The following is a 288358-nucleotide window of genomic DNA, read 5'->3' on the forward strand; positions in this document are numbered from 1 at the left end:
CAGTTTTGCAGACCATGAATTTTGAACATTATACTACCATCAAGAAATAAAAAAATAAAAAGAGGAGTTAAAGAGAAGATTTGATCACATTTTTAACTTCTTAGAGGATAATAAAGGATTTTAGAGGAGGTTTTTGAAAAAAAGGACATTAGAAGATTTTAGAAGAGCTGTGGCCACCCTGACGTCTCTGGAAGTACCACGCTCAACTTAGTTTCTTTGCGCAGCGGGCCTTGTTCGTAAAGGTTCGTGTTTCCGAGTTAAAGGGTTGAGAGAGGGTTGTAACCACAATAAAAAAAATATTTAAAAATGCGTAGCCTCCTCGACTGAAGTGGCCCCCTTGGAGAGATTAAAAATAGAAAAAAAAATCAAATTATCAATGTCTTTTTCAATCAAATTAAGATTACATTTTAAGAATTAAAATTTCTTTGTTAAAAAAAGAAAAAAGTTATTTTACATTTAAGATGCTTCACTTGGAAAATGATTTCAGCTTTTGTTCTTGATGTTGTTCCAGCAAGTGGTTGAGGCAGGACTGCTTTTATATCATCAATATTCACACTACGAATGTCATTGATTCTAGGTTTGACAAATTTAGAAGTTTTTTTATTCTGGCATTTCAGGAAGCTGACCTCAACATCAAAATTTGAGTCTATTTCTTTCTGCACTATGCCTACATAATAAGAAATGGTGTTTTTACTACAAACCTCGCAAAGAACATAATCACTGACACTCACATTTTGAATAACGCTAAAAGAAACTGTTTCCAATTCTTCTTCAAACTCTAGTGAGTAACAATTAGCAGAAACATCATTTGTTATTTTGCTGAAATCTACATCAAGGTCACTGTTCGATTTCCGTAAAATGTTTTTCCTCACATTTTTGGATTTTAGAAGGATAATTTTTTTACCTTTTTGTTTGTTTAATACCTCATTTTTTATTCTTAAAATCTCTGGCGTTGATGTGGCTATCATACACTTTCCCTTTTTACGTCCACGTCTTAAAATCTTACAAGAAGGTGCCTGCAAAATATATATTATAGTATTATATAATTATAGAATTTAAAGAAAACCTAAACTAAGAATATTTAGTTGAAATTACCTTTGGATAACCTCGTACAATCTCAGGAGAAAATACAGTTAAGTTTTCTTTTACTGCTTCATGTTGCACACCCAAACCTGATATATCTGAAAGAATAGCACTTGTATTATATTTCTCCCATGAATCTTCGTTGCATGGTTCTTGAGGCACATCTCTATCTGTAACAACTGCTTCATGTTGCACATCCAAACCTGAGATATCTGAAGGAGTAGCAGTTGTAATCAATTTCTCACACGAGCCTTCACTCCATGGTTCTTGAGGCACATCTCTATCTGTTACAACTGATGGTAAAAAAATATCATCCCCATATTCATGTCTATCATAAGGCCAAATTCCTGTCACGCGAAATCCTGACATAATATTTGTTGGTGTGGAAGATTTTTCCCATGCTTGTCGAATGAGACTGGCCATCTCATAAATTGTAATGGCTTGCCCTGGATTGCTAAGCATCCAGCTATTGGCAGCTGCATTAAAATATGTTTTCATTGGACCAAAAACAGACCTATCTAAAGGTTGTGTCTTATGTGAAGTATGTGGTGGCAAAGTCATCATACAAACATGGTTCTCTTTTGCATATTCAAGTGACTGTAGTGAAAGGTGGCTTTTATGATTATCTATAATCAATAAAACTTTGTGATCGGCTGTTGGGCGAGCAAACTTAACAAAATGTTTTAAAACATCTATAAATATTTCAGCATTCATCCATCCAGATTGATTGGCTAATCCAATAGAACCTTCTGGTGCTCCTCTCATTAGTGAGTTTCTAAATAATTTTCTTGGAAAAACAATAACAGGGGGTATTGCTACACCAGCTGCGGAGACAATTCAACACACTGTTACTAACTCACCTCTTTCTCTAGATGTTATTTGCCCAACTTGCTTCGATCCCTTTGATGCAATGACACGAGGAGTTTTTTGCACAGTAGTAAAACCTGTCTCATCAAGATTAAAAATTTTTAATGATGTTGCTTTAGACTCTGATATACCTTCTTGTAATTTGTTAAAGAATATATCAATAGTATACCGATTAAATGCCGATGCTCTTGCAATTGAAGTTGCCTCTGGTTTTCTAACAGATAGTTTTGGGTTTCTTTTTAAAAATCCTGTTAACCAATCTCGACCAGCCTTTTTTTGCTCTATCCAACGCAAGGGACATTTAATTTTGTTTGCTTGAGCCATTTCAAAAGCTAGAGCTCTTACTTGAACTGGTGTAAGGCCATATAACATATCAGAACATGACTTTAGATAAGTGCTCAGTGTTTCTTCTTGTGCAACAGAGAAAATCATAGAATGTTTATAGTTTGGTTGAAGATTAGCAGCTGGGTATTGACACTTTTTTTTTATACACCTATGAAGTGCAGACTTTGAAATGTCAGCCGAATATGCTGCTTCTCTAAGGCTTATCCCATTTTCCACTTCAGCTACAGCAACTTTCAAAATGTCTTCTGAAACATGTGGAGATTCACTTTTTCTGTTATAAACTCTAGGCATGACCTGAAATTTAAAAGAAATTAGGTTTTATAAAAAATATTTATTTTTTATGGTATTAGGGTCACTGTTTTTACTAAATTTTATATCAGACTATTATTATTGATTAAAAAAACTTTTATGCATGCCTTTTGCTTTCCAAATGCTTTCAAACTGTTGATGTAAAAAGAATTCTAAATTTGCTCCAAACAATAATGATGAATCAAATCAAATTTATCTTTAATGAAGATCTCTCTTTCCAAATTTTGTTTTAAATCAACTGAATAAGAACTAAAACTAAAATTAAATATTTCAATAAAGCGTCTCATTATTTTTATTTTGAAAACTATAAAAAATCGTAGCTAAAATATTCTAGAATTTTCCGCAATAAAATAACGCATAACTGTAAAGGAGAAGTGGGACAGCGGCTTTTTTCTTGTCCCACTTCACCCCTATGTAGGGAAGACGAAATAAAACTAAAATTACAGCCACACAGTTAAAGCTGAAATACAAATTTAATTATTAAATGTTAGATGATAAGTGCATTTCCCTGTAAAATAGAAAAAAAGTGCAACAACAGTCAAAAATAAATAAATACATGAGTTACTAGACTGTCAGGAAAAGTACTTTTTTTGGGTACTTTCAAAAAAAAGGGTTTTCACCGCGCGCAGAGAGGGGAAATGATGTCTACTAAAAAGAGCACATGAAATCTATACGTTTACATTAAATAACAGTAATTAGGCGTTGCTGCGAAATAAAATTATAGGGGTGTCCCACTTCTCCCGCGTCCCACTTCTCCCCACTCTCCCCTAATATACTTTCAATAAGAATTTATTTTATTTATTTTCAATAAGAATTTAAGCATTGACAAATAATTTACATTTATGATTGCAAGATTATGTTATGTATTTTTATTTTTTAGTTTTATCTTCTTCTGTTAATACTGGTAAGGTTTACATATCTTTACTTTTTAACAACCAAATAATTTTAAGACGATGCTGTATTTTATGTTTATTTTTTAGTGCTATTCCATCTAACCGAATTGGTAAGGTGTATAAAGTGAACTTTTCAAAATGATTGTAATTGGAATATTATTGCAAGAACTTAAATTTAGTTTATTATGCCTATTTCTTTATTTTAGTGCAATTTTCATATTATTATTATGCTTTTTTTTCATTCTCTGTTACAACTTGAAATGCCTTACAACTATGCTAAATGAGTTTATATAAAAAAATATTTGCAATTTTTGTTTTTTCAAATTTTGCAAGTGGTGTGACTTGCCTAAATAATACAGCAATCGATAGACGGCTCTGGCTTACCTTCACATGATGTCTATCGTTAAAAATAATTAAAACATAGTTTCGTTTTTAGTAATTAATCATTTTAATCATTAACTAAACGCCAAGGCAAAAATATATTATATTATCTTTGAAATAGTTAGGGTAGATTAGGGTAATATGAGCACCTTGGTAGTATGAGCATACTTAAAGATTTCTTAGATATAAGTTAAAGTTGCTATGTATTTTTTGAATCGACTTTATGTGGTGATTACAGGAATCAGTACAATTAGTGTAAATCTATATAAAATATATATAAAATAATATCATCACGCATGAATAAATCTGTGGCGCAAAATTTTGGTGCTAAAATAATGAAATTAATTTTTTCATAACGAAAAATATGTTAGCTAAAAATCCAATCCTTTTTGGCTTGAAAAACAATGCATAGAACTATTTAGTTTTGACTTTATTTAAAGATGCCATTTTTGTGTAATATGAGCATGCTCAAATTACCCAGTGATTTTCATTGAAATTACCTAGTTTAAAGTCCTAAAAAAGCAGTGGTTTTAATTGGTTTTTTTAATAAAAATAAAATATAGTAAAACTTTTTATTATTTTAATAATACTAAATATTTTTCTGTAATTTAAATTCAAAAAAGTTGAATTTTTATCGTTCAAAGGTTTGAGTTGATAAAATTGAAAAAATAACGAACAAATTTTTTTTTTTCTTGCGAAAAACATAGTAGTATTGTTTCAACAAAAAGTGGCTTAAAATTTGATCTTTTAATGATAAATTTTGTTAACGATTCATTATATTACAAAACTTAGTTCTAATTGTCAGGTAGGTATTTTTTTTACGAATGTAATGTTTTTTTTGTGAGCTAATTTAAAGTGCTCATATTACCAAGTGGTCTGGGTAATATGAGCATTTTTGTTACTTTTTTAAAACCTCTGTATTTTTAAGAAAAAATTTCGGATACCCAAATATCTAAGTGGATCATGAGAAGGGATCCCTAAATATTGTTTATTCGCAAAAATTTTGGATCCAGCTTAATTATTTTAGAAATTATTCCAATTTTTGCTTAAAGGCTCATATTACCCTAATCTACCCTATACATTATTAGTTGTTTTTTTTAACATTTTATTTATTATTTATTTTGAAACAGGAAATTTGTTTGTTAACCAAATAAAATGGCTAGCTTGTTAGCTATACTGTATGGTCCTTACTTCTGTTAATTTAATAATCACATGAAAAACTTTATTACAGGTTTTTGCTATACTTGGTTAGAAAGTTGACATATTTTTTACAGCCAATTGACTTATAGCCCCACAATAGTAGTTGTATAATTTTTTGAGTCATATATATCCAATTAAATAATAATTTTTGGTTGGAAGTGGAAGGGGCATTAGAATGTCTCTTTCTTATGACATATTTGGATACGCCCTCCCTTATACTCCACTCTCTTATGACCATGGATGCACCACTAATGTATCTTTTAATCTAGTGGAATATGTTTTTTACTTCGTTGTTGTTGTACTTTAAATATTCAATACGGTGTGCATACGCCCCTTTTCGTAATAGAAACACCACTTTATTACGTAAGGTTGTATAACATAATTAAGCATCTGCGTATCGTTAACGAGATATCGAAACTAACCGATATTTTTTACGATAATGGATTTCGATATGAAATGCTATGATCCGATATGTTTCGATATGATTTCGATAAAATATCGTTTGGGTTTCGATATGCACGATATTAGTATCGCTTTTAGCGATAAATATCGCGTAATTTATCGCTAAAAAATGCATAACGATATTTTTTGAGTTTCGATATGATTCGATACGTTTCGATAAAATATCGTTTGGTTTCGATATTTTACAATATTTTGTATTAGATATAACTGAATGTTAAGTTTAGTTATTTTGCAATATATTTTCTCAATTTATTGATTAAAATATTGATAAAAATTAATAATCGCCTAATTTTGAATGCCATTTTTTAGTTTAAATTGTTAAAAACGGCTCAGGCGGTTACGAGCACAATCCAACTGTTTAGTTTTTTAAATAAAAACATACCGTGGTGTGACTTTTAGAAATTCCTTATTTAAGAAATGACAAATTTCGTATATATAAAAGAAACATTTGTGGAAAATAATTTTGTTATTTTAACTTGATTTATGGGGTCATGATGATTTCCTAATTAGATTGATGTTTTAATCGTTTGTGGGTAAATTAATTTTTAATTACAACAGTTGTAGTAATTTTTAATTGAAATCACGTGACAACTGAATCAAGTTACTATTCTCAAATCATTCTTTAAGCAATCATCAAATATTAAAATATTTTCACATGCTCTGTTTTTTATCAAATCATGTTACATACTGATCGTTTAAATGCCTTATAAATCAGTACAAAAACAAATTTATTTTATTTACAAATTTATTCAAATATTTATTTATTCAAACAAATTTGAATGATAAATAAATGTCATAGTTATGGAGTTTTTGAAGATTATTGTTATTATTATCAAACATATATATATACAAAATTTGTTTACTTTGGCAACTTTACCGTTACTTTGGCACTTTTAAGTTGATCAGGGAAAACTCCTTGGAAACTTAAGACGAAAAGATTTTAAATAGAATATTGTATGACTTTATATAAACATTTCCGTTAATACCGTCGAATCCTATTGCTATATTTGGTTTAATTGTTTTGAAAGCAGCTTCAAATTCCTTATAGGATATTTCAATGCAATTAAGATTGTTGTTTTTCGAGGTAAAAGTTCAAAAGAATTACCAGTATATGGAATAGTTTTTGCTAAGTTAGGCCCTGCTAAAATAAAATGCTTATTTAATTCAAATGCAATATCGCTTGAAGCATATAAAATTTTATCATTAACTTTAATACCGTTAGGCAAAGCGCCTGATTTAGTTTTAGCTTTACCAGTGATTTCTCTTAAAACTTACCAAGTGCGTTTTGAGTTGTTTTTTTTTTTTCAAGTAAGTTAAGATTTTTTAAACTTTTTCTTTGTCTTTCGAACTCTATAGCATTTTTTTTGTAAATGGTTTTATTTTCAACTGATTTGGACTTCATATACTTAATATATAATTTTTGTTTAATTGTGTAAGATTTTTTTAGTGCATCGGTTATCCATGCATGGATAACCGATGATGGCCATGGGGATGTTATCTTTTTAAGCTTTTTGTTTATTTCAATTTTAGAAAAATTTGCGTCAAAAATATCATAGAATGTTTTCAAGAAAATTGCTATAAGCCAAGTTGGCGTCCTGAAAATGATCAATATATATTGATCATTATCAGGACCATATATGGTGCCAATGAAGCATTGATAACTGGTCATTAAATGATGCTAAATTTGCTATGCTATAAAGGCGTTTGCAAAAGCTATTTTTTTATCTAGTGTTAATTTAGTATCTGTACTTATGGAGAAAAAAATCGGAAAATGATCTATGATATCGCATTTAATGATTCCTTTTTTAAGAAAAACGCTCCGTTTTTAAATAAGTCATTGTAAAACTCTTTAATGTTGTATTTGACGAGATACTGTAAACAATCAAAATTAAAATCACCAATTAAATAGTTTAATTTCTTTTCGTGGTTACTTTTCTTAAAAATGACTTTTTTTTGGTTTTGGTTACGGTTTCAATTACGGTTCTACTGAACCGAATTTTTTTTTTTTTTTTTTTTTTCTCTGTTTTAATATAATATAAGATTTTACAACTTCGTAATATAAAATTTCAATAAATAAAATAAGTAAAACAGATAGGGGCTCAAAGAAGATGAGGATGACAGTACGTTATCACAATCTTTTCATAGAGCCCCTATAACAAGATTTCAAAAAAGTATCGTAATATGTTACAATATGCGTAATAAAATTTCAATAAAATATCGTAATAAAACGCGTAATTCGTTAATAAAATTGATAAGCAACCAACAAAAGTAGAAATAAAACAAAAACAGATTTATGAGAAATTATTCAAAGTATCATTAACCAAAAACGTTTCTCATATTTTAAAAATTTCTTTTTTTGTTAAAAACTTGAATGAACTTAACGAATTTACCGTACCTTTGAATCCTTTTTGAAAAGTATTCCATACTTTTGGACCTCGATATAGAAAGCTGTACTCTGAATATTTGTTTATTATCCGAGGCAGTTTATATGTGTTGGTCATATTCGCTCTAAGATTATAGCTATCATTTTTATTTATTTTAAACTTGTTATTAAAGCTTATAGGAGAGATATTGTGATTATAACGATACATGAAAATTAAATGCTGGTAGATATTTATTTCAAACACATTCATCATTTTCATATCTTTCATTAAGGGCTTAGCGTGTTCACGCCTATTTTTTGAGTAAATGATTCTGCAGGCATGTTTTTGAAGACTATAAATTTTTTTAATCTTTGCCGCTTGAGTACTTGCCCATGAAATGTTTGCATAGCTGATGAGGCTATGAATTAGCCCAAAGTAGATTAATTTAAGACTATTTTTATTGACGTAGGAGCGAACTCGATACATCAAACCTATTATTTTGGTGATTTTTGACTGGATATATATTATATGTGGAAGCCAGGATAATTTTTCATCAACAATGATTCCTAAGAATCTTATATTGGATTGCTTATTTACTAGTTTATCATTTAGAGATAGGTTAGGCAACTTGAGAGGAAGATTTTCTTCTTGTGTTTTTTTGTGAAATAGTATATACTTTGTTTTCTCAGCGTTAAGTGAGAGTTTGTTTGCCTTGAACCAGTTGTTTACTTTACACAATTCAATATTCATGTCTGCATATAATTTCTTGATATCATTGTTGGTGAGAAATAAGTTTGTGTCATCTGCAAACATGACCGAGTTCATTTTTAAAGATGCATTACAAAAGTCATTTATATATATTAGAAAAAGAAGTGGACCAAGAATCGATCCTTGCGGGACTCCACATATGACATTTAATACTCCAGATTGGACATTATTTACATATTGTTTTCTGTTTGTAAGATAGCTTTTAATCCAATAATAAGTTTTATTTATTATTCCGTAATGCCTTAATTTATCTAATAGAATGCAATGGTCCACTGTATCGAATGCTTTTGATAAATCAAGAAACGCTCCTAAAGTATATTTATTATTTTCAAAACCATTAGTTATTTGATTTACTATTTCAATGATTGCATGTTCTGTAGAGAGATTTTTTTGAAAGCCAAACTGATTTGGGTAAAAAAAATTGTTTTTAATGAAGTAATCATAGATTCTATTATAAACTACACGTTCGAAGAGTTTTGAAAATACAGAAAGTATTGATATAGGCCTGTAGTTTGAAATGTCAGAATGATCATTACATTTGTATAATGGAATTACTTTTGCCAATTTAAGTACATCCGGAAATATCCCAGAATTTAATGAGAGCTTAAGTATATGAATCAGGGGTCTATTAAGACTGTGTTTGTTTGCAATAACTATATCACTAGATATCTCATCAAATCCTGGAGCCTTTTTTTTTTTTAAGGAGGCAAAGGCTGCCTCTAATTCTTCATAGCCTAATTCATAATCAAGCATGGTAACGTTATTCGTGGTTTTAAGATAGGTTTTAAATGATACAGATGTTGGTACAATTTTATTTACAAGATTAGGACCAATATTTGTAAAATATTTATTGAATTCTTCTGAAATTAGTTTTTGACAAAATATATCGTTATTTTCAATAACAATTCGTTTAGGAAGAGAAGGTGAATTTAGTTTTTCTCTTCCCATTATGAGATTAATGATGGACCATGTTTTTTTGCTATCAAATTTGCATTTGTTAATTTGATTACTGTAATATTTTTTTTTTGCATTTTTAATGAGATCTTGATAAAAAAATTTATAATTTTTGTAATTTTTTTCATTATCATTGTTTCTATTTTTCAAAAATTTATTGTAAAGTTTTTGCTTTTTTTTTGAGCACTTTAATAACGATTTATCCATCCACGGATTAGCAATTGCTTTTGACTTAGTTGTTATTATCTCTTTTGGACAGGTTTCATTAAAGTACTCCAAAAATGTACTTAAAAAGGCATTGTAAGCTTCATTAGTATCTTTACATTTATATACGTTGTTTCATGTTTCTTGTTTTAGTCTACTTGTTAATTTATTAGTGTTACTCAATTTTAAATTTCGTTTTATTAAATGTATAATTTTTGAATGACAATCAGACATAGATTTAAAGTTTTTTATTTTTATGAATATCGGGAAATGATCGCTAATATCTGTCAAAAATATACCGGTTTCAAATGTCGTTTCTAAATAATTATTGATAAAAAATATTGTCTATTGCTGTTGCAGAGGTTTTTGTTACTCGCGTTGGTTTATTAATAGTTGACAAGACATTAAATTTAAAAAGCATATCAAAAAAAGATTTTATTTTTGGACATTTTGTGTTAGAAAGAGCATCAAGATTTATGTCACCAGTTATATATAAAGTCTTATTTTCTTTATTTATTTTCATAATCGTATTTTTGATAAAGGTTTCGAAATTTTTTATTTTTCCACTCGGTGGACGATAAACACATCCAACTAAAATGTTTCGGTATTTTTTATTAATAATTTCAATGAAAAGGCTTTCATAGTTATCATTTGAAAAGCATAGTATATTTTTTATCTTGAAAGCATACTTTTCTAAGACATAAATTCCTAATCCTCCTCCTTTTTTCCCATTTCCTCTTGATTGACTTATTAGTTTATAAAATGGTAATATATAATTAGAATTTAATTCAAGAGAACTTTCTGTATCATGCCAAGTCTCTGAAATAGATATGATGTCGAACGTGTAGTTTAAAATATTTAAAAATTCTTTAAGTTTATCAAAATTTTGCTGCATGCTTCTAATGTTTATGTGTAATACAGAAAATGAGCCATCATCTGCTATTACTTTAAATTCAAAAGGATCAATATACGGTGTGTTAATTAAGTTCATTTGAGTTTCTTGAAAAATATTTATATTTTCTTCTGATAGGTTATTTATAAAGTTGTCCTCAAAAAAGTCTAAATTTAAATTGTGAAAATCTAATTTCTGTGGAAAAAGCGCTGCCATTTTTTAAAAATGTATAATTTAAAAATATTTAATATAATTAAAAACTAAAATACTCAAAACGCTTACTCGTTTACGCATGTCGGAATAACATCTGTGTTGCGGGTGTTTTCTCGAAATTCGTGAACAATTAGTTTGTTGTAAACAACTTTTGCAAAATAGCCATTTTGACGATGTATCTTCGCCTGATCAAAAAGTTCTTTTCGAATTTTTCGCGTGGTAAAACTAAAATCTTCATTTAGAAAGATATTAGTTCCTTTTAATTTTGTTGCTCTTTCCAAAATTGTTTTTTTGTCCTCGTAATCCCGGAGCTTCAAGACAATTGTTCGTTCTCGTTTATCATTAGCTACTCCCACTCGATGAGCCCGATCAATTATAATATCTTTTTCAATACCAAGATTATCTTTAAATAGTTGCTTTACCTTTTTCTTTGTGATTTCCCAATTCTTTTCTTCGTTATTTTCAACGACCCCGTCAATTCTTAAATTGTTTCTTCTGTTACGGTCTTCAATATCAACGCTTTTTAATTTTAACTCAATATTGTCAGAAGATATTTTACCCTGCATTTTTCGTACATTTGATAAATCATCGTGAACTTTATTAATTTTTTCCTCAACTGCTCTAGCTTTATCGTTGAATACATCGCCAACAAAATTTAATCCAGATTTCATTTCGTCGAGTTCTCGCCGAACTTCTTTAAAACTAGATTGAAAGTTATCAAACCTCTCATTTATGTTCGATAATGCTTCATGAAAAAAAGACAAAATTGTTTCTTTTTGAATATTTAGTAGCTCTCTCATCATAGCAATCGAAACTAACTCTTCTGATTTAGACATATCAATTTTTATTTAACGAATTAAAAAAATTCCAAAAAATATTTAACTGTAAGAAAACGCGTCTGTTCACCACGATGTTCGCCACGCAAAAAATTAACTAGCTAATTGTAATAAAAACGTTTTTAAAAACTCTCTAGGAAAATGTTTTTGAATACTCTTTAAATTACTTAGATATACATTATAAGGCTCTTAAAATAAATTTTTTTTAATAAGGAAAGATGTTAAAACTTTAGTTTGAATTAGTTTTGAAATTGTAATTGAACAACATTTTGAAAAATGCCAAGACCAAGGACCGAAATTTGGAACCACTTTGATGAAGAGGTCAGTACTACACCTAATGAAGAGCGACTTGTTACTGCAAAATGCAAGTATTGTTTTGAAAATCGCAAGTTGACGGACAGAAGCACATCTGGCATAAGATCACATTTGACAAGGAAGCATCCTGTTCAACTTGCAACCATGTTCGTTTTGATGAGTTAGAACAGGTGAAATAAAGTTTAGAAACGTTTTTACTTTTTTAATTTAAATATTAAGTTTTATTTTCATATGTGCTAGTTATTATTACTATTACAATACCAAGGTTTAACAAGATTTAACGATAAATATCAATAACTTTCAATAAATGCTGATGAATGTTTCAATATTAGGTATTTTAACAGGTTTCATATTAATTTTTAGACCTACAATGAAGACGAGGCTTATGAGCAGGTCCGAGATGATAAGACGCCATTAGTGTTCGGCAGTAAAGTTAAACAAGGAAGAATTTCCGGACCATCAGCAGAAACGGTCCAAAATCTAAAGCATTGGGTCAACAGCTTAGAGGAGACATTAAAATTGTCTAGTTTTTGGCCCGTTTAAATTTGCCATTCTCTTTGGTTGAACAAGAAGCTTTTAAAGATTTTGTTCACTACTGCAACCCAAAAATGAATGTGAAGGCTGCAACTACATTTTGGGGTGGGGAGTCAATTCAATAAAAGTTCCAAGAGAACTAAATTTTTTAAAAAGCTGCTTTTTTAAGACCAATCCACACTATTTTTTTTTGGTTTTCTTAGTAGATAACCAAATTGTAAACGAGTAACGAGAAATACCAATAATGTAACGAGATGTACCTGTAACGACAATAACTGTAACGAGACAACAACTGTAGACAATAACTGTAACGAGACAACAACTGAGATAATAACTGTAACGAGAAATACCAATAATAACTAATTTTTTATTTTAATTTTAGGTTGCCGTTGTTGTACAAAAATACGAAAATCTGTGAGGATGACATTCTTAAGAAGGAATTGTTAAAGACCGCTGGATTTGTAACCTCAACTGACCTCTGGCAAAGCAGAAAAATGATGCATACCAAGCCAGTAGATTGCACTATGTGAGTGAAGACTTCCGGTTAAAGATGTTTGTGATTGGAGTTTTTCCGTTTTCCGGACAACATACAGCTGAAGCCATTGCTCATCGTCTGGATAAGTATGTTTTAGTATTTTATTTTTATTAGGTTAAAATTTCTGTAATTAAAATTTCTGTAAATTAAGTTAACCGTTTGAATTATTTAGACCTTTTTGTTACAAAAAAGCGAAACCCGCCATTTAGTTTAAAACTAATGCCACAAATTAATACTTTTATTTATATCTAAAATAACAACAAAAGTATTAGTTTGTATTTTAAAATATTAAAAAGCAAACAACTAGTTTTACTTTGCTTTTCAGGAATGTCTCAGAGTTGGCCAGAAATAATGGAGTTTCGTTCATTGTGTGTGTCCATGATTTAGCCGCTAATATGAAGGCGGCAATTAACAAGTGCAATTTTGTAGATGCATCTCTTTTGTGTGCTGATCATCTTTTGAATTTGGCAGTTGAAGCAACTGTCAAAGAAACAAAAGGTTTTGACAGTTTGGATCTTCACGAAGCAATCCAAAGAGCAACTGAATTCTTTGTCCACAAGTCATCTTTGTCTGAGCAAAGAATTAAAAAAGAGGTAACTAGTTTTTAGTTTAACATCCTTTTTAGCTTTTATAGCAATTTAGTTTATAGTTTAATACAATACAAGCGCAATATAAACTTCTCAGTACACTTTGTGTGACAAAATTTTTCTAATGATAGCTATCATTAATAACTGATAAAATGCTAACACTTAAAAAGTAAAAACATATAACAGTTAATATCACTTTTCAATAATAGTAAATAGTACTCATCACCTTTTATGTTATGCTTCTTATAATTCTATTTTAATTTTTAGCTAAAGCTGTTGCTTAATGACAGTGATGTTGTTGGCAAGGATAAGTTGAAATTTGTGAAAATCATCACTCCCGTGAAAACACGCTGGAATTCAACTTTTATGATGTTGGAAAGCATTGTAAAAATGCGTCGAATCCTTAGCTCCAGTAGAGACATTCCTGGAAAAGATGACACCAAACTAGCTCTAGTCATTCCTTCAGAAGATGAGTTCAATCTTTATGATAAAATTTTGCCTATTCTGAGGAGAGTTGCTGAGATTTTAGAATGTTTCTCTGCTGACAAAGAAGTAAGCATTCACCTCGTTATCTCAAACATTTACACACTGAGGCAGAAATGCCTGGATTTCATCAAGGCTGGTAAAGCATCACCAACAGCACAAATGTTTCACCAAAAATTGGTGGAAAACTTGGATGTTCGTTTTCCAGACACTGGTTGTCAAAACCTTTTTTACTCTGTTGCCAACTTGCTTAACCCCTTGTATAAGGGAAGAGCTCTGAAAAAACTGGGTGGATTTGAGTAATCAGTGCCTATGAGGCACTGATTACTCAATCCAATTATTATCGGGAATGGATTGCTGCAACAAGATTATTTAATGAACGGTTACATGCTGAAATCCAAGGTCATGTTTCAGAAGATGATCCTTTCTATAATGTTGGAATGGAAGAAGCTCCTGCACTTATGACTTCCTATTCTGGTCCGGCTCCACCTGCAAAGTCGGACATTGTCACTGAATGGGCAATATTTCAAAAACTCTCAGGGGTTGTTGGTTTGGACGTGCTGAAATTTTGGAGAGCAAATATGTAAAAATTTCCTCGCCTTGCTCAAGCTGCTTAAAAGGGCTATGTGTACCTGCATTCTTAGTATCTTCAGAAAGAGCCTTTAGTGCCGGTGGTGGAATCGTCTTTTATAAAAGAACAAAATTGCAGCCTGAACAAGTTGAAAAGTTGTTGTACATTCAGCAAAACTACCCTAAGATTCAGATCAAAAGATGGTTTCTAACCAGTCAGGATGAAAAGAAGAATTGTTTGTAGAGGCTTTTACCAATGACTCTGAGAATTCCACTGCTTCAAGTCAGGGACCTTCTACTTCAACTCTTACATCAGCAGTTGAAATGGATGACTAACTTAAATTGGTTCATTGCGTAAGTGGCGTCATTGGTCTATTTCACTACTTAGAGTTTATAAAATTTGCTATATAGTGATTTAGTTATTTCAATAAACCTTGTCTTTGAGATTAAATTTTAAAATTTTTTTTATATTAAGTCATAAGCACAAACCTTAACATGTTAAACATGTCAAGCCAACAATTTATCAAGTAAAACATTGTAATTTTTTATTTTTAGTTGTTTATTACTTCAGCTTATCTCTTAAATAAATTAAAAAATCAAAATTACAAATAAAGTTTTATTTATTTCTTTTTTTACATTAAATAGTCAGTATTAAACTTGTCAGTAATTTTATTAAAGTTATTTAGGTTTTTAAAAAAATTATTTTTTTAGTCGGAAAAAGTAATATCGTAATGAACCGATAAGTATCGTAATCGTTTGAGTTACGATATGAGTTATGGTAAATGAGCGATAAATATCGTAATGAATCGATAAATATCGAAACTTTTTCGTGCAAATTTTTTGATATTACCGTAATTTAAAAAAACTTACGATACGCGCATTCCAATATCTTATCGGATCGTATCGTAAAAAGAACAGTTTCGATACGCAGACCCTTAAACATAATTTTATATTGTTTACTAATTTTTCTCATTTTAGTAAAGATATATTTATAAAATCAACTCGTTTTTGATCTTTGGGTGTATCAAACCATTGCCACCGCACCCACCTCTTTTGCTAACATACACCTCTTGTATATTTTGGTGGTTTACTATAAATTTAAAACAACTTTTTTTTCTATTTATATTGCTTATGTCTTTAAAAAAAACTTTTTTTCCGAAAAAGTGTTCAGTTTTATACGGGCGAGGTAGTGGTTTGGTGCCTCCTTTGTCCATCCAATACGCCTGGTGGTTAGAGTTTAACATAAAGTTGTAGCCCACTGTTACACCTATCTTTTGACACCAAGATATTTGTATTTCTATAAGAATTTTCAAAGTTATAACAATTTAAGTGAAGAAAAATATTATTTTGACCAAAAATCTATATATAGAAAAATCGGTACTTAAACCGTCATAACGTTTGAACCAATTGTTCGATTTTGATTATTTTACTGTAATAATCCTCTTTTAATGATATATAACATTATATTATTCAAACAGTTTGAAATTTTTACTCACGTACCTATATATACCAATATATAGATATATATAAATATAATATTACACAATTATAAACTTAATTAAAAGTTATAAATATTTATAAATGAACACATACCACAAAGTCCAAACTTTTTCGCATAATTTAGAAAAGCTAAATGCTGCGATTTAAAAACCTTAACTATTCCATCAGAAAGATACTGTTTAACATAATCAACATGGACAGCCATTTTTATTAAAAATAAAACCTATTTTGGATATTTTACATACCCTTACGAAGCGAGGTTAACTTTTTTAACGACTAATTTTACTCCCTAACGAAAACTTTTTAACAGGAATGCGCACCCGTAAAGAATGCGCAGAACTGTATGTGAACTTTTTTAACGACAAACCTTTTTAACGCCACGCCGCAAAACAGAAGGACAGTTTGCTCGAACGTTGGACATTTTGCTCCGAAGTAAATTGTCCTAGACGGACGGATAGGACAAACTTGGACGTTATACTCCGGAGAAAAATGTCCGACCGGACAACTTACTCCACGAACAGTTTTCTCCGTGACCGGCATTATTATTCATGTATTTTTATATATAGTGGAAGATGATCTAATTCAAATGAGACTAATTGATGGATTCCAATCTTCTGACAAGAGAGTTAAAGCTCTCAAAATGCTTCAGAATGGAGAACCACCTAAATTAATGGCATGTGTAGATTTCATAAGACAGATTGAAGAAATATATTCATTTAATATGCACAACAGTAATGAGGATATGGAAACTCTGTCAGTTAACTATATGGACAAAAATAAAGAAAAAACACATAAATGCAAATATTGTGGGCTTCAACACCTGCCACGAAAATGTCCAGCATTTGGAAAAAATTGCAATAAATGTGGGAAGTTAAACCACTTTTAAAATGTTTGTAAATCCATTATAAAAAAAGGTAGATGAAGTAGAGAATGATGAGGCACGTGTTTATTTTATTAACATGAGCAACTCAAACTCAGTAACTAATATTAAAGTAAATGATTGCACTATAAAAATTCAAGTTGTCGCAGGAAGTCAGGTCGCTATTATACCAAGGAACTTTTGGGAATTAATGTCTAAACCTAAATTGCAAAAATGTTACCTTTGTCTCAAACATTTTGATGGCACAGTTATTAAAGTAGTTTCGGAATTATTTTTGATTGGGATTAATTGGGATGGACACGTTAAAAACAAATGCAACTAATTTAGTTAATAGTGAAGAACCTGTTGTAAATGTGGACGCTCAGTAAATTATAAAGCAAATATTATAATTAAAAATAGCATGCAACCAAGTTATTTTGAATCTCGATCTCTTCCAATTCATATACAACCATTAGTAATAGAGAAGCTTAATGAAATGATTCAACAAGGATTGCTCATAAGAGTTCCTCCGCCAGGAGGAACTCTTATGAGCAATCCTTGTTTTGCCAAAATTGATCTAAAGGGAGCATATCACTAAATTGAGATGGACAAAGATGCACAGGATATAACGACAATAAATGCACCTATCAGATTGTTAAGATGGACATACTTGCCTTTTGAAATAAAAACTGCAAGTGCTATATTTCAAAGAGCAATTGAATCTACTGTTGGCGACATTATTCCATATATGATTATATTTTAAAATGATATGTGTGTTAGAGGTAAAAACGCGTAAGAACTAAAATGTAATTTGATGAACATTTAAAAAAAATTTGAGAAATCAGGGATTTTTATAAACAAAAGTAAATTAGTAATGGAAACCGAAGGCCTTTCATTTTTAGGATATGAACTGTCTGAGAAGAGACTCCAAATCGTAGTTTAGTTAACAAAATACTCCAAATCAGCCTTCCCAAGGATAAAAAAGAACTTGAATTGTTTATTGGATTAGTTAAATTTTATGGTCGACATATTGAAAGATATGCTAAAAAGATTTTACTTATAAATAAGTTGAGAAGGACAGGAGTTACGTTTGAATGGAAAAAAGAACATCATCAACATCAGCGTTTGATTTGCTAAAGAAGAACGTATCTGAAGACCCTGTGGTAAGTATGGCATCAATAAAGATCTTGAATTAACAACGGATGCCAGTGAAAAGGCAATATCTGGTATACTATCACAATATGGTCACACTGTTGATTTTCTTTCACGATCTTTGTCTGATGTAGAAACAAGATATTCTAACATAGAGAGAGAAGCATTGACCATAGTGTGGTCCAAACACAGAGCTAGACATTTTCTGATTGGTAGAAGATTTAAGCTTATATCAGACCACAGACCGTTGGAGTTCATATTTGATTGTAACAAAGAACTTCCGAAAGTAATTTCGGCTCGAATTTTAAGGTGGGTTTTGCAAATGATGGTCTTTTACTATGACATTAGCTATAAAAAGGGAGAGAGTATTTCTCATGCAGATGCACTATCAGGATTGTCTTTTCTATCGCAAGATAAAAAGAATATTCAAGAGACTTTTATACCCTTACAGTGCTGACCAATGAATTAGTAATTTAGAAGGATTTGATCAGATCTAGCGTATTCAGTCTTACTTTGGCTATATATTTACATTCTAATTTTTTTTTATTACATAAGTTGCTGTCATAATACTTATTTTATTGCTTGTTGTCATGGACTTTTCAAATTTGTCGCTAAAATATGATTTTTTTTGTATTTTGTATAAAATTTGCTTTAGGTTCTTAAGGCACTTGATTGCGGTATTTGGCGATATCTGGTCATTAATTTCGGCGTTTTTTGTAGCTTAATTGTAATTTTACTTGTATTATCGCTCATAAGTTATTACTTTGCTGTTATTGAAACAAGCTTAAAGTGGTAAGAGAGACACTATTTGACATAAATGGGTAAGAAACAGGACATCAGCGTCGCAAAAAAAAGTGAGATAATACTGTTATTAGAAAATACTGCTCTTCTGAATTCCGAAATAGCTCACAAGTTAGAAGTCTCGCGTCAGACTGTTGGAAGAATCAGAAATAAGCTGTCCAAAGGCCAAGATGTCATAGCTACCAAGAGAGAAAATTGTAAAAGGGCTTCCAAGACTACCCCTAGGAATGATCACGTTTTTCTGAACTCGTGCCGAAAAGGACGTAAGATATCTTCCGTAGAGTTAGCACAAAAATGGAATGACATAAAAGGACTTACAGTAAGCTCAAGAACGGCTAGAAGACGTTTGTTGAATTTTGGCTACAAGGCATACAAACCCACAGCGAAACCCAAGCTAACAGTTGCAATGAAGGAGAAGAGGCTGACGTGGACACGTCGACACGCTGAAAGTCTGAACTTTACACAAGGCATGCAAGAAAAAAAAATCTCGAATTAGAAAAACAAATCATACCAAAATCAGAGAGCAGTGATACGGAAGATAATAAACTAAGGCAGCTTGAGGATAAAAAAAGAAGGAATAATCTTCGAGTAGAGGGTTTATCGAAAAATAAAAAAAAATTGGGATGACACCGAACTGAAACTAATAAATATTTTCGAAAAAAAAACTTAATTTAAAAGGAATTGTAATTGAACAAGCGCACAGATCAGGAAAAATTGAAACAGGTAGACCAAGATCAATAGTAATGAAACTGTTAAATTACAAAGATAAAGTAAAAGTTTTCAAAAGTGCGAGTAAACTAAAAGGATCGGGAATATATATCAATGAGGATTATTTATCGGAAACTGCATCTATCAGGAAAAAACTATTCGAGCAAATGAAGATACATAGGAAAAATGGTATGTTTTCGGTTGTAATTTACGATAAATTAATAGTAAAAGAATTCAGGAAATAACCTTCTAAACTTTAATTATTTTATTTTATACTTTAAATATTTTGTTAGTATAACCTTTCTTGTTATTATAGAAGGTATGAATTTTCGTGAATTAAGCTTTAGGGCATTTCAGACAAATAAAAATATACTTTTAGAGAATCATTTAGATCCAGACGTTAATTTTTTTAACACTGATGAAATAGTTAGCAACATATGCCCTTTCTTATTATAATTCCGATATTTCTAATCTTTCTGCTGATATAGATATTAATGAGTTCTCTATTTTACACCTAAATATTAGGAGCTTTCAAAAAATTTTTGAAAAGATTTTTTATATAGTGTTAAAATTAATTTTAAAATTATTTGTCTCACAGAGACCTGGTGTCGAGATAAACAATAAAGATTCAAATTTTCAACTACAAAACTATAAAGTTATTCATCAAGTCAGAAATACTGAGACAATAGGTGGAGGAATATGTATTTTTATCCACAACTCTTTAAATTTTAAATCGCTAACCGAATTTAGTGCAATTAGTAATAATTGCGAATCATTAACAATCGTTAATGATTCGCAATCATTAACGATTTATATATAACAAAAAAGTTATAAATAAAATCACTAAAACATCATTGAACATGTTGTGTACAGACCGCCATCTGGCAATAACAATTTTTTTGAAAAACACTTTAAAAATTTAATTAAAAACAAAACTTTATATGACAAACGTGTCTTTTTTTGTTGGGGATTTTAATTATAATGCGTTTGATTACGACACAAATAAAAGTGTAAAAAATTTTATGAACATCATATTTCATAATGGGTTCATTCCAACAATAAATAAACCAACACGAATCTAAATATTAATACGCTAATGAATAATTCGCATAGTTACGCCTAATGTTCGTATTGTTAATTACGGTTCTGTATTCTATAAAATACACTATTTCGTAGTTTTTAAGTAGTTTCCAGACTTTTCTTAACCAAGTGTTTTCTTAAAGAAGTCACTACCTTTCATGATACGAGTTCAAAATGTTTAAGTAGACATTAAGTAGATAATGTTTAGTAACTTGAAATGATAGGTAATATAAAATCTTTTTAAAATTCTATTAAGTAATTAATTAATTGTAATCTTTTTTTAAGTTGTACTTTTAAATTTAAAGCTTCGTGTTATAGATGTTAATATTAAAAATATAGATTACTGTAATTCTTAGTTGGGGTTTAGCGTTAAAAGATATTTATGGATAGTTTCATGCTTTCACATGCTTTTAATAATTGGATAAAAGCCATGACAACATTTGTCATAAATAACATTTATCTATAGTATTGTTAAAACCTTTGCTCTTTGAAAAAAATGTCTCTGGCTTTTCAATCCCGGTGGGCACAGTACGTTTTTAAAATGTTCTTTGTACGTTTTTATTAGGTTTAAACCTTATAAAAACGTCTAAAAAACGTCTAAAAAACGTTTTAAAAACGTTTTAAAAACGTACCGTACCCACTGGGATAAATGTATAATAATTTCTCTTGCATGGATGAATTGTGGTTTAGGATATAATTGTGTTATTAGACGTTTGTTTTTCTATATTTAGTATAGCATTAATCATTTTCATACATTTTTATTTAAGTTTAACTGTTTATAATTGATTAAGATTTAGATTATTAGAAAATTCATGTTTACAGAGTTGTTATTAATCATAATCGAGTTGTTGTATTTTAAGCTTCACTCATCACTCTTAGCAAAATAAAGTTTAAAAAAAAATTACAAACTACTCAACTAAAAGCAAAACTAAGAGGAAGGAAAGGGAAAATATATTCCGGATATTTTACCTTAACAATTTTTCGCAATTTTAAAATAAGACTTGGATGATCAATGCATATAAACAGGCCCTAACCAGCCCGTTTGCCGATATCTCGGCAAAAAACAGTGAGATATCGCTATCTGGGCTAGCTCGTTTATTCTTATAAACGCAAAATAAAATTAAGTTAAAATATTGACGTCGGTATCTCGGCGAACGGGCTGGCTCGGCAAACGAGCAAGCCTGCTTTCCACATAAACAGGCCCCAAGTTGTATTTTAACAAAACGATTTTGTTGTGATTTGCGCATTTAATGTCCGAACATTGCGAAGTAAATGGTTAACTGTATCTTAAATGAAGCTAAGAGTTTTCTTTACCTAAGAAGCCAAGAAAAATAAAAGTAAGCAAAACTAAAAAAGTATTAAAAAATTTATATTTCATTAGAAAAAACAAATTAAATTATTATTAATAATTTATTTACTTCAAACCCGTATTACGGATTGCCTACTGCTAGTTTAAATGAATGTTTAAGAAAATTAACATAAATTATGTCGGAAATTATCTTTATTTTATGATATATCGACTGTTTTGCCCGATATAATAATGGCCGATTAAAGCCGTAAACAAAAAAAATCGGCTTCACTTGGAGCTTATAAAAAAACCCGGAGTTAGAAATCTAGTTATTTATTTTACATCATTGTTTAACGATATATTTCACCGTCCTTATGGACACTTAACATCATATCTGCGCATGCTTTTCGCATGCGAAGACCGATCTGTCTACTTTTTTAACGGGATGTCACGGAGAAAACTGTCCGCGGATTAGTATTCTTATCCTTAGTATTCTTGGCAAGGGTCTTTCTCATCAGTGTATCTAATATTTTTTCAGTAGCAATCTTATGTAGCTTTCTGTAAAAAATATATTAGATTATGGAGATAGTGAAAACCAAGGTTTTTAAAAACTCAGAGGTTAGTCTTAAAATATTGTAAGCAGGCATTTTTTTCATTGCGTTATAGTATTTAGATTTAGGAAACATTCAATAAAACATTATGAAAATTTCAGACTGGTTTAGAAGAGAGATGATTACAATGAGCTGGCAGAGTAATATCTTATGGACCTAAGCTTTATTTGCAATTTTAAGAAACCTGGTGTCTATGCATCATGCCAGATTCATAGCCTAAGATATTTATTACCTGAAAATTCTTCTCCTTAAAGATTCTGTGCAAAAGCATATAGATCTGAATTTAGCTCTCATCGCCAGGATCGTAAAGTTTATTGCTATCTTCTATGCACCCAAGCTTCTGACTAATGAGAAACCAGACATTGCTCCATTACAGGTATTCAAACAAAATATAAATATTAAGTTTAAATATAAATTGACTATTACTAAATTTCATGCATTATAACTATATATTTATAAAATTACAAAAATATATAATTGTTTCTTTATCAGGACTTAAATACTATTTGGAAGATGTCCAAAACCTGCTGCAAGTGCAGTGTTTAAATCATGGAGAAACCATAGCTGGTACCTGTTCCAATTGCGCTAACAAATTCAGAGGATTCAATTACTGAACAAGAAAAGAAAAGGATTGCCTAAAAGCTCTACATCATACTCATACCAAATGACTATGACATGGATAACAATAAAGGATTCTTACCTGAAATAAAAGACATGAATGTACTTGACAAGCGACCAGAACTAGTTGGCTTCATCACTGCTGAATCATGTCTAATTTTTGACATTTTAGACCATGACAAAACCAAGTCCAAATGGATGATTTATCCGGCTAGAACTTGGAATATCGAGTCTGATTATTTGGAGTTTTATTCATATGTCAAAAACTTGGCTGTTGTCAATGGTTAGTGACAGGGTTGTAAAGCTGATTCAGGAAATAGTGTATCAAGTTAAGTCTGAAAGCTGCTGAAATTCAAAACAACTGGACTGTGGTATCCTCAAAGACCAAAGCTGCCTACCGCAAATCAGCTGAGCTGAAAACACCAGCGCTGCTTTTGAAAGAGTTCCCTGACATAGAAGATGTAAGTGTATTCAGCTCATTTGAAATAGACACTAAATCAGATGGCAGCACTGATTTGTTTCCTGATGTTGATGCTGTAGAACAACTGTTTGGTGACCACGAGGCTGCTAATGACAGTTAGTTAATTATTTTTTGCTGATTTTTCTAATTTTTGCTTAATACAATTTTATCATTATTTTATTATTATAGTATTTAAAAGAGATTGACTGGAGTGCCTCCCCTCCCCTTCTTTTAAAGGTGGTTAATCAAAATACACTGTTGATTATTATATTTCTATAAACTATTTAAGCATACATAAAAAAATCAGAGTTCTATCTTTATCTGAAGACCCAACGCCAGAAAAATCTGGATTTCATTGATCGGTTGCATCCAGTAAAAAGTGTCAGCAATGGTGACAGGTCTGGCGCAAAGTCTGAAAATAAACTTATAATGATAATTTTTGGTATATGCCTTTTAAATAACATAAATATTTATTTGTGAAAACAGTATTCAGTTTCATAATTTTTTTCCTGGTATATTATGCAATTTATAAATTTTTTTTTTTTTGAAAACTTGTATTTAGACTATGACATTAGATAAAAAACAAGCATAAATCAGTTTTAATTTTTAGAAACTTAAAAAATATGTCAAACGATGTCATCAATACCTTGAAATCCATTTTTGAAGAATTTTGAACGGCAAATTGTCACAAACAGAAGCAGAAAGGTACTTTAAAATAATGGAATCAAAAAGAAGGTTCCAATCTGAAACTTTTGTTCTGAAATTGTTCTTTGTCCTCAAGATCAAAATTTCCTCTGCAAAACTTAGCAAACCACTTCTAGCAAACGCAAATATTTAGAGTATCCACACCGTAAACAGAACAAATCGCTTCTGTCGCTTTTGTTGCAATTTTACCCTGCCAAAATTCGTACAACATGCAATGTCTAAAATGTATTTTTTCTATCCACATTTTCTAAAAAAGAATTATATATATATACAATGTTATTAAAAAAATTGAATTTATAATTTAAAATGTGCGAAAAAGATTGCTCTTTCAACTAATATATATATTGTTTGCATTTGCACTACGCATGTGCATCATATTTGACTTTAAAATTATGCAAATTCGCTTTTGTACCAACCTAATAACAATAAAGAAACGCAGAGCGTACTGAAGTTCAATGTTGGCTCTGACCAGATAAGCGACTTTGGTAAGGAAGGATGTGTAAACTTCCTTGTTAAATTGCTCTTCTACGGTGCTTTGTGATAAGACATCTGGTCCTTCTCAGAGCATCTGAACAGCTAAAAAAAAAAAAGTCATCTTAGGTGACTGATGATTGTTGTGAGGACTTTCGGAGTTAGGTAGAAAGTTTAAGTTATTAGTTTTATCTTCTGAAGACATAAGACAACGTTTTTGTATTTTTATCAATAATTTGGATTTTAAATAAAGTGGATCTTTGCTGCAATGATTTACTATTTTTTGATTATTACTAAAATAAACATCCCATTAATTGTTTTTTGATATTTAACATCTTTCTGTTTTCAATATATTTACTAACATCTGATTCGCAAATAAATATGCTGCCTTGTAATTTCAAACAAGCTAAGATATAGTACCTCTTGGATGCCTAATGTAAAGCTTACAGTTCTTTTTTTGCTAACCCGGTCTGTCATATATATATATATATATATATATATATATATATATATATATATATATATATATATATATATATATATATATATATATATATATATATATATATATATGTATATATATATATATACATATATATATATATATATATATATATATATATATATATATATATATATAAATATATATATATATATATATATATATATATATGAAGTACTAGTGATAAACATTAGCTAACAATAAAAAAGCGCAAGAAATAGAAAATAAGTTAAATAGGCAGTTAGTTGTTGAGAGTTTTTAAAAATCCTTCAAAAACGATTGAAAACCTTTTGCATCTCAATCTGAGGGGTTCTTTGAAAGATTATAAAACTTGTTATTAATAGAACAAACGCTGTAATCTTGAAAAAATCTAAAACTTCACGATAGCATCGATAGCATCTTTACTTGCTAGTCACTGAGAGTCTTAAACTTGCTGTTTTATACTGTGTTTATACCTTTATCAAACGCTGTGCATCTTCACTTGTGTTAATCAGTGAACAGGAAGGTGATGAAATGTATTCAAAATTCTAAGATCATTGAAAAAAAGTTACAAAGAAACAAATCTTATAGAAAAGATTATCAATAAAAAATTTCAGTAAATTATCGACTTCAGCAGCAAACATTTGTAAACTTCTCAATGAAATTTTTTCAATATTACTAGATAACTTGAAAAATGTGTATTAAATTGAAATCACTTGTACATTATAAATTAAATCAGACTGAGGGAGAGTTGCCTTAATTGAAACAATTAAGGAATAAACTTTATTAATCAAAGATGGCTTTATGAAAACATTTATGATTTGATTAAAACAAACAGACAAACCTACTATACTTTTAACCATAATTTGACTTAATTGGTGCAATCATAGGAAAATTATTTTTTTGCAAAGATACAGCGTGTTAATCAGGAATAAATTTTATACAGCGTTTTGACCTAATTGGGAGTTTGTCAAAATATTTCCCAATCACTTCAATCAACCAAGTTCAAAACTTCGAAGGTATCTGACGTAAACGGCTTCTCAATATTTTGAATAAACTTTGTTGACGAAGCACATGTACTATTTGAAGTACAGTTTGCATTAAGACTTAATAAGTAATTTAAATTTACAGCCAAAACCGGGTGAAACGTTTAAAGAAACAGCATTCTTCTTTTTTTTTTAGATGTTTTTTTATTTCTTGCTAACTTTTTAATATAATATTTGTTGTTTTGGAAGGAAAATTTTGAGAAATATGTTTTAGAAGCAAGCTGCCGAGAAAATCCCTAATTTCGCAGGAAAAATCGAAATTTTCAGAAGTTTTTTCCAAGAGACGTTTTCACAGTTACACAATCACGTAGTTATACCAAAAACGGCGATTTTATTTCAAGTTTTACGCAATTAGTAAATTAGAAATTAGTAAATTAGAACTTACGTTACTTTTCTGTTAGTATTTAATAATAATTAATTTACTTTAGTATTTAGAATTATTATTAAACTTTAGTATATGATTTGGCAAACTTTACTTTTTTTAGAATGGGAGTAGTAGAAAAAGGCGGGTCCTGGCTCATAAAATTTTCAACCTATAAGCCTTCCATAATCTCTACAATTTTTCAAGCTATAATTTCTGAGCTCATGATAAAAAGAAAATAATTTCAAAATTAAAAGTTTTTGTTTGCAAATTTAACATAACTAGATCATAAAAAATCAATTCCACTACTGGAATCTCTGCAATAGTTCATTGATTTCACAAGTGAAATCTACGCATAATAGTAAATTACTCCTATTAAATCAAAAAAACTTCCAGATTTCCCAACTTGCTCATCACCATTAGTAACGCTAGGCATGGAGTCATTTTTACCAAAATTTCTGTAAAAAGAGATAGTAGTTGTAGAATCAATTTTTGGTTTTGATTGATGCAATAGTCCAGATGATCTATTAGCAAATGAGGTAATATGAGAGCCATTCTGCGAATAAAGATAAAAATCTACTGAAGCAGATGAGCATTATATACATCTGCTATAATTGTCATATCCAGGAAATATTGCATAATTACTATAATTATAGGGTGTCCAAGGTTGAATAACTGAGTTATTGTTTACATGAGAATTGATTGCGTCATACATGCGTACTCTATGATTCCCACCAACTTCCAGATCTACCGATAATATCCATTCTAATATATTTTAAATAAACACCATTTCTATTACCTGCAGTGTTCAATAATATATATTCATTACCATAAGTTGCGTTCAAATATCTTAATGCTGATGAGTATAGTTTAAGATCTGAAATAAATGGGGGTATTAATGAAATAATATTTGGTTGTTGTGTTGAACTTATTGTTATAAAAGGTTGCAACCAATATGTAAGTAGATTTCCAGTTTTATTGTATAATTCAATTTTTAGATTAGTTCTAAATGGTAAATCAAGTGTAAAGTATCCTCCTAATTCAATATTAGAATGTATATTACAACCTTGTAAAGAGTTAGTATAAAATAGTCCACTAAGTGGAGCGAATAATAAATCACAAGCTAAACCTATAGTATTTATTCCAATACTTCCTATGCAAATTGTATTATCTGCATATATCCTAATAAATACGTTACTTGATACACTTCCATTAGGATTTGTTCCTTTAAATGCTAACCATAGTTTTCTGAGAATACCAGGACCACTATTTTGAATAAAAATTGCTGTTCCATCAGTACCTGTATTTGGTTCAAGAGTCTGGGATTTTACTCCCATGCATGTTAAACTTGAATTTGGTACTATTTCTAAACTGCTAGGATTAGTTATTATTGTGTCAACATCATACTTTGTAGCAGCATCATTTGGATTTGTAGGTTCTGCTACATTCATTAATTTGTTTGTATTTATGTCAATATCACTAGTTGCATTATTTTGCCCATCTCTTCTAATAAACAAACTATTAGCTTGAGATGCTGTTAATCCATTTGAAACGACTCGACTTGTAGTGGAATTAATTGTTGTAAATTTTATATATTGATAAAAAAATAAAAAATAAAAAATTACCATAGACTAGTAATAATATTCTGAAAATCATAACCTTCATCTAGTTTTTTTAAAACATAGAGACACAAATGTCCACAGAATGAAGTATTTCCAAACTGAACTCTATCACTATATTAGTAAACAGAGTCTTTTAGATAATTAACAACTTCGACAGGTGGGGGTTGTGCATAAGAGTCAAAACTTAATTTTTTTTTTACTGTCTTTGTACCAGCAAATCCAATGAAAACCCTGTGTACTTGAATCTTCTGTATTTATTATTCCACATTCTTTTCTTTTTGTATTTTTGGATAATAGATCTCTTACAAATGCACCCTTTAAGTTTTTTATTTTTAGTTTTTTTGCTGCTTCTAACAAATGAAAATTTGTTAAAGGTTCATTAGGTAGAATTATTCCTTCAACATTAATAAATTTGTTCATTTTTATAATATATAAAATTCAATGTGATTTTATATATAGATTTCAATGTGATTGTAGTAACCTTTATATGGATCATATTTATCAATTTTTAGGCTGTAATAGATGGAAAAATCTACATTGTTAATACAGTCTTCACCGTAATTTTTAATCTTCTTTTACGTATTTTTAATGTTCTTTTACTGCTTTTATTATTTTATCAACTTCATCAATCTTATTTATCATTATTTTTATTATCTTTATTATACCATCTTTACTAAGTAATAAAGTTTTTATTTTCAACTTTCGTTTGTTATTAGTATTACTTTCAATTGTCATTCTCATTTTATAAATAATTTATTTAGATCACTTTTAATAATTTTTTTTCATTCCTGCTGCCTAATTTGTGGATGCGAAGGATCTATTGCCCAATTGACGTGTTTGTTATTGATTTCTTTTAATTTGTAGTGCTAATGTGTGAATTCCGTCTTCTAAAATGACTCTTTTATCATCGTCTGCGCTTAATACTATTTCTTCCGTGTAAATTTCATGTGAATGTGATTTTATTACATTCATTTTCCTAATTTGATCCACTTTATTTAATAAACAATGTTTATAATGTTCATGTGTTATATGATTTTTTACAACATTTTTCTTTATTCCTTTACATTTATTATTTTCTATACCGTGTACTTTGTAGGAATACAATTTAGATCTTAATCCTGAATATTCTTCAATATGTACTCCTCCAGACTCATCTTTAAACATTCCAATTACTTTTTTGTTTCTTTCAACTTTGAATCCTACAAGTTCTATTGCTGGATGCTTTGGATCAAGTTCACTTGTATCAAAATTGCTTTCAACATCTTCAGAAATATCAGCATAAAAATCTTCTGCTTTTATTTCGTATGCTAAAGAATCAGTATCTGAAAATAATAGTTTTGCTCGATCAGAATATTTGTTCTTTATATAATCGTAATGAAATTCGTACATTAGAGTTTTACTTAAATCTAAAATACACAAGCCTAAGTAAATTGGTTTGTTATACATTAATTTAGTTCTCTTCATGTTAATCGCTTTTAAATTTTCATCAAATGTCGTTCGACTCTCGAAGTTTGGTCTTGAAGCTAATTTTACAGCTTCATTTCTATTCGTCACTAATCTAAAATCAACTCTGTTCTCAATGTTCTCCATTGTTTTTCCAAATACTGAGTTGTTCATCAGTTTGAAAAAGTCTTTTTCAAAATCATTCGTTGCCTTGGTTCTTAGTATTTAGCTCAATGTATTCGCTTAACCAAGCGCTGTTTTCAAATCTTAGACCTCTATGAATTTTGTGATCTTTAGACCTAATCTTTCATACAATTTAAGATTTTCATAATGGATAACATAATTTTTTTTATTCTCCAAGTTGGGAATTAATTTTTTAACTTTATCTACTCCGCATGGGTTCACAGAACTTACTTTTACTCTTTCAATAGCAAGTGAGTAGTCGTTATGATCATCATGCAGATAATTCAGGTAATAATAATCAACTTCTAGTATACATGGAATCGATTTCTAGTTTTTCAACTCATCTTCATCCATACATTTAAACCCATGTGTTGGAAGTGGCTTACTCATCGCCCATCCATATAGATTATTAGCGTCTAGATATTGGATGAATGTTGATTCTTTGCTTTTATCATATGCGTCATTCATGTACTTATTATTAGATGTTCCTAATCTATTCGATATCATACTGATTCCACCTCTTATTCCTTTCTTTATCATTAATATCATATCGTAATCGCTCAACAGTTCTAATTTTACTTTTGTTTTCTTCAATGCTGCATCCCAAGTTAATCCTGGTGATGCCAAGTTAATCATGGTGATACCAAGCCGGATCTAATATATAATTTTTCATGCAAACATCTCTAAAATTTTCAAAAAAATCTGCTAGTAAAAGTACATCTGAAACGTTGTGCAAATTATGATAATTTTTAAATGATTTAAATTCGTTCCATACAGTTTGTGCATGTGAGTAATTATCATCACTAATATCTTCATCGTTCAATTTAGAAAAGAACGATTCCTTTGTGAGTAATTGATTTTCATTAAATTTATCAACAGAGTCTACCCAATCATATGGATATTCGCCTTTTTTTTAGTAAATAATCTAATTGTTTTCCTGAATACAATTTTCCGATATTTTTACATTGTTCTTTTGATAAATTTTTTGATAAAGAATCTAGACTAGAAGGCATAAATCTATAACTGTCTAAGAAACGAATCTGACGCTTTATTTCAACACCCTTTCCATCTTTAACGAACTCTCCAACTTTAATCTCTCTAGAAAAGCTAATAAACTTTTCTTCGTTGTTTGGGATGCAGCTCAATTTACCTCCTGATAATTTCTTGATAAATAAGTGACTATCATAACCAGATAAATTATGATATAGAAGAAATCTGGAATTTTATATTTTAAATTACAACTATTATGAGCAGCACCTCTATATTTTCCAGTAATGTGACAGTGATCACGTACTTTATCATTATCCAAATCTTTTTCACAAATGTGACATTCAGTTGCTGCATCGAAATCATTCATTTTCATGTGTATATACAATATTCTTTTTAAATTTAATCCTATTACAAATTTTTATGATATCTTCTTGTAATCTGTCAACAAATATTTGTGCAACATGATCCGTTTCATTACTTGCAGTAAATGAAACTGGACTGCTTTGGTAAAAACTTTCATCGAAACATTTAATGCAGCAGCAGAACGAACTTGGTATATGATTTTGATACTGTTTAGTATAGGATTCATTAGAATTAGGTTCGCAAGTGTTGATGGGTTTGATGAAACTTTCAAAGTCAGCATATACTACATATGGTACTCTCATCGATCTATCGTGATTGATAAACTGCATTGTTGAACCTAATTTAGGAAGTTCAATACGCACTGAATCATGTGTATTACAATACGATTTGTGTTTAGATAATGATTCTTCAGAATTAAACCCAAGTAAGCAATTTTTACAATAGTGAATATTACATTTTTTTCTTGGATGTTTGTGAAGAAAGTAGTTTACTCAAACTTTTTATTAAGCAGTAATGATTTGTTTCACCATTTGAGATCAATAATAAATCTATTAAATGCTAATGATCATTATTCTTTGAAACACGAAAAGGATAAACTGAATTCTCGTATCCGAGTACATTGACACTGATATCTTGATTGTTCTTCTCAAATTGTGTTATTTGGTTTAAAGATATTGGAAATTCTATTTTTTCCCAATTAATTTTATTAGATTGTATTATAAGATCTTTATCAACTCTTTCAGGATTTTTATCTTTAGGATTTAATGCTCTTGTAACACACCACTTTAAGCATTCATTATCTTCATTTTTTATGTTAATGATTGTTTTTTTATCTGTTAAACATTTATCAAGTTTAATATAAGATTTAGCTTTAAGAAGATTATACTCTATAGTATTTATATCCATCTTTTTAACAGAAGCAAATCTCCAATATGAACCTAGCTGTTAAAATGATGATAAATTTTCTAAAATTCTCAATTTTGCTGTTTCATAAAGCTCATCTAAATCTGTTGATTCTAATACAACAGTACTCTTCATTGTAAATGGAACAGTTGTGGTTATAGTTTCTCCTGTTTTAATATCAGTACGCTCCAATTCACAAGTGAGAACTATATTAACTTTTGATTTTCTATTTTCGTTTAGTATTCTAATTGCACTTTTTTTAGCAGCATTCATGAAAGTTATAGCATCATATCCTTTTATTCCTTTAACTGAAAACTGATTTGTTACATTCTTAACAGCTGATTGTGATAATTTAAATTCTATCGGATTTCTAATTCCAATATTTTGATACAAATTTAAATCTATAGATTTTAATTCATCAACTTCAGATTCATCTGTAGATTTTAATTCATCAACTTAATTCATATCAAGAGAATTAATATTTTTATTTATTTCTTTTCTAATTTGTGTAATAGGCTGAAAAGGTGACGGAGCTAAAATTGTTGATGTTATATCTGGAACAGGCTCATCAAGTAGATACTCCATATCCATGCGAAGTATATTTCTCCGTTCAACTGATTGCATCGGTGTGCGCGATAACTCTGTAATGAGATCACTTTTTTGGATATTATAATAATTTTTAATTCCTCGCTCTTTAGTGATTTGTTTTAATTCTTTTACCGTTTTTTTTTCATTTTTCTATATGTAAGATTTTTTTATAGAAAAAATTTCTTTATATCATTTTTCAAAATACTTTTTCTTGTCAATATTTCATATGTAAAGTTTCATATGAAATTTAAATGCATCCTCGTATTCTACAATAATAAGTAATATTTCGATATTTTTCAATCTCCTGCATTTTTGTAATTGTCAATGTTCTATATATAAAAGGTGTAGGAGTTAAAATTTCTGAAGATGTTATATCTGGAATAGGTTCATCTAGTAGATACTCCGTATCCATGCGAAGTATATTTTCTATTTTTTATATGACAAGATTTTATTTTTTTAATTTTTCAGAATTTTTATATTTGTAAGATAACAATTCAATCGCATTTGGATTTTTAGATAACATAAACCAATCTACTTTATCTAAATTATCTTTTAATATTTCAATAGCATTTGGATTTCTTGATAACTGATACCAATTTATTTTATCTAAATTGTTTTTTAATATTTCAATTGCATTTGGATTTTTAGATAACTGATACCAATTTATTTTATCTAAATTATTTTTTAATATTTCAATCACATTTGAATTTTGAGATAACTCTGACCAATATACTTTATCTAAATTATCTTTTAACATTTCAATCGCATTTGGATTTTTAGATAACCGATATCAATTTATTTTATCTAAATTATTTTTTAATATTTCAATCACATTTGGATTTTCAAATAAATTATTAGATCCCATTTTTTATATATCAAGATTTTTTTTTTTTAATGTTTTAGATTTTTTTTTTTTAATTTTTTAGAATTTGATATTTCAATATTATAACCATCAATCTTCCCATTACGCAATTCAAGATATCTAAATCCATGCCTAGTTCCACGCATAGCACTATATAAGGATTTATATATTGTTTCTTCTTTTATTTCTATGTTTGTTAATTTAATAATGACTGGTTTTTTCTTAATTGTTCTTAATCTTTCATATTTTGGATCTATTTCTTTTTTCTCTTCTTTTACTGGATGTATTCTAGGTCTTCCAACTGGTCTTTTCTCATCAGTTGCTTCTGTTGCTTTTGACATGATTGATTCTTTATTTATCAACCCATTATGTACAGCAATCATTAACAATGTGACATAATTTTTAGATGGTTGTGAAATGTTATTTTCTTTTAACAACTTCTGCAAGTTTTCTCTTGTATAATACATTTTTACTAAATAAAGATGATTTTAATTTTTCTGATTGTCTACTAACATCAAAAACTATAAGTGGGTATAAATCTTTATAGTCTGAAGGAGTTATGTTGCTTTGTGTTATCAAATCGTTCATTCCATAAAATTTTTCACTAAATACAGATGCATCTCTATAAGCTCTTAAAAATTGATGGCTTGGAAATGATAAGTTACAGTCAACAGCTGGATATCTTTCTTGATTAAGCATAATGTACATATTTTTCAAGTCGCAATAATCAAATATCGAATAATTAAATTCTTGATTTTCATCCTTATTTGTTTGGAATCCAACAATGATGTATCTTGGTTTTTCTGGAGATGTCTTTACGCTAAGTCTCCAAGAAAACGTTGTAGATTGTGGAACAGTTATAGTATCACACTGCCTTGCGCAAAAAGTTACTGGAAGTTTCACTTTTGATTCAATACTTTTATAAAGATTAACTCTCTCTAAATCTGATGGAATTACATGTGGTATGAACAATGATATTTTATCAAGATTAACTTTTCTTGCAGCTGCAAGAGCGTTTCTAAAAATTGCTTCGGTATCACTTTTTCTAACAAGAGTTAGTGTATGTTTAAATCCGTAAATAACTTTGTTGTAATCATCGCAGAATCCAAAAATGTGTCTTAAAGGTATACAAAATGAAAATGTTCCCTTTGTAGTGGGTTTCTGAATTAAAAATGTTTGTCTTAATGTAAACCCTGTGTTATCAACTGTTGTTGTTGTAGAATCTTTGTACCACAATTGATTTAATCCTTGTGCTAATTGAAAGTCATTTGGGTATTTAAGCATTCCTAACATTGTTGTTGCTTGACCTGGATAATAAACTGACTCTATTTCTTGGTTTGATAATTGATACGATATTTGACTAAATAAGTGCGTGACACTACATCTTCATTAACATAAGCTGTCCCATCAAGTTTAAGAAGTCTTCCTTCAAACAAGAGATAAGCCTCAGATGGAAGTGTGAAAAAATCTTGTTGCTCAATGTTAATTTTTATTTCTCCAGCGCTATTTAGATTTGGGCGAGCTACTGGTTCATATTCGTGGAATTCAAATCTTTCAATTCCATCATCCACAGTTGGGATTTCTGTAAAATTTAATACATCAGAAGTTGCCATTTTTTATATACAATATAGAAAATTTTTTTTTTAAATGGAAAATAATTATAAAAAAATTAAGCCAATCAAAGACGGCGGCCTTTTTTTACTAGATCTTCTATCCTTATAGCAGTTGATTTTATTGCAGACCCCATCATTATATTATTTATATTTGGTGTAACTTCATCAGCGTTTTTATTTAAATTTGAGATTATGTCATTAATTTTATTATTAATGGCTGTATTTGGTTGTAAAACTTTAGAAGATGCTTTTCTAATTAATTGTTTTCCTTTTTCAACTGCGACATCTTTAGCAGCTTCTATTGCTGATGTTGAAAGTTCTTTCCCTGCTGATTTAGCAGCAGTTATTGCAGTTTTTCCTAAATCGCTAGCAGCTTACCTCTTCAACATAGCTGATGACACTCTTGTTACATTTGATGATGCTGCTCGTTTAAATAAATTTATTAAACTGTCAAATATACCACTTCCTCCAACAACTTGTTTCTTAACATATCTCTTATTTTTAACAAATAGCGTTTTTATGTACGCAATTTTTTTTATTTTTTTTTACTCATATTATCATATTCATATTATCATATTCATGTTATCATATTGCTAGATTATTTTGTATTGCTTCATACTATTCACGATTCATTTTACCTTGTCTTAACAATTCATCACAAATTGCAGCAGCTTCATTTCTTGATCCCGTATTACCTGCTCTCCATGCAGCTATACATAATTTAAAAATTTTTCCTCATCAGAAGGCATTATTTCTTTAGATCCATAAGTAAGTATTTCAGGATATGCATTTGAAAAGGTAAGTGCAAATTGATTAGCTTGATCTTGCAATTTAGATATATCCTCCTTTATTTCAGATTGACTATCAATTAATGGCTTGTACAATTTTGACAAGTCTATCTGCAAATTAGAATCTCCAATCTTTTCACTAAAATCATTCTGCTATATTCTTTTTTTACTCTCTGATAATTCTTTTACAATTTGATCTCTCTTTTCAGTACCTGTAATTTTTAAAAATGACATTTTATTTTTATATAAAAAAGATAAAAAAAAACACAACTTAAAAGTTTGTTGTGTTTTACGTTACGTTTTACAATTTACGTTACGTTTTACGTTACGTTTTACGTTACGTTTTACGTTACGTTTTACGTTACGTTTTACGTTACGTTTTACGTTACGTTTTACGTTACGTTTTACGTTACGTTTTACGTTACGTTTTACGTTACGTTTTACGTTACGTTTTATCTATAATTCTTAATTTATCCTGTTTTTTAACATTATTCCATTGTTTAAGTGATTCTTTAATGTCTCTTTCAACACAATAAAAACCACTATCTTAATTCCGGATAAGTTTATTTCTCTCATCATCACTATAAGTTGATGGTATCTGAAAGCTATCATAATCAGTGATCAATATAGAGTGACTTCCTGAATCAACAATAACACCTCCTTTTCCAAATCCAAGAAGTTCCAAATATTTTTTTTTATTCAAATCTCTTTCACGTTTACTACACTCTAAAAATAACGGATATAAATGTTGCATATCTTATTACTTGTCAATAAAGTGTTAAGAGACTATTTTTTTATTAAACCTACCTTGAATTACTTTAATAGCTTCTTCTCTCCCTTGGTCGATTAGTGACAACTTTGTTTGTTGATCAGTTTCATTTTTAACTTTTATTCTAATTTGCTCCATCATTGTCTGAAATTTTTCAAGTTCACCAAGTATTAACTCAAATTCCTTGTCATCTATATACCCATCTACTAAAGCTTTAGAAATATAATTGCTTATTGTATTTAGGTTTGAATCAGCAAGCAATTTAATCTTTTCATACCTATCTGCTTTTAAATTCATTTTTTTATTAATTTGTCCGCCTATTATTGATAACACACCTGCTTCTAATGCTGCACCTTCACATGCAATAACTACTGATGCTGCAATTATTGTTGATAAAAACCAATTCCAGTAGTTCCAAGTGCCATAGTGCTTGCTAGTAATGCATTATCAATTGCAGAAATTATTTTTACAGCGCTATGATATAGCGTTATTCTCTTTTCTCTCTCACGCTTTATTTCTTTTTGAATCTCGCCAATTTTTTGTAACCGATATGATTGAGCTTGGTTTTTAATAGATTTTTCTTCAGGTGCATTAGGAAGACTTAAATAAATGTTATTGTACATTTTATTATTGTATTCCATTTTTAATAAAAATAAATAAAAATTAACACAATAGATTAACAGAACAAAAACAATCTCCTTTTTTTATTAACACATCAGAATAAGAATTATTTACAATTGTTACTATAATATCATTAACAAACTCAACTTACAAATAATCCAAACTTTAAAACAACATTTTGCTGTGATAAAAATTTTATATTAATGTCTTGTTGCGCAAATACATCATATCTTCCGTTTATTAATATTGCAGGATGCTGTTAATTTTTATGTGGTTTAAAAACTATAGGAGATGGTTTGGGTTTTTTATATTTGTTTATAAATTTATGCACTGGCATGCTTTTTGATATTTTATTATATATAACTTTTATTATAGATAATTTTTATATTGAGTTTTTACAAGAAAAACCGAAGAACCATAATCAAAAATGGAATATTAGCAAATGGAGAATTTGGTCCTAATAATAAACCTGATCCTGTTGATGTATATCCATTTCCACTACGTAAGTATAATCCATCACCTACAGAACTTCGTTTACTCCATGGTCTCAAATATAAACCAGATCCTGCACATGTTAATTTAACTCCTTGTCCATTCTTTTTCATGTACACAATCCCATTTCCAGCAATTTTATTAATCAAAGTTGATCCAGCTGCTGAACCTACTCCTGAAAGCATTCCTGTTGCAAGTAATGGTATAACACTTGATGCTAAAAATCTTCCAGTTGTACCAAGTAAAGGTAAAAGTGCACCAATAAATCCACCCTCTATTTTAGAATTGTGTACTAGTTGTGCTTTACTTAATATAATTATTACACCCGTACCATTTTCATATGTTTTTGTAATTTTATTCAATTGTATTTTTGTTACTGCTAATACATGCTTACCATTAAGATCTGAATGCGATAATTTAATAATAGCTCTATAACCATCTTCATCAATTGCTCTTTTAATTTTTCCCAATTGCCCCTGTGAAAAATTTACTTTAATATTAGTATATTTACTCATTTTGTTGTAGTAAGATTTTTTTTATATTATTTTTTTTCTCTTATATGAATCTAATAGCTAATTTTTCTCCTCGTATATTTATCAGATTTCCATCTTGATCAACCAGTTTAGTCTCCATCTTTGAAATTGTTTTAGTGTTATTGGTAAGTAAATTAAGTTTAATGTTTCTTGAACAATTTTATATCTAAGACCAACACTTGGGAAAAATGAATATATAACGTTTTCTGTTCTTCCATTTACATAGGATGATGCTATTTTATCATTTGTTACACTTATACTATTAATACTTAAAATGTTTACTATATTATCTGATTCATGAGATCCTGTTGAATATACTTGACTGTTAAAACCAAGAATAGATCTAATTGAATTTATAGGTGTAAAATCAACTTTATAACCAGCTTCAATATTTAAAGTTGTTTTCAATGTGTTATTATCTGCTGAAAATATAATACTAGTTTCAACTCCATTAATAATTTTACTATTTTCAGTAATTTTTTCCACAATGTACTTATTTATATCATCAATCCATAACTACCTTCTAGAATGTTTGTATCTATCCAAGTTGCTCCATTATCTAAACTATATCTAAAATTGCTATTTGAAGAATCAGCATTTGAAAAACTGTAGAATGTATCAAGACCAACTAATCCCATTTCACAATCTTTATCTTCACTTAGTTGTATAATAGGAGCAAACTTCTCTTTTATATGACTACTTTTATCATTCAATATTATATACATTTTTTTATATGCAAGAAAATTATTTTAAACTTTAGATGGAAAATAAAAATTATCTAATTCACTTCTATATTTTTCATTATCTATTTTAGAAGATGAATCTATAACAACCAATCCATGAGGCTCTGACCAAGCAATCTTGCACAATCTTTTAAACTCATCTATTGATATATCACTTGAAACATGATCTCTATAAATATAATTTAAATTCTTTTTTTTTTTTTTTTTTTTTTTTAGTTTACAATTATTAATCGTAATATAACAATATAAAATACATAAACTATCTGAAAGAAGATCCAAAAGATCTTGTCGTCAGAACCATATAAAATATATCAAACGTGTATATATAATATAATAAAAATACAATTGATTTAATAATTAATAACAATGTAGAATAAACAAAAACAGAAAATAGTTTTACATTTCAAAAATATTTATACATATTGTCAGTAGAAAGAATAAAGTTTTTTAATTTAGTTTTAAAAACAGAAAACGAAATTGACAAATCAAAATTTGGAACAACAATTTTGTTCCATAAATACGGTGCTCGATAGTTTATGCAAAATTGATTAAACTTTGTTTGACAAAAGGGTTCAATTATTAAATTATTATTTACTAAAGTATATTTGTTTATAGCTTTATGGGTAAAAAGATCTTTAAAAATGAACAATGGTTGTTCACTTTTACAACGAAACATAAAATATTAAAGACATTGAGTTCGTAAACGTTAAGTGCTTTAACGTTTTTAAACAAATTATTAGAATGAGAAAAACGATTTTCAAAACATATTAAACGCATTGCGTGTTTCTGCAATGGTAGAGATTTCGTAACTTACTTTTAGAGGTACTTCCCCAAACAATATTGGCATAATTTATATAGCTATGTATAAATGAGTAATGGAGTTGAATCAAATTTTGTTTATTTAGATAGTATCTGACCTTATATAGAATTCCAATACTTTTGGCCAATTTAGTAGAAATAAAGTCGATATGATACTTCCATGTAATATTTTCATCAATGTAAGTGCCTAAAAATCTTGTGATTACTCCTTTTTTATTTCAATTTTATCAATGAAAAGTTTAGGTAAATTATTTGATAAAAAACGCTTTTTTGCGAGGGAGTGGAAAAGGATCCATTTTGTTTTGTCAATGTTTAAAGTTAACTTGTTGCTCTTAAACCAGTTGGAGATGTGACTGAGTTCTTTATTCATATTTGAAAAAAGCTCATAAATGTCACTGTTTGACAGAAATAAATTAGTATCGTCCGCAAAAATGATACTCATAAGGTTAGAAGCTTTATTTAAATCATTTATATAGATTAAAAACAAAAGTGGGCCAAGAATAGAACCCTGTGGAACACCACATTTTATGTCAATTAATTTTTCATTTTGAAAATAATCTCCATAGAAAACAAATTGTTTTGTTTTCTATGGAGATTCTATGTTTTGAAAATAATCTCCATAGAAAACAAATTGAATCTTGAGGAAATAAGCAAATAAAATTGGCATTTTCTCTAATAGTTTGTCAGGTAACATAAAATTATTTTGTGCAAGATAGAAACAATCTACATTACTATGCCTTCTTCTTATATAATATTTTTCACACTTATTTTGTTTTATTAATTGCAAATCATAAAATATCATCAAATTATTTTTATGAATATCAAGATCTTCAGGAACTGATACATCTTCAGCTGTTTCATAAAACTTACACTCTATATCTGTTTTCTCATTCAAATTTTCTGAAATGTCTTCAATTATAAATTCTGGATTTGCATTTAATTTTTTTATTTCACCTTGAAGCTTAAACAATTAAAGAATAACTTCTTTTTGTAATTTTTTTAAAAGACTTTTTTAATATTTTGTATTCTGGTTGAAAAAGAGATTTTTTAAAAACCTGTAAATTACTATAGTCTAACCAACCAGGTCTTAAAAGTAAGTTTAATAATAAAGTAGTTTTTCCACAACCAGACTTACCAACAATAATTTCTCTTATACTTTTAGGTAACAACTTGTTATTACTTCGCTTATTTTTATTTACATTCCATGACAAATCTATAATGTCCATTTTTTATATATAGTAAATAAAAAATGTATTGTGTCAAATGTAGAAACAAAACAAATAAACTAGCGAAGCGTCGTGAGCAAAAATAATAGAAATATGTCACGTGGAACTTGCGCTATTTGTGGAACAACAAAAACTCAATTTAAATCATCCACTTTGCACGGATCCGAAGGATCTAATTCTAATGGGTCTGTAAGACCTAAAACAGGAGGTGATATAATTAGTTCAATTAATTCAATAACTAAAAAATAAAATTACCATGGGCAAAGTTCCCTGGTGAAATGCATTTACCTGGAATAAACTTTGCTGGTCCAGGTACTAATTTAGATGAACGATTAACTTCTACTGATGCATATAAATAATGGAGTAAACCTATAGATAGAGTTGATAATGCAGCTTATCATCATGACCTTGCTTATCAACACTTTACAGACACTGCAAATAGAAATAAAGCTGATAGAATGATGATTGAAGAAATGGATGCTATAAAAAATATAAAAACCCGTGGAAAAATTGAACGAGGTATTATAAAACCTATTATAGCATCTAAAGCTAAGTTTGGATTAGGTCTTTCAGACCCATATGAATTAGGTGTTGAAACTACTCAAAAAAACTACAAACGATCAGTAAAAAAGACGAGAATAAAGAAGTAAATCTTTTAGGTCTGAAATGGACAGACAAAGTTGCAAACGAACTTCATAGACCAGTTGTAAAACATTTCAGAAAAAGAAAAGTTATTGTAAATAGAATCGATGAGGTATGGGCTGCTAATTTAGTTGACATGAAATCTTTTTCAAAATTCAATGATGGTATACTTATAAATGGTGATAGATATTTTTTCAAAGTATGGATGGATTGTTCCATTGAAAAGTAAAACTGGAGTTGATGTTGCTAATGCTTTAAATAAAATCTTTAAAGAAAGAAAGTGTCAAAAAATGTGGGTAGATAAAGGCTTAGAACTTTATAATAAACATGTTAAAGCGCTTGGTGTTGAGTTATATTCAACTGAAAATGAAGAAAAAAGTTGTGTAGTTGAACGTTGGAATAGAACAATGAAAGATAAAATGTTTAAGATCTTTTCAGCTAATTCTTCTAGGAAATGTATTGACGTTTTAGATGAAATGGTAAATAAATACAGCAATGCAAAGCATTCTTCAATTAAAATGACACCAGTTAAAGCTAGCGATAAAAAGAATGAAAATATTGTTTGGTTAAATCTAAATGGAAATGTACGATCAGAGTCTGTAAAACCAAAGTTTTCAATTGGTGATAGAGTTGGGATAACTAAAAAGAACGGAACGTTTGAAAAAGGATACACTCCGAGATGGATTGAAGAAGTTTTTACAGTGTCACAGATTCAGTTCACAGATCCACCAACGTATAAAATAACTGACTATAATGGTGAAGAAATACAAGGCACTTTTTATGAACAAGAAATGCAAAAAACTGATCAAAACATATTTAGGATTACAAAAGTCATTCGTAAACTGAAAAACAAATCATTAGTAAAGTGGTATAGGTATCCTGATTCGTTCAACTCATGGGTTAATAATAAAGAATTGATAAGTCTGATTTAATAGTAGTAATTTACTATTATGCGTAGATTTCACTTGCGAAATCAATAAGCTATTGCAGAGATTCCAATAGTGGAATTGATTTTTTATGATCTAGTTATGTTAAATTTGCAAACAAAAATTTATAATTTTGAAATTATTTTCTTTTTATCATGAGCTCAGAAATTATAGCTTGAAAAATTGTAGAGAATATGGAAGGCTTATAGGTTAACAATTTTTTGAGCCAGGACCCGCCTTTTTCTACTACTAATGGGATTTTTTTACATTTAAATTGGGAATATTAATTTTATGAGCATTTGGGAATACCGCGATTGACGGGAACCCAGAGGGGGTCCTAGTTTTCACCCTGAGATACCATTTTGTTCCAATCAAGGCCACTGGTTTCCTTATATTGGAACACTTTGATTCTTTAATCAGATCAGGTTGTTTCTTTTAAAAAAAACACCAGTAAAATCAACAAAGTTGATTAAAAATGATTTTTATCTTTACAGTGAAAATTTAAACAGTTGATTCAAAGCTTATAATAGGATAAATATTACCCTGGCAAATTGAAATTCTACAAACAAAAAATTGTATAAAAGCTTCAATCAATATAACTGTCCCCTACTATCATAAATGCTTTTAGAGTTATATATTCAGATTATTTTAACTTTTGTATTGTTAGTTAACATTCTAACATTTTGCATTAAAAAATTTATCAGCGTTAATAAAAGTGTTTTTAATATAATAGTCTCCAAGCTCTATTCAAAAGACAAATCCTACAAGGTCAATTGCGGGATAAAAATGTAAGAAAAAATACAAAAATAAGAAAATAATTTATTACATATTATAAAATCTCGCAAAAAGTTTTTAACAAGAAATTTTATTACTTATAGGTACTTAAACCTTTATCTATCTTTAGTATTTGTCTTTAGTATCTAAATTTCCCTGGGGAATGAATATAAGATTTGCGTCTTTTAAACAAATATCTTCCCCGTAGAATGTTTTATAATATGCATTTTCAAATGCAGCACGTTTATATCTTAACAAAACGCTATTTTTCCATTTTCTGTTTCCTTGCAACGGAAAGAAAATTCTTTCGAAGGTGTGCTTCTTATCAAACAAATTCATATCTTCAATAAAATGGTTCTTAAAATCATTTGCGAGAGATAACAATTCTTCATGGTCTTTCACTTTTGATGTATACAACGCGAGGTAACCTTGAAAAAATAACTTCAGTAAATAAGAATGAAGTAAAGTAGAGAGAGAGAGAGAGAGAGAGAGAGAGAGAGAGAGAGAGAGAGAGAGAGAGAGAGAGAGAGAGAGAGAGAGAGAGAGAGAGAGAGAGAGAGAGAGAGAGAGTGTGTGTGTGTGTGTGTGTGTGTGTGTGTGTGTGTGTGTGTGTGTGTGTGTGTGTGTGTGTGTGTGTGTGTGTGTGTGAGAGTGTGTTTGACCAAAGCTCCTGAAGTTTTTATTCACTCCAAAAACGCTGAGTAAAAGCAAATGCTTTTTTTTATTCACGCGGCCTAAAGAGTGAGAATTGTCATACTATTTAGATATTATTATGTGTACAGTGGTTGTGAATTTATATTAGTGAATGTATTTACTTTTATACCTGTTAAAAGTACACATGCAAAAGATTCCGAACACTAATTTATCGATGCAAAAGGACAATCAAATAATATTTAATATTTGCACTCTCATATAATCGCGCATATATATATATATATATATATATATATATATATATATATATATATATATATATATATATATTGGTATACAAAACTCGTTACCAAACTCGTTGGATAACAAAATTTTCAAAACGAAAGTCTTCTTTGTGAAAGTGCTTCACTATTATCAATAAGTAAATAAACCACGAACAATTTTATTGTAAAATACCGTTATGGGTATAATTTAAAAGATCGTCCGCGTAGTGGAAGATTTAAAAAAATCTAAAAAATTAGGTCTTATCATTAAATGCCAGCCTAATGCTGATGTTAAGAAAACTGCTTCCTAACTAATGTTAGTCGTAGTACTGTGACACATAGACTACATGACATGCGGCATTTTGACCGTATATGTATAAAAATTAACACGAGAAATGTCATTCGGTATCAAGTTGCAACTGTAAAACACTGCGAAGGAAGTGAGATGGTTTGGAAAATTTTCTACGCAAAAATAGTCAGGCAATTCGTCAAGATCAGCTAAACAAGAACTATTTTATTTACAAAAACATTTTAGAATACAGTTTGTTATAAATGCGTTGAAGAAACAGTGAGGCAGAATCTGACATTTCAGCAGGAAAATGTCCGATTCTGCCTCACTTCACTAAAAAATTCAACACACATCCAAGTTGTTGAAAAAGTAATTTTGTGCTACAAATGTGGAAGTCAAGGCTGGCCATCTCAACTGAAATCAACACAATAATTATAGAAAAGGCTAGGTTGCCATGTTCAAATCAACACAATAATTATAGAAAAGGTTAATAATTATAGAAAATGTTCAAATCAACACAATAATTATAGAAAAGGCTAGGTTGAAATCAACACAATAATTATAGAAAAGGCTAGGTTGCCATGTTCAAATGCATACATTTTTAAAATATAAAGCCCTCTTGTTTAAATCATTTAACGAAAAATGGGATTAAATTCTACATGATTTAATTAATTGATTAATTTATTCAATAACAAATTTTTGTGCGGCTGCAAAAGGTATGGATAAAAATATCACCAAAAAAAAAAGATTTAAGTCTATTATAAAATGTGGTACAAAGTGGAACCTAACCCTAACCCTAACTTTTTGCTCATGCAAATATAATAATTGTAATAAATACACAGCAAAATTGCTTTTCTTATTAAGAAAAAATTTTCTTAAAACAATATAACTTTTGTTTTAAAAAAAAAATTACTTACCCTGCAATTTATTTTTTAAAACAAGAAATACATTTCATGTTTTAAGAAATACGACTTTGATTTGAACATTCACAAACATAAAAAAATGTTTTTTTTACTATATCAAGTACAAAAGATTACCATATACCGGAAACATTACCATGAAAACATTGGCACCTCGCTGTATAAAATACCGGAGGGTAATAAGACCCACTACTATAATTAAAGTGAAAATATAAAATTCGAAACTCTTTTTCTGGTTTAAAATATTTTAATCAGGGGGTTTGATCAGAGAAAGCCATAAAGAATCTAACTTCCGGTTTACACGTTAATGAAAGATATATTGGACGATCTCTCTTTTCTGATTTTACAGGTATGTAATTTTCTACATACTTTAAATATTTGATAATATATTTTTCTAAAGTGCATGTATTATGATTAGGTAGTATTTAGTTAATATTACCAAACAAGTGATATTTATGCATGTATTCAAATAAAAAACTTTGAAACGTGGCAAGTTGATAGTGGCTAATAAGGCCCATTGGAAGTCGCGTAATAAGGTCCATGGACTTTATTACTCTCACATTAACACTATTCTAGCAAATATTAAAAACACTTAAATTTAGTTTAAATAAAATGTATTATAGGCACCAGGCCTATATACTATAAAATGGTGTAATTAATTGTACTATACATAACGTGCTATTTTATAAGCCTGTATTATACTAAGTACCGGTAATATCTAAAATAATTATTTTAAATTTCAGTCAACTTTTTCAAACTTGGTCAAGATAATGGCACCATCTATAGCAAAAAAGACAGAAAGCCAGCTGCTAAATGGCCTTAAAGCCTTGTAAATTGGACAATCTCAAAGGGAAGTAGCCACAAAATTTGGCATCCCTTAAAGAACACTCAGGAATCATCTTATTTGAGGTTCTGATAAAAGATGATTGGGAAGAAAGTGCACATTTTCGTTAGAACATGAGAAAGAAATTGTATCTAAGATAACTAGAATATCTGATATTGGATATCGCCAGTCACCCCTAAACTGGTAAAGTCTTATGCATATGATTTAGTTAAAGTTAATAATATAAAACACAACTTTATTGCACCTCAAAAACTAGCTGAAAAAGGTTGGTTCAATAATTTCTTAAGATGGCATCCTGATATAAGCTGCAGAAAATCACAGATTATAAATCCAGTCACGACTCAAAAAGTGAGCCGTGGCCTTTTTATATTACAAGACTATTTTGACAAATTTGAAAGCTAGTAAATATATATACATACACATATATATACATATATATATATATATATATATATATATATATATATATATATATATATATATATATATATATATATATATATATATATATATATATATATATATATATATATATATATATATATATATATATATATATATATATATGTATATGTATATGTATATGTATACATATATATATATATATATATATATATATATATATATATATATATATATATATATATATATATATATGTATATGTATATGTATATGTATATATATGTATATATATGTATATGTATATATATGTTAATGGTGGGGAAAAAATGGAATAGAAGGAAATCAACTAACTGCAACTTAACAGTTGTCAGCAATACATTCTAAACAAAATTCTTTGAATGGTGATAAAACACCAAGTTGTGAAAAATTTTGAGATGAAGTTCTTTTAAAGAAGGAACTTAAAACAGGGTTAGTGAATACGACGGAATAAACTCCTAATAAATCAGGCTTGAGTATACATTTCAGTATATCTTAGACTCTTAGAGAATTTGACCAAACAACTTTTCCAATCGGAAACATGAAGAAGAGAGACAAAAGAGTTAAAAAAACAAACTTGCCTTATTCCAAAAAATATACAATATAAAAATATACAAACAATTCATTGCAGTCACCATTGAAATCATCTGTAATCAATATATAAAAAAGCAATTAGCGTGTTGAATATGCAAACATTTAGCAATTTTAGTAACTTTATTACTATGAGAACATACAACTTGGAGAATTTTAAAAGAGTATCTTTTATTATACGACAGAACTATGACATTTTTCATTTAAAATTAAACTTAATTTAAACTTTGATGAAAAAATTAAACTTAGTTTAAATTTTGATGAAAAAATTAAACTTAGTTTAAATTTTGATGAAAAAATTAAACTTAGTTTAAATTTTGATGAAAAAATTAAACTTAGTTTAAATTTTGATGAAAAAATTAAACTTAGTTTAAATTTTGATGAAAAAATTAAACTTAGTTTAAATTTTGATGAAAAAATTAAACTTAGTTTAAATTTTGATGAAAAAATTAAACTTAGTTTAAATTTTGATGAAAAAATTAAACTTAGTTTAAATTTTGATGAAAAAATTAAACTTAGTTTAAATTTTGATGAAAAAATTAAACTTAGTTTAAATTTTGATGAAAAAATTAAACTTAGTTTAAATTTTGATGAAAAAATTAAACTTAGTTTAAATTTTGATGAAAAAATTAAACTTAGTTTAAATTTTGATGAAAAAATTAAACTTAGTTTAAATTTTGATGAAAAAATTAAACATAGTTTAAATTTTGATGAAAAAATTAAACTTAGTTTAAATTTTGATGAAAAAATTAAACTTAGTTTAAATTTTGATGAAAAAATTAAACTTAGTTTAAATTTTGATGAAAAAATTAAACTTAGTTTAAATTTTGATGAAAAAATTAAAATTAGTTTAAATTTGGATGAAAAAATTAAACATAGTTTAAATTGTGATGAAAAAATTAAACTTAGTTTAAATTTTGATGAAAAAATTAAACTTAGTTTAAATTTTGATGAAAAAATTAAACTTAGTTTAAATTTTGATGAAAAAATTAAACTTAGTTTAAATTTTGATGAAAAAATTAAACTTAGTTTAGTTTTCAAATGAAAAGTGCCTTAGTTTTGTTTTTCTTTTTTGTGTCATTTTTATTTTACACTTTTACTTAGAGTTAAATTTTTCTGAAAACTTTTCAGACTGGATCTCAAAGATTTCTAAATGATTTTCAAAGATTCTAACAACTGAATGCTAGTACCATCCAAAAATTAAAAAAGACGCGAAAAACCAGCTAAATGAGGTTAAACAATTTACCTACAATAACAAAAATTTAAAAACATCAAATATAAAAAAATTTTAAATAAAAAAAGGTGAAAATTTTCAAAAATCATTTTTTTGCCATGGAACACACCTGGTTTCTGCAAAAGTTTGCAAAATGTGTAATTAGCTGTAATTCCCAAAACAATTAATGAACCAATAATTGCACAGCTAATCCAAAATGTATCTTTAAGCAGAGGTGAGTCAGCTGCAAACAATGTGAAAGCTTTAAGGCTAACAGGAGTTCCCTAATAAAAAAATAACTATATACATTTCATAACATTTCAAATAAATTAGTCAACAAAGACAACACAAAACACAGACCGGAAAATTAAAAACGTTTAAGTAAAGAGGCCGGGTGAATAAAAAGAAAACAATTGTTTTTACTCAGCGTTTTTAGAGTAGTTGCTCAGGGAATAAAAAATTAAGCAAAACCACTCAAATTTCATGTCTACGGTTTTCTCTAAATAACAATATTTGTTAATTTTGAAATTTTTTTAAAACTTCAAAACTAAAAAAATCTTATTATAAAATTAAATTTAATTACTTTTTTCCTTAGGTGAATTAAAGTGCATCATTATTTTCCTCAAAAATAACTTTTCAGAAAAGTGTTTATATATATATATATATATATATATATAAATATAAATATATATACACACATATACAATGGAGTAGGAAGGTTTTTAAATGTTTGAAATAACCAACTTTTAAACAAAAAGAATATTGCAGATTTTTTACATTCATATGTATGATGAAAAGATTCTTCAGAAAAAAAAACACTGTGATAAGAGAATGGGAACAAAAAACCCAAAAATCTTAGCAAAGAAAACGAGAGGGCAATGAGTTGAACCACTTATTTTTTCATAAATATAAACTAGTTATGTTTACAAATTTTTTGTTTAAATTATTCAGCACTCAGTTTTTATGACCATGTAAAGTTTGTAGCCCCCAAAATTGAAGGGGGATATTTTTTACATGGTTATAAAAACTGAACACTGAATAATTTAAACATAAAATTTGAAATCTGTTGATGAATACATAAATATTTTATATTTATGAAAAAATAAATAATTCAACTCATTGCCCTCACGTTTAGGGTAAAGGGGGAGGGGGGCTAAGATTTTAAGGTTTCTTGTTTTCATTCTCCTATCACAGTATTTTTTTTGTGAAGAATCTTTTCATCATACATATGAAGTAAAAAAATTTGGAATACTCTTTTTGTTTAAAAGTTGCTTATTTCAAACATTTAAATGCCACTGTGAATATATATTAGGGATGCGCAGAACGTTTGGCAAAACCGAAAACAGATTTACCAAAACTATTACTTAACTAAAATAATTGTAATATAAATACTCCCCTCCCCCCTGCATCAATTGAGTATTATTTTAGTTCATCGCAAAAATCTAATATTATAAAATCACCATTTGTTAATCTTAAAATAACAAATAGAAATTTAAACAAAAAAGATATTTTATTGAACTTAAGTTTGTTAAACGTGATGCCTATTGTTGCTGTGGTAAAATAAATAAATTTCTCAACAGAGAAAGTTTTTTACAAGCTTGCTACTCAACTGGTTTAACTAATAAAAAATATTTGAAAGAAACAAACTTAGGGAAAAACCTTGTTATGGAGTTCCATAATAACACTCCAATTAAGTATTTTGATATTCTTGTATAATTGTATTATGTAATAGTAATAACTATCACAAATCAATAATTTCAGAAATATAAAATGTCAAAAACATGAAAATCAATCATCATTTGTTGCCCTCAAGTTATAATGTATAAACATTAATTTTTCACCACTTTCTGGTGATAGTCTGTTTCTACTTGGTTCATAAATGTTGCCACCTGTACTAAAAAGTCTTTCACTTTCAACAGAAGGTGGTGCTGAAAGAAACCTTTGGGGTATTTCCTTTAAATTTTTTAAAGAGTTTCCACAATTTTTCCACCATAAAAGAGGACTTTCTTTTTCCATAACAAGAGGGAGTTTTAAATACTCTTCAATCTCCATGTTGATCATTTGCACATTAGAGTGTGATCTTTTAAACCTTTTGCTATCTTTAGTAATTGAAAAATTGGAATCACATTCATTTATAGTTGTCAGTTTGGAAACTAGCCGAAAACATTCATTAAATTTTGGATACGATGGTTTCACAAACACTTCATTTGTGTCACATACTGTGGGTTCTTCACAATCAGAATCAGAGGGTTCAAGTTCTAAATTATGTTGCTGCATTTCTTGCATCTGCTCATTTAGCCAATTTTTTATTACATTCTCATCTTCCTTTTGATACATTAATTTATATCTAAAAGACATAAATACTTATCATGTAAAAATATAATCAGTCTTTGTCTACTGACTCTTTCAATTGTTCAACTAAAGTATTTATACTTAAAAAAGCCTCACAAACTAATGCTTGATTAAAAAATACTTTAAGAGCCATAATCGAAGGAATAACATCTGATAAAAATGCCTCACGTTTGCTGAGATTAACGGTTAAAGTTTTAAATGGTTCTAAAATATGAAAAACTTTATCTAATAAGCCCCATTGGAATGAATTTAATGTTGATTAGGTAGCATGATCAGCTGTATAAGTTGCCAAAGGAACTCTTTGATCAAGCATCCTTTCAATCATATTGTAAGAACTATTCCATCTTGAAGCAACATCTTTTATTAACCTATGCTTATTTGTACCAAGTTGTTCCTGAATTGCTTCTAATTTTGCTGCTGCTGTTGGTGAATGGTGAAAATGTGTTGCCAGACGTCTGCAACAAACTAAAATTTCTTTCACAGATTGTTGCGACAAAATTGAGTCATGTATACACAACTGTATTGTATGTATAAAACATGGAATTGACTTAAAACCACTGTCTCTAAAGCCAGCTACCATGTTGGCAGCATTATCTCGTAAAACAATGGGAATTTTTGTGTGTGGAATTTCAAAACTTAGCAAACCTTTATGTAAATATTCACTTATATTTTTTACTGTGTGACTTTCTGGAAAAAGCATAAATCTGAGTACTGCTCTCTGTTGGGAAAATTCATTATTGAGCATTAATTCATTATTGAGTGTGCTGTCATGCTTATGAAGGCAACATTTAAATTATTTGTTGTCCAAATATCAGTTGTAAGGGAGATATAACTGGCAGAAGATATATTACATTTGATTGAATTAAACAGATAATCATATATTTGTGGAACAATAATTTCACTAAAGTAACTCCTACTGGGTATTTGGTAATTAGGGCATATCTCTTCAATTAGTTTTCTAAAACCAAGATCTTCTACAATCGTGTATGGTTGAATATACAATGCCATCATTTCTTCAATGCGATTGTGAATCTTGATTGCTTTATGGTCATTAATATTCCACAACCTTTTTTTATTAACACTCTCTACTAATCATTAGTATCATCAAGTGATTCGGAAATAAAAAAACAATTAATATTAGTCTAATGTTAATTGTTTTTTTATTTCCGAATCACTTGATGTAGAAACAGTTGATGTTTCAATAATTTTTTTTTATCAGACTCTTTTTCAGCCAATACATACTCCACAAGGTGCTTTTTTTTTAAATGGCGCCTAATTGCACTAGTGAAAAATATCTTTGGACAATTCCCACCTCTAGAGAGTATTGCATAGGAGGCAGATACAAAAACAAATGCCGTTCTTAGAAACTTCAAAATATTTCCACACAGTACTTTTAAAAGACATTTTTTTGGAAGACATTGTTTTATACTTTTACAAGATTAAAATATTTTTCTAAATTATAAAAAAGAAGTTCAACCAAAAATAAAGCATTTTAAATTTAAACTGTGTAAATATATCTTAAAATATAACGAACATGTTACATATTATGTTATTTTATCCAATACTTTACAGGTTATACATTTATTTATATTACCTAACTTTAATAATTGTATTATTTTTTCAAAAAAAATTGTTAACATTTTTATTTACACTACAAATAAAAATGTTAACATTTATTTTCTTTACACCACAAACAATCATCTAATAATAAATTCACTTTTCAAAGTTACTTTATAATTTTTCAAACAAAATTTATTAACCCTTACTAATGTTTTAACAATTTTTTAATAACACAATAAAATGTTAAATGTTTAATAACACAATTTTTCAAAACTAATGTCTTTTTTTTTCTAAAATAGTAAAGGATCTGTGTTCGGTAAAATTTTATAGCCAAACGTTCGGACTGGGTGTTCGGCCAAAAACCGGGTTCAGCGCATCCCTAATATAATCCCTAATATATATATATATATATATATATATATATATATATATATATATATATATATATATATATATATATATATATATATATATATTTGTTTATTTATGTAAGATTATAATAGAATCAAAACTAAAATTAAAACAAATTAGTGTTTTTTAAACTATTGTGTTTTCAAACAACAAAGTAACAGCAATTTCTTTAAGTATTTACATCATTTGAAAATGAGTTTAAATGCACAATTTTTGTGTTTAAAAAAGTTTGTTTGAATGCCGAATTTTTGTTAATGTACACTGTTTTACCAGTTATATTATAAGATGAAACTTTTTTTAATGAATTTTTTTCATTCAAAATACTTCTTTGTAGTGTTTGTTAATTGCATTCAAAATTCAAAAAATCCCCTTAATTTGCCTTATAACCAATACATGTGCACAACACAGTTGTGTGCCAGCAGTATTTTTGATTTAAAAATTGGGATATTGGAGGTCTGGGAACAAAAAAACCCTTATACATTTATCCTGTCCCCCCTCCCCTGCCAAACATGAGGGCAGGGATGTACAAAATTTTCATCTTTACTATCTTAAACTAAATTTATTGACAGATTTGAAATTTTGTATAAAAATATTGTAAATTACAAAAGTTATGACCATGCAAACTTTTTGTGGGAAAACCTCTTGAAAATAAGGATTTGTCAATTTTTTGAGAAACGATTTTTAATGGCATGTTGAAAATTACACCAAATCCCTTTATAATTGGATGTTTCATTTGGATGCCAAGACTTTTTCCTGGTAAAGTTTATTAACAAGAATTAACAGGCAGTTAAAAGGGTGTCATTTTTCCTGCAAAGTGCTTCTGCTGGCAATTTGACTGGTTCAAGTAAACCAACAATGTCAGTCAAAATATCAAACACTTTTTTAGTGCAAATAAGGTTTGAAGAAACGTCAGCCAGAACAATTCTAATTTAATTTTTGATTTAAAGAAATTAATGAATCATTGCAATTTCGAAGACCCCATCACCCTGTGCGTATGTTAGCATTATTTTTTTCAAAATAAAGCCCCCTTCCCCTCTTCCCCAACGCATAAATGTTTCAAAAAATTTAAAACAAAAAAAAAGATAGTTTATTTGACATTTCTCTGTACTTAATTAAAACTTAAAATGTTACATAATGTATTTATTTAAATCTTAAAATGTCACAACATATTTTAACATTTTAAGAGAAATGAAACCAGTTTGCGTACAGTAATTTAAAAAAAAGAATTCAAAAAAAGTTTGCTTTTATTTGATGTCTTTTTACTTCTCATCTTGCTACCAATTAAATTGCGAAAAATAGAAAATATTATTTGGATTGTCGCTCGATCTCTTTTTTCTCTCCTCATTGCTTATGAAGATTTAAAAAAAAGGTCAGAAAAAAAATAAATACTGATTTGTTACACATGTGAAATTAAATGTTTAAAAACAAACCGTGTACGTACTCACTGTCTTTAACACTCCCTCCCCCTTCCCTTGTATGTATGTGTTCGTACGCTTTTAGAAAAGCCACCCTCTCCTCTCCCCTCCCATACCTGCTTACGTACTTTATGGATGGCCCTGTAGGAATAATTTTTCAAAACTTAATCATCATTGAAGCTTCCTCATCATCAGTGATCATTTTCATCAATGATGGATTAAAAACAAAATCAACCTAATTTAATTTAAATTCTGTCACTTTCTATGAGACCATTTTTGCTGCATTTTTTGCAGGATATACATGTAAGTCCAAGATTTCAGCGTTTTTTTGGTTCTTCTTTTTTTGGTGTAAGTGTAATGGAAAAACATTTCCCACCTTACAGCAATGAATAAAGTTGATCTTTTGATTTTTTTAACACTTTCAGAAAAGTTTTTTTACTGACTGAATAACTTGTTTGTGATTTTGTGGAAAGTCACAACCTTTTTCTGTCATTTTAGACAAGATAAATGTGTTTTTGTTAAAGCATAAAACTAAATCCATACTGACTAAATCCAAAATTCAACAGACTGAATTGTGTCAAATACCTGACTAGCCATAAATGTATCCTAAAAAACCTGACTTTAATCTAAAAATTACTTCTATGGGGGGCAAGACACCTCCCCACAACCACATCCCTTTCCAAAATTGATTAGAAAAAGATGTGTGTGTGTATGTATATATATATATATATATATACATATATATACAGTCGTATATATATATATATATATATATATATATATATATATATATATATATATATATATATATATATATATATGTATATATATGTATATATATATATATATGTATATATATATATATATATATGTATATATACACATATATGTATATATATATATATATATATATATATATATATATATATATATATATATATATATATATATATATATATGTATATATATATATATATGGGCAATTCCGCGAGAATAGCAGTCATAACATTTGACACTCTTTAAGCTATTAATAATCAACCAAAAATGGAAATGACATTAAACTTTGCAAAAATATGAAATACTATAATATAATTTAGTATGCTAAAGTTACAGCATTAAAGTCTTAAACTTATTTCAAAAATTAACTCTATGTAGCATGACGGTCATAATGTTTACATTTTACCACTTCTGAACAAAAATCTTTGTCAGACTTAATTCAGTGAACGACATAGTAATAAAAAAAATCATTTGGTTTGTGTATTTACCACATATTGATAATGTTATATGCTGAGTTTCATAGTTTTTACATAAAGTTTTATAAGCATTTTTATGTTTTTGTCGTGATAGTTGTAACAAAAAATCCAATATTAAAAAACAATAATTAAAACAATCCAATCAATGATTTAAAAAAAAAGCATAAATGATTTAAAACCATGTAAACCAAGTTTAAAAAATCCACTACAACATTTTCAAAGTTCTCAATTATGGTTTTACGATACGATTTTTAATGCACCAGGACTGTAAATAAACATCCAAACATGTTTTTACAACCCTTACACTTTTAAAACCATGTTTTGGTATGATAAAATGATTTTTTTTTAATGCTATTTTTGCTTAAAAGTACTTTTAAAATGTTAAAAAAAAGAGTTATGGAGTTTAGTACGTGTTTTCATAACTTTTTTTTTTTTTTTTCTTTCCTCTTTCTTGCGGAAATGCCCATTTATATATATATATATACATATATATATATATACATATATATATATATATATATATATATATATATATATATATATATACATATATATATATATATATATATATATATATATATATATATATATATATATATATATATATATATATATATATATATATATATATATATATATATCTGTGTGTGTAACGAATATTTATTTTATTAAAGTTAATTTTTAACTTATATGTAAGTTCATTTGGCTGAGAGGTCAATGTGAGCGAAACTGCGGCAAAGACCCAAGATTATATTGCAGTTTAGTCAAAATTTACTTTTTATTTTTAAAAAAATTTGTTTTTTATTTAAAAAACTTTACTTAAGGCGGACATTTTTTAAGGCACCCCTCTGCCTAAGACTGTAAAAAATGAGTCTTATGTGAGAGATCAGTAATATTTAATACAAGCCTTAAGCTGAGAGCTGGGGCTAGGCTACCCCACACTCTTATTTTGGGGGAGAGAGGGGGGGAAAACTAAATTTTCTATTAGTTTTTCAATTAGCTGGCGAATTATGGACAACGATGATATAGTATGATTTTTTTTTTAATTGTTATATATTCAAAAACATTTAGTTATTAACAAGTATTTGTTAATTGTGATAAATCAGAAAAATAAAGTGCGTACTTTTAAACTGAACTCTCCACTACCCCCTATGAGTGTACGTACTTTATGGACGACCCATTAATACATAAACATAAATCAATACATGAGAACTAACACGCTTTAATAACTCACCAAATTAATGATAGGTCATGTTTTCAGAGAAATCAGAAAAACTTTCAATGTTTTTCAATTTAATTTAAACTTCTTTATTGTTTTAATTCTTTAGTGGGACTAGACTGAGACAAATATTTTTCTGCTGTGTGACTAAGCAAAATTTTAAATTTAATTTAATTAAAAACTTAATTAAATGTCAAAATATAATTGTTTGGATATAAAAATTTAATTATGAAATAAAAAACTTGTTTTTTTAAATTTTAATAACTTACCCACAAAATTTCCTGAATAACTAATAAAAATAATTTACAGGTAAATTGGAAAAAATTGTAAAAGCTCATCCCTAAAGTATGTACACTCCCTGCATGTTCTCCCTATTCAACTCAGTTGATCTATTTACACTGCAGGACAGTTATCTATGAATAATTTGAGATAGGGTTTGGGGTTATAAAGGTAACTTGTCAATAAAACAAAACTAAAAAGAAAATATATTTAACTGAAGTGGGCATCTTAATTTCAGGGAGATAAATACAGATTTAAAAAAGATAATAATAATTACATAAAAATAATACCTGAAATATTTGTGCATATTTTTCAACTAACAATGAAATATCTTTATGATTTTCACTAACATATTTTCGAAAATAACTATTTGCATTGCTAAGTGGTCCACTTATTATAATCCCATAATACAGTTTGTTTTGTATAATTTCATAATAAACCATGTTGCTCTTGTTAAAAAGAAAACTGTAAGAACTAGCAACAGAAGAATCAACCAATAGTCCATCCATTTCACTATTTTCTACAGCTTTAGAAACATCTTTTACATTTGAATATGCTATAACAAAACATACTTAAGCATTAAAAGAAAATATTTTTAGATGACAGTAATTTGTGACAAAATATATACATTTTCAGACAACAGTAATTTGTGGTATTTTAATGTAAAAATATACTTAAGCATAAACTAGGGATTGCAATCCCAGAAGTTTTTCCCAACCCCAGAATTTATGGAATAAAAATTATTAATCCTGGGATTCTAAACATATATAATATTATATTTACATAATGCTAAGTAGAATTAAAAAAATATATATTTTTAACAAAAATATATTTATTAAATGAAGGCAATTTATATTGCTGGAAAGATTAGCTAATTTTATTTCATGTTTATATTAGGATTAAGAACAATCCCAAGATTTTTGGGGTATAAAAAAGCACGTGATCCCAAAATCCTGTAGTAATCCCAAGCATAAACACAAAATACATAGATTTTCAGATGACAACAAATTTGGTGTTTTGATGTAAAAAATCACTATCACTTATAAAAAAACAAAGAGTAGGGGAAAGCGTTCACCCTTGATCATAAAATCCAGGGCGCATTATGTTAACAACATTCTCCTAAATTAATAATAATTGTAAAACTTTCTTAAAGTTTATTAAAACCATAATTTTGTCTTTTGTAAATTTTTATTTAGTTTTTTTCCCTCCTGGATTTTAAAATCAAGGCTGCATACTTTCCCCTTATTATTACTAAACCAGCATTTGCACATATAGATCTATTGTAGTTTTTTAAGTCATTATAGTGGGCTGATATTTAATAAATACTTTCTATTTTTCTACTGCCATATTAATTGTTCCAAGACTAGTCAGTTTAAGTCTTGATTAGTCTCTCTATCCCTCTCTATCTTTCTCATATTTTTGCATAATGTTAGTTACATTAAACAAGCGACTAAAAACCTACGATAGAAGAGATATGTAATCTTACTTTTAATTTGAGCAATATTTTTCAAAGCAAGTTTTTGTTCATAAGTGCCTTCAACAGCTGCTACCTAAAGATAAAAAATTTTTACTTTTAACTTTGAAAACTTGTTTTTTATTAATTTTTTTTTAAACTAACTTTGACTTAAAAAAACAACAACAAAACTTTGTTAAATTAATTTACAATAGACTAATTACTTTTAAAACAAAAATAAAACTTTTACTTACTTTGAGTCCCATTAATGAGGTAGCTATAGCAGCAACACTGGAAGACATTAAAAAAGTTGCAATTGCACCAATAATTAATGATGTACAGACAAGACTAGTAAATGACCAGATCATCGTAATAATGCGTCCAACTACTGTACTTGCTCGGTAATCACCATATCTACAACAATTAAAACATTAAATTCATTTTGTAGATACAACAAAAAATAATATTTTAAATACTAAAAACATAATATTGTTATTACAATAGTATAAGAATAATGCAATAATAATAAGCAAATATAATGCAGTGTGGTTTTAATACAAATATAAAAATTTTTTTAGTACTTGATAGGGTGACGAGATGTTTTCTGGGATATTTTTTAGGTCACCCTAGGTACCAGGGTGAATTTAGATTTTTGAGAGAAGGTATACATTTTTCAGAAAAGTGGAAAGAATAAAAAAAAACACCAAGAACTGCATACACCAAAGTACTTATAATTATTGGTATTGTATTTTTTCATAACTTTTATAAAAATTTAGATACTCAAACAAATTGATTGTAAAAGTTTGATGCATATCAATCATTAAATTTTACAAAATCAACCTGACAAAATTGTTAATGATGATTTATTTAATATTCCGTAACTGATGCAAATGAAAGTTTGCTTATTTTACAAATTTTGCTCTGTTTACAAATGTTTAAACAAAGATATCTGCAAAAATTATAAAAACAAATTGAGGCAAAATCTCATGAGATAAACACCAATAAAAAATTTTCAAACTAAATGACCTAAAGTAAAACCACAATTTTCTTAAAATCTTTTCAATTTAATTTTTTATATTTATTTATGAACAACTTACTGTTAATTCATAAAGTGTTTTGTTCATGAACTGTCTTGAAAAAAGTAAAACTACAAATAGTGAATATTTCATAGCTCAATTTGATTGAGTGTAAAAATCAAGATGCATAAGTAATACTATATGATAATTGAAATAATATTGCTAAAATGAAATTTGGACTCTAGTAGTTTAAAACTTATTGAACATAACGATAACCTTTTAGTTCTAATTTTCTAGATAAAATATTTATTTAACAGAATAACAAATATAAAAAGTGAACAGAATAACAAATATAAAAAGTGAACAGAATAACAAATATAAAAAGTGATCAGAATAACAATTATAAAAATTTAACAGAATAACAAATATAAAAAGTGAACAGAATAACAAATATAAAAAGTGAACAGTGTAACAAATATAAAAAGTGAACAGAATAACAAATACAAAAAGCGAACAGAATAACAAATATAAAAAGTGAACAGAATAACAAATATAAAAAGTGAACAGATTTATGAGTAAGACAATGATGAGTAAATATAAGGAAAACTTTTTTTTACCCATCACAAGTTCACTATAAAAAAAAACAACATTAACAGACTTAAAGTAAAAAAACTTCTTTGAAACAAAAAAAATTATTATTATTATTATTATGTTATAATATATATTATTTAAATCAAAATAAAATTTCAATAGCCATGATATAAGCAGATTAAAGCGGAACATATTCTAAATTCTAAATACTTATTCTAAAACAACCTTGTAAAACAACCCTTAATTGTAAATAAAAACATATATACATATATTCTTATAGTTTGATATTTAAACTTACCTTTTGTGGTAAAAAAACGGCTCATAATAACTCTTTGTGTTTTAAAAAGTCTTTAATCTTTACCTTTTATGGTAAAAATTAAAGACAATCATGCAAGATTGTATGTGTGTATATATATATATATATATATGTGTGTGTGTGTATATATATATATATATATATATATATATATATATGTGTGTGTATATATATATATATATATATATATATATATATATATATATATATGTGTGTGTGTGTGTATATATATATATATATATATATATATATATATATATATATACATATATTTATATATATGTGTGTGTATATATATATATATATATATATATATATATATATATATATATATATATATATATATAAATATATATATATATATATATATATATTTACATATATAAATCCCGGGATAAATAAGTGTGTAACTTATTTATCCCGGGATTTTCCGACATAATTTTTAATATAATAACAAGCGGTTCAATTTGTCACTTAATTGTAAACGAATTTTTCCCATAAATAGACCCGCAGCAAAAAAAGCTCTTTCTGATTCAATTGATGTCGACTTGATGGTCAATTAATGTGGAGTATATTCTTTCTAAACTTTCGCTACGCTTTCCAGTTGCCTCTAAAAGTTTGATTTCTTTTGTGAGGTTTTTTAAATTGCTAATGTTTTCTAGAGCTGCTTTTTCTACTTGTTTGACATTACAAATAGTCGCATCCAATTTTTGTTCAAGTATCAAAATATTTTTGCCTAATAAATTTGGAGCAACAGGTTGAAGTATTGACAGGTTAGAAACCATGCTTTTTTATCACGACTCACTTCAACTACCTCATTATTTGATGAACTAGTCCTAGCATCCTCTATGTACTGGTATAAATTAGGTACCAGGTATAATTTTTTTTTGCTGCTTTTAATGCATGTTTGACAGTAAGAGTAGTTTGGAGTTTATATTTGATTCCTGATTATAACTAATTGGGTTGTTTAAAAATTTTAGTAGTCCAATTAAATTGGCATTTCTGCTTTCTTCAATTCTCTGCTGAACAGATTGAAGCAGTTTATTAGCTATCAAATTTTTTTTTCTCCACCAAATCGTCTAAAATATTATTAAACCTTCTGCGTCAAGTAGAGTAGCATTACTTCTACCAAGTCTTTCTAACATGTGATTCCAAAAAATCTGGACAAATTAAATTCTAAAATATTTTTAGAAAGATGACTTTTTTTTTAAGTTTTGAACGATGTTTCAAAGAGTAATATTACAAAAAATTACAAATTTTCCATTCCTTGTCTGCGAATCAACTCTTGTAAAACTCTCCTTACCAAGTCGATGTACGCGCTCAATGTCAACATGTTTGAAGCAGTAGTTGATATGATTCCTCAGTTGGATCAAATTTTTAGCTTTCCAACAATTAGCATATACTGCTCTCTTGATTTCATTCCAAAAATCTTCAATAGGTCCCAATTCTGGTACGTTTGCAATATTTTGACTTCTGGGCACATATTCGACATTTTTGGACCTCAAAAATTCTTGAACTTTTTTTGAGTAGCGAGATGATGCAAGGTCAGGCCAAAAAACTATTTCATCATCTTTTTTAAACAGTCTCTATAAATGGGAGCAAACATGATCTCAAACACTTGTCTATGTACACATTTTCATTGACAGCTTGATCGGAAGGTGCAACATAATGCTTTGACAATCCCTTTGGAGAAATTGCAACCCAAACCAATAATTTTTGTTCAAATTTTGATTTTCTTTTTAATTTAACATCATTTGGTGTCGTAGTAACATCTGATGAATAAAATCCACTGTTTCCTGAAATATTACAATTACTTAATCCAAATTATGATTCATCGTCAATGATCAACTGTTTTTTTCGAAAAGTTTCAACCAATTTAGAGCACTTAGGACGAACAAGAGATTGTTGTTCAGGAGTTTTTTTTGGAGCCTTAATTTTTTTATGATAATGAATGATTGTCTTCTGCTTTATCGTTTTGCATATGTATGATTGATTGACATTGAATTTTTTAGCAAGAGAACGTTGACTGATTCCATGTTGATGGTCGATTTTTTTTTCCAATTGTTTGATCTTCTTTTTTGTCATTTTAACTGCTTTCCTACCGCTTCCAACTTGTTGTTCGGGTAATATGTTGTTGTCTTTTCGTTTTAGAATATTGTAAAGCGTAGATCTTGGAATACTTTCCATCATAAAATGTTTTACAATTGCGTTTTTGGAAAGTTCTTGGTTAATTTCAATAAACTCGTACACTTGCTTTCTTACGTCATCTTGTTTCGAAGTAACTTTTTTCAATTTGTTGCTCAGTATAAAATTAATGAGTTTTGTAGAGAATTTAATTCTCTACAAAATGGCATGCGAGCCAATCAATTGATAAATTTACGCGGAGAAAAAATTGGTGGGAAGTTTGTCCAGATTTTTTGGAATCACATGTTATTCCAACCTTTATCAGTTGCCGAGAAATTATTATGGCGTTCATAATTGCAGTACTTTATGAAACATAGATTTTACATAGATTTGTAAAACGTCATTTTTAAGAGGTGATTTGCGGAACATTCGTACCACTTTTCACACATCTGAATTGTTAAGGCTATATTTACACTATTTTGTAAATCATCAATAAACGTAACGCTTGTTGAGCTGTATGATTCATCATTACAGTCAAATAGATCATCAAACTAATCGTAAACTGCGATTCAAATTCAATATATTTTGATAAAGAGTCTGACTTTTTGTAACGAATATCACATACTGCCAAATAAAGTCCGTGGGCATAAAACAGCTGATGTTCAATACCACTAAGCCGCCCAAATTTTTCATTACGGATGCTCCGTCAGTGACACTAGCTATGATGTGCTTTTTAAATGATAAATTGAAATCTGACAGTTTATTTTCAACCAGATCAACAATTTCTTCAGCAGGAAGTGATCCAGCTATTGGAATCAATCCCAGGTTCCAAAACTTTGTTAATAAGTGTAAATTTATGTTTAAATAACGTCGATTTTTTAAAGAAGTATTCATCTAACGATAAAGAAAATCGTGACCCGCTAGATATTTCTTTTGTTATCTCTAAAACCACAGTTTGTTTGGCTAAATCATATTGTTTTTTTATCATACTCATAACATAGGATGGATTTTTTGGTTATAACATGCCTTTTTCAGACAATGATTTTTTAATGAATTCACTTTTTGTTATGGCATTTATTGAGAAGCCATCCACCGATGCTAGCTTTGACACAATTTCCTTGATAGTCTGCTGCTTAACAAACAATGTGACTTTCTTTTGCACAATTTTAATTTCCAAACCAGTATATTTATGTAGATGCTTCATATTTAAATCCAAATCTTTATGTGCGTTTTTGAAATGACGAAGAAACCCACTTGTCCAAAATCCTTTGCACATTATCTTTACATTGCACTTTTTGCAAATTGCAGATTTGCCAGATTTTTCTTTACAAAAATACTGCCATGCTTTCGATCCACTTACAATTGACATGGTATAACTAAATTGAATCGTAAAACAACTAAAGGTAAAGTTACAAATATTTCTTACGTATATATGTTATCTTATGTATGACTTTATATGTTTTTTTTTTGCAGTTTTTTAAATACAAAAATTATTAAATATTTCAATAATTCAATACAGAAAAAGTTTAACTATTCAATAATTTAGAAGTTTAAAAATCAAACTTACTGTTTTTGTTGCAGAAAATCTTTTTTTTTTCCCCTCATATTTTATAATAACAAGAAAAAAGAAAACATCGCATTACAAATTACAATTCATTTCCTTAAATTAGATAGTTTAAGATAGTTTCAATAACATTTCTTGTTGTGCTAGGTTTTAATATAAGATATGAACACATAAAACACAACTAAATGCTATAATATTTTTCTTATTTTTGGTCAAATTAGTTCAAACAATTATCATATGTAAAGTTAAAAAAATAATTATGCTCCGGGATATAAGAGTGATATCCTGGGAAATCCTGCTGCCACTTTTATCCCTGGGATTCCAGGAAAATGGTATCCCGTTTGAGAAACCCTAGCTGGTACCCCCTAAATGTGTTCTATGTAATAAGTTAATACTAAATTTTAAAAAATTTTGAATAAAAGATATTTTTAGGGGTTGTTCAAGACCCTTAAACATCAGACGGGTCCCTAATATTTTGAAAATAAAGTTCTCTAAAAGTATATCATGTTGGGTCTCAAAAAAAGCGAATTTTTTTAAAATATCGAAAAACAATATTCATTTTATATAAAAATTACTAGTCTAAATTTTATGGCTTAAAAACTTTTTTAACAAAATATAAAAAAGTACCTATTTTTGTAATTATTTTAAATAAACTTTTTTAATCTGTGTTACCCTAAAAATTTTTTAATATTTTTGAAATTTTTATAAAATTTCATTTCTTTTGAGACCTAACATAATATGCTTTTAAAGAACTTTTCTTTTCAAAATATTAGGGACCCATCTAATGTTTAAGGGTCTTGAGCAGCCCCTAAAATTTTTTTTAATCAAAAATTTTTTAAATTTCATATTAATTTATTATATAGAAGACCATTAGGGGGTACCATCAGATATTTTCAAAAAACGTTGTTTTATGAGCCACCCTAATATATATATATATATATATATATATATATATATATATATATATATATATATATATATATATATATATATATATATATATATATATATATATATATATATATATATATATAAAGGGTGTTTTTTTTAGAGGTATAGAACTTTAAATTGCAATAAAACAACGATGGATTATTCGATTGACAAGAATTTTTTTTTATTAGAAAGATAATCTTGTGGCATTACATTTTAAATATAATTTCTGGCATATGACCGCCACAGCTGGCTCGGATGTAGTCCAATCTGGACGTCCAATTTTCGATGACTTTTCCAACATTTGTGGCCGTATATCGGCAATAACACGGCAATAACACGAATGTTGTCTTCCAAATGGTCAAGCGTTTGTGGCTTATCCGCATAGACCAATGACTTTACATAGCCCCACAGAAAGTAGTCTAGCGGTGTTAAATCACAAGATCTTGGAGGCCAATTCACAGGTCCAAAACGTGAAATTAGACGGTCACCAAATGTGTCTTTCAATAAATCGATTGTGGCACGAGCTGTGTGACATGTTGCGCCGTCTTGTTGAAACCACAGCTCCTGGACATCATGGTTGTTCAATTCAGGAATGAAAAAGTTTGTAATCATGGCTCTATACCTATCACCATTGACTGTAACGTTCGGGCCATCATCATTTTTGAAGAAGTACGGACCAATGATTCCACCAGCCCATAAAGCGCACCAAACAGTCATTTTTTCTGGATGTAACGGTGTTTTGACATACACTTGAGGATTATCTTCACTCCAAATGCGGCAGTTTTGTTTGTTGACGTAACCATTCAACCAGAAGTGCGCTTCATTGCTAAAGAAAATTTGCTTATGAAAATCGGGAACAACGGCAATCTCGTTTTGGGCCCATTCGACAAATCTACGCCTTGCTTGATGATCGTTTGGCTTCAATTCTTGCACGAGTTGGATTTTGTAAGCACGCATATTAAGATTCTTACCCAAAATATTCCATACAGTGGATGGACACAGATCCAATTCCTGTGCTCGATGGCGGATAGACTCATTCAGATCTTCTGCAATGCTACGCTCTACAGTAGCAATAGCTTCTTCTGTACGCACCGTACGGCGTCTCTGGGGATGCGAGTTATCAATAAGAGTAAACGTGGTGCGAAAACGTTCCATGGTTAATCGCTCTGATGGATGATTTTGTCGAGGATAAAATGGACGTAGAGCGAGATACGTATTCCGCACAGAACCATTATTTTCGAAATAAAACTGAACTATTTGCAAGCGTTGTTCAGGCGTGAGTCTATTCATGATGAATTGCCAAACCAAACTGAGAATAAATCACTTGTCACCTGTTAAATCGGTCGCCATCTTGAACAGTAATGCCAACTTAAAGTTCTATACCTCTAAAAAAAACACCCTTTATATATATATATATATATTAGGGTATATATATATATATATATATATATATATATATATATATATATATATATATATATATATATATATATATATATATATATATATTTATATATATATATATATATATATATATATATATTTCGGAGTTAGAGAGTTGAGAGAGGGTTATAGTCACTATTAAGTAGCCTCCTCATCTGTAGTGGCCTTCTCGGCCTTGAAGAGGTTAATAACAAAAAATATATATATAAATGTGTATATATGAACATATATATATAAATAAATATATATAAAATTATTATTTATATATATAAATATATACATAAAATTATTATATATATAAATATGTATATATATATATATATATATATATATATATATATATATATATATATATATATATATATATACATTAAATATGTTATTGTATTCTACACAAAGAGCGATCAATGTTCTTAAAGAACAGAGCAGTAATAAATTAGTAAAAAATCTACCAGTTCTATAAGTATGAAATGAGCATTTTTTTTTCAAAATAAAACACTATTTTCTAATGGAAAGTAAAAAATAATTTATTCAAAGTATTTGCCATTGCTTTCTACACATTTTGACCACCTTTCTGGCAATTTGTGGATACCATGCCAATAAAACTGATCGTTTTTGAGGCAAACCTTTCGGAGACCCATTTTTCGATTTCTTCGTAGGAATTGAAGTGTTGCTCATTCAATGTGTGTCCTATCAATAAAAACAATTGGTAGTTGGAAGGAGCCAAGTCTGGTGAATACGGCGGGTGAGATAACTCTTCCCAGCCAAGTGATGTTATCATTTCCTTGACCACTTTTGCTGTATGACTCGGAGCATTATCATGCAACAAAATTACCTTTCCGTGTCTTCTGGCCTATTCTGGTCATTTTTCGATCAATGCATGGTTCAAATTGATCATTTGTTGTCAGTAGCGTTGCGTATCAAAAAATTTTCCAGGTTTTAGAAGTTCATGATACACCACTCCCTTCTGGTCCCACCAAACACAGAGCATTGTCTTATTTTCCGAACCGATCAGGCTTTGCAGTCGATGTTGATGCTTCTCCTGGATATACCCATGATCTTTTGCGTTTGGGATTCTTAAAATAAATCCATTTTTCATCACCAGTCACAATTCGATGCAATACTGACATCCTTTCGTGTCGTAACAGCAACATTTCACATGCGGTTTTTGGCTTTTCCATCTGCCAGTCATTCAATTCATGTGGCACCCATTTCCCGCACTTTTGGATCTTTCTCATAGCTTTTAAACGGTCAGAAACTGCTGGTTGTGAAACATTTAACATTTGTTTTTGACTTAAACATTTGTTTTTGACTTAAAGTTGACATTTGTTTTTGACTTAAAGTGTCATCTTCATCCAGTATTGCTTGCAATTCTGTGTCTTCAAAAATTTTTGGTGGTCTTCCATGTTCTTTATTTCGCACATCAAAATCATTATCTCTGAACCGTTGAAACCATCTTTTGCATGTTGCTTCCAATAGAGCATGATCACCATAAGCTTCGACAAGCATTCGATGCGATTCTGCAGCACTTTTCTTTAAATGAAAACAAAAAATTAGTGCTTTCCGCAAATCATCATTTTCTGGTACAAAATTCGACATTTTTAACACGATTAAAAAATATAATGTTGTTTATACGCAATGAATTGATGTTTACTAAATATGTTTAACAGATGCCATAGCAACAAAATTTAAAAAAAATTAAAGCCCGTTTACAACAAATGTTCTCTATCGATACATTTGTAACTCGACGCTCACTTCATGCTTATAGACCTGGTAAGTTTTTCTTCTACCCCCATATATGTTTGAATAGATATAATTTATTTTTTTATGAAACATTTCTTTATGAAAAATTTCTTTACACTATTTTACAGTATTATATATTTAGATTTAGTTAATAAAAAATATTTTTAAATTTTAAATTAACATAATGATAATTTTTAACTTTGATGTGTAATGCATAAAAACAAGACTCTAACAAATAAGACTAAATAACAAAAATAATAAGTGTAATGAACATATATAACGTAATTTAATATTTAATGTATTCTAAAAATCATATAGTAACAAGTAAAAAATATTGCATGAGAATAAGACTCACCCTAATGTTGCTGCTGTGATAAATGCTAACCATACTCCATTACAAGAACCTTGGAAACATGTCGGAGTATCTCTTTTAAGATCCTGAAAAGTAAAAGCAGAATGATTAAATAAAAAAGTAAAAACCTACATAGTTTAATTTTTTTTAGCATTTATCTTCCTGGGCAGGAGTACATTAACATAAGTCTATTAGATAAAGAAGGGGTGTCAGACAGGTCAACAGAGCATTTCTCCTTGCCCCTAAAATCTTTGCCTGTCGTTTTGGATATGTATTTTCATACTTATTATATTGAGACACCATCTCTAGCCTTTACTCAACCAAGTACCCCAGGGCAGGTGTATTTAAAGTTCGAGTTTTTTTCTCCTACCCTTTGCCTTATACATGTTACTAGTAGCAGTGTGATCATAATGATCCTTATCTAGATTTGAACTGGATATAAATATTTATAGCTTTTCAACTTTGCAATCTGTAGTTTATAACTATTACAAAGTTAAATAAATATAAAAACAACAAAGAAGCATTTAAATTGATAAAAATAATTTTGCAAACTTTGTAAGACAACTCCATAAAAAAAAAACTTTTAATTCCATAAAAAAAAAACTTTTATTTCCTTAAAAAAAACTTTTTTTTTTCAATTCCATAAAAAAATACATTTGGTTAACTCACTTTTATTTATCTTGATTTTCCTTAATAATTCAAACAAATGTACCATCTATAAAATGTACATCTATAAAACAAATGTACCATCTGTAAAACAAATCCATGTGTTTATAAACCAAATTATTAATTTTCTGCTAAATTTCGTAAACAAAAACCTTTTAATAGCAATGAGTCAATGACATTTTATCAGTTTTAGTAAACTTTTGACAATTACTATAACTAAGATTTTCTATAACCAAGGTTTAAATAGCATAATTTTAAATAGCATATTAAATTACCTAAAAAATCTCTAAAAATTTACTAAAAAATCTTGTTTGCTTTTAAACTGAAGAAAATACCAGCATTTCAATGCAATGTCTAGCAATAATAGGTGAAAATTAAAAAACTGTAGTTTTAATTCATAAAAAAAAGATTTGGCAATAAAGAGGTTATAATAATTGGTTGAAATTCAATCTCCTTGAAGTAATAAATCTCTAAAATGATGCAAATGTTGCAGCATGAAAACATGTTATTCATACCAAAAAAAGTTTTCATTATTTAAAAACAAGGTTGTTGAGAAAAAAAATTGCATTTCAAAAACCTACAAAAATATTACATAAACAAATGTAATTCTATTTACAATAAAAAAAATGTTGGATCATATGTAAGTCAAACAAAACTCCACTGAAACGTTCATTAAAGTAGATAGTTGTCAAAACAATAGTAAACTGCAAACTGAAAAAACTACAATATCAGATGCAATAAATCCGCCAATAAAAATAAGTTAATTATCAGAGTTAATTATCAGAGTTTCTTTCAAAAATCTTTTGTAACATTAAAAAATCTAAATTAATATCTTGTGAGTAAAACTATTTGATGAAAACTGTAAGAAACACTGTAAATTTGACATTTTAAAGATCACACATGAAAGCACTCAAATAAAGCGTCACTCAATAAAGCTTTTTTTACATTCATATTTTTTTTATTGTCTTTTAGAACTTTATAACAGAATAGTTAATTAACAGAACAGTTAATTAACAGAACAGTTAATTAACAGAACAGTTAATTAACAGAACAGTTAATTAACAGAACAGTTAATTAACAAAACAGTTAATTAACAGAACAGTTAATTAACAGAACAGTTAATTAACAGAACAGTTAATTAACAGAACAGTTAATTAACAGAACAGTTAATTAACAGAACAGTTAATTAACAGAACAGTTAATTAACAGAACAGTTAATTAACAGAACAGTTAATTAACAGAACAGTTAATTAACAGAACAGTTAATTAACAGAACAGTTAATTAACAGAACAGTTAATTAACAGAACAGTTAATTAACAGAACAGTTAAGTAGAACGAATAAAACTTTAACTGGAGTAAACATAGCTCTTAACTGAATGCTTATAAATGAATATATAAAATTAATTGTGTCTATAAATATGGCACGCCTTAGCATATATGTTTTAAACCTTAATCAACAATCTTAATATAGTTTGAATGTATTTGAAATAAATAAAAACTTAAACTCAAACCATTTGATAATCGTAATAAATTCAATGGGTGAATGATTTTCTGCGCCTTTGCTATGAAAATAAAGTTTTGCTACAAAATGGAATGAAAAATATTGCAAAAATATAATAAAATAATATGACAGCGTACGATAAAAAAAATTCATAAACCTCAACTAACACTGGAATAGGTTTACTTCCTTTCACACTATCAAGTAACAAAAAATTATAAATTATCTATGATGTCAACAGTTCTTCCTTAAGTTTAAAAAGAATCCTTGTCATTATCCAATGTTAATTGACATTTTTTTTCAATATTGTGAACTTTTAGCAATTGAAAGCTAACTGAACTAAATGAAATAAACTTTAACATCCTTATAAAAATGATTTATATTTAATGATAATTCAAATTGCAAAAATCTAATAATTCTATATATCTAATATATTTTATATATAATATATAACTATACAGTTACATACTAGTAGCTTTAGTCACAAAGCATTAAAGCAAAATAATTTATTTAAAGATTTGCTGACAACCGATTTATTGGAGGAGAATGGAATATAATAAATTTTTGCATCATGTATAATATATATCAATGCATCAAAAAAGAAGATAGCTATACTACCAATATATATAGACAAACTTTAATTTATTTTAATATTCAAAATTAGAACTATTTTCTAGCCTGCTACATTCTTTGCTACTTGTAAGTGTAATTCAGTTGCCAAAAATAAAAAAATAAAAAAATTCAAGAAAAAGAGTGTATTTTTGGAGTTCAACTTGCACTTATTAAAATTATTTATAATTTTACTAACTAGACATATCATTTTACATATATACATATATCTTTATAAACTAAAAACCAATTTTTTAAAACAGTGAGACTAAAAAATTAATCTGCGCATCAACAATGGACATCGTAGGGACTGTCAGTTTCAAATGCTGTAAGCTAAATAGAAAATTGGATGCGATGCGATGAGAAATTTTTCAAGACCTACCAAATTAGTTGAAGTTTAAATAAGAAAAGACATCAGATATTTTGAAAGAACAAATGACTCAGCAAATTTCAGTTTTTTAAGTTGACAGAAGACTTAAAAAGTTATAGGTTGTATGAGTCAGGAAAACATCTTCATGTTTTCCTGATTCATACAACCTAAGTTATAAAGGATTTAAGTGCTAGGAAAAAAACTAGATAAAAGTTTTTACAGCATGAAGGGACAGATACATTAAAAGAACGAGACTTTGCTGAATGACAAGTCAAGCGACAATGAGTTTTAGTTGATGGAACTAGAGCTGATAGCTCCTTTGAATAGCGATCATGATTTGTATTTGCAGAAAAGAAAAAGACGTTTAATTTGATGACGATGAGAAAGATGGCTCAAACTTAGCAGATAGAACGGATCCAACTACCATTATAATGTGTTTTTGATCCTTGTCTAGAAGAGAAAGTGCATCATTAGAAGAACCAGCCCAAATATGACAACAGTATTCCATTACTCAATTTTTAGTGGTAGATAATGAGATCACGAAAGGAAACGGCGAGCACGATAAAGAGAAGCAACCTTCGTAGATGCTAATTTAGCAATCAATTGTATATATGGTTTCTATGAAAGGTCAGTAGTAAACAATAATCCAAGAAGACATTAAGAAGAGAACTCAGTGAGAGGGTTGCCATTCTATTAATATAGGATTGTTGACAGTACTGCAATAGTTGTTTGCATTAAATAACTGAGTTTTGCTGGAGTTAAAATTTACAACCCACTATGAGTCCCATTCTGTTACAGAAGTGAGATCAAATTCAAGGTTGGCTAAGTGTTCTAAGCGATCGAAAAGAGAAGACTTTTTGTCAAGAAAGGAATATAAAGTTGAGTCATCAGCAAAAAGAGCTACTATAGATGTAAGGTTGTCAGGATAATCACTAATGTAGATAAAAAACAAAACAGAACCAAGGATAGAACCTTAAGGTACCCCAGAAGTTGTTGTCTATAAAAAATAGTGTTGGCCTTCGAAGATTACTTTAATAAAGCGGTTAGAAAGAAAGAAGATAATCTCAAAAACTTTCCCAGATACACCATATGAAACAAACTTATGGAGAAGACTAGCATACCAAACTTTGTCGAAAACCTTAGATATGTTAAGAGCAATAGCCCTAGCCTCTCTGCCCCCATCTTATGCAAGATAAAATCTTTTAGTCACAGAAGTTAGTAAGTCAGCCATAGACAGAGAGGATTGAAAGCCATATTGATTGTCTGACAGTAAGGTATTTAACTCTAGATGGGATGTGAGAAATTTGTTTATCAAAGATTCAAAGACCTTGCTAATAACAGAAAGAAGACTGATCGGACGATAATTGAAGGGGTCAGAATGTTCACTGGAGTTTTTAAAAATTGGAACAACAGATGCCATTTTCCAGTAGGCATGAAAATAATACTCAGTCAAGGATTTATTAAGTAGTTTAGAGAGAATTGATAAGAGCACTGGATAAATCTTTTGGAAGACTGTGATAGGAATGTTGTCTGGACCACAATCCGTAGAAGAATTTAATCGAGGTGTGACTTTAGTAATGGAAACTGGAGTGATTTGAATTTCTAACAATGGATTAACCTGTTTAATTGGAATGGAAGGGGGAGAATGGCCATGAGATTAAAGAGTCAAATTAAAAGAAAAGTTCTTTGCAAAGTTTTCTTTTGAAAAAGATGAAATAATTACAATTTGATTTAGCAACTGCACAAGAAGGTGAAAATCATGGAGTAGTTTGAGGAAACAGGGATGAAGAAATAAAAGCTTCCATTTCTACCTAAATCCAGGAGGTTACAAGAGATGCATTTTTCAGCTGAGAGGGAAAAGACATAAGCCTAAGAACTGCCACAAATAAAATCACGAAATTATTTACATATAATAAAGTTGACCCAAAAGAGGATGCGTTGGGGTTGTTATTCTGTTGATTAATAAGGAACACTTTACCAAAAAATTTACCAAGGAACACTTAACTGAAAAAAAACATCATGCTACTAGCATGATGTTATTTTTAGACACAAGTCCAAAGATGTTGAAGATTTTTCCAATAAAATATAACAGCAGGATTAAACAACATGCCATAAATACAAAAAAGTCAAGAAACTTATGGTAGAAAACAACATAATTAACAATAGAATACTTAAATAGTTTGAAAACTTGCCAGATCTCAATCTGATTGAGAATCTCTGGGCAATCGTAAAGAAGACTCACACTTCAGGGGTGTACCCTAATGGTTGATGATACACCTCACAACCAAACTAAACTTACAACCACTATGCTTCAGATTAAGTTTCAATACCTAGAAACCTAAATATGGTAGAAACTAAATATAGTAGATTGCATGCCATAGCAGCACAAGGAGTATTTTCAAAATGTTAGAGTATGTGCTATTGTTATATTAAAGTAAGTTAAATTTATCTTATACAATTAATTTATAAAATACTGTACAATTGAATAATATACATGAAATTTAAAGTTTTACATATACTATTGAATTGTAAATTGTAAGTTGAGATCAATTGCAAGCGCTCAATGTAAAACTAAATCTTACCAACAACCAGAGTAGCATACCACTGGGAATTAACATGCAGGTAAAAATTATTATTATTGGCCAAATGCTAAAAATCTTTTGCACCATCTTATCTAGTTGTTGAGGAAAAGAATCAACTCGAACCATAAATAAACTTCCAGAATGTTTAAAAATAGGAATAAATTTTCCACCTAAAAGTATAAACTATATATATATATATATATATATATATATATATATATATATATATATATATATATATATATATATATATATATATATATATTTTTTTTTTTTTTTTTTTTTTTTTTACCAAATATGTCTTCTATGTACTGCTCAGCAAGGATTGGAAAACTCACAAGCGCCTCATTGTTAATGGCAATTCCCACTTCATTTGAAGAGTTTTTTTCAACATTTTTATTTTTACCTTTTAAAAACAATAATATAAAAAATACAATACTAAGTAATATAAAAAATACAACAAATAATAACAATGTTAAATAATATAAAAAAATTAAATACAATATAAATGTGCTTTTATTTATTATAATAAAACGAAAAATAATATATTTTAATTTTTTAGAAATTTGAATTAAGAATACAAAAAGATAATTTATAATACCTGCATATGTCCAATATAAAGTAGTTTCTATAAAATTTCCATTAACACAGCACTGACCACAAGCTCCTCTTATAATTGTGTCAAGTATGGCCGGAAAAGCACCAATAAGATTATTTTTTGAGCCTCGATAAACATAAGGTTTCATGATGTTAAAATTAGCATACACTTTATCAGGACATCGACAAGTTGCTAATTTAAAAAAACTATACTATTACATTTATAACTGCATTACAAATTTTTACGTAAATACTTATTTTTATTCTTATCCACACTCTGTTTTCACAGTTATTCAGCCAGCTCTAGAATGAGTAGATCAAAAGCTGCATTAATTGTCAGGAAGTTGTTTGTTTAGAAGAAGATATTAAAAGTTAATTAAAGGCTCAAAGACTAGTAAAAAAAACTGAAAAAAATTGTTTTTCATCTCTCTGCTGAAAATGATGTTTTTTTTATAATCTCCTGGATTCGGATGAGTTTTTATTCCTTCATGTTCGTTTTAAATTAAGCTTAACTCTACACCATGGTTTTCTACTTTTCGTGCAACTGCTATTTTTATTTGAATTATTTCTTTTTTACAAAAACACCTCTAGAGCAAAAGTATTTTTATTATTGAAATAAATCATTGCAAAAAGGTATTGTATTGCAGGGTCCAATAATCTTAGATTGCTAAATCTTGTATTTTATATCAGAGATTACGTTTTTAAGACTTTTTTCTCTCTTTAACTATTTGACAGTTTGTGGTCCGAAAAACATTCACAGTTTTACAAAAGTATTCTCAAGAACGTTCTTCAGTACTCAATACTTTAAGCTATTTAACTTAAGTACTTAACTGAATCTTGTTTTCGTGCTTGCCTGAAAATAACATCTGTGGCTCCAATTATAAAAACTCTGAAGAACCCTTGTTGAAAAATTATTAAATGAGGTAGGAGGAAGGGGGGTTATTAAGCTTGAGGTGGGTGGGAAAAATTCTAAAACTAATAAATGTCCCCCCTGTGTATTAAGCACCTAGGAGTAGTTTTAATGAATTTCTATTTTTCATGCTTTTATTAGCATAATTTTTAATGTTCATACTTGAGCTTTGAATAAAGAAAAATTGCCTTAACTTGAGCTTATAACTCATTTCAGCCAAAGTTTGACTTAACTTAAGTTTGAATTGAACTGGAACTCACTTTATATGAACAATTATTAAGTTCAACTATTTTCTTTGGTATTTCCCAATAATTCAAACCCTTTGAGGTTTGAATTATTGGAAATTAACTGTATACAAACTCCATTTTAATTAGCTTCACAAGCTTGATCTTTCACATGATGTTTTTTCAAGCAACAATTTTCTTATTGAGAGTGATTATAGTGGTCATGAAATTTTATTATTATATACAAAAAATCATTCAACAAAAGAAGTATTATATATAATATATATATATATATATATATATATATATATATATATATATATATATATATATATATATATATATATATATATATACAGCGTAAAATGTATTTGGGCAAGGTTGAGGACCTTCTTTTTTTTTTTTACTTTTAATTTTTTACTGCAAATATTGTATTTTCAGAAATAAATATTTACATACAAAAATGTTACTGCCAAATGTCCTTACAGCAGGCGCCTGCAAAGGGGGTACTGGTGTTTGATTTTAATTTAGTTTTAATAAGGCCATCTAACTAAGATTCTTGTTTGATTTGCCATATTAAAACTCTAAAGCTTAATTAAAAACATCCAATAAAAAAAAAAGAAGCTTATCATTAGGCCCTAGAGATTCATTAATGCAACAAATGGTCAATCAATAGTCAAGATCAAAGTCACAAAGTCACTGCTGGAAAAAAGTATCAAAACTTTCAAACATTGGTTTCAAAAGATCCAACTCATCATGATTTGGATCATTTAAAAATAATTGTATCCATCAGTCAATTCAACTAAGGACAGATCATCTCACAGTACCATAAAAATCAGCCAAGCAAATTGAACCAAGTAACTTTGAATAACTCTAGAACAAACCTGTGCACACAGTCAATGTTTAAAGGTAAAATGAAGCAAATAGAATCAATTTTGAACTAGTCAAAAAAAGACCAGACTGATGGAGCCATATTTTTTAAAACCAAGATCCATTGCAAAATAATAGAAACTTCGAATTACAGTAGAAAGTCGTTTATTGGAAAGGTTTGGAAAACCATGTTCATTTTTGGAAGAAAAAAAAGATTTTCTTATCAAGCTTTGAATTAATGGTGCAGAACTATTTTTCTAAATGAGTCTTGGTGTTATAAAATAAATTAAAAGAAATTGATGAAAAATCCAGCTAGTGACCAAAAACCTCAAAACTGCTGAAAATTCAACAGCTCAAAACACTGGAGACAAGTGGCGGTTATCATTGCAGTTGCTGAAGTTCCAGATTCATATCAAAAATTATAAGGACATAATTTAATTTGATTAACACAAACAATCTAGACTTTAAATTTAAACAAACAACCATGCTGTTGGTTAGATTTGACCACAATTCTCAAGAAAATTTAGCGGTCTGAAGATAAATCCAAAGAACTTTTTGATTAAAGCTTCTTTGATCATGGCAGAAAACACTGAATGTGTTTTAACTTGGATCCGACAAATGTAGGCTTCTTCTTTTGCAAATGATTAAAACTAATTATGGTTAGGTTGAGGTTGATCCAAATTATCTTTCATCAAAAAACAAAGTTCACTATATGCTTAATATATTTTTTAATTATTGAATTATAATTAGGTTGGAATAGATCTTGAATTTTAGTTAATGTCATTCCAAAACATATGAACTTAACTATTTTTAAACATTTAAATGTTTTACTAATTGAGGAAAAATATTTGTTTTTTAGTGACAAAAATGTTGCTTTTAAAGAATTTTCAAGCAGTTGGATTTTATACCTGAGACTAGAATTGCTACTGTCGTTGCATCATAAATTTTTTTTATCTTTAACATTATTTAATAATATTATTAAATAATATTAGATTATATAAAAAATTATATAATATAACTATTATTTAAACATTAGTCTATTTAAGATCAATTATTGTCTCTCAAAGTGATATTAAAAAATTTAATAACTAAAGAAAATGGTATGTGATAAAATTTTTCGATTCAGCATTACCAAATTAATAAGAAACAATGTCAAATGTTTGTCTGACAATTTTTGTTGGCTTTTGATATTCTGCTTGCAATTAATAAAAAAAATATTTAAACCTATATATATTTTTCTAATACAGGAGCATTTGGAAAAACCCTTATGTAACATAAACTATTTTATATTTTGATCAAAAATTTTTTAACACAAAATGCTTTAATTTAAATTCATATAAATAACATTTAAAACTTTGATTTTTTGTTTTTTTTAATTATTTTATAATTGTATCATAGTCATATATTAAACATACTATTTTTTTTCTTATATTATAAATTATGTTAACAGTTATGTAAATATATATTTATAAAACATATTATATTCATTAAAAAAGATTATCAAAACAATGTAATGAACAAACTTTTGAAAATATTCAACTTTTGTTGAATATTTTAGGAACTTAATATGGTTAAAAACACAAAACAAACTTTTTTAATTTTTTTAATTGTTTAAAAAAAATTTTATTTGTTTATTTCTAAATAAGTAGCAACAAGGGAAAACATTTATACACTAACTTTTTTAGGATTTAAAAAAAAAAAAAATTTAAAGTTTGAACATTTATTAAATATAAAAACTTTAAACTTTTTAAAACCACTTACTGGCCAACAGAGGTTCAGAAACTACACCAAATCCATTTTGGTTAGCAGCTGATATTTTTATGCTGTATGTTGAACTAAACTCTGCAAAAATATCCACAGCATGGACACTTGCATTAAGATAAACACATATTTGTTTTCCTAAATAATCAGTTTCACTAACTTTGATCTTTTGATAGCAAACTTGGAATTTCGTGAGTTCTCCATATATGTTTTCTTCTGGTATATCACTCCATTCCAAACTTATAATGGAGCCATTTAAACATTTATTTTTCAACTTTATTTCAGGAGCAAGAGAGGGAGCTTAAAAACAAACAAAAAAGGTTTTTATAATAAAACAGTTGTTGCCAACATTTATTTTAAAATTACGGACAACAGTCAGAGAAGTAGTTTTAAGTTGAAAATAAAAAAGATTGTCCTTCTAAAAATGATACTATTTTACAAAAATTTTTTGGGAAAATAGTATCATTTACAAAACAAATTCTAATGTAAAAAAAACATTAAGAATTAAACAAAAAAACAATTATAAGATAAAAAGGTTCTTGAATAAATTTGTTGATGCATAAAGTGGATAAATGATTATAACTGGAATTAACATTCCTGCAAAGATGGTTTAACAAAGAAACTATTCTAGATAAGATGATGTAACAAATGAACTATTCTAGATGTGACGACGTAGCAAATGAGCTATTCTAGCTGTGATGATGTAACAAATGAATTATTCTAAACGCTGATGATGTAACAAATAAACTATTCTAATTGTGAGTAAGTAGGTCTTACATATATTTAAAATTGTTAAAACTCAAATAGTTTACTATGAGTGGAGCTCTATAGTACCTCTCAGAGTTTAGTAACTCAGTTTTATTGAACAATATAAAACTGAGTTTTAAAGTTATACCCTCCTTAGAAGAAATCAGAAAAAGCTAAACAATCATTCACAAAATAGAACAAGAATAACTTCAAGATAAGCTTTTTTATCAAATTTTAATCAAACCCCGCACCAAACAAATTTTCTTGGAAGTTCTTTTCCTAAAATCTCTTCAGACAACTTACAAGATGTTAGTAATAGTAACAGTAATAGTAATATAGATGCTGTAGCAAGATGAATCACGAAATACATATATGGTTATATATGCATTATGACAGCCTACACTAATCTTTATTTTATTTATAATAATTTACAATTTTGTTATAAATCAAAACTATATATATAAAAAAATTTTTTTTATATATATAGTTTTGATTTATAACAAGAGTTGAATTCATTTCAAAAAGTTTATAATAAAAATCTATTAAGTTTTGCTTTAAAAGAGTTCAAACACCACGCATTCACCACATGAATCGGTAATGTATTCCATTCATTCGCAATACAGTTACTGAAGAACGCTTGTCGAGACAAAGAATGCTTGACATTTTCTTTTATAATTCTTAGATTATGACCTCTTATTGATGATGCTGGACAATTTCCTTGTAATGACGGTGCAAATTTTTGTGATTTAAGCCATGTAATGTGATCTATATTATTCAATAATTTGTACTCTTGCATTAGATCGCTACGCAAATGCTTAGTCTCCAACATAGTTAAATTCATTTTGGATAGTCGTTCCTCCTAACTTAGATGTTTGAGATTTTGTTCTAGTTTGGTTGCACAACTTTGCACCTTTTCTAGTGTCTCAATGTCACCTTTCAAAGTAGGGTTTTATACAGGGATTGCAAACTTAATGGCGAGGTCTAACTAGCACTATGTACAGAGTACATATCATTTCTATACTTAGATGAGTGAAAGTTTGCTTGATGACTCTGAGTACATTCTGCACTTTTGCTGCTGCTGCTGCGTTAACTTGATAATGCCATTTGATGTCTGATGAGATCAACACACCGAGGTCATGCTCTACTGTTGTTTTGCCTAGTTTGTGTTCAACACCATTTTCTGTCATCATACAGATGGTATGAGGGTTCTGACCCTATCCAGAATGTTGGTCTAGAATAAGAGTATGCAGATAGTTTGTCTTTGATTGTAGAGAGAAAAAAAAGAAAAAAAAACACAAGGACCCAAATTAATTATAAATAAAGCAAATATAATTCAATATAAATGAGCTGAACCAGTCAAAAATTTAGAATACTAATTGAGTTAGATCACTGTCAATATTTAACATAAGTTAATACTGTATGAATAGGGACACAAGGTATTTAACAGCATGTAAAGTTGTTTTAGAAAAAAAGATGTCTCGGTATTTAAAGCATATTTTTGTTATTATCATTATTTAATATATTATTTATTTATTAAAAACTTATTATAAAAAACTAAAATAAATATAACTTTTTTTGTTTAATAATCCTATTTAGATCACATAATACCATATTTTTCTTAAAAGCAAAAAATGCATCTTTCAAAAATAAAATATAATATATAGGAGATATTTTTTAATAAAAGTCTTTCAGCACTTTTTTATACAAAGTGTAAAAAGTTTATGTAAATATGTAAATTTATAGTATGCTATTTACATTTAATGTAAAAATTCCATTTGTGTAGCGTTATGTAAATGTCATGTATGTTATGTAGCATTATGTAGCATCATGTAAACATATGTAAACATCAGTATGTTAAGTTTGCGAGTCATGTATGGAACAATCATGTATGTATAATAAAACTTTTTTAAATTTTCTACAAATTACAAGTCTTTTTTACGTAAACTGTTTTGTTTTGTATTTAAAAAAGCAACAAGATTGAAAAAACCAACAAGATTGAAAAAACTAAAAAAAGTTTTAAAGTTGGAGGAGGGTTTGAATCCACAAAATCGTCAAGCTAACAGTTCTGAGAACAGTGCACTAATCCACTACGCTACTGAAGATATATATCATATAGAAAAACAAATCATTTTAACATCTTTTTATACTTTTTTTATACTTTTTAATAGAGTACTCTGAAGAAGTGCAACTATATAACTATATATAGGATAGACGGCATAGAGGTGACCTCATCCAATACTTCAAAAAGTACCACGGCCTCAACAATATCGAAAAATATTTTTTTAATCTAATTGGTGATAATGAACCTTAGATGAACATTACTTTACCGACAGAGAACATCGCACCTAATCACTGAGCTACTAATGCTTTCGCTAAGATATTAAAATAAATTCTTTAATGAAAATTTATAATTATAATTATTAGTTTGCCATGACTCTCAACAACCCCCCCTCCTCCCTGATAGTTTTGCTTGCTGAAATTTATGTCATAATTTAATAATCTGCCAAAACAGGTAACAAGAAAAGTCTAATAGATGTAGTTAACTTATTTAACATACCAAGCTCCCCATGATTCATTTTCCAGGTCTTCTTTTTGTTTTGTAAATAAATAAAAAAAGAAATGTTGAAATTTTATAATAGTCTTAAATTTGGAAAAACGTCAAGAGAAATGTCAGGCAATTGTCATCAATATTAGAGATGTTCACATAATCAATTAGATAAATCTGTGCATCAGTAAAGTGACAATTTTCTTTCTTAAAGTAGAAAGATGCTAACCCCAGACTTTTTTTTCCAAATAAATAAATGGGGTAAGAGTTCTAATAAGCTCCAAGTATGCAAAAAAAAGTCCCCATACTAATTTTTTTTTGCTCTATGAGCAAATTTTATTTGAGCTATTTTTTTACTGTTTACTAAAAAAACATTGAAGTAATAAGTGTAGAAAAATAGGTCGATAGAAAATAGCTGAATAAGTATGGGAATAGAGGTCAGTGAGGAATAATACTTGACCACTATTTTATGAATAATTTACGGGTCCAGAGAGCTAGTAGTTATTACTATTATTATTATTGTTATTATTGTATTAATATTGCTTATATTTTTTATCATAAACTTATTATTATTATCTTATTATTATCATAACTTTATTTATTAACCAATTTCTACTTTAATGTAAAAACTCTGAAAAATTTTACAGAGTTTAGACATAATAGTACTTTTATTATAAAAATATTCCTGTTAATCATCTTTCACTTCAATGCCACTACTGCTTAAGTTCCATCCAATAAGAATTCTAGTTCTTTGAATAATATTGATTTTAGATTATCAAAAAACTCTTCTATCACTTATTTATTCTATTCAGCGTAATCAGAATAACTGAAACTAAGCTGAAATATGATTTACTGCCAACAACTCCAATAAATCATAATAAATATGTTTATGAGCATACTCCAAAAAAACATCATTTGGAGGGGCTATACTTTCTATTTCTGATAAAATAATTTACAAATCTAGAAATGATTTATTTATGTAAAAACCTGAATTCTTAAAGTCAGTTTGCGCTCATCTTTTTTTAAATGGGAATGGAAAAGTGTAAGGAAAAATACCTAATTTTAATTTGTCTGAAGCAAAACTTTGCATACTCACATGATTATTTTTCCCTTCTCTTTCCTGTTTTAATAGAAAAAATGATTAGTGGAAACTGGCCTCAAGTCTTTGTTTATTGAAATCATTTTCCCTTAAAAGTCTAAAATCATTGCAGGCTGTGTTTATTGATCACATCTAGTTATACTTTTTAAAAAACTTTCTGATGAAAAGAATAAAACTTCTGGCTTTGTTTGTAATAATGATCTTCAATCTTGTATTTAAACACCACTGTATCAAATAACTTTCTTCTGTTTATATCTTTACCAACAAGAGTCACAATCACTCAAGTGCTTTATTTGATAATTTATTTTCTAATTCAATTTCTAAAGATATTTTTTTTGGCAATCTATTTAAATATCAGATCATTTCCCCCAGTTTCTGATTCATTTATCTTTTAAAAAAAAAATTAATTCAAGCTATTTGATATTTTTTCCTTAAAATTTCATAAAACTAAATAGTAAAATATCCAAGAAGGATTACTTGAAAATAAACTGGAATAAAGTGATCATAGATTACAATGGGTTACCATGGTAATACTAATAAACTATAACAACTTTTTACTAGCCTTAAGTCTCTTCTAGACAAACAAGCATGGCTAAAAAAACTAATTCATTGTGGCTTAATTTAGAGGCTTACACCATAAAAAAAAAAAAAGATAATTAAGAAATTTATTAAAACATAAAAAGCAAAATCTTGAAAAAAACTTACAAAACCTATAGAAATCTTATTTGCCAAAGTAAATAGTATCACTTTTCCAAAAAAAAATTTATTAATAGCAATAACTTGAGGGCTATGTGGAAAGGTATAAGAAGTCTTTTGAATATATATTTAGAAGATATCTCATACCCATCTTATGTCTTTTCAAACAATACCATTATACATAATCTAATTAAAAACGGAAATTTACAACTTAATCTTTATGTTTCAATTCTTGAAGAACTGGAAAAAAAAAATTCACTCATCCCAAACTTACTTCCATAAGTATTTAAAAACATCAAACCTAGATTTTATATAAACATAAATATTACACTCATAATACAAGCTCTCAAAAAAAAGACCCTATGTATTTCTCACTAAAACCAATCCAAAAAAAAAGATTTTAACTAGATACCTTTTTATTAATAACATTCTTCTTCTCAATAGAAACCAAATTAAGATATTTTTATTTGACTATTTATATCTAATAGATATTAATTATATTTTTTATTATTATTTCTTTAAAATATTACTTGTAAACAAAATGTATATTATATACTTTTATTAAAAGTCAAAACAGTGTAATACATACGAAATTTATAATGCAAACAAAAAAAATACATACTAGCAAAGTCAGTTGTGATTTGTGTTCTTGAGCAAGGCCCACGGCCAATTTTATTAACAGCACACACATATATGATGTATGAATGATATGGCTCCAAACCTGTAATAGTGTAGTGACGTTTTTCAAATGTAACATAAATATCAGTAAAATTAACATCATGCTTCCCATTATATCTGACATTATAACCAACAGGGCTTCCACCAAATAATTCAATAGGCACAATTGACCAAGAAACAAAGATACTAAAGGCACCAGTTACTTTGTTTGTAACAAATTGAGGAGCAACAAGTGGTACTAAAAACAAACTTGATTTAAACTATGAAATAAAAAATGATTCAAAAATCAATAAACATGACCTTATATAAACATAAGGTCATGTCCTTTCATGCATACATAAATACCTGTTGCTAATGTTTTTGTTTCGATACTTGGGCTTAATAAACCATTTCCATTTATTGTATCGATAGCAATGCGTAATGTATACCAAGTATCTGCTTGTAAGCCAATAAGTACTTTTCCTGTGCTAGTGGCTGGTCTAATATTATACTCCAATTGATTTGAAACTTTGTAAAAGATTAAATAATTCAGAAAACCTCCTTCTATATACATTTCATCCCATGTAACATTGATTGTAGAGTATGAGAAACTAGAGGCTGACAAATTTTTTGGGTAATCATTAGGTACTAGAGTAAACAAAAATGTCAAATATAATGTATGATAACTTATGATAATTTATATATATCTAATATAATGTATGATAGCATTTAAAGACAGCAATCAAATTTCAAAATTATAATAAATAAAATTTATGAGTAAAATAATAACCATTGTTAGATGTTGCATTATATTTTGGAGATACACTGATTTTGGAGATTGATTTCATTAAACTGATTGCATCTTGAAGTATTAACAACTGTGACTCATCAATAGCGTCATATTTGACTTCAAAACTCACATCCAAAGTGTTATTTTCCAATCCTTTTCTAAAATTAGTTTTAAATTTAATAAACTACAAGAAATCTTTATTAACAAAATTAAATTTGAGTTTAAAAAATAATATTTTTGCCAACATTGGAAATGTTGACAATAACATTATTTTTTATAACATTGAAATTTATAACTAGGATTAAAAACAAGCCAATAAGTTGAAAAGAGTAACATCATTTGAAAAATAATGCACAACTGAGTAGACGACATTTAAAATGTTTAAAGTATTCAAAAGAATTGCAATAGTAAATACATTTGCAAGATTCTGAAGGTTTAGAAGATTACATAAGATTACCGCAATTTAGAAGATTTGCAATAATTTAGAAGACTCACATGATTAATATTTTTATGCTTCAAATAACTTACATAACTTAAATAATTCTAATAGTAATATATATATATATATATATATATATATATATATATATATATATATATATATATATATATATATATATCGTTTTTTTTTATTAGACCATTTAGATTAAACTTTATCTCTCTCTCTTTTCTCTATATGTAAATATATTAAAGCAAGTTTCTTAAAAAATAGAAATTACAAAAATATTCCTGATTTAATAATAAATTATCACTTTTTTTATTAGATCTCAGGTTACATTTTTTGCCTGATTCACACTGGTTTCCTATTCTCTCGTACATTTTCATTGCAATTTACTACTATATATCATTATTACTAATTACAATATTTTAATAATCAACTTTAAATTTAATATTTGTAAATGTTATTGAAGCAACACTCTACTGCCTAATATATAATAAATACTGAGGTTTTTTTCCAAACATGTCCTTTGAAGGCAAGGAAAGAATGATTCAATGGTGCTAAAAAATTTTGGGAGTTAATTTAAACAGATTTGCTTCAAATCAAGATAGTTTTGTTTTTAAATTACTAAATATTTTTTATTCTGAACATATATATATATATATATATATATATATATATATATATATATATATATATATATATATATATGTATATATATATATATATATATATATATATATATATATATATATATATATATATATATATATATATATATATATATATATTGTATATATATTGTATATATATTGTATATATAGTAATGACGTAAAAAGATTTACATAACTCAAATGGAGTTATAATATTTAAAACATTCACACAATTCCAAATAACTAAATATAAAATTATAATTAAGATATAAAATATTTACATAGTTGTAGTTCTATGTAGAATAGTTAGATTATTCATAAAACTAGTATGGTTCAAAAAGATCAATACACACACACAAAATTATTTTTCAAAGGTTACCTGACATTAGGAAGAAGTATTAAACCAAGAACGGTATTATTATATTGTGTATTTAAATAGAGTTCGATAAGACTTTTAAGCAAATGTGACTGCAAATCTAAAAAACTTTTTGAACTTGAACTCTGTAAGTCTTCACTGTAAGTTTGACCTTGGAGGGTTAGGTTTACCAGAACAACAACTTCTAAAAGTCAAAATGTCAATGTTTTAAAAAACAGACTTTATAGTATCAATTAAAAAAAGAATTACTATTAAAGAACAAACCATTGCATTTATAAACATTGCATTTAATTTTTTCTGTTGAATTTCCTTCACATTGTTTGCCTCCATGATCAGGTCTTGGTTCAACACAAAAACGATATCGAACCCGATATCCGCCATTGCATGGTTTGTTACAGTCATCATATGCTGTCCATTCAGTCCAGCCACCATCAACTAAATCAATGTGCTTAATATTAATAAGTTTTAAAAATACTTGCTACCCAAATATTTCCAATTTAGATTAACCCATAATGCTATTTTTAATATATTTTATATATAATCATAATAACTTAAACGCCATTGAAAAATATATTTTGTTTATTGATTATTTTTGAAGATTCAAAATACTTTAAATGATGAAGCAGATTTACAGGATTAGTTTACAGGATGGTACTGTTAAAAATGACATGACATCAAAATCAATTTATGTCATGTTAAATTAAAATGGGTAAAAAAACATAAACTTCAACTTTATTGTAACTTCATTTGTTCAAATATATGTGTTTGAACACATGAAGAAAACATTTGAACACATAAAAAAAATATTGTGTAAAACACATATATTTTAATAATAAACCTAAAATTGGTAAAAATATTTTATATTTTAAAAAAGGCAAATATGTATGAAATAATAAAAAACAAAAATAAAATAATTTTATTTTAAACTTACTTGGACACATTTGTACATTGCAGAATATAAAATCATTAGGTGAGTCATAACATGGCAAACCACCATATTGTGGTTTGGGGTTGGTGCAAGTTCGCGTTCGATTTTGAAAACCCATTCCACACTGCTTGGTACAATTAATAGCCCAAGGTCCCCACTCTGTGTATCCTCCATCAACTAAAGTTTAATAAAAATTAAAAAAAATTTTTTAAATTATTTAAATACTGTTTACTTTTTTAATAATAAACATTTTAAATATATAAATATATACAAATACAGCTGTATGACAATTTATTATAGCCACCTATTAATTTTGATCATTTTGAAATATTATCTCAGTTTTTTTCATTTGAAGAATAAAAATTTATTATTGTAAGTTAATCTTTTGTTTAAAATGACGCATTAACTTAAAAAATTACTTTTGAAAAATAAATCACAAAAAAAAAAATTAGAATAATAGACTTAAATATGTGAAAAATTGTGGCTTTAATAAATTATCCCCAACTGTATATTAAGGTGCATCATTTTTCAACAATTTTTTCAAATTATTTGTAAGCATTTATAGGTGTTTCTGAAAATATTTCACCTAAAAATATGATGCACTTGTTCTGACATAATTACTTCTGGCAGCAGTTTGAGAGATTTTTCGTTTTCTAAACATCAGACATGCAAAAAAGAAAGCAGAAAGAACAAGTGCAGCTAAATATCAAGAAAACTTAATCCAAGAAGATGAAAAGTAGATGACTCATTAAGTACATTACCATTCATAAATATAGGAAGATCTAGGTTATTGCGATAACGATTGCTTGTAAAAAATTGAGTTTTATCTGAGTTAAAGTTCACAATCCACCAAGAGCCCCATGCCGTAGCAGAAGTGAGATCCTTCTCAAGCTCAAATGTCCCCTCCAAGCAATCAAAGAGTGTTGGCTTCTTATCATGGCTAAATAAATGGTAGTATCAACAGCAAACAATGCCACCTTAGATGTGAGAATATCTGGAAGATCGTTAATGTAAATTAAAAAGAGTATAGGGCCAAGGATTGAACCTTGAGGAACCCCTGAAGTTACAAGATATGAAGTAGAGTGCTGTCCATCAAGGATAACTTTTATACTGCATTTGAAAAGGAAGGAATCAATAATCTTAAAGATGTTACCAGATACACAGTAAGAAGAAAGCTTATGGAGAAGACCAGCATGCCAAACATCATCAAAAGCTTTAGAAATATCAAGAGCGATAGCCTTAACCTCTTCAACTCTGTCTAATGCACGATGAAACCTAGCGGTTATTACTGTTAAAAACCAGCTGTAGAACGAGAAGATCGGAATCCATATCGATGATCAGAAAGTAAGTTATTAGATTCAAGATAAGAAATTAAGTGTTTGTTAATTAAAGATTCAAAAACCTTGCTTATGATAGGATGAAGACTAATGGGACGGTAGTTAGACGAGTCAGATCGCTCTCCAGAATTTTTGAAAATAGGGATAACAAATGCTGCTTTCCAGCATGCCAGAACACAAGACTCTGATAAGCACTTGAAAACAAGACTCTGATATTTTTCAGCTGTTGATGGAATCAGCCTTTCTGAGAGCTACCACAGAGCTGGCCTCAGAACCATAAAACTGAGTTTTAGAGCTGTACCCTCATTAGGAGATAATAGAATGAGTTGCCTAGTCACATAAACAGAGACACAAGCAAAACCCATGCATTGAGTGAAGAAGATCCAGCGTTCAACATCCTAAATTGGAAACAATGTATTAAAAATACATCAGCGCCAGCCTAATAGATGAAGAAGGGGTGCGAGGCTGGTCAACAGATAGAATCTGTTTACCCCTTTGGATAAATCAAAGTTCAAAAAGTTTGGCAAAGTTAAAAGTATGTTCAATTTTGCAAATATGCACTTGCTAATTTAGTATTTCCAAGAGATGATTATAAAGAACTAGTCGAACTTACACTCACCGACTTATGTTTATGCTCTGGGATCAGTTTCCCATGCACATTTTATGGAAAAGTTGATATATGATCTTTAATTTTAAGTTTTTAGTAAACAGTTCTACCAATGGCTAGTTTACAAAAAGAAAGTAAAAGAACTTATTTCTCAATTCTGAGAAATAAGTTCTTCTACTTTCTTTTTGTAGAACTCAATGATGATGAGAAAGAGAAAGTTGCAAAAGTTCTTTTCTTACAACCTGTTCCTACACACTTTGAGAAGTCTGAAAGTCTTATCCTTCTAAAAGATCTAGACTTCACCCAGGAGAAACCACCTAGCTTGTCACAATGAGTGGAACTTGGGATTTATTTTCAGTCTGTTAAATTTGAGTAAAGACGATGATAAACCTTGAAGTGATGGTCTTCATTTTTATGGGGCTTTGTCAATTAATTTAAAACTTTCATTGAACTTGTTGGCTGACAATATGTAGTCAATGACTGCTCTGAACTGCCAATAAAGCTTGTATCAGAGTTTGTTAATTTTGTTCACAATGAGAAGGTCAGACAAGATATGTTGGCCATTCACCAAAGTAGAGATCAATTCAGGGAGTTCAAAAAAGTACAAACAATGGAGTTTGGCAAAAAAAAAGGGCGCTTATAAAGCATAATTCGAAGAATAGTTATTTGATTTTTCACTAAAAACAAGAAAAAAATGTGTTGAGTTTTACAAACTGTTTTTGAAGAAAATCTTTTCTAGATTGATTTATCAATCAAGAAAAGATGTTGACAATATTGTTACGTAATTTTTTTAGCTGAAAATTTATTTTTTTACTTTAACTATCCCAGCTACTTGAGATTGAGCAAAATAAAATTGTTGATATAAAATGCATATTTTACAGCATATATATATGAAAATAAAACTTATTGGTACATAAAGATTTTGTAAAAAAAAAAAAAAAAAAGAAGAAGTAAAATGGGTGGGGAGGGGAAAAAAACGAACCCTCCACCACCCACCGCTAGCCCTCCTATAGGTGGTCCTTATATTAGAAATTATTTTTAAAATTAAATTTTGGCTTAAATTAATTTTCATAAAAAAAATTTGATAAGATTTATCACAGAAAGTATGAGAGGTAAAGAAATTTGTCAATTGATAGATCCATAAAATTAACTAAAATTAAAATGCTTCTAACATTATTCCAGGGTCAAAACAATGCATTTTTTTGAAAATTTAACTTTCCATCCAATTCCAAATTAATCTTTAGGCCTTTTAGAGTTCATAGAAAAACATTGGCATTTCCTTTTAATGTTTAAGGTTCTCACTTTTTGGTTAAAAAAATGGGAGTTTTAGGGTATGGGTTTAGATAACACCTCTGAGGTAACACTGAAATAGGTTGCTGCCAAAGGCTTCAGTACATAAATCAATTATTTTACAACCTGCTGCCACAAAGGAGTGCTGCTACATTGATTGAGAGTTAGGCATGGGGCAGCAACCCTTTTTTTCATTATTCTTTGTTTTTCTTTTTTTTCCAAAATATTCATATATATATATATATATACATATATATATATATATATATATATATATATATATATATATATATATATATATATATATATATATATATATATATATATATATATGTATATATATATATATATATATATACATACATATATGTATAAATATGTGTGTATATATATATATATATATATATATATATATATATATATATATATATATATATATATATATATACATATATATATATCATTTGTGCATAACAAACTTAATTTGAGTTATTAATGCTTGGATATTAATATAGATAATATATATCTTGATATATTTATATATGTTATATACAGGCCTCAGCAGGAAGCAAGAGCTTTTGCTCTCTCTCCCACACTTCCCTAATACAAGAGCAATTTACAGCTCTTACAAAAGTATAATTTTTTCTCTCACAAGTATAATTATCATTGTAACTAAAATGAAAAACACTGTCATTTTTATTGAGAAAAAAAAACTTACTGCATAATAAACTGCAATGCTTTTTAAAAAGCACAGTTGTTGCAACAAATGTTTTTGATTAGATTGGAAAACAAAATTTTATTTTTTATAAATCTATCAATTTATACACCAATCAAAAGCTCAATAAAAATGAAGCAAAAAAAATAATAAAAACACTATATGGAAAAAATTAACTGATAACAAGTTAAAGGGCTTTAAAAATTTATAAGTCAAGGAGGTAATATAGATATAAAGTATTGCATGCAAAAATAAATTACAGTTGTTTTTTTAAAATGACAGCGTACATAATTTTGAAAAATTTTTATTTATTCAAAATATAAAATAAGTTTATTTTTTTAAAATACATCAGCGCCAGCCTAATAGATGAAGAAGGCTATGCTACAATTGCATAGAGTGTTACTTAAGAGATCAACAGCAGAGTATCAAGATAAGTGGTATGTACTCAGAATGGATAAAAGTAACAAATGGAATCCCGCAGGATTCAGTTTTTGGTCCAATTTTATTCTTGATATTTTTCAATGATTTTACTGATTTAACTTCAGCTGAAAAAAAAACACTTTGATAAGACAATCAAGTCTATAGTGCTTTCACCCTGAAATTATTAAAAACTGAATAATTCTATAATTTTTAACGTTTGGAATAGGAAAGGAGATTTTCCTTTTTAATATAATTGTTCTATCAATCCCATGGGGCTGGTTGTAAGTGGTATGCATGATTTTTTTTTTTGCTTTAATTTGTTACAAAATTCTTTTTTGTATGTACACAAAAGAATTTTGTAACAAATTAAAGCAAAAAAAAAAATCATGCATACCACTTACAACCAGCCCCATGGGATTGATAGAACAATTATATTAAAAAGGTACAAAAGTCCGAAACTGGTATAACAGTTGTTTAAAAAAACTTGAAACAAACAGAAGAAATATAAGCGATTTTTTTCTATGATTTATTTTAAATATCATATAATTTAAAATAGAAAAATATAGCAAGTAAAAATGGTTAAAAGGCATTGAAGTGCAGATTTATTTGAATTTTCGTTAATTGACTGGAACTTGTGTTTGTATTGTCAGGTGAAGACCACCGAGAGTTTAATTTATCCAGGTAATTTTATAAAAAAAAACCACAATTCTAGATATGAAATCTACATATAAAAAAGTGGCCATAATCATAGAAAAATTTAAAAGAATAGGTGAGTCACCAATCACAATATTATTTGACATGGTCGATACAAATATTCTAATGGATAAATTCATTCAGCATGATGCAAAGTTTCATAAGTTGTGTAATAATAAATTAGCGATATGAAGTAAGAAAGAGCTAAAAAACATGTACTAAACCAACTAAAGTACAAGAAGAAAGATGATGGTGTTGAGCATAATTTTTGTTCAATCATTCAGCTTATAAGTAAGAGAACTTCTTTAAGAGCAGCTTATAAAACCATTTCGAAATGTTTTTTCTGTGAAAGGTCTGATGATGCACTTCATCAGGTTTCAACATTTAAATTGCAAAAACGTGTTAGAAAGTGTGCCACTATCCTTGAAGATAGTATTTTGTTAGGTAAGCTTAGTGCTGGTGACATGATAGCCCAAGATACTATGTGTCACTCTACTTGTCTGCTAAGTATCTATAGATGATCTAATAGAAAAGAGTTCGATAAAATGTCATGCAATAATTCTGAAAAACAAATCGATTGCCATGTTCTTACTGAACTTAAACAGTGTAAGATACAAGAAGCGAAGTATAAAGATAACCATGTCTTTAAATTAGTTGACCTTGCTGAAATATACCATAAAAAGGTTACTGAACTTGGTGGAAATACTTCTCTAAAAATCCATACAACAAAGTTAAAGCAAAGATTGTTGGCGCATGTAGAAAATCTAAGGGAATGTTTTGAAGAATCATTATGAAAAGAATTATGAAGACGAATCTTTCATATTATCTGAAGCAGCTAAAAAATTGCGGCGAGAAAATTGTATCGGATCTTGAAATTTCTAATTTAGAGTTTTCTGAAAAAAAAAAAAAAACAGTTGTCAAACCTTCCTGATTCATACACTGAGAATTTTAATGAAAGACTCGAAATGGAAAACTATTCCAACGTCTGTTTAGACAACTTTTCTCAGGAACTTACACCCAAAATAGACTTGGAAAAAATGTAAGACTTACAGGCACATCATCTTGTGCATATTATATGTTTATATAGTTAATCAAAGATAGATATAAACAATTTTTATTTTATTTCAGATGGTTGTACCACATTGAAGATGTACTACTATTAAGGGAAATATCAAAAACAATTTCCATATAACTTGGTCAGCATTTAATGCATCACAGATTAATGCCGTCAAAGTTATTGATCATTCGCATTGCTCCCATTATTCTGTGAATCTTCTAAATCTGCTGCCATAATCAAACATGGAATGGATGTCATCAAGACAGCTGTTGATTTTTTAAATAAAGGTCAAACACCTGTCATTACTATTGACTAGTAATTGTATTCCTTGGCTTAACAAATACAGTGGAATTGGAAAGAATACAACAGAGAAAAAGTTTTTGTCATTATGATGGGGCCACTTCATATTGAAATGGCTGCACCTAAAATAATTGGAAATTGGTTGAAAGATTCCAGGTGGTGTTCTGCTTTAGTTGAAGCAGAGATTTCATCAGCAGGGAAAATGGAGAGTGGAAGTTTTGATTTGCATAGGCAGGGCATGTGCCATACACTGTACCATACCCATTACTTGCGCTGGTTATCCGTACATTTAGCAGATATGATTCAACTGGAAAAAACAAATCCTGAAATTGCAAGACTATTTCAGAATGGCATGTTTGTTGTAAACAAATAAATTTTTTTTTTCAATTGAGTTAGACCATGCACATGAGCAAAATAACAAATGCGTCAAAGGAGAGGAAGGTTTTTTTTTAATCACAATAATAATAAAATGTCCATTTAAGAAGCTTATCTAAAAATATGAAATTGGTTGAAGATGTTTTGGTAATAATTTTTTCTTATTTATAAGTGAAACACCCATGCATTAAAAATAAAAAATTTCAAACTTTATTAAGGTGCAATTGGATGGATGGAAGATTCTCAAGAACTACCTCTCTGAATGATTTGTAGACCTGAGTTAGCTCGATGCATAAATGAATTTGAATCAAATTTATCATAAGCAGAAAATGATGAAGGGTCATTAAATATAAGATTGCCATAATTAAAAAATATTTAAACTGTATATTAGAAATAGATGTTTAGAGCTCACATGGCTCGCTATGTTGGTTTTAAGAGAGCTTTTCTCCGCTCTTGGGCTCATTTACTCCTGCTGAGGCCTGATTTTAAAACAGTTCCAGCACCATATCCTACTTCTAAAACTAAAAGCTTATGGAATAAATGAGAAATGCTACAATTGCATGGAGTGTTACTTAAGAGATCAACAGCAGAGTATCAAGATAAGTGGTATGTACTCAGAATGGATAAAAGTAACAAATGGAATCCCGCAGGATTCAGTTTTTGGTCCAATTTTATTCTTGATATTTTTCAATGATTTTACTGATTTAACTTCAGCTGTTGCAGATAATTCATATTTGCAGATGATACTAAGTTATACAAATTACTTACTGTATATATAATATGATATTATAGCAAACTGCCAAGTATATGGAAACTAAGTTTTAATCTCAAAAAATATGAAGTTATGCACTTAGGACCAACAAACACAAAACTCATTTATAAACTTGTCAATACACATCTTATTATCTCAATTAATCTAATAAAACTCTTTTATATCTTGGTAGACTGTAGTTTGACTTTTTCTACTCATGTAACACTGCAAATAAAAATGTTGGAGTGATTAAAAGATCATTTGTAAACCTCAATATACTTATGTACTTTAATTTTTTTATTGTATGTATCAAATATTACTTTTATAGACATACATTTATTAATTTATTTGTGACTCACGATCTGTTAATTCCTCTAATCATAAACCTCTGAGATTTATGAGAAACACATTTGTCAATAAGTAACAGGAAAAACAAACAGGAAAAACTAAAGCAACAAAAAAAAGAAATCAAAAAACATATTTGCAAAGTTTAAAAATTATTGGCCAGACAATTTTCAAGTATGCAATGAAGATATTAACTTATTAAGAGATTTAACTGCAAGATTTTCAAAAGCAAATCCTACATACATAAGATTTTACAGAAATAGATTACCTAAGAACCTTTATTACCAGGAATACTATCTATATAGATATTACTTGAAATATATTTCCTAAAGTTAAAACAGATTTGAGATGCATGAACTAGATTTAATCTGTGGATTGGGTTAACTGGGAAATAAATAACTCAACTTTTTCCTGCAATGCCCTGCAACCTCTTACCTGTCATGAAGATTTAGAGGATATGTTTATTGATGTTATAATTAAATCACAAGAAACTGAAATTGATGATAGATGAGGAAAGAGAAGATGTCAACAAAATTGCTCTTTACTTTTTTCTTTTTACTATTTATTTACAGCCTTTGATTTCTGAAGTCATCCATCATAGCACAAACGAGGTCTAAATGATCTCAATGCTTTTAAAGTACCCAATAACATAAAGGAGAATAATAAAATATTAGGTAAAAGCCTTTAAAGTTTTCTTTTCAGACATACACAATACTGAGCTGAAGATGCTGTTATTGAATCACTTGCAGAAAAAATCCTTAACTTTGCAATAAATAACAAAAGATATATACTGGATAATATATATATATATATATATATATATATATATATATCTTTAAAATAATATCAAATGGATAAATTTTAAATAATGCAATATACATTCAAGCAGTGTCTTTTTTTAAAAAATTCTATTTTAAAAGTCATTAATACTTATTTACTTTAGTAAAAACTAAAATAAATAAATACTAATGCCTTTTAATAATAATAACATATAATAATAACGAATAAAATATAATTAATAAATATTAATATTTATTTATTTAATTAAAAATAAGGTATATAAATATTAATGACTCTGGAAAATGTACAGCTGTCAGACTATTTTACATGCATAAGAAATGTTTTTAGTTATAAGCAAATAAATGAACTATTTAATAATAGCAGTTTTGCGTTTGTTTTTTTTTAGTATTCTGATTCACTTCCAACAAGACTGCAAGCAACCACTATTAAGTCGGGAGTTACTAGAAAAAAAGAATACAGTCATAGAACAAGGAAACGATTGACAGACTTTAAAAGTTATAGGTTGTATGAATCAGGAAAACACGAAGATAGGAGAAAGTTCCAAAGGATTGAAGTGCAGGGAAAAAATCTAGTCAAATAAAAGTTTTTAGAGCATGCAGGGACAGACACAGTAAAAGAACGAGACTTTGCTAAATGACGAGTCAAGTAAGAATGAGTTTTAGTTGATGAAACTAAAGATATTAGCCTCTTTGAGCAGCAACCATGATTAGTAGAAAAAGAAAAGAGATGCAACTCTATGATAATGGGAAAGAGGCTCAAGCTTACCAGATAGAGTGGGTCTAACTATGTTTACAATGCGTTTTTGGACCTTGTCTAGAAGAGAAAGAGCATCATTAGAAGAACCAGTCCAAATATGACAACAGTATTCTATACAGGGGCAAATAAGAGATTTGTAGAGATAGAGAGTGGAATCAGGAGATAGAAAATGGCAAGCATGATAAAGAGAAGCAACCTTAGCAGATGCTAATTTAGCAATCCATTCTATGTATGGTTTCCAAGAAAGGTAAGCAGTAAACGATAATCCAAGACAACATAAAGAAGAGGACTCAGTCGGATTCAAGTTCAGCTGCCTGTTCTAAGCAATTGAAAAGAGAATAATTTTTGTCAAGGAGTATAAAGTTGAATTACCAGCAAGAGAGCTACTTTAGATGTAAGGTTGTCAGGAAGATCATTAATGCAGGAAGATCATTAATGTAAACAAAACAAGACCAAGGACAGAGCCTTAAGATACCCCAGAAGTTACTGGAAATAAAGAAGAGTGTTGGCCTTTGAGGATGACTTTAATAAAGCAGTTAAAAAAAAAGGATTTGGTAATCTTAATAATTTTCCCAGATACACCATATGAAAAAACCTTATGGAGAAGACCAGCATGCCAAACCTAGTCAAAAGCCTTAAATATGTCAAGAGCAAAGAAAAAAAAGGCTCAGTCAAGCACTTATTATATAGTTTAAACAATTTTTAATTAAAAAATAAAAATATTTAATTTTAGTTTTACAATGAACAAAATTTTTATTGTTTTAACACTATGTCAAAAAGATTTTCATTCATATGCTAATAAAACATATGGAAATATTGAAGAAACATAATACCAAAAAATATATTTTTTACCAACAAATTAAAAATCCAATTAGTCACAAATTATTCAAACTTATATGTTTTTTAAGAACTTTAAAATAGGACCTTATTTTAACAACCAATTAAATAAAAATGGATGGAAATATTGAAGATAAATAATAAAGAGTACTTTAATATATAAAATAGGATTTTATATATTAAATTTAGTAATTTTGTTATTTTAAATAAAATTAAGGAAAAGATAAAATCTCTAAAACTAAATTAATTCTTGTATTACATCAATAACCACAACTATGTATTACATCAATAACCACAACTAATTTTATTTAAAAAAAGAACCTTTTTCAAAAAATTTTATTATTTAAATATGTTATGATCTATTTAGACAGGACAGAAACGTCACAGAGAAGGAGTTGCAATTTATTCAAAAAGTTACTTGAATGTAATTGAATTAAGCTTTTTTCAAATTCATTTTGGTTTACTTTTGAACATTCTGAACCTTATTGCTTACAGTTAGTTTGAAGTGAAAACATAGTTTTTCCAGCAGCAGTAACATGGTAGCAGTATAAAATTGGATGCATATACTGCCTACTGAAAATTGCCAACAAAATTCTAAATTGTATAACTTTAGCTAAAGAATCTATTGGTAAGCTGTTTTCAGGACTATTAATTTTTAATTATCCTAACATTGTTTAGAACAATGACAACTTTTATGTCACCTTATCTAAATAAAGATATTGAAATTTTAAAAATATTTAAAAACACACTTCAAAAATATTACACAACCTTTATAACCTTAATTACGCTAGCCACTGTTTTACCATTAAAAATATTACACAAACTTTGTAACCTTAATTACTCTAATAACGCAAATGGGGAGATCTAATTCAAAAATATAAACTAGAGAATTTCACTAATAAAGTAGTCTGGCACAAAAATCCTATAAAGATTTCTCCTTGAGTTGACCAATATGGCAGAGATATTACAAAGAACTGTGCTAAATGGCATCATTTCTTTAATAATAAAGTTGTTTCCATGTAGAATTTATTACCAAACAATGTTGTCATGTAACAAAGCACAGACTTTTAAAAATTGCTTAGACAAAGACATTAAACAAAATTTAATATTTTTAAATTATCATTAAATATTTTTAAAAGTTTAATGATACTGCAAATTAAAAGTGAAAATGAAAGCGCAGTACTAAAGTTACTACAACTATCCACAAACATTCTTCAGTGTTTAATGTTCATCAACTGCTGAGATGCTTTACACAAAATGACAATAAAAGTTTTTTTTGCATGTTTATATTATAATTTATTAATAACTTTATGCAATTACTATTAAAATTTATTGTATCGGTAACCATGGGAATTCAATTGGCATTTTGACAAACTAACTGTTAGCAATTCAACAGATTTTTTTGTTAAAATATTTGCTGACAGTGTTTGTTACAATTTGTTCTCTGACAAATAATCACCATTGTCAACTGACAAAGATGCTTTTTTCTGAAATATATAATATATATTTCAGAAAAAAGCATCGTTCTCAGTTCGTCACGTTGGTTTGACAGGGTTCTAACTGAAATTTTTTATAATAGCAGAATTTGAAAAAATATATTTTCTTATTTTTAATGTTTAATTAAAATTGTTTACATTGTTTTTTATTTGCTTATGCATTCTTTTTTTGATTGATGTATAAAAATACATAAATAAATAAAAAAATAATTATATAAATATTTTTATTTAGACATAAAAAAAAAAAGAAAAAAAGATTTATTTGCTATTCTCCTAATATAAAAAAATCACTTAAAACCTTGTCAAAGCAACATGACAAGTTGACAATGGTGATTTTTGTCATATTATAATTGCATAAACACGCACAAGATTCTTTTTTTTTAAGCTTTGATTTTTATTTCAGAAAATTTTTTTAATATTGAAAATTTTAAAAATATTTACTAAAAGCATTGAATCAAGCTGCCTAAACAGAAACTACCCAAACACTAACTGCCCAAACACTAACCTTTATTTAATGTAATGTACTAAAGCAAAGCATTATAAGAAATGAATAAAAAGTAAATTTTAATATACAACATACTTGGACAGGGAAAAGTATTGCAAAATTCAGTTTCATAGCTTTTACCAAAGCAACTGCTAGTACTTAGACATTGTCGGGACCTTTTTTTTTGCCCAATATTGCAGGGATTAGAACAGTTGGACCAACTACCCCATCCTCCAAAGCCAATGTCAGCTAAATAAAAAGTATAACTATTACAATATAAAAATCTAAAACTGAAAAAACAATTTTAATGTTCTAACATTGATTTTATGTATTCATCTAAAGTTGATTGTTTTAAACACATGTACTTTTAATTAACAACATGAAAGATTCTAATAAAAAAAAAACATTGAAAAAAATTGATTCATTCTTTGCCTATTTTCTTTTATTATATATATATATATATATATATATATATATATATATATATATATATATATATATATATATATATATATATATATATATATATATATATATATATATATATATAATTTTTCTTATTTACTTATTATTATATTGTTATTTTTATTTTTATTAAATTCACTTTCCTAAGACTCTAGAGCAGACCACTACAGTTGAGAAAGTTGCTCTTTCTTTTTATTATTTGAAACTCTCTCAGTCTTAAACTCCAAAACAGGAAACTTGCATGGAACTTGCTGCACTGTAGTTGTGAGTCGAGATGTTTTCTGCATATCTTTTTCAAAAAGATATGCAGACCAAAGTTACAAAAGAGGTAATAATACTTGAAGTGGAGATAATGATCGATAAGTCTCTCTTGAAGTACAGAAGCAACAAAGTTTGTTAAAACTAGATTTTGAACTTCTTTTACATTTTGAAGAACAAATTTATTATTATTTATTATTTTATTAAACAAACTCATTTCAACAAAGAAGGATGCAGGTAAAAAAAGCTTTAAATTTAAAAATGATGCGGGTAAAAAATTTCAAGTTAGTTAAGTAACTATAAATTTTTATGAAGCATTGATACTTGTAGAAAAAAAAAATTGCTTGGTGGAACAAGAGACAATAGCTCATTTAAGCAGAAAATATGGTAGAACTTTTAGAAAGGAAAATGAGAAACAACTTTACAGCAATGTGATAGAGTTCAAGTTTAGTTGCTAGGTCAAAGCAACTAAAACCAGGTCCAAGCACATTCTAAGTTGGGTCCAATTTCATTCTATGCTAGGTCCAAACATATTCTATGTTAGGACCAACTACATTCTATGTTAGGTCCAACTACATGTGATATTATAAGAATATCTGTTGAAAATTTATTTAGTGAGTTAGTTCTTAACCATTTATCTTAGTAAGTTAGTTTAATTTAAATATGATAAAACCAAGTCTGATTAAAGCTACTTTTTATAATATTCCTCCTTTTATAACTTTTTTAAAAAAGAACTTCTGACTATTTAAACATAATTTACTTACCCACAAGTCAGAAATTGATCTTTTAGGTTTGATTTTAAAACAACCAAAAAATTTTAATAGATTCTATTTAAGAAACCAGTAGAGTGTACAAAACTGCAAAAAAAATATATAGTTCAACAAAATCAAACTTACATAGTACATCACATTTACAAAATCGTTTTATTCCAGAGGGACTAAGAGCAGAACAGTTTATAAAACTTGATCTGTTCAGATAACCAATACATACGCTGCTTTTTTCTATAATGCTAGGATTCCATTCATCTTTCCATAGTTTTTCTTTTAAATTAGTGGTATTAGCGCATGTAATATTAAAATCCATAAGCATTTGATACCAGTTTTGGTATTCTAACACTGGATTGCATAGAAAACCTGCATTTATAAATTATAAGACTATTTAGAATAAAAAATTTTGAGAAAAAAACTTTATTAATACTGATGATGATGATGACAACAATGATGATTAAATAAATGATGATGATGATGATGATGATGATGATGATGATGATGATGATGATGATGATGATGATGATGATGATGATGATGATGATGATGATGATGATGATGATGATGATGATGATGATGATGATGATGATGATGATGATGATGATGATGATGATGATGATGATGATGATATGAATGTGGGGTAACACAATTCAAATGTTCTGTATTACAACTTTTTGTATGGAAAAGCACCTGTTGTTTGTTATTGCAATGTCATGTCACTTATGCAACATGATTTAAACCTTGTTTTTAAAACAGCTATTCCTTTGTAATTTATCAAAATATTTACTTAAAATTTGTTAAGCAGAGTAAGACATTTTCGTAATAAAATAAAAATTTATCTGTTAAAAGTGAATTTACGAAAATCTAATGTCAATTGTCAATACAATAAATGTGTTTTTACACATGTGTTAAATAAGTAATTTCTGTTAAATTTGAACAAAATTTATTTATTACAAATTTTATACAAAAAAGCACTTTTACCTAAAAGTGGAGAAGAAACTTTTAACTAGTCTAATATTTAAATAGATTTCAGTATATATAATGTGGAAATTAAAATAGCTCAAAATTTTTAGTTTTGTGACTTAAGCATGTTTTGCAGTTAGGGTCTTTATATATTATATACCACATTGTCATATATGCATATGTAACCAAGCTGTTTCTTGTTGTACAACGTATTTCTAGTGTACTAAGTATATTAATTATTATTTTTGACAGACACAACTTTTAAAATGTTTTTCAAAATTAAAGTTACTTTGTTTTGTTTGTTTTTTGCCATATTTTAAAAGTATGGTTGATTACAAGCTGGTTATTTTAAAAAACTTATTTTTGGTCTATAAAAAATTATAATTCAAAAACATACTTTTATTATTTTTATAAAAGTACTTTTTAAAAATCGTTCAAAATTATTCATTTAAATTGTACCTAAAACACATCATGTCCTTAAAATGAGACCTTTTGTCCAATGTAACTGGCAATGCAAGCACTACATTGGTATAGGTGACAAATACAGATTTTTCTTTAGTTCTACAAATCTGTTGGAAGGAATATATATATATATATATATATATATATATATATATATATATATATATATATATATATATATATATATATATATATATATACAGTGTCCGACAAAAAAAAAGCTTAGGTAAACTCTCAAAAAATTACAGCAAAAAAGAATGACAATCAAATATTTTTTACAATATATATATTTTTTAATACTATTTCAGGAAGAAATAATTCATTTCAATAGTGTATCTTTAACATTCTAGAAATATCTTTGGGCAAACTACAAGCACATGTTTACGTCATTTTATTATTTGTCAATTAGAGCTTGACATGTCGAATTCCGGACAAATTTTAGGCGAGTTGTGAAAAAAAAAATTTATTGTGAGCAAAAACAAAATTCTAAATTATTTTTCTTGCTTCAATTGTTGCTTTTTCTATCAAAGCATCCAAGTCGAACAATACACCAGACAACTCAAAAAAAGATAAGAAAACAACTCACTGAGTTTGAAAAGGGCCAAATTGTGGCATGGCATGCAAGTGGATACACTTACCATGAAATTGGAAAAAAATTGAATCGATGGTGCACTACAATTCTAAGATTTTTGTTCAAGTATTATTTGACGGGAAGTTTTAAACGCAAAGAAGGGAGCGGAAAAAGGCGTAAAACAACTGCCAGAGAGGACAGATTAATTAGAAGAGAGGTTCGAAAGAATAGAAAGATAACAGCAGCTGAAATGAAGAGAAATTTTAAACTGGATGTTGACGAACGGACGGTTCTTCGAAGGATCCATTCTATTGGGAAATTTAAATCTTATTGGAGCGTTAAAAAACCATTTATTTCTGAAAGTAACCGGAAAAAAAGACTTCAATGGGCAAAGCAATATCAGAATTGGACAATCGAACAATGGAAAAATGTTTTTTGATGAGTCACCATTTTGTTAGCGCTTCAGTGGACGGTCGCGTGTTTGGCGGTTACATAATGAACATTACAATCCATTAGTAACACAGCCAACAGTAAAGCACGATAAAAAAGTGAATGTTTGGGGATGTTTTACTTCATCAGGTGTTGGTCGTTTGTATAAAATTCCTGGTATTATGGACAGTAAAATGTACAAACAAATCTTAATTCATCAACTGATACCTAGTGCAAATGAGCTCTTTAAAGATAAAAGTTGGGTCTTTCAGCAAGATAATGACCCGAAACATACGGCAAACAATGTGAAAAATTATTTGCAGAACAAAAAATTAGTGGTTCTTTCTTGGCCAGTTCAAAGTCCTGATCTGAACTCTATCGAGAATCTCTGAAGTATATTGGATCATGGAATCAAGACAAGAGCTCCAAAAAATGTAGAAGAGTTGTTTCAAATTCTTTAAAATCAATGGAAGAACATTTCTGGGGAACTCTTACAATCACTTGTTGAGAGTATGCCTCGTCGGTGCAAGGCAGTGATCAAAAGCCGTGGCTTCACCATAAAGTATTAGTTTGGTCTATTTCGTTATTTCAATAAAAATTCTCAAATTTTTGTCATTTTTGTTTTGTTTTTTTTCTATCTAAGAATCAATGCACCAAATAAAAATTTTTTGTTTATTTTTTTCTATATTGGTTGTAAAAATTTAGTTGAGTTCTCTTGCATGTCTATCTAAGCTTTTTTTTTGTCGGACACTGTATATATATATATATATATATATATATATATATATATATATATATATATATATATATATATATATATATATATATATATATATATATATATATATATATATATATTGGATTTTCAATATATATATATATATATATATATATATATATATATATATATATATATATATATATATATATATATATATATATATATATATATATATATATATTGGATTTTCAATATATATATATATATATATATATATATATATATATATATATATATATATATATATATATATATATATATATTGAAAATCCAAAACCACACAAAATACTGCATTGGTTTCATTCACTCCAAGGTACTACAGCTGCAAAACAAAATATATATTTACAAATAAATATATATATATCAGGCCTTGTTACGAGATTTCGCTGCGTAGCGAAAACGCGTAACGCATTTCTAAGTAACTCAACTCAGCAAATATATTTTGCATCGTTAGAAGTTATATTGTGTCAGTAGCGTCTTTTCAAGTACCGCATTGTAATTAAAGTTATTTTATTAACGCGTTAAAAATCATACAAACAGTTTGTTTTTTTTCTCACTATAACTAAAGTTTACAAATAAAATCTAAGTTCTTATTTAAAAAATCATTTTATTATTTTTTTCAAATATGAACTAAATTTTATTTTGAAAAAAAATTTTTTTTTCATGAAACGTAAAATAATGTTTGTTTATTTTCTAATGATTTTACAGTTGGTTTTTGGTTATTTTATTAACTGTTAATACATTTTTTCTTATTTAATTTGTGAACTCTTTTTAATAATGTTTTTAAACAATAAAGAGTTTTTTTTTGTTATTTATCAGTTACCGATAACATATTCGTGATCATAATTTATTTTCATAAATTAAACAAACGTCTTTAAAACTATTGAATTAACAATAAACAAAATATCTTATTAATAAAATATTTACATCAAAATAAATCATGCATTTTTAAAACTATTATGACTAAAAATAATTTTTATATTTAAAAGGAATTTATATATTTAATTCCTTAACATAAAACTTAAAACACTTTATTTTTTTTAACTAATTTTTAACAACAACAACAAAAATTATGAAACAAACTGTTTCTTTAACAAAAAATCTATTAGTTTAAAATTGCAGTTAAATGCTTTTACTTACGACTTTACTTCTTCTGAATAAACATTACATTACATCACGTTAACGACAATCAAAAGATAATTTAAATATTCTAAAAGATATAAGTTTTTGCGTAGCGCAAAACTGCTGAACGCGTAGGCAAATCGCCTTTTTGCAAGCAAAATGCGAGCTGCGTAACGCTTCTTGAGAAAGCCTGATATATATATATATATATATATATATATATATATATATATATATATATATATATATATATATATATATAAAATATTAATATTAAAATATTTTGAATAAAAATCTCTCTCTAAATTTGTTTTATCAGCTCCACAAATTCTTAAGTATATTTTTGATTCAAATTGGTGCATACATGTTAACAGAGGTTTTGATAAATAATCTTAAACTTTGAAAAACTTTGACATACAGAAAATGGTTTATCTGAATAAAAAATGCCTCATGGCTAAACCCAGGTAGTTTATAGACCAAGATGCACAATTTATTTTAAATCTACAACATAATTAGGTAGGGTAATAAGGGTTTATGTATCAGCATGTATTAAACTATTAGGAGCTTAATTAATATAAAAAATATTTTCAAATCAAAAAATGAGCATAATCAAAGCTAAGTTATGTTATACTATATCAATGTTTTTGATTCTAAGAATTCATTTAGAATTTGTCACTAAAAATTAAAAAGATATTTATATATTTTTAAAAATTCTACATTTTGTTATATTTATATTTATTAATAATACCTTATTTACCATTAAAATTAGTAAATTAGGCAGCGTAGCAGTTTTGAAGCATAGCTTTTAGCATATCAAATTCTTTTATACAAACATGAAACGTGGAAACATGAACTGATAACATTAAATAATCTCATCTTTAATACAACTGAGTTAGGAACATAATATAACACTTTAAGAACATACAACACTTCATATATGTTTTTAATACAACACAAGAACACTGAAAATACAAAAACACTGGTCAATATTTATTGAAATCATGCTTCAAATTTCATTTTCATTAGTTAACAAAATTTTTTTAAGTTTAGACATTTTTATAAATTTTTTTTTTGAACATCATATAAAAAAAGACTAGCAATTAAATTACAAAAAAAGATTTTTTTGGGATATCGCTGAAAATTCTTTGGGATATCACTATATTATTTTGTATTTTTTACTTTGGTACTTTACATATTTAATCCATCTAATGAAGTACTATCATTTTTAAACTTTTGATTAATACTCAAATACTCCAGTCATAATTTTCTATAAGTTAATATATTATATAAAAAATTTATAAATATATTATTAACTCGTATTACCAAACTAAATAATGTAATGTCAGCCTGTTGGCTATGATTCAAATGTGCTTAAACACTTTTAGAAATTGTGAATATTTTTATAAATTTCACAAAAAGGAAGTCCAATTATAATTTTAATGAGTTTTACCTAATATTTATAGCAAAAGACTGTTTTTGCATTGCATAGTGTAAACATGTATTAATACTTTGTTTTGGCTCGTCAAACTTATAGAACAACCTCTATTCTTTGTGGCATTGCGGCAACATAACAACATGGGTATAAACACTTCAATAAAAAAAGCAGTATTTATTTGAAACTTGTGCTCAGAAATGTATAATATATGCTTTTATATGTTGTAAAGCAAAAATTTTAATTTCCCCCTGTTTTTAACAATTGTCATTTCATTTACCTTATAAAATTCCATAGTGCACCACTGATTATAGTTTTTTACATATTTTTTATTTTTAGTTCTATAGTTATTATTTTCATCAACTTTATTTTATGGATTGAAAAGAATTAAAAAATTTTATTGTTAAAGTTTTAAAATTATCAATTCTTGAAATTATCAAAAAAACAAACAATTTAATTTATAAGCAAAAAACTTTTTTAAATGTTTACTAGCAAAAAATAAGTTTGTTTGGTAATGTGCAGTTTTAGTAGTGCCACACCTAATATTTAACCAAAATTCTTTTAACTTTATTTCAATGACTAAGAATGTGTTTTTTGAACATTTGATCTAACAAGTATTACATCTAACAAAAAAATTAATTTGAAAGTGTTTCAAAAAAATCCTCACGTTTGTTGTGTTTTTTTTAGATATGTAAACTAATATATTATAACAAGTTTACTCGAAAAACTCAAAAACTTTTGAAAAGTGCTTTTTTTTTTATTAATGGCTTGATTTAAAAGAAATTTAAAAAATACATCTTAATTGTCATTTTAATAATTCCTACGCCTACTTATAATGAATCCTCTTTTTCTATAAGTCAGTAATGCAACACATTTGTTTTAGCAGCACTTTTTTTGTGTGAATTTTGACTTTGAAAATTTAGTAGTATTGTTTTTTATTTTTTATATGTAGAAAATTGAACATTTCTGAGCAATACAACTAAATTTTAAAATTCTTATCACACTGGAATAACAGAGAACCATATACAGATGGCAATAATGATGATGATGATGATGATGATGATGATGATGATGATGATGATGATGATGATGATGATGATGATGATGATGATGATGATGATGATGATGATGATGATGATGATGATGATGATGATGATGATGATGATGATGATGATGATGATGATGATGATGATGATGATGATGACAACTACAATCATATTCTTCTTAAATACTACATTTAAAAGAAGATTTTAAAAAGAAAAATATTCAAAAAGTTATTTGAAACAAAAATTTTATTTGTGCTGTTATATCAATCTAAAACTATTAAAAAATATAACTTAAACCATTACTTGATACCTATACTTTTGCAGTATTGGTCACATGATTCCCCACCTTTAGACAATTGTACTCCTGCACAATCAACCTGGCAAACAGCAGTTTCACTTTGATGACAGTCTTTGGAACAGTTTATGAGTGTTGAACTTCTTGTTTTAAATCCAAAACCACACAAAACACTGCATTGGCTCCATTCACTCCAAGGTACTACAGCTGCAAAACAAAAACAAAAATTTTAAATTAGATATTGAATATAAAATATTGAAAATATTAAATGGCTATCATATAATTAAAGAAAATATTAATTAATTATATAACTTTCAAAAACTCTTACTTGTAGTTATTTCAGTTGTTGTTGTAGTTAGACTATTGGCTGTTTCTAGTAGACATTAACAACAAATTAAATAGCTTAAATCATTTTTAATATACGCGTTATATATATATATAGTTATCTTTAGCTCAAACACCTGTCAAGCCAATATATCTATTGGCTTTTAAGGCTAACAGATATAGTGTCCAAGTGTCTCAATGCCCAAATTAAGCAAGTCACTTTTTACCACAAACTTTTAGAAAATGTCTCACTTATCAAACTTTTAGAAAATGTCTCGCTTATCAAAGATTTTTAAAAATTTAACACAATAAAAAAAAAATTTTAAACTTAATTCACTCCAAAAAAAGTTCAAAGCAACCATTATGAAGTTGGAATTTAACAATTATGAAGTTAGAATAAAATAAAAATAGTTTTTTTTTTTTTAATTCTGATTCACTCCCAACAAAGGCTGCAAGCAACCACTCTTAAGTCGGGAGTTACTAGAAAAAAAGAATACAGTCATAGAACAAGGAAACGATTAACAAAAGACTTTAAAAGTTATAGGTTGTATGAATCAGGAAAACACGAAGATAGGAGAAAGTTCCAAAGGGTTATAGTGCAGGGAAAAAATCTAGTCAAATAAAAGTTTTTAGAGCATGCAGGGACAGACACAGTAAAAGAATGAGACTTTGCTAAATGACGAGTCAAGTAAGAATGAGTTTTAGTTGATGAAACTAAAGATATTAGCCTCTTTGAGCAGCAACCATGATTAGTAGAAAAAGAAAAAAGATGCAACTCTATGATAATGGGAAAGAGGCTCAAGCTTAGCAGATAGAGCGGGTCCAACTATGTTTACAATGCGTTTTTGGGCCTTGTCTAGAAGAGAAAGAGCATTATTAGAAGAACCAGTCCAAATATGACAAGAGTATTTCATACAGGGACAAATAAGAGATTTGTAGAGGTAGAGAATGGAATCAGGAGAGAGAAAATGACGAGCATGATAAAGAGAAGCAATCTTAGCAGATGCTAATTTAGCAATCCATTCTATGTATGGTTTCCATGAAAGGTCAGTAGTAAACAATAATCCAAGAGGACATAAAGAAGAGGACTAAGTAAGAGGGTTGCCATTTATTAATATAGAAATGTCAACAGTACTGGTATAGTTGTTTGCTGTAAATAACTGAGTTTTGTTGGAGTTAAAATTTGCAAGCCACTGTGAGCCAAAATCTGTTACAGAAGTGAGATCAGATTCAACATCGAAAAAAGAAAATTTTTTGTCAAGACAGTAATATAAAGTTGAGTCATCAGCAAAAAGAGCTACTTTAGATGTAAGGTTGTCGGAAAGATCATTAATGTAGATAAGAAACAAAACAGGACCAGAAGTTACTAGAAATAAAGAAGAGTGTTAACCTCTGAGGATAACTTTAATAAAGCAGTCAGAAAGAAATAATTTGATGATCTCAAAAACTTTTCTAGATACACCATACCAAACAAGTTTATGGAGAAGACTAGCATGCCAAACTTTGTCGAAAGCCTTAGATATGTCTAGAGCAATAGCCCAAGCCTCACCGCTTCTATCTAACGCATGATAAAATCTTTCAGTCACAGTAGTTAGCAAGTCAGCCATAGAGCGAGAGGATCATCAACCATATTGATTATCTGACAATAAGTTATTTAACTCAAAATGGGATGTGAGAAATTTGTTTATCAAAGACTCAAAAACCTTGCTAATAACAGAAAGAAGACTGATCAGACAATAATTGGATGGGTCAGAATATTAACCCAAAATTTTGATAATTGGAACAACAGATGCCATTTTCTAGCAGGCAGGAAAACAAGATTCAGACAAGCACTTATTAAACAGTTTAGAGAGAATTAAAGAGATTTCTGGAAAACAATTTTGTAAAACTATGACAGGAATTTTGTCTTGACCGCAAGCTGTAGTAGTATTTAATCAAGATATGACTTTAGCAACGGAAGCTGGAGTGATTTGAATGTCTAACAACGGATCAACCTATTTAATTGGAATGGAAGGAGGAGAATGACCATAAGATTTGAAAGTCGAATTGGAAGAAAAGTTCTTCGCAAGTAGTTCTGTCTTATCCTTGGGAGAGGTAATAAGATCAGTTCCATGAATGAGAGATGGAATGTTAGATCTACCTTTGTTATTAGACGCTATTGAAGATATTCCAAAAGTCTCTAGAGCCTAACTTCTGAGATAAGATAGGAGATTTATAGAACTGAGAATAATTGAGCTTAGCATCTGACAGCACCTTATTACATCAATTTCTAGTAATAATAAATAGCCGTTTGTTCTCAAAAGAGCTGTTCTTTTGAAAAAGTTGAAAAAAATGATTATGATTAAATATAGCAGCTGCACAATAGGGTGAAAATCATGGAGTAGAATGAGGTTTGACTTAGAACCAACAAGAAGAAATAAAAGCTTCCATTCCTGCTTGAATCCAGGAGGTTATTTAGGAGGCACATTTTTCAACTGAGAAGGAGCTCAAGGATCAACACAAAGGAAAATCACAAAAAGAATCCCAGTCAGCTTTAGGGTAGTAGTAAGTAGTGCAATAATAGAGTCCAAAAATGAAGTACGAGATGAAAGATTTAAAGAGATCATTGCATAGTAAGAACCAGCTCATGGAGAAAAAGGAGAAACTGAACACAAGCAAGGATTAGACACCAGACATAAATCAAGGAGTGAAGGTAAATGATTAGGATTGTCAGGAAAACAAGTCACAAAAGTTATCTGAGTAAGAGATTGAGAAATGCAGAAGTTATAGACTATTGTGCCAGCAGGGTCAGTGGTATTAAAGCCAAACCACTCAGTGTTATGAGCATTAAAGTCACTAATAACAACAATATTGGCAGAGGAGTAAAGAAAGAGGGCATGGTAAATTTGATCAGAAGTTACATCTAAAAGTGTGCAGTCTTAGGAAGAAGGAGAACAATAAAGAACAAAGAGAAAGGGGATAGAGGGATGAGGTGCTAAGTAGAAGCACATAAAAGAATGGTCAAAGGATTCGAACCTTATTTCACAACAAATAAGTGAATTGATGCGTATATATACCCCCAACTAAACATGTGACTATTGCAGTCTTTGCAAATCAAAGGATAGTACCCATCAATACTAAGATTAGAAGGAATAGCAGAATTTAAATTAGTCTCACTAAGAGCAAGCAAGTCTGGGGAAGTTTACAAGAGGTTAGATTTAACTGATGGAAGGTTGCTTCACAAACCACAAATATTAGAAAAAGATATATTAAAAAAGTTAGGTGGTGGGGATGGTTTTTTGTTTAATATTTTGGGTAATTTTGGCATGATTTAAGTTTTAAAAGAATTTGAGTTATTCGTAGATAGAGCACGGCCTCCTAAGCAATGAACTATGCAATTTTCTCAGTTGTGTTAATTAACCCTAAGTTGTGATATAGGGCTCCTTATGAGGCCTCAACAATGCGAGCCAAAAGCATTAACAGGGACACCATCCATGCACAACATGGCACTGTTAATTCTCTGACATTTTGCAGCTGTTGATGGAATCAGCCTCTCTGAGAGCTACCACAGAGTTCAGAAAACCTCACTACCAGCTGGCCTCAGAACCATTAAACTGAGTTTTAGAACTGTACTCTCACTAGGAGATAACAGGAAGAGTTGCATAGCCACTATCAAGGAGGCACAAGTAAAAACCTATGAGAAAAATCAAGAATATCCAGCATTCATCATCCTTGGCAGGAAACAATGTAACACAGGTTTACATCTACGCCAGTCTAATAGATGAAGTAGGGGTTTGAGGCTAGTTGGCAGAATTATTCTGCTTACCCCTAAAGTCTTTGCCTAGGAGGCCTCCTACAAGACAGTAGCTGGATGCAGTTAACATCTGCATAAGACAAGTATTTTTATTGAGACACCATCACTAGCCTTTACTCAACCAAGAGCCCCAAGACAGGGGATTTTTAAGTCAGAATATGTTTCTCCTAGCCTTTGCCTAAAAAAGTATATCCTACAAGGCAGGAGGGCATGGGGCAGGTACTACTGGGTTACATAATACCAGTAGCAGGGTGATCGTAATGATCCTGAACCTTACCTGGAGTAATTAAAAGAAGTTACTTCCTGCAAACAGTACCCTATTTAAACATTTAAACAGAACATATACATAGATAAAGTAACATGTGGGTAAACCAACACCAAGCCAGAGGTTCAGACAGAACACAAACATACAGATAGCAACTTACGGGCGAGTCAACACAGCACCAGAGGTTTAGAAAGAACATAAATATACATATAAAGTAGACTACAAGTGAGCTAAAACAGTAACTAAAGCACCTCCAACTATATAAGACACACACACAAAAAAATTTGCTTAAAATGCGAATCCCACAAGGCAAAAAAACATGGAACAGGCTGCACTGGGTTACATGTTACTAGTAACAGGATGATCAAAAATTGTTAAAGAATAAAGAAAGAAAGAAACAATTGACAGAAGACTTGAAAAGTTGAAGGTTGTATGAGTCCGGAAAACATAAAGATGACAGAGAGTTTCAAAGCATTGAAATATGGGGAAAAAATTAGATTAATAAAAGTTTTTAGAGCATGAAAGGGCAGATATAGACAGATGCAAATAACAAGTCATGCAAGTTTTGCTTCCTCTAACATATAAAGACGTTGCTCAGAGCCAAAATAATTTTAATGTTTTTTAGTTATATAACAAAATAGGTATTGTAAATCATTGTAGACTATTAGTCATAACTTTTTTTCTTCAGATCTAAACAATAAAAGACAAACTTGAAAAAGTTTAAACAAATAATTAAAATGTTTCTTCTTAGTACATTTTAAAAATAATATCAAAGATAATTTCAATTTTTAGTTCCTGTGTTTAAAAAAATACAGTAATATATGAATATAGAAATTATATTACTTTTTCAATAACTATAAGTTATAACTAAAAAGAATAAATATAAAACACATACTTGTTGTAGTTTTAGATGTTGTTGTTGTTGTAGTAGGAGATGTAGTGGTTTGAAATGGATCTACACCACACTTTTCTAATAGTGTGAAAGTTTTTTATATTCATTGTATAATATAGTTTTTAGATGTAATAAAACAAGTATATATTTTTATTATTATTATTATTAATAATATTAATAATATTTTTTAATCTAATGACAAAACATTATTTCAAAAACATTTTAGTGTATAGAAGATAATCCAGAACTTTGTCAGAAATTAGATAAAAGTACTGTAAACACGATTCTCCTTTTCTTTCTGTTTTTTCTTTTTTTTTTTTTCCATTTTTATAAATTCCCCTAAAGGTAGTCAGAGAGACAAATCTGATTGTTGTTGTAATTAAATCTAATGAATCAAATGAAAGATAATATTAAATTGCATTTAATATTATCTTTAACTTGATTATAGCCAAAAAATGTGTCCTTTACAAAAAAATTAACATAAATAAAATTATTATTTCTAATTATTGCTATATAAGGCCTATATAAGGCAAAAAAATAACATAAATAAAATTATTATTTCTAATTATTGCTCTATAAGGCCTCCTAAATACTTAAATTAAAACTTTTTAACAAAAAAAAAACTTTTATTGACATAAAAAAATTAGGAAATTATTTATAACTTTTTTTTAGAAAGGAGGAAGGAGGGGGGGGGGGAGTAAAATGTCTTATTGAATCCTCCCCTCACCCCTCTAAATATGAGCCTACCCCAAGCACAAAAAATTATAAATTAAATATAAATTTATTATTGCCCCAATACTTTTAGCCTACCCCTGGCACAAAAAATTAGAAATAAAGTATAAATCTATTATTGCCCTGAAGACTTTAAAAGTAAAGACTAAAAAAGTAACTAATTTAGATATAGTTTTGCTATAAATAAGTTAGCAATAAACTTTATGTATAAGCTTTACTTAAATGGCTGTATTAAGAAAAGTCAAAAAATGCAATAATATATTTTTCATCAATAGTGATGTTTGATAACAATATTGTAAATTGTAATAATGTAATGCCTCAAAAAAAATTATCAAGGTGACATTACTATTTTGACCCTCAAAATACCCCGAAATATATGCCTTTATTATTCTATTTGCATGCACTTAAGGTGGTCTAAAAAAATTTTCAATTGGATTTTTGTATGTGGAAGTTTTGCCATGTGGAAGATTGTCTATTTACCTAGCTTCAAGATGATTACTCATTTTGTTCATAAAATATTGAGTCAGCATAAAAAAGAAAATGGAAACCCGAATATCTCAATAACCAAAAGGAGATGAAGGTTCTAAACTTCAGATTTTCTAAAATATTATTAAACCTATACAATATAAAAAATTAGCAAAATCCAGAACATGGGGTGACATTTTTTGGTTTTTTCTGCTGATTTGACATGTAATTACGGTTAATGTAAATTGTTTTAGATCACAAGTCATTACTAACACAATAGCAACTCCATTAGCCATGATTAGATGAACAAGGCATGTTACCAAAGGTACGGCTTGTAGCAAATGTGACTCCTTTGTTCAAAGGAGGTTCTAAAAAGAGTCCAAACAATTGCAGACCCATTACTTATGTGCCATGCAAAATAATGAAGAAAATAGTTAAAAATAAGATAATGCAGCATCTACTGTCTTAAAATCTTATATCAAATTGTCAGCATGGTTTCATAAACAAAAAAACTTGTGTTACTAATTTACTTAAGACTATGGATTTTTTGATCTACAATATATCACATAAGCTTCCAGTTAACAATGTCTTTCTAGATTTTGCTAAGACGTTTGACAAAGTTCCTCACACTGGACTGCTACAAAAGCTGAAATCCTTTAAAATTGAAGGTAAAATTTTAAACTGGATTAAAGCGTTTCTTTCAAATCATACTCAAGGTGTCCAACTTAAAAAAGTAACATCAGAATGGAAAAAAGTTACTAGTGGTGTTCCTTAAGACTCTGTTCTTGGTCCAATGCTTTTTACTATCTTCATTAATGATTTAGCAGAACAAACTAATAGCAAAAATATATGCAAAATGTATGCAGACGACACAAAAATCCTTAGTGTAGTCAGCACTGAAGAACAAAAACTTTGTCTGCAAGCTGACATTGACAACATTGTTAATTGGGCTCAAGAAAATTGCTTTTACAATTAAATAAAATTTTTATTAAAAAACATAATACAAAACATATATATATATATATATATATATATATATATATATATATATATATATATATATATATATATATATATATATATATATATATATACATATATATATATATATATATATATATATATATATATATATACATATATATATATATATATGCATATATATATATGTGTGTGTGTGTGTGTGTGTATATATATATTTAATAACAATATTAATAATAATAATAAAAATAGCAATAGTTATAATAATGCAGAAAAATACAAAAGTTAAAATAATATAAATACCAAAAGCCATTATTGAATTTGCTGCTTCACACTTTTTAAATACTACTTCTAAATTAGTATTATAACTCAAACAAAAATCTTGAGAAAACACTTTCATCTTAGATTCTCCAGTCATAAAAAATGCTCCAGTACATGCTGTAAAATAACCACACACAAGTTATATATATATATATATATATATATATATATATATATATATATATATATATATATATATATATATATATATATATATATATATATATATATATTTATATTTATATATATATATATTTATATTTATATATATATATACACACACACACAGATATATATATATATATATATATATATATATATATATATATATATATATATATATATATATATATATATATATATATATATATATATATATATATATATATATATTAGAAAGAAAACACCAATTTATACGAATTCTCTTTATACAATTAATAATTCATTATTTGAAATTTTTGCTGGATTATGGTTACCAGCATCATCAGCTTGTAAAAATTGTACAAAAAAATTTTTTGTAACGTTAGAAACAGTTTAAAATTAACTAATGTCAGCAGTTGAGTGACTTCTTTCTTGCTTACATAAAAATGTAAAAAACAGAGTCCAAAAATTAGCTTTCACAAACGGCCCATTATCTAAATTAATTTTGCCATTTAAAGGTGAACATTGGTACCTTGGTATTTCAAGAGCTTCACGCACTTTTTGATTAAATTTTTTTGTTTCAACTTTAATTGTTTTTACATTTTCTCACTTTATTTCTTGCGAGCAAAACTTATTATGGGTGGCTATTGTAGACTGATAATGTTCTACCTTGTTTAAACTTTTTAGATGTTGAGTTCGATTTTTAATTTGAAGTTTAGTTTCGTCTACACATATCTTTGAGCATTTGCATTCAGTTAAATAAGTTCCGGGTTGACTATTATGTGGCAATTTAATTATGTTTTTTGACGTTAGTAATATTCTTAAATTTAGATTTGATTTAAAGACTACTCTATAACCAGCTTTCCAAAATATTTTCCTTAATTCCAGGGATAGTGATGGTATCCACGGTAAGGATACAGTAGGGAGGTTATGAGAATCTGATTGAATTTTGTTGATTTTTAGGGAAGGTTTAATTTCCAATTAAGTTTGCAATCCGTGTAAGTTAGCATATGGTGTATCCATTTTCGTTAAACATTTGAATATGGAAACTAATCTTATTTTGTAAATATAAATTAGTGCATATAGAATAAGCCCTGTGAATGTAACCTTTAAATATTGCATTTAGAATCTTGAAGTCATGATTTGAGTGAGGCTTAATTTGGATATTAGTAATGGCTTCCTTTCTGTAAACTTTAAACTCGTATTTTCCGTTGTTATTATTTATTATGGTTAAATCAAGGAAGTTTAGAGTTCTGTTTTCGCTTTCAGTTTCAATCCGCTATTGTATCACAGGGTGTTTGTTTGTTTAAGATAATTAGGAATTGTTCTGATGAAATTCTTTTATATCCTTTAATACCACTTTTGGTAGTATTGATGGATACAAGTTTATTACATGAAATAAAACTTGAAACATTTGAAACACTAAAGGAAGCCAATTTAATTCTTATAGATCAATTAAATAAAGATGATTCTTAAAATATTCAACCAAGCTTACTATATCTGAAACAAGACAACTCATAGAGCTTTCTTTACTTTGTTATTTCCTGTAGAACAACGAAATCCATGAACTTATAAATTCTGGTTCTATAGGTCTTTCATTCATGGTTGTACTTGCAGAACCATTTTTGCAACATCATGAACAAAACGCTTTCAAAATTGCAATAGCAGTAAATCCTCCTCTTGACCTAAAATCCTATCTAAGATATGTCGATGATAGCCATGTTAGATTTTCCAACATTCAAGAAGCAGAACAATTCCTAATTATCTTAAACAAACAATACCCTGCTATACAATATAAGATCGAAACTGAAAGCGAAAACAGAACTCTAAACTTCCTTGATTTAACCATAATAAATAACAACAAAGGAAAATACGAATTCAAAGTTTACAGAAAGGAAGGATTTGAGTGGTCATGGTCTTGGGGTCATGATTTGAGTGAGGTTTAATATCCAAATTAAACCTCATTTAACGAAAATGGGTACAACATATGCTAACTTACACGGATTGCAAACTTAATTGGAAATTAAACCTTCCCTAAAAATCAACAAAATTCAATCAGATTCTCATAACCTCCCTACTGTATCCTTACCGTGGATACCATCACTATCCCTGGAATTAAGGAAAATATTTTGGAAAGCTGGTTATAGAGTAGTCTTTAAATCAAATCTAAATTTAAGAATATTACTAACGTCAAAAAACATAATTAAATTGCCACATAATAGTCAACCCGGAACTTATTTAACTGAATGCAAATGCTCAAAGATATGTGTAGACGAAACTAAACTTCAAATTAAAAATCGAACTCAACATCTAAAAAGTTTAAACAAGGTAGAACATTATCAGTCTACAATAGCCACCCATAATAAGTTTTGCTCACAAGAAATAAAGTGAGAAAATGTAAAAACAATTAAAGTTGAAACAAAAAAATTTAATCAAAAAGTGCGCGAAGCTCTTGAAATACCAAGGTACCAATGTTCACCTTTAAATGGCAAAATTAATTTAGATAATGGGCAGTTAGTGAAAACTAAATTTTGGACTCTGTTTTTTACATTTTTACGTAAGCAAGAAAGAAGCCACTCAACTGCTGACATCAGTTAATTTTAAACTGTTTCTAACATTACAAAAAAAAATTTTGTATAATTTTTACAAGCTGATGATGCTGGAAACCAAATCCAGCAAAAATTTCTAATATTATAAATTGTATTAAGAGTACTAAATTATAATTGTACTAAATTATAAATTGTATTAAGAGAATTTGTATTAACTGATATTTTCTTACTAATATAACATATACTCTTATACACGATATCACTTAAAATATATATATATATATATATATATATATATATATATATATATATATATATATATATATATATATATATATATATATATATATATATATATATATATATATAAACACATTTTGTTAATAAAATGAGATTTATTAGGAAAATATTTTATTAAGAAAAGTTTTATATAATAACAAATGTAATAATTATAAACATAACTGAAAATAATATAAAAAATGTATTATAATAAACCCTAAAATATTAATTTATTCAAAAAAATATAAAATCTGCATTTAATAAAAACTTTTTTGATATCAAAGTCAAAAACACACAAAATCAGGTTTTTTGCTAGATTTTTTTACTGCAATCCTCTAATAGTTTACTCTTCATAAAACTGCTTTAACATTCTACACACAATTAAGCATATAATCTCTACATAATTTAGATTTTAGTATCTTGAAACCAGTTCTGCAGGGAAGTGATACGCTGAGTTTTTAAATGTTTCTTGTTTTAATGATTATAAGCTTTCAGTTGCAATTTAATGCTTCCATAATTCAGTTAAATGTTTTGTTGAGTGGTTTCATTTATATATGGTAATTCTTGTTGAGATTTATTAGAACATGAGATTTATAAGAACGCATTTGTCTGTACTTACTATTTTTTTTTAATTTAGCCTTCTATCTAACAAAAACCGAAGTAATAAAAAAGAAAACAGAGTATAAAACATTATTAGAAAAAAAAACTATAATAAAAGTAATTTCACAATATTGTGGAATACTTACTGTACTATGTACCATGGTCAGTGCTCAAAGTGGAGAAAAAAAAGTAACGGGATGGTATTCAGTAAATTAAAAATACCATCCTGCTTAATCATTACATATAGAGATTTATAAAAAGGTGGCAGGATGGTTTATACTTTATAAAAAGGTGATGGGATGGCATCCCGCCTTATCCCACTTCACTTTGAGCAATGACTATGGAAAAATTTAAAGACCAAAGAAACCACTGCTTTTTATGTATTGTCAATCAAAGGAAACCTTTTTTATATAAGAGCAGGCCTTTTACTAAAAAAAAAACTTACTCTTTTGCAAATGCATATGTTAATTTTGTTATGCTAAAATCTATTTTGTTTTGTAATATTTAAATAAGCTTAAAGATATTGTTTAAGCAATCTCAAAATTGAATTAACCTTATACCACACACTATTGTTAAAAAAGTCTTTATAAATATAGAAGAAAAACATATCATATAGGTGTATATATAGAAATTAAAGTTAAAGCTCCTTCTTGGGTTAAATTTTTTTTAATTGACTTAATTTTATTTAAATGCATCCATTATTAATTTTGTTCAATGATCAAAGTTTATTTTTTTACAATTTCATAGAAATAAAAATGCTATTAAACACGCTCTATAAGTATGTTAAAAGTATGTTAATTCACAAAACAAAACTTAAATTAAAAAAAAACTAAAACTAAACTTATTCTAATAAAACCTTTTTGTCTAAATTTTTAATAATAAATCATAAATCTAGTAAACCAAAATAAATCTTTGCTGATCAAAACAAAACCACTGGTAAAATAGTTAACGATTGTGGAGTTTTTAGTCTTATTTCAATATCAGTAAATATTTAAAAATTTTAGTTTATAACTTTCTGAATCTTTTTATGCTTATGTATTGTGCATTATATATTCCTAACCAGGCCTGTAAAAATATTTTTTTTACTTTGAATAATGCTAAGGCCCATAAATGTGTTAATTAATTTGAACATTTTAGACAGCAATTACAAAAAACTTTTTTACTATTAATCAAATTTTGAATAAATTTAAAAAAACTTATAACAAAAACATCTGAAATGTTAACTACTTACTATTGTGTATAACATGAAATTTTACTTTTCTCTAATTAAAGTCAAGCACAGAAGAGGTATTTTCATCTGTGTTCTTAATTTTCTTCTTGTCTCCAAACCATTAATACTGCCTTAAAAGTAATCCCCTCAGTTTCAAAAAACTATTAAACTCTGGCTAGTAATCCATTAAAGCAGCCAGTGTAGCAAACATCCTTATAAGGATTTAAAACAGAAATTTGAATATCTCTGATATAAATAGTCAAGACATCCAAGTGTTTATAGTTTATCAGAAACTTAACTTAAATTCCATTCACACAACAAGATAAAGACAAAACAAGCCCTTTTTCCTGCACAAAAAAACTACTGGACTTCTTTTAAATAAACATATTTTTCTTTCTAAATTTTTTGATGAAAATAAAATTTTAGTGAAATTAAAAAAAAAAGTCTAGCAACTTTGAAATATAAACAATGATCTCTCAGATCATTGATTTCTTTGAAATTAGAGCATCAATAATAATTTAGTAACCATGGTGCAGTGGTTAGAGTTCTGGCTCGGAACCAAGAGGTTTGAGGGAGATATAGGTATATATTAGGAGAAATTTGAAGAGTAAACACTTGAAGAGTGTTTACTTTTCAAATTCTCCTAATATACCTATATCTTGTGATTTCTAAGACATACCTATATCTCCTAAGATAAGCCTACATCATGATATATCTTGGTATATATCTTAAGATATTTTTATGGGTCTTAAATATATAATACAATATAAATTTATAAATATAATGTCTTAAATAGTTATAAAACTAAATCATGACATTTTGATATTCTTTTCTTTAAATCTGACGAAAACATATACTTGATTAGCTTATATAAATTTTAACATTCTGAATCTTAAATGCTCTTTTTAACAAATAGCATTAAAATAGAATAATAAGGTAAAATATTTGGGTAAAAATAAAACGCATATCTAAATAATAATGTAGAATATTAGAATAAATAAAGGTACATTTCCATAATTAGTAGTGTAATGCAATTTATCAGAAGAAACACAAATTTTTTAATATGTATATTTTTTTGTAATATTTCAAAAACATGTGCTAAAACATATTTTACACACATAGATTTAGTGGGTACTTGCATATGTTTGGATCTTTTCAACCTTTGCTTTTATTCATTTAATGGTAGTTCTAAAAAATTTGGATTTTATTTTAAAAACAATAACAGCCAAAGATTTCATAGTGATTTCTTTTTTAATTTAATTTTTATAAAAACTTTTTTTGTGAACTTTTTGAAGCAAATTTTTTGCAAACTGCTTTCGCCAGTTGTATAGCTTCTAATAGATTGAACACCTATATTAAACAATTCCATGTATTTTTTTTATCTCAAAAAAATAGCGCACACTCTGGCATGACATTATATGTTATATAACAAGTGTGAATTTAAAAAACATAGAAAAATCCTGCTTTCACAGATTTGTCTTTGTTCATCAAACTTGCTAGTTTTCAATATATTTCTTGAAAACATAAAAACAATATAAAAACACAAAAAAGTACAAATCACCTCCTCCTAGGTTGACTTGAGCTCCATCCCATAAACTAAGGTTTTTAGGAACTTCAATACAAAGTGCTGAATACATTTCCATGTAAATTCCAGGACCAATTGAAATAAAAGAAGCATTTTTACAACAGTCTCCAAAAGCTGATAAAGGATACACAAACAAAGCATTGTCTTTTGGAAGAACACAGCGAGCAATATCATCATTTAAAAAAAGTAATGTATCTGAAAGAATAGAATAATATGAGAAATAATGTAATATATTAAAAAAAAAAAAACTACAACTTTAATTAGATAATTAAATATTAATAAAATTACTTAATTAAAACAATAATTAAATATTTTGCTAAGTTAAAGATTAATTTTAAATTCATTGAACATATTTTATTTAAGTAATCTTAACTATTAAGTATCAATATGGCAAACAAAATATTGTAATAATAGTAAACAACTGAGTTTTTTAAGGGTTCACCACAAGCCTCAGTCTGTAACAGAAGAGGGATTTCCTTCAAGATTGGCTACTTAAATATATATGCCTTAATATATTTTAAAAAAATATGCCTTAATCCGCAATACAAAATAATGCCTGGAAAGAAATTCAGTAGCAAAATGTTGCTTTAAATAACGCATAATGCTATTCATAAACAAGATAATAAGATATTTATAACAAATAATCATAAATTATCTTATATATTTAAATATATAGATAAAGAATCAGAATGTTTATACTTCATAAAAATAATGGAAACTAAATAAAAATACGGAATATAATTCACAAATAGATACAGAACAATGGTGTGGGAAAAATACAATACACCTTAAGATATATATATATATATATATATATATATATATATATATATATATATATATATATATATATAAACATGTTCACTTCCAACAAGACTGCAAGCAACCACTATTAGAGTTGGAAGTTATTAAAAGTAAAAAGTTGAAGTTTATAAAGCAAGACAATGATTAACAGATTAACAGAAGATTTAAAAGGTTGCAAATTATATCAATCAGGAAAACAAGATGAAGGGAGCAAATTCCAAAGAAATGAAGTTTGAGGAAAAAAACTAGACAAATAAGAACTTTTAGAGCACTTAGGAACAGTCACAGGAAAAGGATGACATTTAATTGAATGACGAATAACGCGATAATGAATTTTAGTAGATGGCACAAGAAACACTGTCTCGTAAGAGCAGCGCCCATTATAGTATTTATAGAAAAGAAAAAGAGAAGCAACATTATGATGATGTGACCATGGTTGAAGATTGCCTGCAAGAGCAGGTCCAACATTACCGTTCATAAATATAGGAAGATCTAGATTATTGCAATAGCAATTAGCTGAAAAAAATTTAGTTTTATTTAAGTTAAAGTTCACCAGCCACTGAGAACCCCATGTTGTAGCAGAAGTGAGATCCTTTTCAAGCTCAAATTCCCCCTCCAAGCATTCAGAGGGTGTTGGCCTCTTTTCAAGACAAGAATAAATGTAGTATCATCATCAAACAATGCAACCTTAGATGTGAGAATTTCAAGGAGACCATCAATTCAATTTCAAAAAAGTATAGCGCCAAGGAAAGAGCCCTGAGACACCCCTGGAGTTACAGGAAATGAAGAATGCTGCCTATCAAGGACAACTTTTATTCTATGATTAGTATGAAAGGTGAACAGAAAACAAAGAAGATAGTTAAAGAGCAAGAAAATAGTTGATAGAAACTGTACATTGCATGAGTCATTGATAGATACTTGAATAACTGTAAATTGCATGAGTCAGGAAAACATAAACCACTGGTGACGAAAGGAAGGGGAAAAAACTGATGTTTTTTGAGCATGAATGAAAATTTGTAAACAATAATTGTAGATGTGAAGAAGAGGGCAAGCAAATATAGCAGAGACAGAGAATTTGTATAAAAAAAACTGAGATGCAACCTTACAACAAATGAGCAGAGATTCAAGCTTGGCTAATTTTGAGTTTTTTTGTTTTGTTTTTAAATTATGTCCTAAATTTTGCAGAATATTTTTACTAATAATATTAAAGGGTGGTTTGCAAGAAAATGACATTTATTTGTCTAAAGATATGTGTTCAACTGTTATGGGAATAAAAACTTGCTTTAAAATGACTTTAAAACTTTATTTCATAAAGAAATAATACAAAAAATTAATGATTGACTTGCACTACAGGTCTATAATGATAAAGATGAATTTCTTGATTATTTTCTGGATACAAGATGACTGTGTGGATTACTTTCTGAATACATTAGATGTATCAGATTTTATCTGAAATATAAATTAGATGTATCACCAGTATATTACAATGAGGTTCCACAACATGCTATTTTTTAGGGAAAATAAAATTAATGCAAGTTGTAGATGTCGGAAAAATAATCAGCAGTCCTTAATGTTATTGCGACAGATCTTAAAAGTGATGTTATTTACAAAATATTTAAACAAATTCAGAATATCAGAAGAAAAATGGCAATTTAGATAAGCTTACATTTTTAATGCAAGAAAAGCTGAAAACAGAAAAAAGAAGGAAAAGTTTTTAAGTTTTGACCTTGGTAAAATCATTCATGGTCTTTAAAAAAATAAACTGAAGTATTTGAAACAATAACCATTATTAAAGCAATTAATAATGGTTATTGTTTCAAATACTTCAATTAAACCATTATTAAAAAAAGAGAATATTAGAACTCCGAAAATTATTATTGTTAGAATTAATATAGATATCAAAGTTAGCCTTTATTGCATGAGTTCATTCGGCCAGGTATATTTTATAATTATTTGTTAAATTCAAACTAGAACACTCTCAGTACAAAATAAGACTTTCTAATTTTACTCAATAAATGCCAATATAATACATATTTAAAACCATGCCGTATGTATATGTACAATACACCAATATATAAAGCTTGTGCTTAGTCCAGCTTGTGTCAATAGTTCAGGGTAATTTTTCAATTTAACTGAACTAAGCACAAGGTTTAAGTTTGTATTAAGCAATAAAATTGAGAACATTTTATTGTACCTGAGTTAAGAAAATATAATATATTATATATGGTTCATAGATGTAACTACTGCCCTGAAATTTAAAATAAAATCAATTAAGGAACTTCAAAACTACTACAAAATAAAGGACCATTCGAAGAGAATAACAAAATTGATGAATATGAAATAATTAGGTATAAGCAGTGGAGTACAACATACAACAGAACTTTTAAATTACATATCTACAGTAAATGAATTATTTACAAGTCTATACGAAAAACTTGATGACATAGTGTGCTTTATTTCTTTTGCGCTTAAATAGAGCGCATAAGAAATAAAGCACACTATGTCAACAAAACCATTATTGTCATGTCAACAAAAATATTAAAATTTTTATGCAGAAATTTTATGTTGTAAAATATATTTTTTAGAATTTCCAAAAAAATCTCGCACGAGAACTTGTATATGCTTTGTCTATTATTTTAATAATAATAAAACTGTCTTTAAAAATTAAATGAAAGTAAATCTCAAATTTACTTTCATTTAATTCTAACCCATAAAAATATTTTGTAAACAAAGAATGGTATTCATATATAATCAAAGAGAGAATTATGTTTGAAGCGGAATCACGCCCAGAACAACGAAACAGAAAAACGCAAATTTTAGTTTCTAGAAAAATAAACTTTAATCCCTAGGAAAATATATGTAAACAGTACTATACTTTTTTTTTCTTAAATACATTTTAAATATTACTAAATATCTCCAGAAAGTTTCAGGATTGCAGTATGTATTATAGAGTCACAGTAATCGTTTAAATGCAGTTTATTTATGGTCGTGCACGGAATTTACGCACAGAAGTTGCAAATTTGTCGATTTCATGTAGTTATTTTTAAGAAAATAAATTGCTATAAACAAGTTATTATATCTCTACAACTCATATTTAATATATTTTTGTTAGAGTTGCTTTAAGAAAATCAGGTGTGCCATGCTAGACAAGAATAAAATGAGGATAGAAAACTAGGAAAGAATAATTTCAGAATAGAATGTTTTATGATAAAAGAAACCTTACTAGAAAAGAATTTTTAAAAAAGAATATTTTTTGGCAGAAATTTTGAAAAGAAACTTGAAATACTTTCTAAGAAAGAATATTTTTTAATAAACGTAAACAACTTGCTTGGAAAGAATTTTATTTAATAAATGCGAAAAACTTGCTAGGACAGAATTACCATTTATAATAAAAGTGAACTGATGAATGATTCAGAAATTTCAGATAATCTTTATTATTTCACAAAGATTTTGTTAGAATTAGATTATACTTATAATCTATAATGACGATTAAATGTTTCTTCAAATCAAAAAATTTACACCATTCAAAAATATATTGATATTAGCTTATTATAAAGCAATAATCGTATAGTCTTTTAAGGTTGAACTGAAATATTTTTCAATTTATTCAATTAAAAATCATAACTGTAATTACCAAATTGCGCGCAAATTCTTTCTTAAAATTTCTTTGCTAGCACGTTTTTAAAATTTCTTTTCTAAAATTTCTTTGCTAGTACGTTTTTCCAATTTTCTTTGCTAGAAAGAAAATGACTTTTACTTGTGCGATTTCTATCCTAAAAAAGTCTTTGCTAGCAAGATTTTCATTTTTCTTTGCCAGAAAGGATATATGTATTTCTTTCTTCTTTTCTATCCTTCAATTATTCTATCCTAAAAAGTAATCATGTTTTTTTCTATCATAGCAAGAATTTTCATGTTTCTTTCCTAGTAAGGCTTTCCTGAATTCTTGTTTAGAACCGGCCACCGAAAATCATAATAGTTTGCATATTGCTGCAAGTCCCATCTTCAATTGAACAAACAAAGAAAAATAAAAAATCACGCACCGAAATGGAAATGCCCATTTTAAAGTAATTTAAAATTATTAAAATACAATTTTTTGACGAAGACTAGACAGTTTTAGTTTAACTAAAAACGTATTTAGTAGATTTTTCTTTATTTCGCGTATCCCTAACGGTCACTTTATGTATATCACTTTGAATCTATTTGGAATAGACATAAACAATAAACATTTAATAAAAAAATATTAACAAATGTAATTAATAAAAAACTGAAAAAACAAAAAATATTAATAAATAATAAAAGGTAAATGTATTTTATTGTTTCAACACGAAAAACACAACGAATGCGTAATTAAAAAATAATATTTAGAAATGCACTTTAACGTTTTTCCTCTTTTAAACTTTTAACTTACCGTTAAGTGGATTTAATAAACTTGTGCGAATTCTAAATTGGACTACTGGAATACTAATACACGACGTTGTTTCATAGTTACAACGATTAAGACATTGCCAGACTGTTACCCAATAAAAAATTAACTAAAAAAGTTTTATGATTTGTGGGTTGATAAAAAAAGTTTAAAAACCGCCCCCGTTACAAGATAGTGTGGATCCGCCCCCGGAAGGTATACTGAGTTTTTAACTCACTCAGTCAGTTTTTTAGGTACATTTTCTATCCACCTATATATACCATAAGAAAATATTTTCATGATATAGCATAATTTTTGTATAAAAAATCACAATGAACTACCCAGTCGGCATTTGGTCTTAAAATACGTCTTTTGAAAGTTCAAAAGACGTTCTGAACATTTTTTGAACATTCAAAAGACGTCTTTTTTAAGACCAAATGCCGGCTAGTTAGAAACTTGTATGCGTCGTTGTGATTTTTGAACCGTTATTGGTATTATTATTTTTTCACACCATTATTTAATTTTTTCTTTAACCTATTAAAAATTGTGGTTTTTTGTGCTTGCTTTAATATGTTGAAAAAAAAACGTATTGCGATTCTATTACGATAAGTCAATTGAAGCTATGTACAATACATTAATAGCAACAAAGCGTAGCTACGTAGCTATGTTGCTGACTGCAATACAAAGACAGCTCTATAGCAGGTTGATGACTACATAATGTAACATTTTTGCTTTTAGAATGATTTAGAAATTTAGAGTCAAAAGCAAAAAATAAAAATGTTTCGTCATTATGAATAAAAATCTACAGGTTAGGCTAGTATTGTTCGTTTTACAGAGTTTGGTAGGGGAGAGTGGGGAGAAGTGTGGACACGTAAATTTTTTTTAGGGTAATTGCAATATCTTTTTTATTTGATGTATGAACTGAATCAGTTAAGTTTTTAACGAATAAGTCTTCTTTTTAAGCACCAATTCAATCCCCTTAAGTTTCCAGCCAATTTTAAATAAGTACATGAGTTTTTGCTTTTAGAGAAACCGTGCCATTGGGGTAAAGTGGAAGAAGTGTGAGTAGAAGTGGGACAAATAAAATTTAAAACAACATTTTAACACAAACTGTTAAATAGAAACTGATAGAATCATAAAATCATCTAATCGACATAAAAATGTTCATGAGCTTTAACCAATCGAAATAATCAAATGGCGAAGAAAAGAAGCGGGACATAAATGTTTCTTTTTTCTATCCCACTTCACCCCAATGTAAACACTTTTTTATAGAACATTTCAAAATTAGGGCTTCTAGCGCACGCAGGAAAACAAAGCAATTTCTGCTAAATAGAGGGGAAGAAATTTAAATGTTTACATTAAATAACAGTATATAGGAACCACTCCTAATTAGAAATTTCAGGCTGTCTCACTTCTGCCCGCTCTCCCCTATTTATTGCATAGTAATTAAATGTGGCAATGATAACCCCTATAACATTTTAAAGTTACGTTACGTATTGTAATGTAAACGAGATTCGTTACGTTACGTGCAAAGTGTCCGTTATTTTTACGTAACCGAGACGTAAGATTTTACGTAACAATACGTATCACTATCGTCGCGACCTACGGTATCTTACTATATAATTTTTTTGTTTGTTTGTTCATATGTACATTTATTTGCATGGAGAGAGTGAGTGCTATTTAAAGAGATAGGAGGAGAGATGTAAAAGAAGAGCACGACTTAGTGTAAAAGTCAAGTCAGAGAGATAGGTTAGAGAGTGTAGCCAGATTTTGCACAGTAAGTGCTATTTAAACACATTAAAAGATATAACTAGTAAAGCTATTAGTTTAAGATTAAATTTTATATACATTTTTGCTTGTGGGTTTATAAAAACTCGTGAAGTATAACGCTTGTGTTGTAAAAAACGTAATGTAACGTAACAAAATCCAGATATGAGACGTAGTTAAAATATTTAACTAATTAAGACGAATCAATTTTACAATAAAATAAACGATGATAAGTAGCAGTTTTAAAAAATATATATTTTTAGTTACAACTTTTTCGAGAAACGCATTGTTAAATACCGTAGCTCATGAGTTACGGTATTTAACAAAATTGTTTTATTAACAATATTATTTATATATTTGATTATTTATGTATTTGATTATTGAAAACGCAATAACACGTTTGTCAAAACTATTGTAATTAAAAAATTTTTTTTTAAAATTAACCCACGCTTGTGGGTTAGTTTTTAAAAAAGACTTCTAAAAGGTAAATACAACTTTTTAAGCTTTAAAAGTTGTATTTTTAAGCTTTTTAAGCTTTAAAAGTTGTATTTACCTTTAAAAAAAAAAGTATTTTTAAAAGTTAAAATAACTTACGGTACTTAAGCAATCTAATTTGATTGTATATATTGTAAGTTATTTTACCTTATAAGCTACTTATTACCTTATAACCAACCGAGTCATAACGTAACGTAAAACATTTAAGAATTGAAACGTTATTAAAATACGTCACAAATATAAATTTTTTACGTTACAACAAGTCTTTTTTTTTTTAAAGGGTAGCTAATTGAAACGTAACGTAACATTAAAAAAATCTATGTTTGAGACATATTTTAGTTAAGTTTCAAATCTAGATTTAGTTACGTTTCATTACGTCTTAATTGGTTACACTTTAAAAAGTTAAAAAAAAAACAATTGAGACGTGTAACGTTGCGAATTAAGACTTTTTTTTTTTTTCGTAACAAAGTAACCAATTGAGACGAAGGTATTTTACAACAAAAATAAAATAAAAGATAGCATTTAGCAATACAGCATTGATGAACAAACAATTACTGCATTTTCAAGTTTATTTACTTAATATTTAATTAATAATTTGAGAATGTAACCTTGTGACCGATTGAGACGTAACGTAACTTTAAAATGTTATAGGGGTTATAATATAAATAATGAAATATATAAGTAAATTGGAGTAAGAATTGTAATATATGTAACATCATTGTGTAATCTCTTGCTAACTTTTAGACAAAAAACAAATGCCGTTGGCGTAAAACTTTTTAGGTTTTTTGATTGGAAACCTTGCTAGTTTTTCAATCACAATTAGTGTAATTGAAACAAGTAATAAACTTTTGAAGATTTCAAAATGTAAAAATGAGTACTTTAATGGTAGAAGCAAACCTTTTAGGGTTTTTTTTTTAAAGTATTGTTTTAAGGGTTGTTGAGTTATAATTATTTTTATATTTTATATTATTATAAAGAAACAGAAAATTAAAAAAGTTGAAAAGAAGAAAAAAGAAAAAAAAGGAAAGAAAAAGTTGAGTCCATTAGATTCATTTCACTTTTACAATCAAATTTATTTCATTAAGACATTATTAATTGATTTCTTCCACCAGAAATAATAGTTATAATTAATTAATTGCCTAGTGAAACTTGGATTAATTCATAGCCATTTTTCAAGTCTAAAAAATAGGCCATGTTTTAAAGCATCTTTGAGATGCTTAGACTGAAAGACTTGTTGTGTCAATTAACTTCGTTAATTTACATTTAACTTTATTACAAGTTTTATTAGTCATGCTTTAGATCTTTATACTTAAAGCCATGCTTTAGATCTTTAAACTTAAAGCTATTGTTTAAATCTTTATACTTAAAGTCATGCTTTAGATCTTTATACTTAAATGGTTAAGATTTCTAGACTTATATTTGTATCCACATTGTTTAAAAAATACCAAAAATAATAAACAGTTTCGTACCGTTTAAGCATATATACAAATGATGTTATGATTATTTGATATTATAATTATATATATATACATATATATATATATATATATATATATATATATATATATATATATATATATATATATATATATATATATATATATATATTAAGCAATTAATTTATTAACAATTAAGCAAATAATTAAAGGCAACTAATGATTAAAAGAAAGCAATAGTAATTGTACCTCATAAAGGTTTTTCTTCAAACTCTAATAAGATATATATCTTATAAGAGTTTTATGACCATAAAATTTATATATATATATATATATATATATATATATATATATATATATATGTGTATATATGTATATATATATATATATATATATATATATATATATATATATATATATATATATATATATATATATATATATATATATATATATATATATAAATTAGTAGTTGCTTCACCATCAGTAGGTTTAACTTCCTGATAAACCTCTAATGGTGAAAGAAGTTGTTGAAAAATATATACACATTCTTCAACTTCTTTCAACATCAATAGGTTAGGGTAGATTCGGCTAATATGAGCACCTTGGTATTATGAGCATACTTAAAGATTTCTTAGATGAAGGCAGTGAAGTTAAAATTGCTTTGTATTTTTTGAATCGAATTTATGTGGCGATAACAGGAAACAGTACAATTAGCGTAATTTTATATGCAGTAAATAGTGGCTATCATCTAATTAAAACGCTGTTAAATTTTTGGCATTGTTAAAATAATATCATCACGTATGAACAAATCTGTGGCGGAAAATTTTGGTGCTAAATAATAAAATTAATTTTTTTATAAAGAAAAACATTTTATCTAAAAATCCAATCCATTTTTGTTTGAAAACAATGCATAGAAACATTTAGGGGTCAGGGTAACAACATCAGTTTTTGCCATGTCTAATAACATTTGTTCAACAACATCTGTAAATATAATAAGGTTTAATAACATCTGTCCAACAACATCTGAAATTTCATTGATGTCTAACAACATCTGTTCAACAACATCTGAAATTTTATTGGTGTCTAATTACATCTGTGCAAAAATTAAATGAATATTACAGATTTAATTACATCTTTTAAATTATCAAAGTGTAATAACATCTGTGCAACTACATCTGTTGATTTTAAGATGAAATTATTTTTAAGATCTACATCTGGGAAAAAAAAATTAACTAATAATGCCTTATATTAAACAGATGTAGTTACATATACGATTTTTTTCAGATGTAACTACATATACATTATAAAAAAAATATTAACTAGTAATGAATTGTTTTAACCAGATTTAGCTACATATAGGATTTCTTTCAAGTATTAACCAGATGTAGTTACATATAGGATTTTTTTTAGATGTAATTACAACTGGAAAAAAATATTAATTAAAAATGCATTATTTTAACTAGATGTAGTTACATGTAGAAATTTTTTAGATATAACTACATCTGGAGAAAATTCTTCCAGATGTTATTGGACTTGGAGAAAAATTACCAGATGTAGTTACATCTTTCTAAAGATGTTGTTAGAGGTCGTTGAATTTTTAGATGATATTGGACAGATGTTATTAGAGTAAAAGAAAAATACAGATGATCTTGGACTACTCCACAGATGTTGTTGGACAGATGTAGTAATCTTTTACCACATTTAGTTTTTACTTTATTTACTGATGCCATTTTTGCGTAATATGAGCATGCTCAAATTACCCAGTCTTTTTCATCGAAATTACCTTGTTTAAAGTCCTAAAATGGCAGTGGTTTTAATTACTTTTTGAATAAAAACAAAACATAGTGAAAAATTTTTATATTTTAACTACTAAATTTTTTCTGTAATTTAAATTTTAAAAAATTGAATTTTTATAGTTCAAACGTTAATAAAATTGAAAAAATAACGAACAATTTTTTTTTTCTTTTACGGAAAACAAAGTAGTATTGTTTCAATATATACTGGCTTAAAAATTTATCTTTTAATAATAAGTTTTGTTAATAACAAATCATTATATTCCAAAATTTAGTTCTAATTTTCAGGTTGGTATTTTTTTACATAATTAATGGTAATATGAACACTTTTGCTACTTTTTAAAACCTCTGTAATTTTAGGTTAGTATTTTTTTTACATAAATAATGGTATTCAGGTTGGTATTTTTTTACATAATTAATGGTAATATGAACACTTTTGCTACTTTTTTAAAACCTCTGTATTTTTAAGAAAAAAGTTTGGGTGTCCAAATATTTAAGTGGATTATGAGTAGAAATCCCTAAAAATTGTTTATTCGCAAAAATTTTGGATCCAGCATAATTATTTTTAAAAATATTTTAATTTTCGCTTAAAGCGCTCATATTACCCTAATCTACCCTATATATATATTACATATATACATATATTTGGGGGTTGTATATATATATAACCCAAACAGTGACCAATTCAGCATAGGGCGTGTGTGTAGGGGAGGTAGTGGGCAAGCTGCTCCCGCGCTTCCTAAGCCAGTTAACTGGCGCCCCCTAACATATAAGTTTCTTGTTACAAAATTCTGCTTTTAATTTAAACAGGTATAGAAAACTAAATAACAACGCTATCGACTTAATCTAGTTTTCTATTTCCGTTTACCAAAACTATTCAAAACTTATCAAAACTATTGTGAATGTACAGTGACAGATGTTCATAAAACTACAACGGCTTTCCAATCAGTAAATGACTTTTTTTTAAGGAGAAAAACAAGTTATAAATTAACTGACTTTTTTTTAAGGAGAAAAACAAGTTATAAATTAACTGACTTTTTTTTAAGGAGAAAAACAAGAAATTATCTGATTTTAAGATTGTGGAGCTATTTATATTTGTTGATATGTGTTAAAAGTGTTTTCGGCAAAAACCAGTATAGCACCATTCGCCACTTGAAACCTACTCGTGCTAGCCCTACTTTCAAGAAAGTGTACGCATCAAAATCTCTAATTATAACTGAGCTACCGATGAAAGACGTAAATTTGTTCTTAATAGAGCCATAGCTTCAACCCAGTGGGCACAGACGTCTGTAAGACGTCTATACAACGCTTTATAGACGACATCCGTAAGATAAGACGTCCAAAAAACGTTTTGTACCCACTTGAAACAAAATCTCGAAGTAAAAAATTTGTAAAAAGTAGCAGGAAAGCAAATTTTTTTCTTAATGCTTGATTTAAGCAATATAAGTAGTGTAAATATATTTTTAAATGAAAAAACCATTTCAATAGTATTAAAAAGTTTTAAGAAAGTATATATTGACTATTTATAAAAGTCTTCATATAAAGCAAAGAAGTCTAAAAATTAATTAAAGAAAAATTTCTTGATAAGTTTATCTAAAGGATACTTTTTAATAAAATTTTTGTAATTTTTATCAAAGTTTTTTTCCCAGTGCTCATATTCAAAATAGATTTTTGTTTTTTTTTGTTTTTTTTAATAATATTGTACATAAAAATAAGAGTTCCATATGCATTCAACTAAAATATTTCTAGTAGGCAATGGTTTTTTAATAGTTCTTGGGAATTTATGAAACAATTCACGTTCAAAATGGTTTAGCTAATGTGATGTTGATATGTTACCTTGAAAATAAAAACTAGTTTAAAATGCTTGAAAAATTATCCTTATGACACAAACAAAACTGCAGGTAAATATTTTTTAGAATGCATATATTTTACGACACCAATAGGAAGGACGGATAAATTACTAGAACTTTATAAACAGAGTAAAACATAAACAGGGTAAGGTAAAATAATAAAGGTTTTCTTTAAAAGGATTTTATAACTAAAATTTTAATTTACCTGTTTGCACATATTGGTAAAAATAATGAATTAAAAAGTACAACTTCCACCATTTGTTGGTTTTTCTTCTATTCTGCATTACTACAATATAAAAAAAAATTGATTTTATATATATTTTTTTTTTTTATTTAACTTTAAGGAACATCCAAAAAGTACGTACGCAGTTAGGGGAAAGTGGTCTAAAATGTGAGGTGGAAAGGAAAGTGGTCTAAGGTGAGATGGGCCCTTATCAAATCTTTTGCTTGGACAACAATTATAAAAAATTTAACTGAAGAATAATGTGCAGCTGATCTTAAACATTTGAGAAAACCATCCGAAAAAAAGTTTTTTTTATTGATAATTTTTGGCATAAAGAATATTTGAAAGTACTACTTTAGAAAATTTTTTGAGCTAAATATTTTTTGGTTTGACTATAATTGAAATGATTTCCAATTTGTCTTTACTCAGTGTTAATTTTGAATGTGAATAATGAATAGAAGATTATGTATCATCAACAAATCAGTTATAGTGAGTTTTTGATTAATAATCAGGTTTTATTCAGAAATTAAATTTAGGGGCCCATTTTACTTCCACAGTAAAATGGGCTCCTAGCATTTCTTTGTTCAACGGTTGTTTCTTAACGTTAGGCATAGTTACATCTTTTCTGATGTTAAATTGTAGAACATGGATTAAATTTCTTGAAAAAACTTTGTTTGTAATTTTTAGTTGGTTACAGCTAGTTAATTCTATTATTTTTTAAAAAGGGGCTCGTTTTAGGTCACTCTCCCCTACATGTGGAAGGGGTTGTACTTTTGGCTGATAAGTTTTTCTAAAGTGCAAAAGACTCAAAATCAAAATCAAAGAAAACCAAACCAAAACCAATTCTATTAATTGAGACATTAAAAGATGAAATATTGTTTGAATCCTTTTAATAATTACGCGATAATGTTAGATATAAACGTTTAAGGCTTTTATTTGCGTTGCAAATTTAGAATTATTCTATTAGGACTTTTTCTTTTCAAAGATTATGTGATAGTTAAATTTGGGAAACTAGCACTTTATAATTTATGTCCTATACTTTATTAAAAAAAGAAAAAAGATTTGATAGCTTTTATAGAAAGTTTTTTATCAAAAGTTATTATCGCTGCTTAGCTTTGTAGTTACACATAAGAAATACTCATAACGATCACTTCTATGTAATAATTTAGCAATAAAAATACAATCTAGTTTAAAAAGTGAATTAGTCCCCATACTTAAATACTCATCTAGCTCCAGATCTACGACGATCACCTCACAACTACTGTATTTATATACTTATCTAGCCCCACATCTATGATGATCAAATTACCTCACAGCTACCATCCCATATAGCACCAATACGTTAGCCCAACGTTGTTATAAAGTCGAAAATATCGGATAATATTCCGATAATGCGCCAATGTTGGTTTAACGTCGACCTACTTTTATTTTAGGTTGGATATTGGCTAAAAAGCCAACATCAAAACAACGTCGACTAATAACGTTTTGCAAACGTCAAATCTCCGTTTAAAATTAAAATGGCGGTATTTTATAATATAACTTTATATTATTCTAGCATGAGTTACCCGGCGTTGCCCGGGCCAATATTTAAACTGGCTTACCTGATATCTGTACACAAAAATGGGCCCAAAAATGGGCCTAAAAAATCGGCCCAAAAAATGATCCCCCCTGACCCCGGGGTCAGGGGGGCCCATTTTTGGGCCCCCTTGACCCCGGGGATCGGGGTACGGGGTCAAAACCCAGCTAAGAACCTTCTCCCCCTCGAGGACTACCCCCATGCCAAATTTCATCGAGATCGGTCCGGCGGTTTGGATTTCTATAGAGAACAAACAAACAAACACACACACACACATTGCCTTTTACATATATAGAAGATAGCTGGAGTTACCCGGCGTTGCCCGGGCCAATATTTAAACTGGCTTACCTGATATCTGTACACAAAAATCGGCCCAAAAATCGGCCCAAAAATTGGCCCCCCTGACCCCGGAGTCAGGGGGGCCCATTTTTTAGCCCCCTTGACCCCGGGGGTCGGGGTACAGGGTCAAAACCCAGCTAAGAACCTTCTCCCCCTCGAGGACTACCCCCATGCCAAATTTCATCGAGATCGGTCCGGCGGTTTGGATTTCTATAGAGAACAAACAAACAAACAAACACACACACACATTGCCCTTTATATATATAGAAGATATATTTTATATATATTTTCTTATAAAATATCTGCAATCATTTATTGGTTTATAAAATTATATATAAAATTCTCTTTCAATAGGTTCATCTGTAAGCCTTTCTAAGGAACCTATTAAAGGAGAAACAATTTGTAGAATAAAAAAGGTAGATAAGTGTTACAGTAGAATCCCGTTAACTCGGACCCTGGATAAGTCGGACTTTTACTAAGTCGGACAAATTTTCAATTCCCCTTGAATTCTCTATACATATCAAAAGCTTCGCTTAACTCAGACATTCGCTTAGTCGGACAAAATATATATACCCGTTCAGAGTCCGAGTTAACGGGATTCCAATGTATTATTAATTTAATATTTGCAATATTTGCTTTGTCAACGTTTAAACGATATTGGAACAACATTAAGGTGACGTTAGACAAGCAACATTTAAAACGTAGTGCCAACTTTAAAGCGAAGTTAATCCGATGTTTGAGAATACGTTTTAACAAAGTTTAAGCGATAGTTGGGTTTGACGTCGCCCCGATTTTCAAGTTGGCGTATTGCCTACGTCGGTTTGCGACGACCAGCCGATCAAACTCCCGATGTTGTTTCAATGTTGGCCCAACGTATCTGTACTATCTGGGATATTTATATACTAATCTAGCCCCACATCTAATCAAATCATCTTGCATTTTAAACAACAATGGAGGTGTGTCTACTGATTCACTCTTACCTTCATACGTATTGAGTGAACCGAGCAAATGATTAGAGTGGAGTGATTACCTAAAAACTAAATTTAGACATTGTCTTAAGGTAGTTAAATGAAAAATAACAAAAGAAGAAAATAGTTCAGCTGTTTATCGAATTTAACATAACAATGGAACTTTATAACAAAAATAAGATTTAGCATTGTTTTATGAACAAAATGGACAAACAATAAAAGTAGTTTATTAAGATTTGCCATTAATGTTTAACAATAAAGCAAACATTTACAACGGAGAACAACTGCGATGTTTGAAATAGTGTCAATTTAACTGCCATTCGATTTAAAATGTCAATTTTAACAGTCATGTAAATTAGTCAACGCAAAACTATTAATATTTTCCAAAGAAAACTCATTGAAATACTTATTCAACTTTATACAAGTCTTATTTGCTGTTCCAAATTTAGCGAATACAGAGAGTTTGGTTAATTTGGTTCGATTGATTTGGTTTGATATTAGAATAATAAAAATCCTTTTTTAAGATTGAATTGAATTTCCTTGGTCAGTATTACCAGCTACTACAGGGTCTTTTCTCAATCTTACTCAGGAATGTTTGCAACAATCATAGATTGACTTTTTTTTTTCTTTTCTTGAACAATCCTTTTTTCCAGATTTAGAAAAGTTTTTCAGGGCTGATATAAGAACCTAATAATGTAATTGACGGGTCAACTGTAAGAACATCACTAACAGTGAGGACCAACTGTGAGACATCACTAACAGTGAGGGTCAACTGTGAGAGCATCTCAATTTGTATAATTAAATCAAAAGTAACAGATTTGGAAATTTTCAATTTTATTGATAGAAAAACCAGATATATTTAAATTTTTAACATTAGAGGTTTTCGGTTTTCTATTTTCGTGAACCGTGTTAATAAGATAAATTCTTAGAACTAGTTATGATTTCAGTTATATTTCTTTTATTCAACTAGTTATATTTCTGACATAAAATAAGTAAAAAATTAAATAAGAAAATTTTAATACTACTGAAAGATTATGTTTTTTACTTTGAGCTGAAAGCCATTAGCTTTTATGAAGAATTATTACTTATGAAGAATTATAAGCCATAACTCAAGCTTAAACCATAGCTCTTAAATATACTTTTTTTGTTTTGAAGATTTTTTTTATTGTATAATTAATAAATTATAACAACGCATTTTGATACAAAAAAATAAACGAAAGTCAAAACTTGAAAATTATTTTAAAAAGTTCCATTTTTTAATGATTTCAAATAAAGTATTCATTTTTTATTTTTTAAACTACTTAGACGTAATTATTAAAAAATCTTTTTTCCAGTATTTAAAGCCATTTTCTGGGAAAACTGATAAATACCAATTTAACTCTCATTAACCCACACAGCTCAATTAAGCTCACGTTTACCTCACATTAGCTTTCATAGACCCAGATTGCTCTATCTAAGTCTACTCAAAGTCTTGATAATTTCTTAAAATAGAAAACAAAACTTTTTATATTTTCTTTGTTTTTACTTTTTGACCACTACTTAATGTCTCAGAATAGTCCACTGTTCTTTAAAGAACTTTCAAAAAGTAAAAAAGTTTTAGTTTTGTACTTAAAAAATTGGAATTCACCGCTATCACAAACACTCGTACCAAAATACAGTAAAAATTGGATTACTTTAAAAGCAATTTTTATGTAATTTCGTGGTAATAATTTGTGGTCTTTTGCTTGGGTCATTTTAGCAATGGGACCAATAGTTCACATTTAGCCTTGGCTCACTTCTACCAACCCACCCCTACATGTCATATGTAGATGACTACATATCACCCTACATGACAGTTGTACTATTACCCCTACATGTCTTCTGTTTATTACCCTATATTTCAAAATAATTTTTTCAGTAAACAAAAAACATAAAAATTAACCTAGCAAACATTGTTTTAGTGGATTTGCAGTCGACCTATATAGGCATTTTTTAGCGGTTTATTGGAGTTTTGCTCATCAGTTACTTATTGGCAGCCGCTATAAATGGTAAGCTGATAACTTTCCAAAATGTTAATAGTGGCTAGTCATCAGCTAGCCACTTTTGGTGGCTGCCACTAATGGTCCATTAAGTAACCGATGAGCAAAACTACAGTGGTCCGCCCAAAATGCCTAAATAGGTCTACTGAAATTCCGCTATAATTTGCTGGGAATCCACAGTCAATAAATAAATCAGTTTGAATAAATAAAAAAAGGTCTTAACATAAGATAGAGACGACTAACCAAAATGAAGGGTAACAAAAAAAAATTAAAACAGCCTTTAAAAAAAGACTAATTTTAAAGATGACACACTGCTTGTGAATACCAAATTAAAAACTTCTAAAAATAAACTAATCATACCCACAGGAGATCTGAAAAATATAAAAAATATTTTTATAAAAGTAAGTAAGAGTAAAAAATAAAGACAACAAAACTTTAGTTACGTCATTCTGGGAAAATGTCTCATCACTGCCTAACACAAAACAAATGTATCCATCCAACACAGAAATTCCACACTAAAGTCTAAATATTCTTTCAATAATGCGTACGTAAGCAATTATCTCAAACTAGAGGTTTTTTTGCATTTACTTAATGGGTGTACCTTATACAGTACTAAAACATAAAATGTCGTTTGTACTTTAAATTATATCTTTTTAATTCAGCGCTTTAAAATAAGTCTTTTAATTTAGTATATTTTTTAATACAGTATAACTATAGGCATATCTCCATACTACCATGCATGCTCTTCATACTTTCATTATATCTCCATACTTCTATGCTTCTAAAAATTACTAGAGCGCATGATTTACAACAGACTTTTTACATACCTCCAAAACCCCAATTTCTTTCTTAATAACCATTACGGATTTAAAACGAACCATTCAACTGAACGTGTAGTAATAAAGTTAGTTAACGAAATCTTAATTGGGTTTGACAAAAATAAGTATACAATTCGAGTATTTATCAATTTGTCAAAAGTTTAGTTGCTATCTAAACAACCGAAAACAAGCCTTATATTGCAATAATACTTACACCTACTATGAAATCATTACTTGTGGCGTTCCCCATGGGTCCATTCAAGGTCCTTTGCTTTTTCTTATCTATATCAACGATATATTTTTATCCTCTCGTATACTGAATTTAATTATTTTTGCAGATGACACCCAAGCTGACACCCAAGCTTTTTATACCCACTCAAATATTAATACTATTTTTAACAAAGTAAATCAGGACCCTGAAGAGTTAAGCGATTGGTTGAAGGTCAATGAATTTTCCTTAAATTTCCGAAAAAAGCAAATACATTATTTACAAACATTAGAAGTCAGAATCATTACCATTAAAACTTCCAGATATTTTAGTTGACAAAATAAAATTAATAAAATAAATAAAAAAAACTTTTTAAAAATAGCTTTCTATTCAATCGACTAAAAAGTAGAAAATAACTTTTTTCTGTTTCTGGTACTCGTGGAAATCATGTACTTAGTAATAATCACTTTTGTAAAGCCAATACTGGAAGACATTGAAGGCAATACATGTACGTATGTAAACAAACAAACTCATCGAAGTAAAGGAATAGAAAGTTTGGCTCCTTTAGCTTTATGTACATTTAAAACGAATTTGATTTTGAAAGCATCTGACTTAAAAGGCGCCAAACTTTCTATTCCTTTACTTCGATGAGTTTGTTTGTTTACATACGTACATGAATTGCCTTCAATGTCTTCCAGTATTGGCTTTACAAAAGTGATTATTACTAAGTACATGATTTCCACGAGTACCAGAAACAGAAAAAAGTTATTTTCTACTTTTTAGTCAATTGAATAGAAAGTTTTTTTTGAAAAGTTTTTTTATTTATTTTTTTTTCTACTTTTTAGTCTTGATAAAATTGAATTATTACACTTATTGATTATGATTAATATTCAATAAAAATTTATTTTGAATTCTGTATATAATAATTCACAAAAATATTTCAAGCATATTTTTTTTTATTAATTTAAATGTTGGTTGGGTCTTCTTCTCGGTTGATGTATTTGTTCTTTTTTGGACGCATTTTTATTTGTCTGAAATTAACAAGTGGAATATTTGTAAAATTTTTAATTAAATTTATATTGATACTTAACACTTTTTGATGCCCTCTCGGTTTCCGATATTTTTTTCGGAGTTCCAGATCTAACCAACGGGGAGGTGGGGCATCGTAAATCTAAAATACCTATTGAATCAAATGTAACAAATATAGCTATTGTTAGTCGGCAAAAGATTATTTGTAAAATTTCAGGGCTGTACGATCAAAAGAATTGCTTTAAAAAGCGCTGTGAAGTTTTGGCCTCCACAAAAAAAAAAAAAAAAAATCAAAAAATGCGGACTCGTCAGTGAGTGAATAGAAAGCTATAAAAAAGAGCATTTTCCGCAGTTTCTAGGAGTAATATTTGATGAGCATATTAGCGAAAAGAATTCATCAAGCTTTTAGAAAATAAAATATTTATAAGTATTGGGATTATGAATAAAGCTAAGTATATTCTAAATAAAGTATGCCTAAAAAGTTTATACTTTGCATATGTTCATACCTAGATTAGCTACTGCAATGTTGTTTGGGCAAGTATTTACTAATCAAAACTAGCTTTAGCCTATAAAAAATTAAAAGCAAGCACGCCGTATATTAACAAATGACAATGGATACGCTTGTACTAAACACATTATAAAAGTACTGAGAGTTCATAATATTTATGAACAAAACATCAATAGTATCCTTTAGTTTAATGATTAAACTAAAAAATAATTTGGTTCCAAAAAATATTCCATTATTACTTCCAAATAATCGATCACAAACACAAAACAACTTATAAATTTCAACAAACACAAAACAAAATTTCACAAACACAAAACAACTTATAAATTTCAAGGACCGTTTTGCTCACACCAAGCCTCTTTTATATGATATGAAAGCACTCAATATATATGAGTTAAATGTTTTTAATATTCACACCTATCCAAAAATGGTCCCAACCTCAATTTTGAGGACCAAAAAAACGACCTATTGGACATTAATCTGCAAGGTCTCTTGTAGCACCAGATGTAAAAATTAAAATCTAATCTTTATAGCCTAAGGAGAAAAACACATTTAAAGTTTTATAGCTCTTTGCGCTACTGATTGCACTTGGAGCTCCGTTGTAAATCTATTTTGTTTTTTTTTCCTTTTTGGGTTATGGAGTTTTTAAAAAATATCAAAAACTCTTTACATATATGTGTTGGCTATAACCTGAAAAAAATCAGCTCTTTAACACTTGTGGTTTGTGTACAGGGACCTAAAGTATAGAGTATAGCTCTAAAACCTCTTCAAAAAGAGGCAACGGATGCTTAACGTTTTTAAAGTTTCAAAATTTAATAGAATGAAGCCTTGGCATGCATCTTTTAGGCAAAAAAAAAATAGGAGCAAGATATCTTTTATCTGTGAAAAGATATAGCTCTTAAAGTAGAAACCTCGCCTTTGTAAAAGCGGCCAAAATGTAGCAGTTTTTTGTGGTTTTTATGTCTTTCAAAGATTCAAAGTTACATTAAATAACTAATCTAGTAACAATATGAGGTGACTAGTGGATATGGGATTCTATGGTTGTTAGACATCACATCTGTGTGTACTTTGTCTGCAAAAAGAGTGCTTTTTTTGACCTTGTTTGTACAAAAGTAGGAGCAAAAAACACATAGAGAAATTTTTTTTTAGTTGTTCTGAATTTAAAACGCATGAAAACCTCTTTTTGTTTTAGTAGTTAAACCCACAGGTTTGCTTTGTTGTTTTTTCTAAACATTATTGACCAAATATTGGAAATACACATAATAATAACAACTTCTTTTATTTAAATAGGAAATATATCTTTACTGAATTGGGTTTTAATAAGATATCAAACAGAAGAAAATCCCATATAACCTTAATCTCCCATTGAAAAAACACATACACACAGACATGAAATGATTTCCTTTAAAAAAAATTCTTTATGGTGTTGTTGTGATATTTATTACTTTTTCTTCAAATTGCTGTTGATATTTTTTTATTTAGTACTTGCAAAATAAGCTATATACTTCTGAAAAATTTTTTATAAACTTAATAAATATAGTTTTTAATATAAACAAAAATTTCAGAAAAGAATATTTATTATCAACAAATTTTGTCTCAAGTATTTCTAGAATGAAATTCTAGAAATCTCTGTTTAACTGTTAAAAAAAAAAGAATTATTTAAATAATCCAATTCTAAGATGCTTGCTGTTATAGTCAATAACACAATTCAGTAACTGGCTTCCATAACTAGGGTGATCAGGGTTTCTTTTGTACCTTGCCCATTGAGCAATGAAGATTGAATGCAAGGTTTCTGTTGATTGCTCACTAAAAATGCCCAATGCCGAACCCTTTAGAGCAATAAATTTAGGAACATGGTAGAACACTGCATGGGCTTTTGGAGTGACTAAAACTGAGAGTTGAAGATATGAGTTCTTAAAGTCTTTGATATGTTGAACATATGCAGTATTTAATGTCCTTCCAAAACAGGAGCAAACAACACTCTTAAAATGTTGGAATGTTTTTACAAAACCAAGCATGTGTTCTGCTTTTTCGCTATCAACAATTCTTTGCAAAACATCTATGTTCTTCAAAAGCTTATGACAATCAATTTCAACTTACTCTCCACCATGATAAGGTTGCAATTTCAATTTAAGAAGTAGTGGCCGATATTTGCCTTTCGGCCATATCTTTAGAATTGATATGTAAAGATGATTTACAATTCCAAGGAGAAGATGAAGTTCCATTGGGGGAATAAACTTAATAACTTGTTTGACATCTTCTTTATCAATGGATTATGAACAACATTATAAAAATCTTTTGCGCACATTTTTCCATATCCTTTCTCAATGAATGCTTTGTATTGCATCTTAATGGATCTGAAGTTTCTTGGAGTTCCCTGTTCTTTGAGATCATCAGATTTAACATCACACCAACAGCAAGGGTGTTTGCTTGAGTGAGACTGAATGCCACAAATGATATTGGCTAACTTCATGTTACATGCATTAATGAAAGGCACATCAATTTTCCCAGTTAAGCCTCAAATTTTTTTGACATTGTCATAAGTTTCTGAAACATTTTCAGCAGCAGCAACAAGTAGCTGACGCTTGGCACTTGTTTCTTTCCCATGTTTTACAGTCGGTAAGCTTTTGCCATTTGAGGCTGAAGTCTTTGTGACAATCCGACATCTAACATTGGAGATAACACTCATGCTGAATTTTAGAAAAGATCCTCCACCATCAATACCTAGTTTGATGAGAGGCAATGAAGTGATTGCTCTAACACTGAGAATTGGGTTATAAAAGTTTCTTAAATTCTTGCAATGAACAACATCCACCAAATCTTCAGATTTTGTTAATGGTTTTGTAAGTGAGATTTTAGAAACTTTGAATAAACCTTCAACTTTTTGACCAGCCATTGTAAAATTTTCCCTAAATTTTGTTTCAACAGTTTTTGAATTTGTAGTCTTGTTTAATGTTACAGCCAGTTCTTGCATATTTTTATTTGAAAGACCAGTATTGATTTGAACTTGAACCATGTCCAAAGTAGTTAGAGAAGTTCTTGATATGCACTGAGCTCTGGAGGTACCTGGAGTAATAGTTAATGCTTTACCACTTTCTCTGCTCAACCTAATTGTGCCCTGTGGAGAGGATACCTTTTGAGTTATTACAGAGGACGCATATTTTTCAGCAGTTCTTGAATCAGTTGCTATCATTTTCTTTAAGTTTTCATACTTGGTGGTTTGTGAACAAACATGTGTTATTCCTCTTTTGACTACACTGAGACAGTTTGAGCATAGTTTATCAAAGCTACTTGATGTTTCTTTCAAATCTCGATCGGTTAAAAAACTGAGCTTTGTAGAATGTCCTTTTAGTTTGCCAACTTGGCAAATTAAACAATTACAAGAATACAATCTTCTGGTCTTTGGTATAATAATCACTTTGTTAAAGTCATGAGGCTTGGGAGGAGGCAAGTTTCTATCACCCTTGCCATTCTTTTGTACCATTGCTCTGCAGGAATTGCATATGCCCAATGGAACTCTATCATCCTTAAAGTCAATAGAATTTCCAGAAAAAATATCTAGTATCCTTTCCTTGATGAAATCAGTAATATGTCTGTCACATTTTGAAAAACAAAAAAGCATACAGATTGCCGACAATCATGATGAGTTTTTCTTTTATATGGCATTTCAATGGTTAAAAAACTGATCTTTGAAAAATAGTTTCAGTACAAGCTTGTGTTGATAAAAAATCTTTTTAGTTGTTTAGGTTTTAATTACTTTGAAGTTGCGGCTTTTGTAATTACTTAAAAGTAATTACTTTGAAGTTGTGGCTTCTGATTTTTAAATAGTAGAAACAAACTTGGTCAGAGCAATAAAAATAGGAGGTCTAGGAGACCTCCTATCTTTTATTTTTTTTGTTCAAAACAAACCTTTTTTTTGTTCAAAACAAAAAAAAAGCACAACAAGGTTATGCATTTTTGATTTATATAAAAAAAACTTGATTCTAACATTAATACTGAAATTATTTTATAAATTACCAACTAATTTTGAATTTACAATTCAAACATAATTTTTACAATATGAAAAAAATTGTTATTATATCCAATTTTTGTTCAATAATGTTTAGAAAAAACAACAAAGCAAACCTGTGGGTTTAACTACTAAAACAAAAAGAGGTTTTCATGCGTTTTAAATTCAGAACAACTAAAAAAAAATTTCTCTATGTGTTTTTTGCTCCTACTTTTGTACAAACAAGGTCAAAAAAAGCACTCTTTTTGCAGACAAAGTACACACAGATGTGATGTCTAACAACCATAGAATCCCATATCCACTAGTCACCTCATATTGTTACTAGATTAGTTATTTAATGTAACTTTGAATCTTTGAAAGACATAAAAACCACAAAAAACTGCTACATTTTGGCCGCTTTTACAAAGGCGAGGTTTCTACTTTAAGAGCTATATCTTTTCACAGATAAAAGATATCTTGCTCCTATTTTTTTTTGCCTAAAAGATGCATGCCAAGGCTTCATTCTATTAAATTTTGAAACTTTAAAAACGTTAAGCATCCGTTGCCTCTTTTTGAAGAGGTTTTAGAGCTATACTCTATACTTTAGGTCCCTGTACACAAACCACAAGTGTTAAAGAGCTGATTTTTTTCAGGTTATAGCCAACACATATATGTAAAGAGTTTTTGATATTTTTTAAAAACTCCATAACCCAAAAAGGAAAAAAAAACAAAATAGATTTACAACGGAGCTCCAAGTGCAATCAGTAGCGCAAAGAGCTATAAAACTTTAAATGTGTTTTTCTCCTTAGGCTATAAAGATTAGATTTTAATTTTTACATCTGGTGATACAAGAGACCTTGCAGATTAATGTCCAATAGGTCGTTTTTTTGGTCCTCAAAATTGAGGTTGGGACCATTTTTGGATAGGTGTGTGTCTTTTTTGTTTTATGTATAAATGCAAGACCCACATATCACCTGTTTCTTTTCGTAACTTGTATTTACAAAGAAATAGAAATAAACATATTTTAAGGAACGATAATTTAATTCGACAACCATTTTCTCAAACTAATTTTGGTAAAATTTTTATTTCATTTCGCGGACCATTTTTATGGAATAGTATGGTTCTAAATACTTCTAAAGATTTTTCTCAAGAATGTAATTTCTTTTTTTTTCTTTTTGATTCTTTTAAACAAAATCTTAAAAAACTAATTTTTTTAACTGAAAATATACTAATCTACTTTTAAATTTGAAATTTTTTGAAAATCCCTTATCTATATTAGTATATGTAGATATTTAATGTGTATTCTTTTTTATTTTATTTTTTTTTTATTTTTATCCACAAGCAATTAGCGGTTTCTCTGTAACAAGACCTGATGGTCTTCTTTGAGTATCCGCGTTCTTTATATTTATTTTTATTATTTATTTCTTAACGATATCTTGACTTGTTAACTTTTATTATTGTAATAAAGTTTTGTTTATTTAAATTGTAATAAATATTGTTATAAAGAACAAAAAAAAAAACATTCTATGCAGAACAACCAAGACAACCCAAATTCTCAAGAAGAAGACCACAAATTTAAATTCGATTTCTCACAAATTATAATAAAACGATAAACTCGACTCAACATTTTAAATGTGTTGTTAAACAACAGTTACTTGACTTCAGCAAAATGAAAGGACCATTTACTTCTGCCTGCTCCAGTCGTATCTTTTACGTTAACAATAGTGCAAAAAAAAAGGTATATTGACACAAAAAAAAAACGTTTATAAAGTATGAGCTCAAAGTATCAAAAAACATTTTTTTTTAGTCCAAAGATTTTTAAGAATACTTTACATTTATACTAAAACATAAAATTATATTTTAAGATGTTATCGAACATTCATCTACACTCATACTAAAACATAAAATTATATTTAAAGATGTTATCGAAAATATCATAATTCAAAATTACGCCTACGACTATAAGAATTGAAAAACATCTGTTTAAAATATTCGCCGGACGTAAGAAAGAACTAATTCTTAGGAAGTTTTATAGAAAAGCATCACTGAATAGTACATGAAAATTAATTGCCTAACCTAAAATCAAACCTCGGGCATTTTGTTTTGGAGTATGCCTTTCAATTACTGCGTCACCTTTGCAGGATAATTGAATTCAAATCTGGTGATTAAACATTTTTTTTTTTCCTTTGTAGTTATTAAGGTGCTCTAAAAAAGATTTACGGTCTCATCAAATGGGAAACATGTAAAAAATGTCTTAAACGAATATGATTGGTTTATTATTGTTACCTTTTTATATACGTCAACCGTATAATGAAAAAAAGTAAGTGCAAAATATGCAAGACTGCGTTAATATAAATTGATGAATGTTCTTCAGATAACTCGACCCTTGAATCGACACTTGGCTAAAACAGTTTTTAAATTCTTAAAGCAACTACTTCAGGGTAATTTTTAATTCTTTTTATATTTTTGAAAATAAAAGTTATAAACGAACAATTTTAATGCCGGTTTCGTTTTGTCTCGGAAAGTTTTAATTTAAAAATAATAATTAGTTATAACAATGTAGAAATATAAGCATAACGTTTTTTTAATTGATATATACAAATATTTTTTTCAGTATTTACGTTTATAAACTATAAGTATATGCTACGTGTGATGAATTTTTTATTATGCAAATAGTTTTCATACCTTTTTACATTTAGATGCTCAAGAGTTTTTATCAAGCAAAACGAAGTCGCTTCTTTCGGAGACCGTAAAAATGTAAGTAAATCAAAAGAGCTACCACTTTTATAAAATTTAAATTATTTATAAAAAACACTTCAGTAATACTTTTCAATATCAACGTTGAATGCAACATTAAATATATATGTATTCTTTAGAGTAATAGTGATATAACTTAAAACTTGTGCACAGTATGCTAGGTTTAAACAAAACCACAAAAAAAGTTGATATTCTGAACCACATAGTAAAATATATTCCTATGATCATATTGTATCTATCTTATACTATTAATTTTAGGATTGCATTTATAATAGTATCTTTTAAAGGTACAATAATAATAAGTCTGCAGATAAAATTTTGTAATTCTTTAATACTAATTTCAGTTTTAGATACAGCTAAATAAATTATATATATATATATATATATATATATATATACTTTACTATTAACTATTTAGGTGCTCTAAGAAGTCTAAACGATCATATCACAAAGCTCCGCATTATATAATCTAACATATAATCACTATTTTCTAAATTAGCAATGTTATAAATTTTATAAAATTATAATTTGAGACAAATTAAAACTAAATATAGCTCTAAAAATATTTATTTAACGTTTAAAATAATAAACTTTTTACAGTACTATTATTTGCTAGACTCTATTTTCTTTTTTGAGACATCTTGCAGGAAAAGGCGCCTATGATGGCATACTTAACTTTAAAGCTTCATTATTCAGTATCTTGTAGACCAAGAACAAAAGTTTTGGTATGGATACATTTTTTGTTACATGTAGAACAATAATAATCCTTGGAGTTTTCATCAGTTTTGTTTATTTTAAAATTCATTTCTATTTTTAAAAAAAGCACAAGTATGCCATCATAGGCAACCACTGCTCCTATGATGGCATAGAGGAGGATGGAGCTGGTTAGAATCAAGGGTAACTTGATGATTTCATTTAACCTTGGAGTCTTTCCTCAGAAATGCCAGATATTACTCGTAACTATCCTAGCTAACCATTTCATGCTACGCAGCAGCATTAAAAAGTTTCGCGCATGCGCATAGGATATATTGCGTTTTATGTATTTTTTGGACCAAAAAAAAAAACCTTTTGGAGTATCGCTTTCTTTTTACTTTACTTAAAAGTAAGTTTTTCTTGAATAAAATAAGGTTTTCATACCTCGTCAATATTGCAACACACCCAACTCGTTAGTATGCCACCATGGGAAGAAGTCATTATTTTCATTAAAACAAGCTGTGTCTGCCTTGATCAAAAGATAAAATTAAAGTAACTATTCCACTAAATGCACAAAACTTGGATACAAAATGCATGAAAATTTCCCTTTTGCACAGTTAATAATAAAATAACAATCTTAAATATATGAAGGGAACAAAATTACAACAGCACATCCCAATATCAATTTTTGTTGATTATAAAACAATATTTGCGCACAAGGAACGTATTTTCACTAAAACTAATGTCGGGAAAAAGCAGATTCATCACAGACACACACCTTTTACACGCAGATCTTTCTTTATATAAAAAACGATACATTTAAGTTAACAAAAAAATATTGAATAATATGTTTTTTAATTTTTTTAGGCTAGATTTACCACAATGATCAGTCTAGGCTAGATTAACCACAATGGTTCTTTTAGGATAGATTTAAAACAGTGATTCCCATATTTAGGGTTGAAAACGACCTGAAATTTTCCGGGAATTTTTGCTTAAAATTTATGGAAATTTTCAAAAAAAATTTTATTTCAATAAGCTTACATACTTTTATAAAATTTATTTCCTTGTTTTCAAAAATATGAGTTTTATCATTGTAGCATTTTGGTATTCCTTAAATATTTCAACCAAAAATATAAAATAATAAATTCCTGTATGAAATACTGTTGGTTGGTTTTTCTAATGATGCTGTTTTTTTTTAAAACAAGGGCGCAAATGCATTGTAAAAATAGTTGGACCTGCATTATATTGCTAGCTTGAAACACTGTACCATTGTTGTAAAGTTGCATTCTTTTCTCTTTTCTACAAATAGAAAAGGTCTAACTTATTTTACTATGCATTTACGCCCTTGTAGTATTTAAATATTATATAATTTTTGAAAATTGATTTAAATTTATTGTTGTTGTTCTTTAGACTTTGAGTAAATTAAAATTTTATTTCAAGATTTTGAAATTTTGGATTGTTAAATATTTTCGTCGTTTACTGTTGATTTTCTATTTTTTTTATTCTGGTGTTGTTTATATTTTAGTTACTAACTCCATTTTTATTACCTTTACTTTTTTCAAAACTTCTTTTCTTTATCTTTCATCTTTCTTTAAGACCTTAAAAAATTTTTTCAAAAACTCTGAGAACATGAGACAGATCTCGTTTATCATAATGCTAGTCCCACAATTTTTCTGTAATTGTAATTTTTCTTAACCTTTCTTGATCTCACTAAGTGCAAAACAATTTATATTTAAAAATGCGCGTTATTATCATCATTAGGTATTATTCTATCATTTCCATACACCCATAATAAAATTCTTTCATAAATTTGTTCGGAAATTAGGTGACTCCCGTACTGACATGTTGCGGAGCAAAAGGAGACATTTTATTTTGTTTTGCAAATATCTAATATGTTTATTTAATGTGAATGCGTAGTATTTACTATGTTCAGTTGATACCCAACATACTAAAATACTAAAATGTACTATTTACTTATATTTATTATATTTACCTAATATGTTTAAATTTTATCAACAGGTTTAAATGTTGCATTTATTTGTTGTTTTAAACAGTCTAGTAATGTAAATGTTATTTATCACTAGTAGATTTGCAAATCTAAAGGCATTAAAATAAGTAATTTGTTGTGTTCATTGTTGTAAAACGGTATGTGTTTTATAAGTTTTAATTTCAAATTATTAACATCAGATAAAAAATTAATATCAGTTTAATATTGTAAAATATAAACAAAATATGTATGCTGATAAGATACATAATAATATACTGAACTTTTCATAGAGTTTATAAAAATATTTTGCAAAGCGCACAATATCTTGTGAAAATAAGATTCTTTAGATTTTAGATGGGCACAAAACTCATACAAAAAACATTATTTTATTGGATTTTGCTAAAAGTTCTAGCCATATGTAATTTATATGACTGGTGGTGGTGGTGGTGTTTGATTTATATGACTGGTGGTGTTTCTATAATAGAGTAGTAGAATATTTTATTTAATATTTTAATATAAAAAACTTTCAATATAAAGAATATTTTATAATAAAAAACGATTTATTTTTCTAATTCTTTTAAAATCTGATTTGATTACCTTAGATTAATTCTAAACAGTATGTCTCATTTTGCCCCACTATGTGGGGCAAAATGAGACAGTGTAGGTGTTGTCAATAAAAGATCTCTTAAAACCTTGCCATTGAAGTTTGGGAACTTATATTTTTTCGGATTTTAGTAAGATGTTAGAAGACTTATTATTATATCTTTTTAAAACTTGTTACATGGATTGCATCGTTTATCTCGAAAACACATTAAAATTTACCATTTTTTGAATTTTTTTAAACTGGAGGAGTTACCGTTCCTCCAATTTAAATCCAGTCACTTCAAGAAATTGCTATTTTAAAAAACCATCCCATCAAAAGTATTTAAACAAAGTTTTTATACTTCAAAATTAAAATAAATCTAGAAAACCTTCAACATTTTTGGAAGAAAGATGCACAAAATATTTCAAAACAATTTTTTACGTCTTTATTAAAGCTCAATTTAAAAGCAAATAACCAAGTATTTAATCAATTGAAAAATTTTATATGACCTATCTATATTAAACATGCCTTTGCATAAAACTTTCAATTTCAATTGATAATTTTTTGTTAGTAATACGGTTTTCGATCCTCTCGCTCTACGGCTGACTTGCTAGCTGCTATGAATGAAAGATTTTATCTCTTATTAGATGGAGGCGGAGAGGCTAGAGCTATTGCTCTTGACACATCTAAGACTTTCGAAAAAGTTTGACATTTTGGTCTTCTCCATAAGCTTTTTTCATATGGTGTATCTGGGAAAGTTTTTGAGATTATCAAATCGCTTCTTTCTAACCGTTTTATTAAAGTTATCCTCGAAGGCTAACATTCTTTTTTATTTCCAGTAACTTCTGGGGTACCTCAAGGTTCTGTTCTTGGTCCTATTTTGTTTCTTATCTACATTAATGATCTTCCTGACAACCTTACATCTAAAGCAGCTCTTTTTGCTGATAAAAGTCTTCTCTTTTTGATCGCTTAGAACAGCCGATCTTGAATCTGATCTCACTTCTGTAACAGATTGAGGTTCACAGTAGCTTCTAAATTTTATCTCCAACAAAACTCAGTTATTTACTGCAAACAACTATCGACATTTCTATATTGATGAATGGCAACCCTCTCTTTACTTCTTCTTGAATTATCATTTACTACTGACCTTTGATGGAAACCATATATTCAATCGATTGCTAAATTAGTATCAGTTAAGATTGCTTCCCTTTATCGTGCTTCTCACTTTCTCTCTCCTGATTCCATTCTCTACCTCTACAAATCTCTTATTCGTCTCTGTATGGAACACTGTTGTCATATTTGTTGTCTGGTTCAGTTAATGATGCTCTTTCTCTTCTAGACAAGGTCTAAAAACGTATTGTAAACGTAGATGAACCCGGTTTATCTGCTAAGCTCGAGCCTCTTTCCCATCGTCGTAAAGTTGCAAATCTTTCTCTTTTCTATAAATACTATCATAGCCGTTGCTCAAAGTAGCTTTCATCTCTAGTTCCATCAACCAAAACTCATTCTCGCTTGATCCGTCATTCATCAAAGTCTCATTCTTTTACTGTATCTATCCCTGCATGCTCCAAAAACTTTTTATTTGTCTATCTTTTTTCCCCGCACTTCAACCCTTTGGAACTCTCTCCCATCTTCATGTTTTCCTGATCATACAACCTTCAACTTTTTAAGTCTTCTGTCGACCGTTTTCTTGCTCTATAACTGTATTATTTTTTTCTTGTAACTCCCAACGTAATAGTGGTTGCTTGCAGACTTATTGGGAGTGAATCAAAATTAAAAAAAAAAAAAGTTTGTCAAAAACAAAGCATCTTTTTAATTTTGAACACACTAATTCAACGCAACTTGAAGGTGCAGGTCTTCCGAAATGTCATGGCATTTAAAAAAATCATTAATTTTACACTAATAAATTACTAAAATAATAGCAAAAGTAAAATTTATTGTTTCACTATATCAATTGTTTATTTACACAAAGTACAGAGTAATAAAAAATTCACGTCATAATATAAAAGACTATATTACATATCTTATAATCAAAAACATAAAAGCTCATCTTTTAATTTCAAAAACGGTTAAAAAAACGTGAAAATTGTCTTTAAAAAAAGTCAACAAATTATAATAAAAGCGTTAAAATTATCAGTAATTAATCAATAAAAAAAAAAATGCTATAATTATATTAAAAAAATAAAATTATTTTAAAAAAGTGAAAAATTTTAAGCTACTTAAAATACGTTATAACCATCATAGATACGATCAAATTACGTTATAATTATGTCATAACTACGTTCAAATTACGTTCAAATTACGTCTTAACTACGTTTAAATAACCCAATAAACGTTAAAACTTATTTTTAAAAAAATAGTAGTTTCTTTTTTTTACTTATGTTATGTATAACGTTTAAAATATGTCTAACCTGTAGACAGTTAAAATAATTTACAAATTAATTCAATACATATTTACAGGCAGTTTATAAACTTCGAATTGGTTAGTTGTACCAGTTAAAAACATTGAATTTTCATGTGACATTCACATGGAATTTTCACAATGTGAAAAATTCTGTTGTAAAATAATAAAAACGAGCTAGTTTTCTACAAAAAAAAAATATATATATATATGTATATAAAAATAAAAAAAACCAAATAAAAATGAAAAAAAACCAAATAAAAAACTATATATAAATACATATTCATATATAAACGAAATTTACAACAAAATACAATTAAACTATTTTAAATACCTTTAGTAAGGCATATAAACTCTTGTTGTGCACAACTGGTTTGACAACAGCCTAACCTTAAATCCATACACTCACTGTCATGATTACACGAAACTTGAGAAACAACTTCAAGACATGATATTGTTTCTTTTGGTGGACATTTGCCTGTAATTATAATTTTATTAGTTATAAAAAAATTTCTTTTTTAAAAGAAAAACCCTGAAGCGAATTCAAATTTTTCGTTAAAGACTAGGGGATACGTCCTTTATACCCAGGCAGAAGAGTTTCAAGACTCCTAAAGTCTAAATTCTACCAAATATAAATATATATCGGAAGGTTTTATCAGCTATACTGAGTTAACAAGAAATTAGGTTCACCCACTAATTATTTCAATGAGGTATAAGGGAATGGCATGTTGTATCACTTTTATATAATCATTTTAAAAGAAAAACGACATTCAAAAAAAAAAAAAAAAAAGAACAGATAAATTTCAAGGAAGAAAGTTTTATTAAGTTAGCATGAAGATTACCTTCATTACCCCCTGGATCCAACCCTGATGTCGCCATCTGGTAAGAAAAAAAACTTTTATGGTCTTAATAAGTGTATAAATCTAAAAAAGCTTATTTTATCAAAAATTGTATAGGCATTAAAGTATATCTTCGATCTCCTGTATGTATGTACAATCTCTCCTGTATGTACAAACAAATATCTTTTTTTTATGGAGAATTAGGAAACAAATATGTCATTTATTAATAATATTATTTTATCTTGATAGTCTCATCGATTAGATTATAAAACTTAATATTTATTAGAAAAAATGTTACAAACCTCGTTAAAAGAAAACATTGATCTTTTTTTAATTTGTAAGAAATATTTAGTTTTATACTGATGAAGGCAGTCATCTAATATATCATATTATAATATAATCAATATTATAATATAATAAATATTAGTCTCGATAATTTAGGATAAACATTCATTCAAAATGCTTTTTCAAACAAAAAATATTACTGCGCAAGCTTAAATTACGCGCGGAAATTTCTAAAAAAAATCTGAACGGAGAATCGGCTTTAATTGTATCGTTATTTTATATATATTTTGCTCTAGAAGAAATCTTTTGTTATTTTTTTCTGCATTTCAAAATAATAATCGTTTCAATACAACAGTGCAGTAAACTATTTGATTATAATTAAATTTAAAATAGAACAGTTTATTGATGTAAAACTTTATTCATATCTTTTTTTTACTTTATTTAATTTATTTAATATGACATATATATATATATATATATATATATATATATATATATATATATATATATATATATATACATATATACATATATATGTATGTATATATATGTATATATATATGTATATAAATATATATATATATATATATATATATATATATATATATATATATATATATATATATATATATATATATATATATATGTATATAAATATATATGTATATATATATATGTATATAAATATATATATATTTTGTTTGCTTATTAATAAGCAAATTTTGACATAAGTCGCACATGCGAATAGTACTTTTCTTTGACGAAAATTTGTTTTAAAGCAAAAAAAAAAAAAACATGAACCGGTTTAACAAACAAAATAAAACACCAATTGGAATAATAGCTTGCACGTGATTTGTTGTTAAGTTCTATATAGTTTTATAGACCCCTAGAAGACCTTTTGGTCTTGTCACAGAGCACCGTAAGCTCACGCCTCCTTCTTTACCAATGGCGCTAAATGTTCAGAGCTCGCTTTGAACCCTTGATCTCTTACTTATAAAACAGGCGCTCCAGCCACTGCGCCACGGCCGCTGAAACGTTGAAAAACTGCGTCTTGTAAAAATATAAAATTGCCAGCTCCAGGAATCTAGTTAGAAAGGGGGACGGTTTTTAGAGTTTTTTTGGTTTTATTAAAATTTTATATCATTTTCAAACATCCTATTTAAATTAATTTCTTTTTTTTCATAAATATACTCTGTTAAATCTATAGAAATAAATATATATATCTTTATTAAGCCACACGAGTGACTGAATAAAAGTACATATATGTTTATAACTAGCTCGTGCGCACACAAGCAGCACTAGTTATAAGCAGAAATTAAGATGTGTTAGTTTTGATGCAAGATTAAGCTATGCGAGCCGTCGTTTTGATGAAAGATGTAAAAGTACACCATTAAAAGTAAAAAAGGCAATTTTATGTTTCACTCGAGCTAAATTTTTTATGCATTATTACTTCTATTAACTTTTAAAAATAAAACTATTATAGTTGAATCAAAAAGAAGGAATTATTCTTATAGAATACGTTACAATAATAATAATAATAATAGTAGTAGTAATAATAAACGTTCCTGGATAAACAGATGTAAAAAAATTCTTTATTCAGAAACGTCTTATGTTGAAACTGTTAGACATTTTGCTTCCTCAAAAAAGATAAACTTAGTAAATAGAGAATTATAAAAACTTCAAAATACTGGTTTTAACTTTGTTATGAACTTAGATCTAATGGAATATGTAACAATGCTAATGAGATAAACAATTTTTTGCTGGGACAATATTTAAAGTTTGATACAAAAAAAGCATGATTTATTGGATTGGATACATTGGATTAAAAATATGCCGCAACAGTTGCAATTGGAATGATTTTAGGAAATTATTTTGTAAAAAAAATTTCCAAAAACATTTGTTGAGTTGTCAAGCACTAAGAGAAAATGTTGTCCACAAGGAAAACATTTGCGTTCCTGCTGCTGAGCGAGATTTTGCGGTATCCCATAGATATATTTTTTGAATGTATTGGAATAACATTTTCAATAATGGGAAACAAATTTTGATGTTGTTATTAAATGAGTTTCTTACAACAATAGGTTGCAATATATAATTGTTTAATAATTATGTAGATAGCAATTATAATCTTTATAACTACTGCATATTTATCATATTAAAAATGATTCTATCTCTAAAGCAAAAAAACAATTTACAGTGAATTTATGTAAAGTGAAAATAAGAGCCGAGAAATTAAAACCTTACGAAAACGTTTTTGCAATTAAACGGAAGTATTGGCAGGTGCAATATAAGGAAGCACTTAGGAACAATCATTTGTGCTCAATAGAACGACGAGTTGTGCGACAATAATTTTTTTCAGGAAGATGAAGTGATATCATTTATAACCAGTGTTAGTCAAAAAAAAAAAAAATAATAATCTTATAACGATGGGAAGGCAGCTCAAACAGTTGCGTATATAAAAAACTTATCCAAATGAAGAGTATTTTAGCTTCACTAGCGGATTCATAAACGATTATAAATTTCATTTGTTTTATGAGCAACAAGTACCAGGCTGCAGACGTTAGTCAGTACGTCACATCCTTTAAAAACATTGAACGCGGTCATTTCAAAACCCTAACTTTAAATGGCTCCCGTAAATGCAATACTACAAATCTTTATATTTGATTGGCACCCGTAACAGCACTACTGTAAAGGTATTAAAAAATTATACTTACTGTTTAATTTTAATGAGGGCTCAAATTGAAAAGAAAGAGGATACTGTCTTTTGCGACGAGCTGGAGAATTCCAAACTTTACCGTCTAAATTTCTATTCTCCCAGTCATTGATATATGAAACAAACTTTTTCATTTTAGCCGCTAAAATTGAATTAAAATTATGGGAATAGTTTTTCAACAAAATACAAATTAACATAAATTGACACATAAAAAAATTAATTAGAGGTTGGGTAATAGGTATCCAAAATAAATATTTGCATTTATATATATAAAATATTTTTTAATATCCATAATGGAGGTGAATAAAAAACTGGCCAAAAAAAAAGGGTAATTTGTTAGTACCAATTCTTTTTTTAAAATAATAAATTTGAAATAAAACCACCCTCGAAAATATATGAATTTATCAAATAAATCATAGGGAGTTAGCGAAAATAATATTCTCAAATTACTTTTATAAGATGCCTTCGTTTGATTTTGCATTATTTGCTGTAAATGTTGCTGTGAATTTTTCCCATCTTTATTTAGACTTCTAGGATATATAACTTTTGAAGTTCCTTTAATTAAACTAAAGCTATTAGTTTTTTTTACTGGAACATCACTTTTAAAAGGATATCGCACTATTATATTATCATTGTTAACAATTTTGTAAAGATTCAAGTCGTTTGGAGCCATTGATTTTTTTAATGCTAATTTACTTATGAGATTTTTAGTTTTCGCTTCAACGTTTAATGCATCATTAAGCGTAAGTTTCGACAACGGGATTTCACCACCTGGAAGTATCCTATTAGAATTACTCAATCCATTGCTTAATGCAAACTTCGACAACGGAACATTGTCGTACCCACTTGGAGGTATTTCGTTATCATTACTGAATGCATCGTTTTTGAATGTAAGTTTCGATAATGGAACATCTCCACCTGAAAGAACTGTATTAAAATTACTTAATCCATTGTTTGGTGTAAATTTCAACAAAGGAGCGTCATTATTTGGAAGTAATTTATTATAGTTATTCGACGCATCGCTTAGCGCAAATATTGACAACGGAATATCACTATTCGGAGTTACTTTGTTATAGTTATTCGATACATCTAGTGTAAACTTCAACAATGGAATATTACCACCTGAAACTAATTTGTTATGAGTAAAATGTTCTGATGCCGAAGGCTTATCGACGATTCTCTTAACTGTGTCAGTGGTTGAAGAGTGTAATGTGCGTTTTACTAACTCATCATTATACGAGGGGAAATTAAGAGTTTCGACACTTGCTGAATCTATTAACAGAAAAGCACAATAGATTAAAATTAGAAATAAGAGTTCACTATAAGATTAAAAAAAAAAAAGCGTAATAAACATCAAAAAGCTTTTACTTATGAAATCGTATACCTCTATCTCCAAACAATGACAAATCGTCACTATACATATGTGAGTCAATAGTGTAACTAAACTTAGGTCGTCTCAAACTGTCCGGTTTCAGTATTGTACTTCTATCAAGATTGGGCAAGTAGCTGAAAGTTGTTTTTTTAAATTTGTCTAAATTTAATGGAGTTGCGTACCCGCTGTATTCGTTATTTCGAACTAAAATTGAATGAAAATTGGGTAATAAGTTAGGGGCATTGCGGCTATTAACATGTTGCAAATTGGATACTACGCTAGATCCACTGCTGCTATCAATGTGCTGTGAAATCCCTTTGTTAATTTGTGGAGTAATGACTGAATGATAAATGGGAAAAGAGTATGCGTAGCTGTAAGGAACTGAAGTAGCATAATTTTCCAAATTATTTTGCAAAAATAATGGTTTCGGATAAAATTGTTCGTAAACATAAGGCTGGTTTGTATTAAAATTAACTTGATTCGAGTATGGTAAAACATCTGAAAACGTTGTCTTCTGAAGAAAATTTGGCTGAGAAAGAAATTTATTAGATGCGGGTAATATACTTTTCCTCAAACTGTTTTGGTTAGGAAAGTAAGGTTTGAAGTAATAACTAGCAGGATTAATTGGTCCAGGAAGCTTATGATTCAGTTTATATATGTTAGCAACGTCGTCTTCGTGTGTCGCTGGAGATAAATAGCCTAATCCATATTTTTGAGAAGAGTCAAAGTGTGAAGATTTAAAAAGATCCTCGCTATTTATTATTCTTGCGTTATCACTTAAGGAAGGTCGCGGTATTAAAGATTTTTTGACCACGAGAGACCAATCTTTTAGTTTTGATGCATTGGGAGGACGTGAGAACTTAGATGTATCATCTAAATAATAAATTCATTTTTAAATAAAAAAAATTAAAAAAAAATTATGAAATGGACCTAAAATGGCAATAACAACAACAAAAAAGTAATAGTTAAAAAGTTGATATTTTTGTTAAAGGTTTGTCATCCAAAAACATTCTACGACCTAACTGAAAAAAAATCATTGAAATTATAACCGTATTTCTTAAATTTACCAGTCACTAGTTTGTGTAAGATTTTAGTAAGTTCCATCGGATCACTAATCGCTCGAGTATCTTCTGTGTGAAAAGGATTGACATTTTTCATACCTTGATGTTTTTGAAAATTTTATAATTATGTGATTTTATTTAATTTTACAATTTAAAAATTGAATAAATAATTTTAATAAAACAAGCAAAACAATCATATTTACTCACTTGGAAAAAGCATTGGATGTGAAGAGACTTTCAGCAAACTAGTGTTAGATTTTGATGCGTACTTGTGTTGTGTTTCTAGTAACCCAGTGTAAAAATTACTGAAACGATTTTCTAAATAAATTTTTTTTTTAATTGGAGTATTGAGTTATTTTTTATAAATATACAAGTAAACTCAACAGCAAATAGTGAATTTTATATGTTATATAACGAAGTTAAAACTATAAATAAACATTAACAAAAACAATGCACCTCTCAAAAAACCAAAAAATTACCTTTAACGCCTAATGCTGATCGAAATTTTTCAGTGATAAACACAAACACAAATCCCTTGCTAAAATATTTACGCGCTGAGGAATGAAAATTTAACGTGAATTTCGCAGTAGGTATGTGAACTGTATGGGATGTTTTACCACATAGCTTTTCTGATTTTTCGTCATAAAAAAGCTCAACGTAATCATTTTTACATGAAGAGTCGCTGAAAACAAAAATTTACATTATTACATAAACAGCTCTTACATAATAATAGGGTAAAACGGAGCTAGCTTAATATAGGGGCAAGTTGGGCAATTACGTTGTCTCGAAATCATTGCAAAATCAACGCATTGCATAATAAAACATTTAACGGATGAAAGTTAGGGAAATAGAATGGTAACACAATGCGCAACAAAAGGTTGTTTAACGGCAGTCGAGTAAGATGCACGGGCACTTTTTCTATTTCGGATTAAAAACATAAAAAACTTAACTATTGCTATTTTTTAATTATTTTTTTAATCTGTCATCACGTGATAATATTTTACTAATTTATTAGTCTTATGATTATAATTAGCCGTTTCTTCCGAAATTTCACCGATTTTTTTAAAACTAATGCGTTACCTTGTCTAGTAGGGGTAAGTTGAACAGCTTTGAAAAAAATAAAACTGAACTATTATATACAAAGAAAAAAATTTGATTAGAAAGAATTTTGCGATACATTAAAAATATATATGTATTTTTTTAAATTAGTAACTTTTAAATTTTGATTTAGAGTTCAAAATAGTTGTATAAAATAATATTTTTATATTTTCTTATTCATTACTTTCTTATTGTTAAACTTTTTCTCTCCTTTTACGTCATTAAAGTGGATAAAATAAAAAGTTTATAAATTATAAACGCGCTTACTGTTAGCGATCGTTTTATTGATGGTTCACCCAAGTTCCATATTATGCATATTTATTTATTCTTGCTCTACACAGTTGCACAAATTACCCCGTTGGGGCAGGTGGAGCAGCTCGTTAAAATTTTGGCAATACCTCGTCAAACAAATAAAAAAATAAACTTTTTTTCTTAACTATAGCAGGTTAAATTATCTCTTTAATAGCGAAACAGTGAAAAAGTTACGTAAATCCGGCACACCGTTTATGAGATTTTTGATACTGATTACTGGAACTGAATACTGAAACAGATACTGTTAGATCTAGTAAAAATTCCTCAACTAGCCTCGCTCTACCCTACATGATAAAAACTAGGGTCCATCCCTAGTTTTTATCATGTAGGGTAGAGCGGGGCTAGTTGAGGAATTTTTACTAGATCTAACAGTATCTGTTTCAAAATAAAATGAGGGTTGCAAAAAAGTAGTGAAATTTTTGTACGAAGATTTTTAATTTCTCGTTTATAAATATGACCAAACGGAAAGGTGCTGGGTTTTCTGACACAATAACCTAGTTTCTTGTAATTAGAAAGGGTTAGAAGGTAACGCCTAAGAAAAATTTACGATCAAATATTACGTTGTTTGACCAAGAAGCTCAATTAACAATGGTCAGTAATAAAGCTCTATCCTCAAAAGCAAGAGGTCCGAACCCTATCATAATCCTGACTGTATTGTATTTATTTTGTTTAAGAGTGATGTAGAAAAATTTTATCCAAAAATAAGAAATAGCCTACTCGGCTCTTTCGGTTTTTGAATAGGTATTTTCCAAAAATTCAATACGAGTTGAGGGAAAAAAACAAAATGAAGTTTACAAAACATAAAGGAGAAGACTTTTTAAATCACGGCGCAATAAACATAATAAGTTACCTTTTTCTCTTAGTCCCAATATCAAATACTTCCATTTTCAAGAAATAACCTGAATGATCTGGAGACTCAAAAGATACTCGGCAATTTTCGTTTGTTGGATACTCTTTAGGATAATTTGGCGATGTCACTATACCTAAGGGCGCATTGATGACTTGGTCTTTAATGTCACATACGTCTAAAAAAATTATTATCTCTAACATCTTTGCAATACTTTAAAAACTCTAGCTAATTTCTTCAAAATAGATGCAATTATGGGGGCAGATTTAGAATCTGTAGGGGAAAAAGTAATTTAAAAGGTTTTTGAGCAAATACTGTTTTTTTATAACTTTTTTTTACTTTAAAAACAATTAATAATTTAATAATTATTAATAATTAATAATTAAAATTAATAATTTTTTTTAGTGCCTTACGAGAATGAATCACAACAAATATACCTGTTTGAAATTTGATTTTTCGCTAATAATTTTAGAATGATGAGTATTTCTCAAAAAGTAAGCATTTTCAAACCCTAGGACTAACATATCAAACCCTGGGAAATAGCATTTCGAACCCTGGGACTAGCATTTTTTGGTTAAATTTTAGCAATGACTAAAATTGTAACTTGTATATGTCCATTTCTGAACTTCTAATAAGAAACAAAAGACGCAACAGTATTTTTAGCTGCTTTTTAATTAAGGAAACCTTAGGTGTTTAAAAAAATAATCAACTAATTACGTGATAATCATAATAATTGATGTAGGGTGCGAAAAAGACTTTATGAAAAAACATATTTTTCACACCATACATCAATTATTATGTAATGTGTGAAAAATACATATATTTTATATGATAATACATCAATTTCTTAACGCTTTATTTAAGTCTCATGCCACGTTTGCGCTTATGCTATAAAGTGACGTCATATGCGCTAATTCTGCTGATTCAATGATTTCCATTAGCCCTTAAGAAAACTCTAAAAATCTCATAGTGATGAAACGTAATAACATTAATTTTAAGTCTCATACATTTATCATTTTGTAATAAAATTTTTCTTTTACATTTTTTAAAACACTGCAATATAAAATAATTGCATTGTAAAACTGAATCCAATTAAAATAAAAAAAAGAAAAAAAAAAATAAAAAAAACTTTTTATATTTGAATAGAAAAAAAAAATTTTTTAATGAAAAATAGAAAAAAATAATAGTAATTGGAAAATAACAATTAAAAGGGAATATCAATCGAACAAAATCTGAAATTTAATTATTAACAAATATTTGCTCAGTAAGATAGCAAATATTGTTAACATATGAGACAGATTGAAAAGTTTTGTTTTTTAAAAGAAACTTTTAGACTAAAGTTTAAGGCCTCAAAACTTGTACCACGAAAGGACCTATCTTTCTTCCCGTGACCCAGGATTTGAAGGCCTTTAACTGAAAATAACTTTTAATAAATTAATTATTAATAAAACTGTTTTGAAATTTTTTTCTTTAAAAGTAAATTGTTTTACGCGTAAAACTTTAAAACCAATACGCATTACGTTATAATACTAAAAAAAGTAATTATAATATATATATATATATATATATATATATATATATATATATATATATATATATATATATATATATATATAAATTTGTATATTATATAGTAACTAATAATTAAAAATGATTTTATTTTGACATGCTTTTGATAAATGGTTTTTAAAATAATATAGTTACTTTCTTTTATATAAAGATTTTAAATAAAAGAATGCAAATAGCTACTTTTTAAAACGCCTTAAATAGCCTTTGTATTCTGAACTTTAGATCTGATTGAACTATAAAGACTGCGCGATTGCAGAAAGAATGTTTTTAAAGATTGCTAGGTAATTGAAGAATAGTAATTTTTTATTGATATTAATTAAACAAATATTACATTACCCATTCATAGTTACATAATATATTACATCACCCATTCACCATTCACACATGCATAATAATTGTTTTAACTACGATTTTCTTCTTTTATAAATAATTAAAAAAGTTCCTTTGAGTGAAATCTAATAAAAATATTTCAAGTTAAAGAACTTTAAATCAAAATTAAAAAAAAAAACGCTTGCAAAATCACTGTTTTCGATTTTCAGAAAGCAAGAGATTTTTTTTTTAATTTTATGAAAGCATCAAGTTACGTAATATGTCTTTGGTCGTTACCGCAATTATTTTAATTTCAGCACAATTAATTGGTAAACTTTTGCCGAATAAACTATTTTTTTATCTTTGTTAACTTATCTAATTAACTAATCAAAGACTTTTAATAAGATAAGTAAACAAAAATAAACTTAACAAATTTATTTTATTTTAGAATGTTCCAAAACATGTTGGAAATGTCAAGACGCTAATAGATGGTCAGACTGCATTGACTGGGACCAAATATCGTGTGAAGGCGATCAAACAATGTGCGGTTTTGTTTACACAAGACAAACTTCGCTCGAAAATTACAGAAGAGATTGCTTTACACAAGATTTCTGCGACAACAAACCACTCTGCAAGGCACAAGGCTTAACAAATTGCCAGATAGAATGTTGTAACACAGACAATTGTAACAGTGGTTCACCGTCTTTTGGAAATGCAAGAATATCAGCTCCCCCTCTTTCCTTTACTCTACTTATTATAGCCATGAGTTTATTGAAACTTTTTACTTATTTTATATTTTGAAGAAACTTTTTTTAAAAATATGCATTTTAAATCTTTGCACTATTAATCAAAAAAAATTAAAATAAATTAAATAAAAATTGACTTTTTTTGTCAATTCATTTATATATTTAATTTGCTTATATTCCATTGCATTCTAAATGATTATAAAACTTTTATTGCAGTTTATAAATATCTTTGTAATACTATAATTTTATTTACTTATTTCTAAATTTTTATTTAATTGTTTTAACTTCTATAATTTTAATTACTTTATATTTCATTCTTTATTTATTTTTAAATAAATACCCGAGACAAGATGTTGATGACTGTCTACTTCAGTGTAGTTTATCATAAATCCTTGTGCAGTCGTTCCAAAGTTACTGACAAACTTCAAGCACAAATTTTCAGATGTCGATATATAATCAGGAGGAAGTTGTTTGCCACAAAACTCTACTGAAGGCTTACTTTGGTCCTCACAACGACCATCAAATATCCTCAAATAATCACTAGTGCAAATTAACGAAGGTGTCGTAATATCCAATCTATAAAATTTGACAAGATTTTAAAAGATTTAGACCATTTATTTGGAAGCCATTTTTAAAAAGATATCTTTTTAATGACAATTGTCTGTTAATTAATAACAGCATGATAATAATCTTTTAAATGAAAGATGAATATGAAGATTTTTGACTTTTTTGAGTTAAATGAGCATGGATTATTATTTTTTATTTATCTCCTGACAATGATAGAAGAGAAATATGATTACAATTAATCTGATTGGCTAAAACAACTTGATTAAAACTTGTTTTAATCAGACATACATAGATAAGTGAAAATATTTTTTATTATATTAATTTTTATTAAATTATTTTTTTGCACAAAAACAGTGACAAAACTAAAATAAAGTTAAACAATAATTTAAAAATATTTTTCAATATTTTCATTTAACATATATTTTATTCATAACAAGTTAAACTTTTTTATTTAAATATTTTACAATATTTGTTTATTTAAACATTTTACAAGTATTAGGCAAAAAATTTTGAATTTTAGTTTTATCAAAAACTATATATACAGTTTTTGATATAACTATCTATATAAAAAAATTGTCTAAATTTTTAAATTTATTATTTCATATAAAAAATTTCACTAAAACTAAATATAAATCAAAGTGTTAAAAAATCTAAGAAATAAGCTATAAATATAACAATAATTAAATCAATAAAATGAAAATATTTATAAAATATTTAAAAATATTTTTCAATATTTTCTTTCATTTAACATATATTTTATTCATAACGAGTTAAACTTTTACAGTTTAAACTTTTTTTTTTAAACTTTGACAGTTTAAAAACTTTGGCAGTTGCAGTTATGCATTATAAAAAAATATTAATACAAATTGTTAATCAAAAACTTTCATGGATTGTTTGTGTTTTCTAAATATATAACTTTGGGTATTTTTCCAAACTACATTCTAACTTGTTATTTAAACTTATTAATTTTTGATTTTTCAAATAAATTTTCAAAATTTCCTATTACTTTTTTTGATCAATCTTACTTAAAAACTAAAAAATTGAAATCAAATATAATTAAATATTTTAAACAGAAATGTTTTGATATACTCTAATACCAGAAACGAACCCAGATATGTTTGGTACCGTTTGAGAAGTATGGGCTTCCAAAAAAAAAGCACCCTAAAACTTTTAACTACATTACTTTTTTTTATAAATATTAAAAGAAAAAATGTAGATGTTTCGAATGCAATACCTAGTATATGACAATAGTTCTGCTTATTTTAGTTTGTTCATTTTGTGTTCAGAAAAATTTAAGTCTAAAAAATATTTGCACACTGTAACTAATTTAACACTAATACTTGGTTACTAACTAAACAATATTTGGTTACTAACCAAACATTATTTGGTTACTAACCAAACAATATTTGGTTACTAACCAAACAATATTTGGTTAATAACCAAACAATATATGGTTACTAACCAAACAATATTTGGTTAATAACCAAACAATAGTTTTAAAAATATAAACTCAAAATTTCCCTCGAAACTCAATTTAAAGCCAGTGAAATGTTGAAAATTTAGGTTTCTTTGAAAAATAGAATAGTTTAAAAAAATTCATTCAAAGTAATGTATTTTTTTTTAATTCCAAGTAAAGTAGAATGAAAAGGAAAAATTTTTTAAATCTCTAAAAACTTTTATAAATATTTTACTATGTTTTATATTATATTTGAATGGAAAATGAAAATAGCATGTATATTTTATATGCATTTAAATTGTTACAGAAAAAAATTGAAGTAAACACATGATGCCAGCAGCCATAAGAGGAATTGGAGTAAACACATGACGTCAGTAGCCATAAAAATGCATCAACTTATAAATCAAAAATTACTTTTTGCTGCTCAATAAAAATCCGTCAACACTATAAAACACTTTATAAAAATGTTAAACATGAACTAACAATAAGCAGTAACAAAGCAACAACTAAAATGTGCGATAAAGAAATTGAGAAGTCTGATGAGCATTTGTCTAAAATGGAGGAACAGCTAATCAAAACTTTAGGTCATGTAAGGATAGATTTTATTCCTGAAAGCTCCCAAACAAATTACTTTGAGGAACATTAAACTCAAGCAAGTTGGGAAACGAAATTCACAATTGCGATGAATTCAGTAAACAAAATTCACAATTATATGTATTTTGTTAAGCAAAATTTGTTTGGAATATAGTAAAGGAAATAAATTACTGGGGGAAAAAAAACTGTGAAACTATACTAACATCCAATTAAAACATTGAAAAGCTTCAACAATCTAAAAGACAGCAATTTCTAAGCAAAAGAAATTAAAAAAATGCTAGCAAAAATCTGCAAACATGTTTGACAATAATAAGTATCAAACTATTAATGTAAAAGCAAAAAATAATAATTAAAAAGGTTATGGTAATAGTAATTAAAATAGGTTATAAAAATAGCAATAAAAAGGTTATGAAAACAAACTATTATCTTGTAGAAAAACAACAAACTGTGAATAAGAATTTCACAAATACATTCAAGCTATTAAGAGATTTTTCTGACACAAATATTGGTAAACAACATTCTTATGCTAGCAGATATGCATTGCACTTATCAACAAAAACAGCAAATATATTTAAAAAATGCTTTAGCAAATATTTGAAAGGTGGATTTAAAGATTAATTACTTGAGATTAATTACTAAAGAGATTGTCACTTTACAAATGTTATTTAATGGAATGAATGGAACAAATATAATGTGACAAACTCACTGCTGAGTAGATTTAGAAAAATACATAGTTCTACATACTGAGCTCTTTAAATCTTGAAATTACAAATTAGCCTTACAATTGTGCAAACTCTGCTTAAGATCAAATAGCTCCAAAATATCAATAATCTCCTGCTGTTGTCATATAAATTTCTCCAGCATTTCATCAACAAGCTACAGTCCTTTGAATTGATACTTTCACCTGATGATCCTGTGTTTCTGACATATAATGCCTTTAACATAACTATACGATCTTAAATAAAGAACTGAATTTGTTGCACTGGTTTTTATGTCTTCATTGTTTAAAAAGGAATCAAATACTGCAGTAGCCTTAGTTCTCAAGTAATGGAAACTGATTAAAATTTTAAAATATGATTTTGATGCCGATCTTTTGATTTTGAAGCCTCTTATTTTTATAAGGTTGTACCTTTTGTCCCTGCTTAAACGAGTTATTATATCTTGTTCCATCAACCAAAACTCAATCACATGTGACTTTTCATTTAGTAAAGTCACATTCTTTTACTGTATCTGTCTCTTCATGCTCTAAAAACTTAAATTTGTCTAGTTTTATTTTTCACACATTATTGTCAAACAAAGTGTCTTCTGTCAACTCTTTTTTTGCTCTGAGAAAAATATATATTTTCTCTTCATGCAAAAAACAATTGCTTTATCATCTTTTTTAATCATGCCTAGTATAAACAGAATGCAAGCAAAAAGTTTTGACAAACTTATGCAAATAGTTTTGCTTGTTCCAGAGCAGTTTGATAATACTACAAAAAGACTGATAGATAAAGAGATTCCAGTGATCATCATACTGAATTGTAACATTTTACTTGAAATTTGTTTTTGAATAAAATAAGTTTTTTTTACTTTTTTTTTTAAACATCTTCACTTCCAACAAGGCTGCAAGCAACCACTATTAGAGGGGGAAGTTACTAGAAGAGAAAAGATGATAAATGATGAGAAAAGTTTATAAAGCAAGATAAAGATTAACAGAATGACTTAAATGATTGCAAATTATATGAATCAGGAAAACAAGAAAAAGCGAGCGAATTCCATAGAACTGTTTTTTTAAAGGCAATCAAAAATATGAATTTATTTAGTTAGTTGGAGTTATATGCTTTACACTTGCATAATAAAAACTCTAAAAGGCCTGAAGTTAGAAAGATAGAAGTTATAATATAAATTATAATACAATTTTCATAACATTTAATGTAATAACTTATTATAATAGTTTAACAAGATAAATTGTAAATAAACAAATTTAAAAAAGCAAAAATTAAATTTTTAAACTTAATAACAAAATATATTAATTGCGGTGAAATAAGTTTCCATTAACATTTAAATAAATGACCTGGCTAATCTTTTGGTTATTACTTTTTTTAAAACTATTTTTTTTGACTAACTTTATTCTTACGTTCATTGTTTCTTTTATTAATTTTTAAAACATTTATTTTTATTCATTAAGTTTTAAAAAAATATATCATTTCTATTTAAGAGTCACATTAAAGCGTTGTAAAATTAATCAACCATAAGTAAGACTAAAATGAAAATAATTATCTCTCTTATAATAAACATAAAAATTTCATAACAAATCAAACATAAGACTAAAATGAACATAATTATCTCTCTAATAATTAAACATTAAAATTTCAGAAAATATATAATAATTATAAAAGTACAATTTTTTGTTTCAAAAATTTCCCATACAGGGGGAAAAAAATTTTATGACAAGTTTGACCTAACTTTACTCAAGAGTTTAAATATATGCAATTAAACTTATATAAAACAATATATAAGAATATAAACTAGAAACATAAGTGGAGTCTTTATTCTAGCAAAACTGACAAAATACTTATTAAAATTTTAGAAAAGTCATTATAATATTTATAAAGAAATAATAATTGAAACTGATATTTAATGTACTTACACTAAAAATTTAAGAGCAATAACTTTTCCTTTTGAAACATTTATTTCGTACATACATAGTTGGTTATTGTTGTAAAATGCCGGAAACCCAGGGCTTGCAATAGTTCCGTTCTTTTCATTCCAGCGACCTCCACACGATGCTTAAAAAAAGGAGAAAAACAAAAAAAATTATTTTATAAAAAAGCGCAATAAAAGTTAAAATAATGATATTTAAGTTAAAAATTGCTTTTGATGACAAATAAAAGCATCCATATCTATTATTTGAATAGCTGTATGCACAAGTTGTATACATGTTTACCATTAGTCAATCAAAAAACACCTGGTACCTTTTTTTTTAATCTTGCGGTTATTGAAGTGCTCCCAGAAGTTCATGCCTCCTTCCTTACCAATGTCACTTATTGGGCTAGAGCTAACATATAACCTCAGATCTTTTGGTTTTGAGCCAGAATTCTAACCACTGCACAATGGCAGCAACTTTGTTACCATTAGATAGCCATCAAAACACTAAACTTTGCTATTATTTAGCCACTACTGGTTATATATTTAATCATGTGTAAAATCTACTATATGTTATCTACTCTGGTAACTGTTTAATGTTTATGTATATATTCAATGATAATATTTTTACCAATAATTAATCAACAAAATACCAGGTTATCTGTTTACTAATATTTACCCAAATTTTTTAGATTGTTTTAAATTGGCTGCAAAATATTTCTACTTAGAGCTATTCTATAAATATTCTTAGCTGTACTTTTGCAATATAATTATCGTTGACAAGGATTTATGAATATGCTATTCTTCTTAAAATAATTTTTTCCAAAAGTGTTTTATATTTCTCTATTTTCATTGTTTATTTTAATTTACAACAACAGATTTCCTGTACCACATTTTTATCCACAAAATTATTCACTTACTTGTTTACAGTTTATTACTATTTTGTTTACCAAAAAACTGGTAAAATCTCAAACAATTTTTTCCTAAAATTTACTTCTGTCTATTTTTTGTATGAATTTTTCATTAAAATTTGCTTTTTATGAACTTTAAATAAAAACATATGGCCAAAGCTTGTTGATATATTAAAAAAAAATGTTAAATTGTTTCTTTTTGTAAAAGTTTCATTTTAAGACAAAAAATAAAAATAAAATTGAAAAAAAAATTGTAACAAACAATTCTTAAGACAAAATTGTAAATGAAAATGACCAAATTAATTTCAAAACCTTATTTTAAAACTCTGATACTGTTAACAATCCAAATACTATTTAACTTTAACTAACATTGATAACATGTCCAAAACAAGATGTTATTGGAAACTGGTAACTAAAACATACAAGTACTACTAGAGTATAAGTTTTTCATTATGGTTTATCCTGTTGTCACTTTTTTTTGTCAAAATACAAAATATTACTTGTTCTATGAAAATTCTTTGTTTCAATATGAAGTTTGTAAATATAACCATGTAGTAATAAAAGTATATTACTTATATTAAAAATAATATTTACATTTATTGAAACAATTTTAAGCAAGTTACATAATTTATGAGTTTAAAATAACTCACTTTTGTGTGAGTTTGACCAAGCATATACATATGTTTTTGAGCTAATGAGGTCAGCCTTATGTAAAGATATACAACCTATTTTATTTTTAAAAAATTTGAAAATTTAAAACATTAAAAATTGTTTTACTTACCATCTCCAGGACACGGATTGTTTGCATTGCAAATCATTTCTGTTTCAGGGATCGAAATATTAGAACAATCTTCATTAGGATGTATAATCCATTTTTTTTCAAGTTTATTCTCAGAACGACACACAATGCTCCTAGTGCGTAAACCTTTTCCACATAAGGATGAACACTACAAGAAAATAATTACATAAATTAACAAACGAATTTGCTTATATAAATTACATATATATATATATATATACATATATATACATATATATATATATATATATATATATATATATATATATATATATATATATATATATATATATATATATATATATATATATGCAATTTATATAATCTGGCAAATAAATTGTTTTCATATTTAACTATAAACAAAATTTTTTATTTATATTCATTTTTCAAAACCTACAGGGCCATATGGCTCTGCAAACCATTCAGGAGGACATGGTATCAAATTACAAGTTTCAAGATGTCTTGGTCGTTGTGAAGTATTACATTCAGTTGCAGGCAAAACATATATATCATTATCTTTTTGCAATAAACAGTCAATAGTGCGCACTTTTGTCCCTCCTCCACATGACTTTGTACAATCACTCCAAGCAGATTCAGACCATCTAAATTTATTATCAGACATTTATTCTAAAATTTTTAATATTTGAAGTAAAAAATATATATATATCCAGACAGAAACTTGGAAACTAAGAGTGAATTAAAACAACCTTGGCAAACAAGGTGTAACTCCACAGGCTCTTGAAAGTATTGACGGCTTAGTAAGCTGGTCACAAAAATTCATTGAAACTGCAGATCCATCATCAGATCTTCGACATTCAGGCTGAAAAACTTCTGTACCTGTATCAAAATTAGTAATATTTTATTGGATATAAAATCAAATAAATATAGTTATTATTCAAAATGTGAAGTCCCAAAAAAGACTCCAGGGTTTAGATTCAGGAAATCAGGAAAAGTTGTGAAAACTATTTTTTAAGTTTTAGGAATAAGATAGAAAACCTAAATCTTTTTGAAACTTCAAGCACTAGTTGTTACAGATTTTGTTAACTATACTATAGCACAGACATGAAAGTCCATAAACAAAATATAAAAATAATAATATAATGATCCTATCAAAAAACATTTCGAATAAAATTTGAAAAAGTTTTAAAAGATAGCATAATACCATAAATTAGTTTGTCACAATTTATATATATATATATATATATGTATATATATATATATATATATATATATATATATACAAACAAGCAAACACAAACAATAACCTGTGCCACAAGACACACTGCAACCAAGTGATCTAGACACCCAAATGAACATTTTTGTTTCTGGCGGTAAAATTGTTCTTTTTGACACAAGTTCACTTTTGATGCATTCTACATCATCACCACATTTCTTTTGTGCAATTTCATGCATTACAGCTCTTAGTTGTAAGTAATTATTATGAAAACTGTGTAAATGGCGTTTGTTTCCTGCAAATAAATTTATATTAAATTACTATTTAAATTAGAAATCTTATATAATAATATTATATATATATATATATATATATATATATATATATATATATATATATATATATATATATATATATATATATGTATATATATATATATATATATGTATATATATATATATATATATATATATATATATATATATATATATATATATATATATATATATATATATATATATATATATATATATATATATATATATATATATATATATATATATATATATATATATATATATATATTATCACACTTAAACCTGGCCTTGCACAAAATGTTATTCCATGTCAAAATCTCTACCATTTGCAGAGGCTTTAGTACATAAATCAACTTGAGGTTAGGGCAGGTACAATCTGGATATAAAGAATATTTAACATGCAAAAAAATTTGTTATTTTCTTTATTCCTTGTTTTTTCTTCTTTTTGTTTTTGTTTCTTCATCTGTAAAACTGGCTTTATTAAAGTTCACCTTTTAAAATATATAAAGTGTATACATATACATTTTATATGTATGATATATACTCTATATGAAAACCAGTGTTAAGTTCAGTGGAGTGTACATACATCTACTAAATGCTTTGGTTAGGGCAGGCTGTTAATTTTAAAACAAAGTATTTTTTTAAATTTTATTTTTTTTTTTTTTTTAATATTTAAAGACAAATTATGTTAAATTATTTTTGGTTAAAAAAAATCAACTAACATCTTAATTCTTTTCTTTCCATCTATGTCTGAAAATATATATATATATATATATATATATATATATATATATATATATATATATATATATATATACACACACACACACAATATATATATATATATATATATATATATATATATATATATATATATATATATATATATATATATATATATATATATATATAAATATATATGGCCAATTCCATAGTTCAGTGACGCATCATGCGGAGAGATTTTTTTTAATAGAAATTTTTCTATAACTCAAAAATAATTTTTTATTACTCTAAATCAATCTTGAATTAAAATTTTATAATATAAACTAAACACAATTGTATTAACATAACACTGCTACATAGCAAAAATTAAAACATGAGTTCAATGACGCAACGCGGAAAAAAGTGTTTTTTTATCAGCATACTTTTAAATGGAGTTTTCGCTGAAAATTTAATTCTTGCTTGACTTATTAGATTTTTTTGTTGTAATTTATTCATTTGGCAATAAGGTAGTCATAAAAAAAGCTACAAACAATAAAGTTTTCATATCGTTTTATTTTACAGAAAAAAAACTATCAGTTCAGTGACGCAACGTTCAGTGACGAAACAAAAAGATGAAATTAAAATCATTTTAAAAAGTTTTGTTATTTTGTAATAAATTTTAATTATACTCAGGTGAAAATAGCATCGGAACAACATTATCATTCTGAACATAAAAATAATGTGATTTTGATATACCTTTGATTTTTCTTGAATAACTTAAAATTGAACTGAATCCAAGTTCATTTTTTTGTTGTCTTGTATCGTTTTCTGACATGTGAATTACAGATATTTGCAAATCTTGTAATGCTAACGCAAAATCTGTTGCTGACCTGATTTCGTATTGACTAGTTTTAACTCTCAGGGCTGCGATTCGCTTAACAGTAGCTCCTATTCCGTCAACCACTCCTTTTCTGTGCATCGCTGCAAAGTAATGCCAGAAGAATTTTTTATGAAAACGCTTTTCAAACACAACCATTGCAGCCATAATGCTTTTGTTTTTGAACTGAGAAGTGGCATTATCGCTGAACATGTGTACTTCTTTGACTTGATCAGGAATAAAGTGAAGGATTTTGTCAATGTACGGTTTAATGGAAGACTTGTATGATCAGTTGAATCTGAAACTATGGCAAATGTTTTTAACTCAATGTTCCAGACTGCTAGGGTCATGATAGAAACTTGATTTTGACCAAAATGAGCCGCTTGTGGCTCATTTTGATAGAAACACCTAGCGTTTTCAGCCCAGTCAACTTGGATTACCGCAATTTCAGAATTAACACTCATCGAAACCTCCTTCAGTTTATTAAAAATTGTTGAATGGTTTTTCTTTACAAATGCGTGTTTAACGAACTTATCACGCATCGCTGATGGATGAGTTCTGTTACAGTAGACTTTTTTGAAATTTTTTCAATGTTTGCATATGTTTTAGTTTCAGGCTTTCTCCACTCCCAGGATACTTCGAAACCAAATGTATTAACAGTTAGCAAGTCGATGGGTTCAGTGACGCAACAGCTTTTAAACTATAACTATATGTTAATACAATGCTTTTTGACCAATTTTTTTTTAGTAATGATTAAAAGTTTACATTAAAATATATAATTTCTAAAAAAACCTCGCCATAAAGCATAATTTCATTGCGATAATTAAACTTTTTTAGCTTTTAGTTCAGTGACGCAACGTAATTTTTGCAGATGTGTATGTGACAAAAAAACACTTGAATTATTTTTAAAGAGTAAAAGTTTTTTTACTCAAGACATATATGTAATCTCAAAAATTCTTTCTAAACAAAAATATGGATATGTTTTGTTTAAAATGTTGCAATAACTCGCCCTCAAATTTTACTCACTTTTTTGAATAATAAAAAAAACAAACAGTTGCTAACATTCATCAAATTTATCTACTCGGTTCAAACATTTTCTACTCAAAATTTATTTTAACAATAATTTTAAGGTGTTTAAACTATAATTAAAGAAATAAAACCTTTTGAAAAAAGATATTTTTAAACACGAAATTTATCTCTTCCGTCGTGGAAATAGCCATATATATATATACTTATATAAATAAATATATATATATATACATAGTATTGCAAATATATATATATATATATATACTTATATAAATAAATATATATATATACATAGTATTGCAAATATATATATATTTTGCTGATCTCAAACACTTCTAGGTTGAACAGTTATGCTGGCAACGCTGACCCTTATTCCAAGGATTGATATATATATTTTTTAAAATCTTAAAAAATTTGCTAAATGAGTGAGAATATAAAATATGTGTAAACTTTATCAACCTGCTTCGTTGACTTCCTCAATCTTTTCAAAAATGTTTCTATTTAATAAATTTCTTGATACAACTAAAGGATTAAGAGAAAGGTTTAACATTTTTTCACAGAGATTTCCATCACCACCACAAATACCGCAACGATCTATTATGCTATTGGAACCAAGCAACATATCACAACCAACAGCCTACATATATTGAAATGACAGCTATTATAAATCTTGAAAATAAATGAGTAATTAAATTTAAGTATAGAGTTAATTAGATTTTATGTTAATAATGATGTTATGAGCCTTTCTTGAAAACAAAATTGCAAAATACATTCATTTAATTTTTACCAAAATTACATTGATCTATATTAGAACATATTAGAAAACAAAAATTAAAAAAAAACAAAAAACTAATAATAAAAACATACATTGCACTTTCCGTGAATACATCTGCCAAGCACATTTGAGAGAGCACACTCTGTACCATCCAAAACATGTCCAAAATCTTGACTAACTAATCCATCCAATGATGCACATTTTAAATTACAACTGGATTCTAGAAGAAATATATATATATATAATTAACTATTATTATAATGTAAACTTATATAAAAAGTGAAGGGTATGCCAAGCAAAATAAAATTTAATATATATATGTGTGTGTGTGTGTGTATATATATATATATATATATATATATATATATATATATGTATATATACTTTGGTTCATATAATTCGAGCCATTTCAAATAGTTTGGCTCCAACTATACGTGTTGAAATATTGCACACTTAAAATCAATAAAATTTAAAAAAGTTAAATAAATAAAATGTCATCATTAGTAATGTATTTTCAATTATATATATATATATATATATATATATATATATATATATATATATATATATATATATATATATATATATATACACACACACATGTATATTAATACTTTTCTATATTTATAAATATATATACACTTGTATATTAATATTTTTCTATATTTATAAATATATATAAATATATATATATAAATTTTTCTGCGGTTCAAACAGCAGAAAGATTTTTTATAAAGTGTTATGCTTTGTATTATGTTTACTGAATCAGATCTTTACTGTAATAGATTTAATTCATAACAATCTGGTAAACTACAAAAAACATTAAATTTTTGTTTTTTATTATCGCTGTTTTTTATTAGTTTTTTTTGTTTTATTGTTGGTGAATTTACATTTGCACTGTTTCCTTAATTTAGTTTTCATTATAGTTTTTAATTACTTTCTTTAAACACCTTCTCTAAATGTTTTTGTAACTATTATTGTTGTTATTATTATTATTATAATTATTACATTAATTAGCTTGATTAGCTCTGCTAATAAAATCTTTTTGTTTAAAATTTTACTCCCTTTTTTTTTCTAGACTTAAATTATTTTGCTGTAATGTTATTAACAGGTTTTTTTTATTATAATTTGTTACTACTTTTATTATTATTGTTTTATATAGTATTTATAACTATCATTACCATATTTATTTATATATTAAAAAAATTTTAATAAATTCTTAGTTCAATAAAATAATAAAAACCTGTTGTTTTAAATAGTCTTGTATAACATATTTTTTGTTATTAAGTAATAAATGCTCGAGTCTATAATCTTTAAAGGTGCTGATATATAATTTATAATATTAGTAAATCTTAAACAAGTAGAACAAGTGAAAAAATATAAGAATCCTAAATCAGGCGTTGTTTTAAAGCGTAAAATGACACACCATTTACATACGGGTTAAGCCATTTAAGCCACTTTTTATAATTTTTTAATATTCAAACAAGTCTAAAGATATCGTTTAAGTGGTAAGATAAAACAAGTAATAATGTTATAAAAACCACTTATGAAGTTTGAATGACGATTATGTAAAAAAGTTTACATAACAATTACATTTGATATTTGATTTTGCGCTATATACAAATGTAATAAATTAAGAAAAATAAAGAAAATTTTAATTTTTATTAATCTAACTTTTCCATTAAAAATGTTCAGCAAAAGACAAAAAGGATGTTATATGGCGGGTAAAAAAAAAATCCTAAAAGAAACATAATAAACTTTTATTTATCATCTTGCAAGCGCAAGAATATTTATTTAGATAATTTCTCATAACAAACAATACTACCCTTGGAATTAGGAGAAATGAGGTCAACAAATTATTGCCGACCTCAATCTTTTAGAGGTTGGAATCAGGTCGGCAAAAAAAAAATTGATACAAAGGTCTTACCATAAAACATAGAAACGAGGTATCAAGTATAAATATTTGATAATGAGAGTATCTAAACTCCATTGATATATTGTACTGAAAAATTAATAATAGAGTTATACCCATAGAAGAACTTATTTAAATAATTTATATAAGTATTTACACTTGACGCAATATAGCTCTTGCAATGTCTTTGTTTATATTTATAAGTTTTATTTTACAAAAAATAATAGTTTAGAAAAATAATATTTTATAATATTTACATCATTTTTATATAATTAACAAATTGTGCAATATCAAAAAAGTTAAAACAAAAATTTCCTTATAATTTAGAAAAAATTTTGATTAAAAAAGTTATTCAAATAAAATAAAAATTAGATTTTTTTCTCTCTGCTTTTCTTCCTCCATTTCTATTTTTTACAAAAAATTAAATTCCATGTAAACATGTTATAACTTATAATGCTGCAGCAAAAATATTCATAAAGCATACAATTAACTTATTTGTCATAAGGCAAGTGAAAGTGCAACGGTATATACTTTTTAATAAATGGTACTTGGAAACTTAAATCTTTGTGTAACAAAAAAAAGCGCTGGTAAAATAATTAACTTTACTTTTTTTTTTTATGCAACTATGTTTTTTGTTTTTAATAACTTTTAAAATAAAAATCATTATTAATTGCAAAGCCACAATTTTAAGAAATAATGAAGAAACAAAATTAACATATTTTAATTCATTTATACAAATGTTGAGAAAAGAAAGAAATTAATTTATGTTAAATGATAACAAAAAATATAACATTAAATTTAATTATTTAATATAAAAATTGAAATAAAATAGACATTCCACAATATTTATATTTAAAAAATAACACATCTAGATTTATTTTTCTAAATTAGTAAATTAAACTTGTTTTTCTGTAATTTATTTTACCACATTGATTTTAAAAAGTTAATGTCCTTAAATAAAATAAAAAAATTAAGATAATTTTATGATGTCAAAATCACGACGAGCTAATGTGCTAAGTTGTTTTAATTTAAAACAAAACCTGCAAAATTAAATAATGAAAAAAAAAATGTAGCCAGAAATTTTGGATGTTAAGAGATTGACAGTCTTTAACACATAATTTACAAATAAAGATCATCAAAATGTAACAAATAAATTAGGTGGCTTTAAAATACTAGTGATGTTATAATCAGAAAGCAAATAAAAAATAGAGAGCAATACTTTAGCTGATAACCTGTAATAAAGTAAAACCAACTCATTCATAAGGCTCAAGAAAGGGTGCTGTTTCTACTGGAACATTGACTGAGATGTTAAAAGCTTTATGAATGTGTGTCAGATTTTTGAAGCGCATTTGCACTTAAAGATAAAAACAAGAAAAACAGTGTACTTATCAATAGCATCCATTTGCTTTAAGTCAGAAACATTAAGGGTTTAAAGGAACAACAAATGCACTATTTATTGTAAGGCTAGTTTAAAAAAAAAGATCTGAGATTTGACATTTGTAGACTTTGAAAATGCTTTTGTCAAAGTATCAAAAAAAGTGGGTGGCCATTCAGATATTTAAGTTTAGAAGATATTGTACTATAAGCCATCAACAGTGATCGGGGTTATGTATGAAAATGAATACTAAAAGTTTAGTGTTAAAAAAGGGAAATAAAAGCAAAAGTGCTCAGAATAGACATGAATAAGATTGAATGAATAGACATAGATAAGCTATTCATTGTAAAGTAAAAAATGAGTAGTAGGAAAATATTGTAAAGTCACAATATGAGGACCATAGAAAAAAAACCACATTGTTGATAACCTCCATCATCTAGAAAGATCAGAGTAGATCATGATCAGATTGATATGTGGTGTGACTCTAAAATGTAAAAAAATTAGTTTTAGGCAAAGAATTAAAATAGTGAATGTAAGGAAAATAGAGAAATTGCGAGGGAGTGTTGGGAATAGCCCACAAATTTCTACTGATAATTTGTTAATGGTAACTAAATGATATAATCATATATTAGAATGAAATAGTGAACTATCATAAAGACTGAATATTCTATTATCAGACAGTATATCTTACTTTAAGTTTTCTCTAGATTATCTTTTTGATCTCTTCTAGAAACCATGCATAAAATCTGTTGCAAAATGAGTGCTGCGATTATCTCTCTTTATCCTGTTAATCTTGTTAATTCATTCTTGTTTGAAATACTGTTGACATCACTGGATTGAGTCATGTAATGATGTCTTTCTCATTTAGTAAATGTCACAAACATATTTTAAACATAATTAGAACTGCTCTAGCAGTTTAATCTGGAGATACATAATTGTTGCAAAGTTGCATATTTTTATTATATACAAATACTACCATGATGGCTGCTCAAGCAAGTTAAGCTTTTGTTTTATAAACAAAATATCATTTTTGTCTTACTTATGGGGTGAAGTCACACCCATCCAAAGTGAGTGTTACGTAATGCTCTAAAAACCTTTATTTACTTTTTTTTTTCTGAAAATATCAGTGCTTTGGAATTTTTTCAAGATAAAGGGAGCAAATTCCAAAGAATTGATGTTCAAGGAAAAAAACTAGACGAAAAATAATTTTTGGAGCACTTAGGAAAAGTCACAGTAAAAGGATGAGACTTAATTGATTGAAAAGTAACACAAGAATGAATTTTAGTAAATGACACAAGAGATGCAAGCTCTTTAGAGCAGCGTCCATATATAGCATTTATAGAAAAGAGGAGAAGCAACATTACAACAATGTGATAATGGTTGCAGGTTGGCTGCAAGACTAGATCCAACTATGTAAACAATGCGTTTTTGCAGCTTGTCTAAAAGAGAAAGGGCGTCATTGGAAGATCTGCTCCAGATATGGCAACAGTATTCCATACAAGGATGATTAGAGATTTATAGAGATAAAAAACAGAATCCAGAGAAACTAAAGAAACTTAGATCTACTATCATAAAAAACTTAGGGAAATAAAATCCTTTTACAAGGAATGAAAGAAATGCCATTATTAGTGAAAAGAAACGAAAATGTGAACTTATAAAACGTATTGCTCTAAAATAGTAATTATTGTGGAGCGCTGTATAAACAACCTTAACCCTAAACATTTTTTATTGATAAAAATCTTAATCATAAATTTTAATTAAAACTGATAATAAATGTACCTGGTAGATTGCTATGATAAGTCCACATGTATTTTTGATCACCAGCAAATGTTAAGCCTTTATTTTCACACTGAATCTTTCTATAGTTTATAGCATTAGCACATGGCTGAAAATTAGAATTTTAGTTCAATAGTTGTATAATTAGTTCACTAATAATAAAAATCAAAACAAAATTTAATTTTATAAACAAAAAATAAGATTTATTATTCTTTATAACTTATTTATTCTTATTAAATATTATTCTTTAACATTCTTTACTTCTTTGTTACAAATTGCGTACATTCGTGCATCCCCAACACAATAAATTCCATTTGTCTTAGAGCTGAAATATAAAAACTGCAGCAATCAAAAAATATTTTTGAAATATAATGAGTAATAAACACGCATAAAAAACATGAAAAACAAAAAAGGTGAAAATAAGAGTATACAAAAAAATTTCATAAAAAATTCAGTTCTTACACTGGAGTAAGACACTTTCTTTCTCTGTATGCAACACCTCCTCCACAACTTCTTGAACATTCTTGAAATTCTGACCACTGGCCCCAGTTACCACCAACAATAAAAGTAGGCACAATGCCTACTTTCACACATCGACCAGATTTGCACCACTGTAAAACAATAAAAAAAAACTTGAGCAGTTACAATTAATAATGTTGCTTAAGCAACCTTCACATTAAACAAATGATTACCTGGTTGATTCCGCAAGATGTTCCATCTAATACTGGGGTGTTAACTTGTAAACATGACATGTTAATTGGGTGGTAGCATAAAAGCTCTTGACAAACCTTTAAAAAATATTGAATGTTTAAGTCTTAGATAAATTAAAAGTTTTTAATTGATTGTATTGTAGCTGCTATAGTAACTTATCAATTAATTAAAAAATAATGCGTACTACTATTTATTTAATTCAGTTCACATAAATAACTTGAATTCTTTTTATTTCAACTTTAAACTAATTTTATTGTTCAGCAAATTAATCATTTTAATTATTGTTTAGCAAATTAGTCGTGTTTAATTATTGTTCAAAAAAACTAAAATGTACTAATATAAAACAATAAAAAAAATGATTAGTTGAAAAAATTAATCATGTTTAATTATTGCTCAAAAAAACTAAAATGTACTAATATGAAGCAATAAAAAATGATTAGTTGAAAAAATTAATCATGTTTAATTATTGCTCAAAAAAACTAAAATGTACTAATATGAAGCAATAAAAAATGATTAGTTGAAAAAATTAATCATGTTTAATTATTGCTCAAAAAAACTAAAATGTACTAATATGAAGCAATAAAAAATGATTAGTTGAAAAAATTAATCATGTTTAATTATTGCTCAAAAAAACTAAAATGTACTAATATGAAGCAATAAAAAATGATTAGTTGAAAAAATTAATCATGTTTAATTATTGCTCAAAAAAACTAAAATGTACTAATATGAAGCAATAAAAAATGATTAGTTGAAAAAATTAATCATGTTTAATTATTGCTCAAAAAAACTAAAATGTACTAATATGAAGCAATAAAAAATGATTAGTTGAAAAAATTAATCATGTTTAATTATTGCTCAAAAAAACTAAAATGTACTAATATGAAGCAATAAAAAATGATTAGTTGAAAAAATTAATCATGTTTAATTATCGCTCAAAAAAACTAAAATGTACTAATATGAAGCAATAAAAAATGATTAGTTGAAAAAATTAATCATGTTTAATTATTGCTCAAAAAAACTAAAATGTACTAATATGAAGCAATAAAAAATGATTAGTTGAAAAAATTAATCATGTTTAATTATTGCTCAAAAAAACTAAAATGTACTAATATGAAGCAATAAAAAATGATTAGTTGAAAAAATTAATCATGTTTAATTATTGCTCAAAAAAACTAAAATGTACTAATATGAAGCAATAAAAAATGATTAGTTGAAAAAATTAATCATGTTTAATTATTGCTCAAAAAAACTAAAATGTACTAATATGAAGCAATAAAAAATGATTAGTTGAAAAAATTAATCATGTTTAATTATTGCTCAAAAAAACTAAAATGTACTAATATGAAGCAATAAAAAATGATTAGTTGAAAAAATTAATCATGTTTAATTATTGCTCAAAAAAACTAAAATGTACTAATATGAAGCAATAAAAAATGATTAGTTGAAAAAATTAATCATGTTTAATTATCGCTCAAAAAAACTAAAATGTACTAATATGAAGCAATAAAAAATGATTAGTTGAAAAAATTAATCATGTTTAATTATTGCTCAAAAAAACTAAAATGTACTAATATGAAGCAATAAAAAATGATTAGTTGAAAAAATTAATCATGTTTAATTATTGCTCAAAAAAACTAAAATGTACTAATATGAAGCAATAAAAAATGATTAGTTGAAAAAATTAATCATGTTTAATTATTGCTCAAAAAAACTAAAATGTACTAATATGAAGCAATAAAAATAATATGAAGCAATAAAAAATGATTAGTTGAAAAATACTAATAAAAAAAAAGATTATTTGAAAAAAATGAATTAACCCTTTAACAGTACCGTATTTTTTTTAAATATGGTCGCTATTAGTCGAGCTTTATTTTTTGAAGTGGCCTCTAAATGTCCCGTGGTTTTAAAATTATTGTATTTTTTTACTAATAGAATAAAAAAAGTTTTTTACTATTTTTAACATCATTAAACACTACAAAATGTTTTATTCAAATTCAAGAATATATAAATCATACTACATAAACACAAAATTTTAAAAATGTATTTACTAATATTCACTTTTTGTATAATAATTGGAAAAGCATGGAGCTGCACAAAGACCTACATCACAATCTACACATTCATATCTTGAATCTTTTTAAATTTTGTATTTGTAACATACCGCACACCTTCTTTGAGGATTAATTTTTTATTAACATTTTCAATAATCATTCATCAAATATATCTTTTCATTACCCTTTGGGCATTTGTTTTTGAAAGACGTTTAAAAGACATTTAAAATACAATTAGAACGTAACTTTTAAAAACAAATGTCCGAAGAATATTGATTCCTCAAATGTATTATTTTGTATCTTTTTGTAAGTAAAGATAATACTTACTTTTTGATAATTATTTTTGCACTGAAAGAACTTTCTTATTTGACATATTCAAAATTAAAGTGAACACGTTTAAAGTGAATTATTGAAACAAAAGCTCTGTAATTATATAGTAATAAATTTTGTGGCAAGTAGACGTATAATTCCTGATGAACAAGAAAGAAATATAAGAAGATGCATAAAACCATAATATTATGGCTTGGACATTTGAGAACCACTTTAAGTTTGCATAATAATATGGCATAGACTGTTAACAGATTAAAAAAAATTATTATTATTTATTTGAATTAAATAATTGTGGTATAAAGTAAATTATAATAAACATTTTTAGTGAATGAAAAATTTTAAATTTAAAAATCAACAAATTGCACAAATGTGTAGACACATATACATGTACATAAAATAAATATAATTATTTATAAGATTTGCATTTTTTCATACTTGCTCTGGTGTACAAGGTTTTGATAGTGGACCAAGAGCATACTGACACTGTGCATTAATGTCATAAACCACGCCAGGATTTGAGAAAATATCTTCGTATTTGAAACTGTGAGGGTCATTTTCAATGCATTGAGACTGAGGTTTTCTAATGAAAAAAAAAAATACTATCAAAATATTTTATGTAAATTCTTTTTTGATGATAATGATGATGATGATGATGATGATGATGATGATGATGATGATGATGATGATGATGATGATGATGATGATGATGATGATGATGATGATAACCCTCGGAATTAGAAAAAATGAGGTTGGCAATAAATTGCAGACCTCAAACTGCTAGAGGTCAGCATCAGGTCACCAAAAAAAAATTTGACACAAAGGGGTTACCGTAAAACATAAAAGGAAAGTTGGCAAAAATTTGCTAACTCAAACACTTTGAGGTTGGCAGTTTGGTCGGCATTGCCGAATGCTTTTGCAATGATTTGTGAAACTCAACTAACAAGTTTTTCAAGAAACAATAAATTAAGCCAACCACTTCATGCTTTTAATTAAGCCAACCACTTCATGCTTTTCAGCATACATTCTTTTTGTTTACTATGCACCATGCCCTAGGAATCCTGAGCCAATATTTTTTTTCAACAATTGTAATGCTTGATAAGTAAGAACTTAGTGATATTTGCACAAGGGAGATATTGTGAGAACAATATCTACCCTGTGCAATCAAGTAACAACAAAGCTCTCCAAACCATAAAAAAGGCAACTCCATGTTTATTGGTTAAAGTAAAGTCATTTGCACTATTTTTGATGAGCACATACAATCTTCTGCGTCTGTAAATTCTAAAAATAATGATTTGCACAAACTTTTTAATTGATTTTTTTTATGAACTGTTATTTTTATTTGTTATTTGTAATATTTATTTGTAATTATTTTTTTAATCAACTTCAAATGAAAGGTTGCATAAAATTGCTCATGATGATCATTTTACACTTGAAGCCATTTTAGATACTCTGGTAAGATCTAAAAGATACAGAGAAAACAGTAAGCAAAGCAACAAAAAATAATAGATATAAAGAATGGCTCCATAATCAGTAAAAGAGAAATACCAGAAAGATTTGAATTAAACTCTGAAAACACTTAAAACAACAAGTGGTATCCAATGCCATGTAGAATTTGGAAGGTTAAAAAAATTCAGAGTACAAAAACACTCTTATACTAAGCCAAGTAAAGGCAATCCAAGGTTAATTTATTGTGAACTTACTAACACTTTTTATGAAAACCGTAAAAGTGTCAATCATTAAATGCTAATATACAGTGTATGCATTTATCACTAGAAAATGTTTTAATTCATAAACATAAGTAATAATAAATAAGTCACAGTATAAAACATTTTTAGCGATTTGTATGGGCTCCTCAAACTCTGGACAACCCCATTTTTTATGATACTGAGGCAACAGGAGACTTACTACAATCGTGCATTATTTTATTATGTTCATTATTTTATTATATTCATTATGAATTTTCTAACATCCACTAAGTTAGGTTCTCTTAAGAAACTTCTGCTTTCAATTTTAGGTAACAGCTTTTGATAAAGCTCAAATGAACTGTCTGGCCATGGCATAAGAAACTTATTAGCATATTCTTGCAGCCATGCCTTGATTATTTTTATCTGATAGCAAGTTGCCTCATTGTACAATTTGCATGGCATTGTGTATATATATAACACCAGGTTTAAATAGCTAAGGGATTGTAAAGTATCCAATAACTGCATAAGCTGAATGAATTTTAATTATGTAGTTCAAAAACTTAACTTCCCTCAATATTCCCAAAGTATCTTTAACTTCTTGTTAGATCAGGAATCATCATGATCACCCTAATACTGGCAACATGTAATCCAGTACAACCTGCCACATGCCCTACTGCTTAGTAGGAATCACTTTTCTAGACAGGATTAGGATTACTTGAGTAAAAGTTAAATGGCTCAATAAAAATAGTCATCTCTGGCAGATCACATCTGGATTTAGCTGTCTTATAAAAGGCATTCTTCATAAAGACTTTAAGGGTAAGCAAAATATTTTGTTGACTAGCTTTGCACACCTTTATTTAATAGACTGGAACAAATAGAAACCTGTTACATTATTTCTATAAACCTGTTTTATTATTATAGTTAACTTTCTTGACTCTACTCATAGGTTTAGTATGTATTTCCTTGGTGATGCCTATGCAACTCTTTCTGTTATTTTCTGAAGACATAGCTCTAAAACTCAGTTAAATGGTTCTGAGGCCGACTGGTAGTAATGTTTTTTGAGTTCTGTGGTAACTCTCAGAGAGTCTGATTCCATCAACAGCTTTAAAATATCAGAGGATTAACAGTGCCATGTTGTGCATGGAATGTGTACCTGATAGTTTTTTTGGTGTGCATTATTGAGGCCACATAAGGAGCCCTTTGTTACATCTATGGACTGATTTGCAGGAACAAGGTAATCAAATTGTTTATTGCTTAGAGTGTCAAACAATATCTATGATTAAGTAAAACTTTTTATCAATTTAAAACATAAAATGTCAAAAATATTAAAAAAAAAAAACATAATTACCACAAAATTGATTTTATCTATATTTTAAAAATGTTTTTTCATCTGTTGAACTTTACTTTAATTTCATCAGATCTACTTATCTAGTCTGATAAATAATGATGAATAGAGCTCTATGTTGATTTAAACTTCAACTGTTTTAACTTCTGATTTTAGTGTTAATGGGTGTTATCCTTTAACTCAAATGGACTCACAAAGCTTTATGCCAATACTGTTGTAATTTTTGACTTTAATGCTTACCACATTAAATGGCTTGGCTCTAAGACCACTGACTAACACTAAAGCTTAAAACTTTTGTCTTTTTCAATCTCTTATTTAGGTACTTGCTTTACAGACACCTCTATCACTTATTTTTATTCTTTGATTTATGTGTTGTCTCTGACCATAGCTTGTGTTTAGTTTCTCCTTGTTCTCCTATTGGTGGATAAACAATTCTCTAGAGAATAAACATTTCTTTATTATTGCATAAAATCGATGCAAAAAGGTTTTGTCTGAATCTAAGATTGTTCTAAGATTAATCTAGTAATTTATATCAGAAGGTTCTAGACACATTTGGAAAATCATCAACATTGCTATTAACAAAGGCAAGTCTAATATTTCATCTCTTATACATGTATCTGAGTTTATTACAAATTTCAAAGATAAGGCAGAACTATTTTTAAAGAACTATTCCTCTAATTTATCACTTGAATCTAATGACCACACTCTTACTTCATCCTAAAGAAACAGGCTATACATCTTAATCATTTTGGCTTAAGTTATTACTCACTAAAACTTTTCAACAGCTTTCGGTCCAAACAGCTTCCCTGTCACAGTCTTACAGAAGTGCTATTTAATAAGTGCTCAACTGAAGCATGTTTTCATGTCTGCTAGAAAATAAAATCTGAGGATTGCTCACATGTTAATTGTTACAACAGGAAAGTTTTATCGTGCATTAGATAAAAGCAGAGAGGCTTTAGCTATTACTCTCAACATGTTTTTGATAAAGTCTGGCAGGCTATAGTTTTTCATAAGCTCTGTATATCAGAAAGTTTTTAAAACTATTAAATCCTTTCTTTTGAACAACGGTTATAAATTACTACTTATTTTTAAAAAACAGTTTTAAAAATTATTATATCATTCTTTTCCAACTGCAGTAAATAAGTTGTCCTTGATGAACAACACTCATTTATTTCCAGTAACTTCTACGATACATTAGAGTCCATTCTTGATCCTGAGTTGGTTTTCATATAAAATAAAAAATCTTTCTAATAAAGTGTCAAAAGTGTCTTATCTCTAAAGTTTTATTTGATGAAGACACAGCTATATACTCCAGTCTTGATAAAACACATTTTAATCACATTAAACACGCAGTTGATCTTGAATCTGATCTCCCTTTTGTGAAAGAGACTTGTAATAGCTAGCGAATTTTAATCCAAACAAATATATTGTTGTATATATATATACTGTAATATTTTTGATAATTCTATACCGCTGAATGGCAATACTCTTACTGAGTCCCTTACTTTACATCTTCTTGGATTATCATTCAATAATGACTTCTCATGAAAACTATATGAAAATCTTTTTCAAAGGTTGCCTTTCAATATCATGCTCCTATTTTCTTACTTTTGATTCCATATTTATTTGCCCTAGTATGGAACACTGATAGAATATTTATTTGAGTTACCATCACGAGTTCCATCAACCAAATTTATATAATTGTATTGAGATATAAATTAATAAAATGAATAATAATAACAACAAAAATAATTAAATTAACTATTATTATTGTTAAAAAATATAAAAATAACCGAAGAAACTCCTGCAAGTAGTCCATACTACATGAAGACCAATGAAATGCAGACTCTCCTTTTCCACCATCTTTGGACATGACATACAGACTCTTATCACATGCGTTACCAGTTCCATCGTGATCCATTCCAAGACTACATTAAAATTTGAACAAAATTTCTTACAACATTTTGAAAAATTTATTTAAGAAAAATTAAATTGTTTATTTGGAAAAATAAATCCATAATTTTAAAAAATAAGTTTTAAAAATTTATGTTCATATTTTAGAATTAAGAATAAAAAAAACTTGACCAATTAACACCCCATAAAAAATTCAGAATGGTACCCATTTATTAGTACAATGGCTCCTTAAAACATTTAAACCATAATAATAAGGTATTTATTTCCTCAATCAACCTATTCACTCTTAAACATAAATCTGGACAAGAATGGCTTCTCAGAATAATAAGTTAGGATTTTCATTAGTGAAAATCAGAAGTTTATTTGATTTCTCACTCATATTTCTCATACTAGTGCTTTAACGGCTGATACTAGATACATACGTACATGCATAAAATACTCATACTATAAACAGTATCAGTACTTTATTCATGTCAGGGGCTATTGTAGGAAAATAATTTGGGCAGCAATACCCCCCTAGGCGGCACCTAAATGTAGCCTAAATACCGTCAACCCTGTCAAAAAAGTTTCTAGAATAGCCACTGCATGTAAGTATGTATGTATGCATCTATGCATTTACATACATAAACTGTACTATACTTAACTTATTTCTCTAAGTAGCCATTATTATCCAGATTTATGTTTTAGAATTATAGGTTTGATAGAGGAAATAATTAAAAAACAGTGATTCCTCTACAGTTGTAGCTCCTATTACTATGGAGGAAGCTACACTGCAATGATAGCTGTTAATAAGTGACTACTACTATGAAGCACTTGCATCTGTAGTTCTAGCCCTCAATGTTTTGGATGTTTTTTAATTATGCAAACTGTTTTGAAATAACAAAAATAATAGTAGTAAGGGTTACTTTTTAGGGAAAACTGCCACCAAAAAACCTACCATAAAGCTATCAGCAGTACAAAGCAAACACCGTTGTTTTATATGATATCAAGTTTGAGGTGGTATCAAGTTTTAAGTGGTATCAAAAGTTTTTAGTGGCATGAATTAACACTACTTATAAAAGGGAAAAAAAACAAAATTAACAATAAATATCTACTTGAATGTTTAATTACAGGTTAACTATTTAATTATTGGGAGGAAAAAAAAGAGATATATATATACTTATAAAGTAGTCGAAAGAGACTAAAAGAAACTGGAAGAACTTAAACATTTTATTAAAAAAAATAAAAATAAAAACATTGTTTCTGATAACATGCAAATGTTGGACGAAAGTCAAAAGTAATTAAAAGTGACGTATTTGTTGGCATAAGAATCATTTTTTTCCTTCCGTACTCCCAAATGCAACAATTTATAGAACTATTTATATATACAGTACTGGACAAAACATTTGTAACCAACATCGAACAATGCTAAAAAGTGTTCCTAATTTAACATGTCTTAAAAACGAAACGAACTATACTACCACAGCAAACAGTTCAGGAGTCTGGAGTCATAGCATGCCATGACATGAGCAATCAGCTGACAGGTGACAGCACACAGGCAGAATTTCGTTGACAAGTGCAATTTTGCAGCGGACAAAACAAGTGCAACTTTTTTGGTTTGTTTCATTTTCTTAAGTCTGGTCCGTGTCAGCGTCACAGAAGTTTTTTAATAATTAAATGAAGTATCCAGAAGTTTCCAGAAGCATGCAAAAGCTTCCAGAAGTTTCCAGAAGAAGCATCTGGAAGCATTCAGTAGCATCCAGAAATATCCAGAAACATTCAGAAGCATCCAGACGCATCCAGAAGCATCGAAAAGAAGCATCTAGAATCTTCCAGAACAGGTTCACACAGGTTCATTTTACTATATAAGAGACATGTAAATTGACATGTAATTCAGTCAGTATATGGAAGTCAATCAGTCAGTATTATCAAGACAGTTTATCGAAGTGAGTTTTATCAAAGTGTTTTATCGAAAAACATCAATACAAGAAGTGAAATACAACAAGTGTTTCATTACATCAATACAGTCTACATCCAACCAAGACGTTGTGTTCCACAGAACATTATTGTATCATCACAAGGTAAATGTAACACGGTAAGCCTTGAGAAGCTTGATTATTTGTTTTTATTAATTTTAATACTTCAAGTGCAAAAATGGCTCCCGACAGTCTTGGATTGGAACTAAGAAAAAAAATTATTGGCGATTACGTAAGTGGAATGTCACAAAAAAGTATTTGTGATAAATATCGCGTGAAATAATGGACCGTATCAAGACTATGTTCCAAATATCGTTCTACGGGGAAGTTGGCAGCAAATAACAAAGGTGGAAGACTGCGTTCCACCACTTCTAGAGAAAATTCTATGATCGTCAGATCCGTCAAGAAGGATCCCTGGATATCATCAGTCGAGATACAAAAGCAATTGCAGCTGCCTGTATCGGACCAAACAATTAGACAACGTGCTGTTGAAGCCGGATTGTTTTCTCGACGTCTGCAAAGAAACCGCTGATTTCACTAAAAAACCAGAAGAAAAGACTCCTGTTTGCTACATCTCATATTGATTGGAATGTGCAGAAATGGCGAACTGTCCTGGTCAGTGATGAACCGAAGTTCAACATCATTGGGAGCAATGGGATTTGCCGTGTACGTCGACCAGCCGGAAAACGCCTCGATTTACGTTACTGCCATAAGACCGTAAAGCATGGTGGAGGCAATGTAATGGTCTGGGGGTGTTTTTCTGCTAACGGTCTAGGTCCAATACATCGAAACAATGGAATAATGGACCGTTTCATGTATGAAAATTATGTTACCTGATGCTGAATGGAATATGCCAATAAAATGGGTTTTTCAGCAAGACAACGATCCGAAACACACTGCAAAAGTAGTGAAGCAGTGGTTTCAAGACTACCACCTATCGGTGATGAATTGGCCGCCTCAATCTCCGTATCTCAACCCTATCGAGAACCTGTGGGAGATAAGGATCAACTTTTTGAACAAATCCAAAAGGCCTGGGCAGCGATTCCACAAAGTTTCATTGATCACCTGATTGAATCTATGTCTTGAAGATGCAAGGCTGTGACCGACAACAATGGGTTCGCCACGAAATATTGATAGCGAAATACAGCTTGGTCAACATTTTGTCGAGTTGTACTAGTTTTGTCCAGAAGGAAATCTACTTTTTTAATGCTTTTGATTAATTTATTAATTTTCGTATACAAATAATAGACTTTGTGATAAATAAAACTTGAAGAACTTTGTCTCTAAACAGTTACATAGTTATTTCTCTAAATTGAAAAAATGCAGCACTTTCATATAAAGAAACTAAATTAGCATTATTTGGTTGCACTCGTTTTGTCCGACACTGTATATATATATATATATATATATATATATATATATATATATATATATATATATATATATATATATATGCGGTGGTGGTGTAGTGGTAGAGCGCTCACTTTATAAGCGAGAGGTTCCGAGTTCGATTCCCACCACATCCCTGGTAGTACCACGCTCAACTTGTTCCTCCGCGCAGCGACCTTGTTCGTCAAGGTTCGTGTTTCGGAGTTAAAGAGTTAGGAGAGGGTTATAACCATAAGTAGTCTCCTCATCTGTAGTGGCCTTCTTGGCATTGGGGAGGTGAATTACAAAAAAAATATATATCAGTGGCAGATACAAAGGGGTTAGTTCTAAATATGATAAAAATATACTTAATAAGTAATAGTATTCAAAGCATTATAATCAAGTATTTTAGATTTTCTTCAAAACCTGTGGCCTGTTTGATGAGCCAGTGTGTACCCAGAAGCAAAGCCATTATCCTCTACAACTGCTGCTGATCTTGCATGATCACACATTCCTCCAACAAATGTTAGACCTGAAAATTTAAACACCTTAAATAGTACCATAAAAGCAAAAAAGAACAACTTGGTCCTTTCTTTTTAGGAAAGTTCTTTAAAAAAAGAAACAACTTTTAAATACCTTTAGTTTCACATGGCTGGTTCATATCCACACAAATATCATGTCTTTAATAAAATATTTTGATTACAATTAAATAAATTAAAATATAACAGTTTTTTATGTATTGTTTTAATAATTACTACAGGTAAAAGTTAAGGTAGGAGGGAGGGGGCGGGGGGAAGGTGAAGAACATATGCATTTCTACCCTACTTATGTTAGGGGAAGGGGGAGAGGGGGTAAGAGAAAAAAAATGCATTTATAATATACTGGATATCTTAAGTGTCATTAGTTAAAATAATTTTTTCTGATAAAATGTAATGTAATAATATATAAAACATTATTAAATTTTTAAACTTTGAATTTATTTATAATTTGCATACTTTGTTAAAAGAACAGCATAATCAAAGTGTTCAGGGCGATCTGGATTCACATTTCGTCTGTCTGACCATCGGCCAAATGACAGCAGAGTGTTAGTAGCATGATGATTAATGTTCAAATCATCCTTTTAAATAAAGTAAAACCATATACCAAATATGCATTAATTAAAGTATAAAAAGGTAACAAAAAAGTGCTTGATTATTATAAGGTTTGAAAATACAGGGAAGAGTAAGATAATCATTGATAAAAAAATTCAATCAGAATCTTTCAATATTCAATCAAAATCTTATTTTAAATAACTAAACTAAATTTTTGTCTAAGTATTCGCCAAAATTTGTAATATTAATGTATTCAAACAGTGTCAAATTGTTGGAGATCAGATAGGTAAGAGAGATAGATCTAAGGAATAGATCAGACGTCAGAGGATAGTGTGTTTTGTATGTGTGTATTTATATATATATATATATATATATATATATATATATATATATATATATATATATATCACATTTTTAGCAATAACAAACCTTTTTCAAGCTAAATTGATACTTTTATATATATATATATGTATGTATATATATATATATATATATATATATATATATATATATATATATATATATATATATATATATATATGTATGTATATGTATATATATATATATATATATATATATATATATATATATATATATATATATATATATATATATATATATATATATATATACATACATACAGTAGCGTCCAAAAATTTGCTGACAGGCATAAAAAAAATTAAATTTTACTAATATTTCAGCACATAAACCACTTAAGGCATCATATTATATACCAATTAAATGGTTTTCAGGTTAACAATTATCTTTTGAACAAATAATGATTATTTAATTAACATCTTAAAATGGTTTACAAAATAACAATTTTTGATAAGTTCAAAAGTTTTTCACCACAAAATTGCTAATTTGTTGATTTTATAAACAAATACTTTGTGGAAATAATTTACAAACTTTATTTATAAGTGATTGAGATCATGGGATCTAAGAAGTGTATTTGATCTCCTGTGAAAAAATTGATCTTGAGATCAGTTCAAAATGGAAATTTGTTTCGTAAAACACAGCTTTATGGAGTGGGTAAGTCTGCTGTTGGACAAATTATGAAGAGATAGAAGCTTATTAGATCTACAAAGAATAAAAATCAATGGGGAAGGCCACGCAAAACAACGCGGTATCAGGATAAAAAGCTTGTAATACTAAGCAAAGCAAATCCTTGTTTGACAGCTGTTGATATAAACGTACAAATGAGACTTTTCTATGGAATGAATTATAGTATTTCTATTATAAAACGTCATTTATGTCACGCTAATTTATTTGGAAGACACCCAGCTAAAAAACCATTAGTTTCTTTGAAAAACCGTAACGCCGGAAAGGAATTTGCATTAGAGCATCCAAAGTGGAGTAGTAAACAATGGTCAAAAATATTTTTTAGTGACGAAAACAAGTTTATGCTGTTCAGATCAGATGGAATCAGGTATATTTGGCATCCAGTAGGTACAAGATACGATCTTAAATACCAACTGCCTACCGTAAAACATGGAAGAGGTAATGTAATGGTTTGGAGAAGTTTTAGCCGGAATAAAGTTGGTCCTCTCCACAGAATTACTAAGACTATGAATCAAGAAAAGTACAAAGATATATGTAAGACTATTATGTTACCATATGCAAAGAATAAAATGCTTCGAGGATGGATATACCAACAGAATAACGATCCCAAACATACAGCCAAATCGATTTTAGAGTTTTTCAAAAAGAGAAAAGTTAATGTTTTGAAGTGGACATCCCAATCACCTAACTTGAATCCCATTGAACATCTATGGGAACATGTTGACCGTCAAATGAAAGGGATCAAGCCTTTAAATTTTACTGATTTATTTAATAAAATCAAGGAAATATGGGACTTAATTCCCATTGACGTTTGCATTCATTTAATTGACTCTATGGCTCATAGATGCCAAGCGATTCTTGATTGTAAAGGATATCCTACAAAATACTAATGTGATTTTGCTTTTATATAAACTTGTGTTCAAATACTGTTAAAAAATTTGTACTATTTAAAAAAAAAAAATGTTTTGTCCGCAAATTTTTGAACTTATTAAAAATTGTTGATTTGTATACCAATATAAAAATGTTAATTAGATAACCATTATTTGTTCGAAACATAATTGTAAACTTGAAAACCTTTAAATTGTTATATATTTTGTTGGCTTTAGTGAAGTATGTGCTGATAAATAAGTAAAATTCCTTTTTTTTTTCCTCTCCGCAAACTTTTGGCTGCTGCTGTATATATATATATATATATATATATATATATATATATATATATATATATATATATATATATATATATATATATATATATATATATATATATATATATAGATAGATAGATAGATAAATAGATAGATATAATTTATATATATATATAATATTTATCTATTTTTTTTCTTAAAAGCGTTAAACAAAGTTCAAAAAAGGTTTCTTTGCTAATTTATTATTACTTTTTTCTTTAACAAAACGTTGAGCACTCTTAAAGCATAACAAAACATTGAGCACCCTTATTGTGAATGAGTAATTCCATGTAAAAGCAGGAGAAAAACTTTCTAGTCACTCCCTCAAATTTAAATCAGCACTACTTACCAATAAAATTTAATCAGCACTACTTACCAATAAAATATATAAAATTTAAGCTCCAAAAAATAAATGGTTCCAAATTATGATGCTTAGAAACCTAAAATAACCATTTTTTTAACTTTGGATTTTTTAGTAATATCTTTGCATGAATAATTTGAATTCTAGAGAAAGAAACTGGTTGATAATTGATACCTAACCATTTTTGAGGATGCTAAATTTAAAAATAAAAAGCAAATAACCTAATTCAAAATTCTAGATGGTAATTTTTTGATTTTAAAATGGTCAAGACAAATTTTTGTTTTGTTGTTACTACTTGTACTTTAATTAACTGTTATTAATTCAATTATAAATTTTTTTCAAACAAAAGAGATATAATAAGCTATTGTAATACCTAATATGGTTTTGGTCATTTTTTAACTTTAGAAAAAATATTCTTTATTTGGGCCCACCTTCTTTTTTATTAATTTTGTAATGGTAGTTTTTCATAAATAGTTTAAGTTCTTGTTTTATTGAAGATGCTGAATCAAAAAATAAAAGTAAAAAAACAAATCAAAAGTTTATGAAAATAAATTTTTATATTAATATAGTCGAAAATGTTTGTTAATAATCTGAATATAGTTTTATCATCTCAGTTTTTTTTGTCATCATGTTGTTGTAATGTCAGTTGTGTTGCATTTTAAAACCTTAATAATTGTTCTATTATGTCAGTTGTGTTGCATAAAACTTTAAAAATTGTTTTAATTTTAAGCAAACAACTATTGAGTATTATTCAGTTTCTCATCATGGAAAAGAATAAACAGGGATCTGTTGTAAATAAACAAGAAAATAAATGTTATCTGACAACATATGATTTTTTTGCTTTTTTTGAGTCTTTTGAAGATATTGCTAAATATTAAAGAGAAATACTTAAGTGGAGAACTGAGATAAAAATATCAATGTTGACTAGAGTTAGTTAACTAGAGTTAATTGCTGTTAAACTAACAACTAGTTAGATGCAACTCATTTAATGCCTATAACAAGCTAAAAAAAGGTATTTATAGCAATAATAACTTTTTTTTTTTAAATTTGTGAAAGTGTCGAGAACAAAAATAATGAGATTCTTCTTGGCTCTATTTTTTGCTATTTTAATGTTTATGTATATATATTTATCTATATTTAATGTTTATCTATATTTATGAACTTGAAGTCTTGACTCTAAAAGTTTATTTTAGAAAAATATCTAACAAACCGTCTCTTGGGGAAAAAAAGAAAAAACAAGTTGAAAATGGATATATAAAAAATTTGCAACTGTTCTTGATGACACTAAATTTGATCTTGCAACACTAATCAACATAGAAGTTTTAAAGGAGATTTAAACTAAATCTGAAAATATAGACTTTCTTGTTAAATGCAATAAAGAAAAAATTTAAAAATTTTTACCAATGGTAGCAACTTTTCCAATTTCAAAAAGCAAAATTTTAAAGACAAAGTTATTACATAACCAAAAAAGATATCATAGCATACCATGATGTGGTTGAGTATAGCATACCCTGATGTGGTTAAGTAAAGCATACCCTGATGTGATTGAGTAAAGCATACCCTGATGTGGTTGAGTATAGCATACCCTGATGTGGTTGAGTATAGCATACCCTGATGTGATTAAGTAAAGCATACCCTGATGCAGTTGAGTAAAGCATACCTTGATGTGGTTGAGTAAAGCATACCCTGATGTGGTTGAGTAACATTGAATCATTGAGGGTCATTTAGGACTTACAAAACTTTTATTACTGTCATGAATATTAAAGCAAACCCAAAATGGTAAAAAAAAACTAGTATTGGATAATATTACCATGACAAAAAAAATTGATTTTGCATAACCTTAAGGAGCTCTATGCACCATATAAGTTAAAGTAACTTCAACCATAAAAAAATTAAAAGTCAATCAGTTTATATTAAGATTGTATATCTCTTATTTCATGATGAGGTTTGGGCAACTCCAAAAAAAAGCGAAAGTTAGTCACTATAGTGACAAACAAAAAAATGAAAATGCAAGTCATGGTGACTAAGGTGCATTAAAAAACAACAATCTTTAAAAATTGCATTGCCTGAGTTCTAAATATGTTCTTTATAATAAAACAACACCAGATTTTAAAGTTTTTTGAATAAAAAATATTTTTAAAGGTGCCCCAAGACCCTTAAACATTTAAATGGTCCCTAATATATAAGTAAAAAAAGTTCTTTAAAAGTAGTCAACCTGGTTTTTTTCAAAAAAAGCAAAATTATGTAGAACTAATTGTTTCCTATAAAAAATTATATTTTAAATTTTTTTCATAAAAACTATTTTAAACTAAAAATTAAAAAAAGTGCATTTTTACAAGTTTTTTAAGATAATTTTTTTCCTTAATATGTTTTTTATAAAACAAATATGATTTATGAAACTTTTACATAACGTCACTTTTTTTGAGTACCAGATTACCTACTTTTGAAGAACTTATTTTACATATTCATTAGGGACCATTTGTATGTTCAAGGGTCTTGGGGCACCTCTACAAATATTTTTTATTCAAAAAATTTTTAAATCTAGTGTTATTTTATTATAAAAAACACACTTAGAACTCAGACAAGGTAATTTTTAAAAACTATTGTTTTTTGATGCATCCTAATGGTGAAAAAAAAAATTATAAATTTATTTAAAGGATGGTAGACTGGTCGTTTTCTTCAGAACTTTAACTATTATTAAAAGCAATGCTACAAAATTTATAATGAAGAATTCAAGCCCATAATATAAAAAAAAAATTTTGTATAAAGTTAAAAACAAAATACCTTTATTATACTTTGAGAGACCAAAGAGCATGCTAGGCCATATTTTATATAAATATGGCTTAGCCTTAGTCCTTTTCAAATCTGAAGGATTTGGTGAAAAGACTGTCATGCTTTTAAATGGAACTACCCAAATATGCTCAATTCACATGTATCTAAAATTTACCATACTAATACAAAAACAATTATCATACCAATGGAGCTGTCAGAATAAGTAACTTAGTGATTACTAAATTTATAGTGTTCTGTCCAATGGTAGAATCTCTCAATATGCCATGCGCCTAAATATTAAATTTGAACAAGAACTGATTTTTACCATTAATTACATCTACTAATAACAATGTAAATCACAACTACACCAATTAAATGACAGTTAATCCTAATAACACAAATCAAGTAATAGTAAATTACAATTATAGCAACAAAATATAATAGTACATATAAAGTTATATATAACAGATATGTAACTTAATGATTAATAAATTAAAGTTATACAACATAAAAAAAACATACAATATTTGCTAGTGTAAGAGCATATTGTTTAGCTGCCTCAACTCCATAGTACTGCATCATCTTTTGATCAACAGCTAGCATTGTTTCAACTGTTTGCTCCCCATTTTTTTCAGATATAACACTTCTTACCCATCGCACATGTGGTTTCTCTTTTATAAAAAAATAATTAACATTACCTATAATATGAATACTTATAATTATACATTATCACCTTTATTTATATTTTTAACATTTACTGTATTTTATCAGTATTTACAATAACTAAATGAATAAATTACATAATATTTAAGTTTTTATTTTTATTTGAAAAAAATTAAAACATGAAAATAGATTCAAAAATCTATGGCTTCCATACAAGAAATCAAACTAAAAGCACAAAAAGTTGTGTAAACAGATCAATTAGTTTATCGTACTATTTATAGTACCTGAATTAAATATCTGACTGTTTAAAATATTCTGAGTATATAACATGTTCATTTAACTGCAACACAAACTTAGTGAACGCTTTCTGTAAAATTGTTGTTTGCCAATTTTTTTCCTAACATTTTTGCTTTTTTTAAACAATTTTTAGGAGCAGTGTCGCCATTTTAATTCAACAAGAGTTAAATCCTAATTCCACAAAGCTTAGGTTTTGACAATGTTGTTGTTAACTAATATGCTGCTACTATGGTATTTCTCATATTGTGTGATAAATTAAAATGTAATAAACATGTAAATCCGAAAAATCCTAGTTTCTCATAAAAAATAACAAAGGGTTTTTTTACTTTTATAATAGAATTTTAAAAGGTTTTTTTATTATAGTCAGTCCTCAAAATTCAGGTCGGACAATCTTTGCTTTACTGAGGCATACAAGTGCCAACCTGAATATCTAAACGTTCTAGTATAAAATATCAAAAATGTTCTAGTATAAAATATCAAATAAAAATAGAAAAAATAATAAACTGTATAAATAAAAATGTAAATATAAAAATAAAAAAAAATAAACATTAAATAATTTATGTTTAATAATTTAATAACTTAGTTGTAATTATTATTAAGTAAAAAAAATCATCAGAAAAAAACAACATAAAAAATATGGCTAATTAAAAAAAACATCAATTTATTAAAGTAAAATAAAAATACTACAGCATAGCAATCATTAATTCATTCAAAGCAAGTTATTAAAAAAAGTCATTAACTTGTTCAAAAATTAATAAAACTTGCTTTTCCATTTGTCTATTGTCCTCTTTCCTTTTTTTCCTTAAAATTAGCAGCTTAATTCATTTTAAAGCTATTAAATCATAATGTTATTAAGTGTTAAATACTTTTTTTTTTTTTAATTATATAAAACGATTTCAAACAACATTTATATTGCTAATATGAGAAAGTTTATAGATAAGAAAATCTTCATTAAAGCTATTTTACAAATTGTTGCTAGTAGATATGTGATTTATCACTTGATATTTATGTTATGCAATATTATGTACAAACTATTATGAAATATAAGTCTACTCTCTATGAGAGTACTTGGTCTATTTCTGATACATCAAAAAGTGTATAAAGACCTTTTTTTATATATGAGAACTAATATACATATGTTAGTAATTGTTTTAGGAAACGGTTCTTTCTTTATATTTATCTGTACTTCTCATTTTATTCCAGCATTACTACATTTAATTAGTATGTAAACTATACTAGAAAATGCAGGTATAGGTTAAAAATTTATCACAAGATAAAAGACCTAAAAACTTATCCTAGGATAAAAAACCAAACTAATAGAACTAATTGATAAAACTAAAAGTAATAAACTTGGCTAATAAAATTTTATTCCTTCTCGTTGATTACAATTGAAGCCTTATTCTACTCCATGGTTTTCACCTTCTTGTGCACTTTCTTGTTATTCTGCTAAATCTAATTGTAATCATTTTTTTCATATTTTTTAAAAGATCAACTCTCTTGGGAATAAACGCCTTGCCAGAAATTAATGTAAAAAGGTGCTGTTCTATACTTAGCTCCACTATTCTCAGTTTACTAAATCTCATATCTTATCTCAATAGTTAGGCTTTGGAGACTTAGAAAAATTCTTCAACAACATCATTAACAAAGGTAAGTTAAACATTTTATCTCTAATTCATGGTACTGATCCTCTATTACCTACATGGTACTGATCCTCTATTATAGACCTCTATTACCAAGTATTATGAACTATTTGCAAATAACTTTTCTTCTAATTTTTACTCTTGAATGGTCCAGACAACATTCCAGTTAAAAATTCTTAAAAAGTATTCTCCAGAACTTTTTTCAATTCTCTCTAAACTATTTAATAAGTGCATGACTAAGTGCATGACTGAATCTTGTCTTGCCTTCCAATTTTTACAAACTCTGGAGAACATTCTGACCCCTCCAACTATTGTCCAATCAGTCTTCTATCTGTTATTAGCAAGGTCTTTGAGTCTATAATCAACAATATATATGTATATATATATATATATATATATATATATATATATATATATATATATATATATATCCAATCAGTCTTCTATCTAATATTAGCAAGGTCTTTGAGTCTATAATCAACAAAATATATATATATATATATATATATTGTTTTGTTTTATTTCATTATTTATTTATTATTTTTCTAACATCCCATTTTGAGTCAAATGACCGTCGGACAGTCAATACAATTTTCAATCTTCTCACTCTAACTTGATAACTTGCTTGACAAAAAATCAAGTTCTCTCTTTGATTGCTTAAAACGGGCAGTCTTAAACCTGAGCTTGTGAATTTTTCAAAAAAACTCAATTGTTTACTGCAAACAACTATCGCAATACTGTCAACATTCCTGTTTTGATGAATGGCAATCCTCTCACTGAGTCCTCTTCTTTACATCTTCTTGAATTATTGTTCACTACTGACCTCTCATAGAAACCATATATATATAAGATGAAGCAGGGTCTCCCATTGTCATAAGGTTGCATCTCTTTCTCTTTCCTACAAGTACTATCATTGCCACTGCTAAAAGGAGCTATCATCTTTATCTCCATCAACAAAAAATCATTCTCACTAAACTCGTTATTCAGCAAAGTCACATCCTTTTACTGTACCTATCGCTACATGCTCTAAAAACTTTTATTTGTCTAGTTTTTTACCACACACTTCAATACTTTGGAGCTTTCTCACATCTTCATGTTTTCCCTACTCATACAACCTACAACTTTTCAAGTCTTCTGTCAACCATTTCTTTACTAATTTACTTTATTCTTTGTTTTCTTATAACTCCTAACTTAATGTGAATCAAAATTTTGAAAAAAATTACAAAAGTCAAGTAAAAATCAAAACCTTTGCAGTAGCTGAATGCAGTTTATGGATATACTCGCCAGCTGCTGGAATGTCTACTAAACTGCTGGAATGTCTACTAAGCTAATATAATAACATGTCAAGTAAAACTAAAATAAGTAAAAGAAAAAAGAAAAAAAACTGATTGAAAAACAACTATTTAAAAAAAAAAGTACTTAATTTATTTAGAGAACGCTTAACAGAATAGTTAAAACTTAAATAGTCAAAATTTTTATATGGTTAACAAAAATTCATTCAATAAAACAAATTAATAACAAATAAACTTGCAGACTGCAAAGAAACATGTAAACAAAATGCTAACAACCCTTTTTCCAATTAACTGGTAAACAATAAGTTATGCAGTGTTTAATCCCTTAACTGTGTCTGACAGACATATCCGCCTTTCAAGGGTGTAGCTCTACATGTGTCTGACGGATATATCCGTTTATTGGAACTGTAGGCTTATATGTGTCTGACAGATATTTCCGCATTTTGGAACTGTTGCACTGTTTGTGATTGACGGATATTTCTGTTTTTTACATGAGTTAAACAACAGATCAGATATGATAAGTTAAGATATGATTATGTAATAGTTTTTAACAAAAGTATGGTCTTCATTTTATACTCTAGAGTTTTTCAAAATATAGCTAATAGCTTTATATGACAATGCTTTAGTTTAGTGGAAAAGTAAACATGGCTTCGGCTAGAAAATCTTACTCTAAAAGAAGTAATTATTCTGTTCAAGATCTAATTGAATACATGGGAGAAAGCGATGAATTATCTGATATTAGTTCTAATGATGGTTCTTCTAATAAAGGTTCAGTTAAATCTGTTACAGAAGAAGAAATAATTTGCTCATCATAAGCAGATGATGATAGTGAAACTGGCCTTGTTGATACTGATGTAATGCAATTAGAACAAGATAATACAAACGATGAACCGAATTGGGTTAAAATAGACGGTTGTAAAGCAAATTTTGCTAAATTTGAGGGTAATCCAGGACCTCATCCAAGTTTTATAGTTAGTAGTCCTCTTACTATATTTGAAGCATTTGTAACAGACAACGTCGTTGATCTTATTGTCGAGCAAAGTAACCTTTTCGCAGTACAATAACGTAAAATTAATATAATTAAAGATAGATCCCGAGTTCAAAAATGGATACCTTTAGTCAGAAACGACATCAGGCTCTATATAGCATTCATTTTATATTGTGGAATCTTGTGGAAACCAACAAATGCAATGTATTTTTCAACAAACCCTCTGTTTGACACACCACTAATAAGAAAAGTATTGTCTTTTGATAGGTTTTGTCTTATTGAGAAGTTTCTTCATTTTGTTGATAACAGTAGTTTTGTTGATAACAGTAGTTTCTGTAAAAAAGCAAAAATTAAACCGATCTATGACTACCTAGTAAACAAATTCAAAACTCTGTATATACCAAAAATTATATCAATAGGCGAATCACTGCTGCTTCGGAAAGGTCATTCAAGCTGGAAGCAATACATTCCAAGCAAGCGTTCCAGATTTGGAATGAAGTCCTTTGCATCATGTGAGTCAGCTACTGGTTATATTTAGAATTGTTTTTTGTACACTGGTAAGGAAATGACTGACAGTTTTGCTCCAGCCTTGAAAAAATACAAATATCAAGCTACTAAAAATGTTATTACTCTAATGGATAATTTAATTGGTAATGGCTATTGTTTACACATTGATAATTGGTATACATCTTATGAAATTTGCAAAGTAATGCTGGATCATAATACTGATTGCATTGGTACATTACGTAATAATCGCAAACAGTTACTGCAGGATATAAAGAATGCTAAAATTAAAATTGGTGATACTTTAGTTCGATATGATACTAAAACAAATATAATGTGTACCAAATTGAGAGACAAGAAAGATGTGCACATGCTGAGTACCTGTGTTCAAAATGATACAATCACTGTTAATAAAGCTGGCAGAGAAAAAAATATTCCTCTAGTGATACATGAATATAACAGAAACATAGGTGGTGTTGACCGATCTGATCAAATGTTGACAACATATGAATCCAAAAGAAAAAGACTAAAAAAATGGTACAAAAAGCATTTGATTTGCGTTTGTGCATTCAATGCAAATATTATAAACAATAAGTTATCACCTAATATCCTTACAGTTTAGAGAGTCCATTATCAAAGAGAGCATTGTTAAATACCATGAATCAATCGAGAAAAAAAGAACTTGAGTATTACCTTCTCCTTTAAGATTAATAGAGCACCATTTTGTTGATGCTATGCCAGCAACAGAAAAAAATATGAAACCAAGAAGAAGGTGTGTTGTCTGCTCTGAAAACAAGATTAGATCAGATACCCGATATATGTGTCAAGACTGTAATGTTGGTTTGAGTGTTGTGCCTTGTTTTAAAATTTACCATACAAAAGAAAAATTTAAGGTTTTTGTAAATAATTGAACTTTTGTTATTATATTTTAAATGTCTTACAAATCTTTGTTTTATTTTTTTGTTGCCTATAAAATTTAGTTCCTTGATGATATTATCAAGAAATGTTAAATGCAATTAGGTTTTTTTTTTGTTTGTTTTTTTTTGTTGCAATTTTCGGCGTACTAAACAAAAATTAGTTAAACAGTTTAAAGAAATCGTTAACAAAAATATTCTTCCGTAAATAACAACGCAATTTTTAAAATTACGCCACAGTTAAGGGGTTAAAGAATTTGCCTTATTCTAGAAACATTAGTGTAATTTAGTAATTTAGGTAAATTTAGTATACATTTGTCTTTTCCTGATTATACACTTTTAGAAAATCAAATTTTAAAGGTTGTCATCTTTCAGATTTTCTCTATGTGATAGTAAGGATGTTTTATTTGTTCTCAAGGATATTTGCAATATCTGTTGTCAAGGAGGTTTGTCTTGAAAATTTGATAAAGGGTTGAGAGAGGATTATAAAAACAATAAAAAATGAGTAGCACCCTCAACTGTAGTAACTCCCTTGGCCTTGGGGAAGTGAATAAAATTAAAAATATATATATTTAACTTCTAGTGATATTATTATAACTAAATTATATCAACTATATATTATTATTTTTGTTTATAAAAACAGATTTAAAAAAAGTTGAACCAAAAGTTAATGAGGAAAAACCAAATTTGAAAATGAGCCAAAAAATAAAAAAGAAAATTATCAACAAACCTACTAATCCACAAAATCCATCTATTTTAGTTTTATTAGCTTTCCCAATTTCAGAATATTTGAAAAAATCTTTTAGAATTTCATTGCCATTTCTATGCAAATCATCATGAAGATCATTAGACAACCGCTTTACAATGTGCGCTTGATTTTGGAATTCATTCTTGTTATTTGATAATGGCTCAATTGTGTACTTCCCAGTACTTGTCTGTATTACTCCATTCTAAATAATTATAACTTAGTAATTACTACTAATAAAAAACAACAATTATGTATTTGTTTTATAAAAAAATATGTTTAATATATTATGAAAATTAAATTATTATTTTTTTGTTACAAAACCAGCTTCATTTTATTTTTAACAAACATTTTGATAAATAGAAAAATACTTCTAACAGGTTTTTCAATGATTACTCAAAAAATAAACCTATAATTAAAATATCTAACTTTTTTCTTTTTTTTATATACATTTATTTTGCTGTTTAACAATAAATAATCAACATATATATACAAGAAAAAAAAAATATGTCCATAGAACAAAGAAGACAGTAAAATCTTGCCAACAAGCACCATTATTGTTTATACAATAAAAAAATTTATAAACTTTTCTTTTTTACAATGATCTTTATAAAATAAAGAGTCAAACAGACATTTTTTACGTCACTAAAAATGACATAAAAAAAATCCTTAATTTTTAATTTGGGCAGCGCCCAAATACAGTCGGCCCTGTCGAATACGGTCTAAAATAGCAACTGTTATTATATTCATTGAAATATTTCCTTATTCAACTGAGGTACTGATTTTTCACCTTAGTTCAATAAGGTATCAATTGAAATTATCTACACACAAAACATTTGTAAGTGTCAGTAGATCAATAATATTGTCGTTTACTTGTTATCTTGCCAACCTTACATTTACGGAAGCACAGCATGCAATGTTTAAATCATTTGAAAGACAACATTGAGTCTATGTTTGAGGTCAAGATTCTGAGCATTTTATTTCATGTAATTATGTATTTATTATTATCAATATATTTCAAAATATTTTTCTATTATCATTTTCAATTTTAACTTTAGTTTTTTGTTTCTGAAATTTAATTATGATAATTGATATTTAATTATGATAAATAATATTTATTGCATGATAAATAATTATGATAAATAATATTTATTGCATGAATCAATATCTTGATCTTTCATAAAATAAAACTTTATCATAAAATTCAGTTTTAATAACTTTAAAAAATAAGTTCAAAATTTTTTGAAATTGAAGCACAAGTTCAAAATTTAATTTTTTTTTTCCTTTTTTTTTTAAGGACTAACTTTTTTAGGTTTTAATACTTTCTTATGTTTTTTCAAAGACAAAACTTAACACTAACCCTAATTTCTATTTTGAATTTTATAGATTTATTTCTATAAGAATTAAATCTTTAAGATTTAATCAAAAAAGGTTGAACACTATCATTAAAAGACATTGCAATCCTATTTTTACAAACATAACATTTATTCAAAATCTTTGTGTTTTCCCCTAAATACATTGTTCCTATAGATACCAAATCATTTGTTGCCTAAAAATTTGTATATGCAGTGGTGTACACTGGATTTTTAGATGTTTGAGTTTTGACACTTACTGGCATTGTGCAAACTCCAAGTTTTTGTATGTTTATGCTTATATCAAAAAAAAATGTTTTGCAAAGAATTGGGGTGATTGGAGCTTGGGAATAAAAAAACCCTAATTTTTGGGCCCACCCAGCCCTTAACGTGAGAGCAACAAGTTTATAAAATATTTTCTTTACTATTTTTATCTAAATTCATATTCACCAACAAATTTCAAGTTTCATGCAATAATCTCTTAGTGTTCAGTTTTTATGACCTTGCAATGTTTATAGCCCCCTCAAATTGAGGGGGGTTAAAACTTTATATGGTCATAGTTTTTGAAAAAAAAGAGATTATTGCATGAAATTTAAAATTTGTTGATGAATATGAATTTTGATAAAAATAGTAAAGATAATATTTTATAAACTCGTTGCTCCCATGTTAAGGGTTAGGTGGGCCAAAAATTAGGGTTTTTTTATTACCAAGCTCTAATCACCCCAATTCTTTGCAAAACATTCTTTTTTAATATAAGCATTAACATACAAAAACTTGGAGTTTGCACAATGCCTGTAAGTGTCAAAACTCAAACATCTAAAAATCTAGTGAACACCACTGATATGCTATATATAATTCCTGTTATAATGGCAAATCTAGCTTATAACATAAATTAAGAAATATAAAAAAGACAAAAACTTGCATATTTACAAGCATCTTCTAAGCTGACAATAGTTTTATGCCAATTTTGATAATAAATTAAATAAAATTAAAACAAAATTAAAAATTTATTGGATGGCAAAAAAACCATATGTAAACAAAGATATACAATATCAAAGTATGTGATATTAACAAGGATTTCTCAAGAATTTCAGCTTATAGGTAGTATTGTTCAATGTAGTGTTCATACTTTTATTTACTATGATTTATGAATTTGCTTTCCTCCTAAGTACCAATCTTTGTGCTAAGTACTAATCTTACTATATAAACATCTGTTTATTTTACTTTATTTGTATTGCTTATCCTTCTTCACCAAACTTTTTTCCAGAAGTAATTTCCGGTGGACATAGATTGCTCAGTCTAATTTTTTTTTTTGCTCATTTAAGTTCAAGCAATTCAGATTTCTAGTATCACATATAACAAAAAATATACCTTGAAACTGAAACTCATTGAAAAAATTTTTGAGGATTTTGAAAAAGTATCATTGTGCTGTTTAAAGTTTTTGAATAAACTTTATAAACTAATAAAAAATATACTATAGAAAAATAAAAAAAGCCACCTATCAATGAGAAATTCAAATTTTACAGTCAAAGCAGTTCAAACATTTAACTTTGATAATCTAAAATCTTAAATTTAAAAATTAGAAGTATTAGAATATTTTCTCTTTTGCACTACAATTTTTATTAAACTTAAACCATTATTTTGAGCTTTGCAATGAAATGCTTTTTACTTTTTTTATTTTGTCTTTAAGTCCATATATAGATGATTTAATTATGCCAGAAACTTGAAAATACTTATTATATTGGTAGCATCAAAAACTTGCTTGTTGTTTTTAAATTATTTAAGTAGCGAAGAAATCAGATCTTATGGTACTAAGTTTACAACTTTGCATTTTAAATAGTGTTTTTTAAGTTGACAGCATTATCAACAATGCTATATTGTCAGTTTTTTGTTAGAATGATTACAACTTGGCATTTTGGTTTGTTTTGATGTTATTTAACGTATTGATCACTTTTTCAATGTTGCTTGAATCTCTTGTATATTTTGTTGTCAGAAATCAACTTGTGTTTTCACCATTTGATCTAAGAGCGATATTTATATTATAACAATTTAGAGAAATATTCGTAAAAATATTATTAACGTTTTCCTTAATTCAATTATCATATTAAGTTAACTTATTGATACACTTGCTTGTAGTAGAGCTAACAAGAATCAAATGATGCATGACAGAGCTAACAAAAATTATTGTTGATCTTTGTGTCCAGAAGAACTTGTGTTAGTAGTTCAACTTTCTGACTGCAATTGGGACTTGATATTTTTTCTTTAATTTTTTATAAAAACTTATGTTGTTTTTTTTATAATTTATTAGGGAATCTTCATGGAGCAAATCTTCTTGAATAGAACCTTTTTGGTTTGAATAAGATTTATAATTAATTTATATTTACTTCTTTTATGTTTATATTTACTTGTATTTAAATTTATATTTACTTTTTTTAGTTCTTAATTTTGCTGGGAACTCTGCTGGAAGCTTTAAATATAGTTTTTTTGAATGCATAAATTTATTTAACATTTTAAATTTTTTTTTATAATTTTAACATTTTTATAACTTTTTTTCTACATATGAGAAGCATTTAATGTTTTAGAATTTGGTTGGGTGGTTCTCTCAGTTTTTTTTTTTGTTTTTTTTGTTTTTTTTGGTAGCAAATAAGGCCTAAAAGAACTGTGTGCTTTGTTTTTTAGTTTCTTACCTACTATTAAAATAAAATATATGAAAATATACTATAGATCAAATTAAACTATCCTTATTATTTTAAATCATGATTGTTTAAAATGTTAATCTGTTGCAAAAAAAATAATACATGTATTGTAAAAACATTGATGAGAAAATTTTTGTAAGATTTATAAACAGTAAAATATATATTAGAAACATAAAATATTCAGAATAAGAAAGTCGAAGCTTTACAGATCAAAGCTTTTAAGTGATCATACCATTACATTGGTAATTAATTTGAAAAAAAAATTAGAATTAGGAAAATTACGTTTTTATAATAAGTTTTTTTTATAAAACTTTCAAAAATTGTTCAATTTTTTATAACAAAATTCTTTAATATATATATATATATATATATATATATATATATATATATATATATATATATATATATATATATATATATATATATATGTATATTAAATATTTAATTAAATATTTTATCATTTACTTAAACAATTATTATTAGTAAATGATAATGAAAAAAATTACCAGTCCCTTGCAAGTTGATAGCGACACTAAACTATTATTTTCTTTGTCCAATCGCCCAGAATAAAAACAATTTTCTGTTTGATAGTTTTTATTAGATTGATTATGCTCTCCAATAACTTCAACATGAAAACTAGGTGCTAATAATCGTTTATTTAGCAGAAGGTGTGCTTGAAAGCTTCTTCCCAAAGCATTAAACTGGACATTTACTTTTGATTTATCTAGCTCTGATTCTTGTCCATCCGTTAAACTTCTTCTTTGCCTTCTGTCTGTTTTTTTGTATAAAACTTTAGGATAAACAATCTCTTGGAGTGTATCTAAAAAAAGCAGTAAAATCAATAATGAGAAAAGAATCCAGGATTGTTTATAAAAAGCTCAAATAAATGATCCAGAACATTTGTCTCTAAGAAAAAGTAGAACATTTGTCTCTAATAAAGTGACGAAAGCTATAAACTGTATGCTTCCTCAAAGAAAATATTGAAAACTTCAGATTTCAACTTCTTGTGTATGTGTAACATGCAATTCAGTTAATGCAAATAGTTGCTTAGACTTATGTAAACTCTCACAAATTAATTGTAAAAAAACTACACAAGATCTACTTACAGTGAAAGAAGAAATAATATGCACATCAATAGAAATTAGGATAAATATGTAGATGAAAAATATATAGATAAAAAAACTGGAAAATTCTGATTATATGATAAGTGTTATCTATGTTCCTTATAAGTAACTTAAAAAGCACTGCTTCGTATGACCTAGAAGCATGAAAAGTATTTAATCATTTTATGGAAATTTCATATGAAAATAGACTTTGTTAAATTCAAAAATGCTTAACAGAGGAAATATCTTAGATATTTTTATATATAAAATATCTTTTTTTCTCTTTTTTTAATATAATTTAATTGATTGATTGCAGTAATTTGTTGATTAATCATTATTTACTTAAATATTTTTCCCACATTAAAACAATGCTTTTTTAAAAGTTTAAGTAAGAGCAGACAGGTTAAATCACTTTTTTTTTTGGTATTACAAAACAGTAGTTTTCTTTTATTCTACGAGGTAAATATGAGAATCATGTTTTTTACAAACAAAAAAAATGTTATTTTAGTCTATGAAAAGAAACTTACAATCATTTGCAAAACAATTGAATAAACATGCTGCAAAAATCTAAAAATAAAGCATTTGTTGTAATAGTTAATATAACAAAACTTGATACTATAAAGAATTTAATAAATAACTTCAATTATATTTTTTAATATTTTACAAAAAAAAAATTGCTACTTATAAATTTGTTATTTATAAATAATGGGGTTGTAAATTTATGCATTATATGCTAGATATATTCTCACTTGGCACAATATATTAATACGCAATTTCTGCATTGTCTGTCAACCTAAAATCTTTATATATTTAGATTCAAAAAATGTAAATAGAAAGTTTAGATTGATCTACAGTTCCTCATTTAAATTCAAGTACAATTACAGTAGCTGTTGCCTTTATCGTTGCAGTAATTGTCGTTGTTAATGTTATTGTTGATGTTATTGTCGTTAATGCTGCTGTTGTTGTTATTGATGGTGATGTTATCGTTGTTGTTGTTGTTGTAATTGCTGCTGCACGATATTATGCCAATATATCTTATAAATTTTCTTTGTTTGTAGCAAGCTGATATTTTTCTTAAATTTCACAAAATAAATTCTTTTTCAATGCAAAAACACGAGTACCACAACTAAAAAACGAGCATTGTAACTTAAATTCAAGCATTAAATTATTAAGCACGTATAAGTTAGAGTCAGTATTGCATAGAAATCCACTAGCAAAAAAGCCGAAAAAAAGCTAAAATGAAATGTTTTAAAAAAAAAAAGGTTATAAATAATAATACAATTATGAACTATATCCAAGAATCGTGTCCAAAAATATCTTTTCAAGTATATTGATATTGAAGTATTCGAGACACACGATAGGTTATTGCTTGTTTTACTTAGTATAATTTATTGATATAAATGCGGTTAATAGCAGTAATTTGCTGCTTAATCGTTGTTTACTTCATTTATTTACAAACTGAAAGCACTCAAGTCATTAGCCTACGCTAAGCTAATCATATCGGGTTGACCGAGCAGAGTTCTGCAATCAATTAAAATAATTAATCTGATTTATTTACAAACAATTAAAATATTCTTGTTTCTGTAAATCTGTCTCGACTACGATAACTACTAGCGTTAAGACAAAATTTAAAAATACTTATGTTAAAAACAATCTGTCATAGCATATTTATTTACTGAATGGTTTTAACTTTTTTACTTTCCCAGTAGGGCAATACACAAAGAAATTAAAAACAAAATTGTAAGAACGTGGTTTAAAAATGCTTAACAGTGTTTTACTATGAAAAGCGAATAGAAACCACTGCGTTTAATTAAAGTTTATTTTCAATTATATTCGGTTGCGAGCTTATAATAACCGAACCAATGATTACGAACTCAAGCGTTGAGGTTTTATTAAGAGTTCGAACAAATATTTGTGTTTATCCTAATTGTCTATAATTCAAATGTTTTCATTTGAAAATAAATTGTTTTGTAAAATTAATGCCATATTTCAAATGTTAAATTGGTTGTGAAGTTTTAATTCAAAACCAGATCTATAAAAAGTTTGTTAACAATTTTATGATTCATTTTTAATATCTAGGGATTGCAGCAGCTTTTTTTAGTATTTGATTAACTTTCAGACATAAAGCAAACTACAAACTTGAATACGTTTATGCTTGTATCAGATGAGAATGCTTTGTAAAAAATTGCAGTTTCTGGAGCCTGGGAAAAATAAAACATCAAAACGCCCCTAAATGTCTGAGCAATAAATAACTTAATCTTAAATAAATAAACTAATCCTAAATGTCAGGGCAATAAATAATTAAGTTTTATACTATTAATACTTTGAACTAAATTTATACTCATTGACAAACTAAATCAAACCAATCAAATCAAATAAAAAAATATTCTTAAAAAAAAAGTTCTTACAACAAAAATATTTACAAATAGTAATAAGTACAAATCTGAATAAAAACTACAATCAAATATACTTATAACATAAATAGTGATAATAGCAAGAATAATTATTATAATAAAAACATTAATAATAATAGTAATAATAAAAACAATAATAATAATAATAATAATAATAATAATAATAATAACAAAACATTTTTTAAAATAATAATAATACTATTAATACTGGTCAACAGCCTAAATGTATCGGTGATGAAATCAGCCCGCTATAGTATTTTTTTGTTATTGAAGCAGTCAATAGAGATTTCACTATTTGATTTAATGAATTACCAACCAATTACCAAGAATTAACGTATATATTGCTTACCTTGCATTAAACATCAAATTACAAAAGCTTAGAAGCAGGACCTTCGCGAACAGGAGGTGGGTAAGGGGGAGCGGTTGTCTAACCCCCTTAGGAAATTAATTAGTCGACAAATTTGGATACTGCAGTTTGAAAAATTGGAACTGTAGTCGGCAGTCGGTAATGTTAGCCATCGAAAAACATTTTTTTTTTACAGATCTTAGTCAGCGAAAAAAGTTTTTTAGGCTTAACTCGGAAAATACAGATACGCTAACTCTTAACATCTCTTCGGGACAGCCCTGCTTAGAAGGTAAATAAAATAGGTAAAAAATTTTGATTTAATTTAAAATTTTGTTTGTTTATATTCGTAGACTAGGATTTTTAGTTCCTCTTTTTTAATCCAACAATACCTTCCTGGCTTTTACTTTTAAAACCTCTTTAATAAGATCTTTAATTTTAAGTTGGTAAGTCATTTCTTCTTCTATCGAAATTGTGGCAAATCCTAAAGTTTTTTTTGGCTCATGGAACTGCGTTGTATTTATCAGTTTCAGTTTTGAGAAACTCCTCTCTTCACTTGTTACCGATATTAGTAAAGTCAATAGAATACGAAGGGCTCCAGTCAAATTTGGAAACCCGTTTTCAAAATGATTTTGATTCAGATAGCTCAGCATATTTTCCGCATCTTTTTGTACACGATGATTTACTCCTGAAACTTTGGAGCAAAGAGCTGTTGCGTCAATATCATTTTAAAAAGATGGGAATTTTCCAGGATAATGTTGCGTGTGAATAAATTTCTCTTTCAAAGTAATACAAAAAATTATTAGTTCTGTTGAACTTTTTATCTTGATGTCATTTATATTATAAAAAAAAATTAACAATTTTGAGATTTCCTTCATTTGCGCGAACCGCTCTTTTACGAAACTAATTGCAGTGTCTATTATTGCAAAAAAGAAATTAACTCTGAACTTTGGGATTATCAAGGGATTCATTTTCTGACTGAAGTAAAGAATTTCTTTTCCCTCCTTCTTATCTCTGGTTGCCTCAATATTAATATCTTCAGCGATTTCTCGAGAATCAACTAAAACTCACTCAAATTCAATGTCACTCATTTTGTTTAAATACTCTGTATTTTTGAGCTCGTTTACTTTTTTCTCACGAGTAAAGTGTTTTTTTTTTTGCAACAGTTTACTTGTAAAACTGATCTAAAATAGTATTTTATGCTATGTTAAAACTGCCACGATAAACTTGAATGAACTATGGTTTAGAGTTAAATACTTAACAATTTCAAACTATGCGTCGCACGCATGCGTTCAACGCATACTGGTACCTGGTAATGATGGTACCAGGTACAAGTACGCGTAGTGCCTGATAGGAGTTAGGTCAATCCTGCTTGACAAACGAGTATCACTCAATTGTTTAATATTCATAGATGTTGTATGACGTTTTAGTTTATCCCATTGACTGTAGATGCAGCAGAGAATTCCAATATCATCGACAATGACACTTTTTAGCTGATTCATTAGAACGTGGCTCATAGCTTCACTCCGTGGTTTCTGCTAACGGTACGAATCCCAAAACGTGTTCTTTTACTTGTAGTATGCTAAAACTCTTCATCACTAAAATGAATTTTTTTTTAATATAACAAGATTTAAAACTTTGTTTTTCATTGGCTTTTCTGATGCTTTTGTTTCGCTATTAAAAGATAATGTTCTTTATAACAAACCAATAAATCCGAAAATCTTTGATATATCCCTTTTATATGACATTGTAGAATATTGTTGAATATTTAACTCTTATCAAACTGATATCAATCAAGGTTTAAGATCATGTTCAACATAAATACATAAAATTCCTGCATCTTCTTTGTCATAATTTTTTGTAAAGTTCTTTCTCTGGAAATAATGGCTTTGGCATATACTAATGTGATATTTTGTGGTGTATAAGGAAAAAAATTTGTCTTATGATGAAGATAAGTAATGTAGAATTGTTAATTGTAAAACTATCGCTTAAGTAAATCATATAAAAAAAAATTCTCAAAAATTTAATTTAGAGTGTCCATCCAGTCATCTTATTATTTGAAAATATAACAACTGTTTTGAAAAACAGAAATGTTACGTTTTTGCGTAACGTTTAACTGATATCTTCGGTCTAGTAGGAAGGTCTATTTTCGGAAGGTAATAAGCTAAATTGAACTAAAGTGATTGATCTAAAAAAAAGTTTTTTGCAATATTTAATAACAATTATTTGGTTAAATTTTGGCAAAATCAATTGATTCAACTGAACTAATTTTTATTGAGCTCAAAGGCGATTTAAAGGTGGTGTGTCCTACCTCTAAAGAAGTCTGTTTTCAACTTAAAATCGGTTTTTTGATACAACTATATAACATGGTAAATCTTTCAACCATAACTTTAAGATTATCTTATCCCTTTTAATATATTTAAACAAATAGAAAATAATATCACTTTTAAGTTCTTGTTTCACATATTGCTGTAAAGTACTATATTTCTGGATAACCTACTAAATAAATCCATGGTTTTTAATTTCTTTTATTGGCTTGTTCATAAATTTTTAACAAATAATTCAGTATTTTTTTAACTTTTTAAAGTTATTATCCGATTCCAATTTTGAAAAATTCAAACTGATTTTATGATCACATATTTTTTCCCGGAAGCCCAGCGTCTATATCCCATGTAAAAAATATCTATCATAGCCGAATGAATAGTATGAGTTATGAATTACACGTGGTGGTACGATTTTTTTTTATGAGGTTATTAATGTGGTCCTAGAAGTTTTTAAGGTCTTATCAAACAGCACCGTTGAAGAAGACTTAACAATAAAGTTCACTTCTTCTTCCTTACAAAAATAGCAGATGTGGTTAGAGCTAGCATCGAACCTCTTAGATGATTCTGAAGTCATTGCTCTAACCACTGCGCTATGGTTGCTCAAGACTTTCACGTCCAAACGTACACGTACACCGTAAGTTGTCGTTAAAGTAATATGTTTTTTAAAAGTGGTTTTTGTTATTTAAAATAAAAAAATACTAAATTTATTACTTTTAGCAAACTGTTTAGAACAAAGTATCCTTTATTAGAAATAGATTATCTAATTAAAAAATATATTTTGTTACACCATTGGATTACCATCTTCAGAAACTTGTTTATAAATGTAAAACCACCTACAGAAACTTGTGACAATTTTATTAAGTTGTTGTCACAAAGTCTTGAATATTGGTGTTAATATTTTAAGTAAATATATATTTTTTTAATGTTGATTTAATAAAACTAAAACTAGTATCTTTGGAGCGCTAACCAGTAAAACCCAACATAAGTTTTAATTTAAAATGATTTAACATAAGTGTTGTAGTACACCCTTTACACTTTTCTTTGTGTAGGCACAAACTGCCTACACAAGATTAGGTGCACACTCTATACGATTTTTGGTTAAATCTTATTAATAAGGGTTGAAAACGTAAAGTTTAAAATCTCCCACGAAAGTGTAATTAAGTTTAGTAAATATTACAATTGTCCCAGTAAACACACAAACGTCTTTTAAACGTCAAAACAACGTTTCGACAAAACGTTCAGATTTGGTCGATTATCCATTTAGATTGAAATCCAGATTAACGTTTAGAACAAACGTCCATGAAACGTCTAAACTTAAACGTATTTTAGACTTTTATGATAGGATTATTATAGGTATATAAAGCGTTTAGATTTTGTCCAATTTACCTTTAAATCTAGTCTAATTAACGTATATAAAGCGTTTAGATTTAGTCTAAAATAAAATTTTAAACTTTTAGATTTTGTCTAACAGTTTCTTTGATTTAAATAACGTAATTTCAATTTATTTAAGTTCTAAAACTAATATAAATTATTTATAAACTTTTATACTATACTACTTATTCCGTACTTTTATTTTATAAAACTATTTAGTTATCTAGTTATGAACTTATAAAACGTTTTCATATAGTGGGGATATACAGAAAAAATGTTTGTGCACTATACTTGTTTATGTTTCGATAATTTAAAAAATTTAAATGATCAAGCTTATGCAGTGAAAATTTTATAGTAACAATTTTTATCAAATATTTTTTAAATTTAATTTTAGTCTGATTTCGTAACCTGATTTATAACCGAAAAAAACTAGGGTAAAATAGTTTGCATTTTAAATACACATTCATAAATCAAATTGAAATTACACAGAACAACTTTACATATGGAGGATTTTCCGAATGAAAGTTTCCGAAATTTCTTGTACCATCCATGTTTATTTTTGACATTAAAAAATAGTAACGTCGTGGCATGACATATGCAGTGGTTTTTACCAGCTCTGTTCCACCAATTTCCTTTAGCAAATGTAACTAAATTAAGCTAAAATGCATCTAAAATAAAGAAATAAATATTTAGTTATTAAACCTCTTGATTATTGCAAAGATGAGTACCTACTGTTACATAATCATACAAGCGTTTACAAAATGAATTTAAACTGTATAATATAAAACTTATAATATTATGTATAATGTTAAACTGTAAATGTATAATATTAAATGTATAATATTAAACTGTATAATATAAAACTTGCAAAAAAATTCTTGCAGCAGGACTTTCATAACGAGAGACCAGCAACTCATATATTTTAACTGTGTCGCCCATCAATAATTTCTAAAACATCGGAGTCCATTGATTTGTTGGCATTTAGGAAAGTAGATTGTCGCGAAAAGAATTTTTTAACTCCCATGAATTAAAATGCTGCACCCGACACTTGTTTATTATATATCAGTCGTTTTGCTTTCAGTTGTTGTAAGGGAGTGTTGAAAAAAGCAATTAAGTCTAATTTAATTATTTAGCCAATAGAAAACAATTTTTTAATAAGTTTTTTATTTCGTTTTAATTATGCCTATTTGAACCGCGTAACTTATGCTGTTATATGAGTCTTCTGATCAATGGCTATGTTACTATATTATAATATAATAAACGTTTATTAAGGTCTATATTATAATATAATAAACGTTTATTAAAAATCAAACGTTTAGAATAACGACTTATATTAGTCAATGTTGTATACGTTTGACCGATTTAAAAACGTATATATTAAAAGATTTAAAGCGTAGATTTTAATTCTATAAATGTTTACGTTTAAATAAGGTCGATTAAATGTTTACAATATTGACTAATGGAAGTCGATATTCTAAACGTTAGATCGACGTTTAGTAAACATATATATAAAAAAGTTTGAAATATACATTTCAAATCAAACGTCGATTTTTAGTCAATAATAGGTCGCTAAACGTTTTATCCATTTTTCGACTGATTTCGACTAAATATTGACCAATTCTGAACCAATCTGTGTTTACTGGGGTATTATTACAATTACATCGTTTCTGATAAGGATACAAAAGTTATTCAATCAAAGTTTTACCTAATAAATTATTTAGTAAAAAGTTTATTACTTTTTACTAAATAATTTATTAGGTAAAATTTTGTATATTTATTAAAAGTTTATAATAAAATTTTAGTAAATTAATAAACTCATTTAAGTGCTACCATTGTTATGTTAAATTTCACACAAAATGGTAATACTTATATGAGTTCATTAATTTATGATAAACAATAAACAGTTAAACAATAAACGTAAGTAACGATATCTATTAGAATTATTGATATCTAAGGGATCGTCCATTAAGTACGTACGCTCGGATGGGGAAGAGGGGGTCTGCAAATGGCATATATGAGTTAGAGGATAAGTGGTCAATTATCAAAGTAAAGAGACACTAAATTAAAGAAATATCAAAAAATGTTGGGTAGGTAGTTTAAAAGGTACTTTTAGGGAGGTGGAGGGTACTCAAAAAAGCGTTGAGCAAAATGCGAGGGGTGGGGGAAGATCGAAATAAAAGCGCACGTACTTTATGGACGACTCCTAATTAAATAATCATCGAAAAGTTCTACAGTACCCTACAAGATGTTACAACTACAAACAATAAATCTCAGGATTGAAAAAATCGGTTGATAAAAGTTTTTAGTTAATTTTTAATTTAGTCAAGTTTTTTAAAATTTCTTAAAACCCTATAAAAATTTGACTTGGGAACATCTTTTAAAACTGAGACATTTTTTAAAAATAATATCAAACGTAAAGTATTTGCCAAATATTGCTAAATATTTATTAATAGTATTCTAATTACTATTACGAATACTATTAATAGTATTCAAATATCAAATAATATTATTACTAAATATTTATCAATCAATTGAATTACTAAATATTTACTAGGCTGTTTGAATTACTAAATAATAATAAACTTTTTGAATTACTAAATATTAACTCAATTATTTGAACAGATTGGTAGTGCTTGCCGTGAATTTCAACGTCATATTTATCTTTGGTGCTCCCGAATCGTGCGCCTTTTGTTTCTTTGGTTGTGCAGCTTTTTTTACTGGTTGTTGTTAAATCTGCTGGTTTGCAGATTTCCGTATAACCTTCTTGAAAATCTCACAACTAAACGTGGATAAAAAAAATACATAATGGTGGCAAGTCCTAAATAGTAGAAGTCATCAAAATAAAACTTAATACCTTACATATTTAATTTATTAAATTTTATTTTATTATTTAATAAATTAATATGTAAGTTTATCTGGTGTGCGTTCTCCGGTAATTTTAGGTTGGGTTGGAATTTCGATCTTCACATTACGCAACGACAACATGTGTGTATGAAGTCCTTTTGTTGAGCCACAACCAACTTTTTAAAATCTTCTTGCGGTTTGGCAATTTACACATCGCTGTTTGGCCTTTTTCGTCCCGTAGAAAATATTTTCAAACAGCTGAGTTACTTTTAATTGTAAAATCTACCTATGACATGCTGATTTAATTTTTAATTTTAAGATTCTACCTTAATAGAAACGCGCTTTTTTTCAGTTTGAAAAAACTGACAATAGTAACTAAGCTATTAAAAATTATTCACAATAGCAACAAAGGTATTAAAAAATCTAACTAATTTAACGCGAATATTTTAAATTGTTTACGTAAATAACTTTTTAGAAACAACATAAATTAGTATTATATAACGAATTATTATAAAACAAATATAAACCGTAATATATAATGATACAAAATGTGGGTATCGGAAGCAAGCATATTATAACAATAATTTTCATTGCTTACAAATCTATTATTTAAATCAGATCATATTCAATTTTTAAATAGTGTATATGCTTACCAACATGACATAGTGCGAAGATTTTCACTTTTGTTTTTCTCTAAATCAATCCTTTTCGATATCGTATTTTATTGTACAACTAAAAATACAATACATTTTACAATTTTATACTAAATAAAAATTATTTTATTGATATGCAAAAGTTGTTGTTATTTTTATATATTTTTTCATCACGTTTTGTTTTGTTCGATCTTATAATTCCGGGATCGATGTTAGACAATCCCGGGATTATAAAAAAGGCCAGGATCCCGGGATTGCAATCGCTAATAGTTAGCAAATGTTAGCAAACGAGGGCCTTTTTTTAAGACCTTAGTCGAAAAAGAAAAACGTCAACCCTTCCCTCCCCCCCCCCCTACTCCTTTAGGATCGCTTCGGGGCGGCCCTGTATATATATGTATAATTTTATTCTTACACAGATGCATATGGAGGCGCGGACGAGCATTTTTTGATGCTTGAGATTTGTTGCTCTTTTTTAATTTTTTGCAAATCATTCTTATTTGACATAAGTGTAAATATATAAATTTGTGGGGCTTGTTCTTTGTCTGGAAGTTAGCTCAAATATCAAAAAATGCTGGATCCGTCCCTGATATGCGTAGCAACATATCAATTAAAAAGAAAAAAGAGTGAAATAAATATGTATTTAAATAGTTATAAAAAAATGTAAAAATACTTTTTAAATTTTTTTTTATACTTTTTTTTCACAAATACATATATACATTTAAAAACTTTTCATAAAATAATAACTTATTTGTTCCGTACTTATTCTATACATCATCATAATAAGATGAAATACAATAATAATGATAACAATGGAGGTTAGCTTAAAGAGTCAGTCATTTAAGAATCTTTTCCCGCTCTTTTTTATGTTGCTTTCTTGAAGCAAACACAATATATTCAATTGTCATTTCATTCAATTAAAACTTTGATATATACAAATTTTATCAAAAATTTATGATGGATAACAACTTTCAAAAATATTAATAACAAAATCCGCTTGAACAGACAAAATTTGTAAAGAACTATTAAAGTTGTAAACCGCGTGATGTCATGGAATATTCTTGTGTTTTTCTCAATTAAATATCTTTACTGATTTATGAAATGTATGAAACTGATTTATGAAATGTAAATATATACAGAGGCTGTCTTTTGACCTTTGGAGGCCCTAGCAAGATTAAAATGTGAGGCCCCCCTGAAATGAAAAAAAAAATTTTTTAATTATTTTTATTAAATAATTAATATAGTCATGACTTCATTGAAACTTGACTTTACGAGCTTTAATAATAGCTAATGTTTCAACTAATGCACTAATATCTATGTTCTTTAACTCGTCAATTTCAATTGATATCTCAGCTAAGCCTGTAAGTCTGCACTGTGACATATTTGACCTTAAGTGAGTTTTAATTGATTTAAGTTTTGAGAAACTTCTTTCTGCGGAAGCAACAGTGAGTGACAATGTCAATGAAATTCCCAATGCTAGAACTAAATTTGGAAAGATTATTCGTAGTGATTTTCTAAAATAAACTTGATCAGTGCCTTAGGGAGCAATTTTCCTGGAACCATACTGGATATTGCTTTGATTTCATCAAATAATTGATTTGAAATCACATCTGAATGTCCATCTTCAGTTAAGGCAACCTCTTAATCCTTGCTATGTTTCTTTAGTGCTTCAGTATTTTGGGTGACTTCTGGAATTTTATATAAGAATCCAAAATGCTCAGAAAGTTCTTTCAGTTGATTAAATCGACTTGTTAAAGATGATAGCACTTGATCTACCAGTACATTGAAAACTTCCACCACATACTGTGTTTCTGGATTTAAAATTGGTTCATCTGCAGATTCATAGGAAAAAAGAGCTTTTTTCTTTCGGGGACGAACTGTGTTTTCAGCTTCAAACTGAGGACTTACTTCTATTTCTTCTGCAATTTCCATAGCAAAAAGTTTGGCATCCTTAATTCCTTTATCACGAAAGTCATTAAAATACTTGAGTAGTTGGTCAATTTCGGTTTGTGCTGTTGATAGATCATAGTCTGGAGACTGCATTTTTTTGCTGACCAAGTTTACTTGAAATAACATGTCATAACATACACTCAAGCTTACCATGAATATATATTTGGATATTTGCTTGGTAAGATTATTTGCCTGAAATTTGGTACATGTATCATACTCTGAACTGTTAGCAATTTCAACTAGAGCATCATAAACTTTGGAATACTCATATTTTAATGTCTTTAAGCTTTCCACTCGAGACTCCCATCGAGTATCAGACAGTGGCTTCAAAGTCAAAGTTTGCACTGATTTCATTAAAATGGTCCATCTAATATTAGAACCTGAGAAAAAATTATGAACTTCTTGTACCAAATCTAAGAACTAGGGTTAATTGTTCTTGGTGAGTTACGTCTGTAGTGCAATCCATAATTATTGAATAATATTTTGCATTCTGACGATTTAAAATTATAGATTTCTTTATCTCTGAATCCAAAAGTTGAATAGTTTGGTTTTGAATGTTTTAGCCAAGATAGTGATCACTTACTTCGTGTTATTTAATTTTTCTTAGATGCTCTTGAAGTATTGGATCAAATTCTGAAATCATTTCAATCAAGCCCAAAAAATTTCCATTGCCTTTAGAAAATAATTTATCAATGTGTGTCCTTGGAATGCTAAATTGTGAGAGGCAAGAAATTTTATAACTTAAATTATTCTCTTCAAAATGTTTTGCCAATACTCCACTTCTAATTTGATTTTTTTTTAAGTTGCATTCTTGACAGTCTAATTTATCTTCATTCTTGCAGCCAAATCCATCCACTTTATAAAGCATTTCTTGTGGTTTACGGACTTCTCATGGTCCTTGAGATCTGATGTTATATGCTTCCAATCAGAATATCCATTTTCAGTTAATTTTGTGTTCTTTTTTCCGATAGAAAATATTTTGCAAGGAAAACAAAACATGCTGTTTGAATGCTTGGAATAAACTAACCCTTTTCTTTCATAGGTTTCCCCATTAGAAAAATGCCTTTTATAATACATCACAGAGAATTTTCGTCCATGGTCATCTTTTGGAAAATCTTCCTCCTTCAGTTTTATAGGACTTTGTTGAACCAGAATTTTTTAAAATGAATTCATTAAGATTTTGGGCCAAAGAGCAGGATCCTCAATTCTGAAATGCAACAATTAAGGAAATTAGAATTGGATCTTTCATAAGAGAAGAAAGATTTATTCAGTAGAGTCTCGATTATCCGACTAATACGGGACCAAGGGGTGTCAGATAAGAGAAAAATTGTCGGATAACAAGGATATGGAGAATGAAAAAAAAAATTTATATGCGTTAGTAGGTTACAGTTCTTAATGTGATTGTGCGTATTTATATTATTTAAATAACGCAAAATAAGGCAAAAATATGCAAAATATCAATAGAAACAACGAAAAGGAAAGGTAAATTACCAAATAAAAAATAATAAAAATGGGGAAAAAAAATTCTTTTCGGACCGAGTGACGGATAACAGGGACTGTACTGTTTTCATACAAAAATAATTTCCTACTTACTGTGATGTTGATGAAAACGTAATATTTTCTTTAACAAGATTATTTTCTGGAACATAGAGGGGTAGTTGATCATCTTTGGGTTGAGGGCCATAAATCCCATTATCATCTTCTTCAAGCTTTATTGGACCTGGATCGTCTTCTCCATGATAATGAGGTAGGGTATCTGGATCATCTTCAAGCGCAAGAAGATTGTCAAGATCATCTGGAGGTTGTGGATCTTTAAGATGAGGGGTATCATCAGGATGAGGACGATGTGCAACTTTAGAAGTAGCGATCTCTTGAGTATTTGCATCACTCAGTGGCTTAAGGTGAAGCAAAATAAATTCTTCTGAGTGGCGAGGTATTTTTCTTCCTCGAGTTTTCTTTTTCTCCTATTATGACCAGATTCAAACTTTATTTCAGTCATAATTACTGTCTGATGAGTTTTGACGTAGCAAGCAATTTCCTTCACCGCCAACAAGGATGGAGAAACAAAACAGAACTAACTTAATGAAAGTAAAAAAGCCAAAGTACTTTGGAAAAACGAGTATACCCATAGTTATAGTATATTTATTCCAGTTGGTATGCTTTTCTCATTCAAATTGTTCAAATGTTCAAAGTTCGCAAATCCAAAGAAAAAGATTTGACAGACACGTAAAAATATTAACATTTTTATTAAAAAATATATATTTAAATTTTAAAATTATGAGACCCTAAAAACCCTGAGGCCCCGGAATCCGCAATGGACCTCCCCCCTCCCCCCAAAGGCAGTCTCTGAATATATATAAACGTATATAAAATACTATATTAAACAATTTTACAATAAAGGGTATTTTTTTCAAAACATAGAAGATTTGCAGAAGATCGGAAGAAGATTAATACAGAAACTAGGTAGATTACAGGATACTGATCTATGCGTATATGCATATATGTCCCACTTGCTCTATTGCAAAAGAGAAGAAAAATCATCAAAAAATCTTTCTGAATTTAGTGAAGATTTTAGTAAAGAGCCTGAGTCTTCAGATGTGAGTAATGCATCTTTTTGCACACATTGATGCCAAAGGATAAGTAAAGGTATCAGACACCCTTGCACAAAATCAGCTCATTTTTTATATTTCTTGAGGATATGTATAAAACATCTGGCAATAAAGAATTAACTATAGTAATGGGTAATTTGCATTTATATTTCTCTATCTATCTATACTTTTTATTAATTTTATAAAATCATTTACATTGAACAATGGTAAATGGTAATGATATTACTATTCACGTACTCCAAGTACAAGACCCAAAATATGAACTGTATTAACCACTGTATTTTCCACGTTTCTTTTCTCTGATTGAAGCTCTTCTTTTTATTAGTTCTCACGGTTCAGAAACAAATACGACATCTTCTGAATTGTATCTATAACCTTGCAGTTTCCATTGTAGTGTATTGAAGATAGTGAACTTTATAAGAATATGAAAAGCTATATAAATGTTGTTCGACCATGCTTAATCAATGAGTCTGGAAAAATTCTTGTTATTGATTTAGTTCCTTCACCCAAATTACATTAGTTTGAATATATTATAACACAAATAACTGATTTTCTGATGGCTGAGGATTCAACAAAAGTTCTTAATTTATAAAACTGTAACGAGACACGGTTACAAGGGAGGAGGATTTGATGGACCTAACAATCAAAAAGTACTTTCTTGATTGGATAAACTCATAACTATAGCTTCTCTCCTGATGATACCTTGTACTGAGACTTGAAGAAATTCAAAAAGGGTATGTAATTAGTTATTTCTTTTTCACCTATAGTCTATATTACATTTATAAGTACTTATAAACATAATTTCTTTAAATTTGTTCATTTTATTGGCAAAAGGATGTTTTTGAATAAAGCTTTTTCTTGAATTTGACAGAGATATTCAGGAATTTGTCTCAGAAATGTGCAACTTGCATCAGAATCTGATAGAATACACAACACACAAGATCTGTCTGGATTGGAAATTTCACATCATATCGTGATGCCACACCTTATCGTGTTTCTAGAAAGAAATACAAACCCTTGGGAATTTTCTGTGATCAAAGTTTTGAAGCTTTTCACAAAAATATTAACAAGACAATGAAAAGATTTGCAGCTTCGGAGCTGAGCAAATGCCATAGAGAAAAGCTTCGTAAAACGGCAGTAAGCTATTCTAGTAAGAGGGTGTTAAAAACTTAATATATAGTAAAAAATATAGCACTATTGTAAAACAAAGAAGTAATCATAAATAAAAAATATTTTTTTAAATTAATTCTTGGTATTTGTCTTTATGTTGTTTCATTCTAGATATTCCAATTTTTTAGATATTCAAGACAGAGGCGGATTCCACGTTTTTTGGTGTTAGAGAAAGCTAACTCCATACATAAGATAAACTCAAAATATTTATGTTTATTTTTATGTCAAATAAATATGTATTGCAAAATGTTGTGATGATTGGAGCCTGGGAACACAAACAATCTAAAAATTCTGTTATTTAAAAAAGCGTATAAATCCCAAAAAGGAACGCTTTTTATTTTGTTTTCAATAGAATACATCTCATGCACACCTAAAGTATTGATATCTTTTGAAACACCTTGAATACCTTTTAGGTCTACTTAAAACATCTAATCGAAGCAGTGAGCGGTAAATATTTAATTTAGACCATCAAAAAGCGTTTTCCGATTATAACTTGCCGTAGCAACGCTCTCTGAGAATCATGAGTATAAAAAAATAAAAAATTTATCACTAATTACCTGACTGAGATTGAGACTAAGCAAAACTTAAAACTTAAAAGTTTTCAAATAAAGTGAGGCGGCTCTAGGTACAAGGAGGCCCTAGGCACTCAAACTTCCCCTAAATTTAAAGACAATATTAACTTGATTTGCGTATTACAATGAATGAATAAAACTAAATTCTTTATATTAGTGTTTAAAACTTTGTTATTTTAGGTTTTTTTTGTTTTTGTTTTTTTGTAAATTTTCGTTATTTATTTTATTATTATTTTTTTTGTAGGGGAGATGGGGGCGCATTGATCGCTGTAGCAGTGTTTTGAAAATTGCGCAGAACCTGAAAGAGATGTAAAAACTTATTAACTACGAAACACATGTAGAATTATCTGGCTTTTGGAATATATAAATATTTTGATTTAAAAAAATGATAAACATGAATAATTTTAACTTTTAAACAACCCTCTCAAAAGATCAATGTACCCCAAACTATGGGGTACTATGATCTCCGACTTGGGGCACATTGATCTTATATGCGTAATATTATCTAAACGTTTACCACTTCTATAACTAAATCTTGTAAATAATTTAGTCAAAGGGTAATATAACATATAATACATCTAAATTTTTTAATTATTTTTTAAATATAACAGTTAAACCCACTAGTCTAATTTTTAATTAAAAAATGTATAAATCACAGCAGCTATAAGCTACCCGCTTTATATACGTTTAAAACTTTACAACAACTTGAAATTTATAAGAACTGAAATATAAAGACTGAAATAAGAATACAACTTTTAAGTTTACAAAACTTGTTAAAAGTACAATATTTTGATTAAGAATATTTCATCATTTGTGAAAGTCAAGTTGTGAAGCAGCTTTTGGTTTACATTGTTTTTTATTCCTAAGCAAGTAATTCTTAGTTTCTTTCTTATCTTTTGTGGAGACTTTTTGTTGATTTTTGGTTTGCTTCAAAATTTTCTTTTCTTTTGACAAACGAATTTCATTTCTGACAGGAGTATCAGTCAAGATCCTTGTTTTTAACTGCCTACTTTTAACATTTTTTTTCTGGCAGATGCTTTTGGGTAAGGTTTTAAAACCTCAGGTGAGATTATAGAAGCAACACTTGTTGACACTTTGTTTAAAATACTTGTTTCAATATTTACTATAGTTATTTCAGACTCTATGTGATTAACATGTGCTGGTATCATTTCAGATTCCATGTTGTTGACAGAAGTGATAGTAACTGTATCTGGAGCAGCTCTATCTGTAACTGATGATGGTAAATATTCGTCATCTTTGAAAATTTCAGAATTGAATGGCTCAATGCCAGCTACTCTAAATCCTGTCTGTATATTAGATGGTGAGAAAGCTTTTGTATACCGTTCTCGAACTATTGAAACAATATCATAAATGGTCATTGGTCTTGGGTTTGAAACCATCCAATTATCACATGCAGAATCGTAAAACCTTTTCAATGGTCCAAAAACAGTTCTATCTAATGGCTGCAATTTATGGCTGCAATGGGGAGGAAAACTTATCATTGTAATTCCGTGTTGAATTGCAAGCTCCAAGCCTTTAACAGAAATATGACTTTCATGACTGTCGAGAAGTAACAAAACTGGAGATTCCTGAGAATAGTTTGAATATTTAACAAAATGTTTAATCCATTCTATGAAAATTTCTGAGTTCATCCAACCAGAAGGATTTGCAAATCCCACACATCCAGGAGGTCCTTCCTTAATCATGTAATCATGAAACTTTACCCTAGGAAAAATAAATAATGGAGGAATGGAATTTCCAATAGCATTAGAGGCACAACATGCAGTTACCAATGTTCCTCGTTCTGCAGATGTGATTCTTCCAACTTGTTTGCTTCCTCTACCAGCTAAAACCTTTACCGGCTTTTGAACGGTTGTTAAACCAGTTTCATCAACATTATATATACAGTTAGGATTATATTTATATCGATTTCTTACCGTTTTAAGATTTTGAAAAAACTCTCTTACAGTGTGTTTGTTAAAAGCTGTTGATCGAGCGAAGCTCGTTGCTTCAGGTGTTCGTAGAGACAACTCTGGTTGTCTTTTGATAAAACCTTGCAACCAATCAATGCCTGCAATTTTATTTTTGATCCATGATGATGGGCATATCTTATTGTTTTTAAAGCAAATTCATATGCCAATAATCGCGTTGACCTAGTTGAAAGGCCATAGTTCATTTTTGATGCAATTAGTAAATAACTTGATAAACTTTTTTCATCTTCTGCTGTAAAAACTTGTCTATTGTTGTAGTTAGGCTTGAAAGCTTCATTTGGATTAAGCCTCTTTTTACGACAATATCTTTTTAAAGTCATTCTATCTATGTTAAACTGACGTGCTACAACATTCAGTTGTGTTCCTTCTAAAACTTTATTAACAGCTACTTTCATTGTTTCACTTGGTATAGCAACTTTATTTGTTTTTTTAATTCTATTTCTAACCATTTTAAGATCTGTAAAAAAATATATCAATAAAAACATATGTTTTTAATAAATGCTAATATTTAACATAATAATATTATGTTAAATATTTTTTAATTATTATGTTAAATATTATTCTTTTGATATTATAAAATAATAGTATTATTATTACTAGCTTATAACATAAGTAGATTTAAAAAATGAAATGCTAAAAGCTATTGTTTGTTTATATATAGTTTTTTTTTAAATTATAAATACAATTCCATTCGTTTAACTGTATTGCTTATAAACAAAAACATGGGGCACTTCGTCTTCTATGGGGCACTTTGATCCTCCGATCAATGGGCCCCGCATAGTCAAAGATCAATGTACCCCAATAGGTATAGGTAACATATTGATAGCAATATCTACTGTATAAATTGCAGCCAAATAAAAATTATATATTATATTATACACCTAACACTTACAAATTTAAAATAAAATTGTTGTTAACCCATACAGACATCTAAATAAAAATATATTTGAATTATAGTACGATTTAAAAAAATCACTTTTTATGACGAAAAACAATATTTTCTTTATTTTTTTTGACGCTGATAACCTTATGAAAAAATATTACGAATAATCAATTAGGGAAGCATAATGGTTAATTAAATTGCAACCTCACTTCTAGTAAGGCAAAAATGAACGAGTAAAAGCCAAAAGATCATACTGCCCCGGCGATCAATGCGCCCCCATCTCCCCTAATAACTTCTGTCGTGAAAATAGCAAGACCTACTAGAGTCTAGTGCAAAACTCATATTTATGCTGATTTTAGACCGAAAAGCAATATTAGAATAATGAATAAGTATTGTGCAAAATACATACGATTGCCATTTCGTCAGAAGCTAATGCCTAAGTCACCTTTTCTTTGCTACGCCACTTTATAAACTTGACTTTTATTATTTTACGTTAGCAATATAAATTTATAAATTGGTGAATCAGTTTTCTAAAATAAAACTATTAACATAATATCATCTTAATAAAGATTAATTTGTTAGATTATGCTGCTTAAATTAGTTTAGACAGGGCAGAGTATCTTTGGAAATTTCATCGTGCTCAATTGAAGTGACGTTTTATGACATAAAAAGTATATATTTTTTTAAGCATAGACTGATTGAAAATAAATTTTCAAGACTCACAAAAAAATATTTTTGCAACTAAAAATTAATGCAATGTAATTTAATTATTTTTAACAAAATTTTAAGATTTTTTTAACAATACATTGTGAAAATGATTTTTTTAAAAGCATATACTATGCTCTGTTAAACCAATTGCAAAAATTTAGTATTTTTTTTAAGTAAGTATTTTTTCAGTAATTAAAGTTTTTCTGGTTTAAAAAAGCAACTGCAACATTTTAATATATCGGTTCCGTTACGAAGATGATAATACAAACGATTTGTTTAAATTGCGGAAATCGAATTTTTAAATGCGGATGTCGAGCTTATTTGGTAAGGTTATGTTTTTTAATTGTATTTTACATACCTTCAATCCGTTTAACATTATTTAGTTACATCCGTTTAGTATTATATATAATTAGTTGCCAACCAACAGAAACTTTAATGTACATAAACCGGCCATTTAAGGCGCAGTTATTTCTAACGGATGAAAATCAAAAACCCATATAGTTTTAACAATAAATTTAATGAAAGTATTAGACGATATTTCTTATTTAAGGTAAAATCTCTGTTATGATAAAAAAAAAAGAAAAAAAAAAAAGAAAATAGTAATAGCTAGCAATAAGTAAAAAAAAAAATACCAGAAGAAATTATATATTTGAATCACAATGTTTACATAGGTCATTCTTGAACTAAATTTTGCCTATATCAGATCTATTTTTATTTTGAAAAAGATGTTTTTACTTTGACTGCGTTACAAAACTAAACTGTCCTTTTCAAAATAAAAACCCGAAACTATTTGAAAGTAATGTAATTTTTATTATGCTTATTATGTATATATATTGTATAAATAATTATGTATATATAATTTTTTTGATAATTCAGAGAAAAAAGGTGTATTGTTTCTCTGCAAAAAGAAAAACCGCGTCTTGCAAAAACCCTTTTGTTAAACAAACAAAGTTTCTTGTAAAAAATTATAAAAGAATTTCAAACTGGCGTGGCGGAAATCAAAGATTTGTTTGTCGAGTAAAAGTTTTTAAACAGAAATTATCAGTTTTTATGATACAACAAATAAAAGTATTTTTAAAAAAATTGTTAATACAAAATACATATATAAATATATAATTTAAATAAATGAATACGACTTAAAATATGAACTTCAAATTATAATTATTTCAAGAATATGACAGAAAAGTACAAACAAGATATCAAACAAGTATGAAAAAAATATTTAACAATAAAATTAAAATCTGGAAGGAAAGCTCAATAGTACTACTGAAATTGTTAGACGAAGAAAATGGTGTGCTTTTAAGTTCGCACTTTTAAAATGAAAAGTTTAATGAAACAACATCATGGAAACACAGCTAATATTAAAGTTATATTCTCCAACGTATGTTCACAAAGATGGTCTCCTACACAGATTTGAAAAAATCTTTCTTTTTTCCTAATTCCGTTAAACACTTTTATAAAACGGATCTCCAAAAAATTACTTTTTGTTAACTATTCAGTACAAAACGATGACAAACGAGTAAGCTTTTATATACCATGAAAAACGTGAAATAGTTCACATACCATTATAAATAAGAACAAGAAACACTTTCTTTAACAAGATTATATACATGTTATCTTAAAAAGATTATCTGAATGTTATCATATAAAAGTGCGGTAAAAAGCTTTAAAAATTTCATTTACGTTAACAGCTTGACAGCATGTAAAAAAAAAGTTGTTTAAACTAACGTCATTTTTGTAACATCATATTTGAGTATCAAAAGTGTTGTAACTATTTTTTTTTTTTACTTATTACATAAAAAAAGGAAAGTGAAGTATTGTGTAAATTTTGTGAAATGCTTTATTCAAAATAAACCAATCCAATTGCAAGAGAAATGAATACTCAAAGAATAGCTTTTAGATATAGGAGATAGAGTAAGAAAAAAAGAAAAGCATTTATACTAATGTTGATAGATCAATAATAGGATATAAGTTGCGTTGAAAATTTTTTAACAGTAAAAACGTTAATGGGACAGTTGTTGACAAATTTGTTCGAAAATGAAAAAGATGTGACAATAGAATTAAATTCCGTTGGTATTTTTGGTGGGAACGTAACAATATCAGACGATGGTGAATACGCAGTTATTAATTTTGAAGGAAAAAAGAGAGAATACAAGATCGACAGAGTGAAGATCAGAAACAGCCGTGATTTTAGCGATAAAATAAGAAATAGCAAAGATTTATCAGACATAGTAAAAACTCTCGAGGACTTACACGTGTTTAACGAAAAACAAACTCTTATCAATAAAGATGACTTTATTGATAATGCAGAAGATAAGAAAAAATATTTTCCGGATTTTAACAAAAAATATGTTCCGGATTTTGACAAAAGTAATTCTGATATCGGAATTTCAAGTTCCAAACCGATTCTCGATACCTTATACAACCAAGTTGGTTTTCAAAACCAACCCGTTTTACAAAATACAAATTCTTTCTGTATAAAAGACGACCCAAACAACAATTTAATCAGTGAAATTAAAGAAGAAAACTTTGATGATAAAAGTCTTGCTGCGACTAAGTTATTATATGATAAATTATTAAATGAGTTTTTGCGCAAAAACGGCAAAAAATCGAAAACAAACCAGACAAAATATAACAAAATAACATGCAACAGTAATACTAAAGTTCTGGAAAATCTTAATGGAAAAATATCGGAAGTTTTAATTGATAACCAAACCAGCAGCGATAATACTTTTTTTTTATCTGAAACTTTTGATTTAGCAAAAAGTTCTAAAAAGTTATTAGAAGAAGATATTAAACTCAAACAAGGTGATTTTAATTTCATCGATAAAAATAAAGAAAAGTTATGCTCTTCTTCGCAATGTTTTCATAAAAAAACAGGCAGCAAATACCAAGAAAATTATCGGCGTAACTTGTGCGACAAAGTTGTAAAATATGAACGGGATGAAAAGGAAATGTTTATACCAAACGATAGTACCACAATCGTAGACCCTCTTGATTTTGAAACGAAATTTGAACAACCAATAGCTCATGATTTAGAGAAAGAGCATAACTTATCTGTAGAAAATCATAATGGTGAGACTTTTATACGCAAGCAATACGAAATGGAACAAGAAAATTTATCTCCTAAAGGTTCTCACAGATTTAATGAAAGTATTTTTTACCAAAGAGAAAAATTAAATACAGTCAATAAAAGTTGCACCATGCAATTTAAACCCACATTTGCATATAATCAGTCAGATAGCTCATTTTTTGATATAAATAGAAGCGCATCAGATGGTTTAATTTATTTTTTAAAAGCCAGCGAACTCCGAAAAAAACTAAACGAAGAAAAAAAAAGTATATTTAAAAAGATGACAAAGCAAGTAAAATGGGATAAAAAGGAAAAAACATACAAGGTTTGTTATTTCTATATTTTTAACAATAACAACAATAATAATATTTGCTACAATGAATTCAAACTTTAAACACTTTAAAACCGCATTTATTTATCATGTTTTAACCGCAATTATTTATCGTGATTTTTGTTTTTTAAATATTTTACGAAAACAAACTGGAAACTAGTGCAAGTGCAAACGCAGTTTCTGGATAAAGCTTCGTTTTATGTTTGTTTAACGGGTTTCTCTTTATTTAAAAAACATGTCCAGAAAATTCAACATGTATAATGACAAATGTTAAATTTCGAATCAGACCAGCGTAAGTTACCTGACATTTAATTAAATTGACGTAATAAATGACGTAACTGACGTAAATAAACTGATGTTTGTACGCTTAATAAGTTTTCAATCGTTAACTTTAGTTAAACACCCATGTTTGCAGTGCGTATGCTCAAATCAAAATCAAAGAAAATTTAAAAATACTGTATCATACTGAAAGTGATTTTTTATAAATACATTAATTGCTTTTTTAAAAAAATTAAAAAAAAAAACAACTAATAATCTTTACTTATAAATTATAAAATATTTCTTAATAAATAATTCTTAATAATTGGATAAGAAAATTTTTCATGAACTTTCGTTATTTAAATAAGTAAGCAAAAAAACCTTGTGTATAATGTAAATAATAATAAATTTTTTAAATAAGAATAATAAATAAGTTCATTTTTTACAACATTTTTTTTACAGCATTTTTACAGTCAAAGTTGTTAAACTTTTTGAATCGCCATTTATTTTTGCCCATTTCAAGTCAATACAAGTAAGAAGTAACTAATTTTTCTTTCTTTAGGGCTCTTTATGTGAATTAAATATTTGAACAAATAATTTTATAAATAAATGAACATAAAATATTGAGAAATAAATATATAGTTAAATAGTTTAAATTTTTGGTTCGATGTTGTTCAAATTAAAAACTTAAACCAAATTTTCACGCGTGCATAAATCTAAATGGGTGAAAACTCTTTATAAAAATTTCAAAAATAAACTCACAGAGGTGGCCTGTTTCTCCAATCATTCATCTCTCCTTTCGTTCCGTCTCCATAATTTAAAAATAAATTTTTTTTTGCATAAATTATTTTTAAATGTTATTTTTAAAAATTATTCCACTCACCTTTTTCAACCATTTCACTCACCTTAACGGGGAAAATAATCACGTGAGCATGCGTAATTTTCCTTTGGACAAAATTTTTACTACGCATACCCACGAGATGATTTTTCCTTCCTTTCCCGTTCCCGTAAAAAAAACAGATGAGTGGAAATTCACCTTTAAGCGATATCTAATAACAAAAACTGAGCTTATCACAAACGATTGTAAGTGTAAATATATGTAGAAAGTAATAGCGAATAAGTTTTAATAGTAAGCAGTAGTAAATAATTTAAATTAATAAAATAATTAAAGAAATTATTTAGCATAATTACAGAACATATTTCAGCACACTTTAATGAATTCAAATAATATTTGTGCTTTTGTTAGCTTTAGTTCACAAAAACGCTTTTGTCATGCACTTTTAGAGCAGTTTGCGTAATCGCAACCGTGAGTTTAGTTAGGTTTTTAATTTAATTATTTTTAATAATTATTAATAACAATCTTTTTTGCAGATAAGAAATGCATATCTCAGTTACTCCGATGGTAATTTCGACCTTTCTCAAAATGGTGTTCAATTTATACATCTTGATAATTATCTGCAAAATAAAAAAGAAGCCTTGCATGAAAATGAATTTTCTGCAAAATTTAAAAGCGAATCAACAGAAAGGAATCATTCCACAGATTTTGAAAATGAACTTACCAAAAATAATCATTCAACAGAATTTGTTTGTCAAGAAAAGTGTTTTCGAGACAAACAGACAGCTTCAGGTTATTTTTTGAATGTCTTGTCTCTCAACCAAAATAATTTAAACGACGAGCTAAAAACGTTTAACATAACAATTCATAAAAAAGAGGAGATTACTGAAAATTACGAAAATTCTTGTAAACGACAGGTTTTGTTTAAATCTACCAGTAATAATATTTTTGAAACAGTGATCGAAGACAACCATGATGAATTTATAGCACCTGTTTTTGTAAAGACTGATGAAGTTTTCAGTAATGTCACTGCAATAAATGATTCAGTGAACAACACAAACTCTGATAATGTAGAATTGAAATCTAATTCTAGTATAATAGCTGACAGTTTAGAAACAAATAATTCTAGTATAATAGCTGACAGTATAGAGACAAATAATTTCTTTATGGGAAATATTATGGTGGAAATGCATAATGGTTCTATTATTGAAAGTAAAGATTTCAAAATTGATGATTTAAATAAAGAAAATCTTTGTGAAACATTTCAAAAATGTGGATCATCTTTAAACGAATTAGTTCTCAGCCCGTCAGAAATCTCTTTTTTGAAAGCTCCTATCATTATTACTGAGCTTGAAAATATTAAATCTATTTCTGACGACATTAATCAATTCAATAACTTTGACATGCACAAATTAGTACCGATAGGTAAGAGCTTTTGTTTTTTATTTTATTGAACTTACTTTATGAACTATAGTCCTTGGTCTACACATTACTCTCAAGTTTTGTGATTTAAATCAAATCAAATCTAAAAAGTGATTTCCAACAATATCAACAACATTTCCAAATACATTCCCAACACATTTCCAACAACATTTTCAACAACATTTCCAACAACATTAGAGTTTACTATTTTTTCAAATATTATCACACCTATATATTGTTGAAAACCTAAATAAGTTTATAAATAAGTTTATAAATAAACAATTGTTAATTGTCATTTATTATTAGTTACAGATAATTGAATGTATTTGTAAGAGTTGTTACATGTATATGTAACAACTCTTCCGGCATCAATTCTTATAAACAGTAGTAAAAGTATACTTTATGGTAGTGTTGATTAGAAGTAAACTTTTTATTTATTTATTTAATAATAACTGTGTACATGTACAATGACAATGTACGGAGCCTAGGTAATCTAGGTTTTAACAGCCAATTTATGTTAAAAATAAGTCCAACTTTGATTTAAATTGTTTAAGTGTTTTAGAATCTACAATGTTTTGACCTAAATTATTCCAGCTGTTAATAACACGGTTTGTTAAGAAATAGTACCTCTTTGGATTTTTAATTAATTGTCTATGAAACCTCATATTGTGACCTCTGGTATTTGAAGTTATTAAATCTGGTGGGTATTCCAATGTTAAGTTTTCTATTTTTTTTTACTATTTTGAAAAGTTGGATTAAATCAATACGTTCGCGTCTTTTTTCAAGAGTCGTTAATTTAAAGTAGGTTAGTCTACTTTCATAGTTTTTCCCTTGAAGACATTTTGTTCGTGTTGCTTTACGTTGTATTGATTCAATTTTTTTTTATCTTGTTCTAAGTAAGGACACCACACTAAATTTGCGTAGTCAAGATACGGTCTTACAAGAGAGGTGTACAACAATTTAGATGCGTTTATGTCTAAGTTTTTAAATGAATGTTTTATTATTCCTAACATTTTATTAGCTTTACCAGACGCATAACTAACTTGACTAGACCATTTTAAGTCGTTTGAAATCATATTGCCTAAATCTTTTTCAATTTTTGTTTCTGGTAGTTCAACTCTATTTAGCACTGAATCATACATTGTGTATATATGCCTAGTATTTTTGCTACCTATATGCATGCGTTTACATTTGCTGACATTAAATTTTAATAGCCATAATTGTGACCATGTCATTAATTTGTTTAGATCTGTTTGAGTCTTTTCTATATCAAAAGATGATCTAGTTATGTTAATTAGTTTAATATATGATAATAATATAATAATAATAATATATAATACATAATAATATATATTTAATATATAATAATAATATAATAATAATTATAGTATGGATAGCGTAAAATGATATAGCTTTGAAGCTATATATTAACTTAATTGGTTGAAATTTACTTTAAGCTGTTCTCATTTCTCCAAAAATAAAAACAAAAATAAAATGAAAGTTAGCTTTAAAGTTGATTCTACCTACCCTCTACCATAAAAAAAAAAACAGATTTTCTTTTTTATTCTGACAAAAGAAAAAAAAACGATTTGGATACTGTAAAACCATTTTATACAACATCATTAGCTAATAAGCTATATAAAGCTAATTAAAAAAAGTCCCAGCTGGCAAAAACTCTGTACGCATTGTTTCTGTTGCATGATTAAAACTCCTTAAAACATAAGAAATGCATGTGTCAAGAATTGGGTTTGTTTCCGTTAATTTAACTATGCTATTCAATTAGGATATCAAGTTTATATTAATAGTTTTATTGTTACAGAAACATAGTAAAACATGTTTTTCATAATAAATGCTATCAGTCGGTCGTGATAATAATATCATCATAATGTCGGTCGTGAATGACACCAGTCTTAAAAGTACGCGACATTTAAATTTGACTTTAAAACATCATAAGTCATGTGTTAAATGCCATTAAAACTGACCATGAAATCAAAATAAGTCGGTAAATCTAGTTTTACGTTCAGAATTAAAATCGGTATAGAGGTTTTAATTCCAAAAGTAAAACTAGTTTTACAGGCTGGAGATTTTATTTACAAATATTTATTTGATTCAATTTTACTTTTAAATTCAAGGCAGACAAAATTTTAATAAATTGATATTTTTTTTAGATACTGGTCTTATTGATGAAACATTATCTGATCCATTGGTTGTATTAAATCAATCATGTGAAAGCGAAATTAGGTTTGCTGAAATAAAGAATAATTCTTCAGATGAAACATTTGAAAGTTCAAATGATACTTCTCATACCAGCAAACAGAAAGATTTAACAATAAAATCAAACAAAGAAGTTTTAAACCCAACAGAAGAAACTGTGTCTTCTATGTCATTTCAAAATGAATTATCTGATTTGATTTCAGCTTCAGTATTTATTCAGCCTGATTTCGTAAACCCAGAAATTATTCTTTTTAACGATAAAGATTTTTCTAAAAAAGCTGAATCTTTAATTATTGATGAGTTACCTTTACTACCGGTATTAGATACAAAAAATGAAAAAACAAACAAAAGTACAGAGAAAAAAAAGATTAACGTTGATTTGAAACAAGAAAAAAGTAAAACAATACTGAAGGATTCTAGCAACAAAACAATTGAAGTACTGAAGGATTCTAGCAACAAAACAATTGAAAAAGCGAAACAAGTCATTTCAAAAAGATCTGAATCTTTTAAATTTAAGGCTGATTACAATCTCACACGAAACAGCATGAACATAATAGAATCGATTGAGAAAGAAATTGAACAAGAAAAATATCAGGATCCTTCTCGACCTAACTCAGTTGTGAAACGCAATACTGTTAACTTATTTGCAAATGAAAACTCTATCGCAGCTAACAACATTGTCCCCCGTTCTATTAATGTTTATAAAAAATGTTTTAGCACTGAACAAATTAACGAATCACATAAAGGTATGAATAAAATTCTTGTAGAGGCTCGAAAAAATCTTCTCCCAATAGCAAAAAGTACAAGTTGCACTAAGTCTGAAAGTAATTTTCATTCTATAAAAAGTCATCAACAATACCAAATGAACATTAAAGAATCTCAAAGTCATTTTTTAGTTCCAATATCTAATAAAATACACGATTTAGAAACTGATATTGATGAAATTGACGACGAAGAACTACTGATAGCTTTGCACAGGTAATTTTTTGCTTTTTTATTTGATAAAGTACGTTTAAATAAGGTGATTAAATGAGGTGACTTTGGTCCGACATTAAAACATACTCTAACTTATTTTAAAGGTTAAAAAATATTTGTAAAGTTGCGTAAGACTTAAAAAAACTCAAAAATGTTAGAATTGGCACAATAAATGAATTGAAACGTTTTTGGAGTTGGGCTTAAGTCACTACGCAATGCCACCTTTATTTTACCTTGCTTTTTTAATGCATATTACACAAATTATTCACATCAGCCAGTGGTTTTAATAAAATATGAAATATTGAGACTATAGCGCCTCCAAAAAACTAATTACCCTTATGTTGCCAATGTCACTTTGCATTTATGTTATGTTGTCTATACGTTGGCGACAACGTTACACTTAATCTCACCTAGAAAACATCGGTTAGGCAAGGTATGTAAAACCAACGCCAATTTCGGGAGAAATTACTTGTTTGTTTTTTAGAGTTGATAATCTAATACTTAAAAAATGTTCGCTGTATATGTCACAATATTCTTTAAATATGAAAAATAATTTTAATAATAAAAATGAGTAAGATTTACTTTTTAAATATTTATTGTTAACTGTTTATTTTTAATAACAACACTGTTAACTAAAAAAATGTTAAATATATATTTGATCCGCAAAAAAGTGTTAAGTATATACTTTGATCAGTTTTAGGTCAGCTAAATCAACTAGCATTACAGTTACTGATATTGATACTATTATCGAAGCAGTAAGCGATAGAGTAATGGATAACGATACTGTTTTCGAAGCAGTGAGTAATACAATTAATGATACCAACACAGTTATCGAAACAAACGAAAAAGACATTATTAGTAATACTGTTGTTGAAATTAGCGATAATGATACTGTTATCAAAAAAGCGAACGATGCAGTTAGCGACATTGATAATGTTAGCGAAATCAATGTTTTTTATACTTTCAGAGATACTGATCATGTTATCGAAACTAATGTTGATATAAAATCAGTTGAAAACATCAACATAAGCAATAAAAAACACAACGAAGCTTTGGAAAATATATCATCAGTAAATCGCAAAAAGTTTGTGATTGTCTCTAAAAGTCCAAGAAGAAACAGCTTAAGAAGATCAGTTAGTTCACTTGAAAAAAAACCTGAACAAAATGCTGACAAAAAAAAAAGTCGTATGTCTTATTCTCACAGTTTTAAAATCTCAGAAAATTTTTCTGTCAACGTTTCGGTTCCTTGTAGGGCAGGTAAAATAGTTGGTGCGTTAAACAAGGCATCAGTGAATAATTTATCAAGTTTTGAATCTAATATAACAAGTTCAGAAACCGCAGATAAACTCTTACTAACTAAACACAATATTTCAAAAGCTAGTTTGATGGAAAACAAGAACTATTTAAATGTAAAATGTAGTAAAAATACTGAAAATGCAATGAGTTGGTTAAAAAAATTGGAAGACATTCCTTGTATTCCAGTAATTGAAAATAAAATTTCTGACAAAAACAATAAAGTATCTTCTAAAATAGCATCTTCTAAAAAGAATTGTATTGATTCATGTGAACAAGGATCGATAAACTCTCTGAATAAAGTTAATGATGAGATTTCAAAGCGTTATTCATCGGACATATTAGATCAGAAATTGCAAACTGACAGTAAAGGAAAGAGTATAAGGAATTATAAAAGGGATTCTTTTGACATACAACGGCTATTTGAAATTTATCAAAAGGAAAGAGAGGCACTAATGAAAGAAAGTGACAGCATAAGCGATTTCAGTGAAATATCGTCAATTTCCGATAACAGTTTTGTCTCTTTAAACTCTCTAGAAGACACGATTTTGGATGGTTATTTTAGATCACCCAAACAGCTTGGTAAAATTCAACCGATTAAATCAACAGAGGAATCACAAACAACATTTGGAGATTTAACAGCTCAACTACAGACACATAATTCTGGTTTAAAATTTACTCCTAAAACAGAGAATATTTGCAATTCAAACCTCAGTTCATTTTTGCAAAAGCAAGCAGCATTGGCAGTACAAAGTCGAAGAAAAAATAAAACAAAATCAATACCATTAGACAAAATTCTAGACTCTTCATATACATTTGAAAATATTAACAAAAGTGAACCTAACATAAATTTGCAACAATATCGCGAAGGTTTTCCATTAACAAGTCTGACGGTGTCTGAAACGAAAGTTCATGAAATCAAAGATCCAATGAACTCCGCAACTTTATCAACAAAAGTTACATCCGAAAATGATATTAATCTTAAACAATGCAACACATCTAATTTACTCAATAAAAAGAGATTTTTATCTGTAAGCGAAAAAAGACATCACAGTCAACAAGAAGCAAACAAAGATCAACTAAAACAAAGCAATTTAAATAGATTAAGTTTTCACACAAGTTTAGACGATGTGAATTTCGAAATTAAAAACCCTTATGCGAAGCTAGATAAAAAAAAATTTTCAAAGCAAATTAAAAACAATTTAGAAAAAATATTTACAGACGACCCGGATTCAAGTGGAGCAGAGAGTTTTACTACTGATGACGTAATTCTAAAAAACTTTGTAGATTCTGAAAGGACAGTGATTTGCGGAAACCCACCATGTTCAAAGTTTCAGGTTCTTCGAGGGCAGCAAAAATCAAAGTTTAAAACTTGCCAGTCATGTTTTACGTGCTATTGTAGCAACCGATGCAAAAAAGCGCACTGGGAAGATCATAAACGCATGTGTTTGTACGGACGTATTTGTAAATATATAAAATCCTTTTTAAAACAGTGTGAAAACGGAAAAAAAATAAATAGATATTTTAGTAAATTGTCTGCGGAAAATTATAAGATAAACGGAAAAGGATGCTTGAGTATAAAGTTTTTATCTTTAAATGAAGTGAAGTTTACATGCAAAAAAAATGTTCTACCAACTCAATATTGTTATGTCCAAATCAAAGAAGTAGAGTCTGATAAACAAAATCGTCAAAACTGTTTACTGCTACAAACGTTGCGCGACTACAACCCTGAAGAAGAGTTTATAGTAAAGATTTCAGTCCAAAATCAAATTAAAAAAAATCAAAGTAAATGCAATCCTCCATCTGTATTTCGCTGTGGTCGAATACCATTTTTATTAACTAACAAACTAAGTACTCTGTCTGCTTATCGAACATTTTCTATTCCTTTCATAAACTTAGTTCATATAAACACTATGGAGACTCGACGGTATTTTTGTCGCGAAATTTCTATGAGCCTTAAAAGATATGGGTTTATTTTAAAAGATAATCGTGTTGTATACGAAGGTTTATGCCAATATGTTGAGAGTAATATTCCTTTCCAACCATTCCTAATTTCAAAATTCATAAACGGGAAAAAAATTGAGTTTTGTATTACTATTTCTCCATTTTCTTGGCAGTTAAATATCTGATAAACATTCTTTGGACGAGTTTTCAAAATGTCTTAACAAAACTTTGGTTTTTTGATGTCGCTTTACTTGAGCCACGTTTTGGCAACATTTTGGCTTATGAAATAGTTGAGCAAAACCTTTTGAAGCTTTAATTTAAAAAAATTCAAATGCAAAAGAAAGAAAGTGGTTTGAAGCTTTAATTTTTTAAATTAAAGCTTCAAAAGTGGTTTGAAGCTTTAATTTAAAAAAATTCAAATGCAAAAGAAAGAAAAGATCTTTGAAAATATTTTTGTAACATTAAACAAGCTTTACGATTTTTTTATTGAGAAAAACCAAATATTTTTCATATAATATTGCTTTAGGTGTGTTTTTTATAATTTGAATTTAAGTTTTCCTATTTTGCTTTTACAGTGTTAACAATTTTTTTTGGTTGTCGAGTTACTCTCTAAACATCTTAGGGTCTACTCAAAAACCATTGCGAAATAGCAATAAATAAAGAGGTACGTCGTCGTCTTTCCCATCAGTGTCTTTTTTATGAACACAGTTGGTTTCACAACTCGGATCCTTTAATCCAAAGCCAGCATTCTAACCACTGCGTCAGGGCTTCTATAAACCTATTTGTTAAATACATAGCTGATGCTTGTATAACTATGTATTTAAATCAATGTCTTCTTTTGAAATGGCTTCTTTTTAAAATCTGGTTTTACAAGTTTAAAAAAATAAATAATAATTGATTAACTGCTTTTTTTTATTTAAAAAATAAATAAATTGAAAAAATGATTATAATGTAACCATGAAGTTGAACCTTAGGAAACTTAAGATGAATAGGCAAACTTAAGATAAACCTTGGGAAACCTAAAGTGTCTTAAGTTTCTTGAGGTTTATCTTAAAATTAAAACCTATAGAGTTTGTTAACGTGATTTTCTAATAATCTGTTTTTCTGCAACGGTAAAAGTTGTCACGTGAGCATGCAATGTTTGAAACATAATTTTCCCATAGTAAAACCCTGTATGTTTACTTACCATTTACTTACCATTATTTATTTACTTACCATTACCGTAGATTGCCAATAATAAACTTAAATTGTCAAGCTTTTAATTGAGCACCAAGAGGTTGTTATAACAGGTGTCAAACTATTATCAAAAAAAGAACAACAACCGGTATTCTTTGTATTCACGTAGGCTTCATATTTACACGTGGCTGTAACGAGTGCTGTATTTTTGATATCTATTTAAAAGATACCATACTGTAGGAAAGCTGTAATACAGCTAATAAAAGAACTTGAAAGTTTAATTAAAAATATGATATAACCAAACCTAACTTTGAAGCTTGCTATAGTTCATAAAAGGTACACAGTTGTCCAAAAATGGTTCCAACCTCTTCGAAAGTGACTCAAAATATCCCTTGGAGGGGTGATTCTATGGATAATAGGGATCGCTTTGAAGAAAAAATTAAAATCTTTTAATTATGTCTGCAGGAGAAAATTGTATTTAAAGTTTCCGCCTAAATACATCCAAAACCTTTATTATCAAAGAGTGTCTGCGCAGCCAAAAGTTCAAAAAAACACTTTTTTTTGCCTTAAATTTTACAAATATCACAAACTAATATCCTTTAGATTCAAAATTATGTTCTAATAAAGAATATTTGTATATACATTTCAATACAAGTATATCAATATACAATATAAATATTAAATTTCTTTTGATTTTTAAGTAGGATAAAAAATCAAAAGAAATTGATATCTATGCACTTGCCTCAGAAATAAAGAATCCGTGATTCAAAACCCACCTCTGGGCAAGTTTAGCAACATCGGTTAGGAAGGAGGCGTGAACTTCCGATTAAATTACTTCTGAGGGACCTAAATAAAAATTAAAATAAAATATATATTAAAATTTTATTCTCAAGCATGGCATTATTTGAAATAACTTTTTTCAAAAAGATGTGCATATATTTCTAAATATATATACACTGAATTACAAAGTAGCTTAAACCAATGCAAATTTGAGGCTGTAGATCTTCTGACAAAAATAAGTAATAACACACACACAAATATACTCTGATTGAGATTTTTCTCCTGAGAGTTTTTAATCCACAATAATTTAATTTCAAATGAGTTTGCTGTTACAATCAACACAACTCAGAAGTTTGTCCCATATTCAGGATAAGAAGGTTGTCTTATAAACCTTTGCCAGTGATCTTGAATTTGGCATGCATCGATTCAGTGGTTTGCTCTCTGAAAACTCCGAGCCTAGTTTCATTTTTTCTAGCAAACTCCTTAATGTGATGAATAATTACATGTTCTTTGAGAGTAAGTGAAATTCTAGGAGCTAGGTAAGAATGCTTGAATTTTGAAATATTTTACAGAATCCTGCCGCTTTCCAAAGATCTTTCCAAAACAAGCTTTTTTAACAGATTGTAATAATAATTACAATAAGCATTCTAAGTCAATCAACAAAAGGCATTTCTTGCAATGCACAATGCTTTTGGGCAAGACTCTGAAGAATATCAACATTCTTCAACAGTTTGTTGCATTCATTTCCATTGAATTTTCTCCCACGATATGCTTGCATTTGAAGGTGCATAAGATTCGGCCATTCTTGTGCTTGATCCCATATTTTAAGGAGTTGCTTGAAAATATGGTTGAAGATTCCAAGAAAATAATGGAGTTCCATTGGATGAATTACATCAAGAATAAGCTCAGATTGCCTGTTGGGGTTAAATAATGGAGAATAAACAACTATTGCATAATTCTTAGCCGATTAAAGTTTTGCACCTGAAGAGAGGAACCCAGCATAGCTGTTGCATAAAGAGGTAAATATTCTTGATTGGCCAAAGTTTTTAAGGTTGTTAAACTCGACATCACACCAGCAACATGGGTATTTGCTAGAGTGAGACTGGATACCACATAAAATGTTGGCTACTTTCATATCACATAAAATTATGAAAGACACATCTTTAATTTGTATGAGGCTTAATAGTGTTCTAAGATTTTCATATGTTTCAGGAATACCTTCTGCTGCAGCAACAATCAGCTGTTTTTTTACTGCAACATCCCGGGCAAAAGAACTTGATTAGAGACATGATGATCCTTGAGTATAACTTTGTTTGGAATATGTGTCAATTACGCTGAGGGTAATTTTCAAGAATGAACCACCTCTATTAATTCCAAGTTTAATTAAATGATGTGACGTAAGCCCTCTTACTGAGAGAATATGGTTGATTAAGGCATTCAAGTTTTTGCAGTGAACAGCTTTTCGAACTTGGTTTTTCATTTCTTTGTCCAGAATGACAGCATTTGATATCATGAAAAAATCTGCTAATTTTTTCCAGTTGTTGTCAAGTTTTCGCTTCAAGTTTGCCTCTACAGTTTTTTTTCCATTTTTTTGTTTAGAGCTGATGCAAGCCTTTTCACACCAACATTGGAAAGATTTGTATTGTTTTGAACCAATGTTTTGGACCAATATTTCAGCAGTAAATAGTTGCTACTTGTACTTGACTGAATGTCCAAGCAGAACTTTTAAAGATTTACCTACACTTGCTTGACTAAGTTTGACCGTACCTCCTGGAGAGGCATCTTTTTTAGAGATTAAATGAACTGCTACGGGTTCAGCACATTTATGGTCCTCTACAACAAGTTTCTGTACATTTTTCCGCCTTGTAAGTGTGGATATCCTTTCGCAAGTACAAAAAAGTACTGCATCTTTTTTTTTTTTAATTTTATTTTGGTGCCCCCGAAGTCCTTACAGTCTTATCACAGAGCACTGCGGATGAGAATTTAATAGGAATTTCATGTCTTTTTCCTAACCGATGTCGCAAAACTCACCTTGAGGTAGGGTTTGAACCACGTATTCTTTGTTTCTGATGCAAGTGCGTTACCACTGCGCCACAGCGGCATCTTTTTTCAGGTGGCTGCGATGATGAAGGTTTGGGACTGAAAGCTTTGATAGGTCAGTTTCAGGGTAGACTTTTCTTTTTTGATTCAACATATCAAGCTCAATCTGTGGCAGATTTTCTTTGAGCTTTGATTCGGCCACCCTACAAATTATACACTAGCAAGCTTCAGAATACCTTGTAGATGGCTTAATGATAATCAAATTAAAGTTGTACAAGTCTGGTATCTGTCCAACAAAACTAACATTATCAAGTCATTGTAGTTTGCTTCTACATGAATTGCAAATGCCAGTTGGAATTTTCTCATCATTGAAATTAATATTACACTTAAAAATATTCTTGACTCTCACAATCAAAAAATCAGTTAATATGCGATCGCTTTTCTTCAAACACAAAAAGCAAACAGATTTTCTGCAATCACCGTGAGTTTTTTTGCTGAATTGGGCATTTTTTGATAAAGACAAATTAATTTTTAACAGAAATGCCAATTTATTTGTTTACATGATTTCAGCGGCAAAAATTTGGCGCAAACATATTTTAATTTTATTGCCTTTAAATTTGAATTTTTAATAACAAAGGAAAAAAAAGTTAAACGATAAGTTAATACAATGTTTAGAGATATTTGGAACATTTAAGACAAAGCAAAAGCTTTTTTTAGTGCCTTATAGCAGTGGAAACGCATTTCGAAAGGCTTCACAGAAAATGTTTTTTTATTTAGTAAAATAACTTAAATCAATTCTAAAATCAGTTTTAAAAATTCAACTTAACAAAAATAATAATAAAACATAAATGTTTATTGAAAAAAAAAAAGAAAAAAAAAGAGGACTTTATTGATATAAACGCATAAAAAAGAATTTATTTATTTATTTTTCAAAACACGATTAAACCAGAATGGCTAATTAAAACAACTCGCTACTTTGCAATATAATTATCTGATATATGAGGAAGAGGATGAACTAAGATCATTATATAAAAACAAAAATATTTCTTTTAAGTCCCTAAAAACTGAAAATTGACTAATTTTTAGGAGGTAAGGTTCAAAAAAGACTTAGCAATCGATAAATATTCATTCAATTATCAAGATTCTAGTTCATTCTCAACATATATATTTATTGGACAATTAAGGAAAATTTGAAGGTCTAAGCATTTTTTAATGTTGAGATATCGTGTTTGAAGTTTATAAATTATGTTAAAATCTTCATTTTTAGATATAAGGCAAATAAGTAAAAAAAGTTTTTAAAACATCCCTTTATGTAGCTATTTTTTGATAATTGTTCTTGATCTTTATCAATCCAACCATTCCTAATTCCTCTCAACTTTTTTCTTCTTTTTTTTTTTTTTTTTGGTTGTCTTTTTTTACTGAACTGGTTATCGTATTTTTTCCAAAGTCTCGATTTAAATGTTTAAATATACGATAAAAATTAAAAAGAAAGAAATTAAAAGAAAGAACTGCTGAGTTTACTCCCATTTCAAGAACATCTGTCTAAACATTTTTAGGACATCGGGACCAGATGATATTTAGTCCTTCATTACAGTTTTGAGTTTACCCACGAAGATATTTTTTCAATAAACTGCCGTTACTTAATTCATTAAAGTCTTTAGTGATAATTTCATAAATCCATTCAGACAATACGACAACTTTGTTTTACTTTTATTTTTGACTCCTTTTATTAAATTCCATTTACAACTTTTATACAGTAACAAAAATTCTCGAGGGCGTAATTATATACAAAAATAGCTTATGACTTGACTAAAGAAATTACATCAATTAACTTTAGTAATATTATGACAAGAATTTTATAAACGTAACAAAAAAGTTTCATAATGATCAGCTATTATCACAGCAAGTTTAATTTAGGAGAATAGTTTTCATCTGCATCTGCATTTTTCCTTTTTTTTTCTTTTGCACAAGCTATCTGGACCAATTGGGAAAAGAATATGTCGATGTGATTTGTCTTCAAAATCATTGGAATGGCGCAAAACAGCTTTTATGTTTTTTTTCATTTGAAACACTTTTTGTTCATTAGTTAAGTTTTGTTTTGCAGCTGTTTGCCTGATAGCAATACCAAAAACATTCTGTATTGCATTTACACTTGCTTCAGTTAATCTCCCTTTTCCAGACAATTTTTTATCACCATATGACACTTTGCAAAAAAAACTCGTTACTAACAACAGCAAAAGATTTGAAAAACTCCGATAGTTACAAAAACGTTTTTATAAGTCCGAATTTGACTGAGGCTCAAAGATATTTTACCAATCAGTTAAGAATGAAGCGTAACGATTAAATAGTAATATCAATTTAAAAATAAAAAAATTTAAAAATATTGCCCCTTAGATATGACGAAGCAGCAGAGTCATCAAACTCAAAAATATACAAACCACTACATAAAAATTACTACCCTTCTTTCACTCATTTACCAACAAAATTAAAAAACCACAGTAAAAATCTTCATTACAAAAGCAAACTATAGCGTTAATTTTTATTATAGTAACGCAACATCTCTTGATAATAAAATGGCCGATATAATATTACAAATAAATTATTATTAAAATGATAACTTAATTGCAATATCTAGAACGTTTGATTATTATGTTTTTGCTTTCTCCAAAAACATGGTAATATCACTAAGGTTCATTTTAGTACCACTTGGAGACTTTTAGCTTAAAAACCGTTTCTTGAAAAAGAATTTTTATTGTTTAGTTAAAACATAGGTGATTACAATTCAATATCAAATATTATTGCATCAATCGACTGGGATATTTTATTTCTACATAAAACTGCGGATTAAATGTTCAATTTCCTAATTTCTAACTATCGCACTGTTTGCGAGTATTTTATTCCCACGATTAATAAAATAAAGAAATAGAAAAAACTTGGATTTAATCCAAAGCATTCTAACCACTGCATTTATTAAGGGACTTTGCACCATTATTAAGAAACTTAATCTAAATCTTTATAAATCATTTTGGATCTGACGGCTTGCATCGCCTGATACTAAAGATATGCACCATAAGCTTTACAATTCCACAAAAACCTTTCATAAGTCCTTTAATTTTGGAATAGTGAATCTCTTGAAATTAGCGAGGATTGATAAATTACTTGCTGAAAACTATTAAACTATTTCACTAACCTCTGTTGCCTGTAAAATCTTCAAAAAACTTGTGAAGAACAAAATCTTAAAGCACATTACCGATAATAACATGCTCTCTGAAAATCAACACCGCTTCCTTCATCATAAATTATGCGTAACTAATCTAATATAAACTTATAATATTATTTCGTCTTTCAAAGCATCTCACTAATTTATTTATGCAATCTTGATTCCGCTAAAACTTTTGAATCTCTAGCTCACAGCAGACTTATGCTAAACTTAGGATCTTTTGAAATAAACGACAAACTCCTACAATAAGTTAATTCCATTTTAGTAAACAGAAAACAATGCGTTACAATTAAAAATCCAGCTCTGTTTACGTTGGTATTCTCAATAGTGTTCCTCAAGGTTCTGTTCTCGGTCCGTTCCTCTTCATTCTTTACATAAATGATCATGCAAAACTTACTGAAATTTCTAAGATAGTTGACAATGATATTAAAATTTTTTCTATAACCTTATCACAGACTAATCTAGTTGAACTGCAGGATTGTCTACGCTTGGTATACGAGTGTTCAAACACTTGGTTACTTAAGTTAGACATTTCAAAACGCTACTTTATGCATTACGGTTAAATTCACCCTCATTACACTTAATTTTAAAAAAATAACCAAATAATAATACAATTCTTAAGAAATTCTGCTAAAGAGCATAAATTAGGAGTCATTTTTACTTCTAACCTCAAGTGGAGCCCACTATTCTAACAGTTGTCTCCAAATCCTTACAATTTTTTGGTATGCTAAAAACGAAATACACTTTCATTGATAAAAATATGGCTCTCAATCAATATGAAGTGTTTATAAGACCACACCTTAAATATGCAGAGTCTATTTGGGCTCCTTATTTAAAAACTGATATAGCCTTGGCTAAATCTGTTCAACGCAAAGCAACAAAAATGGACTTTCAGCTTGAGACATCGAGACATCTTCAATATCGCGAAAGATAAATAAGATTAAATCTACCATCACTTGAGTTTTCGCGTTAGATGGAATTATTATGGAACAATTTAATCAAAATCTTTTAACTGATTCACTCTTTTGATATAGTGATGATGGTATATGATATTTCCCAAGACTTATTAACTCTTCGTCTCGTGGTCACCATTTTGATATTCAAGTTACAGTTGGCGTTTTTATCGAGTATTTGACACAAACCAGTTAGGTAAATTTTATTTGTAGAATTGCCTCTGTGAGTATGTTCAAAACATCGTTAGAATTAAATCACCTTCTTGAGTTTTGGCGCTTCTGATACAATTTAATCAAAATCTTTAAATTAATCTTTTTGATATAGTTAATGATATATAACAAAATTAATTAACTCCTCGTCTCGTGGTCACCATTCTAAAATAAGGTGTGAGTATGTTTCAAACATGGTATTAATGATAAAACCATGTTATGGTTCAAAAGTTATCTTACTAACCGTAAACAGTTTGTTTACAATAAAGATTCCGTGTCTCATTTATTAATGAATATAACATTTGGTATTCCATAAAGATCCATACTTAGCTCCACTGACTTTTATAATATACATAAGTGATCTTTATAAATCATCAAACTTAACAACAATAAATTTTGCAGATAACCCATATTTATTTTTACATCATAAAAATATTAGTATAAGTTTTTCACTGATATGACAATGAATAAAAAAAAGTTTCTGCTTGGTTTAAACATTATTGATTATCTCTCTATATATAGGAAAAATAAATAAATATAGGGAAAAAAAACTAATGGGCACTCTTCTATCCAACTTTAGGAAAACAGAAACTGCCCCATATCATGCCGGACCTTATAATTGATAATATAATCTAAAAGAGAGAAAAAGTTACAAAGTTTCTTACATTTTACAAAAATGTTTTTTAGAGAAATCATATTGTTAATAACTCCAATAAAATTGTTAAATGCATCCGATTTCTCTATAAAGAAAAAATTTATTAAGTAAACAGCAACTAATACAATTGAAGGGCTTATTATGAAACAATGACAAGCCACACTTTTTTAAAAAACGAGTTATACATTTTTATAATCATAAATACTATACGCAAATTTTTTTTTTTTTTTTTTTTCCAATATATAATATCCATTAGTATTTTTATGATGTATAAATTTGAGAGAATAATAGGTAAGCACTGATTTTATAGATTTAAATAAAAGTCATTTTTCTCAAATTTTTGTTTTTGTGGCTTGTCATTGTTTCACAATAAGCCCTTCAATTATATTATTCATTTATACATTGTCATATAAACTACGCAAATATTATATGTGTAAGCACTCATACAACAAAGCTAAAATCTTTTTACCTTCATCAGAAACGCGCAGCTCGCGCAATAAGTTTTAAAAATCGTTTTTCTCACATGAAATAAATTTTTAAAGGAATGAATGCTTTAAATGTATATCAACGAAATTTTATACTTCATGTTTAAATGTAGAGAAAATTTGTCAACAAATGTTCTTTACATTTTAACCTTCGAATAAATAACATTCTTATTTTCCCTTTTTGCCAAAAAATCAAAGACCAAAAAATAGTCTTACAAAATTTCGATTTTTCTTCGAAACTTAACTTAGATTTATTCAAACAGAAACTTAACAAAATATATATATTTAGTTAAAAAAAATTTTTTTTAAATCGTTTTTTGTATATTGTTTTGTTTACAATCTTATTTAGCTTTTTATATTTTTTGCATAAAAGTGTATTATTTCTTTATAGATATTTTTTACCAAAAATTAGCAAATATATGCATGGTTTTCATCTTCTTGTGCAGCTGCTGTATCTAATCGGAATCGTTTTTTAATGTTTTTCAAAAGAATAAATCTGTTGAAGAAAAAGCCTTTTTTATTATTGCAAGAAATCAATGCAGCCGTGGCGCAGTGGTTCGACGCTGGCTCTATATAAGCAACATTGGTAAGCAAAGAGGCGTAAACTTAGTTGAATGTTCTTTGGCGGTTCTCTGTTACCGTGAAGATTTCTGGGAGCGTCTTAAAAAAAAAAGAAAAAAAAAAAAAGCGCAAAGTGTTGCCTGATGATATGCTCCAAAATTTCCAGTTTACTAAATCTTTTTGAAAATCTTCGACAGTGTCATTTACAAAGGTAAGTCGAACATTCCACCTCTAATTCATGAGCCTCTATTACCTCTCCCAAAGATAAGACATAACATGCCATTCCAGATAAAAAGGTTATTCCATTGTTATAAATCCAAATTACTTCGGCTTCCGTTGCTAGAGTCATTTCTTATTTAAACAGTTTTACTTGTGGTTCAGACAACATTCTCTCTTTCATTTTATCTCTGGTTCTAATTTTTAAAAACCCTGGAGAACATTCTGACCATGTCTAATAAGTCTTCTCCCTATTAATAACAAGGTCTTTGAGTCAATAATCAACAAGTTTCGATTTTTTCGTTTTACGACTGACTTGCTAACTGCTTTAACTGAAAAATTCTATCGCGCATGACATAAAACCATTTCTTTCTAACAATTTTTAATAAAACCATCCTCAAAGGACAACATTCTACATCATTTCCAGTAACTTCCAGAGTACCTAAAGGTTTTATCCTTGGTTTTGATTCGTTACTAATGATTTTCCTGATATTATATTTATCTTACTTATAAAGTAGCTCGTAAAAAATAGCATCAAATAATGTATTTTTAACCTGGTATAATTAATAGCTTTATAATTTAAAACTTATGAAACGTATATACCTCTGATCTACTTTATCAAAATGCAACACTATTAATTTTAAAATAATTTTAAATTGCATTATATAGTTAGTGTCGATAATATGTTTTGCTAATTGATAGTGCAAACATTGGCCTTTCAATTTAAGGAGAAACCATTCATCTGACGTTTTGTCAAAAAAGAAAAAAAAGAAAATAAAATCGGTGAAGCTAATTTGATAAAGAATTAAAAAAAAAAAAAATTTTTATTCGATAGTATTCCATCAATTTAGTAGTTATTCATCCAACGATGCTTATCATTCGCACAATTCACTTGCCAACACGACAAAAGCATAGCTTGTGCGCTGCCATAGTAAAATTTTAGGTTATATAAAAAAATATTTTTTTACTCAAACGCAAAATAATCCAACACAAAAAGAATAAAAATATTTTATTATAAACTTTACAAACTGCTGTTAAGTTTCATTAAAATAATAATCCATCCAATAGCAAATCAAAGTTCAAATAAAACTTCAAAACTATAGTATCTAGATTTACAGCATCATCTTCTAGAATTCGTAATTGACGAGGTTGTGGAATTTTACTAATGATAATGCTGCCTATATTGAATGACTCCTTATTAGCAAATCAACAACATGCTACCGACAAATTGAAACTACAAGATCCAATAACGACAAATTACCGACATATTACCGACAAATTGAAATTACAAGATCCAATAACGAACAAAAACAACTAAAATAAAGAAGAAAATACCAACGGCGGCATATTTAGCGTAAACTGTCCTTAAGTTCAAGTACTTTGCGTCTTTTCGATATTTTTCACTTTGAAATCGCAATTGACCAGCTCTGTCGTCCAATACTAATAAATAATTTTATAAATCATAAATAAAAAACTTAATTCTAAATATAATCATAATTTTTTAAATTAAAAAAAAATAAAAAAATTAGTCATTTAAACAAAAAAAACATTTACCTGATAAATTTTCCCCTCTTTGCAAAACTTCATCTATATTTTCTATCATGATCTTCTGAACACCTTGAAGTTCATCACTTAGACGTGTCAAATTTCTATTTCTGCTGTTGCGAGAGTCGAGAAAATTTTTACGAGACTTCTGCATATAAGTGTCTAAAGTTAAAATAATACAAAAACATTTATTAATGTATTTAAGTATAGCAAAACATTGTTGACCAACTGCTAAAGTGTGTTAAATGCGTTTTTTTGTCAACATACTTTGCATAGCTAAACAAAGAAGGCCAAGCGCAAAAGTGTGTTTTTGCCTATTTTGTGAAGCAAATAGCTATACGCAAAAGCGAAAAAAGCGTTATCATTGCGTCATATTTTTGAAAGGCAATCACATACCAATAGATATGTGCAAAAGCTTAACAAGCATTATCCACATTTTTTGGGTGCACATAACTGATAGCTTAGTAGTCAAAAATTTTAAGAACAATTTTTATTGTTTGGTAAACAAAGGCAGGTGAGACTCTTTAACCTTAAGTGAAAGCAAATTACCAAGAAAAAGAAAAACACTGATATAAACCCCCGACTTAATTATGGGTAATAGTAATTTTTCATTGATGGTAATTTTCCTATAAGTAGCATCACAATAAAAAAATACTCAGCCTTGATTTGCAAAACAGATTAACATTAGGAAAGGTATCAAGAAAATGCTTTGTTCCTCCATAATGTCATATTTAAATAAAGAGATGGCAAATAAAAACTCGTATAACTATGGACATTAGACATAAAAAAACACACACTTTTATTTAATCAAAATTAAAAACCATGATTAGTATAAACTTACCAAACTCTATGAAACAGTATGGTCTTACAGCTGTTGGAATTTGTCCACCATATTGTCGAAAAAATTCATCTTGAATATCTTCTAAGTAAGCAAAGGCACTTCGCTTAGAATAAGTACTATCCACAAGAACTAAATAGCATGCTCCATTGCTAATTGAATAACTAAACAATAAACATAACATTTCTATAGGGCTTGATGTATGCAAATATTTTGCTGAAAATGCAAAAATTTGTTAAAACAGCTGCAAATCAGAATTAAAATATTTTCTTAAAAATCATTTACTTGTATTTTAAAATCAATTGAAATATTCATTACATGAATTTCGTTTTTGAGTCTTAGAGTATTAAAGACATTAAGAAATACATTAGTAAATCTAACTTGAGTTAAAGATAATAACAATTGTAATAAAAACTAGACTTATTTATATGCAAAAAAATGATTCTTTTTCAATAAAAAAGTTGATCATTTATGTACTCAATATTGTTTCTTTCAGAAAAACACATTTTTATGTTTTGAATATTTTTTCCAAATTAACATTAACATGCTAACAGAATAAACTTAAATTCCAAACTCAAATCATTTGATTGCTGCAAGTACCTTAGATCCTAATAAATAGAAAACTTAACTGGGATGATCAATGGATAAAAGTTCATAATTCTATTAAGTAAGTACCCTATTTACTAAAGCCCTACTACTAAAGCGCCATAAACAGCATATAAATATATATACATAATATATAAACCTGTATATATATATATATATATATATATATATATATATATATATATATATATATATATATATATATATATATATATTATACTGCTGATTTAGGTGAGCAGTCTGATGTCATACTGAAATAGCCTGCTGCTGGGGGCTTCAGTACATGCATCGACTGACAAATAGCCTGACTCGCAGCAGAGTGATGGTACATCGACTGAGGGTTTGGCATGGGGCAGCAATCTTTTCATTCATTATTCTTCTTTTTTTTCTTCTTTTTCTAAAAAAAGCCATATTGAATAAGATAAGCAAAAAAAGTGAGCAAAAACTTATATAAATGCACTATATATATATATATATATATATATATATATATATATATATATATATATATAAAAGTGAGCAAAAACTTACATAAATGCACTATATATATATATATATATATATATAATATATATATATATATATATATATATATATATATATATATATATATATATATATATATATATATATATATATATATATATATATATATATATATATATATATATATATATATATATATATATATATATATTAGGGCTGTTCATGTGAACACAGGAGAAAAAAATTTTTCTCGGATTTGAATGCATAGTTGTTTATTTTGTGCCATTTGACATAGTAATTGACTGTGGAAAAAATCTTTCCAATCAGATAATGTTTAGGGGGTGCTCAATGACCATAAAGTTTTACGAAAAACGTCAAAAACGTGTAAAAAGTTCCAAAGTTCCAAAAATTTCTAGAACCTGGTTAGTTAGATTTTTTCCACTGAAATATTGTCTGAATGCGTGCTATATAGATTAATTAAAGTGCAGCAGATTAACTGTCATCAGGGCACCAGACTAAAAAATGTCTGCTAGTGTTTAAAACAACTGTGTTTATATCATTTTGTTAAAATTTGTATTCATAATTTTAATACTATTATTTAACTCAATTTAGAATTTGTTCAAACAGAATAAAAAGGTTTACAAGTATAAATATTATTTTTATTTGTAATTTCAGTTTGACAACAAATGTATTAATATTTTGATAGTACCTAACCTTAGTAACCTATTACAGAAAACTAGCATGGTAGTCTGGTAGTGTATTGTTTGTTATTAAGTGCAGATAATAATAATTTCTAATTTGAAAATATTTATTTAATTTCTTTAGTAATAATTATTATAATATATTGCTGCAGCTGCATAAACCAACAACTGAATGATAAGTTTGTATAATATGGTATTGAGTTTTGATTTTCTCATAATATTTCAGTTATCATTGAAATGGCAGTATCATCTCGTGTTGCTATCTCTACACGACTTCAAACCAAAATCTTTTTAATTGGACAACCAGAGCCAAATCTTCCAGATAAAGTTCTTCCCTTAACATCTGATGTTTTAAAAACATTTTTTTATCATCTTAATTCAACCAAAAAGTCAGTGCCTGAAAGTCTTAAAACAACTGTTGATGAACTGATTATTATTTGGAATAAAGCCCGTATTCCGACAGCATTTCATCCGAATGTAGTCTTAAAGTTGAAAACTTTAGTCCAGGAATTTAAATTAATAAAAAAAAAAAAATCCAGATTGTCAGATTCTCAGAAATTGAGAGAGAAATCATTTACAGACACCATTGGCCTACTTTTTGACATTGCCCACAAGGATGCTGAAACCATGATCAGAATTGAAGAAGATAAAGAATTTTTATTGAATCAGAGATGTCAGAGAAAAATGGTGATGTTTGGAGAGGACAAAGAACTTTCAAAATTAGAAGAAAGAAATGAAGCAAGGAAACAAGCAGAGAGAGAACGAAAGCTAAAAAAGAGCAAAGACAATCTGGTGCGAGTGCAATAGTTCCTGTTATTGAACCTTTACATGACGAAAGTTATAGTGATGACAATGATAACGATGCTGTTGATAATGACAAAATGGTTGATAGAGATTTTGAGATAGAAATCCCTGTTTATTACAGACAACAAGTCAGTAAAGCAAGTTCTTCAGGGTCAGCTGAATCAAGTTTAGCAAGTACTCCAAAACGACAATGTATCTTAGATATAATTCTTGACTCGCCTGATGTTTCATCAACATTAGACAGAATGAATCTATCTGACACAAAATTTACTATACTAGCAGCAGCAATTGCAAGGGCTGGTGGACAGAACCTCGATGATGGATCATTGTCACGTTCTACAGTCCGTAGAAAACGAACCTATCATCGATCAAATATTGAAGCCACTGTTCGAACTGAATTCTGCAATTTGGACAAACCACCATTAATCGTCCACTGGGATGGCAAACTGATGATAGATCGTACAAATTCTGCAGCCCCTAAAGCAAATGTTGACCGGCTATCTGTAGATGTGACAGGTCACAATGTTGACAAAATACTTGGAATAGCAAAACTATCAGCTGGAACTGGAGAAGCCCAAGCAAAAGCAGTTATTCATCTGCTTAATTTCTGGGACATAATTGGTGATGTTATTGGAATATAGAAACATAGTGTTTGGATCACTATTTGGACCATCATCTGGTCCCAACATACCTCTTTTCCAGAGATTTCAGCAATATTGGCCCAAAGTTAATCAAGGAAATTTTAAACCTCTGGATGACATTAGAATGAAAATACCCCTGGTGCAAGAACTACAAAATAAAGTGATTGCATTCCTCAAAGAAAACCTGCATGTTAAAATGCCAAGGGATGACTACAAAGAAATCATGGATCTCTGTCTGTTAATACTTGGAAAACTGCCTGATCAAGAAGAGAAAAATTATCATTTCAAGATCCCTGGTGCTTATCACATGGCTCGCTGGATGGCCAAGGTTATTTATTGTTTTAAGATTTATTTATTTCGTGAAGAGTTCAAGTTGACCACAAAAGAGGAAAAAAATCTCTGTGAATTTTGCTTATTTGCTAGTCTGGTTTATGTAAAATCTTGGATATCATGCACAAATGCCAGCGATGCTCCAGTTAATGACTTGTTTCTGTTTCAGCAACTTAAGCAGTTTGCAGTTGTGAATAAAACGATTTCCGAAGCAGCAGTCAAGAACTTTCAAAACCATTTGTGATACCTTTCACCAGAATTGGTCTCACTAGCTTTGTTTTCAAACAAACTTCAAACGGAAGAGAAGCAAAAAATGATTTCCAACATGAAATTTCACGGTGAGAACTGGTCTGAAAGGTTGATCAAATTAAAGAACATTGAAAGTCTAGAGAAGAAATCTCTGGACATGCTGGTGACATCAGTTTCAGCAAGTGTGTTGCGGTCAATGAAGGTTGATATTGATTTTCTGTTCAACAACGATCCAGCTACCTGGAATGATTCCCCAGAATACCAAGAAGGAAATAATTTAGTATATTCATTGAAAGTAGTAAATGATGCTGCCGAACGATCTGTGGCTTTAATGTCGATGTTTAATGAATCGATTACAAGGAATGAATCTGAAATGCAGAGGTTAATTCAGGTGGTTGAGGATCACAGAAAGCGAGTGCCAGATGCCAGAAAGTGTACTCTGAAGAGTTATAGTCCTCGCTAGCATTAACATTGCACGAACTATAACATTACGATAATTAAATGTTAATTGCTCATATGTTTTTTTGTTTATAATTCGTATTTTAATCAATGACAAAGAGTCAAAAATCCTAGTGTTTTATTTTGGAAAAATTCTGATATAACAAAAACCGCAGAACTTTAGTCGTATTGCAGTATTTTATTTCATTAATTTCTCTGCTAATAAACCAGTCTAAAGTGGATGTGGATTGTAATTTGTATTCAGAATTTAATATTTAGAGATAATTAAAACTGATCAAATCTGAAAAATCTAATAAACCGGGTTTTAGAAATTTGTGGAACTTTGTTACTTTTTCCATGTTTTTTACATTTTTCGTAAAACTTTATGGTCATTGAGCACCCCCTAAACATTATCTGATTGAAAAGATTTTTTGCACAGTTAATTACTATGTCAAATGGCACAAAATAAACAACTATACAATCAAATCTGAAAAAAAAATTTTTTTTGGACAGCCCTAATATATATATATATATATATATATATAAAAGTGAGCAAAAACTTATATAAATGTGCTATATATATATATATATATATATATATATATATATATATATATATATATATATATATATATATATATATATATATATATATATATATATATATATATATATATATATATATATATATATATATATATATATATACACATATATATAGCAAGATAGTGATTTTGAAAAAAACGCCTGAACCATATTTAACATGACTTAAATTCCTAATAAAAAACCACAGATAAATAAGTATTAAAATCATCATTAATGTTAAACTCCGAACACAAACTCCAAGTCAAAGATTATTTTTACCTTGTAGTTCTGACAAAATGTTTTAAACTTTGATAAAGTTACAAGATTCATAAGTCCAAATAAAAAAATGAATATATTACTTTAAATTCTATTTTGCAATTTCCCACCTCTGTAAAAAACTTAAAATCTTACTGAAATGTATAAGGTCCAGTTTCAATACTACAACGTAAAGGTGATCGCTCAGTTAATCTTTTGAACAAATTCTTTGCTTGGTTTTGATACTCTTGGATATTTCGACTAGACTGTAAAAATATTTTTAATTGTAAAAAATTTTATTTATGGATAAATAGTCAACTATATTAATTATAATAACTTAAATTAATTAATTTAAATTTTATAATAAATATAATTAATTATAATTGCTGAAAAATTTGTATTATTAATTAAAAAGATGATTATCAATATTCAAGAAACTATTTACCAATATTCGAGAAATTATACCTATGCTGAATATATTTTTTTCAGAGGCATTTTCTGTTCTCAAAACTACAAGTATTTTTTCTCAAGTACACACTTTAGGTTATTAGAGGAACTGCAACTTGGTATGGCATTTGACATTTAGTGGTTTCAACCAAACTTTATTGCTAGTTTGAAATCTTTCTTACATTTATTAGTATTAGAGTTAGTATATTAAGTTATACAGACCAATATATAAACTGTAAGATCATTGTTAACTAGCAAAGCTAGTTTGTATAGCAGCATTGAAGCATCCACAGAATATGTCAGCAAGTTTATATATATATAAACTTGCTGACTAAACTTACGACTTTGACTGGCAAGACATTCCATGTGTTAGCCACACAGTTGTTAAAAAAGTTATATCTGATTTGGCAGTTTTTTTTTATTTCTCTATTATACCAGATGGGATGCCCATAGCTGAGGGAATTTTACTTGGATTACTAAATCAATTTTATCCTCTTATTTAAACCTCTGAATATATTATTTGTTTTCTTTATTTGCATAAAGAAGAGAAACCATGTTTAGCACATTTTGTATAATAATTAAAAGGTTTCATTTCTTGCAGTTTTTTTACATGATGTTGAATGCTTTCAATTGCAGCAATGTCTTTTTTTGAATAAGGACACCAAGCAGTGGTAGCAAATTTTAGAAGTGAACATGGTGACAGAATCACATTTTCTACAAACTATGCCTTCAGTATTATTCCTTGTTCCATGGACTTATGATAAATCATGGTTAGTGGAGCTGCTATTCTGTTAAAGTCATAAAAATAGTGATAAAAGTGATATAGATGTACACTTTGGTATCAATGGAAAAGATATATTGGAACTGTTTATTCAGGGTATTGGCAATAGAAACTTGGTCATTATTAACTCGACCAGACATAGAACCTAATGACACGATATGGCTGCTTAAGGTCCGCTTGCTAATGAAGGCAAAAAATTTTCTTTGTCTTGGTTAAACTAAGTATTTTAAAGAAATTTGAAGGAATTTAGAACTAAATTTAAACTTTAATAACACAAACTATGTAATACTGCCAGATGCAGTGACCTTGTAATTTGTTTCCTAGAGGAGGACCTTAGATTTAGACTTATATTTAGACCTAGATTGAGATTTAGATTAGAGAACCTTTTGTCAACATTATTTTTTATTTCTTCAGCATTATCTTCAATTTTGTTTATATCGTTAATCATTGCATCTAATTTATCTGCCATAAAATTAGTTTTATCTACCATTGCAGATTCATCTACTTCATACATCATTTCAGCATTGTCTATCACTTTCCCTGGTATTTCATAAGCTTTGTCTGTCATTTCAGTATCAGCTCGATCAGCTTTGACACTGAGTTTTGATCATTTAAAAAAAACGTTTACTATGATCATTGATTTGATTTGTTTGAACTATCTTCTTCTGAATCTTCTTGAATTATTTTTTTCTGAACTATCTTCTTCTAAATCTTCTTTAATTATTTTTTTCTTCTTTAAATGTTTTTCTTAAAATCTTTAATCCTAAGAAAAAAGATTAAAAAATGCATTAAAAAAATGCCTGATGATGTAATTCAATTAAAGATGTAATTCAATGAGAAAAAAAACCATGACTTCAACAAATCTTTGAACCATTGTTAGTTTATTAACAAAACAATTTTTTTTAATATCTAAAATGATATTGCTTCATTAAATATGCAGAAGACTCACTCACCAACTGCTAACAAATTTTTAAATCTTTAAGGGTTTAATGTAATTTAATAAATTTAATACTCTTTAAGAGGTTATATATTTAGTAGATATAGCCTTAAATTTTGTTAAACTTTTTTACTAAACTTTTTTATTCGTTTTGTATTGATGATTTTATCAAATTTCATAATTGAAAGTGACAATCATTCTAAAAACAAGTAAAATGAAGCAGGAAAAAAATTATGCAAGAAATCTAAAAACAACCCTTCAACATGCCACAGCACATGTTATTTTAAAGTATTGCATTGGGTTCAGATTGAAGGTCATAGATTTTTTACATAAAATGCAATGCAATAAGCTGTATAACAGTTATTTTGTTCCTTGAAATAGTCAAACACAATATTAAAATGATATAAATCAAATCAAACATTTTCTTTAACAAAAATCCTTAACATATTGTGAAGTAACATGTAAATCTTGGTAATAATATATACAGACTACATTATATAATTAAAATAATAAGTTTGTTAACTATTTTAAAGATGATGCTTTTTTTAAGAATTGCATTACATCATAAACTCTGTGGTGATCATCTCAAAAAACTTAAATAAAAAACTTAACAATAATAAATAACAATAATAAAACCTTTCCTAAATGTGTTCAAAATACAGCTAACCTAATCTATGTAAAAAAATAATACATAAAATAAAAATTTAAATAAAATAGTATTTTCTACTTTTAAAAAATACAATTTAAAAAATTTTCAAAATTACTCAGCAGGTTGATGCTTCATATACTTGAGTTCTTGTTTAAAATTTGCTTTTGTTATTTTTCTTATTCATAAAAGTTAAACTATAACTTTTGGAAACTTTTGAAAAAGTAAAACTTTTCTTTACAAGATTTCTTTCAAAGAAAGAAAATTTTTTCCAATTTTTTTAAAAATCTGTAATCTTAATACATAATGTATCCATGAAGTTCTCTAAATTTAAAATATTTTTTAGATCAAATGAAAACTTTATTTAAAAAAATGACACCTTTACCTTTATCAACTAAATTTAATAACCAAAATCTGCCATTAAAATTTAAATACAGACTACATTATATCATTAAAATAATAAAAACAGACTACATTATATCATTAAAATAATAATTTATTATAATTTAAGCAAACATTTAACTTAAGATTAAACTAATTTAATTAAACAAATTAACTAAAGAATTTAACGACTTTATTTTTGATAACAAGAGCATTTGAAATTTTATTCATTGCAACATAAGATGTTTCCACTTTTTAATTGAGACATGCAATATTTAATTGAGACATGCAATATTTAATTGAGACATGCAATATTTCCACTTTAAGTTTAATTAGTAAAACTAGTAAAAATTAGTCAAACAACCAGATGAGCATGAAAAAGAAGATTGGTACCAAATGGTATTTTCAAGGGTCTTAGGCCCACTAAGAAAGCAGAACCAAAATTTTTCAAACAATTTTTAGATCAAATTTTCAAGTGGTTAAAGAATAACAAAGTCAAGTGGTTAAAGTATAACCCAAGCACAGGTGGGACTGACTGAATGTTGTAAGCAAGAAATAAGGTTTTTTATGCTTAACTTAAACAATTTTTAAAGTTAACTTAAAAAAGTTCTTTTGTATTTAAAAATCAAAAAAATGGTTAAGTATTTTTAGATAAAAACTTTATTTTATTTTCAACTTAATTGACTAACATGTTATAATATTAAACAAGTAATCTACACAACTAAAAAGTTCAAACAGTCAATCTAAAATAGTTAGTATTTTTTAATAATGTAGTTGGAAATTCATGATCAGGCAGGGTAGGTCTTTAGTTCTTAGTATATAAAATCAACACTTTTTAATAAACATTTAAAATAAAATAAAAACTCAATTTTACTATTTTATACAAAAATTGTGTATTAAAAATATACAGATTTTAATTGTTTTAAATTGTAATACTATAATACATTATATTATAATACAATTTATAACATTATAGTTGTTTCAGCAGTTAAAAAATAATACAACTAAAAAAAAATATTTGCAGTAAGGCTGCACCTAAACATTAAACTTTTAAAGATGTGAAAATTTTTCAGCAGTTGGTGAGTCTTCTGGATCTTATAATCTCTTAACAATTAAATGTTAAAACATCCATTTATTTAATCGCAATATGGTAATTTGTATAAATATTGCAGTTTTGAAAACAAAATGTTTGCTATAAAAGTTAATGATAAGAGAAGTATTAATACAATTAAATAACAGTTTATTTCACAAGAAGAAGTGGTTACAGATAGTGGTGTGCTGGCCCCAGGGGTTATGTGGGAATCATACATGGGCCTTAAGCTCTTTATCTTAAAAGGGCCTTTTGGAAAAAAAATTTTTTTACTGTATTCTGTGAATGATCAAACTATTTTACTATATTCTCGGAATGATCAACAAATTTTTATTCACTTTATTTATGCTTTCCCAAGATAACTTCTTTATTTATCTAATATGATGTGTTAAGCTTTGAGTACTAGTATACTAGTATTTTGTTTAGCAATATGCTAACAACAGTCTCAAAAATAATTGCAAAAAATGTTTTTTATTAGGTCATATAAATTGCTTTTTATGATTGTAATAAATTAAAGAAACCACATCATAGGCCGAATTAAGCAATTGTGACAATCAGATGGGAGTTTACAATCCTAATACTATTTAAAAGAAATTGCTATTGCTGATTTTAATAATTTTTAAAAATTTTCAATATTTTATGATTTTTTATTTAAAGTGTATATAAAAAAAAAGCGTTATGCAGAGGTAGGCCGGATGTGTATATGTTATCTGGGAAATCTATCTAGTTTTATTTTACCTCTTAGAATTGTCTGAACTATTTAGACTAAAATATTATACAAATACAAATAACAGTTAGCACTGAGCTGTTTTTGTATGTTTTTCAAAAAATCATTGCATTGTAAGCGTAGACCTATTTTATCTACTAAGCTTAAGCCTCTTTTGCATCATCGTGAAGTTCTCTTTTTTTCTTTTCTACAAATTTTACCATAGTCACTGCTCAAAGGAACTATTATCTTTAGTTTCATCATACAAAACTTATTCTTGCTAGACTCATCAATCAGCAAAACCACATTTTTACTTTATCTATACCTGCCCTAAAAACTTTTAACCATCTAGTTTTTTACCACGCAATTAAATACTGGAGCTTTCTCCAATCTTTATATTTTCCTGACTCATATAACCATCAACTTTTTATCAAAAGTCTTCTGTCAACCATTTCCTTGCTCTTTAAAACTATTCTTTGTTTTCTAGTAAATCCTAACTTAATAGTGGCTGCTTGTAACCTTGTTGGAAGTGGCTGCTTGTAACCTTGTTGGAAGCGGCTGCTTGTAACCTTGTTGGAAGTGGCTGCTTGTAACCTTGTTGGAAGTGGCTGCTTGTAACCTTGTTGGAAGTGGCTGCTTGTAACCTTGTTGGAAGTGGCTGCTTGTAACCTTGTTGGAAGTGACTGCTTGTAACCTTGTTGGAAGTGGCTGCTTGTAACCTTGTTGGAAGTGACTGCTTGTAACCTTGTTGGAAGTGACTGCTTGTAACCTTGTTGGAAGTGGCTGCTTGTAACCTTGTTGGAAGTGGCTGCTTGTAACCTTGTTGGAAGTGACTGCTTGTAACCTTGCTGAAAGTGGCTGCTTGTAACCTTGTTGGAAGTGACTGCTTGTAACCTTGTTGGAAGTGGCTGCTTGTAACCTTGTTGGAAGTGGCTGCTTGTAACCTTGTTGGAAGTGACTGCTTGTAACCTTGTTGGAAGTGGCTGCTTGTAACCTTGTTGGAAGTGACTGCTTGTAACCTTGTTGGAAGTGACTGCTTGTAACCTTGTTGGAAGTGGCTGCTTGTAACCTTGTTGGAAGTGGCTGCTTGTAACCTTGTTGGAAGTGACTGCTTGTAACCTTGTTGAAAGTGGCTGCTTGTAACCTTGTTGGAAGTGACTGCTTGTAACCTTGTTGGAAGTGGCTGCTTGTAACCTCGTTGGAAGTGGCTGCTTGTAACCTCGTTGGAAGTGGCTGCTTGTAACCTTGTTGGAAGTGACTGCTTGTAACCTTGTTGGAAGTGGCTGCTTGTAACCTCGTTGGAAGTGGCTGCTTGTAACCTCGTTGGAAGTGGCTGCTTGTAACCTTGTTGGAAGTGAACAGGAATTCGAAATTTAAAAAATAAGAGGAGTCAAAATTTTATAGTTTTTAATGACAACATTTTTTTAAATTTAATTTTTTGCATTTTGTTTTTTTTTCTATATCTTTTGTAAAACTTTAACCTTTTGCATCAATCAGATGCAAAAGGGTAAAGTTTTACAAGTTTTTATTGGTTGCAGCAGCATTATTTTAGTGTTACTGCTGCATATTCTTATATGCATATTTAGAGATATTATTAGATATAAGAAATCTTTTAAATTATTAATTGCCTTGAGAATACATATTTTTAATTAATAAAACATATTAATAAATGCAATTATATTTCATGCTAATCATAATTATGGATATTTTATAACTTAACTGATGGTGAATACCATATTGTTGAATAAATTTATTCATTACAAATGCTTCAATTTCACTTGCTGTGATGTGGCTTTTAATAAATAAACTGAGATTTGAAAATTTAAATTCAATTAAATTCACAATTTTTAGGGAAGAAAGTGATCCAGTTACTAGAGCCATCTCCAAAACAAAATATTTTTGATAAATGTAAATTTGTTTATAAACAATGTTCATTTCTTAAAAATGTATATTAAGTTCAATGAAATAAAAAATCTAGAAACAAAAGATATTTTTTTAGTTGAATCCGATGTTAACATATTTATTGATACCTTTGTCAAACAAATTCTAATAGACTACTTTTCGCTAAGACAATTACTGGAAACCAACCACTGCAGGGTTTAATACAATTTCCTCTATAGTCAACTATTTAACAAACACTGGAAATTTTCTTTAAATATTTCCAATTTAAACATAAGATTTAGACCCTTCATATTCAAATCTTATGTTTAAATTTTCTGTGCATGATTTGTACAAAAAAGCCCTTCATAAAAAATTTCATGCACATAGTTTTTAGCCAACAATATAAACCTTTAGATATCAGGTAAACCAAATTTTATTTCAGAAATTCTAATGAAAAAGATCATAATTAATATTTTTTCAAACAATTTTTCTACATTTTAAATAATTTGATTTTTTTTCATTTAAGCCTTTTAAACTCTTTTAACCATTTATTCTTTTTTCTTTTATGCTCAGTTATTACTTATTAAATACTTGCATAAATAAAAAAATATTTTTAATTATTTATTCATATCACTAAAAAAATATACTAATTCCTTCATTAAAAACCAATATTTTTTCAGTTTCATTTTTTTAAATGTTCTTTTTTTTAAATGTGTAACTTTAATTGTTTAATAAAAAATAAAAAATAATTGTTTGAATAAAATAAATAGATATAAAATATAAACAAATATAAAGAACAAATAAGCAGCTATGCCTATATTTTCATCCTCACATTTAAATTTTATAAACAAAATTTGGTAATAATAATAGCATATTATTTGGTAAGTAAAAATTTTAAGGCAATATTATTTTATCTAATATATGCTATTTCTAGTTTTGATAAGCTAAATTATATAACAGAAGAAAGCTTTTTAAAATAACTATTATAATAAAAGCTAGGAAAGCTTTTATTACTGTTTTAATAATTTTAATTGGGATTCACTAAAAACTTTTACAAGTTTGTATTAAGTATTCTTAATATATATTAATTTCAAAAACTATAATGACTAAGAATAGTTGATAGTAATAATGATGAGAAAAACAAAAAATTTTTTAGAGTTACGAGTTTCATACTTTGACAATAACCTTAACAAAGTAGATTACTCAACTTTATCAAAGTTAGTTACAATCATTTAGCTAATTATTTTTTAATAGCTAATAAAATAAAAATTAACCTGCTCATCTGAAGGTAAAGATGCAGCTAACAGCAGACCGTCAACAGTTCTAGCAATCATGGTTAAAAGAGCCATTTTTAAATTATTTAAATGTAACAATAAAATCCTATTTTATTTTACATTAAAATAAAGAAACCTTTTCTTTTTTATTTCGCTACTTATTATGAAATATAACTTTGGTTAATGTTTAAAAAGCGATGACTTGGTAAGATGTGCTTTTACCGTCAAATCTATCAAACATTTTACGAAAAAAAATTATGTAAATAGCATGATTTTTTGACTACCATGTTTGTATATATACGAAAAGTAAACGTGGAATACGCATGCGTGTTTTAATACTTCTTATCATTCTTGGAAAAATCAAACTTTCGTTTTCGATTTAAATCAAAAAATACTAAATATACGAAATTGATTAAAAACAATATAAAATGTCTTACACACACACACACACACACACACACACACACACACACACACACACACACACACACACACACACACACACACACACACACACACACACACACACACACACACACACACACACACACACACACAAACATACACACACACAGGCACACACGCACACACACACAATAAAATCTGTCATTAGGGCCCCAAAATCTTAAAAAATTTCCACAAGGTATTACTTAAAAAAAAAGCTCATTAAATTTTGAAAAAGGTCTCAAAATTCTATTGTAAATACACTATATACTCTTGCACTCTATACTTTTTGAGAGCTTTTATACTCCCCGTATGAACTCGTTTAAAAATAATTTTTTTTTTAATCACAAATATTCTATAACACAAACATATAAATATCAAAAGTTATAAATCTAAAATAATTGAAAAATCTTATATAAAGCTAAATCAATGTCTTTATTAAAAAAAACGAAAGCAAAATCTCATGTGAACAACAGTTGCTTCAAGAAAACATTCCTAATTTATCTGTGTATTTACTTTTTTCTATTAGATAAGCGCTCGCATGAGGTTACCGGAACTGTGAAGAAATTTATTTATTTAAAGATTCCATCAGATAAAGTTCTACAACGGTAAATGATTTTACAAAATATTTGCATTTAATAGACCTACAATTGCCCATAGAAATTCTGCGAATACAATGAATTCGCAATCAAATTCTCTATGATGGTTTTCATTTTTTCAGAATTAAAAATTTTACTTTTAATTCCGCTTTTACTGCTTAGATATTTATACTACGGGGTATTTGTTTTATTGTAATTCTATTTGTTATAATGTACATTGATGTAAAACAAAGCGAATGATTATGTCGTTATATGTATATTTATAACACCGTCAATTTTGTTGTCAATCGTGTTGTATTTAAATTATATATATATATATATATATATATATATATATATATATATATATATATATATATATATATATATATATATATATATATATATATATATATATATATATATATATATATATATATATATATATATATATATATATATATATATATATATATATATATATATATATATATATATATATATATATATATATATATATATATATAGGTATATCGGTAAAACAAAAGTTTTAAATTTACTTTATTGAAATCGAATTATTATATTGCAAAACGCGTATATAAAATAGCACGTTATAGTGCTTTGACTCCTAATTCGAGAGGTCGGATTTGTTTCGATTGATTTTCTTAAGTTTTGAAAATTCAAATTAGAAGTTATAACAAAGGTAAAATGTGAAAACGCAGCGTATTCTATCGAACTTAAGAGTTTTGATTCAACTTTGTTTTGGTATTGAAAAGTTAAACTAAAACATTTATTAAAATTTGCTTATAACCTGTTATTTGAAAATCTTAGTTTAAACCTCCGGCTCCGATAAACCTCCGATACACCTTCGTTACATCCCTAATATATATATATATATATATATATATATATATATATATATATATATATATATATATATATATATATATATATATATATATATATGTATATATATATATATATATATATATATATATATTATCATTTTTTTTTTTTTTTATTTTTTTTAGGTGCCCAAGAAATCCTTACGGTCTTATCACAGAGCACCGCCCATGAGCATTTAATTGGAAGTTCACGCATACTTCCTAACTGATGTCGCAAAACTTGCCCAGAGGTGGAGTTGAACCACCGATCCTTTGTTTCTGAGGCAAGTGCGCTACCACTGCGCCACGGTTGCTCCTAACTAACTTACTTATACTATCTTTACTAACTTTACAATCTTAAACTAAATTTAAATTTATCAATAGATTTTAAATTTCATAGAAAAGTATAGTAAATTAAAAAGTAATGACCATGTTAAATTTACAACTCCCTAATTGGAGGGGGGGGGGGTGGAAAATTTGCATGGACATAACTTTTATAATTTACCATATTTTTATACCATAGTTAAACTGCCACAAAAGTAATATATGATCTTTAGAAGACCTTCAGTAATTTCAAACAATGTGTTTTACACATGTACAGTGTTAAGGCATCAATTCTGCTTGACAAATGAGTATCACTCAATGGTTTAATACTCAAAGATGGTGAATGATAATTCAGTTTATGTCATCGGCGTGTAGATGCAGCAAAGAATAACTAAACCATTAATAACGAAATTTTTTTAGCTTCATCAGAACGTGGCTTCGTTAATGGTACAAAAACCAAAAAGTTTTTTCTTTTACTTGTCCACAAACCTTATTATCATTTTTATTTGTTCTATGCGGTTATCATCTGATGTGTAATCATAAATAATAAAAAAAACTATTTGCTCTTTAACCAATCAAATGATTTTGTCTTTGATACCATTTGATAAAGTTTGATATACTTGAATAAGTTCATTTAGAATTTTGTTATCTAAATAGTGAACTTTTACTTAGTCTTTTACTTTAGTCTTTTACTCTCGTTATTGTAACCTTTTATGATATTTATTCATGGTCGGATCAAACAAGGAAAAGAATTCTATAATTTTATGAAAATTGCATTTTTTCATAAGAATAACATTTATCACTGCTGCCACGAAAATCCAAGTTTTGCACATCTAGAATTCTTACAAGAGATGTAAATTGCTCTAAAATCTGATTCTCTTGATGACATAAAAAAATTTTAATAGATTTATTATTGTATTATATTTATTATATTATACAAAAAATTGTCTTTTTCTAAACTGGGCACCTTTGAGAGCTTTGTACTGTGTGTCATTTTTAATCCTTAAGGTGATACACCCTCATTCAAAAAATTTTCTTTAAAATAATCAAAACAAAATTAAAAATATCATCACATAAGTTGAAACAAGTATGCTAATATTTTTCTAAATATGAAATCTTGATTTCCCAACTTTCACCTCACTTATTTCATAAAAATTACACAAAAGTGGGTATAATTTAAAATAAGATATCTCCATTTCCATAAACCAATAAACTCTAAAAGTTTCACATAATGTTCCTGAAAGATGCGAAGATGTTATGAACCAGAATCATGCATAGAAGATGCATATAACATTTTAAAAGTAATTTTTAATAGATTTATAAAATTTTTTAACAAAAAAAGCAAGAAAAAAGGTATTAAATATATTTTGACACCATATTTATTTGTAATTCTGGTTCACTACCTAAGTCAAACAATAACAAAAGCACCCTGAAAATTTCAAGTTAACATATGGTCGCAATCTGTAAATATCATGTTTTAAAAATTACATATTTGCTAATAATGACGTTTTGAGAAAAATACAAAAAACAAAGAAAAAGCTCGTTACATTACAAAAAAAGCATGAGCCCATCAAAAACATTCACTAAACATAAAGCACATAATAAAGAAGAAGCTGAAGTATAGATAAGTTACGGTTGTTTAGAAGCTTGAACAAGTTGAAATTGTTTTGTTTGAAAATGCGTTGCTATGGACTTCAAAATCCTATAATGGCCAAGTTACACACATTTTTACATACTTATTTATTTTATTTAAAAAAAAAAATCATAAATATGTTCTATGAACTAAAAATATCAATATTTGAAAAATTGATTTTTTTCTAAATTATTCCAAAATTAATGAGGGTGTACCACCTTAAAACAAATAAAGTGAGTTCAGCTTTTGTAAAAGTTGTTTTTGATGCAAATAATGATGATTAAATTGAGTAAAAAATGATAGAAAAACATAATCCACAAACAATGAATTTAAAGTATAGTATTTAAAGTAATTAAAGTAAACTGTTTAAATATATATATATATATATATATATATATATATATATATATATATATATATATATATATATATATATATATTATAAGATTTTTTAGTTTTCATTATAACTTCTTTAAACAATTTCATTGTTTGTGGATTATGTTTTTCTATCATTTTTCTATTCGATTTAATCATTATTATTTGCGTCAAAAACAACTTTTACAAAAGTTGAATTCACTTTATTTGTTTTAAGGATTAAAAATGACACACAGTACAAAGCTCTCAAAGGTGCTTTTATATTAACAGCTGCTTTTATATTAACAAACCCATTTATACAAATTCATTTACAGTTTATTCTATACTTTTTATACTTTAGAAACCAAGAGAATTAGTCTAGTACTAATAAGATTCTTATTTTAAGGGTTCTAATTTCCAGGGGCATAACTGGACCGTTTAGTAAGGTGGGTGGGGAGAGCAATTTTTAGGACTTTTTTGGTTTGGTGGATCCAGATCATCTATTAAGAGTGGGGGATGGGGTTGGTATAGATGTTTAGGAGCGAAAATTCGTTTTTTCCAATTTTATTAAAATTTCATATAGTTTTTAAACACCCTATCTAAATTTTTCTATCCCTTTTTTTTAAAACAACATGCTATGCTAAATTTATAGAAATGCAAAAATAAATTTTTTTACTAAATCTAAGAAGGGACGATTTCTCCCTTCGCCTCCGTATGGATCCGCCACTGGTATTTTCCCAATCTTATGTTAAAAGTTTCTTAAGATTTTGATGCTTCTAGTACTAGTTTCTTAAAAACCAAATTCTTTATAAAAAACAAAAAAAAAAAACAAAAAAAAAAACGAAATTGTAAAGCTCAATTTTTTTCTTCTGTAAAGCAGACTTGTAATCAGAGCCATCCCGAAGAGATCTTAAACCATGGACTTAGGGCCGTCCATGGGACGGCCCAAAGTCTTAGGGGACCTAGGGACGGCCTTGCTTAAAATTGAGAATAAATATAGGTTGCTTTGTTCACATAAGATTCCTTTCTCTGGTTTTAACAATTACAATAAAAAAACTACTGACATTAAATATATAAGAAACATTCTTAAAACAAGTTTTATTGCAAAACAAAAAATACTCCTCACAAACATTTTAATTTAAGGTGAAAAAAAAGCGACAAACACTGTGAAAAAAAAAAATACCGAAAGTGTTTTTTAATTTATAAAAAAAAAATTAAACCGAAAAAATTTTATATTTTGCTTTTGGTATTTTAATCTTGATTAAAATCTTGCTCGCTTTTACTTGGTTTTTCAATTTTTTACTTAACTAATAATTAGTTTAATAATTAAAAATACAAGACTTCTTTCATAAATGCATCTAAATTGCCTTTTTTATTGAAGTATTTTATCCACCGGTCAACAGAAGTAAGTTTGCACAAAATTTGTATAAAGTCGTCCAATCTAATTTGATCTTGCTTATCTGCATACCGCGCTACAATCAGATCTATTGTTACATTTTCAACAATAAATTCGAGCGATTCAAAACAAAGTTTCAACTCAGATTTATTAATCATTTTGTCTTTGTTTAAATCAAATTCCTTGAAGCATTTTTTCCATTTCATGAGGTTAGACCAAAGCCTTTTAAACTCGTAATAACTAAGTTTTCCATCTCTGTTAGAATCTGCCGACGCAAGAATACATCGACTAGTTTCCAGGTTAAATTGAATGCCTTTCTGTTTAAATATTATAGATAATAAATTTTGCAGCTTAAACGAATCTATTGCTTCATCTGGTCCGGCAAATTTGTAAAAAAAGCTTCCGAAATTGTCAGCGAAAATACTTTCCTTATCTAATATTGGATTGTTTGTAACCTTTAAAGAATGAGTCTTATTATTTTCACAATTATTGGACAATTCAATTCCATGACTTAGCTCAATGTCATTTTTTTCTTCTAGAGGTACTTCGAAAAAAAAATCGTTTTCAAACTTAGTATTACTGTAACGTTGCAGCGGTATAAAAATTTCATAGCACGTTTCTTCGTTTATCATTTTTACCTAAACTTTTATTTCGAAAATTTAAATATTGACTTGTTTAAAAGACTATAATAATCTTTTTAACATAATAGCATAAGCACATAATTGAATTTAATAGATGACGTAGCTTTTTAAACTTGCATTTTCTGCGTTAATAAGGCTTTAAGAATAATAAATACATTATATTTTGCTTTGCCCTCATTTTTACCTATTATAAATTGACAAAACAACAAAATAATAGAATAATTGCAGACATTTTTTAAGTTGATTCCTTTTTTCAAATTTATTTAGTATTGAAAGATTAAATTTATGGTAGAGTGCACAACATCATAAATTCACATTTTGAGCAAAATTGATATTTTTTTGTTTTTCTAGTTAATTAAAATGTTGACGTTCTGAATTTGTTGGTAATAAAAAATTCAGTGGTTTGGTTTATGAAGGGCCCAAAAAATGCCATTAAAATAACTTTTTTCCAGAAAAAACATATTCCATTAAAATTTTTGTTTTAAATTTTTTGAAATTTTATTTTTGTTTTCTTTTATTTCTATAAGAGTTACCTTATCAAAATTTATTTTTTATTTTTTTTCACTTTTGGAAAAAATAGAAGAAAAAGTAATTATTTTATAAAGTTTGCCTCGTGGCTATCAGGGATCGCTAGGAATAAAATCCAAAATATCCAAAATAGGTTTAAAATGAGGATAATGGTGCCAGTAAAAAAGATATGAAACAATTTTTTGATAAAATATTATAGTTTTTATTTTATGACCAAAAAAAAAGTCAGTTGCCGAATTTAAATATCAAGGAACGTTTGTTGAACTGGTCATGGGATGGACATTTATTGGAATTTTAAAAATAACAAGCTTCTATTTGAAAAAATTTGTAAAAATTTGAAAAGAAAATTATTCTACTAAATATAAAAATGACTCAAAACATTTATGGAAAAAATTAAAAGAAATAACAAGAATTCACAAAAACCTGCTCAAATGTCAGACAAAGAATGATTAAAATGAACAATGTCTAAAGTTTTAACACGAAATAAATGTGAAAGTAGAAAAACAACTAATTAATTAGGGTGTCCAGAAGTTCTGATTTTATCAGGATTATCCTGATTTTTTTGAAGTTCTCCCTAATTTTTAAAATGTCCTAATTTTGTCTTGAAATTCGGATACCCGTCCTGATTTGTCCTGAACTTTTTTAAAACTTTAAGATAATCAAGCTTTCAAGCTCGAGAAAGGTTTTAGATAATTTTGCATTGACTATAAATTCATGAGACAGCTCAAGAAATAAATGACGTGTTAAACCATTTGCTGTGTGAACCTTTAAGGTGTTGTAAATCTCGTCTAATATTCGCCAGACAATAATAAGCGGCTCACATTACAATAAGGGTTTTACGCACGCGCTCAGAATCACCTAATGACTAATGAACGTGTTGATAATCACGTTTTCTAAGCCATTTGGGAATTTCGTTATGAAATGTTCTATGTGGTTTATATTGTTTTTTAGTTTATAATTCGCAGTCAGATAGTGAAAAATATAACGTATTAGTTGAAATATAACTATACTAAATAAAAAGTGATTCATTAGTGTCTCAGGGAAACATAGAATAAATTCCCCTCAAAGGAATTTGAACCTTAAAATAGAGTATGTTGCAGTCAGTTTCAATTCAATCGCTTTATTTTCAGATACAAAGATTCTCTTATTATATTTTATACACCTATGATTGTTTGTTTAAGGATTTTTGTATTCAATTCAATAATTTTGTATTTAATTTGAATGTTTTTATTTTCAAAGTTAATTAAATTACTGTTAAATTGTATAATAGCTACTTAGAGGAAGAATCTTTATCGAGAAGAATATTCTAAAGACTTAGATGGTATTAAAAAGAGTAGAAAGGGAGATTCTTTCGCATTCTGTTCATATTGTTCATCGGATATTGATATTGGAGTTACTGGTGCCCTAGCGATTTTTAGTCATTATAGTACTAAACTTCATGATAAAAATTCAAAATCCAAGAAGTCAACACTCAAATTGGGCAGTTTTTGTTGATGCTATTACAAATTTTAAAGAAAAGATGCAAAAAAGATTTCAACAAAACCTTTTTGGTGTCATTACAATTTCTAAACTACTAGGTTTAGATGACCCGCATTCGGCCAATCAACCTAAAAGTGAATTCATTGACTTTTATTTAATTACATTTTAATTTTTTTTTAATTACATTCTAATTTTTGTTTATTACATAAGTTACTGTCATAATACTTATTTTATTGTTTGTTGTAATGGGCTTTTCAAATTTGTTGCTAAAATATAATTTTTTTTGTATTTTGTATAAAATTTGCTTTAGGTTCTAAAGGCACTTGATTGCGGTATTTGGCGATATCTGGTCATTAATTTCGGCGTCTTTTGTAGCTTAATTGTAATTTTACTTGTATTATCGTTCATAAGCTATTACTTTGCTGTTATTAAAACTAGCTTCAAATGGTAAGAGAGGCACTATTTGACAGAAATGGGTAAGAAATAGGACATCACCGTAGCAAAAAAAAGTGAAACAATTTTGTTATTAGAAAATACTGCTCTTCTGAATTCCGAAATAACTTGCAAGTTAGAAGTCTCGCGTCAGATTGTTGGAAGAATCAGAAATAAGCTGTCCAAAGGGCAAGATTTCATAGCTACCAAGAGAGAAAATTGTAAAAGGGCTTCCAAGATTACTCCTAGGAATGATCGCGTACTTCTGAACTTGTGCCGAAAAGGACGTAAGAAATCTTCCTTAGAGTTAGCACAGATATGGAATGGCATAATAGGACTTACAGTAAGCTCACGAACTGCTGGAAGACGTTTGTTGAATTTCGGCTACAAGGCATACAAGCCCACGAAGAAATCCAAGCTGACGGTTGCAATGAAGGAGAAGAGACTGACGTGGGCACGTCGACACGCCGATAGGACCGAAGACGAAGAAGGTAAGCAGTTTATATACTCTTATGAAATTATTTAAAGTCAGAAACATATTGCCCACTTTATGGTAATAATAATATTTATTTTTTTATTAGTTTTGTATTTTTGTCATGTTATTATGTGTATTTTCCATATCATAAAATACGGTATGTAATACCGTACTGAGTACCGTTATTTTACAGGGTAATATTTGTTTTTCATGTGTGCTACTCTCATGAGTCTACGCTGGAAGTCATGGCTAAGAGGGCACGATTTGTTCGAAGGCAGAAGGAAGAGGCAAACCTCCCCGACTGTATACGGGAAACTGTAAAATACCCACAAAAGATCATGTTTTGGAGTGTTATTTCTGTCAACGGACCGGGGCGTCTGTATTTGTGGAAGGGATCATGCAACAGTACCAATACAAGAGAGTACTGAAAACACGTCTCATACCACAGGTAAAAAAATGGTATCCACGTGGAGATGCAATATTCATGCAGGATGGAGCTCCATGCCACACAGCTAAATCCGTGATGAAATTCCTGAAGGACCAGAAGGTTCCTTTTCTGAAATGGCCGTGCAACAGTCCCGACCTCAACCTGATTAAGAGGCTGTGGAACGAGCTGAAGAGAATAGTTCTGAAAACTGCATCTACTAACAAAAGAGAATTAACTGAAAAACTAATTAATACATGGCACGACAATGATCGTATCTGTCGTCTCTGTGTGGAATTTATCCAGTCAATGCCTCGTCGCGTTTCAGCCATTCTAAGAAATAAGGTTGGACATACCAAATATTAAGCAACAAACTCAATGATCATTCAGAATTTTGTATTTGTGATATTTTTTACATGGTGTTTTTATATTTAAGTCTTATTTAAGTCATTTTTAATGTTTTTTTTGGGTTGTTAAGTTATTCTTGTTGTTCTATTTTAATTTCTTGCAATAAATGTGATAATTCCTTATTCATTGGCACTGTAGCAGGCAAACTGACAAAACAAGGAATTGATGAGCTAATGCGTATTTGCAGTGATTGTATTCGCTTAATAGAGTTCAACAAACGTCTTTAGCCGTAAGATTTGTCTACACTTTTTATCGATAAAGTAGAAATTAAGGAAGATTCCGTTAACAAGTTCCTTAGTATTTATCTTGATGAAAATCAAGATAAAGGCCAAGTTAAATCAAGATAAATATCATATTGATTATCAACAAAAGTTGCATAAAAAATTGGAGTCCTATAGGGCTAGAAATTATTTAAATAAAAATAGCTTAAAACAACTATACTACTCATTTATTCATAGTTATATAAACTATGTAAATATTGGAGAAGTACAAATAAAAGTAAATTACGACGTTTCTATCACAATCAGAAACATGCAATGCGCGTAATATATTTTTTAAATCGTTTTTTGAATACAAAACCTCTATTTAGAGATATTAGTGTTTTAAACGTGTATTTTTAACTTAACATTTATAATACCTAATGTTTTTCGTTTTGTTAAATGAATAACCCATTATTAGTCGTTTTTAACGATTTATGTACCTAAAAGCAAAGAATAAATTTAGTTTGCGAAGTAATAGCTATTTCAATGAATCCTTTCGTCGATCAAACTTTAACCAATTTTGTATAACCTATCGAGCACCTTATCGCTGGGAAAAAATGATTCCGTCCAATTTTGATTTTTCAATCTTTTTTCCAGTTTTTAAAAATAAGTTTAACAATATTATTTTATTAACGGATGATATATTAAAATATTTTTGAGGTATGATTTTTAACCATTTGTTTTTCAACTATTTTGGATGGTTCTGTGATTTATACTACTTGAATTATATCTATATTGCAATTTTTATATGATTCTGGCGACAAGATTATTATATTCTTCTTCCAGACTTCAAGTTTATATTACACGACACGTAACTAATGTAAACTGAAAGATAAAAAGAAAATAAAAGAAAATAAAAGTATTATTTTATAAAAGAATTCTTTTATCTATTTATCTGTCGTACTTTACGTCTGTAACAACATTATAATAAACTATTATTATATATTAACACGCATAGTGTGTTTTAGTTTTAAATTACAAAAACCACATTCTAAAAAATTTATTACACGACAAGTAATCTGTGGCATTTTTAATTTACGTCACTGAAAATGTTTAAAGCATTGACAAAAGTCTTTGATATGCTTTATATTAATATAATATAATCAGAAGCGTATCTTATATTATATTATATGATTATAATATATATGATACTTATATTATATTATATGATACGTTTCCGATTATATTATAATAATATAAAGTATATTAAAGACTTTAGTCAATGTTTTACATACTCAATGTTTTCAGTGACGTAAATTAAAAATGCCACAAATTACTTGTCGTGTAATAAATTTTTTTAAAATGCGGTCTTTTTAACTTTTCTTTTTTTAACTACAAATTTATACACTGAACAATATAATACGATTTGTCTTCTTCCCTAAAAGTGCAAACAACCGTTACTTTCTTCGATCCATTAACTATCTGAACCTACCAGTCTTAAAACACCGTTCTAACCTAACACCGATTCTAAAAGCTCTCTAGTCATACTATGATTTTAAAAGCAACTTACTCCACTCTTTCCAAACTATATACTTTTGATATATCAAAAAAATTTGTGTGCGTTTGCGTGTGTGCGTGCGTGCATGTGTGTATGCGTGTGTATGTGCGTGTGTGTGTATGTGTGTGCGTGCGTGCGTGCGTGCGTGTGCGTGCGTGTGTGTGTGTGTGTGTGTGTGTGTGTGTGTGTGTGTGTGTGTGTGTGTGTGTGTGTGTGTGTGTGTGTGTGTGTGTGTGTGTGTGTGTGTGTGTGTGTGTGTACTTACATATGTATATTTCAAGTATCATTAGATAACATTTTTTTTGTCATAGTTATTATTGTTATTATTGTTAGGGGAAGGTCTATTAACTCTTTGACAGCTACTATTCTGAATATATCTTACTGCTACTATTCTGAATATATCTTACTGTGGTTCTTCTTAACTCATTATCTTTCGAATGTTTAATGTCTTCAACAATACCAACCTTCCACAGTATTCGAGATTTAGAGGAACGGTCTTTTAAAACTATATTACCATTTTAATTTGAGCTGAGCCTTTAACTTTGGAAGATTTATGATATTCGCGCAGATTCTTCAAATACTTGTCTTTCCATCTTGATCGAAAATGCGTTAATAACATGAAAAGATGTAGGGTAGAGATGCAATAATTTACCATACGTATTAAACCTCGAAATATCTATAACAAAACCATCTATATTATAAACAGTATTATCAATAAAACAGGTTAAATCTGGTATTTCCAAATGATCCTGAAAATATTTATAAACTGGTCATTGAATTTCCTAGCTATTAAAAAAGTCAGGTCCATTGAACCATACAGTCTGTCTTTCTAAATCAGTTAAAAAACAAACACGTAAAATAATATCTGCTGGGTTTCTATTGGATTCGACATATTTCCATGATGTGATATCGTATAGACTTCTAATTTATTAAACCTGTTCTCGACGAAAACTTCATATTTCTTTGTTGCATTATTAATCTAATGGAAGCATGTTGTAAAATCTGTCCAACAAGTAACTTTGTAAATATTTTATATTTAAGATTTAAGTTCATTTTGTACATCTAATAACAACTCAGCTGACAGCATATTGGAATTAAATTCAAAGCGAGGTATTGTTGATTTACTTACTGAGGAAACTCTAGACTTAAGTTATTAAAATAGAAAATGAACAAGTTTCATTAAAAAAACGAAGGTAAAGACAACACCCGTAAGCCTTATTACTAGTATCTGCGAATCCATGAAGTTCTAACTTATATGGAGGTATATCTAAATAGTTAATATACCATTGTGGTAAATTTATACTACTTGCTAACCACAAATCATTAATTATTATTTACCAATCTAGCGAATTCTCTGTGTCAAGATAACTATCCTAACCCAATTTAGAAATGTTCAACTTCTGAAATAATAATTTTAGCTTAACAACAAACGGATTTATGAGTCCTAAAGGATCATATATACTGGCAATAAAAACAAGAACGTCTCTTTTTCTTGGTATGCTGATAGCAAATTTCGTTTTAACTTTCAAATTGATAAATTAAAGTGTCATTTCGTTTGTTCCAAATAATACCAAGAACTTTAGTTTTATCTTTTTCGATAAATGGCCTATCTTGAAAAATGCCTTTTAAATCTTTACAACTGGATTCGAATTTCCGAAGATGGAATCTACCTTCTTTTAATATTAATTTACACCATTTGTAAAAGCCAATGCATTGATTTACTTCATCAAAACAAGAATTTACATCGTTAACATGATGACTTTTTACAAATTTATTTACGTATGAAGGATTACTTCTAAAATATTGTTCCAAATGTAGTTTTAATATTCCATTGAGTAAAAATGGAGACGATGTTACTCCAAACAGCACTCTACATTCAGGATATGTTACTAATTTTTTGTTTGATAAATTTTTAACAGTAAAAATATTAATATCATCATACCACAAAAATCTAACAAAATCTCGACATTTATTTGTAAGACCTATTTGTAAGACCTATTTGTACTCGATATCTACAATAAAAGCAAACCTTTTCAAACGAAATTGTGATAAATTTATAAAAAGTGATGTAGTCAAACTAAGCCCTGAATATAGACATTCATTAAGTGATACTCTAGAAGATTTTACACTTGCATCAAATACCATTCAAACTTTAGTAGTAATTTTATTATCACACTATCAGCATTTAAATCATTAACTGAAACTTTTTCAATTATACCCTGAGATAATTGGTCTTTAATAAAACCATTAAATGAATTGAACAAATCCGTATCTTTTAAAAATTGTTTTTTGAGAGAATGTACTGGATTTACATATAAGAAATAGTTATCAGGAAATATAAAATGATCACCCTGAAATGGTAAATTAACCATATAACGACCCAAATTTTTATTAAAATAATTGGGTTTTTTAAAATTATCTAATACTAAATCATTTTCCTTACAACTATTCTTATAACCTGCCAATTCTCTTAAAGATTATCTTCTCTTGTTTCAAAACAACATTCAACAAATTCAGATTGAACCATTAAAACATTACCGTACATTTGTACGTACATTTGTACCGTATTTCAGAAAAACTATTTCTTTTATTTTTACCTGAACAACCACTCAACACATAACCGCCAAGATTTAACTTCAAAGCAACAGACCCAGAACTACCACGAACAATTGAATCATCAAAGAATTTCCAGTAAAAATCTGCTCCTACTAGAATATCAATACTGAATGGATCATTGACTACATCATCTGCTAATATTAAACCCTTTAAATGATTATAATTCCTAATAGAAAAATAAGTATTTTGACCATTTATAGGGTCACATATGTCCTTGACAAAACAAGAGATTAAAACAAAACAACCATTATGACCCTTAACAGTAAATCGAACCTTTTCTCAACCTCAGTTTTACTCTGACTATTAAATGTATTAATAATAATTCTCTTCGTGTCTAACGTTTTTAAATTAAGTTTACTTCGCAATGATGGTGAGATGTAACTAAGTTGCGACTAGCTATCAAAAAATATACGTGCAGGTTGATTAATATTATTTGAGGTTACAGTGACCTTGGCTGTTTGCAATAAAACTGAGTTTTCATACTTTGATAACGAAATAGCAACTTTTGGCGACACAAAATTTTCTTGAATGTCTATATTCTTAGTTGGTACCTTACCTATACACATTGCTGCATGATGCAAATTTGATGAAGCATTTCATTTTTGTATTACAATCCTTTGAGAAATGTCCAATCTTTAAACATTTGAAACATCTCCTTTTATTCTTTAAAATTTGTCTCCTATCCTCTAAACTTATAATCGTTTTACACTCTCGAGGCTTGTGATTTTTATCATAAAAAATACATTTTAAATAGCCATTAAATTTATTTAACTTATTATGTGGTTTCATATCTCCAATCGAATATAATATTTCTGCATCAAAGTGCTGAGATTCTTCTTTACTAAGTTAGCTTCTTTCACGAGCTTGAATTTCAGATTGTAAAATGTTTAAAACATATCCCAAAAATTATCGACATTAGCTCTTGATATAATTAAAGCAAGTTCCTCTTGAATTTTTTGCATAAGTACAGGTATTAGAAGATGTTCATATTGCCTAGAATCTATTCCTTAATTTTCTAAACTTCTAACCTGGATTTTAATTTTGTCATGTACAAAGAGCCACTATGTTTCTAATATATAAACTTTTTTGATCAACAATAATGTTCTTATATGAGAAGAATTAATTGTTTATTCATACCTTTCCTTTTAATAAATTGATTACAATGTTGTAATTATCATTAGTAAGAGCAAGTCCTGTTGTGGTGGAAAGTGCTGGTCCCTTTAAAAGATTTTGTAAATACGTTAATTTTTAAATCGGACTTAGGTCTTCATTACTATTTATAAAAGATGTAAAGTTTTCATAGAACGCTTGCCAGTGTCCAAGGTCTATTGTCAAATGGTTTTAATTTTAAAAATGGAAGTTAGATTATCTTTATAGGAGCTATTTTTTAAACTGTTTGAATTTTTTAAACTGCTTTAATATTAATCGATATAATCGAATAGACTTATAAATAAACTGCTTTAATATTAATCGATATAATCGAATAGACTTATGAATAAACTGCTTTAATATTAATCGATATAATCGAATAGACTTATGAATAAACTGCTTTAATATTAATCGATATAATCGAATAGACTTATGAATAAACTGCTTTAACTAGGATTAAATTTGTCAATAAACTAATTTATTGCAGACAATTTTGATCGTTAAAAAATAACAAAGTTAGTACTACTATCTTCCTGAAGATCTTCTTCTTTATCAATCAAGCTTACTATTTCTTCATTTAAATTTTGAATCCTATTAAAAATTTTCAATCAGAGTGTTACGAAGACCATTCAGGGTTTCAATAGAATCATTAAAGGTACTTAAATTATCCTCCCCATTAAATATCTTATCTAAAATACGTTTAATTGAATTGATATTGGTAATACGAATTCGACGTTGTATAAAAATTGTAGACATTTTCTTTAAAAATATTATAAACTTTATATGCCAAAAAATCAGCAATAAATAAACAATTTGACCATGTTGGTCCTTACTTGTCTTGGTTTCCTACTTCTCAAAAAACCAGAAGAAAAAATTAATAATAACGAGATAATCAAGCAATAAAATGCCTAACCTATAAATCAATATTAACTTAATAAACTATAAACATAGAT

At 27.9% G+C, this 288358-nt stretch overlaps 7 protein-coding genes across 14 annotated transcripts; 2 read left to right on the forward strand and 5 right to left on the reverse strand.

The window, feature by feature from the left end:
- Positions 1-10999: 10999 nt before the first annotated feature.
- LOC136076016 (uncharacterized) lies at positions 11000-11770 on the reverse strand. The gene has a single exon (XM_065789476.1). The coding sequence runs from the start codon at positions 11768-11770 to the stop codon at positions 11000-11002; it is 771 nt and encodes a 256-aa protein (XP_065645548.1).
- A 1226-nt stretch (positions 11771-12996) lies between these two features.
- LOC136076482 (uncharacterized) lies at positions 12997-15300 on the forward strand. The gene is made up of 3 exons (XM_065789845.1): positions 12997-13240; positions 13480-13747; positions 14009-15300. The coding sequence occupies exons 1-3, from the start codon at positions 13170-13172 to the stop codon at positions 14525-14527; spliced, it is 858 nt and encodes a 285-aa protein (XP_065645917.1). The 5' UTR covers positions 12997-13169; the 3' UTR covers positions 14528-15300.
- A 19009-nt stretch (positions 15301-34309) lies between these two features.
- Positions 34310-35182, reverse strand: LOC136076017 (uncharacterized). The gene has a single exon (XM_065789477.1). It carries the CDS (start codon positions 35180-35182, stop codon positions 34310-34312), a length of 873 nt encoding a protein of 290 aa, XP_065645549.1.
- Positions 35183-43868: 8686 nt separating this feature from the next.
- On the reverse strand, positions 43869-150084 carry LOC100202641 (uncharacterized). The gene is made up of 25 exons (XM_065790648.1): positions 149993-150084; positions 135838-135918; positions 123059-123277; positions 116701-116835; positions 114223-114297; positions 109274-109318; positions 108961-109152; positions 101974-102210; positions 100451-100603; positions 88094-88267; positions 87427-87597; positions 87166-87346; positions 85695-85852; positions 85271-85552; positions 84870-85163; positions 79161-79460; positions 75400-75588; positions 75091-75204; positions 74799-74968; positions 69076-69158; positions 59245-59404; positions 59024-59087; positions 57828-58093; positions 49179-49332; positions 43869-44263 (listed from the first exon to the last, which is right to left on the reverse strand). Exons 2-25 carry the CDS (start codon positions 135914-135916, stop codon positions 43962-43964), a joined length of 4197 nt encoding a protein of 1398 aa, XP_065646720.1. The 5' UTR covers positions 135917-135918; positions 149993-150084; the 3' UTR covers positions 43869-43961.
- A 5162-nt stretch (positions 150085-155246) lies between these two features.
- Positions 155247-215506, reverse strand: LOC100208687 (A disintegrin and metalloproteinase with thrombospondin motifs 6). Of its 8 annotated transcripts, none has more exons than XM_065790650.1 (33): positions 215071-215450; positions 214541-214917; positions 214319-214358; positions 213195-213508; positions 208626-208845; positions 202120-202268; positions 201801-201887; positions 196123-196244; positions 195764-195807; positions 195554-195659; positions 191684-191818; positions 187296-187440; positions 184461-184556; positions 184231-184379; positions 184030-184093; positions 183772-183877; positions 178798-178925; positions 178390-178567; positions 175097-175300; positions 174539-174668; positions 174229-174433; positions 173814-173979; positions 172126-172264; positions 167217-167452; positions 164256-164430; positions 162475-162677; positions 162203-162313; positions 162002-162094; positions 160947-161807; positions 160013-160834; positions 159564-159704; positions 156063-156206; positions 155247-155913 (listed from the first exon to the last, which is right to left on the reverse strand). In XM_065790650.1, exons 2-33 carry the CDS (start codon positions 214571-214573, stop codon positions 155906-155908), a joined length of 5754 nt encoding a protein of 1917 aa, XP_065646722.1. In that variant the 5' UTR covers positions 214574-214917; positions 215071-215450; the 3' UTR covers positions 155247-155905. The 8 variants fall into 8 exon arrangements, with proteins under 8 accessions (XP_065646722.1, XP_065646724.1, XP_065646726.1 ...); XM_065790649.1 differs by having other exon boundaries at positions 155691-155881; XM_065790652.1 differs by lacking the exon at positions 162002-162094 and having other exon boundaries at positions 215071-215506.
- Positions 215507-234496: 18990 nt separating this feature from the next.
- On the forward strand, positions 234497-246480 carry LOC105850454 (repetitive organellar protein). The gene is made up of 4 exons (XM_065790657.1): positions 234497-237018; positions 238654-239542; positions 241708-242731; positions 243423-246480. Exons 1-4 carry the CDS (start codon positions 235627-235629, stop codon positions 246148-246150), a joined length of 6033 nt encoding a protein of 2010 aa, XP_065646729.1. The 5' UTR covers positions 234497-235626; the 3' UTR covers positions 246151-246480.
- An 11023-nt stretch (positions 246481-257503) lies between these two features.
- Positions 257504-272190, reverse strand: LOC100198441 (vesicle-trafficking protein SEC22b). Its single transcript, XM_065790658.1, has 5 exons — positions 271883-272190; positions 263896-264005; positions 258648-258808; positions 257816-257968; positions 257504-257701 (listed from the first exon to the last, which is right to left on the reverse strand). Exons 1-5 carry the CDS (start codon positions 271955-271957, stop codon positions 257547-257549), a joined length of 654 nt encoding a protein of 217 aa, XP_065646730.1. The 5' UTR covers positions 271958-272190; the 3' UTR covers positions 257504-257546.
- Positions 272191-288358: the final 16168 nt, after the last annotated feature.

Source organism: Hydra vulgaris, chromosome 02 (assembly GCF_038396675.1).
Source record: "Hydra vulgaris chromosome 02, alternate assembly HydraT2T_AEP".
Taxonomy (NCBI): Eukaryota; Metazoa; Cnidaria; class Hydrozoa; order Anthoathecata; family Hydridae; genus Hydra; species Hydra vulgaris.

Coding starts and splice junctions, on each gene's coding strand:
- LOC136076016 (XM_065789476.1), bottom strand. CDS start 11,770: ATGTCTAAATCAGAAGAGTTAGTTTCGATTGCTATGATGAGAGAGCTA.
- LOC136076482 (XM_065789845.1), top strand. CDS start 13,170: ATGTTTGTGATTGGAGTTTTTCCGTTTTCCGGACAACATACAGCTGAA. Junction 13,241..13,479: donor ATTGCTCATCGTCTGGATAA/GTATGTTTTAGT, acceptor TTTGCTTTTCAG/GAATGTCTCAGAGTTGGCCA. Junction 13,748..14,008: donor AGCAAAGAATTAAAAAAGAG/GTAACTAGTTTT, acceptor TTTAATTTTTAG/CTAAAGCTGTTGCTTAATGA.
- LOC136076017 (XM_065789477.1), bottom strand. CDS start 35,182: ATGTTAGGAATGCTTAAATACCCAAATGACTTTCAATTAGCACAAGGA.
- LOC100202641 (XM_065790648.1), bottom strand. CDS start 135,916: ATGCAGAATAGAAGAAAAACCAACAAATGGTGGAAGTTGTACTTTTTA. Junction 88,268..100,450: donor CAATACTTTTCCCTGTCCAA/GTATGTTGTATA, acceptor ATTAAACTTTAG/TTGATGGAGGATACACAGAG. Junction 49,333..57,827: donor AATATGCACAAATATTTCAG/GTATTATTTTTA, acceptor TTTTTTTATTAG/GGAACTCCTGTTAGCCTTAA.
- LOC100208687 (XM_065790649.1), bottom strand. CDS start 214,573: ATGCAGAAATTGCGTATTAATATATTGTGCCAA. Junction 196,245..201,800: donor TTATTCTGACAGCTCCATTG/GTATGATAATTG, acceptor TTTATTTAAAAG/GATGATTTGAACATTAATCA. Junction 195,660..195,763: donor CCAGCCATGTGAAACTAAAG/GTATTTAAAAGT, acceptor TTAAATTTTCAG/GTCTAACATTTGTTGGAGGA.
- LOC105850454 (XM_065790657.1), top strand. CDS start 235,627: ATGGGACAGTTGTTGACAAATTTGTTCGAAAATGAAAAAGATGTGACA. Junction 237,019..238,653: donor AAAAGGAAAAAACATACAAG/GTTTGTTATTTC, acceptor TCTTTTTTGCAG/ATAAGAAATGCATATCTCAG. Junction 239,543..241,707: donor GCACAAATTAGTACCGATAG/GTAAGAGCTTTT, acceptor TATTTTTTTTAG/ATACTGGTCTTATTGATGAA.
- LOC100198441 (XM_065790658.1), bottom strand. CDS start 271,957: ATGGCTCTTTTAACCATGATTGCTAGAACTGTTGACGGTCTGCTGTTA. Junction 257,969..258,647: donor ATACTGTTTCATAGAGTTTG/GTAAGTTTATAC, acceptor TTTTAACTTTAG/ACACTTATATGCAGAAGTCT. Junction 257,702..257,815: donor AAGAGGGGAAAATTTATCAG/GTAAATGTTTTT, acceptor ATTATTTATTAG/TATTGGACGACAGAGCTGGT.